The sequence below is a fragment of the Astyanax mexicanus genome, chromosome 24, assembly GCF_023375975.1.
Source record: "Astyanax mexicanus isolate ESR-SI-001 chromosome 24, AstMex3_surface, whole genome shotgun sequence".
NCBI lineage: Eukaryota > Metazoa > Chordata > Actinopteri > Characiformes > Acestrorhamphidae > Astyanax > Astyanax mexicanus.
In genome coordinates, this window is record NC_064431.1 from 7011703 (window position 1) to 7226718 (window position 215016).

Sequence of the window (215016 nt, forward strand, 5' to 3'; positions counted from 1 at the left end):
TTGTTATAATTTCATTACTCGTTTGTTTTTTGTTCCCCATCTCCTTTCGCTCCCCTGCAGATCTTTTGTTCCAAACATTTAGGCACTCCGTACTGAATTGCCACCACAGTCAATGTCTATGTGTGTGTGTTCAGTCTATTTCATGCGCAAATAAACAGGACACTAGTTATAAAAAGGTGAAAAATTACCTATTTTAGCCACACCAAGGGTGAGAAGTCGTTTAGTCCTTTGCATAATCCAATAAATCCAGCTTACAGTTAAGTAGGCCTGTTTGCTAGCCTGTAAAAAAAAAAGGTTCTTGTAAAATTTACAGTAAGTAAACAGCAAAAAGGTAACCAATAAAGGATTGTAAAATTACAGTAATTCACTGTGAAGAACTATTTTATTGCTGCATATTCGCAATAGTAATTTGCTGTAAATTAATTACAGAGTATTGTACTTTATTTTTGACGTCTTTATTCGCCAATGAAGTCCTGTAAATCAAAAATACCGGCAGCAGAAACACTACAAAGATATTGTGTTGCAGTTCTGAACTAGCATGAAATCACACTTTGCAGTAAAGAAAGGGGTAGCTTGCTCTGATGGCCAGGCAGTCAACCATTAATAAAATATAACTGTATACCCATGAGAAAGACTACACACTGGTTGAGTTAGGATGTCAGGGGCAAATAGGAAATATGTAACTTTTGCATAACATACTAACAGCTGGTTAATTTACATAATAATTACTTGGGTGATTTTTTTTACTTTTTTAGTGTTTAATCTCACAACACAGCAACAGATTCTAGTAAAACTTCTGAAATATATCCACACATTTTCACTTGTTATGCAATGTTACTGTTATATAACAGGTGGCAGCTGTTTTCATAGAGCATCCCATGATGCACTGTGTTTTATACTTTTAAACTGAATATCGTTAAACAGTTATTTACTGTATGAATTTATGGTAACATTAAGACACGCCCAATATGCAAATAGTGTGATTAACATTGCTCCATAGACCCCAATCAAATAAAGGGTCAAACTGAGCATGTGCAGAGTAGTTGGCATGGCCTCGACTAGGGTTTAACTACACTTAGTCAATTTTGTCAACACAGATTATTTATTTGGACCAACTTTTAACAAGAAACTTAATAAAGTAAGTTGGGGTGATTAGTTTGCTATATTTTAGGGTGCAATTCAATATTTCTCATTCAGCTGACTTAAAAATCACATTAAGCACAACAATTTTAAGTTTTGTTTTTTACAGTGTATTTGGATGGTCCATTATAGATGCCTCATAGACGTTTAACTAACATACAACTGAATGTCTATTCATTTCAACAGAACTCTTAGTTAAAAGTTTTAAATGTTTTACAAAAGAACCTAGCCATGCACCAAACCCTAAGCCTAAGCCTATGCTTAACCCTAACCTAAATTTAAATCTAACCCTAAAGTGTTTTGATTAGAGTTTAGGTTAGGGTTGGGTGTAGGGTTACATTCAACAGAAGATTGTTAACTTTCACCTTAGAGTTCAGATGCATTTAATTGACATGCAGTTGAAAGTTAGTTAAACATCTATGAGGCATCTGTAATGGACCATGCAATTAAATTGATACTGACAAATATACTGTAAAAAATACAGCAATTGGTTACAGTGTGGTTTCTATACATTGCACATCGACTGCAGCACTGAAGCAACTGCATTTGAACAGCTGCACAACTGCGCAACTGCACTTGCAATGCAGGCCACCTGTGCCAACGCCATCCATCACCCTGGCACTGCTTAAGATTAAGCAGTGTCCTGCGTGCAGGATACATAATCCGCTCTGTTTTACCAAGGCCCTCGCTTCACCATCGCACACACACACACACACACAAACAGACTGGACTGTTACGACCTCGTCCCTCAACATTCACTTCTTAACTCCCCCAACAATGCTAAAATGGTGCTGAAACACAGGCACGCCTGGAACCCGTTCATTATTTGGCCAGACAAAGGATGGCCTGCCGCGGGTACGTTTCTCACTTTCGGTTGGGCCTTGGCCCGCTGCCCGCCTCTGCCGCTTTTGCGTTTTAGCCAAAGAGTCCGACAATGAAAAATACCGTTCCGTTTCCTCGGGCGAACATTCGAACAAAAGGCCTTATCAGACCTGCATATTATTGTACGTGTTAATTGGAGAAATATGAAGGTATTATGTGTTGCCACCGCACTGTTAAAACAAGATAAGAAAGCGGCACAGGTCACGGCCTGCTCGCTCAGGGTGCTTTTGGTGGAAAGAGATTATCACTTTTCTAAAGAAGGCAACTGATTTGGATTTGGATGCTGTGCACAGTTCCCGGTGTGTAATAAAAGTTAACTTAAAAGACTTATTAAAAGATTCTACAGCCAGTCAGATTAACGATGCTATCACTACATTTCAAAAGCAGCCAACCTGGAAAGTTATTCATCCACCAACAGATGAATTAAACAACTTTTTTTACTTAGTACTACCAATAATTGTTTTTAGATTCTGCATAAGAAACTGCATTAATTTGATGTAAACTAATGTTTTGAAAGATTTGTAAAAAAAAAAAATAAAAAAAAGTTAACAAAATTGCAAAAAAAATCTGCCAGTGGGACAAGTATTTTTTTCTTAGTAAGATTTCTTTAAATACAATACTAGTCAAAAGTTTGGACACGCCCTAAATTCTGTGTTTTTTCATTATTATAAAAATATTTTGTTCAGTGTTATAAAAAGTAATTATGAAAAAAAAAATAATAATAATTTTTCATTATTATAAAAAGTATTGTGAATCAATACTTAAGTCATCCAAACTATGCAGAAAAACAAACGTGTTAAACAACCCAGAATGTCAGTCCTGACGTTGTCAGTCTGCCTGCCATGAACTCTGATACAATAAAGACTCCAACTCCCAGCATGCACTAACACCAGACCTTCTGTGTTCTGCTGATGCTGCTAGTGTTTAAACTCGCCAAGCTTCTGATTGCCCACACCTGGTCCTGTTAGTATATATACTCCTATACTTCAATACTCCCAGTATTGAATCTAATTTCTAGCTCGTTTACCCAGCCTTTTTTTTTGTTTATTGCTCTTTTGTTACCGACTTGTTTTTGTATTTTTGACTACTCTTTATTACCATTTGTTTACCGTTGCCGACCACTTTTTGCCTAGCCCTTCTCTTGTTTGGTTTGGATTTTGTTACTTACCCTGACTTTTTCTGACTATCCCTGAATGTCTTATCCCTTTATTAATAAACTGTGTGTTTGGTATCTGCGTGTGTCGTTTCTGGCCAGCATGACACAGAATATGTTTTATATTTTACATTCTATAAAGTAGCACCTCTTGCTTAGATGACAGCTTTGCACATCTTGCCATTTTCTCAGCCTTCACAGCTTTATAAAGTAGAACTTGGAATGGCTTTCAGTTAACAGCTGTGCTGAACTGGTCCAGGGTGATTTACTTGAATTTCTTGCCTCTTAATGTGTTTGAGAGCATCAGTTGTAAAGTAGTGAAGAGGTAGAGTTGCTATACAGTGAATAGCCCTATTTGAGTAATGTTCTAATCCATATTAATGCATACTGCAGTCATTCTAATGATTAGATATTTAGAGATTAGTCCAGAAGTTTCATGTCAGTACATGACAGTACTTACTGTAATACAGTCACAAATAAGGATAATAGTCATAGTCTTAGATACAGTACATGTCTTTCCTGCTACAGAATTTACTCTATCTATAGCTAACAATTTCACTTACTTTGTTTGGGTGTAGTTCCTCTTATAATTTGAGTAATTATAACCTAAATTGTACAGCTGGAGCACACTAAAAGAAATAATAAAAGGTCTGCCTAACATTTCTTATAATAGTCAAGTCAAGTCAAGAGGCTTTTATTATCGTTACAGCTGAGCGCAGGTACACAGTGTAACGAAATTACGTTCCTCCGGAAACATGGTGCAACATGGAACAACAATACAATAGACAACATAAAGTGCAAACATGTGACATGTGCAACATAGAACTATAACACTACAATAAATACAATAAATACAGATTCTCTGATTTTGCTTTTTATAGGTATATGTTTGAGTAAATTAACATTGTTGTTGTTTTATTCTATAAACTACAAACAACATTTCTGCCAAATTCCAAATAAAAATATAGAGCATTTATTAGAGCATTTATTTGCAGAAAATGGGAAATGGCTGAAATAACAAAAAAGATGCAGAGGTTTTAGACCTCAAATAATGCAAAGAAAGCAATATTAATAAAGTTTTAAGGGTTCAGAAATCAATATTTGGTGGAATAACCCTGTTTTTTAATCACAGTTTTCATGCATCTTGGCATGTTCTCCTCCACCAGTCTTACACACTGCTTTTGGATGACTTTATGCCTTTACTCCTGGAGCAAAAATTCAAGCAGTTCAGCTTGGTTTGAGGGCTTGTGATCATCCATCTTCCTCTTGATTATATTCCAGAGGTTTTCAATTTGGTAAAAGCAAAGAAACTCATCATTTTTAAGTGGTCTCTTATTTTTTTCCAGAGCTGTATGATCACAGCTACTACTGAGGTAGAGAGTTATAGGTCTTATAGAATGAGCAGGAAATATTGCTGATAGGGGATTGAGACATTTCAGTGTCTGTAAAGTGATGGGTGGGGTCAAAACAGGTTGTGTGTGTGAAGAGTGTAGCCTGGGGAAAGGACTACACACTGACAGTGAGCCAAACAAGGCCAAAATGTAAATAAATGATGCCAGGGGACAATCATAATGTTTTACTCTAAACTTTGATGTGTGGTGGATTGTGCTTATCATTATTTCTTTTTATTACTTCTTTTTACTAATGTGCACAATGTTTAGTTATTGTGAATTCCTTTGGCTTTTCAGAAGTATGTATTGCTACCACTAAAAATTAGGTAACCATGTACCTAATCCAGTTATGTGATTATTTTGTGTATGTGTTACACAATTAGCTAGTATTATACTGTAGAAGTATTATATATCAACTCCTAACCCTAATAAGCTTCTGTAGGTGTTCAGAGCATGAAAGCCAAACCGAAAAATCCAGACTTTATAGCATCCAGACCCAGTTGCATGTGGGTGGTGAGATATGAGCTGGACAGCCACCTGGCTGGTCTGCTCTGAGGTAGGAGACAGGTCAGGGGGAGAGGCAGAACAAAGGCCCGGCTCATAACAATGGCTCCCGCAGGAACAGGAAGGCCTCTGGGGGGCAGGAGGGATAGCCATCTGACCCGGGCCGCGTTTCCGCCGGCTGAGACCTGAGTACCACAGAGAACTGACCGGGCCGCCAGGGGCTGGTCAGGGCACAGCTTTTCCCACAGTGTGCCCATGGTTCTGGAGCTCATGGGTAGATAAAAGTTACTAAATATGGGCATATATTTCAGCTGAACCTCACAGCAATTCAATTGGATTCTGATTCTTTAGAAAAAGATTTAGGGCATTGATTTTGATGTTTTTATACAATAAGATATAGAAAAAATAAAAATAGGTATTTTTGTTCTTTAAAAAAATGCCCCCTAGGTGTGAGTGTGTAGATAAATGTGTCTGTGTGTCTGTCTGTGTCTGTCTGCCCTGCGATGGATTGGCGGCCTGTCCAGGGTGTATCCTGCCTTCCGCCCGATGCCAGCTGGGATAGGCTCCGCCCCCCACCCCCGACCCTTAACGGATAAAGCAGTTGAAAATGAGTGAGTGAGTGATTTTTCTCCTTAAATAAACAGCAGTTCTTAAGCTATTTTGCTTTACATTGAAGTAATGTTTCTGAATGGGGAGTCCAATAGTCCAACAGTCAGTTGATATAAGAGCTACTGCAGACATGGAGAGATCAAAACTGCAGGCTCATCAGTCTTCATCTGTTCATCATTCACTCATCACAAAACTAAAGAGAAAGAGAAAAATCACCAGATTAATTCACTTAAAAGTAGACTGCACCAGTATGTTTTAGTATGCTCAGTGCAATTGCACATTTTTTTATTGCAGGCAGTATGAACCTAAGATTTTTAATGTTTTGTCTGCTCAACTTCATTTGATTTGCTAATATACTGTATATACAATCCTGCATTTCTGGCCTGCTGCATATTCTTTTTTAAAAATCAGGGTGATAAAGCATTTCTCTCTTTGTAATATTGTCATTCCTTCTCATAACACTTAAAATACATTCTGGCATCAAGCATATGAATTGATAAAGTGTTTCAGGTTATTTTGTTCCATTCTTTCTGCAAACACACCTTAAGGTGTGCAACATGAGGTATGAGATTGCTCATTGTCTGATACAGTAACCTCTGCACCCATGCCTCTGTAAGGTGTGCAGCATGTGGTTTTACATTGTCTTGTTAAATGCATGGACATTTCTGCATACATTCTGCATTACAGAAGTGTACAGACACACTCTATACCATAATAGACCCTGGCTTTTGGACTTGTTGCATATAGCCAACTGGAAAATTTGTTTTGTCTTTGGTTCAGAGCTCACAGCATCCATTTCTTCCAATAAATGGCTTTTTTCAAGGATTCAAGTACATTTTATTATGAGGTGGAACGAAATTGTGATCTCACAATCCAGTTTACACCCAAGAGTTAAAGTGTTAAAGTGTTAAAATAAATATATAGATAAAATAGATAATAAAAATAAAAGAATACAAAAAAAAATATTATATAACAAAATAGATAAAGATAAATACACAAAAAATAAAAATAGTATTGTTATTTGCATTTGCATTTTCCTTTTTGTCCTAATTTTTTTCTGATTTAATAAAAAGGTTATATTTTATAATTGTGGTTACAGTACAGGTAAAATTGTTGCATAAAAACATTCTGAAGACTAATCTTTGTATCAAATGAGGATGAAAAATTGAAAGGAATTCCACATTATTGTTTAAACTACAACACGTTTTGTGACACGTTTTGAATTCCTGGAGTGTTCGATTAATTAATATAATTAAATTATGACTATATATATATATCATTGTGTAAATTCAGGTTCTGATCTGTCTTGGTTCAATCTTAACTTGTTATTGTCTTGGATTCTTCCTGAGGTCTGAAGCCTACACTGTTAAACCACAGAGTTATTGAACTCAAATAAATTAAGTCTGTATTACGCAAAATTCAAGTGGACATTTGTGGCCAAATGTATATTCAAAATGAAATGTTTTACTTGAATCATCTCATAATAACTGTGTTTAGTCTGTTGCCATCGGCCGCTTCTTTTTTTTATTGGTTTCTGGCGCAATCTAAATAACCCCCCCCTACCAACCCCAAAGTTCTGACACTCAGAAGGCACTTAGATAGACATGTAGATCATGTACTGTATCATGATTACCTGCCTGGTCTTTGTGTTTAAAGCCTGAGATGCTGACTATGTGTAGGCAGTGTCCCCTATACTGTTCACTCACAGCATTTTCTTTCTCCATCTAATTTATTCTATGATTATTTAAAATCTATATTTTAGTTCAAAAAGAAGACCAAATACAAATCTACCTTACACTCTAAAAAACAGAGGTACGATATGAGTACTTTTTTGTACTCTTCATAATTGTACCCTCAATGGTACAATATTGGTCTTTACAGGGTCAGATTGGTTCCCTCTGAAGTACAAAGTAATTTCTAACAGCAATAAGTACAAATTTGTACCAGTTAACCAGCAGCCAAAAGGTACATTCAGTATTCTGTATCACTGTACTAATAAACAATATATATATTTAAATTGCACATTTTTTATTTGAAAGCCAGACAATTTTGGATCATCAAGTTTTTGAGCCATATTCAGTTGATGATAATGTTTATAATTTTTATAATCTTTACTGGCACAAAAACCATGGGTACAAAAAAGGACTTTTACTGAAAGGTACTTGTTTGTACCTCAATATAAGGTACAGCCCCAGAGACAAGCTTTATACTCTTTTAAGTACAAATCTGTACTTACTTTTCTTAGTGTCTATACACCTGACTACAAATTTCAGAGAAGAATTATTGTGCAAAGTTTTTAGTCTAATTTTACTCAAGTTTTCAGTAAACATTACTTTAAACATTACCTAAAAATTAGGCAATGAATTACGTTAAAGCAATATATATATACATATATATATAGCCTTATTCAGTACCTCAACTCAAAACTGCACCTTCCAAATCTGTTCTCCCGTCATGTCTGAATATGTAACTGCTGATTTTCCAAAATACAACATAATGAATTCAGACTCATACCAGCGCTGGCCCTCGTAAATAAAGGCCTACAAAATTTCGATGAATGACAAAACATTCAATAAAGCTCAAGCTGCTAATAGCGACTGCTCCATTAGAAAAGTCACAATGTACTCTCCTCCCCACAGAGAGATAAAAAAGAAAGCCTGATGCAATAGATCTATCTCTGTGGTCGCAATCCACAGGCAGCTAGTGAGCGCTTGCGGCTGCAGTTATGAAGTTACTCTGGCGGGGGGTCTGGAGTCAGCAACTGACTTCCTCCCCTAGAAGCTTCAAAGCTGCATCTGGCGCTCCTGCTTTCCACACAAACTTGGGTAAAGTGATTGAGATACCGCTTCCTTCTCGGGTTGTCAGTGAGTTCCTATCTCTAAAGCTCCCCCACCAGCAGCAGCAGCACCACCACCACCACCTCCTGCCTCAGAGATGGAGAACTATGGCATGCCCTGCCCTCGCTGCTTTTTGCTGACTTGTGGCTGTTTTCATATTGTCAGATTTTTATCAAACTTCCCGTTGAGGAAGGCAGCCGTTATTAATAGTTTATTAGCTTTTGACTTTTCTTCCTTTGCAATTGATTTCTGTGCAACACAAACAAAAAGAATCACAAAGAATAAACAGGTGCATATTGTGCGTAGTGGATCCTGCAGAACCTGGTACACTATTAAAATAATACATTTAATATAAGTTAATTGAGGAACATTTAGGGGTTCTTTAGTTTAAAACTGTGGAGAAACTTTTCAACCCTTTCAGACCTGAACTTCCAGTTCCAATGTTTAAATTATGAAAAAAAAAATTTGTTTGTTTGTTCTGCTTGTTTTCTGTCTGTAACACATTCAAAAACAAATATTCAGTAAATAAATAAATATAATTAAAATATATTATCTGTGTTTTTATGCAGATGTGTCAGGTAATAAAGTACAAACACTCTGTTAACTTTCTTAAGTAGAGATATCGTTATCTACAGTACAGGCCAAAGGTTTGGACCTTCTCTTTCAATGTGTTTTCTTTATTTTCATGACTATTTAAATATGTAAATTGTAGATTCTCACTGAAGGAATCAAAACTATGAATGAACACGTGGAGTTTTATGTACTTAACAAAAAAAGGTGCAATAACTTAAAACATGTTTTATATTTTAGTTTCTTCAAAATAGCCACCCTTTGCTCTGATTACTGCTTTGCACACTCTTGGCATCATTCTCTCAATGAGCTTCAAGAGGTGGTCACCTGAAATGGTTTTCCAACAGTCTTGAAGGAAGGAGTTCCCAGAGGTGTTTAGCACTTGTTGGCTCCTTTTCCTTCACTCTGCGGTCTAGCTCACCCCAAACCATCTCGATTGGGTTCAGGTCCGGTGACTGTGGAGGCCAGGTCATCTGCCGCAGCACTCCATTACTCTACTTCTTGGTCAAATAGCCCTTACACAGCCTGGAGGTGTGTTTGGGGTCATGGTCCTGTTGAAAAATAAATGATTGTCCAACTAAACGCAAATCAGATGGGATGGCATGTCGCTGCAGGATGCTGTGGTAGCAATGCTGGTTCAGTGTGTCTTCAATTTTGAATAAATCCCCAACAGTGTCACCAGCAAAACTCCCTCACACCACCATGCTTCACAGTGGGAATCAGGCATGTGGAATCCATCCGTTCACCTTTTCTGCGTCTCTCAAAGACACAGCGGTTGGAACCAAATATCTCAAATTTGGACTCATCAGACCAAAGCACAGATTTCCACTGGTCTAATGTCGATACTTGTGTTTCTTGGCCCAAACACATCTCTTCTGCTTGTTTCCTCTCTTTAGCAGTGGTTTCCTAGCAGCTATTTGACCCTGAAGGCCTAATTTGGGCAGTCTCCTCTTAACAGTTGTTCTAGAGATCAGGGGCGTAGCAGCAAATTCTGGGCCCTGTACACCCTCTATGTTAATGGGCCCCTATCCATGCCAGTAAACAAAGGAAAGTGAGCGAAAAAAAAATCAGGATTTTCATGGGCCCCTCTCCCTACTCGGGCCCTGGGTAGTCAGGTCCACTTTTCCCCCCACTACCACGCCCATGCTAGAGATGAGTCTGCTGCTAGAACTCTGTGTGGCATTCAACTGGTCTCTGATCTAAGCTGCTGTTAACTTGCGATTTATGAGGCTGGTGACTCGGATGAACTTGTCCTGAGAAGCAGAGGTGACTCCTGGTCTTCATGTGCCAGTTTCGTTGTAGCTCTTGGGGACACATTTAAAATTTTTGCAATTTTCCGGACTGACTGACCTTCATTTCTTAAAGTAATTATGCCCATTCGTTTTTCTTTAGTTAGCTGATTGGTTCTCGCCATAATATGAATTTTACCAGTTGTCAAATAGGGCTGTCTTTACTTTATTGGAGTAATTATTTTTCAACTAACTCTTTACTTCTACTCTTTACATTTTCACACAATTATCAATAATGAGGTAGTGCACTATAGGACTCTGTGATAGAGCCTAAAGTATAACAGTGTACAAATAGGTTGTGCCCTCAAAATCACTCAACACACAGCAATTAATGTCTAAACCACTGACAACAAAATTGAGTACACCTCAAAATTAAAATGTCATGTGGTTTGACCATGATTTATTTTTTAAATGATTTATTTTTTAAGTTTAAAAGTTTTTTTGTCGCAAATTTAAGATGTTTATTTAAGTGTTTGCATTACGAATACTTTTTTTTGTAAGTAATGACCTCAATCTGGATACAATCAAGACATGCCATATTAGATTTGACCTGGCAGTCTGAACATAGCCTTTTACATGTGGACCAAAATCTACACTGCAAAATCTACACAAAATCTATGTAAATATATGCTTAAATTAATAATAAAAAAATAAATCTGTCAATGAGTTAAGCAAGTTTTCTTAAAATAATAATAATCTCAAAGTCTCAAAATAAAGTAAGTATGAAGTAAGCAAAAATCCCTGATTCTTTGGCTTAAATTTGGACACAAATTTAAACTTTTTAAGAATGAAAATTATGCAGTTAGACAGCCACACCACTGACCTGGATACAAGCTTATTAACCTCCCAGAAACTCCAAGTTTCTGAATGTTACAGTTAACGTTACGTTATGTTTTTAATGGTAATGTTACTATTCATTCAGGTGGGGACGTTATGTGAGAAATGTTCTGATAACATTGTGATGCGAACCAATATTAAGTCACACATTTACAGAACATTCCTAGAACATTAATCATGTAAAATTAAAGGTTAACCTTCAGGAACCTTTTCATAACGCTCATAAACTTTCTTATAATGTTTTCTGTTAGCTGGGTTAATGCCTTTTTTTTTTTTTTTTTTAGAAACTGTGGATATTAACAGGTGCTATATCTTTGCTTTGTTTTATTACCTGTCTCTATTCTTCTTGGTTTGGCTGCTTTTTACTAGATAATCAGAGATTGCTGTGAGGATTTGACTGCATAAAGCCACTGGAACAGATATGAGGTTAGGTAGGCTACTGATGGTGGGCATTTAATTCTGGATCTGGATTTTAAACCTCACTCCAGAAAACTGCTCCATCATTCAGTTCTGGAAGTTGATGCATGGTACTGGGCATGGTGAGCCTCAGTTTTCTTTTGTCGCTGTTCAATGCAAAACAAGCATCTTGATTTTGTTCATTTTTACACTGTGTCAAATTGTCTTGATAAGTGGACCAATAAAAACTCTCAAAAAGACATGAAACAGTCTTTTTTTTTTTACATTGACTTTCACTAAAAGGGAAGAATGTATGCAACCAAACCCAGTAATCAACAATCAGCATCGGGTTCACCAAAGAAACTGAATTAATTAATTTAAAGGAGGGTCTGAATAGTTTTGTCTAAATGTTGACAGTGTGGAAAATCCATGGGTAAAAACGTTTGTGGACATACTGCCCTCTTGTGTCTCATTTTTGCACGCACACACACACACACACACACACACACACACACACACACACACACACACACACACACACACACACACACACAGAGTTTACTAGTCCCAGTAGAGAGTACTGGAGCTCCAATAAAAGAGGACTGGCACCACCATGGGACAGTATAAAGCAACTGCACATGAGAGTTATTTGATTCCAAAACCTCATGGAATCAAATGGGATGCAAATTTTGAGTTATAGTTACTTAATTTTTAAGCTTGCACTGCAAAAAATAAAACAGTTGGCAAAAACTAGACAAATATATGTAAATTGAGATGTATGTTATATGTTTATAAAAAGCAAAACAATCTGTCAGCGGGGTAAACACATTGTTCTGTATGTTTTCTTAAAATAAGCAATCTCATTATGAATAAAGTAAGATCCAAATAAAGAAAAAAAATCAGTTTTTTTTTTTGCTTAAATTTAGACGCAAAAATAAAACTAGACAGGTAACTTTTTGTGCTGAATTTGATTCAAGTTAATTTAAACAATATGAAAATTCTAAGTAAGAGTGATTCAAATGGCTCATTAATCCTTAAATAAGCAAAATAATCAAATACATCTAATACAGATTTTTTGAAACTAGATTTAATTTTTTGCGGTGTGGCACACTTTTTGGACCCCCACACTTTCAGCCACTCTGGATTTGTTGAGGTTTGTGTTTTTTGCCTAGTAAAAATATACAATGACCAGAGCATCCAGACTGCCGCAGATCAGATTGTAGGCACATTGCTAACCACCTTTAAATGTGGCTTGGATTCGAGCCTATTAATAAAAAACAATCTGAAAACTATTAAAGTACCAGTCATAAGGTTGAACACAACTTAAATGTAATGTTTTTACATTATTTTAAAATGCATTGTAGATTATAAACGTCATCCAAACTGAAAAACATATTATTTAGTAAAGAAAATTGTGTTAAACAAACCAGAATATATTTTAGATTCAAAGCACCTGAGTGACTGCTTTAAAAATATTTGTTTTAATTACTTAATCTTTAAGTTAATAACTTACATTTCTTGCCTCCTAATGTGTGTGAGAGCATCAGTTGAGTTGTGAAGAGGTAGGACAAGGGAGGAAGAGTGCAAAGACACACAGTCCAAGCTGCTTGAGGTCTAGTGTGAAGTTTCTACCATCAGTGATGGTTTGGAGAGACATGTCATCTGCTGGTGTTGAGCCTCTGTATTACAGTGGTTCTTGAAAGTTTATGAACCCTTTTCAATAGACGCACTCCTCTACACACAGTTCATAAAGGTTTTGATAATCATTTGGTGAACTGGATTAGGCATCAAAAGAGGAAACATTTATAACAGTGTATTACTTTGTGTCCTTTGCAGGGGTTGAACAACAAAACTGGTTTTAGAGCACAATAATTTATTGTGGTGACGGACAGTTCTGGTGCTAACAAGAGAGTTAAGGTGCACATTGAATTCTGCCGTGATTTTATGTTTTTTGGATACAATCCGGTTTGCACCTGAACATCCCTTTCAGACAGCTTCCTCTAACAGCGTCCACAGTTAATCCTGTTGGATGTGGTTGGTCCTTCTTGATGGTACGCTGACATTACCCTGGATACCGTGGCTCTTCATGCATCACAAAGACTTGCTGTCTTAGTCACAGATGCTCCAGCAAGACGTGCACCAACAATTTGTCCTCTTTTGAACTTCGTATGTCTCCCACAATGTTGTGTGCATTGCAATATTTTGAGCAGAACTGTGCTCTTACCCTGCTAATTGAACCTTCACACTCTGCTCTTACTGGTGCAATGTGCAATTAATGAAGATTGGCCACCAGGCTGCTCCAATTTAGCCACGAAACCTCCCACACTAAAATGAGAGGTGTTTCAGTTTCATTGTCCAACCCCCGTTTGTCCAGCAAACAAATACTGTGCACTGTAAGACTTATCACTGATCACTGTATGGATGTGTAAGCAAAGGTTCCCATCCTGAAAAACTAGCAATTAGACAATTCCTAATTCATAACTTTTAAATGTTTGGACCCACCTCTACTCATACTGTGTGTTTTCTTTTCTTTAATGTTTAATTGTAAATTTAGAATTGAAGACTATATTAAAGCTATACAGGATCACATGCAGCATTATTGAAGCTTTTCGTAAACAAAGTGTTAAACCATAATATGTTTTATACTTTAGATTATTTTAAATACCACATTTATCTTTGAGGACAGATCTGCACACTCTTGGTATTTTATCTCATAAGGTAAAGTGACTTGGAATAGTTTTCTCTTCGGGACCTTGCAGGAGTTCCTGGAGGTGCTGAACAGTAGTTGCGGCTTTTTCTTCACACTGTGAAGCTCCAGCTCCTCCCAATTAAATCACCTCAAATCACCATCTCAGTTCATCAGATTTAGATCAGGGGATTAATGTGGAGGACGTACACTTTTTTTTTTTTACTACATAATTCCACATGTATCCTTTACTTTTTTTGTGTCTTTAATATTAATCTACAATGTAGAAAACAAATTCAATAAAAAAAAAAACATAAAATGAGAAAGTGTCCAAACTTTTGATTGGTGCTCAATACCACATGAAGGTTTTAAAAGTTTTCCTACAAACATATTTGAATTTTAAATAAAAATCCTTATGTACAAAGAAACAAAAAAAAGTCTTTAATTTGTTTTTATAGAAAAAACATCACTCATCACGAGCACTGCTAAGGTACAAGGAGTCAACATGCTCACAAAAAAAATCATCCCTATCCCCCCCCAAAAGGAAAAATCACATACATGAAAACAAAAATATTCCAAATAAAATTCCATCATCCTGATGAACCTGAACGGCTAATTTGACACACTCTGCAGAAGCGTGATGTTGTCTCCTTTCAACATGATCCTCCCTGTTGGAGAAAAAAAAAAAAAAAAACGTTTCAGTACACCTGCCAGACATGATTCAAACCATGGGAAAAATTGAAAGATGTCCAACACTTCACTGGGGGTAGAAATCACAGAGAATATCAACACAATATTATCATGATATAATAAAATACCCCTAAATAAGCAAATCACAAAAAATTACAGAATTATTGGTGTCAGTTTCACAGAATTTCACAACCAATATTCTTTACTGCAGGTTCACCCTATTCATTTGATTAGTGCCACATGGAGTAACTTTAGTAAGTGAAATTGGGGGGCACTTTTTGGTTGTTTCAAACACAGTGCTGTACATAGATAATTATATAACAAAAACAAACACTAAAACAATAAGACAAAAAAAATAAAAGTAAACATAAAAAACAATTAAGACAGAAAAAATCCTAACCAAACGGAAGCAAAATCTTACTTTAGGTTAAAAGCCAAAGAATTAAAATGAGCTTTTAGACTAGTTTTAAAACGGACTGTGAAGAGGCCTGCCTAATGTGTAAAAGTATGTTGTTCCATAACTTGGAAGCAGCAATCTAAAAGTCTCTGTCCCCTTTAAGATATTGACCATGGCACCTCTAAGAGCAGCTGATCAGCTGACCTGAGGCATCATGCAGGAACGTGAGGATGGAGTAACTCAACAAAGTAAGGTGGGGTGAATCCATTTAAAGATTAAAAAAAAATAATAATAAAAGAATCAGTTTGAATTACAGGCAGCTAGTGGAGGGAGGGCAGAATGGGAGTTATTCACTCTCCCTTCCATGATCCTGTTAAAATTAGGGCAGCAGCATGTTGCACTAACTGGAGGCGTTTGAGGGAGGACTGACTGACCCCAAAATAAAGTACATTACAGTAATCCAGCTGCGATGTAATGAAGGCATTAGTTATTGTATGAAAATGCTCCTGTGTAAGAACTGACTTCACCTCTGCCAGCTGCTTCAAATTAAAGAAAGAAAAAAAAACTGGACCCCACAACTGCACTATTTTAAAATAACTGTCCATCTTAAACAAAGTTAGACATTGTTAGCTTCATAAATAGTGCCAAATACATTGACATAGTCCTATCCCTACTCCTTACCCAGAGTCTTTCTGTTCTTGGTCTTCATGTGGACTTCTTCTGCATCATCCAGAACCAAGTTCATGTACTCATCAAACCCCTACAGCAGAAGATAAAAACAGAAATAGCACTGATAAAATAACATCATTAAAACAAACATACAACAGAGGCCATTAACGAATCCAATACACCCCCCAAAAAATACATTTCACAGGTTAAATACAAACAGACATTAGTCTGTACTGAAAGCTATACATACACACTCTAGTCACATCTGTTCCTCTGCATACATTATTAGCATCCATTCATCCTGTTCTTCAATAGTCAGAAGCCAACAGGACCACCTTAGAGCAAGACACTTGACTGGATATATTTCTAGTTGGTGGAATACTCTAACGCCAGCAATGACACAGAGGTGTTTAAAAACTCCAGCAGCACTGCTGTGTCGGATCTACTTGTACCAACACCAGCAGAACACATACCAACATCCCAAACACATTTGTTATGCTAAACCACAGTCACTGCAGTGCTGAAAATAAATGACCCACCACTGAAATGTGGTGGCCTTGAGGGGTCCTGAGTTTTGAAGAACAGGGTAAAATAAGGATAATAATAAAGTATGCAGAAACAGATGCAGAACTACAGTCTGTACTTATAGAACTACAAATTGCTCTTACTTGCTGGGTGGAACTGATAAGATACACAAAGCAAACAAGGAGAAAACATTACATAGTCTATTTGGTCAGGTGGGCTTAAGGAGCTTTCACATCGCCATCGGTATGCCACATTGCTTTCTGCTTTGCTGGAAGCTAGCCAATTGTGGTTGTGTTGTGCTACTGCTGATGCCAAGGGTTGCCTGATGATAACAGGCCAGTGTTTTTAAAAATGAGTCACATCTACAAGTGTTTTGATGTGTGGTGTAGCTACAGCATCTGTAGACACACATCTGTCTTAACGTCAGAAAAAAAGCATTGATTCTTATCTTTTTCCTGATATTTTTATATGAGTGTAACTAACTGTATTAATCGTCAATATTACTCACTTGCCCATGTTTGGACTACAATGCATTTTCTGCTGTGGTAAGCAGTAGCATGGCAAAGGTATGGTTATGGGTGTGAAAACGCAACGCATTCCACAGTGGTCTTCATCAGCGCCAAACTGTCCTGGTGCTGGGGAAACAACTAACCCATGAGGGTCAGCCTATAGCGGTGTGGCTACTGCTTGCAATGCGAAAGCATGTTATTGCAAAGTACAAATATAGTGTTCTCTGATTAGTTAGGTCAGTAAATAATTACTTACAATAATGCAGCCTTCTATCCGCATGTTGACCTGCTCATAGAGCCAAACCGAGATACGAGATCGCTGCAGAAAAGAGGACAAAAAGATTATTAACAACAGCACAAACTTAGAACCACAATTGTGATACACAATATAACCATTAAATACGGTGCAGTCATAAAATGAGAATAAATTGTCTGCACTTTATTTTATTATTCACATTGTTATCTTATTGTGTACCCACATACAAGACCATTAATAATAACCATAAAAAAGCTGCACTTACATTCTGTAGATACCTGAAAATCAGATTCTGTAGACAGAAGTCAAGGACAAACAACTAGCACAGGCAAAAATCACAATTTAGCAAAGCCATTCTCATTAAATATCGAACTAGTCCACCTGATTATTTCCACACACACACTGCTCTACAACATTTAATACCACAACATATTCTAATTTATTATATGCTATACTATTTATATGCATTTTACTGCATGACCTATGCAAATTACCTTTTGGAATTTACATATGTATATTATATCGCCATTTAACAATTGATCCGTATTGCTCAGCCCCATTGCCTAGATTAGCTTGGTAAGTTTTATCTTGCTTGTAGTCCAACTAGCTAAACTATCAAACTCAAACAAGAACCTGCCCTATGCTCAAAATTACGGATAGATGGATGGATATACAGATAGATAAATATACAGATAAATAGACAGATATACACATAAATAGATATACAGATATGCAGATATACAGATAGAAATACATATATATATGAGTACAGCCCCAACACTAACCCCGTAACTTATATGTAACTAATGTTAGCAGAGTTATTGAATCAGTGCACTCTTTATAAACTCCCCCAAACACATTCTATCTGCAGTAATTTAACCCACCGCGAGTAATATAGCAGTTAGAGTAGTCCGATATAATAAGATAAGCTAGATAGGTTATCTAACGCAGGTAACATTACAGAAGTGAGTAGAGGCTAAGCTAGAGCTAGCGCTAAAGCTAAAGCTAAATGAATGGAGTGGAGCTCCAGCAGTGAATCAGTTTCAGTAGTAAAGGATACGATGGGCTGCACCATCACCTTCTGCACCTTCTGGCCCTGTCCTCTGTACGCCATGCTGCTGATCCGCGGGGCTGGAGCTGCTGCTGTAATATAAATATTATAACTGTAATAACTGGAGAATACAACTCGCCGGGGAACGATCTCCTCACGTTGGTGTAGCAGCGATGGCGGGGGGAAGCGCGGAGAGAGCTGCCTGGGGCTGATTTTTACTACAGCGCCGCGCAGCGACCAGGAGGACTAACCACACAGAGACCGGCCCTGAGACGCTGCCTGCGCTCAGAAACTACTACCTTTACTACCGCTTCTCTCTTTGTTCTTTTTGATTTTACAAACACAGTTCAAACTAAGAAAAGAAGAGGGATTCATATAAAATTGAACTTAAAATTATCTATGGATTTATGACATTTTTTTTTTCTGAGAGCTCTGTTGTGCGACGCGTGATTTATATTCACCAATAGTGATGGGCAGATGAAGCCTCATTGGGTGTATGGCACATTTCCCAAACTGTATCGACACTGTGTTGAAACTGTGTTGCTGTATCACTTAATGGCGACATCTGCTGGACTAAGAAAGTCATTGCAAGCAACTGCGCGAAGAAATGCATCGGTCACATGGTTTTCCTTAAAATGATACGCGGTCTGACACAGGGGTTCGCCTTGTTTGCTCGGTGCATGCGCTGAAGTTTCAGTGTCGTCAGACCCATCGCTACCAAACGATACAGTAAGTGTATCGGTCACGTGGTTTTCCTTAACTTGATACGCGCACCGACACGGGGTTTCGCCTTGACAGCTCGGCGCATGTGTCGAGGTTTCAGGGTCGTCAGACCCATCACTAGTGTTAGCAGACTGTGTTTGCTTATTGTTGTGACTTGAAAATCAGTACACATTTATTGTCCAATTTATGCAGAAATCCAATTAATAGTTTTTTTTTTGTGTGTGTGTGTATATATATATATATATATATATATATATATATATATATATATATATATATATATATTATAGACTATATGTTGCTCTATCACTTAAAATCGCAATAAAATACAACTACATTACAAATACAATTTTGTGTTGTAAGGTGGCAAAATGTGAAAATGTTAAAAGATATTTTCTTATTCTAAATATTGCAGTTATTTTATATTTAAAATAACAAGCTATGTTTTTTATGTAAATACATAAAACGTGTAACTTAGTTAATGTAATAAAACTTGATACATAAAAATAAACACAGACATACGTGGAAAGATGACATGAGCTCAACAACTGCTTGCGTCTGCACTGTTTTGTGCACGCGGTGTGACGCAGTGCGCATGTCAGTTGTTGGCCAGTGTGTTGTTATTTGGAAGGCGCTCCGAGGTGAGAAACGCTACGATATACAGACAATTTAAGCGAATTAACGGTTAAAAGCCACCGTATATGAGCACGGTTCTGTTGGGGACAGATTTGCGATGTTAACTAGGGCGGTATTTGATTAAATAATGCAAAAGTTCATTTAATATTGACGCTGAGATGCTGCTAAGATAACTGTTAGCTTGCTAAACTAAGATAAGCTAGTTGTCTATTATGCTGAATTAAGACCAGCATAGCTAAGCTAGGTTTGGTAGATTAGCTGACTGGCTAACGTTAATGCAACGTTACATTGCTGAGCTAAAATACAGTTCTTATTAATTTGGGTAAAGGGAGTTACAAGGCTGCTTTATTAGAGTTTAAATCTAGTTAACTAGCAAATATTCTAGGTTATTGTAAGATAGCTATATGCTGGGTTGGGTTATGTGGTTTAACGCAGCTTTCCTAGCTAGCTAACGTTAGCTAAGCTACTAACTATTATTAGCTTACAATACCCAGTGCAACATTATTATAAATGAAGCTAAAGCATTACAAGCAGGTTAACAGTATGTAGCAAAATTTGGATACACTTTTAGGGGTTTGCCAAGCTGTTGCATCAGTTTTAGCACAGTCAGCTACTTACCTACCTGACTGTCTGTTTTAGGCAGGCAGCTACCTCACCGACTGTTTGTGGACAATTACAACCAGGTGTCTTTTGTTTATTTCCCTTTTGTTTGGTTCTGAGGCAGTGGTCAGCAGCTTGGTTTATTTAGGTCCCCAAAATCACACTATATCCTTTCAGGAATTAAATTATTTACTCAGGAATGCCTTAACCAAAGGTGTCAAAAGTATTCACATTCATTATTCAGGTTGAGGTATAGATATAGTGGTTTAAAAATACTTTTGTAGAAGTTAAAGTAACAACTCAAGTTTTTTACTCAAGGAAAAGTGTAAAAGTACTTGTTTCAAAGGATCATATAGTGCACTACCTATTCAAATAGCAGCTTTATTGTGATCTGATGAAGCATGTGTGAGAAATCCATTGCGAAAACACCCACAAAAATAGGTGCTCCTTAAAAGGTAAAATTGTTATTAAAACATGGTCAAATTTACGCATATATTTCAATTTTGTTCATATTTACGTCTGAAAGGAGGCAAGGTCTAGGATCTCCTGTAAATAACGATATCTGACATTGTGATTCGTCTTTTATAAATTTTTCGTAATATTTTAAAGAAGGATCACGTTTTCTTTATTTGTGAACTGACAGTTTAACCAGTTGTGAACACGACAACAAAGATGTCCAAGAAGCCAAAGCAAGTAAAAGTAATACTACATCTTTGAGTTTGTTTGTTCCGAAGCAGAACTGAAGGGACTCAGGATGCTGCGACTGAGGTGCAAGGCCAAGAATGGAACCCATCTGATGCAAGGCCTCACGCACCAGTCCTGTGTCCAAGAGCTGAAAACCAAGGTAGAGGAGCTAACTGGAATTCCATGCGACGTTCAGAAGATCATGGTGGGCTACCCACCATCCAGCTTGGATCTTCGCAATGGAGATGCTCACCTAAAAGACTACCCTATAAAATCAGGTGAGGTTTTTATTTTGTTGATTTTTAAACATGAATTGACTTTACCCAGTAGGGCTGTGCAATATAACCAGAAAAAAAAAATCCATATTCATATCTAAATATCATATATATTTGGATATTCTGATATTCTGATAATTTATATTATGATGTAGCACAATTTTTGTTAATTCAGTGAATTTTCTATAAATATTTATTTCATAAAATAACATATAACTATGTATTTATATTTTTTCTTTAACAAGCAGGAAGAAGCGGGAAGGTTGCAGGATGTTTTTCACTTACTATTTGGCAATGTTAGTAAAGTATACACTTTGAAAAATTGGGACAGACACAACAAAAAAAGCACACTAATTTGGGGTTAAACTGTATGGAGCTCTGTTGTGGCTCGTTAGGAGTTTAGGAAAACTTAAAACGATATTTGCATGAGCACTCATCAAAGCTTCTAACGTGCATTAACATGCATAAGCCTGTTTGGGGAGCATTGGCTAAAAACGCTGTATTTTGCAATGCTGGTCGTCACGTTTCAAGTCCATTTCACACCGAATTGCATAGTTTTTGGTATTTGTTCACATTGCTACCTATATCTTTGGTTATTGGAAAGAACATTTACAAAAATGTTTTTTTTGTCTCCCCGCTTTCCCTTCATAACCTCTCTTACAGGAGACACTCTGATTGTAGAAGAAGAAAAGAACAAACCAAAAGTCCAGACTAATGCTGCTCTAACAAAAGTCCCATGCCTAAATTCTTCTCCTGTTCTGGAGCGCCGAGTGGTTCCTGCTGACAACTCCTGCCTCTTTACGAGTGTGAACTACGTGGTGGAGGGGGGTGTGTATGATCCAGCCTGCGCACCCGAGATGCGCGGCCTTATCGCCCAGATCGTGGCCAGTGACGCAGCTGCCTATTCAGAGGCAGTACTGGGCAAAAGCAACGACGAATACTGCACCTGGATCCGGCGTGATGACACGTGGGGGGGTGCTATTGAGGTCTCCATCCTGTCCAAGTTTTACCAGTGCGAAATCTGTGTCGTGGACACGCAAACTGTTCGTGTGGACCGATTTGGCGAGGATGCTGGCTACCAGAAACGTGTCTTGCTTATTTACGACGGAATCCACTACGACCCGCTGCAGAGGGCAACGCCTGGCTCGGACATCCCACCGCAGACTGTCTTCTCCACTACCGACGACATCATCCTCGCGCAGGCCCTGGAGCTGGCTGACGAGGCAAGGAGCAAGCGGCAGTACACGGACGTCAACCGCTTCGCGCTGCGCTGCATGGTGTGCCAGACCGGCCTGGTGGGACAAAAGGAGGCGAGAGAGCATGCCAAGGAGACGGGTCACACCAACTTCGGCGAAGTGTAACAGTTCGCTTTGGATCACCTTTACTGTGCCCTCCCACTGCCACTCGGTATATGTTCTCACCTGAACCCAAACCCAAACTAATTCACAGTTGTGTGTCTCAGCTTGGTGCCGTTTTCTACCTCACAATGTGTTTTAACCCAAAACCCCCAACTTTTCAGTATTAATTACAACTCTTGGTCAACACTGGGTTTTTGACATTCTTGAGCATTACGTTTTGGTGTGTATTATCAGCACAGTATTGCAACAACACCTTTTTATTTTTGATATGTAGCAATTGAGTTTATTGCCTAATGAGGAGTGAGCCTTTTATTCAAACCAAAATGTCAAACATTGCCTTCGTTATCAGTGTTTAAAACTTGCAACACTACTATTGCATAGTTGATAGCCTTGCTGTATTTGTGTGATTATTTCTTTTCTCAATTTTAAGGTTATATTGCACATTTCCGAACAATCGATGGCACTGAATGGTCTTAAAAGCTCACTGGCTCAATAATAACTGTTACTTGAAATAGTCGCAAAGATCAGACAGTGAGGAGCATTCTGTAGTTGTTTATGATTTTTTTTTTAACAGGTAGCTTCTCATGCATAAAGTATTTGAAAAGCATGGGTTGTAGTTTTAGTTAGGCTTCTGAGAGAGTGGATTGTGTAACAAATGGTGCTGATTGTGGACTCACATTATAAACATTATATAGTATAGTGGTGTGGATTTACGTTCCAAACTGCACTGTTTTTATTGTTTGTACAACTGGCCATGCAAAACACCTTTATGCAAGTGGCTACGAAACGTTTTTGCCAAGATTGATTTTTTTTCTTTCCTTCAGTGAAGAATTGTGTCATATCAGATTTTTTGAAGTGCTTGAAAACACTGGGGTAAATGTCGCTGGACTTGGTGACCTAGCCTAGTACAGTAAGTAGTATGAGTGGTTAAACAATACATTAATACATAGAATGTATTTTAGTGCTGGTGATAACTGGAAATACAATACATTTGCAGTCAGGTACTGTCCACGCAAGGCTTTGTATGTTATTTTATTATTTGGATAGTGGGATTGGATGATGTTAAGCTTTAAACATCATCACTGAGCAGAGCTCTAAACAGGAAGTTAATGAAGTAATGGTTACACCATAAATAAAGGATGAATTGATACACCTGCTTGTTTCATTCAACAGGTAAGAGCTTCCATAAGCTTCATCATCTGTGGTGTTATTCTGGGATTGAATTATGCTGCAGTTGCAGAACACAACAGTTTATTTACTGTATTTGGCTTGATGTACATTAAGTGTCACTTGCTATCAACTACCTCTCTAATAAATCCCATTCAGATAAACAGGATTATGTCTCTAACAATTTGCACGATTAAAGTAATGCTATTTTAAGAAATCTTTTAACTTTAGTAATAGGATTACCTAGGATTTGGAATGACAATGGCAGGCAGCAAACCTATTTTGGCAGTTGTTTCATTCAGCAGCCTGCCATCTTGTGTATGTAGATGAAAAAACAGGCCTACTTCTATTTAGCTTTGGCTAAAACTAAAAGGCTCCCCTACCTCCTACATAGTGCAATACATAGGGCACTGAGTAACATAGGGCACTGAATACATTTTGATACGAAAACATTTGGGATTTAACCTTTTGCTAAATCATAAACTGTAGAATACTACCTATAAAGTGCAATACATATGACTCTGAATAGCACAAACAGTGTAATACAAGTCTGATAAGGAATAATTTGGCATTTAAGCTTTATTTAAATCTCAAACTGTACCCTACTTCCTACAAAGTGTATTAAATAGGGAAGGGAATAACCCAGTGCAATTAAAGTCTGTTGAGGAACTATTTGGCATTTAACCTTTGGCTACATCTCAAATTGTCCCACTTCAGTTTAAAATTGACCATTTTATCCAACATAGTGCCCTACCTAGAGCACTTAATAACAGTTAAATAAGTCTTAATAAAGAACTATTTGAGATTTGTGCTCTGGCTAAACCTAAAACTGTCCCTTACTCCCTACATAGGACACTGAATAACACATACACTGTAATAAAGCTCTGATAAGGAACCATTTGAGATTTACACCTTCAAAGTGTCTCTAACCCCCTACATAGGGCACTGAATAACATTGTGCAATTAAAAGTCTGATAAGGAACTATTTAAGATTCAGACTTTTGCTTAATCCTAAAACTCCGACTAACAAAAACAGTGTAGTAAAAGTCTAATAAGGAACTGTGTGAGATTTGGTCAAATGGTCACTTACTTGTACTGCTTAGGGCACTGAGTAAAAACGGTGAAATAAAAGCCTAATGTCCAAAAATCATTTGGCATTTAAAGTTTTATCTAAATCTCAAATTGTCCCCTACTTCCTCCAAAGTGTACAATATAGGGCAGTGAATAATGTGGTGCAAATAAAGCCTGATAGGGAACTATTCAAGCCTTTGACTAAATCACATATTGTGTGATAAGGACCAATTTGGGATTCATATTCTAAATTGACCCTTGCTCCCTAATTAGAGCACTGAATAACAGTGTAACAAATGTGTAATAAATGTCTGGTAACAAACTATTTAAGACCCAAGCTCTAGGCAACTGATTAACACAGACAGTGTAATAAAAGTCTGATAAGGAACTATTTGAGATTCAACCTCTGGCTACATCTCAAATCATCTCTTTTTCCCTACCTAGGGCTCTGAATAACATTCACCTGCGATTGAAGCTTTGGTTTCATCTCAAACTGACTCCTACTTATTACACAGCGCACAACATGGAGCACTGAATAACAGTGCAACGAGGAACCGTTTGGGATTCATGCTTCACAAAGTCTCAAATTGTCCTGTACACCCTACACAGTTTACTACATAGGCCATCAGTAGTGTAACATTATTGTAACATTGTAACAATATTGTAACCTGCATATTGTAATGTTCTTTCTGTAACATAATAATGTAATGTAACGACATAATAACGACAATTATATTAAAGAAAGAAGGTTACAACATTTAGGCAAATGTCAAATGTATCACAATTACCCCACAGAGTGCACTGCATACGGCATGAAATAAAGCAAGTTAAATGAATGGCATTGTTGTAGGAAAATACCGCAGCAGTTACTTCAAATAAACTGCAGCAGGCAGCTGGAGAACCACCTTTTTATTGCAGTCTAAGCAACACATGCATAAAATTTAAAACATTATTCTAATCATATATACAGCTCTGGAAAAAAAAAGTAAGAGACCACGTTACAATAATCAGTTTCTCTGATTGAACTATTTATAGGTTTATGTTTGAGTAAAATGAACATTGTGGTTTTATTCTGTAACTACATACAACATTCTCCCAAATTCAAAAAACAAACAAAAAAAAACAAAATCCAATTTACAGCATTTATTTGCAGAAAATGAAAAATGGTCAAATTAATGAAAAAAGTGCAGAGCTTACAAACCTCAAATGATGCAAAGAAAACAAGTTCATATTAATTTAGAAACAACAATATTATATATATATATATATATATATATATATATATATATATATATATATATATATATATATATATATATATATATATATTATAATCAATAATTGGCAGAATAACTCAGATTTTTAATCACACCTTTCATGTGTCTTAGCATGCTCTCCATCAGTCTTTCACACTGTGTTTGGGTGACATTATGCCACTCCTGGTTAAAAAATTAAGCAGTTCAGCTTTATTGAATATGCATTTTTTTTGTTGCATTATTTAAGGTTTGAAAGCACTGTACCTTTTTTTATTTTAAACATCTTAATTTCTACAAATGAATGCTCTAAATGATAATATTTGTATTTGGAATTTGGGAGAAATGTTGTCAGTGGTTTAACAACAATGTTCATTTTACTCAAATATATACCTATAAATAGCAAAATCATAGAAACTGATCATTTTGACGTGGTCTCTTATTCTTTCAGAGCTGTAAAGTAAAATGGGGAAGAAAGTATATGAATAAAAAATAAATAAAATAAACTGCTGGAGTATTCTTCATGCTGTGTCACTTCCTGTTGTATATCAGAACAGGTTAGTATGTTAATATTGTGTGTACTAACCTGCCAATCCCACACTGAGTGTGTGGTATATAGCTTATAGTGTAGTATAGTAGTGTGTAGTACACAATTGGGACGCAGCCAGGCTGTTCACATAGTGCTTGTCCTGAAAGTCCAGTAGGGAGCTATTTGGGATTGGGCCTTCAAACACACGCCCACCCTCCAGGCGTCAGCACTGTTGTCTCGATGCCGATTGGCTGTGGTAACTTGTGGGCGGGGCTTGATGTGACGGATTCTGATCCTTTGGTCATAATCTCACCTGGAGCAGATCGCAGGTGCTTTACTACTGACACGCTTCTGTTTGGAAAGGGATTCAGCTGCGACAATCTTTAGTACAGGTGAGTTTTACTCCATTATCAAACATATTTAACAGTTTAGAACAAAAGTAGAAGTGCTACGAAGTGTCCTAAGTTTAGTTAAATTGTAGACAGAGTATAGTTAATTAGTGTTTTTTTAGTGATTTGGTTTATTATGAATGGTACTGTAGTGTGTTACAGTAGTTAAAGGCTACTTGTAAGACTTTATAACATGGATACTGGTGCTTTTCTCAAGGCTAATGAACTGAACAAACTAAATTTAAAATAAGCTGACCACTAAGTCAGTAATATACAGCTCTAGAAAAAAATGAGACCACTTAAAATGATGAGTTTCTTTGATTTTACCCAATTGAAAACCTGGGATATAATCAAGAGGAAGATGGATGACCACAAGCCATCAAACCAAACTGAACTGATTGAAATGTGCACCAGGAGTAAAGGCATAAAGTTATCCAAAAGCAGTGTGTAAGACTGGTGGAGGAGAACATGCCAATATGCATGAAAACTGTTAAAAAACAGGGTTATTCCACAAATATATTGATTTCTGAACTCTGAATCTTTATGAAAATCTCATTATTTGAGGTCTGAAAGCTCTGCATCTTTTTTGTCATTTCAGACATTTCTCATTTTCTGCAAATAAATGCTCTAAATGACAATATTTTTATATAAAATTTGGGAGAAATGTTGTCTGTAGTTTATAGAATAAAAACAATGTTCATTTTACTCAAACATAAACCTATACATAACAAAATCAGAATAACTGATTCAGAAACTGAAGTGGTCTCTTATTTTTTTCCAGAGGTGTATAGCTATGTGATGTTGCTGTTGTGTTGTAGTGTCCATTGATCTGACGACACTAATCTTAAGTCTGTTATAACCTGCCCAGGTTCACTACAGATGGAAATTATCTTATAGCTACCTCATTAGCTAGTTTACACATTTACATGTGCACATCTGGTGTGGAAACTGTAATGAAAATTAGTAGTATGAAGTAAGTAAGCAATAAATAAATAAATAAATAAATAAAGTCCTGCACTTGGCCCAGTTTTGAGCAGCTGTGGTCCCCAGCAGCTCACCATGTTACTGATAGTTCTGAGGTAAATTAGAAAAGCTTTCCTCAAAGTGAAACTCAACTCCTGTGAGGATTTGAGAGAAGAAGCGGAGTCTGCCACAGTTTGGCACAGAGAGATAACACAGATCAATTTTCTCTGTTGTGTAACACAGTTCACTGAAACTTGTCAAAGGCACAACTGGGTTAAACGGTGATGATCATAAACAGCTACTGATAGCAAACATAATGTCAATGTTTTTGATGTACCGGTAGATGATTCTGTGGCAAATGTGTGTGTGTGTCTATATATACAGTACCTGTCAAAAGTTTAGACATCTTTTCTCATTTAGTGTTTTTCCCCTACATTGTAAATTAATACCAAAGTCATCCAGACTATGACGGAACACATAAGGAATCATATAGCAACTTTAAAAAGTGTTAAACCAAAAACACTCTGTGAAGCATTTAAGTGCTCTTAACTGGGCTGCTGTTAACTTGTGGTTTCTGAAGCTGGTAACTCTGTACTTATTCTTTACAACAGAGGTAACTCTTACTCTTCCTTTCCTGGGGTGTCTTGGTGAGAGCCGATTTCCACACAATGTTTTTGATGGTTTTTGCTGCACTTGAGGATACTTTCAAAATTCTTTAAATTCTATATGTGGGCTATAGTTACATGATTTACTAGACAGTAAATAGCCCGGCTGTTGAGTGTGATTCTGTGTACACAGGATAAAAATCATAGCCACTTTGACAAGGGCCACAATGTGATTGCTAAAATAACTTTAGGCCGGAGGATCTCAAAAACATCAAAACATCATGCAGGTCATGTGTGATGATTCAGGTATGCAGTGGTCAGTACTATGGCTGCACAATATATATTGGTACCACTTTAAAATAAGACTACCTTTATAAAGGGTTTATAAATGGTTTAGTTTATTAAGGGTTACTATTTAGGTTGTAAATGCCTTAAAAATCATTAATAATCAGTTATAACACATACGTAGAAAGGTACGTAGACCTGTTGTTTGCCAAATAGTGAACCCACAGCCACATAACTGATTATTAATGATTTTTAAAGCATTTACAACCTAATTAGTAACTATTAATAAACTAATTGTAAACCATTTATAAACCCTTTATAAAGGTAGTCTTATTTTAAAGTGGTACCTATATATTGTTTTACTATCACTATCGCAATGTGTGCAAATGAAATAGTCATATTATAATATTATATAATATTATTACATTGTTATATTATGTACAATGTTATACTTAAACTTTTTTTGCTGCTCAGTCAAAAAAAATGATAATTTTCCATGACAATTTCTTATCTATCAGACAGAGGCAGATTACATTTAGCCAATATTAAGGCTGCACAGACTATACTTAGCAACTGAAAGTAAGGAAAGGGACTGAATAATTTATACCAAACAATGACGATTACTTTGAAAAAGAGGACAAAAACATTAGGCTATTTTTATTATTAATGCAACGGAACAGATCCCACCCATCACAGAAGTTCACACAGGGAGTCTCCTACATTTTAATAGGGTGTTCCTAATGCTTGTAAATTACATGTATTACTCGAAAATCATTTTTTACAGCAAGTGAGTGAGAGAGAGAGAGAGAGAGAGAGAGAGAGAGATTGAGAGAGAGAGAGACACCAAACACTAGGAAAAAAACAGTTCTTGCTAGCTTCCTACTAACATGTTCTATACCTGGAAATGGGTTTGGACTGAGGGAATGACAGTGGGCAGGTTTGGAAACTAAAACTCACAAAGATTACCATGATGTACCACACAGCTCAAATACATTGTGATCATTTCGTGAGTACCTACTGAAAATATAATCCTTATTGCTCCTAAGTCCTTTTACTTATGTAAAATCCTTAGTTTTATTTTATGTAAGTATGTCAGTTTCATTCAGGAGTTGTCTATTTTTTTAATCATGATACTGTGCCACAATATATTGTATACTATATGATATGGCACACCTTTTCTGTTCATACAGGAAAGATACACATTTAATTGTTGATTTTCTCAATTCTTAGAAGAATCATGTCAAGTTAGTTAAAAAAAAGAACTCAAAGTTACTCATAGTTTTTTAATGTATTGTATCTTGATAACAGGCAGCTTGGCAACCAGTTTTGCCTAAAATATCCCCACCCCTTTTCAAATAACCTTCATTTTAAACTAGCTTTGGTTATAGTTTTTGGGGGTAATATCTCATAGAAAATATCTAGGACAAAATGTAACTTGAAAAAAAAATGATAATGATCACCTGGGTCTGATCTTCTGCATTAAACAACACGCCAAGAATGAATTGAACAAATGCTAGGGCTTAGAGTGATCAGTTAATGATATTATCCTAGCCCTGTACAGCTCGTATATTTCAGCTGGAAAACAGACAGTTTGTGAAAGAATAGTAAACTGATACCATGTGTTCTGAGTGATTCTGAATATTTTATTAATTTTAACTGCAAACGGAGTGTAAAAACAAACCTGACGTTAACTAATATTTTTTAAATGATCATGACCATGTGGGCCTGATCTTTATACAATAAACTACACATCAAAATAGGACTGAATAATTGTTTTGGATGTGTTGGATAGAAACTGCTTTAGCTTTAGTAGCATCAACAAACCACAGCACACCTTTTGGGTTAGTGCTTTTCCACTGTATCCCCTCTTCCTGCAGTGGAATTACTAGGTTGAGGATATTTGTTTTCATCTTTTCACAAGCCTGTCATAAAAAAGCATGACTTGCATTAGTTATTATGCCTGAAGGTGTGGCACAGCCATAAACATAAAACCTCTTGTGTGTGGGTTGCTGATATCAGCGACGTGGTAATCACAGGAACCTGAAATCATAAAAAAATATATTGTTACAGTGGAATAATAATGGCTGACGTAGAAGTAAGAACTAACTGCCATAAACAACCTTAGTTAGAAAGGAAAAACACATTCCCTGAAGAACTGCAGAAGAACTTTGTTTGTGTTTGCATAGTGGAGGATGATGGGGGGGGGGGGGGGGTATTTTTTAAATTGAGAGCAGGAACTCTCATAGAACAAAATTAAAGGATGAATTAGGATAGATATACCAATACAGTCATGCACATAACATCCTCTTGTCATGTAAAAATACAATATTATAAAAAAAAGTATAAATGTGTCTTAAAATGACACTGTTTACAGCTGCTCACATATATATCTTAATAGTATTAATTTATTAAAAACACTGCGTCTGTGGCTGTGCTTGCAGCTGCAACACAGGCCTTCTAATTTTATTTGGAACAGAGACATGCCACAAATATTTCTGGGCTCTTCTCTGCCTACCTGCTGTGTGAATGTAGTCTAAGTGACTCTAACTTAAGGCTTGAGTAAATTGGGTGATAAGACCAAACTGATTCTTTTAAGATTCTGACATGGATGAAACTGAAACTTTACATGAAACCCTGCGGTTTTGCACATGCCCATTAGTTATACAGCGTGGATTGTTCAGGTAAATGTCAGATGTGGGGCATATTAAGAAAAAAGTCAGTAAATGTGTCCTAAACCCAATCTTTTACGACATTTGTGTCACATATGGGTTGTTTGTGTGCCGTTCGTGTGAATAACAAAAACACAGTGAATCTGACATTTTTAATTCTGATTTGGCCAATTTAACAATGTGGTGTTGAAATCTGCAATGTATCAAAATGTACTTAATTTCCAGCACTGTGACTGTCTGAACGGCCAGATATGCAATTTAATATATAGGATGATAAGATAACAAAGCACAGAAATACTTGGATTGATGTCTCTGTTTCAATAATATTAGAAGATTTGTGTCGCATCAGCTCAGTATTTTTAAAGAAATGGCCAAACGTGGCCAAAGGATTTGGCCACAGGACCCGGCTACAGAATTGAAATACTATAAAAAGTAAAAAACTGAATTCATAGAAAGTGCTGGATGTCCATGGCTGGACTTTTTACTGTAAGACTTAAGTGATTTTTTGAGTGTATAAAACAAAACTCCTGTGTGAAAATTTCAATAAAAAAAAATCAATACAAATGTACTAGTGCATCTCAATTTTTTTAATTAAATGAATGGTTTCTTTATTTCAGTAATTCAGTTACAAATGTGAAACTCATTTTATACACTGACACATCAGTACTGATACACATCAGTACATTTTACATTTGATTTGTAAGTCAAGGGAGCAGAGTCTGGAGGAAGAGTGGAGAGACACACAGTCCAAACTGCTTGAGGTCTAGTGTGAAGTTTCCACCAATCAGTGATGGTTTAATGGAAAGGCATGTAATCTGCTGGTGTTGATCCACTGTGTTTTCTCATCAAGTCTAAAGTCAGTGCAGTTTTGTTTTCCCACAAAATCTTACAGCACTTCTTGCTTCCCTCTGCTACTGACAACTTTTATGGAGATGCAGATTTCATTTTCCAGCAGGACCTGGCACACTGCCCACACTGCCAAAAGTACCAATTGGTCTTATATAATATTATAATACTCAAATTTTCTAAAACTGATTTTTGTTTTTTATTGGCTGTAAGCCATAATCATCAACCATAAACGTCATAAACGCTTAAAATAGATCACTCTGTGTGTAAGATGCACTGGTAAATTTGTAAATAAATTAGAGTTACAATAAGGTCAGACAGAATGCTTGAGTCCTTAGTCATTTAAACACGATGCAAGTCATCTCTTTCCATTTGCATGAAACTCAGCAAGATTGCCCTACAGTTGAAATACTCTTATCTTCAAACACGTCATATTCAAATACAAGGAAACTGTAAGAGTGACACTGAATGATGGTCAGAGCCACAGAGGCAGCAGTAACTTTGGGGAAATGTTTGTTCTGTCATTGGTGTGTGTCTCTTCTGTGAGTCTTTATTTTGTTTTTGTGAGAAAAAAACCCTCAGGAGACACTTCAGAGGCAGTTAAACCAAAAATTAGACAATCTGTACTCGTCAGATCTGATATTCAACCGTGAGTTTCTGTTCTCTGACAGTGTTTAGAGCTTTGTGTAACTTTGTAGCGAGAAATGTCCAGATGATTCATGTCACTTTCCATTCATGCTGAACATGATCCCATTAGACGGGCTTACAGCACAGTGTGCTGTAATCCGAGTCACATGATCTGACCAGTGTAGCAATCAGGTAAATACCTTACAACTAGATACACCCCTACTCTCTGCCCTTTTGAACTGACCTTAGAGCAGTTAACTCTACCCAGTGTGTACTTTCTAAAATGTTGGACTATATCAGTTTGATTAAGCTTTGGGAAAAATGCAGCTAAATATCCTACAGAAATCCTGCAGAAAGGTACTGTACTGCAGGGTTGTAAATAAACATAAGTGGTCTTCCTTTTTAAATAAGAAGCAATTACAAAAGTACAAATTTAAAATGTTTATTGAACACCTAATCTTTTTAATATGCCACAAGAGAACCCGACAAAGCAAAGAAACACGACCTAAAATAATCAAGACGTATTGTGTAAATTATTTGGTATTTTTACCAAACACCAGCTTTACTTCTATTAATATTTATACATTTATACATATTTATACATATTTATACAGTACCAGTCAAACGTTTAGACACACTTCTTTTCATTCAATGTGTTTTCTTTTCTTTTTATGATTTTTTACACTATAAATGTAATTTTAAGACATTAAAACTATACTAGTAGCTAGTAAATAATATATTCTAGTAGTATATATTAGTAGCACATTTATCTTTGAAGACAGATCTGCACACTCTTGGTATTTTTATCTACCTCATTTAGTCTTCATGAGGTAGAATAACCTGGAATAGTTTTCTCAGCATCTTGAAGGAAGGAGTTCTTGGAGGTGCTGAACAATAGTTGCTGCTTTTCCTTCTCTCTGTGAAGCTCCAGCTCATCCCAATTAAATCACCTCAAATCACCTTCTCAGTTCATCAGGTTTAGACCAAGGGATTAATGTGGAGGACAAACACTTTTTTTATTTTACTATTTTACTATGTGATTCCATATGTGTCCTTAACTGACTGTTTTCATGTGTTTAATATTAATCTACAATGTAAAAAATAAATGAAATAAGAAATAAAGAAAAATATTGAATGAGAAGGTGTGTCCAAACTTTTGACTGCTACTCTTTTTATGTATGTTTTCTCTGGGAAGATCCAGGTTAAGGCTTCATGATTAAGCCTGAAGCGTGAATAACTTGCAATGCCAAAAAGTGACACGTGGCCAGGTAGCATTGGCAAGGAGACAATAGGAGAGATGGACAGCGCTGACAGTTGTGACAGCGTGCTCAGCTCTTATTTCGTGAGTTCCACTTCCTTGCCTTTTATATTGACATATTAATTTCTCATGTTTTTCTAACCAAATATGAAACCAATCTGGTTCCAGTGATACGAGGCTTGATGCATATCCATCTGTGATGTTTAACTGTTGCAGAGTGATGACAGTCTGCAGTACCTCTCTGCAGAAGAGAAGGCGTGTCTCATGTTCTTGGAGGAGACAATTGATGCCCTTGACACAGACGATGACAGTGGCCTGTCTAACGATGAAGCTGAAAATCTTCCTGCACGTGGAAATGTTGCCACCAAAACAGCTTGTCTTTCTGCTTCCATGAATCAAATTAAGCAAAAAGGTAAAGATAAAAGGCCAGTTTCTTAAATTATATTATTTTTGCATATATATATATTTGATAGAGATGCGTTATAATGAAAATCTTTGGCGAATGAACGAAATAAAGAGTACTGTGCACAGGTTTTTATTCATTTTGCCACATTATTCACCAGTGAATAAAACAAATATAAACATATTGTAAGAAAACATAATAATAATAATAATAATATAAATATATGTGGTATTCCACAATTACAATTACAATTACAAAACTACAAATTTAAAGTGTTTATTGAACACCTAATCCTTTTCATATGCCAGCAGAGAAACCGACAAAGCATAATACATTTACTTGAGTAGTGCAATTTTAGCTATGAATTTACTTGAGCAGTGCTATTTAATCATAAAGTTCTTTTACTTAAGCAGTGCTATTCCAGTAATAAATATAGCTCAGAACTGCTACTCTAATCATAAACTTACCTAATTATTGCTTCTCAACTCACATGTAAGTGAAATTTACACAGAGAAAGGCAGGCAGACCTTTGGCAAACAAACAAATGCTAATGCTAAGTTCCCTCATCTAACAGTACTATCCTAGCCCTGTACAGCTCAAATCTTTCAGCTGAAAAACAGACAGTTTATGAAAGGGTAGTAAACTGACACTAAGCTAAATGAGTATGGTTGAATGGTTTATTTTATTTCATTTTTGTGAAATTTAGGCAAGCATAAAAATGAACTTAAACCTGCCGTTTGTCTCTCTCCCACACTCCCATGAGCAGTACTCTCAGTGCAGCCAGGGGACGAGGGGGACCTGCCCTTTCCTCTGAAATATGACCTAAAATGAACAAGTCATTATATTGTAGAAATTATTCTTTATATTCACTTATTCAGCAAAACACCACTATTTTTTCGTAATTTACAGACATGTATATTCTCAATCGTCAAATATTCAGTGCATCAGTGGAATATTCAACAAAAGCATGAGGTAAAGACAAACATTTGTTTCTATTACAGATATTCCAAAGCATTACGTTGATGATCCTAGTATGTACGGCAGCTCCGAGCACAATCAAATCCTGAATTACTTGGTTCCAACACCTTTTGTTCTGGCAAATGGCAGTCCCCATTCTCCTCCCAAACCTGGACCACCTGCATTTAAGGAGAAACCATCTCCAAAAGAGGTTACAAAAGTGCACAAAAGCAACAAGGAAGTTCCACATGTACCATCAGAAGTGAATGTAGTGGTGATTCCTCCTCCATTAATGGGCAAAACCAATAATGCCAAAGATCAAGGACTGCAGATTGATCGTACCCCTCGGGGACCTTTGACCTATGAGGGTTTGGTGCAGCTACGCAAGAAGGTATCCTCACGAAAAAACACTGACAGTGAGCGGCAGCCCTCTACACATCAAGATCTGGTTTTCACCAAGAACGGAGCCCAAGTTATCTCGCAGAACATCCAACCTAATAGGATCCAACCACCAGCTGTGGCCCCTAAACCCAAAAAGATGCCATCAAACATTGCTGTTCTGAATCACAAAGGAACCACTGATGCTAATGGAGACTCTTGCTTATCTACATCCCCTGGCAGTGGAGGTTTGATGAAGCCAGAGAAAGTGAGGCTGGAGGCTTTATCAAAGCTGGGTCTTCTTAAGGAATCTGATGCAAAACCCTCGTCCAGCTCAGTTCCAGATTTGTCCCAGAGCAGGCCAGCTCCTCCTTGTGCTGCTTTAAGGAGCCAAGAACTAAGGAACCAGTCAAACCAAGGCAGCAATGTCCCCCATCACCGCTCTTTATCAGACCTAACTGTAGGTCCTTCTCGTTTACAACAACACAACATCAAGTCTGCCGTAGGTAAGGCTGCTACCCTGGATAGGTCTGGAATGGGTCTGGGAAGCAGCCCGTCCACAGGAGGGGATCTTTCAAACAAGTTAGTTTCTCAGAATCACCTGCAATGTTCTTCCACAAAGGTTGGAAAAAACAACCTTGGGAACATCCAGAGAGGAACAACAGTCCCCTCGTCTCCTGGCAAAACAACAATAAAACAATCATCCACTGTCCCTCCAGTAACCAACAACCTCTTACATGCACCAGGCTTAAATGTGGTGAGGGTGCCCAACATGGGGGAGGACCGACGAGAGGCTCTGAGAAAGCTAGGACTGCTGAAGAACTGAATGTTGAGAACTCTTTGCAGCACTGAATAGAAGCACTTTTCTGTTGACATTGGCTTATCCTGTCCCTTTTTCACAGGACAGCTTGTCAGAGTTTGTCAGACAATCAACCAAACATCACCCTGATGCCTTTTTATTAAGATGATATTGAAGCAATTTCCTAGACGTCCATTGATTTCGAGAGTTGCTTCTTCGTAGAAAATTTGTTTGCTTGCTTTATATTTTTTCACTTTCTTTTTTTAAAACTTTATAAGTAATGTAAAGGTAGCCTCTTTGATAAGGTAATTGATGACATGGTTTACATAAAAGTGATTAGTGTCTCTTTTAAAAGGTGACTGTACAGTATGTGGACACAAGTATTGGGACACTTGTTATATAATGTAAAATAATGTATTCTGCTTTTGTTAGAATAGCTGTCTCTAATATCCATGAAAGGCTTTCTACAAGATCTTGAAACATTGTTGTAAAAATTTGATTGCATTCAGTGACAAGAAAATTAAGGCTTAAATTATACTTTTACATCAAGTCACAACGTAGTGTCTACAGCATAGCCTGTGCAAGAGGCCTGCACCATTGTGAGCGTTTACACTTATGCGTTTGTATGCCCACATTGCTCTGTAGTTTAACTGTGAAGGCGGGAGTATGCAACGAGAACATGGGGCTCATTGGACCAATCACAGCTGCTATCTTTGTTGCCACAACATGTAGTTACAGCGTAGAGTAAGGCATAGATTCGATACAGAAGCAAGATTTGGCCTTTAATAAGGTAATAATGTTTCTCTGTGCTGATTTTTTTATTTATAATACCACTATAGTCTATGCCTGCTACTAGGCATACTACCAATAGATGTTCATTAGAATTGGTGTCCATAAACATTTGGACATACAGCACGTGTATTGGACAGCACCTGTTGGACTGCATATGTCTCTAATTTATATTCATTCCAATGCACAGATTTGATTTCTGAGTCATTCACAGTGTTTCAATATCACATTCTTGTCTCATTGGCGACCTGCACCTGCACATGAATAGCCCCACAGTGTGCCGGCCTGACTGTTGAGTGTTGGCGCAACCCGACAACCCCCTGGATGTCTTTTGGTGCACTCTGCTCTCTGATAGATCACCTATCCGTCAGACTCCTCATCTTACCTCTAAGTGAATGAGGGTATAGTCAGAGCTTGTGGATTAGTAGATTATCTCAGGTTGTGACCAACACCTGACCACACTCTCACAAAAGGCCACTGTTCACATTACCCAGCTTCTCGGATTCATCACCCTTTAATCTCGGTATGGGTTTGTGGGGGCGTCATGACTCCCAAACCAATACTTTTAATAAAACAGACACTTCTCGATCTAAAATCTAAAAATTAGCAATAATAGTATTACAGCTTCTAAATTACCTTGTAATTCAGAGGACTAGAGAACAAACAAAACATATACGGTTCTAAAATTCATAAAATAACTGCTGAGTGATACTTGCTAAACAGATTAGCTCTAACCCTAGCCAGACAAACTTGATACAGCTATTTACTGATATTTAGCTCCCTTGATTAGCTGAATGAGTTAGATTAGGATAATTGTAGTGTGTTAAGGCAAATACACTTCTGTACATTGTAATGCATAATTTCTGTTATTTTTGCATAAATTGTCATATTGGAAACTAAAATAAAGCAAAATATGGCGTGCAAAAGTTTTTTTATATTTTATATGCAAATACTGTACATGGAAAACGTGCTCCAAACAATATTTGTTTACTTTAGTGAATGTTTAGTTCTTTTGACAAAGACAACCAACAAAAAATTTCATTGTACAGTAGTGCCCAAATGTTTACTGCATATGACTGGACAATACACGCAGCTCAAGCATAATATTAGGATACTTGTTTCTGCCTTTTCACACTGTTCTTCAATAGTTAGGACCACCACAGAACAGCTGTTAGTATTTGGGTGGTGGATCATTCACAGCACTGTTTCCACTCACCTCCTATAGATGCTCCGGAGACAGAAACTCTGAATCTGTTGCGGCATAGTTTGTGTTGGTCTTCCTCTAGTTCTTTATCAGTGGGCACAGGATGCTGGCCTCAAGATGCCCTTAGTCCATTGTGTTCAAAAACTCCAGCAGCACTGCTGTGTCTGATCCACTCAAATCAGCATATCACAAAATGTGTTCGGGGTATCTTTAATTTTAGCTTTCTGTTGGGTGATAATTTTAATTTTCCATTAAATTTAATTAATTTGGCACCATTTAGTTCCTAACACTTCACCAAGTCCATATCATGTAAGATATTCAGTATGCTTCTTTTTTTTTTTACCATTGAGATCTGATGTGTTTTAAAAGTGTACATAACCAGCCTTTTTTGCTTTATCCAGTTGCTTTTATATGTTTTAAAGTTAGAATAACTTTTATACCAATCAGCCATAATATTACATTACCTTCATATTACACACTAAGAAAAGTAAGTACAGATTTGTTCTTAAAAGGGTACAAAGCTTGTCGTTGGGGCTGTACCTTATATTAAGGTACAGAAAAGTACCTTTTAATGAAAGTCCTTTTTTGTTTTTTGTATCAGTAAAGATTATAAAGATTCTAAACATTATCATCAACTAAATATGTGTCAAGAACTTGATGATCCAAAATTGCCTGGCTTTTAAATAAAAAATGTGCAATTAAAATATATGTTCCTTATTAGTACAGTGATACAGTATGTACCTTTTGGCTGGTTAAATGGTACAAATTTGTACTTATTGCTGCTACAACAGACTTTGTACTTCAGAGGGAACAAATCTGACCCTGTAAAGACCAATATTGTACCTTTGAGGATACAATTATGAAGAGTGTACCTTTGAGTACAAAAAAGTACTTATATCGTACTTCTGTTTTTTAGAGTGTATCTATAGTTGCCCCCAGTGTAAAATGGGCAAAATAAGGATCTCAGACATTTGGACATCTCCCAAATATCAGCCTGGTCGTGTGTGTTTTTTCTGGTATGCAGTGGTCAGTACAAAAATGAGTCTTGAATAGTCAAAAATGTTGCAGTGATCTACCAGCACAATATCAGGCTGCTGGTGTTAATGTACTAAGTTATTGATGCATCTATTGGTATATATACACACAAGTTTAAACTACAGTGTGGGTATATGTTATCATATTGTATTTTTAAAAACATCATACCCACACTGTGATGAAATCACACTATTGACTCATGACCTTTTGTTATTCTGCTTTATTCAAACCTTTGGCTTCACCACAAAAACACTGCCGTCATACCACTCGTCTCCTGACATCAGTTACTACAGTGACAGTGTTGTTTGATCTGATAGAGCATTATACGACTGGTCTGTATCCGTACTTGAACCCATAATTTTGCATACTGGTTACTTCAGCTCTTCAAAATGACAGGTTTGTGGCTGGAAGCAATACACGCCCCAATGTGACTGAAAACTGGTGAGATACAGTTCAAAATAAACCAGAACACTGTGGCACAATGTGTATTCAGTATTTTTACCCACAGTTTAGTGTTAAGAGAGTGAAGAGCAAGTTATAAAAACAATATACACATTCAAAATGATGTGGGGTTAATGCTGCAGTTGGTCTGCAGGTTTAGGTTCAGCAACAGTATGTGCTGAAAGAATGAGGTCAGCTGAGTTCCTGAATATAATGAATATAAACCAGGTTATTACATCAATGGATTTTTTCTTCCCTGATGGCACGACCATATTCCAAGATGACAGTGTCAGGATTCATGGGGCTGGAGTTGTGAAAGAGTGATTCAGGGAGCATGAGATCATCATTTTCACACATGGATTGGGAGAGTTCACCACAGAGTCTAGACCTTAACCAATTAAGCATCTTTGGGTTGTGCTGGATGGAGAAGCGCTGCTTTGTGCAGAAATCAGATTCTACCATTATCAATGCTGCAAGATCTTGGTGAAAAATGAATGCGTTTAATTGTGTAATTGCAGAAGCTTATGGACACAATGTCACAGTAAATGCATGTCGTAGTCAAAGCTAAAGGCGATCCAACAAAATATTAGAGTGTGTGACCTTTTTTTTTTGGCCAGGTACTGTATTTTTGCAACAAAACAAGTTTACACCAAACAGAGTACCCTCAATCAAGCTGTAGCTATTTTACACTGTTTTAAGCTGCAGCTATATAGCAAAAATATCTCACGTGATTGTACCAGTTTGCACTGTGTAAAATAGCTAAATTATCACACTCCAGACTCTTCAGCACTGATGTTTATAAAAATGAACAAAAATGTTATTTTTTTCAGGAAGCCTGCAGCTAACTGATAGGTCATACTCAAAGTACTGAGTATGACAAAATAAAAAACACAAAAAGAAGCTTTTTAGTTATTTTGCAGCATGGTGCCTTAGTGGTTAGCATCTTCGCCGCCCAGCGCCACCCAGAGGCCCTGGTTTCAAGTCTCTACTTGGGTGGGTGGAGTTATATGTTCTCCTCGTGTCCGTTACATCCGGGGACTCCAGTTTTCTCCCACAGCCCATAAACATGGAGGTAAGGTATATTCAAATTGCCTAGGAAATTTTAATATGTCAACTTATCCTGGTGTGAATGTGTGTGTGTGTGTGTGTGTGTGTGTGTGTGTGTGTGTGTGTGTGTGTGTGTGTGTGTGTGTGTGAATGTATGTGTGGAAATGTATAAATGTATGCCCAGATATGGATTGGGTCAACTCCTCAGTGCCCGATGCTGTCCCCCAGGTGAACAATGGTTTCCGGTTGAGAGTATGCTGTGTGTGATTGGCTGCTGCTTCTTACCGGTGTGTGTGGATTAGTGCTGAGTGTAAATGGTTTAGTGTTGATTGTAAAGCATCCTTCAGTGTCTAGACATATGCATAGTAAGCTGCATAAAAAGGTGGAGAATTTTTAAATTGCTCAAAGATACATTTAGATTTTCTAGAAATTAATATTATTAATTATAATAGCAGCAAATGTCTTCAGTTCCTTGAGAATAAAATATAGGGAAAGAGGTGGCTGGTAAACCTTTGTATAAATATATTACAAAAGACTTTTAAAATAGTATTTTAAGCAGCTTTTTTATTTTCCCATCTTAGCAATAACTTTAATACTGCAGATCACCTGTCAGACCTCTAATTCTTTTAGTCACTGCTGAAACTGAGACTTAGTCTAGTGTTAAGCTGAGCTAAAGGCTAAAGCTGTTGCCATGTGGGTCAGCCATACGCCTTTCTGTACCAGAAACAGTACTCACTGCTCTCTGGCTTCATCTGTAATTTCTCTAAAGAAAAGACTTCTGTTTTTAATAGTTACAGATTTCGCTCTGTTTCTGTCTTTTTCTAGTTACTATCATGAAAGTTTGAATGGGCTGTGTGTAAGTGTGTAAATGCTGCAGTGAAGTGTGCAGTAACACAATCTGACCCAGCACCACTTTACTACAGACGAAAGTCTTTGTAAATTTATATTTTTAAAAATCCATTTCCAAAGCTCAGTTTTTCATTGCTACTTGTAAGCTGTTTTTTTATACTATTTTTTTCCAGTTTTTAGTTAATTTGTTTTGCTTAAAGACCCTGGCAGTTTACTGCAACATTGTGTTCACTGCATTTTAAAACATTTGACCAGTAGTGTATATTTATTTAAAGTAAATCTTGAATAATAATTTACACATTGTTAACACAAACACCATTCCAAAATGGCCCGTTTAATTTTCTATTAAAATGTAAATTCTCTATTGTATAATAGATTGTATGTATACTGTATGTATACATTTACATGTTTATTTAGTGGTGTGATGAGGGGCCTAAATTCTTTTAAAAATTTAGACAGCGGGCATGCAGAGAAAATGTCTAAATAAATGAAGGCCCATTAATAAGTTCAGCTAAGCAAGATTCTAGTTAGACATTAGATTATATATTGCTCTTAAGACTGAATATTAAACGTAAACAATGAAAGAAGGTTGTACACAACATTTCTTAATAAATGTATGACTAAACTTTTTATTTTATTTTATTCATTCAGTCTAGGAAAATACACATTTTGAAGAAATATACATATATAACATTCACATGGTTGACCCATTCACATTAAGGGTAAGGGCAAAATAGTACTAATAAAATATGAGTGCATGTAGATAATATTAGGTAGCATTGATATTAGGAAGTATACGTTTATGACCCTTCATTAATTCACAGTGATAAAATCACTTTCACAGATACAGTTCCAATCAAAAGTTTGGACACACCTCTTCTCATTCAATGTGTTTTCTTTTTTTTCATGATATTTTTACATTGTAAATTTAATATTGAAGACATCAAAGCTATACAGGAACATAATCTGTTATATTCTGTAAACATGTTAATGTTAAACAATCTCCAATGTTAAACAATCAGAATATGTTTTTTACTTTAGATTCTTCTAAGTAGCACATTTATCTTTGAGGACAGATCTGCACATCTCAGTATTAATCTCAGTGTCTTCATGAGGTAGAGTCACCTGGAATAGTTTTCTCAGCGTCTTGAAGGAGTTCCTGGAGGTGCTGAATAATAGTTGCTGTTTTTCCTTCACGCTGTGAAGCTCCAGCTCATCCCAATTAAATCACCTCAAATCACCTCAAATCTCAGTTAAACAGGTTTAGATCAGGGGATTGTGGAGGACAAACACTTTTTTTTACTGTTTATTACATAATTCCATATGTGTCCCTTTTATTATTTTCCTATCTTCAATATTAATCTACAATGTAAAAAATAAATTAAAGAAAGAAAGAAAACCTTGATTAAGAACTTCTGGCTTTCACTTTAACTTTCCAATGTATGTAATTTTAGAGCTTTTCTATTGGACCATTTACATTGAAATTTTGACAATATGAAAAACCACTGCCAGATTCACATTATATAAAAGGAGAAAGTGGCAAAATGATCCAATAGCGATGATATAGTGACTGTTGAATATCTACAAAAAAAAAAAATAATAATAATCCAAGCAATAACTAAAACTTTCAGTCTGCACTTAAAATAAAAAGCAGCTCTATAGCAGCAAAGTTTGAGCTCTACAGCTCTGATATTACAAAGGGCACAAATGTCAGCCACATGGGGTATCCCTGAAGACACAAGCAAAAAAACAAACAAAAAAATCATCACCAGTCAGTTACCATCACACAGGATCTGGGTTTTGTTCTTCTTGCGCTTGGCTTTGCCACTGACAGGCAGGATGCCCAGAGACTCCAGGCGGAAGGGACGGGGCAGGAGGCCCTCAGCTGTGAGGCTGGAGCCGCTGGTGGTCGGGTGGGATGGTCCGTTACCTGCCACTGCAGCAGGTAGAGTAAAGTAATCATCAGCACATGCACGGTCAATGTAGCATTGTTCTTTATAATAACTAGATCAACAGCCCTTCCAAAAAAAATAGTCATATCAACCATTTATCCCTTTTGGGAGAAATCAGTTTTTTTTAACATAAAAAAATTACAGTACCAGTTAAATGTTTGGACACATCTTAAAGTAACTGTTTTTTCATTATTTTAAATTGCTCTGCATTGTAGATTAACAATAAAGTCAACTATTATAAAGAAAGAATGCATAGAATTTAGTAAGAGTTACACAAACAAACACTCAGCTCAGTCAGATTTATGAGGTAGTCACCTGGAATTTATTGAGTTTATTAGAAGTTTAGCTAACTGCAGCTTGTAGTAAAGCTTTTTCATTAGGCTAAGTTTAGCTAACTGCAGCTTGTAGTAAAGCTTTTTCATTAGGCTAAGTTTAGCTAACTGCTGCTTGTGGTAGTGTTTTTCATTAGGCAAAATCTAACTAACTGCTGCTTGTGGTAGTGTTTTTTTATTAGGCTAAGTTTAGCTAACTGCTGCTTGTAGTAGTGTTTTTATTAGGCTAAATTTAGCTAATTGCTGATTGTGGTAGTGCTTTTTAATTTGGCAAAGTTTAGCTAACTGCTGCTTGTTGTAGTGTTTTTTCATTAGTCTAAGTTTAGCTAACTGCTGCTTGTTGTAGTGTTTTTTCATTAGTCTAAGTTTAGCTAACTGCTGCTTGTGGTAAAGCTTTTTCATTAGGCTAAATTTAGCTAACTGCTGCTTGTGGAAGTGTTTTTTCATTAGACTAAGTTTAGCTGCTGCTGCTTGTGGTAGTGTTTTTTCATTAGGCTAAGTTTAGCTAACTGCAGCTTGTAGTAAAGCTTTTTCATTAGACTAAGTTTAGCTAACTGCTGTTTGTGGTAAAGCTTTTTCATTAGACTAAGTCTAACTAATTGCTGCTGCTTGTGGTAAAGCTTTTCATCAGGCTAAGTTTAGCTAACTGCTGCTTGTGGTAGTGTTTTTATTAGTCTAAGTTTAGCTAACTGCTGCTTGTGGTAGTGTTTTTTCATTAGGCTAAGTTTAGCTAAATGCTGCTTATGGTAAAGCTTTTCATTAGGCTAAGTTTAGCTAACTGATGCTTGTGGTAGTGTTTTTCATAAGGCTAAGTTTAGCTAAATGCTGCTTGTGGTAGTGTTTTTATTAGTCTAAGTTTAGCTAGCTGCAGCTTGTGGTAATTTTTTCATTAGGCTAAGTTTAGCTAACTGCTGCTTGTGGTAGTGCTTTTCATTAGGCTAAGTTTAGCTAACTGCTGTTTGTGGTAGTGTTTTTCATTAGGCTAAGTTTAGCTAACTGCTGCTTGTGGTAGTGCTTTTTTATTAGACTAAGTTAAGCTAACTGCTGCTTGTGGTAGTGCTTTTTATTAGGCTAAGTTTAGCTAACTGCTGCTGCTTATGATAAAGCTTTTTCATTAGGCTAAATTTAGCTAACTGATGCTTGTGGTAGTGTTTTTCATAAGGCTAAGTTTAGCTAAATGCTGCTTGTGGTAGTGTTTTTATTAGTCTAAGTTTAGCTAGCTGCAGCTTGTGGTAGTTTTTTCATTAGGCTAAGTTTAGCTAACTGCTGCTTGTGGTAGTGTTTTTATTAGTCTAAGTTTAGCTAACTGCAGCTTGTAGTAAAGCTTTTTCATTAGACTAAGTTTAACTAACTGCTGCTGCTTGTGGTACAGCTTTTTCATTAGGCTAAATTTAGCTAACTGCTGCTTGTGGAAGTGTTTTTTCATTAGGCTAAGTTTAGCTAATTGCTGCTTGTGGTACTGTTTTTATTAGTCTAAGTTTAGCTAACTGCTGCTTGTGGTAAAGCTTTTTCATTAGACTAAGTTTAGCTAACTGCTGCTGGTAGCAAGCATAAAAATGCTAGAAGTTCATCTGACAAGCTAGCAAGCTAACTTTCCTGTGCCACCTTAAATGGTGCAACAGACACTGACTTTCACTAATTTTAATCATATTGTAATACATTTTCTTATTTTATCGACAACATGCTTTAATAAGCATATTGAGGGGACCATTAGTGCTAAAAGAACACTGACTCAACTTTACATTTTATTACATTGAGTGTAAATCAGTTTTTTGAGAATATGCCACTGCTGATGCATTTTTGCATAGTGAGATAAATACTGTGCATTGTAATTATGTAATTATAATATTGTTACCATATCACCCAGTTCTACCAATGTGTGATTACATACACCACAAGTGGTGGGTTTTATACTGTTCATATCTATAACATTATAATATATTAATATATTATCTAATTAATAAATATATTGTAATATCAATTTTGGCCATATCGTCCAGCTTTAACTGTAAGTATGTTGGACATGGTTATATATAAGCCCGCATGAGGTGCTACTGTGGGTGCTGTTGATCTGATTGGTATTCCTTTATGATGCCACTTGTAACAGCTTCCTTATCTCAGAGCTATCAAGTTGACCTGTCAGAGCAGAACCTGATATGCTATCTGCTTGACCTAGTTTAGTGCTAATCAACAGGTCAGTAAAAACGCATGCATTGTATGTGACAGGATTTATAACATAAATTGATAGATGTTTTCAGTAGAGCTGTTTTTTTCTTTTGTTCTTACCCAGACCCTTGCTAGGCTCTCCCACAAAAAGTGGACTCGTTCTCTTCTTCCTAAAGTAGTTACTAGCAATGTGCTCGCTGTCACTCCGGTTCAGCATCTCCTTATAGCGGTCCTCCTCCTCCTACAAAGACAACACATATATAGGTGCTTATGCATTTGCATATAGGGCTGTGTATGGGCAAGGACTGGGCTATAAGATACTTATTACACTACAGGTGTTAAATAGTTAAATATATATTTGAACAAAATATATATTTTAAATCAAATTTAATAAAACTATCATAATGTAAAAAACACATTGTCATATTTATAAAATATGAGTAAAAGAAAAGATTACTATTCATCCAAACAGTGGGAGCTGAAGACAAGAAGAATACAACACTGCTCTCTAGTGGGCGGGGTTCAAACACAAGACAAAATGAACCACTGTCTCACACCAATCTTTACATGTACTACTAATAATAAACTAATAATAAAAAAAATCAATACTGTGTTTTTAAAAACTGATTAGAGTATTACAAAAGAGAATATTGTGATACTGGGGCTCCGAGCTGTCCAGCTGGCTAAGCGCTGCCACTATGATTAGGAGGCCAGTTCGAATCCTGTTCATGTAGTTTGCCATCGGCTACTGGAGCCCTGAGAGAGCACAATTGGCCTTGCTTTCTAGATGGTGCTCTCTCACCACATCACTCCTAGTGTGATGTCAATCTGATGTCTCGTAACCAAGTAGCTGCGCTTTCCTCCGAGCGCGCTGGTAATGCAGCAGCATCAGTGGTGGCTGACTTCACATGTATCGAAGGAGCGTGTGCTATTCTTCACCCTCCTGGTGTCGGGGCATAACTAGTGATAGGTGGAGTCCTAATAAGTAGGTTGGGTAATTGGCCAAGTATATTGGGGAGAAAATGGGAATAAATTTAAAATAAAACTATAAATTTTTTTTTTACTTAATAGCTTAGCTTTATGTTCAAACCTGCCACATCTGCATTATTAATATTAATATACAGTACATAGCTCACAGTGTTAGTTTGAACTACACAACTGGGATGCAGACGTAGTTCTATTGCTTCACACTTTAAAGCTAAGGGATTTTATATCCCTCTTCCTCCCGCTAATTAAACACACCTGATTCAACTCATCAGCTAAATAGGCTTTAGTGAGCTGAAGCTGTGGCCTGGAGGGAGCCTAGTCTGACTCCTGTGCCACTTGGCATTGGGCATGATGACCTTAGGCTTATGTGTGTCTGATTCAGAGTGTCCTGTTCTGTGCCAGCGGAGATAAAGTCAGTTAATTCATTATTATAAGTGTAGATCAAAAACATTCAAGCCAAAAAAATATCTCCTAGATAAAAGCAGGTCTAAAAATTAGTTCATATTTAGTGAAAGGCTGGGTCACAATGCAGCCAAAACGCATGTCGCAATATTTAATTTGTTTTCTTAACAAACCTTTAAATCTGACTTGGGAATCCAACATTTCCTTTTAATGAAACAGTTTATTATTGATGTTTAAAACAGTATTATGCATGAATTGGTATTTCTTGCTTGCCCCTTATAATTGGACATGCAATGTTTGGTGCTTTAACCCTTGTGTGTTGTTCATATTTTTGTTACTCGTTTACTTTGTTACTTGTATTTAAGTCAGCAAAATGAAGCAATTTTACATTAAAATGCTTTACACATGCTTGCTTCACCTAAATTGCAAGCAATATAAACAGCTTACATGGTTAATATTTGCCCTTTACCTTTCTTATGTTACATTTCTTTCAAAAATGTACTACTCTTTTTTTATTAGTTTTTTTAATAAAATGTAAAAGAAAATGAATTTAACTCAAGATATGAGTAGAAAATTTGTTTAGTTTCAAATTTACAAATGAAGCAATGTTGGGGGGGGGGGGGCGTGGGTGTATAGTGTGTGTTTATCGAAAATGTGTTTTGATATATGTTTTTCACAAAAAATGAGCCAATGCCAATGAGTTTGAGTTAGAAAAATATTTTTTTAGTATCATTTGATGAAAAATTAAAACGGGTCCCTCAGACCCGAACACCACACAAGGGTTAAGCCATCACTAATGGATGCACATTTCTGGACAAGCTGTGAGACACACAAAACTGTCAAATTTAAAAAATAATTAAAAATTCCTGGGAATTACATGGGATTGTGGTAAACGACATTTGGAAATGTGTATTATTAGAGCATTTTGCTGTGTGAAAATTCTTACAGTTATTTTAAAAGTGTTATTTTTAAAAAATATATTCTAATCAAATAATCAAAAAGAGTGAGGCAGTGAGTGTAAGTACCATAAAATGCTCTCCTGTGTCCGAGGCAGAGTTCCTGCGTACTGGGAGTCTTGAGGAGCTGCTCATGGCTGAAGGAGGAACTGCTGAGTGAGAGAGAAACATTCTGGCCATCACTAACATAAAACACACTCACAAAACAACCTAACCTTTACGTTAAGCCTAACGCTGCATTTACACTGCGTAGTTGCGTAAACGCACAGCAATGTATTCCATTCATGTTCAATGGAAAGCGTTGGCTCCGTCAGAAAATATATAATTTAATTGGAAAAGTTCGCTTTTATTAGCCTATATGCTGCTCAAAAGACAGTGTTATGAAGCTCAATCGAACATCACAAATTTCTAAACAAGACTGTCACTATTGCTTGTATTTGTAATTAACAATGTTTTAACACCAAACAATAAAAAAATAAAAAAATTACACATTATTTAAAAATTATGTAATTCCCACTAGTTTCTGCAGTAATGTAAAAAGCAGATCTTTCTTCCCTCCTCATAAACCCCACCTACACGAAGTTACTTTTTTCAGTAAGGAGTAATCTAAGGAATTACTCTGACTGTCACTATAACGCCGTTACCGTTTTCGACACCCCGTTACTGCACGTTACTTTAGCTGCTCAATTTTTTTTTACTTTGCGCATACAGACAAAGGTGCAAATGTGCGTTGTGTGTGTGGGTCACAAGGGAGGGGATGATGAGATAACCGCACAAGCAATGATTGGCTAAAGTATAGTAAGATTACGTCTTCAGCCAATCAGTGGGTGTTTAGAGTGCATGCATAGTGGCGGATGTTTACAGCGCATAGCGAAAGATGGCGAGTGAGGAGGACTCCAGTGGCAAAACAGACTTTTCCAGATGGAAATACCGACACTCTTTCACACTCACTGAGCAGCAATATTTAGGGTGGATGTAATATGTCATGTTAGGTGCAATTTACTATGTACAGTTTATGCTAGGTATTTAGATAGCTTTGAGCTGTAAGCATTTTTTTAAATCTGCTGAAAACAACACTGTGCTAAAGTTCTGAGGGAAAACAGCATGATTTATGCAGAGCAGTGAGCAATAATTTTTTATTTCCATATGAAAAGGATTTTGGAAATGAGATTTTTCACCAAACTATCACATTAATAATTCTCCTAAATTCCTAGAATCACATTCAACTCGACAATCCAACAACCTGTGGAAATTTGTTCCATTTTCTGATGCATCTTTGCTACTTCAACATTTAAAACATAATAATTAAAAATGCCAAAACCTGATACATTCGAAAATAGAAGGTACTTCATGTATATGGTGACTGAATGGTCACATTCTTGTCTATTCTTAAGAGCTTACCTGCAGGCAGTGCTGTCTTCTGCACCAGCACCTCAGGAACTCTCCACACACCACTCTCCTCATCCCAAACTGCCTCTTTACGCAAACGGTCCAGGTTGCTGTAGTTGCAGTCTCTGCGCACCAGACCCACCATGCGTTCCAGGATAGCCTGCTGCAGCTGCGTCTCACGCTCCAGACGTCTGATGCTAGCCAGGTAGTCGTCCCGCTCTGTCTCAAACTCTGCCTGCAAGTCCCGGATCTCCAGCTTGGCAGCTTTGAGCTGTACAATGTAATGATGTTGAATTCACAAATGTCAGTATTGCCTAGCACTGCGTCAAATCACCATGAAATTCTCAAATTTTATCTTTATCTTAACTTAACCTCTCACTAGGTCCCTACCTTGTTCTGTGTACCCTCCAGCAGTTTGTTCTTGGCATGAACCTCCTCCTGAATGGAGTCGTACACATTAAGCAGCACACTGTCCCCATCCTCGCTGCCCTGCTTCAGTGCGTCAATCAGCTGCTTCTTCCTCTGATTGGCTAGACTCTTCCGCTGCCTCCTCCGCTGTCTCAGCTCCTCATTCCTGGACTGCTCTCCCCCAACAAACTCCTGCTCTAGCTGCTGAAGCCTGCCAGGCAATACACAACTCTCATCTGGATATACTGTCCATCTTCAATGTAATGTGTTTGTCATTATCTTTGTTAAATTACAAAAAAAAAAAAATTCGTTGCCGAAAACAAGACAAACCAAATAAAACGAGAACTTTTTGGATTTACACCAGCTAAACACTGCTATTACTAGACTGGATGAGCTCCAAAAATATAGTTGTTAAATAATGAAAGTCTAGGCTACTGAAATCCTGTAATGCTAGTAAAAAATCTGAAAAATCTGCAGCAGACGTCTATAATTTTAGAATCTTTATTTTTCTCATTTAATAGCTTTATAGTTGCTTTAAAACATTTTAATGTAGCATAATTTAAATGTAACAAAACGTAAAGACTGTTTGTTTTAATAAAAGTTAGCAATAAAACATCTCAAAATAATAACACAAATCTAAAATAGTAAAACCACAAGTATATTATTAGACTAAAACTAGACTAAAACTAACAATTATTATACATCTTAGTCAATAGACTAAGACTAAAATAAAATCAAAATCACCTGTCAAATATAACACTGGTCATCTGCATTCATTTTTTACATTTTATTTTAATAGCAGCTAGGCACATATCTTCCCTGATACATGTACAGCAATGGGCATGATGAGAAAAGAGAGTGCCATCCACCCACCCAGAGAGAGCAAGGACAATTGTGCTCTCTCAGGCTCTGGCTGCTGATGGCGAAGCTACATGACCTGGGATCTGAATGCGTGATCCTCGGGCCATAATCAGCATCTTAGTACACTGAGCAACTTGGAGGAGACCAGCCAGTGGACTATTTACACAGTTTTGAAAGTTGCATTATCTATCCCAAAGATGATCAGATGACCCAAGCATATGTACATGGTATAGTATTTGTATTCAGTCATCACAATCAAGTAATTTTTTTTTCCACTCACCTCTCCAAAACATGTTGCTGGTCCAGTGGGCTTGGCGTGGCAACAAGCACTAGCTTTCCCTCAGGACCCCCTCTGATGCCGCCTGAGTGCTCATCCTCCTGCGTATTCAGTACAAAACAGTAAGTACTTTTCCTGATGTGACCCTTGGTCACATCACATATGAACAAAGAGATTTTTTACTCCAATTTATCTCCCATAAACAAGTGAAAAAATTGATATGTACCTTGAGTCCATCTTGGATTGGGTCTGAAGCCTTGGGTGTTGACTCATTAACAGAAATTGCCTCCTCTTTGTTAGAGGTATCTCCTGGAGAAAAGGATGGAGACAATAAAGGCCTTAAAGTAAAGCACTAGGTTAACAAAGGTTGACACAGTGCTCCACAGAGCAAAAAATTACTACAATGTTATTAATCAACACTTCTACACATCAAAATCATTTTAGATAGTAAAATATTTTAGCACTAGTACAGAGTTGCTGTCCACTGTGGACTGTAATGCCTTCTATGACGTAATCCCAACACAGGAGTTTTCTTTAAGCTTTACACTTACAAAGTACAAAAATGTTGAATTCTTTAGTACTTTGACTATTTCAGTATTGTAGTCTATTGTAAAATGTACTGCTCAGGTACTAAAAGTAAATGTACAGTACTGTGTTATGTAGTTAGTACAGAAAACATAGGAAAGTTCTCAGAGTTAAAGTCAGAACAATGATGAGGAGCTTAATCAAATCCAGTGCAAATAATGAAGTAGTTCCTGTTCATTAATATCTCTGATCTGCACCTTTTTGTGACTCGCTCCAAATCGCTCTAATCCCCATAGCCTTGCCATGAGCACACTGGCCAGTGTTCAACCTCAAAACTTATACAGGTGTGGGCAATTCTAAGCTGTCCCTTAAGGTAAAATTGCACAGTCAATTTACAGTCAGTGTATTTCTTCTTTGCTGTAGACTAAACCTATTTGTTTTTCCCCAGGCTTTATAAACTTCCTGGGCAAAAAAAAAGTCGCCAACAAAACAAAGGTCACACATTCTAATATTTTGTTTGACCACTTTTAGCTTTAATTGTGGCACATATTTGCAGGGTCATTGTTTCGATAAGCTTCTACAATGTCACCAGATTTATTTCAATCCAGTGTTGCATTGATTTTTTACCAAGATCTTGCAGCATTGATGATGGTAGAGTCTGACCACTGCACAAAGCCTTCACCAGCACATCCGAAAGGCTGTCAATGGGGCTAAAGTCTGGACTCTGTGGGGAACAATCCATGTGTGAAAATGAGGATCTCATGCTCCCTGAACCCTGAACTCTTTCACAATTCCAGCCCCATGAATCCTGACGTTTTCATCTTGGAATATGGCCGTGCCATCAGGCAAAAAAAAAACATTGATGGAATAACCTGGTCTGTATTTAGTATATTCAGGTAAATCAGCTGACCTGATTCTTTCAGCACATACTGTTGCTGAACCTAGACCTGACCAACTGTAGCAACCCCACATCATTTACTTACTAAAATCCAGGTGGCGACTTGTTTTTTGGCCAGGTAGTGTTTTACAGTAGCTGTTAGAACACTGCTGTGGGGATTTGATTGCATTTAGTCGCAAAAGTTTGTGCTTTGGTATTAATGTAGTACAAATAGATTTGGTTCGCAACATCCTGTCCAGTAGCTGCTCCAGCAGCCTGAAACTGGAGGGATTAGTGTCATGTGCAGTTGTTTTTGAGCATCTTGAGCTTTTCTATGGAGAGTATGGAGATGCACTATAAAGCAGATCCAGTCTGGAGAGTTTGAAACATATATCCTATTTCAAAACTTCATAATCAATACTACACTGTAACACTACCTGTCTTATGTGGCCGATCACTTCTGAACCTCTCCAGACTGGAAAGCTTGAACTCATAGGATTCTCTCAAGAAAGTGATGTCCTCCTGTAGCTTGGCTTTGGATTCCTGCTCAGCGTTGTAGTCTGCTTGCAGCCTGGCAATCTTGCCTTCATACTCCTGCACACACACAGAAAACAGACACAATGTCATGTACATATTAAACTGGTGCTGTGAGTGGGTTTTAGTAGGGCTAGTGTATTGCTTAATCCAGGTCTGGGAAAGTAACGAGGTTAAGTGATTAGCCAGGAGGGACAACCTCTCTGTTCTCTGTTTAATCTTCCACCCACCTGCTTAATCTTCTCCTTTTCAGCTTCACTCTCCACAGTACTGCTCTGGGGTCTGGACTGGACAGCGAGAGTCCCCTCTGATGTCTGACTTGCTAAGAAAGCTAATGGAGCAAAAAAAGACAGCACATTTCCGTCACTTGGTAAATTATAGATGTACACTCCTCATCATAAAACAGTTGCACTCAGCGCAAAAGTCAAAATGCAATGCCAGATTTTATTTTGGTCTTTATTGCAGCCCAGTATTTGTGTTAGGGGAGTCCTGTAACCAACTGACCTACACACACTGGTGCACTATTCCAACCGGAGAATGCTTGTGCACATACTGCTGCCTCTTAAGATCTTTCCTGCATTATAATAAGTATAAAAAGTAATAAAAAATGTGTGGGATGTTACAGGATCTGCTATCAACACTCAACATTTGCGTTAACTTTGTGAATATTTGAGCTGCATGCATTTGAGGATTATTGCAGGACACCATGTGGAATATCTAGAACTCAAGACTTATAGAGACATGTGTTTCACACTACTTCTGTGTGTCTAGCTCAATAAACATGACCAAGCTTTTCCCATATCCGTTATTATTATTTATTATTTATGAATTCACTGTCCCTTGTAAAATTGCAATCTGACACTTCCTTCTGGGTGCAACTATTTTTGCAACAATTTTGTTGATGATGAGTTTAGATAAATTGCTCCGACAGTTTAAACATCACACGTCTTTGTGAGAGATGGAAGGCAGAGATGGAAATCCATGGGATTTTAACTTGAAATGAGCTGCTTCGGTTATTTCATAACTCAATAATGTGCAGGTTGTGTTGATGCTTACAGCTTAGGTTGTCGGTGCCAAGCTGGCCAGAGATGAGTGCCCGTAGCTGCTTAATCTCTTCCTGGTACTCTCGCAGCAGTGCGTCCTTCGGATCCTCGTTGATGCGGGGCCGGTTTTGGATGCTCTTGGCGCGGTTGGCGTAGCGCAGGGTGCTCAGGCTCTCCTCGTAGTTGTTGTCCGCAGGAGAGAGGCAGGCCACCATGAGGGTGCGTGTGTGACCCCCCAGAGAGTCCTGCAGCAGCCGAGTCAGCTTAGAGTCGCGGTACGGGATGTGCTTGGATCGACCGTCCACCAGTGCTGAGATGACGTTACCCAAGGCGGACAGGGACAGGTTGATTTTAGTGGCCTCCTGAAGACGGTCACCTGTGGCACCGGTCTTGGACTGTCGTTCACTGCCGGCCAGGTCCACCAGGTTGAGCTTGCCTGCTCTTAAGTGGTCTTCACCAGCAGCATCTGGACATATAATAGAAAACATGCCCTTATACATACTTCACACATATAATTCTGAAATTATTTGTACTATTTACTAGGGGTGAGCAATATGGCTCTAAAATTATATCACAATATTTCATGGTATTTTCGCGATAATGATACTCTTTTGGCAATTAACGATATTCTTGGCGATATGACAGAACACTAAATAAAAAAAAATATTTCAAGAATACACTACTACAACAAAATGGAAATTAAATTGCATACCCCTAACTGAGATTTAGTTTTTTTTAAATACTAGAATTTTATCAGACTTGTAACAGAAATCAATGATCCAGAATGTAATAAAACTAATATTGCACTCCATATATGTCCATACATCCAGGGTTAAAGTAAAATAAATAATACTGGACAGATATAATCTGTCTCTAGTAGATATATAATGGGAAATGAGAACACTGTGAATTTTTCTTTTGCTAAAAACAGTAAAAAAAAGTAGTACCCGGATGTGATAATAAGGAGTGGGTGATATGGCACAATATATCAGGGTATAATATCATTTACAATATATAAAAATGTTGCCCATATTATTGCATATGATACAATATGGCACACTCCTACAATTTATTTTAGCTATTTATTATTTGTACTATTTGGATTACACACTTTATACACAAATGTGACACAATAGAAATGAATACAGCTTTTCAACACCTGAAGAATTGCAACATATTACAACAGATAAAATTGTAATACTTCTATTTCATACTGATGGCTATACAAGTGACTAGCTAAAGGTTAGCTAAGTCATTGGTCCTATTCTACATATTTGAGTATTATCCTTGCTCCTAGAACACATGACCTTATAAAATAACGTCACTAAAGTCTTAACTGGGTTAAAATGGGTATGTCAAACAAGGAAAAACAAAAAAAATGTGTTTTCGACATATTCTATTTACTCATAAGCTCAGTGAACACATGAGATTGATATATGTCGAAAACTTACAGAAGGCATTGCTATGGGAGACAAGATGGCCAAAGACACATCACAGAAACCTTTACCTTTTACAGTCCCCTATATAGGGATATACCTATATACACTACCCGTCAAAAGTTTAGAACACCCTATTGCTTAGTAGTTCTGAGACAGTGCTGCATGACTTTAGGTTTAGTGTAAACCTCAGTGAGGTCATTGTGCTCAGATTTGCCACAATAATAACACAATCATTTACTAAAATCACATTAGTCTCAATATGAACTGATTCTCATCCAAATACTAAGATCCTTTTAGTTTTGATGCTGCAAATACACTGTCATGTCCAGCTCTAAACAGTATAGTACCTGGATTCTCTGATTTATTAGCCAGTTATATGTTTATTCTATTTTTTTTATAGCCAAGATTTTTTTTGCTGGAAACTTTGTTTTACTACTATTGTCAGCTGTATAGCCAAATTCTTAGTTTTGACTCCTTAACCTCAAAAGTATTTTATGTCTCATTTTTGCTATGCAATTAGCAATTTTTGGAGAAATGTCTGTAACAAGGTTGATCTCTAAATAAAACCTTTTTAAAATGAATTTCAAACATTTCCACATTTTCTCCCAAATTAGCTAGGCTAATTGTCCCACAGATACAGCTGCTATTCAGCTGTATATCCTCCATCACAGGTGATGGCACAATACAAGGAGGGTGAAGACTAGCACAGGCCTCCTCCAATACATGTGAAGTTAGCCACCGCCTCTTTTCTAACTGCTGCTGATGCAGCATTACCAAATAGCATCACAGCGCACTCGGAGGAAAGCACAGCGACTCGGTTCTAAAACATCAGCTCACAGACGTCTTGTGCTTATCAACATCACCCTAGGAGTGATGAGGGTAAAGAGCACCATCTACTGTGCCCACCCAGAGAGAGCAAGCCCAATTGTACTCTCTCAGGGTGCTTGCAGCTGATGGCAAGCTGCATGACCGGGATTCGAACAAGCGATCTCCCGATCATAGTGGCAGCTCTTTAGACCGCATAAGATGTGATGTTTGCAGATTGAGGTCCCACACACCTGTCTTGCAGATCTCCAGGTGGATGGTGAATATGGAGTGGGAGCGAGAGGAGTCCTTGTTCATGAGTGTGTATCCCACTGAGCGATTTTTCCAGCCCTGCTCCATGATCCGCTCGCACTCCCCCACGCTGTGCACCGTGTGCATGGACAGATCTCGCACGTACACACCGCGCTCTGGATGCTCTTTCAGCTGTTTATTATACACAAACAGATAGCAGAATCCCTCCAATCATACACTGCATTACTCAACATTATTTATTTATATAATTGAACATGTTCCAATGAATACATGCGTTGTGGACAAAAGTAATGATTCATAAGACATGTTAGATTTCATTTTTCTCATGTGCTAAATTAAGATAATGATATACAGTCTAGTATTTTTTGTTTTGCACAGATTAGTAGCATTAGTGTGCATGGGCACTTGGTGTGTTGTTACTGGAATGCCCTTGGGCTTCGTTACAGCCCACCTTTATCTCACATGGGTCTCATTAGGGGTGGAAATCACAGGGCATCCCACAATATGATATTATCACAATAATGTGATATATATCAATAACAGTGATATCATGATACTGTGATTCTGCAATACTTGATACAGTATATCACAAGACGATTCTCTCTCACTGAAGAGGATAAAATATTCCTAAATCAGCAAATACCAGGAATTATGGTTTTAATGGTGTAAGTTTCAGTTTGGAGTGAAACAGAAACTTCATTACAAACTGGAGGGCAAGTGCTAGTGAGGTTAGAGCACCTATGTTTCAATAAAAATATCTAATAATATTTGACACCACATATAATTACAATATGATCTAAATAGTGCAATATATCATGATATCGATGTATAGTCCCACCCATAGGCCGCATCTAGGCGCCATGTGCAGTGTGCAACCCAGACAAAGCCCATGTTTAATCCCTTCTGGTACCATCATTGACTGTGGCTGGCATCCATATGTACGGCAAATCTTTCTGGTTCCTACTTGGGCAAACCATACAATCTGAATACAGGCCCCAGTGCTACTGCACTGTATTCTAATGTCAACATACCTCCAGCTTCAGTTTGCTGTCTTTCCCCAGAAGGTCCCTTATTTCCTCTTTGTAGATCTCGAGGTAAGAGGCCCGCACCAGGAACTTAGTGTTTTCTGCACACTTAAACATACAACCCATTATTTAACCATGTGTACAGTACCACTCAGAAGGTTGGACACAGGTTATATACAGTGTTTTTCATTATTTTTACATTTTCTGTATTGTATACTGAACAAAAATATAAAGGGAACACTTTTGGTTTTGCGTCCATTTTTCTTGAGCTGAACTCAAAGATCTATCAAATCAAATAGAGCTAATCAAAGACTTTTTCTACGCACAAAAAGGCCCTTTTCTCTCAAATACTGTTCAAAATGGGGTCTAAACCTGTGTTAGTGAGCACTTCTCCTTTCCTGAGACAAACCATTCACCAGTCACAGGTGTGGCATATTAAGATGCTGATTAGACACAATAATAAAGGAAGCAAAACCAAATGTGTTGCACTTATATTTTTGTTCAGTGTACATAAATACTAAAGTCTACTAAACTATAAAGAGAAAAAAACACATATGGAAATATGTAGTAAACATAAAAAGTGTTAAACAAATCAGAATATGTTTTATAATATTTTACATTCTTTAAAGTAGCACCTCTTGCTTAGGTAGAGGCAGTTTTGCACATCTTGGCTGGATTTTCTCAGTCAGTTTTATGAGGCAGGATCACCTGAAATGGCTTTCAGTTAACAGCTGCGCTGAACTTGTCAAGAGTATATTGCTTAAATAATGTGTTTGAGAGCATCAGTTGTAAAGTTGTAAAGAGGTAGAGTTGGTATACAGTAAATAGCCCTATTTAAGTAATGTTCTAATCCATATTATGGCAAGAACTACTTAACTAAGTAAAGAAAAAAAATACATAAAGAAATGTAGGTTAATCATAAATTGATGAAATTGATGAAACTGGCTCTTATCAGAATTACCTCTGTTGCACAAGATAAGTTAATCAGAGTTACCAGTGTCAGAAAACATAAGAAGATAACATCACCCTTAGAAAAGAGCACCTGAGTGCTTCACAGAGTATTTTGGTTTGTTGAACACTTCTAAGTTTCTACATGATTTCTAATGTGTTTCTGGATGATTTCAGTATTCATTTACAATATAGGACAACAAATTAAAAATATAAACACTGAATGAGAATGTGTTTTCAAACTTTTGACTGGTAATGCACATAACATTTGTGTATTGTCATCTATTCTCAACATCCTCATTATTATGTGATTCATAGAAATATATATATATATAAGTTCATTGCATTTATTGGTTGTTTACTATTTATTTACTGCATTAAGCGAGATGTTTTGGTGTACTCTCTGTATATTTATTTATCCTCATAATTCATAACTTTAAGGAGGCATACCTGAATGGTCTCAAATATATGCTCGAAAGCTCTCGGTATGACCCCTCTCTGAGCTGCAGGGTCCGCCACACCCTGCATGGTGAACGATTTACCACTCCCAGTCTGTCCATAAGCGAAGATTGTCCCATTGTATCCCTCTGTAACTCCCTATTGTAGTACCAGATAAAAAAAAGATAAGGAATTCAAAGCATGTTTTCCATATTCACAATAATATGTGGCAATATGGCCCTAAAATAATATAATATTAATTTTAGGGTAATTCTGTGATAATATTATTCTTAATCATATGATAAAACATTTTTTTCTTTTCATTCTCATGTCATTTTCAAGCCAATTACTCCCCCTATCACTAGTGATGCCCCTCCTCCGATACATGTGAAGTCAGACTCCGCCTCTTTTGAAACTGCTGCTGATGCAGCATTGCTAAGTAGCGTCACAGCGCACTCGGAGGAAATCGCAGCAACTCGGTTCAGATACATCAGCTCACAGAAGCCTTGTGCTGATCAACATCACCTTAGGAGTGATAAAGGGAGAGAGCGCCAATTACTGTGCCCACCCAGAGAGAGCAAGTCAAATTGTCCCAGGGCTCTCGCAGCTGATGGAATGCTGCATGACCAGGATTTAAAACAGAAATCTCCCGATAATAAAAAAAATCTTTTTTATCTTAACTTTAAGACACACCTCTTTATGCAAAAACTGATTAATTGTTTTAAATAAATGAAAAAAAATCCTCAGAAAACTAAATTGGTCTGCTCCAATTTTTGGTACATTAATAAATAATAAAACAACATCTTTGCATAGTCTTTGTATCTAAAATATGTTGTGCATTGTTTTTGTCCCAATGTCTTATAATGTGCATTCTCGGTAGAGTACATGTGCCAAGTTTTCCTAAGACTGTAAGCAAAGTTCATAAAATGGCACCTTCCTGCACCTGTTCATTCACTAATGTTTAATATATGGATCCTTCTTTGTGTTGTGTAACTTGATCTTGATTACAGTTAATTTAGCCTCACTGTAGTCGATACACTACATGGTACTATCTCCTCCTGCAGGCTGAGTTGTCTATCTGTAATGGTATACTGTTTTAGATAAGGCATGGAAAAGGAGTCAGATAACTTGGTGCCCAGGCATTAAGATGGTCTATCCCTACTTATATCATTGAACCACACTGGGAAAGGTCACCTCAACCAGAGGATACGCAATCTCGTTGTACATCTGCTCAGTCGTCTGATTGATGAAGTAAGTCCCATCAAATGTAAATTGTTTGGGTGGCTCCTCAGAAGCTTCCGGTTTCTCAATGAAGCACTGACAGCAGCCGGTGTCAACAGACACCACCATCTTACAGTTAAGAGCCTTCTCCCGGTCATTCAGAGGCCGGCATCTAATGACCACCTTCACAGACTCAGAGGCCATCTTGGGATTCAAGACTATCCAATCAGCCAGCCATTGACCAGCCAGACAGTTCACAGGATGTGGTTAGTGTATACTGGACTTTTCTGCAAAAAAAAAAAAAAAAAAAAAATCAGTGTTACAATTTTAACACAAATTAATATATATATATATATATATATATATATATATATATATATATATATATATATATATATAGTCTAGACATATATATACATAAGTATTCTAGCTAGCTTTAAAATCAGACCAGGTGTGTATCAGGCTCTTATTTAATGCAGAATGTTATAAGGAACAAACAGAACCTATCAAAAAATAAATAAATATGAAAATATACTATACCTATTTAAAGTAGATATATAACCTATATATAATATAATAACATGTACCTATAGCAACATACATAGAACATTATTCAGAATAAGTATGTGACTTTATAAAGATATCTTATCTGTTCATAAGAAGGCTTTTGAAATCCATTTTTTTTAATTACATACTTTACACCACTTTATAACATGTTATGTTTGTCACTATAATATATAGCTTTCTATGATAAAAAGATAGTTAGTTACAAAGCATCAAGGAGTGTATCACAGTGGAAAAATAACTTTTACAGATATAAACAATTCTGATCATTTAAAACATGCCCCCTTATTATAACAATCCTGACCCTCAGTTAAAAAGCTAAACAGTTCAGTTAGTTTAGTAAATAATTTCTTCAATTTAATAAGTTGTCCCCTTACTGTAACAATTTACTGTCTCAGATTAAAAGCAAAAATGCATATAAAAAAATAGCTAGCTTAATACTTCCCTCGGGTTTACTGAACCATTCTCTCAATTTAATAAATCGTTCTTTCAATTTAATAGCTATAATTCCTTTAGTTTAATAAATCATTCCCTCACTTAAATATTGTTCCCTCAATTTATCAGCAAGATCAATAATTTCCTTAGTTTACTAAACCATTTCATCAGGTTATTATCGTGCCCTTGATTGAATAGTGTTCCCTCATTGTACAAACATCATTGCATTAGCAAGCTAAATAATTCCTTTAGTTAAATAAATCATTCTCTCAATTAAATAAATCGTCCCCTCGATTTGATAAGTTTTCCCTTCATTGTAACATTCTATTCCCTCATATTAATCAATATTATGAGCTAAATAATTCCTTTAGATTAATAATTAATTATCTCAGTTTAATTAATGGTTCACTTGACTGAATAAGTTGTTCCCTCAATGTAACAAACAGCTCAATTTAACAAATATAGCTAATTTGTTTAGTTTAATAAGTCGTTTACTTAATAAAAAAAATGTGTTACCTTATCGTAACAGTCTGTTCTTTCATTTAGTAGCTAGCTAAATAACTCCAACTCCACAGGTTTAGTAAATCATTCCCTCAGTTTAATTTTCTAAATATAATTTAAACCTTGATAAAAGATCTATCTCATAGTTATCTTACTTTAGTAGGATACTCTAAAAAAGAGAAATGTCTATAAAAGTAAATTAACGTTAGCTGGATAAATGTACTGTTATTATTGAAGCTAAGGCGGATATATTAGTACAGAAACTGATCTTACTGCGCTGTTATCCATCATTCCCAGGTTTCCTCCTCTCCGAGCTGAATCTGCAGCCAGAAACCGCCAGAAACACCCAGAATTTACAGAAACATCGCTAAAGCTAATCCACCATTTCTCCTCCAGTCTGAGCGTCTCCGTCGCTTAGCAACAGAAAACCGCCAGACCCGGCGTCTCTCACTGACCCGGGATCAGCGCGGCCTTCAAACATCCGGGTCTCTGTTACATTAAATTATATTAGAGCTGACCTCAGTGCAGCACAGCGATAAGCCACTGAATCACGCCCTGGATATGAAAAGCCAAGGCAGTATAATTACATAAATAATGAAGCACATAGATTTAATAAATCATTCCCTCAATTAAATAAACTGTTCCCTCAATTTATTAGCTATAATTCGTTTAGTTTAATAAATCATTCCCCAAACAAATACATTTTTGCCTCAATTTGATCGCTTCATAAAACATTTCCTCATTAAATAAATTGTTCCCCTTAATTTAATAGTTATTTTTCCATTACTTTAATAAATCATTCCCTCAATTAAATATATTGTTCCCTCGATTTATTAGCTATAATTCGTTAAATTTAATAAATAATTCCATCAAACAAATACATTGTTGCCTCAATTTGATCGCTTTATAAAACATTTCCCTGTTTAGTTTTATAAAACATTTCCTCATTAAATAAATTGTTCCCCTTAATAGCTATTATTTCATTACTTTAATAAATCATTCCCTTAATTAAATATATTGTTCCCTCAATTTAATAGCTATAATTCATTTAGTTTAATAAATAATTCCCTCAAACAAATACATTGTTGCCTCAATTTGATCGCTTTGTAAAACATTTCCCTGTTTAGTTTTATAAAACATTTCCTCATTAAATAAATTGTTCCCCTTAATTTAATAGCTATAATTCCATTACTTTAATACAGGGGTGTCAAACTCATTTTGGCCGAGGGCCACATTGGCATATTGGCTGTCCTCCGAGGGCCAGATGTAACTTATAAATGTAATAAAATGTAACCAAATGTAATATATGTAAATGAATGTAATTACTCCTTAATGTTAAATAACTCTCAATATATTATTTATTCAATCAAATATTACAGTTGCATGGAAAAAATGTTTGCTTGTTGCTCTATTAACATAAATCCTTTTAATTTGTCATGTCATGAAATCCAAAAACTCCATCAATCAAGAACCAAACTATTCAAGTGAATAGAAATGACATCAAGTTATATTAACTTTGAAATTATTAACTGAAATAAGGCTTAATAAATATAAAATCAAATTGTGAGCTGTTAAGAACATAGCATTTCCTCAGATTTAGCAGTTCCTCATCCAACCACTAGTGGGAGCTGCAGCAGCAGCACCACAAGTCCGCAGTCTTTACTGAGTCAGAGCTACAGCCCAGCCACGGGCTACAGGGCTCAGCTCAGCCAGTCTGGAGCGTTTTTAAAATTTTTAAGTTCTTCTGTGTATGAAATAAAGATTTTTGTAACCGAATAATACAGCTCTCTACAGTTCATCTTTCAGCCCAATCACCTAACAGCAGCCGTTTAGAGCATGAGTCACTGCTGGGATTACATTATAAACAGCGTTTATTTTGGTCAGTAACACTCTTCGTAACACAAAAGGCATACCGGTCTTTCGCCTTGAAGCACAGCCGTCCGTCTGCATCAACTTCTCTTTTTCTGGACATTATGGGATAAACATTTATATGTCTCAATTCCACCCGCGAAGTTACACCTTCCCTCCGGCAGGGTTTCCACATCAATGACTACACTGCCGTGTAGTGGCAGTAAGCCGTAACTTTGCGGGTAATACAATCGACAAGCATTGTGGGAAATGTATTTTTTGGTCAAAGAACGCTTCTGACTTATTTATTATAGACACTAAGATCTTACAAGCTCTCGCGGGCCACATAAAAAGACGTGGCGGGCCACATTTGGCCCGCGGGCCTTGTGTTTGACACATGTGCTTTAATAAATAATTCCTTCAATTAAATATATTGTTCCCTCAATTTTATAGCTATAATTCCTTTAGTTTAATAAAACATTCCCTCAATTAAATTGTCTCCTCAATTTATTAGCAACAATTCCTTTACTTTAATAAATCATTCCCTCAATTTAATAGCTATAATTATTTTAGTTTAATAAAACATTTTGTCAGTTAGATAAAATGTTTCCTAATGGTAGCTGCTATAATTCCTTTACTTTAATAAATAATTCCCTCGATAAATGACCTCAGTGCAGCACATAAATAAACCAATGAAAAGTCAAGGCAGTCTAGTTACAAAAATAAACAGTAAATAAGAGATTTACTGTACATAATATTTATATAAAACTCGGGTATGAAAGTGTACAGCAGTCAGAGTTAAAAGTTTAAGGTGCCTCAGTAAGTAGGTTTTTGACTAAAACAGTTTATATAATAAATTCAATTTAGGAGGTTTATAGCTATTGGAAGTATCTCAAAAATGTTTTAAGATACTAAATTGTTATTTTGTTAAGATGTTATCTTGAGATGCTAAGACAATATTTTGAGATACTAAGTCTTCTTTTTAAGATACTAAATCACAATTTGGAGCTAATAATCAATGATTCTGAGAACCCAATTTGTTATTTTGAGATACTAAGTCTGACTAAGTATGATTTGGGGTTACTAAATTATTATGTTTAGATATGTCAAGCTTTTGAAATACTAAGTCGTTATTTAGAGATATGTTAGACTTTTTTTAGTCATCAAAAACCATCTATAAATATAATTTGGTATCTCAGGATAATGATCATTGAGATCTCAAAGTAATGAGAACCAAGTCACATAATACAAAAATATATGTTCTAGTTTTTTTTTTATTTTAGGTGGCGAGAATAATTTATATAAAAAGCTAAGGACAACACAGCAAAATGCTCACATTTAGAAGCAGTCGCTAGCTTGGCAACATCAGGATATATTTTTCTTATTTTTGGTTCGGATACTGTGGTTTTCATCTAAGTGAGAGAGTGCGGGCAGCAAGGCATCGAGTCAGCATTTCTTGTTTCAGACTTGGTTTATACTTTGTGTCCGAAATGCTGACTTGAACCCTCAACCCTAGTGATGAAGGCCTCTGTATCTGAATTCAAACAACCAAAAAAAAAAAAACATTATCTTTCAGAATTTTAGCCCAATAAGTCAACTAAAAAGACTAATAATTACTAAACTTTGATTCAATACGACTGGATGCCCTCTTGGATATGAAAAGCCAAGGCAGTCTATTTTCATTAATAATGAAGCACACAGACACATTTACTGTGAATAAAACGTTTATATAAAACTCTGGTATGACAGTGTACAGCAGACAGAAGAAATTTAAAGTGCTTTAGTTAGTAGTTTTCTGATTAAAACAGCTTACATAAATAAATTCAGTTTAGAAGGTTTACAGCTGAGGTAATCTAAAAAAAAACCAAGCTCCTGCATTAAGTGGCAATTACCAACCTGAGGCAGATCACTTTACAGCTCTACACAATTTGACACCACTGGATAAAACAGACTGTTGCACGCAGCTAAACAGATATACTGGGTGTGTCTGAAATGCAAGGAATGCTGCCTACAAAAAAGGTCCAGTACATATTCCTGATAATTAGGTATATCTTGAGATAATACGATGTTACTTAAAGGAACTAAATCAGCAAACAGCACTTTACCCAATTGGTATCTTAAAATATTAATAGTTTCTCAAATGAAGAGATAGCATATTAAAACAATGAGAAAGCATCTTAATATAATCAGATAGCACTAAAAATAATGAGACAGCAATTTACAAAATGAGAAAAAGCTGTCAATATCTTGGCGATGCCAGGACATATTTTTTCCCTTGTAATTTGGATACAAGGACTAACTTCGGACATTGCCCTTTAAGCAAAGCATCAAACTGGCATTTAAGACATTTAAGTTTAAGCCTGGTCTAAAAACACAAGACCACACTGTCTCACTTAAAAGGCAGAGTGTAGTGATGAAGGTCACTGTATCTCAATCAAAAGGGAAAAAGTACTCTTAACACTCCAAGCTATCGACTGCTCACTGCTAAATATGAGCATTTAGCTGTGCAAAACAAAAGGGAGCTAGTAGATAACTAAACTTCTATTCAGACACAACAGGATTGTGAAATTAAAGACAGCTGCCTCACGTGCTTGCTGCCTATGCTGACTCCCAAGTCAATACCTTTGGAGGCTACATAGTTATTAATGTACTTATAATCAAACTGCATATGAGATACACTTTGAAGGCAGAAGTTGGTCAGCTGGTGGTGTAAGTAATTACAATTGTTAGACATAAATTCAGCTATTACATTGATATGTTATTTTTGAAGAAATAAAATATAAATGAAAATGAATTATAAATAACACTTAAAATAAATACTTTAAATACTTTACTTTTAGTACATTAAGCCAGAGGACCATGAAATACAAAGCAGCAAATAGTATGTCTACACTGCCTTCACAAATTGTGAAGATGAAGTTAGGTTAGCAGGCAGAACTTCTTGCCTTAGCCTTTCAGCCTCTAACGTAATTAATGCTGCCATGAAGGCTGTATTCTAAAGCAGAAAGGTACAGAGTCATGTCCAAAATGAATGTTGGCAAAAAATGCCACCTGCTTCATCTGGCTAATTTAAAAAGGCAGTGCAGATGTATCCTTTCCTGCTTTAGGTGTACGTTGCATTAATGGCAGCTGTTTTCAGAGAGAAAAAATAACATGAAAAAAGCAAGGAGTAATTATATTTAAATATACGTTAGAAGATATTTAGAACTAATTTCAATTAATATTTAATTTCAGACGAGAAACCAATCAGTGTTGCCTTCTAAAGGAACTGACTCATTATAAAGCATATGCAGCAAGACATTAAGGCAGCTGTCTTTTGTTACAACACAGCTGCAGACAGCACTTGCCCTCTGTGTCTGACCTGCAAATTCCACTAAAATGAAAAGATATAGCACTGCCATACACAACACAACATGTTGTTTAAAAAAGGCTTGACCATACATGTGGTCATACATAGCACATATAAAATAAGCACAGTGCCAAAAAGTTGAAGTGGTCATTGTTCAGATATCAATGGATTAATTAAAAAAAAAAATTAAATGTTATATTCCTAAGAAAGAAGCAAACAAACAGACAGACAGAGTCAAACAAAACAAAATTTCCACAACCAACCACCATTGTGCTTCCAGTGCATCTTGATGGCCAAATGGCAGAACATTAGTGTCAATTTAAATCAAAAGAAGAAAAAGTAAAATAAGTGTCACATGTTTAGAAGTCGGTTGACAAAAGTGAACGAGGTACCTGCTTCAGTCAGAAGATATATATATATAAAAAAAAACTAAACTAAACAATTACATGATTATATACATAAAAAGCATGATTATATACATATAAAAAAGTAACAGAATATTTACACCCAGCACTGGTATTTGCCATTTCGGTTACTGCTTTGTTGTGAGCGCTGTTGGCTCAGGGCCTTGCTGTCGTTTTCATCCCATTCGTAACAGTGATTTACCCGGGCACAACTCAGCGGGCACTCCAGCTCTCCTCTGAACTCCGTGTAGTGATCGATTAAAGCCGGCAGACTTTCAAACTGAATGTGGCAGTTCTGCAAAAAAAGGTCACATTGCAGACAAAAAGATAAAAAGTAAAACAAAAATAATATATGTCTTTTGACAACAGCACATATCTTAAGTAGGGATGCATCAAAATAAAATCCTAACCAAACAAAATAATACATTTGGCCAGATTTTGTTCATTTTACAAAGTTTTTTCAGTGTTGTGTAAATTAAATAACCTAAATTTATTTTGTCTTGCTTTTCAAAGAAACCCTTAAAAATCTTAAAATTGTTTGTTATATATAATTTGGTATTTTTTTCATTTTCGATTGAATATCTTCATTTGCTAAATATTTGGTGCATACCTGTTTTTAAAGGAAATACTTTAAAATATATTTATACCTCTTTTAACACAAATTAGAATAGGTCTATAGGCTTAATTTGAACATGTTCATAAAGTTATTTACAAAAAAAATCTCTCACAAAGAGATCTCATCAGCTCTATTCTTGCCAGTTTCAGTCCTTTTCAGAATTAACCTTTTAAGGGTTTAGTCACTTTCATGCAAATAAGCTTTTGCTGGCCACGCCCCATGAGTGTTTACCATGTTAGTGTTAGCTTGGGCTAAATGGCAAAATATGAACAAGCTATTTCATGCTTAACTATTATAGAGGCACAAAACTTATTATTGGAAAGTACTTACTAGTACATCTAGATATGTAGGTACAGATCCCTCCCTCAGACAACGTCTGCTAGCTAATCCTGCTGTGTCCTGCCTGAGGTTCTCAATCAGCAGACTAATCTAATGGGTGGGGATCTGGTGGGGGTTTTTGGGTGGTGCCTATGAACCTTATTGATGTCACAATAGTGGAGCCATTCAAACAAGCAATCCAAACATGATGATTCCGGACACAAAAACTTTTAACTGATGCTTAGAAAACATCATGAATGTATATTTTTCATGGAAATACAAAAGCGTACAAAAACTGAAGTTTGCTTGATGTGCCCATTAAATCATTTCTGTCGTTCGGATGGACAATACTTGGAAAAACTACTAAAATTTGTGGTAAAACATCTGTTTACTCTTACTGCACAGAGCTCTGGAATTATGAGTTGTGTTATTTTGTGTTGGTTCTATAGACAGATAGATCCATGACTCACCTCAAGAAAGAATTTCTGTCTGTGAGTCTTAACAGTCAGAGTGACCAGGCCTGAAGGGAAACGTATGATCAGAGAGCCAGGGCTGGGCTTGTTGGGGTGAATACACAGCAGATAAGAACCAAGCACGTCTTCAGCAAGCAGTGACGAACTGCTGTCACTGGAACAGTAAAAACAGGAGTTGTTAATACACTACCAACTGCAAGCAAGGATGTTTAGTATTTTTGTGTCCCTTAGTGGCACCATAGTTAGAGGCTCCCATCTCTAGTGTATTACTTTTGCAAGAAGAACAATTAAAAAAAGTGTATATAAATCAAATACATACACATGGAGCGCTGGTTTAATTTTCACAGCAGTTAAACGATGAACAGATTTGCAAAAAAACATTTAGCTTGAAGCATTCCTTTAAAGACTCTAGTCAAAGTCAAAGTCAAAGTGGTTTTTGTCATTTCAGCTATATACAGAGTACACAGTGAAACGAAACAACGTTCCTCCAGGGACCATGGTGCACATAAACATAGTGTAGACAGAACAATAGTGCAACAGTACAAAAGTGCAGACAGACAATACAACACCATACAGACAAAGAATAATAAATAGCAAGACAGTGTGCAAATTTTGCAGTGTGCAAAAAGGACCAGGTGAGGTAGTAATTACTCTATTACACAGTGTGCAATAGAGTCCAGTGAGGTAGTAGGGTTTTTAGTGCTTTCCATTTTCTGGGGTAAGTGGGGTAAGAGTGTGTGTGCATGTACAGAAAAACCATCAGTTCAGTCTCTGCAGTTAAGGAGTCTGATGGCTTGGGGGTAGAAGCTGTTGCAGAATCTGGTCGTGCTGGACCGGATGCTGCGGTACCTTCTTCCCGAAGGCAGGAGGGAGAACAGTTCGTGTGAGGGATGAGTGGGGTCATTCACAATGCTGGTTGCTTTGCGGATGCTGCGGGTGGTGTAAATGTCCGTGATGGAGGGGAGAGAGACGCCGATGATCCTCTCAGCTGTCCTCACAATACGCTGTAGGGTTCTTGCGGTCAGAGACGGTGCAGGTCCCAAACCAGGCAGTGATGCAGCTGCTCAGGATGCTCTCAATGGTCCCTCTATAGAAGAGTGTGAGGATGGGTGGAGGGAGACGGGCCTTTCTCAGCTTCCGGAGGAAGTAGAGACGCTGCTGGGCTTTCTTGGCTGTAGAGCTGGTGTTCAGGGTCCAGGTGAGGTTATCTGCTAAGTGGACGCCAAGGAACTTGGTGCTCTTAACAATCTCCACAGAGGACCCGTCGATGTTGAGTGGAGAGTGGGTGTGTTGTGCTCTCCTGAAGTCAACAACCATTTCCTTTGTCTTGTCCACATTCAGGTGAAGGTTGTTGACTGTACACCAGTCTGTCAGCCGCTGCACCTCCTCTCTGTATGCTGACTCGTCGCCTTTGTTGATGAGACCCAGCACGGTTGTATCATCGGCGAACTTGATAAAGCTGTTAGAACTGTGTTTTGCAGCACAGTCATGAGTCAGCAGGGTGAACAGCAGAGGACTCAGGACACTGCCCTGGGGGGCCCCCCGTGTTCAGTGTGATGGTGCTGGAGGTGCTGGTCATTGGCTAATAATAAATTCCCCTTGGACAAGCATCCTAGTTTAATACCACTTTTTGTTGCAGCCAAGAATCCTTCAGTTCCAGATTGGAGGGTTTTTGAACATTCAGGCAGCTGCTTAGAGAAGCTCAAAGCAGACTTTTGAAAATGTGCATCACCTGGATTTTCCTAACCAAACACATACACGCACCCACACACCTACACAAACACAGCACAGTCACGGCACTCCATAAAAGAGTGCAGTGCAAACAAAAGATTAACTTCCTCTTCGCTTAACAAGTAATCATTTTACATATAATTTTACAATCTGATAGAGTTGTTATTTGTACAAATATTGTTATAACCAGTAAATTCTACTCATGTAGGTAGAAAATATATTTTCTTTAATTACAGAAAACTAACCCAGAAAAACTAACCCAGAAAAACTAAGTACAAAACTTAAAACAGGAAATCAAAGTTTGTTTCCTTGTTTCCTGGAAATGTTATTCAGATACATCTTTATGGATTATGAATATGCATCATAAAGTATTCAAAACAGTTTAAGCATGTACAGTACCAGTAAAAGTTTGCACACACCTTCTCATTTAATGTTTATTTTTTTCCCCTACATTGTAAATAAATACTGAAGTCATTCAGTGACCGTAAAGGAACACAAACCAACAGTGCCAAACTATGACTGGCACTGTACTCTTTGGTGAACATTAATTATGATTATGTGCAGTAGCATAAATGACCATTTTCACCTGGAGACGCCACTCCAGCTCCACACGGCGTGAGCCAAAGCTTCTTCGGTTTCGGCCAAGCTTGGAGCGCGCACCCTGAGCACTGGAACACTGTCCTGTCCCTTGTCTGCTACAAACACAAACACACGCACACACAGGAATTTTGTTATTCCCATTGGATCTGGTTTTCTGACTAAAATAGACAAGTTTATTTGAATTGGCAAACATCCAGTTTTAGACTTATTAGGTTTATTTTAGAACGGCCTGAGGAATCAGAAACACTTGAAGCAACAAAACAGAAAAAAAAAAGTTCAAGAAAACTGTTAAATTAAGTGTTAAGTGTTCAAGTGAGCATAGCTGTATTAAACTGCAAGAACAAGAAATCCCAGATAACACTGCAATATTGTGTGTGTTATGTTAAGGCCTGTGTGGGTAGCTCAGCTGTAAACCAGAAATGTTTGGTCCATAGGTTTGTCCATATTGGGTCTACATAGGAATGTCAGTGAGAAGACAAGGAGGGGTTAAACATGGGCCCTATCTGGAACTAGATGGCACCAATGTATGATTAACCCTTTCACACATGTTGGTCACTACAGTAGACAACTATTTAAAATTCAGTTTTACAGATTACTGTTGCATGGTAGCCTTTTTTTGCAAATGCATCAAATTATATTGTAAACCACATCAATTATTAGAAGGTCAAAAATCCATCAGCTTCTGGTATTTCTGTAAAAATCTTCTACATACAACATGTGGCAGTCCGTAACTTTTGTTGAGACTCGCTGAGTAATTGCAGCGAGCATGCTAAAAACTCTTTAAAACGTGCATTGCGAAGCAATCTCTTCATTCAGAGTGAACCAATCTGGAATCTGTTGTGCTCTTACTTAGCTCTTGTATCCGCACCATTTGCAGCACTGTGTTTGCTCAAGTAACCAGCAAAAGTTGTTATAACCAGAAAAAGGTCCCGGAAACCTACCAGACCGCTCTATTTTCAGAATGTATATATGTTGTGTTGAAGGAATGGTAGCAGAAACACACTGATACCACTCATCATAATATTTCGCCCTCACCCCTCTCTGGAACACTATCTTACCTTTTTTTTTTTTTATTGAAAGAAGTACGTCTTCTTTAATTTATTTTTTGTAAAATATAGATTTTTCTATTAATTGGGCTGTTATTGCAATACTTGTATATGAATGCTCAAATGTAAGCTACATTTTTTTTTCAAGTTTTTCAAGTTGAAAGAAGAACAAAACGTATAATAAAAACCTGATTTAAAAAACTAAAGTACAAACCCACCCAGAGCCCACATTTCACCCAGGTGACACAAACAAGTGTATTCCGTCACCAGTCACCGTGGTAAACATAGTGAATAGCCAGTCCTTACTGAGGGTCTACATTACCTAAGGAACTCTTTCACTTTTGACAGCGTTCTTTGAACACTTGTCCCACCTTGTGGAGCGTTCAGATGGTCCTGCAGGTGGCGCTGTTTTAGAGGCGTGCAGGTAAAGGAGCGATAAGCACCCGAGCGCAGAACTTTCTCTCTGATGGCCTTCTTACGTACAAGCGTGGGGGAGGTCGGGAAGACGTCGTCTGGACCGCTACTGGGAGTTGGGCTAGGTGTGGGAGACTCCTGGAAGATCACAAGGTCCAATATCAATCAATTAACAATGATAAACATCACTGAACCTGTAAGCTCACTAAATGACTGATTCTTGGCAAGTGAATTAATTTGTGATGCCTTCTCAAAGATGTTTTGAAATCTTTGGGAAACTGGAGTATTGGAATTTGCTGTATGTTCTGTTTATAAGTTTAATTAATTTCATTCTATTTAATTCAAATTCATTTGTATACCCTTTTGTCATCAACATCACAAAACCGATATACGCAGATCTTAGTCCAGTGGAAACAATGGCAAAGAAAGGAATCAAGATCAAGAGAAAGAGGAACCAAGACACTAATAGAGAACCAAAAAAAAAAAGAAAAAAGTGTATTTAATGAAGGAAATGGAATAGAATGGATGTGGAGCTAAAGTGAATTCCACTTCCAGACAGTTGCTAGAATACTGGAATACTATGGTATTCCAGGTGGCTTCCTTGGTGCTGCTAGCTGGGTCCTATGGTCTTTCTAAATAGTAGCTAGGTGGTTGATTAAGTACTGCTGCGTAGTTGCTAGGCTGTTGCTATGTGCTAACTTTGGTGGCTTCCTTGGTGTTGCTTTGTGCTTGCTGTAGTACTGTTAATTTGTTGCCAGGTGTGGTTGCTATATTATCCCAGGCAGTTCCTGTGCCATTGCTAAGTCGTAACTAGGTGGTGCAAATGCTATGATGCTGCAAAGTTGTTCATATGGTATCCATGTTGGTTGTTGTAGCTGCTATGGAATCCCAGGTGGGTTGCTACGGTCTTGTCAATTGGACACTAGATGGGCACTACACTATGGCAAGGTGAAAATGTTGCTTAGTGGTGGCTAATGTGTTGCTACTGTGCTAATGTGTTTTGTTGGGTATTACTGAGTATATAATTGCAATTATAATTATAAAACAATAAAACACAAAATGTTGTTAAAAATAAGAATATGGTTCACTTAAGAAATAAATAGATCATCTCTAGACATGACCTAATGGCTGAGATCAGTTTCTCTCCCATCTTGCTCAACTCCACGAGTGACTGTCTCCTGCTGGGTGACGCATGCTCTACAGTGGGTTCACAAAAGTTCAAACCATCTAGCATTTTTTTTTTGTCATATTCTAACTGAGATCTATAGTTAACGTTGCATTTTTTATGGATACCAAAATGTTATTGTTGGCATGCTTTAGTGGCTTGTTTTCTGTTCAGGCATTTTCCACTCACCCACATCAGATCATGATCAGGCCTTCCTTAAACTGGAATATACATAATCCAATATTGCATAGTGCCAAAACATTTCTCAGAATGCTAAGAGCTTACTCTTCCTCTATTTTTATTTCGAGATCTAACCTCTGATTCGCAGTTAGGTCACCCCTGGCTTTAACACTTTAGTAGTTATACACTGATCAAGCATAACATTATAACCTCCTCCTTGTTTCATCAGCCATTATCCAATTTTCAGCTCCACTGATCCTGTAAGCATCCGTGCGTCTTATAATCCAGTGAGCCTATGGTACGAATTTTACCGGTCAGGTTGTAAGGAGCAGTACAACTCTTTGGTCATTCAGAGGTGAGTATTATCGGCCTGTAGCTTGCTGAAAACCCCCGCTAGCACTGCTGGAGCATTACATTAGCAGCTATTTGTCCGCTTAGAAGTGAATATATGTAACTGTAGTCTGTGTTTACCGTGTTAAAATAAGCTATGTGGGACGAACCACTAGCTAATATAGCCTCCCTGGTTTACTGAAACACTCAGGGTTCCTCAGTGTAGTGCTGCCAGGCATCAGTTAGGTGGCATTAGCAGTTAGCCACTAATGCTAATGCTCCAGCCTTAGTGGAAATCTAGAAAACTAAGCTTACTATAAATAAACGGAAGTAACTCACCCAAATTAAGAGTTTTCAGGTAACAAATTTGTGTAGATTAATATCCAACACTGGTTTGACTTGTATGCCTCGTCTAAAAATGTTTTTTTTTTTAAGAATTACAGTTTTGTTTACTTAGCTTAGCTGAATTAGAAGGGAAACATGGCAACACCCCTGTTCCTAACAAGTGGCACTTAAAATGCGCCTTATAATCCGGTATGCCTTATAATCCGGTGCGCTTTATAGTGTGAAAAATATGGTACTATAATAACAGACTGTAGTCCTGTATCTTCAATGCTTATGACCCCACAGAACCACCACAGAGCAGCGATAATGTGGGTGTCGGATCATTCTCAGCACTGCCGACTCAGATCCTACTGCCCACAAAAATAATTCAGTAGATATAGATCAAACTTTAGATTAGACTTTTAATTTAAAAGATTTAGAAAAGTGCTATTTTGTTGATTGTATAAACCTAAAAAAGTAAAATAAATAATCCTGACCTTTGCCCCTGGTAAGAGACCCTGAGTAGGAGCCCTGCGGAAGGAGACAAGAGCGCTGACACTGAGTGGGAAGCCGTGATTCAGTAGTGAAGGCACACGGGTGGGCGTCTTTCCAGACAACTCATTCTGAGCATCTTCTGGGTGTTTCTCCAGATAACACAGCTGAAAGCAGCGGCACAGCAGCAGGTTCAGGAACTGGGCCTTAGACAGACAGAATATGTTTTATAGTTATCAACATAAGTAGCTAAAATATTTCCACTAAGAAATACAAGACAACCCTTCAAAAAACCGATACTTCATCTTAATAAATAAATACACTAATTAAAAATAAGAACACTGCTTCATTACCAGGCTACTAGCTAGCAATGCTCTGTAATGTGACCCTGCCATTCTGTTACGATAGCAGAGGAGCAATTACCGTATTTTTCGGACTATAAGGCGCACTTAAAAACTTTTAATTTTCACAAAAATTGACAGTGCGTCTTATAATACGGTGCGCCTTTTGTATGGATTTTACTCGTCAGGTTGTAAGGAGCAGTAAACACACACTCTGTGCAGCGTTATAGAGAGTTTCAGTGCTATACAGAGTCCAGAGCCGTGCAGCTCCGAGGCTGGAGCAGCAATAGAATTAGCTAGATGCTAACCGCTAAGCTAGCTAGCTTATTCACTGTTCAGAGATCAGTATTATCTAAATTTTACCCGTCAGGTGTAAGGAGCACTAAACACACACTCCGTGCAGAGCCGTGCCGCTCCGAGGCTGGAGCAGCAATAGCATTAGCTAGATGCTAACCGCTTAGCTAGCTAGCTTTTTCACTGTTCAGAGATCAGTATTTTCTAAATTTAGTACTTTTAATACTGCTGGAGCAGTATTATTAGAGTTAGATGCTAATCGCTAAGCGTTCACCGTTCAGAGGTGAGTTATCGGCCTGTAAGTCTGTGCTGCTTTGCCCTGCTAGCATTAGCTGGATGCTAAGCGCTAACTCTCTCAGAGGTGAGTTTTATCAGCCTGTAATCTGCTTGTTTACCGTGTTAAAACAAGCTACGGGGGACGAATCGCTAGCTAATATCTCACTGTCTTACCAGAACACGCAGGATTACTCAGTGTAACGCTGTTGTTTAAGTTTGGGTTAACTTTACTAGTTTAGGTGACTAGCTAGCGCGCTAGCGGATAGCTATGCTAACGCTGGTGCAGCAAGCCTTAGTGGACATCTGGAAATCTAAGCTTACTGTAAATAAACTGAAGCACGTTACTCACCCAAATAAACTGTTTTCAGGAGAGGAATCTGTGTAGATTAATATCCAGCACTCGTTTGACTTTGAAAGAGCTAGATTTGTATACTGAGACGCTCCACCGGCAAGAGACCACCCCCGGTGGGGGAAGGGAAACATGGCGCCACCCCTGTTCACTTTGATATAGGCACCCTTTCTAGTGTCACTTAACGCGCCTTATAATGCGATGCGCCCTATGTATGGAAAAATAGCAGAAAATAGGCGTTCTTTGATAGTGCGTCTTATAATACGGTGCGCCTTATAGTCCGAAAAATACGGTAAGTTCAGCAACCTGCCCTAAATTTCGATTATCCATCATTATTTCTCAGTGCTAGGAAACAGGGTTAGCAACTTGCTAGCTTCATGGTCAAACTTTTCCTTTCCACCTTAAATGCAGCTGCCTCAGCAACTAGTGCTGCAGCATTTAGGGTGGAATAGGACATTTAGCTAGTTAGCTAGATACTGATATGAAGTATTAGCTATGTTTTTTTTATTATGATAAAAATGGTCATAAAACATTGAAAGTACACATTCCTTATCCATTGGTTATAGCAATTTTTTACAGCCAAAACTGGGACATAAACTATCAAACCTGCTCCTTCATTGGTTGTTCTGAAAGCATAGGGTTTTAAAAAAAAAGTGACCAGAGCATTAGAAGAGGTCAGGATGTTCGATGGCCAACCCAACTCCCTAACTTATCCCAAAATTTCTGGTGTGGTGCCAATAGGTTGTAGTCCTATTTTATTCAGAGACATTTGGACACACACTGTAGGCCTGGTAGCATTGGAGACTTACAGCTCTGGCATGTCGGGCTTTGAAGAGGTGGCAGTAGAGCTGGGTGTCTGAACTGCCGGGGTTGTGGGCGACGAAGGCGAACTGGGAATCAGACGGCCGAGCGATGGAGAGGGAGACTCGACGCAGAGCATGTGCCATCAGGAGAGTCTAAACACAAAAAACATTGAAATGCTTTGTGTTGCAAGGTTAGGATTTCATAAAAAAACCTTTGTTCCCAATCCTGCTGTAAAGAACCCTTTGTGTCCCATTTTTTCATGTTTTCTTGCTTCAAAAACTTGTTTTAACTAAACATCAAACTGAGCCATTCATGCTACAACCAACCAATGTTTACCATTAAACTGTTGCCAGTTTGGACAGTCCTTACAGAACATTGACAAGCAACCCATTCTACCATAAAGTGTAATGAATACATACACCTGAACCTAGGGCTATTTATACCAAATATATACCAATATATTTTACACTCAACAGAGTACAGTCATATACAAATTATGTTTTATCATCATAAATGAATAAACACTGATAACAGTTAAGGCTCAGCATGGAAAACTCAGATATTGAAGCCAGGGAAAAGTGAGAGCTTGGGGCTGCCCAACAGTGGCAGCTTGGTAAATTTGGGTATTGATCCTGGAGAGCAGTGAGGGTTAAGGGCCTTGCTTCTGGACCAACACAGGCAGCTTGGGTTAGAACCTTGGCAGAGGCCCAACAGGGTATTGAAGCTGGGTAGAAGTAAGGGTTGGGGCCTTGCTCAGAGACCAAACAGTGGCAGTCTGGAGAACTCGGGTATTACACCAGCTGAGCAGCGGGAATTGGGGGCAGTCCAACAGTGGTAGCTTGGTAATCTTGGGTATTGAAACCAGGTAGCACTGAGGGTTGAAAGACATTTCTCAAAGACCCAACAGTGGCTGGTTCAAAAACTCTGGATTGGGGCCCTATTTTACCCTGGGTACTGATCTCAGAGAGCAGACAGATAAGATACTTCTGGATCGAAGGTTTGAGGCTGTTCAACAGTGTTATCTTGGTACACTTGGGTATTGAATCTGGAAATCAGTGAGGTTGGAGAGTCTTCAACAGGTCCCTAAGAGTAGCAGTTTGATAAACCTGGTTATTGAACCTAGGGAACAGTGGGGTTTGGGGGTCTAGTTCACAGGCCTAACAGAAGCAGCTTGGTGACCTCCAATATTTAACCAGGGTATTAAACCCAAGGAGTTTTGATGGTTTGGGTGCCATTTTAAGAGCCTAACAGTGTCTGCTTGGCAAACTTGGGTACTGAACTTACAACCCTGTCACCAATGAACCAGGGCTCTAAACCCAGAGCCAATAACACATTATAAATACAAGTACTGTTTACACAAAACACACACCACTGATGCAGACAATACCATGACCAAAGCACCATGAGTCATAACATTAGCACAGAACAGCAACACTGACTCAATATAGGATTAACACAGTTAATGGCTTACCAATGCAGCCACTCTTGCGCTTACTGGACACTGGTGATGAAAACTGAAAGCTGGTCACATTCTAAAGGGTTTATCCAACATTTCAGTGGTTACATAGGAATGCCTTTGTTGGTGTAGCCTGAATGAGCCAATTAACAAGCCATAGTAGTAGTAGACAACCTGGATGTGAACATGTTGAAGCAAGAAAACCACTAAAACCTACAGGACAGGACTGCTCCAGTATCAAGACTATGAAACCACTAATTTGCAAAGTGAAAGTGTGAATGGACTAGTTAAAGAAACAAAAGCAAGTCATCTTACCGTCTCATCCTCATTAAACACTTTCACTCCTTTAACAGAGAATTTCAGGGAGACGGATCGTCTTCGCTTGCAGCTCTGTACACATTTATACAACACTATGAGACTGACTGTATCAGCAAATGAACAAGACTTCCAAATGATACAGACTGGAATAATGAAACACACATTACCTTTAGACGCTTCAGCTGTGTGTAGAGCTGTTCGATTTGGTCATCCAAACAGCAGTCATCAATAGGAAATGAGCCAATGTACTACAGAGATAAGTCAAGAAGAATTCATTACCGATGCTGAGAAATCAGGAATCAGTGACCTTCATTTAAACAGACAAAAATAAATAGCTTTCTAACAGAACTTAGTAATACAATTTGAGCAAATTTTACCTCTGCTGATCTGGTCACAGTCCCATCCTCTCTGATTGGTGTCTCACCCATGTTTGACCAACTTATTTGCTGATTTCTGGAAAAAATATGACCAATAAACAAAACACCTTCAAACCACTCTCATGGTAGTCAGAGTATCTGACTAACAGAAGTCAGGAGTGATGTGGGGAGAGCGTGCCATCTACCCACCCCAGAGAGAGCATGGCCATTTGTACTTTCTCTGGCTCCAGCTGCTGATGCCAAGCAGCATGATTCAGAGTTTTAATAAAAAGGCAAACATGCAACAAGTAAAAAAATCCACTTAATTAAAACTAATCTACAAGAATGGAGACCAGGGTTACTTTAGCCAATATATAAAATGATTTTGAACAATTTCTATACCAGTTTTCCAGACATGTATTAAGCCTAAACAGTATTTTAATTTTAATGGAAAATCTCTATTTAAAATGCATTTCTTCCAAGACCAAGCTTAATTCCTGTCCAGGAAACTGCCCCTTTAAATAAATGTTAACTCAAAGACCCAGCTTATTTGATAAGCATTATTTTATAATTTGCAAAAATAAAACCAAAACTAAATTTACTGTACTATTTACTTCCATTTTAAATACTTTTTTATTGTATTGTTTAAACACACCCAGAGCAACTCAAAAAGGGCTTTTTAATGGGCTGATTACTCAGTATCAGTTGTGGTGGGAGAAGGGAAAGTCATAAATTGAAGAAAATTAGCTTAAACTTTTCCTCAAATAACTGTAAAGACAATATAAAAAACATTAAGAGAAATTAATATTATTAATTGCTGAACATGCAGCAGAAAGTGTCTTCAGTCCCTTGAAAACAAAACAGTGAGAAGGTTTGTGATGCCACTGATGTCAAATGTTAATTTAACTTCAAAGAGGTGGGGTTATCCCAGGATGACAGGGTTGACCAGGAATTCTTGAATTGAATACATAAAATGTATTTGAATAAAAATAATCATGTGTTGTGTTAACCTGGCAGCAGTAAAAACATGGCAAATAACCCAACCAAACATTAAATCCTTATTAAATAATAAAAAAGTAAAAGTTAAAATTACTCTATATGTCTAATAAATCAATGACTCTTTATGAAATACCAATGTTCATCTGCACTCCTGGACACTATCCACTTTACTAAATCTTATATATGCACATGATTATTCAGTATTGTAATTTTCTGCTGATACTTGCACATTATTGCACTGCCTTTTTATCTGCACTGCCTTTTTTATATCTTATGCATATTTTTTCATATATATAGTATATATAGATTTTTATTCTTGTTTATATTTATGCACTCTTTGTATTAAGAGATGTTTCTTAGCTACAGTTGACTGTATTGTTAATAGTGAATATATCATAATTTATAGTTATTTGTTAATAATTATTTGTAGTTTATTCATGCCTCATAGCTATAAGTGAGACATATGTACAGTTCCAGGCAAAATTTGGACACATCTCATTCAATGTTTTTTTTTTCCCCTACATTATTAAGTAATACTAAAGTCATCCAGAATACAAAGGAAGACATTATGAACCATGTAGTAAAATTAGAAGTGTTAAACAAACCAAAATACTCTAAAGAGATAAGAGCATTTAGGTGCGCTTATCTGGGGTGTTGTTAACTTGCAGTTTCTAAGGCTGGTAACTCTAAATAACTTCTACTGTGCAACAGAGGTAACTCTTGCTCTTCTTTTCCTAGGGTGGTCCTGATGAGAGCCAGTTTAATCATAAAAGGTTTGATGGTCTAATAAATAGGGTTTATACTAAATTTTCTATTTTTGAATTTAGTTTGATACAGTGTGAAAAGTAAAATTGCTAAACGTTACACTGACCCTTAAAACACAGAATTAGGTTATATTGTTATGCTGATTTTGACCTACAGGAGTTCAGGAATGTTCTGTACTCTACAGGTGAAACACTGACTGGAGTGGGTTAGAGGGATTTTAAAGTCTCCTCAGAACATTCTCCGTCCAGAAATGAAACATTTAATGTGTCAATATCCGCCCAATTTCGTATTTTAACGGCGATATTGGGTTAAATTAGCGATAAAAACAGCATGTTTCCCAAAGTCAGCGTGCTAACTCCTCCCTGCAGCTCAGAGTTCAGGTCTAAACACGAGGAGCAGATAAACTCAGCTCTACAGCGGCGCAGCCCGACTTTACCACCAATAAACTACAGGAAATAAATCACTTACTCTCAGTAACTCAGTCCAGTTCACATGACGGAGTCCGCCCGGCCGCCCGACGCTTCCCCAGCTGAGATTTGGGCACAGACTGCCTCACCTTATGGCCTTTTCCCCGCCCCACAGTCTCACACTGCCTCACACAGCAGCAGCGCAGTCCTCCAGTCCTGCTGCCTCACCTCCCACACACCCAGCCTGCCCCAGTCCCCCTGCTGCTGCTGCTGCTGCTGGTAGTGGGAGGAACAAAAACCGAAAACATTACATTACTCTCTCCTTATGAAATCTGAGTAGTGGACAGCTGTATTAGAAAGTTCTGGACAACAGAATTATACACTGCCTGGCCAACAAAAAGGTCCCACATTCATTTTGGACCGCCTTTATCTTTGATTGCAGCACACATTCACTGTGGCATTGTTTCAATAAGAGTCTGCAGTGTCACAAGATTTATTTCAATCCATTGTTGCATTAATTTTTCACCAAGATCTTGCAGCAGCATTGATGATGGTAGAGTCTGACCGCTGCACAAAGCCTTCTCCAACACATCCCAAAGATTCTCAATGAGGTTAAGGTCTGGACTCTGTGGTGAACAATCCATCACTGTCATCTTGGAAAAATCTATTGATGGAATAATCTGGTCTGTATTCAGTATATTCAGGTAGTCAGCTGACTTCATTCTTTCAGTACATAATGGAGAGCGGGGTAATGGGAGCCATTTTTTACATTTGCCCCTTGCTAGCTGAGCTACAATGATATATAAGTAAAATTTAAATTTTCCAATTAATTCAGGATGTTTCCTAGCTATTAAAGTTATCAGAATGTCTTCAAGACAAAGGGCAATGAAAATATGTTTGTTTTTAAAAAAGTGGTCTTGTGTCTCACTTTACCCCAACTCAGGGGTAAACTAAGACAGACCAGAGAAATTAAGGGGGTAAAGTGAACCAGTTGGGGGTGTGCTGTTCCACTTATGTTTTCCACTTTTAAACTACCATTAACATTACATGTTGTAACAAATGCGTGTCTATTAAAGATGAGAGACAAGGGAAGAACCTTATTGAAATCAAAGCCAAAAATTACAGGTAAAGTCTCCATAAAACTTATGCAGCTAAAGAATTGATTCTGTCACCAGTCCATTACTACAGCGAGATTTTCGAAGAACTCCCTCACTGTTGTTTTATTGAAAGTTGTAGCCCTTCGCAGGGATGTTGCCTCAGGAGTTCATACAGAGAGATGTTGACGTGCTAAGAATCTGCCAAACCCCTCTTTTCCTAAAAAGTACAGTATTCATTAGTATAGATTTTGCTTTTGGAAAGTTAACCTACAGAATCATATAGTCATGTAATCTCTTATCTATGTAATCACACTCTAGCCTACCTGCACAATGTTTCTAAGTCCAATTGGCTGGGACGGTGTTTCACTTTACCCCACGGCTACCATTTTAGAAAAAACATAATCTCTAGCAAATCAGGCTAATCTTCAACTAGCATCAATCACATGGTTTGATATGTTGAAAGTTCATAAGCATGTATGATATTAGTTTTTCTACCTGAATCAATTTACTTTGATAAAATAGTTGATTAAGTTCAAAGCAAGAAAATTTACTTTTAAATGCATAAAATACCTTTTTGTGAAAAAAAAAACAAAACTTAACAGCACCAGCAACAACTTCCTCTTCCTAGTAGTGGGAAATGGGAGGGACTTGACAACATAATGGTCACATGACCACAATTGTGTTCAGTTGCCATGATACAAGGGGTGTCTCACATTACCCGATGTCTCACATTACCCTGCTCTCCCCTACTGTTGCTGAACCTAAACCTGCAGACCAACTGCAGCAGCAACCCCACATCATTTACTTACTTAAATCCAGGTGGAGACTTTTTTTGGCCAGGCAGTGTAGATAGGTAATATATAATATTAAACTAAGAAAAGAAAAGTTTGGTAACAGACTTCACATTGGCTTGGAAAAACATAGAATGTATCTAATAACATTCAAAAACCTTATTAATAACGTTTAAAATACTGGTTTTGGAGTAAAAAAAAAACATTTGTTTAAACAGTGGAGTCCAAAAACTTTTGGCTAAATGGCACAGTCAACATTTTTGGCTAATAGAGCAGTGTGAAGTTAACAGTATCCTGATTGGTCTTTCTTGTGCAAAAAAGACCAATCCGTGTTTTCTGTGAGATTTACATTCTAAATGGTATGTCCTTGTTTTCAAGTGCCCTATTAGTATCAGTGTTATGTGGAGAGGATTTACTCTGCCCTCAAGTTTTACCAGTGGAAAACTCGGATTTTTAGATAAGCCCAAGTTCCCCATTAAAGCGGGTCTTATTCGCTTTAATCCTATTGAGTAGGGAAAAATGAACCTCCTGTTTTTTTATGATAATAGACCAAAAGTATAACAAAATCTCGTAAGTAGGAATTTCCGAGGAGGACTTGAAGGCAGCGTTACTTACACTCAACCTCATTCTTTCAAAGTGCATCCGTTGAGTAAAAAAAAGAGATTCTAAAAACAAGTTAAGTGGATTAATGTTTTGTTTGCTCAATTAAATTAGAGAGTAGAGGCAAAAACTAAAGCAAAGGATTATCATCTGTTCCGTTTGTAGTTTAGGTTATAATACAATTCAGACTCCCTACTGTTGTGATTTACTCTATATACCAGCCTTTCACACACTTCTTTGGAGGACGGTCTGGTGGAAAACACATAGCATACACCAGAAAAACACTGCACTGAGTGAAGGTTCAGAAGGACATGCTCTGGAAAATTTTAACCTCATACAGATTTCCTCGGGGGACTGAGAATAAAATGACTGAAACAAAACAACTGGCAGAGCAGTCGGTCACATACAACTGCATACAGTATACAGACTAGGAGCTGAACTGGAAGGAACACTTCTACTCTTACAAAAATCCATGTTTAGGCCGAGGCATGTTGTGACAGGATGAACGATGTACTGTCTGCTGCTGGGTGGGGTGAATTTCAACAGAAGCCATATTTGTTTCCATTGGGTGAGATGAGATATTCTGTAATCTTGAAGCAAATGTTCATTTGTCACAGCTGTGAGTCAGCAGTTAATGATTGCTTATCTCGGTCTTTGTGTTTTTTAAGATAACACATTTCTTAAAAATGTAGAATGTAGGGGGTCTGATGTGAGGCAGCAGACAGAAGGTCATAGGTTAAAATCTAAGGACCAACTAGCTGCCCCCAGGGAAGTGACCTAACCCCCCACTGCCTGAGGGAAACTCTTTTCACAGATTGCGCTTCACTAAGTAGAACATGTACCAATTTCCAGTGTAAATGGATCAATAACGTCCAACTTAAAGAGACAGTCTGTATGTTTTTGGTTAGAGGTCTAATTGGACCAAACATGCAAAAAATACTTTTAAATGGTACATATTATACATCTTTTAACACACGTTCTATGGTCTACACAAAACATGTTCATTAAGTACTGTGCACAAAATCACTATTCCAGTTCTATTCTATTCTATTTAGTTTCAGTCCCTTTCAGAATAAGCTGTTTAAGGGCTGTCATTATTATGTAAATAAGCCAATTCGGGCCACACCATGTTTATGCTGAGCGTTTACCACAGGTTAGTGCTAGCTTGTGCTAAATGGAAGTTAGTTCATGCTTACATCTCTGCAGACTTGCCATGGACAGTAGGTACAGATCCCTCCCGTAGGCGAAGTCTGCCGGCTAATCCTAATTCATGAAATTTTGTTTTTCTTAAGAAATATTGCTTAAAACAGGCAAAAAGATCTGCCAATGAACGAGACACTCAGTAGATCAAAACAAGGTAAAATGTGTTATAAATTCTTATTAAAATCTAATAATAAAGACATGAGGGAAAAAATAAATTATATATATATATATATATATATATATATATATATATATAATAATAATAATAATTCCAGCTTCTAATCGTGAAAATCAATAATAATAACCTATCCAGATTAATTCACTGAGCTTCTGAGCACAACCTATTCTTTGGCATCTCACAGTGGTCTGTATAAACATTAATTTTACTGTATCCTTCACCCTATAACTAAGTTTTGAAATTGAATCTCTAATTCCCTTGCCATCGCTGCAAAATGCTGTACCATGCTGTACCAACTAATGGCAATGCCAAAATCAAGCATACAGAACATTTACCATAAAACATATACCCAATTTGAGCATGTGTGTGTGTATAGTTTCTCTCAATAGAAGTACACCACCCATGATAAAGCTGAAGTCATATGGAGTACAAATATAGTCACTTTATTAAGGACTACAGAAAAGCATATCAGTTACATGCATGCAGGTCATGAGCAACAAGCTCATCAAATAAAATCCAATTCCCTGACTCGCTAATTACACAGAATACCACTGGGTTAACCGTTTTACATAATATTCAACTTATTTTGACTTATGGAGGTTTGTCAGTTTATTTTTCCCCTATTACACAAAGAAAGAATCATATACATTTCACCTTCATATTATGTAGTAAAGAAAAAAAATAAATAATAAACCACCCAAATGATACCTTGCTATCTCGCATGTACAGCTGTTCAACACCGTTGCTTTAAAATTGGCCCCAGTTCAGGCAGAGCTTGCCTGACAAACTTAAATCTAGGCACGTTACCTCTTCATTCCCATGAAGGAGCTGACCGTTGGAGTCTGCTGTTTTCACACGTCACTATGCAACTTCACAACTTGACTGAAATGTCTTTTTAAAAAAACGCAAAGAATAAACATGAACACTTTGGAGGAGATCTCTCAAACACTGTGGACATGAGAACGTGAAAGGAACTATGGTCTCTATGCAAAGACAAACAGGTTGAAATCAATCTTTTCGTGCACAATCAAGACATGATGGCGCTCACCATCGCACAAACAGTGTTCTAAAAGAACGTCTAGAACAATGCAAACAAAACACTTCCGGCACTCAACAACTTTGCCAAAAAATAAAATAAAATAAAAAACGGAAATTGTTTTGTGAATACTACAGTAGATGGACTGTAAGGGGAGGAGAAAAGTTGAATCTTCATCTAATGGGAGGCCCCAAGAAAGGGAGAACAGTGAAGCTACTAAAATAACATGGGAAAAATAAAAGAAACAGCAAAAGCACTGCAGTCTAAGGAGCTACAGTTGACCTTTCACCCACAGGTAACCATTGAGCTTATTTCTTGCCTCTTAGAGACTTTCGGCTAGCAGCAGTCTTAGACTTCACAGGAGAACTAGCTGCCTGCTTCTTAGCGGGTGACTTCTTGGGCGCCGGTCGTTTGGCCCCTCTGCTGGTCATCTTCTTGGCGATGGGTGTTCTAGGTTTGCTGGCTGGAGCGGCCTTCTTGACTGGCGTGGCTTTAGCGGGCGGCGCGGCCTTCTTGGCGGCAGCTTTCTTGGTCGATGCAGCCGGTCTCTTCGCTGGCTTTCTGCTGCTAGCCTTAGCTCTCTTGCTGGGTGCGGGCTGACGGCCTCTGGGCGCAGGCCTCTTCTGACCCCTGTGGAGAAAAAAAAACAACCAATCATTTTCTGTAGTAACTTAACATGATCAGGATAGAAGATATTAAAGAAACATGTTAAGTTTAAGCACTGGTAGCTCCTGACAGCAGTGCTTCAGTCAGTATGTTCTTATTTTAACTGTACGATACGTCACACGGAAATCCACGTGGGTTTTATCCCCCAGTCCCATTTCCACAACCCAGGTGGCCAGGTATAAAACACAACAGCCTGCACACAGCATGCTGGAGCTATGGAAATGGGAAATGTGGCTATGTTTCTCCAGGACAGGTAATCACTGAGCTTCATTAAGGTTTGCCGACCATAGCTGAGTAAGGGACAGGCATTTTAAGCATTGGTCCATGCACAACTGTGTTTTTACAGCAGCTAGTATTTAAGCTAGCTTGCTAATCCAATTTGAACTATGCTGTTTAAAGTTTAGGTGCTACGTGTGAACTTGGCAGACAATTCTCTCTAGTGTTTAAAAATTGGACTGCTGTAGCCATTTCACACACTCGTTCTCATTAAGTACTGACTGTTCCTTTAAAGCTAAATCACTTTTAAAGTCAGTTCACACAGAGCACTACTGAAGCATTTTTAGCTTTCTGATGAAACTGATGAATTTTAAACAACTTCACTAGAAATGGGTCTTGCTATTTTCTCGGTTATATCAAAGAATGACTGCAAACCACTAGAGGGAGCTAATTAGTGAGTCCAAAACAAATGAGAGTCAATGGAGCTAAAGGCTAAAAAACCCAAATTAAAAATAGTAACTAACCACTTGTCCAGTATATTAAATTAATTTTAGAAAATTATTTTTTTTAGCTACAAAGGCCAAGATGCTAGCATTACTGCTACTGTGTGGTGACTGGTTGGTTAACTGAGATACAGCAAAAAAAAAAAAAAAAAAAGGTTTTTAAAACTTGTGTTGTGTACTGAAACATCAATAGCTTCTTATGATGGAGCTCCCTCTGGTGGTCTAACAAACTGAGAAGAGATTATTAACCGAGTGTTTTCCTCTTACCAGATTATTCGGTGCTACACCATAATTATGCTCCATCTGTAAAGATGTCTCTTATAACTATCCTGAATACTACATAAAAAGAACAAATCTTCTAACCTCTTGGGAGGAGGAGGCTCATCGTCTTCTGACTCTTCCTCTTCTTCCTCCTCCTCTTCTTCATCACTGTCGTCCTCCTCCTCTTCATCACTGTCATCAGAATACCGATTCTTCTTATGCTGAAGCTTCTTTTCCTCTTTCTGCTTGATTTTTTCCATCATCTCAGGAAACAGTACTGCTGGACTGTTTAGGGGGGAAGGAAAAGGGCATGTAAAAAAAAAAATTGCAATATTTTATAGCAACATAATTCAACATCTTCTAATTAGTAGCCCTCACGCAGATACCCATTTAAATGTCCCATTTTAAAAATTATTTCCTTTGATAAGTTTAAGCTTTATATTAATACAATCTTTAATTTTTTTACAAATCTTAAATATACGGTTATTATCTGTTGACTACAGACTTAGTATTTACAGGACGTGTTAATTCTAAAGATTCCTCAATATGTCTAGTGCAGGGGTGTCCAAACTACGGCCCGCGGGCCATTTGTGGCCCCTTTCCTTTTTTGGAGCAGCCCGCAAGGTATTTTAGAAATAGAATGAAAGTTGGTCTGCTGTTAAGCAGGTTTTTATAATGTGGGCTTCAAAGTTAAGTGTCAGAAACGGGCCAAAGACTAAAAGCGGAGAAGGTGCGCATTTCTAGTGCAGAAAAACGTCCAAAGAGTCTAAAAGCGGCCATAGTGAAAATTTCTAGCGCAGAAAAACGGCCAAAAAGTCTAAAAGCGGAGAGAGTGCGCGTTTCTAGCGCAGAAAAACGGAGCAAAAGAGTCTAAAAGCGGAGAGAGAGTGCGCAGTTTTAGCGCAGAAAAAGGGCAAATGAGTCTAAAAGTTGCCGTAATTAAGGAGTTTAATATTAAGAGACATCATGAAATTAAACATCCATTTGAAAAATCTAAAGATATAAAAATAGTAAGTCAAGTAAAATGGTAAGTAAATGAAATAGGAAAATGTATTATTTAAAAGTGGTATATTTCATTATTTGTTTTATTTCAGAGTCTGTGGCCCGTGACTTCAAATATATTTCTCCTTCTGGCCCCCAACAAAAAAAGTTTGGACACCCCTGGTCTAGTGTACAATTGATTAGCTTATGATACAAATTAAATCTTCAAGATGCCAGGAGCTCCTTTTCTGATTTAGTTCCTCAAGAGGAGTGTGTAGTAAGGGTACCTTGGGTAGTAAGGATAACTGAGCTGGTAGGATCCGCTGAGGCCGTGACCAGTGATCTGCTCCATCCAGCCCATCACCTTACACCTCTGCAGGGTTCTCTTCAGGTTTGACACTAAAAAGAGAAAGGTCAACATCAAACTGTTAAAATGATAAAATGAAGAATTAATTTGGGTGATAAAATCTTACAGTAAGATCAAAACCAAGTATATATTTATTCTATTTATTCAGTTGTGTTGTCTGGACCTGGTTTTAGACCACAATAATTTATTGTGGTGATGGACAGTTCTAGTGGAAAAAGGAGAGTTGAGGTGCACATTGAATTCTGCAATGATTTTTGCAGTGATGGTTTTATGTTTTTTTGGATACAATCTGGGTTAGCACCCGAACATCCCTTTCAGACAGCTTCCTCTTACAGCGTCCACAGTTAATCCTGTTGGATGTGGTTGGTGCTTCTTGGTGGTATGCTGACATTACCCTGGATACCGTGGCTCTTGATACATCACAAAGACTTGCTGTCTTGAACACAGATGCGCCAGCAAGACGTGCACCAACAATTTGTCCTCTTTTGCGCTTACCCTTCTAATTGAACCTTCACACTCTGCTCTTACTGGTGCAATGTGCAATTAATGAAGATCGGTCACCAGGCTGCTCCAATTTAGCCATGAAACCTCCCACATTAAAATGACAGGTGTTTCAGTTTCACTGTCCAACCCCTGTATGTATACACAGTACCAGTCAAAAGTTTGGACATACTCTCATTAAGTGTTTTTGTTTTTCATTTTCCTACATTATGAATTAACACTAAAGGGGTGCTGTTAACTTGCTGTTTCTTAGGTTGGTAACTGATGAACTTTTCCCGTGCAACAGAGGTAAATCTTGGTCTCCTCTCCAGGGTGGTCCTGATGAGAGCCAATTTCATCATAACATTTTTGAAGGTTGTTGCGACTGCACTTAAGGATTCTTTAATAAGAGTATTTTTTTTTTTATTTATTTAGTTCAGTAGATCTTGCCATAAAAAGGGTTATTCACTGTATACCTGTAACTCTACCTCTCCATAGTTTTACAACTGATGCTCTCAAACTAACATTAAGAGACAAGAAACTCCAGTAATTAACGAGTTGAGCTGAGAGATGAGTTCAGCACAGCTGTTAACTGAAAGCCTGAATTCCAGGTGACTCTACCTCATAAAACTCATTGAGAAAATCTAGAGATGTGCAAAGCTGTCATCTCAGCAAGAGGTGCTACTTAAAAGAATCTAAAACATAAAAAACATTCCAGCTAACACTTTTTGTTAACTAAATAATTTCATATATTTTTCTTTATATTTTACATGACTTTAGTATTAATTTACAATGCTAAACATTTTAAAATAATAAAAAAAAAAAAACAAGGTGTTCAAACTTTTGACTGGTATTGTATATCTGAGGGACATGTAAGCTCCTGATTAAGACGTCTACAGCTGTGGGCTTACCGAGAAGATAGACATTCTGGTCCTTGTAGTTCTCTACCAGGAACTTGCGGAGTGTACTTATACTGCAGGACTTGGGCTCATTCATGGCAGTGATTGCTGCAACAATAGCATCTTCCAGCAGCCCTCCACCCAGGAGCACCTTATTCCCAGACTTCTTCAGCTGTTAGAACAGAACAGACACATTCACCTCACATGCCCCTTACACAAATGTCTCCAAATAAGGTCTAGATTATTACCACACAAAATTTACCATGGATTTATATAATAAAACAGGATTATAATGAACATTTGGACTGACTGAACTATAGTTATAACCAAAGCATCAATTTAGCTGTCTCCAGGTAAAAGAAAAAAAAAAATATCGAGATAACCCACTAACTACATGCAAAGTAAGAGGAACTAACCTGGAAAGTTCCAGAGGCACCTTTCCCAGTGATCTGTTCCAAATAGCCCCTTTCCACAGACCTCTGGAGGCAGTTCTTCAGCACATCAGGCCTGGAGAACATTAAGAAACATCGATCACATCTACGGCCCTATGAAATCCAATACTTTTTGTATTTTTTATTTTGTCTATTTAAGAAAATAGCACTAGTCTTCGGTACTTGTGAAAATATCAGAAAAGCAATAAATCTGTAGAGTAAATCTACCTGCTAATGTCAAGAACAACATGCTATTACTCAATAAATAAATAAACAAACAAAATTAGCAGAAAAGCTGTTTGCTGGATTCATGAAAAGTCATTGGGATACTGCTATAGCCTGAATTTTGCAGTTAGATTTAATGTTTTGTTTTTTCAAATTTGTTCAGCTACTGAAAGTTAGTCTTTTGGACATTCCCACACCAGATAGCCAGCTATATAACCCCATCCCTCCTTCCTTACCAGCTTTCCTCATCTAGAGAATGAGCATTTTCCCTATTCTTCATTGCAAAATAGCTCAAGCTCTGCATTTGTTAACAGCGATTTTCATGTTTTGCCACAGATGCTCAATGAGATGATCTAAGGGTTTCAGAGTAAATGGGACTGAATACTTTTGCACATCGCAGATTTGTATTTGATACATTTTGAAAACCGTATTTCATTTTTGTTCCATTTCACATTTAGACGTCCCTTTAATTGGTGCAACTACAGTCCACCTAGCAGGCCAAATTTATAATACAGCACGTTTGTGTGGCTTTATTTACAGAACCAGTACAGTAGTGAAACGATCATATCGTGCCTTTTGTACTCAAAAGGTTTATGTTAACGCTGACCTGTTCTCCACGTTGAGTTGAGGGAAATGCTGCTCCAGGTACTTCTTGATAAGGATGTACGAAGCCTCTTTCGGTTCGCACAGACGAGTCATGATCAGAGGGAGACTCTCACCTAGTGTCCCCTTTAGTGCCGAAGAGGCTGTAGGCTTCTGTCAACCAATCACAAACAAGATATTTGGTTCCAGCTTCGGCGAAGACTTATTTTCACACACTAATAAAACAGAACAGCCTTTTCTTGCTTTATTAATGTCTCATTTACCTCCATTTGGACTCTCTAGTGAAGGGGTGTCCAAACTACGGCCCGCGGGCCATTTTACGGCCCGTTTCCTTTTTTGGAGCAGCCCGCAAGGTATTTTAGAAATAGAATGAAAGTTGGCCCGCTGTTAAGAAGGTTTTTATAATGTGAGATTCAAAGTTTGAACGCTAGCTGTCAGAAACGGGCCAAAGAGTCTAAAAGCGGCGAGAGTGAAATTTTAGCGCAGAAAAACGGACCAAAGAGTCTAAAAGCAGAGAGAGTGTTCAGTTGTAGCAGAGAAAAACGGGCTAAAGAGTCTAAAAGCGGAGAGAGTGCTCAGTTGTAGCGCAGAAAAAGGGCTAAAGTGTCTTAAAATTCATGAAATGAAACGTCAATTTGAAAAAATATAGTTTACACAACACTGTCAAAGATAGATAAAGATAGTAAGTCAAGTAAAATGGTGTGTAAATTAACGTAATCAGGAAGATGTATTATTTAAAGTGGTATATTTCATTATTTGTTTTTTATTTCTCCTTCTGGCCCCCAACAAAAAAAAGTTTGGACACCCCTGCTCTAGTGAATCATGCAGACATTAGCAAGCAGCATCAAGATGTACCTTCTTTGAGGGAGGGTTAGCAGGGAGCTTCCCAATGGTGAAACTTCCTGAGAAGCCTTTTCCTTTCAGCTGTAAGGGACAACAAAACACAATGAAACATGTTCTTACAGAAAATGACTGGTACAAACACTGCAAAAAAGTTTCAGCCTTTAAGAAGTCACCTGTTTAACAGCCCCTTTCTCCACCAGCTTTTTAAGCGCCCTCTTGTATAGGCTTTTTGTCCTTTTGTCTAGTTCCATGGGGGAATACTTCTTCATTATGTATTTCATGATGGTGAAGATAGAGGCACCGTTGCGTTCCTTACAATTCTGAAGGTAAATCAAGCAAAGAAACACACATTCAGGATTCAGAGTCTTAAAAACATTAGCAGTAAAGGGGGTTGATGTGGTTTAACAGCATTTAAGTGAAAAGCAGAACAAAGGAAACTATTCTAAAATTATTTTATACAGTTTTGGCTGTTTGATATACACAGCCTCAGATGTTGTTGGAATATACTGGGAATATAAGGTAAAAGTATGCACAAACCTGAATAGCATCAAGGAGGATTTCCTCAACTTTAGGCTGAAACAGAGAGACACTTTTTGGGGCAGTGGCAAGTTTGCTGGCGGACATGGTGGCCCAAGCAGGGATTTTTCTTTTCACTTTTTTGCTTTTTTCATCAGCTCCTTCTTTGTCACTAAAACATTCAAAAGACACACAAAATAACTCATTTTGATTATAATATATTAAAATCAAAAACCAAACAAACCTCCCTACCCATATGTGTTTTGCATGTTCATGCCTAGGTTTAGGGTGCCCCGATACTTGTAAGGCTGGAGGGGGACGTGTTAGGGCTATATGACCGTTCAAAAAGATTTTTCAGAAGCACACTTAAAACAGAGGACTGTGAGAATAACTGACAAGATGGCGCACAAGCAACCAAAGAAACTCCCAAATTGTCTTGTAAACAATTACAATAACCACTCTATTACCATAGTTTAATGTTTTAGTGTTTTCTTCTTAACAAGCACTTAAAAAAGTAGCTACCTAACTAAATGTCCCGTTCTACCTTAAATGGTGCAACAGACAGCAGACGCTGCAACCTTTAAGGTGGAGTAGAAAAACAAAACAAAATAAAAGCTAACAAAAGCTCACTTCAGCTCCCCATAACACAGAAATTAAGAAATGGACAATTATAATTAATGACTGGACCACCTGCCTCCTTTCTGAAGATATAAGATGACCTCAATGTAACTAGTTAAGCAGCAGTTAGGTTGCTGAACTTTAGCACTCCTCTGCTATATATCTGTAATGGGTGCTTGAATGGGTTGTCCCAATTAATAGGGGGCTGGGGTACAAAAGAGAAATTGGATTGGGTCCAAATGTTTAATTACTAACTACTCACTCTTTTTTAGCATCCTTCTTTTTCTTCTTTTTCCCTTTATCTTTGGCTCCCTCCTTCTCAGACTCTCCATCAGCCGTCTTCTCTCCGTCCTCTCCTTTTTCTCCATCTTCGGCACCATCAGCAGACTTCTCTCCTGCTTCTCCACTAGCCTTCTCTTCTGAAGAGGCTTTGGCCGGCTCCGAATCCTCAGCTGCAGAAGCAGACTCTCCGGAGTTGGTTTTAGGTTCTAGAAGAGATCCAGACCAACAAAGCACACAGGTGTATATTCCTTAAGAGTGAACTGAAGGATCCTTACTTTTAGGAAAACAAAAATGATTTTTAATACAATTTATACATTGTAAAACAAAAAAATTAAAATAGGGAGTGATTTTTAGCAAACAACTGGCTTTAAGCAGTAATGTAAATAAACTGAGCTTCGGAAATGAATGTTTTTTTAAATGTCAATTTACAAAGACTTTTGTCTGTAAGAAAGCAGTACTGGAACATATGATGTTACTGCACTCTTTACTGCAGCATTTGCACTTTTACACACAGCACATTCACACTTTCAATATCATAACTAGAAAAAGATACAGAAACACAGAGAACTCTGTAACTATTAAAAGTCTTTTCTTTAGATAAATTACAGATGACCCAAGAGCACTGTTTCAAAAGACTCTTAAAAGATGGAGAAAACTGGAAAAAACAGGAAAACGTCTGGCTGACCCACATGGCAACCGCTCCTTTAGCTCAGATTATCAGTGGTCTCAGTTTCAGCAGTGAAGAAAATAATTAGAGGTCTGACAGGGCTAATGGACAGAGCTAATGGACAACTAAAAAAAAAACAAATGTAGTGTTTATACGTTTTCATTGATTTGCACACGAAGGGCCATCCTTACCTGCCTCAGGTGCTGTGGGTGCATCTTCCTTGGGCGGGGCCCCAGCTGAACGGCGAATCGGCATGATTGTAATCTGCAAGGTATAAAAAAAGAAAACAAACAATGTGAACGTTCTTAATTTGAACAGCGTGGAACTAAACAGGTTGTCAGCCATTTATATGTAAGGGCTGTAAATGAACTAGATTAACTCTAGGAAATAATATAACTTGGGAAAACTTGGCATAAAATGAAGTAAGATATACCTTTTTTAATCCAACAACTTGGAACTTTGCTATGTTACAGCAGGGCAGAAGACAGAAGTGTCAGGAAATATACAATTATATAAGATAGAATCTATATATACAAAAAATAAAAAATAAAAGCGAATGTAAAAATACTTTGTTTCTTTTTAATGCTTCTGACGCTTTTTATGGTTTTGTTATGCTATTTTATCATCATGCCAGTGGCATTTAAAGGTCATAAATAGACAATAATATAGTTTATATTACAGACAATATATCGTCCACAAAAACGTTTTATACCAACAGGCCCATTCGGTAAACTTTATAGCTATAGGGAGTAGGGGTGTGCCATATCGTACTGTATGCAATAATTTCGCAAACATTTTAGAATATCGCAAATGATATTATACCCTGAATTATCACCCACCCCTAATTATCACATCAGAGTACTACATTTGTTTTTAGCAAAAGAAAAATTCACACCGTTATCATTTCCCATTATATGTCTACTAGAGCCAGATTATATCTGTCCAATATAATTCATTTTACTTTATTAGTAGCATGACATTCTGGATCACTGATTTCTGTTACAAATATAATAAGATTCTTGTATTTTTAATATCTCAGTAAGGAGTGTGCCAAATCATATTGGATGCAATAATAAAATATTTTATTTATTCTGTTGCAGTAGAGTATTTTTTCAATATTTTTTAACTCTTTGTTTTGTCATATCACCAAGAGTATTGTTATCAAGAGTATTAAAAATAAACATTAGTGATATTATTTTAGGGCCATATCGCCCACCTCTAATATGGAGTAACTAAAAAGTTTTTTTTTTTCTAACCACAGACTGACATTTTTTTTAAATGTCTATCATCACATGATCATAGCACCCCTGGGTTTAATCCTGAATGAACATCCAATGGAAGTTTTACCAATTTTAAGTTTGCAGCCTTTTCAAATCACAAAACATAAAAACATAACATAGCTAACCCACATCATACTACCATATGTAAATATTTTGCAAGGTACTCTGCATTACTGATATATTAATCATAGATACTCTACAGCACTGGAGCACCTATGCATCATGGAGCACCTATGCAAGCTTAGATCCAGTCTCCAGCACAGAGCTGCTGCTGCTGCATGTTCTCCAGGGGAAGAGGATGCAGGCTGCTGCCAAACAAGGCCATCAAACAACTGTACCTCCTGCATTATCCTGGGAATAAGACCAAGAATCAGCCCAGCCAGGTACTCTTAACTGCTGCTAACCGCCCAATGATCCAAAATCACCAGGAAAACAGGGGGTTCCAGACCCTCCGATGCAGACAGCGCTGCGCAGCTGCTGAGTGCAGGCGTTGGAAGTTTACAGGAGACGAATGGAGATCGGCTCAGATCGAAAATGGCCATTTTGTCCATTTACCCTCCACAGTAATGGCGCTCCACTTTGCACTGATGGAGCTTAGAAATGCATGAAATCTAAAGGCCTGGTGCAGCGCGCGCAGCACGCATTAGCACTGCCACGAACCGCGGAGCATGCACACATTTGATCTAAAGCATTTTAATCTGTTTACATACCTTTAATTCACTAGCTCGCGCTCAACGTCTCTCTTTGTTCAGATCCCTGTTTATGCGCCCCTCCCCCTTTTACGGGCACGTAAAGACGTAATGACGCGCCGGGCGTGGCCACCAACGTCAAATAAAAACAAACGTATTTATTTTCAAATAAAACGGAAATCTGAGTCAGAAAATACAATATATTATAAAAAAAAAGTCATACAATTATAAAAAAGCCAAACCAACCAATACTAAAAGTATTTAAAAAATACTAAAAGAAATTAAGAAATTGTGTTTAAGTACAGTAACAGATTAAGTAAATGTATTTTGTTTTAAATTTACATTTTTATTTGTTCATAATCATAATTGATTGAATTGAATTATTTTATATGTATAACAGTCGTGCAGAAAAATAAATTAATTAATAGAATACTTTTTTAAAATAATCAAATAAAACAGACACCTGAGATAAAATATATAATAAAGTCTTAAAAGAATGCTTAAAAAAATTAGCTAAACGTGTCGTGTGTGTATTTGTTTTTATATTTTGTTTTATTTAACATTTTAGTTAGTACATAATAAATTATAATAATGATAATATATGTTCTACAGTCACAAAGCGAAAATATATTGAAATATCTAAAAATACTTATTAAATAATGAAATCATATATTTGACCTATCAAATACATTGTACTTTATAGTTGTAACTTAACCTCCAGAATCATAAGAGTTGAGAACATTATTTAAACTTATAAAAAAAAAGCTAATCTTTTTATTCACCGTTTTTAGCTAGTGCTATTAAATGTGGACGTGTTTTAAGTGCTATTTAATGTTGACAGAGATAATACAGAACGATACATTAAATAAAATAATAAATACGGTCCCCAGCATATTTCCAAACCACAAAATAAAAGTCCCTGTCGACTTTTAAATCCGCTGATCTTTCCACAGTCACGTGACAAACACCACAACGTTAAAATAAAACATTAAACTATTAAATAATGATTTCAGAAAATCAGGAATTAAATACATCTAGATTTTGACCTAATGACACTGAACAGCATCCAAGAAATACATTTGCTCTGCAATCATACAGTACCAGTCAAAAGTTCGGACAGCTCTTCTCATTCAGTACGCGTGTTGTAAATACAGCTGCGCCTTGCCGTGCTGGTCAGCGAGAGCAGCGGGGCGCAGTTGGGGGTGGAGAGAAGTTAAAGGAGAACTCCGGTGTGAAATGAACTTCGGATGTAGTGAAACATGATAACAAGTACAACCTGTGTTAAACAGTCCACCTCAATTCACAGTCAGCATTCTGAAATACAGAGCTTTTTGCCAATGCTCTCAACAGCCTTACAATGCTAGTGATAGGGGCATAATGAAATGCAAAAAAAATATCTATTTTATCCCATTAACAAGCTCAAAGTAGCTCCAAACTTCATAGAATTTTGAGGGCTCTGACATTAAAAATGATTCACGAAAAGTCTAATGACGAGTGCAAATGAATATATAGGATAGGAAAACATATATATAAAACAAAAAACAAAAAAATAAAAAATAAAATAAAATAAATTCAGTAGAAATGCATGAATTCTAGGTGTTGCTAAAATCTCTCTATAATAATCAAGCACTTCCACAGAATAAATGTTGTAATCTGTTTCCCTATCATACCTCTTTGATTGTATTCATTCACACACACACACACACACACACACACACACACTAATAACAGTAAGGGCGATAAAACAAGGTTTCTTGTTTGCAGTTTTTAAAACAACAAAGCAACAGCTTTACAAAGAGGTGTGTGGGAGGAGTTTCTAGCCTATTTGTGCTGTATGTTAGTTTGCAGAAAATAATATTTAGTACAAGCATGGAGAAACATGCAAAAAGAAATAAAAAGAATGCGTGTTTAATGTATTAAGTGTTACTGGTGACACACACACATACACACACACACACACACACACACACACACACACACACACACACACACACACACACACACACACACACACACACACACACACACAGATCAATGATAAAAAATAATCTGCCCTCAAGTAGTCTGTCTGATAGCAGAGTTTTAACATCAACACTAGGTGGCAGCAGTGTAGTGAAATATTGAGATTAAGCTGTTTATTTCTAAACCATGAGAATTATTATACACTATACAGGAGTGGACTATTCATTTTCCCAGTGGGCAGCTGATCTCCATTTGACTTAATGCTAATTTCATCTCTATAAAATTGCAGTAATTATATGGTTTTGATGAACTGTCACTGTTAAGAGTAGATGTTACAATTATGAAGTGAAAACGTAAACAAACACATATTCTATAATTATTTAATCAACATTCGCATAAACAATTGTGAACAATATGTTCATGTTTTTGCAGTAAAGAACAGCATTAAATGTACTACATTAAATTTAACACAAAGTACTATGGCGTTTTTTGGTTTGTCGGCATATGACCTATTTTTCTTTTAGCTCTTTTTTATTGAAACACTCTTTTACAGTGAACAGTTTCAGTTTCTGAGGTTGATATGTGAAAGGCTGGGTGTGACCCTAATACTTATACTATAAGGTACTGTATATACAGTAGATAGATAGACACTTTATTAATCCCAAAGTTAATTTAGCAGTCAGTAGAAGTTACAAAATACAGCACAAAAATATAAAAAGTGAAAAAAAAATATAAACAAGAAAATCCTGGCTACACCTAAACACACACACATATATATATATATATAAACGATAAATAGAAAACTTAAAAGTATGCAAAGAATCAAACTTATAAACAAGGCAGTTCAATGATGAATAAAACAAGGTGCAAGAAGTGCAGATAATTTCAATAATGAATAAACATGTAGGTATTTGTAGGTATTTAGTAAAGTTTCTAGAGTGTCCCTCAGTTCTTCTCATTCTTCTGATCACACTAGGAAGAAGTGAAGAGCCTGATGGCTCTTGGTACAAAATTATCTCTTGAGTCTGTCTGTTCTAGAGCAGCTCTGTGACAGCAGCCTGACACTGAACTTGCTCCTTTTGTCCATAATGGAGGTGTGCGGTTAATGCCCATCATCATCCTGAATGGACAGCAGTTTGTGCAGTCAGTGCCCTCTTCTCAACCACCTTAACCACAGAGAGGCATCTCCTCTCTCTTTTTAATACTTCCTCTACAGTGATATTGTTCTGTGTTGAGAAAATCTGTATTTTGTTTCAGTATAAAATTATTAAACATTTATAAACTTTTATACACTCCAAATTTTGCTTAATTGCTCCAAATAAACCCATTTATTTAGGATTTACTCAGCAGCACCCTCTGATGGTCAAACAACAGTCCTGAGTTTTGTATTGTGGATATTTGAGTACCCTCAAAACATAAATTCTTATCTATAATACATACTTTATACCACATTTACTATTTAGTATAATTAATACACAATTTGGGTGCAAAACATTTCTTAAAATTAACATTTCTTTAATTTAAATCATAAAAAAATGGCATCAAACTGCACAAAATAAGGATAAGGATTCTCATAGATAAGACTCTCAAGATAAGCGCAAAAAGTCACCAGTCAAACAATATAAAATCAAGGATGTTTACCTGATTCAAGTCGTGCATCAAGGATTATGATAAGTAAATTGTTAGAAGTAAAATGTGTTTACCCCAATGGAAGATTTATTTGATTATATGTATATATAATATATATATTATATGTATATGCACATATGTCTCAATTTACCTACATTTATTTAGTTTTTTTTCCAATGTTTTATTTTGCAATTCATTATTAATGTTGAACCCTTCTACATTGCAAATAAAAAATAAAAAGTGAAATTATCTCATTTCAAGGCAATAAATCTTGATATATATGATAAGAAAAAGTCTTACTAAGCTTTGGAAATGATTAAGAGTGATTATAAGATTATTTAGCTTATTTTATGAATAATGATATTAATCAGTCTTACTTTGAATTTAAATAATAAAATAGAAATAAGCTAAATATTCTTATCAAATTCTGACAACGTGCAAAAATGAGATATTTCAAACATTTAAACTAGATTTAAGAAGATTTAACTTGCAAAAATGTACATGTTTGCTGTGTATAATTCCCCAAAATTTTTGGGGCAATGTTTTTTCCAGTCCCGTCAGAGTCAATAAGGGGATAAAATAAAGATAAAATAAAATAAAAGTTTATTATTTGAAAAAGATTTTGGGCTTTTGACAGGAACATTCCTAGACTTAAAGCCCATAAGCCACAGACAAGGAACACTTGGGGGAGACAACAAGGGGGCTGGGTTACAAATGAGACACAGGTAGAAACACCAGGGAGGAACAAACAGAGCCATGTGCTAAAATCTCTGCTACAGAGCACGTGGCTCTGTTTGTTCCTCCCTGGTGTTCCTACCTATGTCTCATTTGTAACCCAGCCCCCTCGTTGTCTCCCCCAAGTGTTCCTTGTCTGTGGCTTGTTAAATCTCCGCTACAGAGCACGTGGCTAGGAAAACAAGCTAAACTAAAGAAGACAAACAAGAAAACAAGACAGGAGCAGAAAGGGCCAAAAAAGAAGAAACATGACAAACATGGGCTAAGGTGTGACAGTTTGCATGTTGCTGTTTTGCTGTCAGTCCCTGTATTTGTCTTAGTAGTGCTCAATAGAAACATTCCCATCATGCAAAACTGTTTAGAAGCATTCTGTCCAAAATAAGAGTGAAAAAAGAAAACAAAAGTTTGACAGCTGCGCAGAAAGCACCAAGCACGGCTCCACAGTCGACATCACAACAACACCCACCCACACACTCACTGGGAGATATTCACTTCCTGCACATGGCTCAAAAACCACAATAAAACACCCTGAATAGAAGCGCTGAGACCTCCCTGAGCTACAGGCTGGCCAGCAGATCAGTTTAGGGGAGGGTCTCTATCTTTCTGAAAGCTTTTGAAATTTGCGATCGTGCCGGCTCGATCACAGTCAATCGCAGGCAGCCGACTCTGTTGACTTGTGTCTGGTGCCAAAAGTAGACTTCATGTACAAGCTTGGAGATGATCGCAGTTACCATGCCAACATGAACCTTCATCTCTTTGGAGGATTAGTCCGGCGTTGCCTTGGAGACAAAAAGTCCAAAGAATCTAGGCCTTCTTGTCGAATCTCATCACAAGCAACTGATTCAATTGGCTTTTGTTGTTTGTTTTGGTGGCATTTCCAAAGGGTTCGTGACTTTTTGGTCGTACCTTCATGTTGTTTCTAATAGGTGTTGATGTTTGGGTTAATATCAATATAACATACAGGACCAGTCAAAAGTTTGGACAAACCTTAAAGTCAGTGTTTTTTCATTGCTTTCAAATGTTCATCCAAAACATTAAGAATTTTTTTTTACTAAACTAAAATTTAAACAAACTATAACATGTGCCTTGGTAAGAGTAAATTACCTGAATTTCTTGTCTCTTAATTTGTTTGAGAGCATCAGTTGTAAAGTTGTGAAGTTGTGAAGTTGGTTAACAGGGAATAGCTCTGTTTGAGTAATGTTCTAATACATAGAAATGCTTCACACAGTATTTTGGTTTGTTTAACACTTTATAGTTCCTTCATAGTCTGGATGATTTCAGTATTCATTTACAATGTGGGAAGAAAGCAACATTAAATGAAATTAAAGTTGTGTCCAAATTTTTGACTGGTACTGTATGGCAATATAATATATGCTATAATATAATATAATATTTTGAGTCACAACATAGTTGTTAAAATTTCATAAAAAACAACAATACATTGTCAAAAACGACTCTAAATTAAGACATTACTACAAATATAAAATGGAAAAATATTTAAACAATACATTTTCTTTTCATTGATCTTACCTGATCAAAGATAAGTCAAATCTGTGTGATTTAAACAAAGTTTGAGTTATAAGACTTTTATCTAAGGCTTTTATGTCAGTTTAATGAAGTTAGAATGAAATTGAATAAAAAATAAAGTTTGAAATGAGTTAAATGAACTGAAGTTATACACCTTTCCAATTGCCCCCCCCCCTTAATAAATTACTTAAATTCTTTAAATAAATTAAATTAATAACTGAAAACATTAAATATAATTCATGTTATGAAGTTAACTGTATAGTAAACTTGAATTATGTTTAAACAACTTTTTATGTCAATTTTTATCATCTTTTTAAAATGTCCTTTAAAAAATTCCCTTAAAATTTTCCTTTTTTACATATATATTTGTCTATAATAAATGTAAGTTTTAATTTAATTTTTTTAAAATAATTTTAATCCCTTTTAAACTGTAAATGCTCAGCGGCATTGTAAATGAGGATCCCCTGCTCCACTGTAAATAATGGTTGATTGCTTGATTAATATTGAGTGTTACATCAAAAATAAACAGAAAGAGAATAAAATAACATTACTCTCCTCTTATATGAGCTGCTGGTTTATCTTCACAGCATAATGCGCAGTTAGTTTCCTATGCGCTCTTAAAATAGGAACACACAGAAGTCAGCGCCACCTGCCTCTTAAAAGGGGATGGATACTGACACGCTGATAGGTTTATTTCATGTTACACCCCAAAAAAAACACCCATGAATAATTAAGAGAATTTGTACATGCCCTTTGCCCCATTGGAGCTGTGCAATCCATATTTTTTGCGCTCTTACGATACCAAAGACACAGGACACACCCCTAAATTCAGTGGCGCAAAGCACAATTAACTAGTGTGCTATTGATCGCTAAAATAGGGCCCTTCAACTCATTTCATATTCCATGCTCATTTTGTCTCCATATTGAGCTGAGTTAAAGCTTAAACTGTCCATCCTGTCATGGTAAAATATCACAGGTAGTTAAATTATTGGGTAACACTTTTCAATAAGAATGATTAGTAACAGTACTATCGACAACATTGTTTTTTTTTGTATAATTTTATTTCTAATTTTTTCCCATTTTCTCCCCAATTTACTTAGCCATTTACCCAACCCACTCGTTAGGACACCCCTAGTAATCACTATCACTAGTAATGCCACAACACACCAGGAGGGTAAAGACTAACACATACCTCCTCCGATACATGTGAAGCCAGCCACAGCCTACTGATGCAGCATTACAGAGGTTCCGATACATCAGCTCACAGACCCTGTAGTGATGTGCGGAGAGAGCGCCATCTACCCACCTGAAGGGAGCAGGGCCAATTGTGCTCCCTCTGAGCGCCGGCAGCTTGAGGCCAAAACTGCATGAGCGGAGGTTCGATCCTGCGATCTCCCGCTCATAGTGGCAGCTTTAGACCACTGGACGACTCAGTGCCCTAGTAATAAACATTGTTAAATGGTTCCCATATTATTTAAACCCATATGTCCCATATTATGCATATTATTCCCCTTTTGTGTGCTTTTGTATTTCCACTTGGGTCTTTATTGCCCCTATAAACACTTCAAGCCCAAACAAAATAAGTGTTGAATAGTAAAAGGCCAGGTATTCTGATAATGACCCAGGTGAGCTGTTAATGTAGGTCCGCTTATCTCTAAAACAAAATCGTCCACGTTTTTCATCCTGGGCGACACTTAACTCAAAAACAAACCATCATTTACCTCATCTACTCACACATTCAGGCTCACACATTCAGTGGCCTGGCATTAAAAACATTAATCATGCCTGGCAGTCTGCTTACAAATACCCACCAGTTTCGTTATATAAACACATCATGTGTGGTTTTATGATCAAAATAGTGCCTGAAGTGCGTGCTGTGGGGGTGAAAGTTCCTGTAGATGGGCTGATAAAACACGGTAGTCAGAGAGCAGGAGCTTCACAGAAGATGAATAAGACCCTTCTGCCATTGTGCTTTCTCATCTGTAGAAACAGAAAGAAGCTTTTCCATTGAAGCAAAAAACCCTCAAGAGTTCAAAAAAGAGCTCTCCACATGAAAAGACGGCACACTGCTGTCTTCAGTCACCTCAAGTAAGAATTTAATCAGATGGAGGATGCTTGTAGGCAGAAAGCTCGGTGAATAGAAATGAGGCCTGGGATGGTAACTGATGTTAAAACCCCCAGCAGCCTCATGACCTCAACCACAACAATACATTTATATACAGCTCTGAAAAAAAAGACCACTTAATGATGTTGTTTTTCTTTGATTTTAACAAATTGAAAACCTCTGGAATATGATTAAGAGAGAGATGGATGATCACAAGTCATCAAACCAAACTGAACTGCTTGACTTTTTGCACCAGGGGTAAAGGCATAAAGTTATCCAAAAGCAGTGTGTAAGACTGGTGGAGGAGAACATGCCAATATGCATGGAAACGGTGATTAAAACCAGGCTTATTCCACCAAATATTGATTTATAAACTCTTGAAACTTTATGAATATTAACTTTGCATTATCTGAGGTCTGAAAGCTTTGCATCTTTTTTGTTACTTTGACCATTTCTCATTTTCTGCAAATAAATGCTCTAAATGACAATATTTTTATTTGGAATTTGAGATATATGTTGGCTGTAGTTTATAGAATAAAACAACGATGTTCATTTTACTCAAATATATACCAATAAAAAGCAAAATCAGAGAAACTGATTCAGAAACTAAAGTGGTCTATTTTTTCCAAAGCTGTATGTATATGTATTGAAAAAATGTGGTCGTTAAAAAAATCTTCAGGGAATAATAGAATAGATATTGAAAAATCTTTCTGATAAGCTTTTTAGTGCAACAAGTTTGCACTTTCTCAGCTGTGGGTTCACACGGTAGTGTTGAGTTGTGGCCAAATGAAGCTGGGGACAAGCAAGCTTTTATCTGTGCCAAACACTCATTAGAGAGCATGATAAAGCCCCTAGGACTGGGTATGGATTTTTTAATCTCTTTCTTTCAGAGGCAAATGTCAATTACTGTGCGTGTAAAGGTTTGGACAGCCATGGTCAATATTTGTCTTGTTAGTGAAACAAAAACTGATTTCCAAAATGCTAAATGTTAAGTTAAAGGTAAGACATATTATAATATTTTAGGCAGAATCTGTGTATAATTTTTGTTTTTATGTCAAGTTGTGGTCCAATGATTGTAATGATTGGCAATCCAAAACCTGCTTTTAACTGCAAAATGCTTGACTGCTAAAGATTTAGGCCCGGTCCACAAGAATCTGGGTATTTTTTAAAACAAAGTTTTTTGTCTGTTTTGGCCTGCCATCCACACTAAACAGCATTTTATGCCAATAAAAAATAGCTTTTTGTAAATGCCATTTATGGTGGAGATTCTGAAAAACTCCAATGATAGGGAAGTGGGGTGTGGTCGGGGTAAATGCAGTTTAATGAAAACCTGTCTAATTTTCTTTACATTAGCTTAGTTTGTTAAGGATGAGCCTGAAACCAGGACAGTGCCATGCCTGTTTCCGGTGTCTTAGGATTAATAACATGTTTACAGCTTAATTTAATTTTACTCTCACATCCCATATTTTTTTAATCCTGTTTACCAGCAGTATGCTTGTTAGTTCTCTACTTCAACATGTGTTCTGATGTTATTTTGTAGGAGGTATGATCGCCCTGTACTGGGATGGCATGTTAATTTCAGTGTTTCTAACTGGTATAATGTTTCTGTGTGGATGAGGGTATTTTTAAAAACACTTAGCTTTTGGGAGAACATGACAACTCCAAAGAAATTAAAAATAGACAGCAAATGCAGATAATTTTAGGCACATTAGGAAAATTACTATTCTTTTACTGAGTTCAGAGGGAAGTGTGTATGTTTAATATGTCAGGAATCAGTTGCCGTAATGAAGGGGTAATATTAAGAGACATCATGAAATGAAACATCAATTTGAAAAATCTTAGTTTACACAAAGATAAAGATTTTAACTCAAGTTAAATGTTGTGTAAATGATAGTAATCAAGAAAATATATTATTATAAGTGGCATATTTCATTATTTGTTTTATTACAGTCTGTGAGTCTGCAGCCCGTGACTGCACATATATTTCTCCTACTGGCCCCCAACAAAAAAAGTTTGGACACCCCTGACTTAGACTAAGAATTCATTCATTTACTGTAACAGTAGGATAATCCTTATTTATAAACAGAAATTAAAGGAATCTGAGGAGAATATTTTACGCAACAGCAAATCTCATAACTAACATTCTACAAACAAAGCTGCTGCTGATGACGACAGGATGCATTAAAGTTTTTTAGTCCGCTCATTAAACTGCAGTGTGAAACTGAAACTAACAGGACCAAATGTACAGAATACAAAATTACAAAGACACGAAACTTGGTGCATACCCCGGTCTGTACTTTCAGGTGTGAAAATGCTATTTGATATTTGTTGCATCCAGTGTCACAGGAAACATTTCAAATATATTCAATTAAAAAGCAGCAAATTCTAAAAGCAACCACCACATTTCGTCCTCAAAATCCAATCTGTATTCCTAGTGTGTGGAATTGTTAACCAAATCTGTACACCTGCATTTTTTTTTTTTTTTTTTTTTTTTTTTTTTTTTTTAAAACCATAAGGCAGCTTAAGTTATAATTTGGGTATAGGGGATGGGTGGTGGGTTGATAGTGTGGGGTGTTTTTTCTGGTTGGTGGTTTGTTTTGTTTTGTTTTTTGTATAATCTGTATAAACTGAATCCTCACAGTCATGCAATGTTTAACATTAAAGAAAATCTGTGGATCGACCTCAAACAAGCAGTGCAGCAAACCGGCTGCAGAATCTCACAGAACTACAAAGCTTTTGCAAGTAATTCCCAGCAAAAACTAAAGGACCCATTGCTGTTCTAACAAATGTAATCAAAATCTTTGATACTTTCAAAATGGCGTTTACTTAGTACTGACACCCAAATAAATGCTTTATTTTTAACCCCCTAATTTAGCTTACTCAAACCCACAATTGAGGACTCATCACTTACATTGCTTCCTGTCCCAACCTGGAATCTTTTTAACTTTAACTTTAACTTAGCTCAAAAATGCACAAATAACATTTTTTGATTTCAGGCTACTGCACCTGTGCAGAGCTCCTCAGCAAGAGCTTCCCAGCTACCAGCACAATAAGTCTTCTCCATTCTTCACACAAACTCTTTTTGTTCAAGGGCGGGACTTTGTCCACATCCATCAGGTGCCATCATATATATCATGAGAAATCCCATTCACACTCCTTAATTATAAGGTCTCTTTTAGGCATTACACCTCCTTTAATATCTTCCAAGCTAGCCACCACCTCTTTCTGACCTGCTTCATTGCAGTATAACACACTCAGAGGAAAGCACCATACCCCCAGCTTTGATGCATCAGCCAAGAGATGCTCGTGATGACCAGCGTCACAATAAGAATGATGATGACGCGAGAGACCACCATTTGTTGTACCCACTCAGAGACAGCTTAGCTGATTGTGCTATCTCTGACTCTGGCTGCTGAAGGCATTAATCATTAAGTTCCGTATTAAAATAATTTATTGTAAATGTGCAATTACATCCTCTTTTTCTTTTGATGCTTTGTTGTCATTGCGTAAGATTACTAATATAACTGCAAACTAAACTAAAGTATGATTGAGTGTTGGACTGTTATGTTTCTGACACACTGAAGCAGAAAAACAAAAAGGCAGAAAAAAATGGAAAGAATTACACCCGCGCATGTTCTACACCCACACATGGCTACACTTCTTCTCTCTTTGTATGTGTGTGTGTGAGTAGTGGTGTGTGGGTGTGTGGGTAACTGAGAGAGTAAGATAGAATCAGAGCCAGAAGTCAGGTACTGACTGACTAACAGTGCAGAGTCAGGCTGCCAACGGATGTGTGGAGTGTGTGTGTGTGCGCGCATGTATGCGCGCATGTATGCGTGTGCATGTGTGAAATGTTCAGTTTGAGGTAAGTCTGCATGTGAGCGCACTTCCTCTTTATAACACAGATTCTGTTGTCACTTTCGGTTCTGTATTCTCTCTGTCCACTCCGATCCCTGCCCATCTGCTGCCTCTCAATGAGTCTTCGTCAGTCTGTTTGGTCCTGCTTCGCTCCTCCATCTCTTTGCATGATCTTTTTAGCCTGAGCAGCTTGGCTTTAAAGTCTTGTCACTGTGCAGCCCTTCTGTTCTCTCTCTCTCTCTCTCTCTCTCTCTCTCTCTTCATTTGGCTTTGTGTTATCCCCGTCATCCACTCCCATTTGCATGAATGACGTTGTGTGTTTCCTCCATCACTTGCACAAACGGCTGAAACAAAACCAGAAGAGGAACAGGGCCTCAGGCGGAAAAGAGTGCCACACTCTTGTTATGGTGTTATGGTCCCAAAGTGCTTTTACTGTGCTCCTCATCCAGTCAGTGGATTCCCTCAGCACGTGGATGTAAGCAGGCGAACTTCAGCTGAAGCATCTTCTTCAACAGGTGGGCTTCTGGTGAGTAAGCTGCAATTGTCTTTGTGCACTTCACGCTCTCAGTTAGTCACACTGTTCCTAATCTGTTGATAAGATCTGAAGATAGGAAGTCCTTCACAATGAGTAGAGGTTTAAAGGTAGACACAAAGGGACAGTTTACAGTTTCCTGATAGGGACTAAGTTTAGTGTTGGACTGCACTTTGAATATGGAATATTATTTTGAATGGAGATTGTTTTCCCTGTCCATGAAACTGACCCTCATGATTTAAGATAGATCTATAGTAAGGGGTTGGATACTTATGAATTGTTCTTTGGTTTGGGGAAAACTAGCTGACTTGTTAAAAAAGCATGGGTATCACTGAAAAAGATGTTGTCATAAGGGCAACATGTTTCTGTAAGACCTCAATGTACCTTTCTGCCATCAGTGTCAGTTAGTTTTGCCTTTTGTCTAGTCTTGGACTTATAATAAAATAGTTGTGCGTGGTAAAAGAAAGAGAAATAGTCTACAGCTAAGCTTAATTCTTGTCTAGAAAACTGACCCTTAGAATGTAATAGGCTTTAAATAAAATACATAGGTTTTTTTATTGTGTATATGTATTGTATATAAAAAAATTTATGAGACTAATTGAGAAGTCATCACAACATAATTTTGTAAAATAGCAAGCATACTTCTCAGGTGCATGCCAACCATTGGATTTAACAAATACAATGACTTAATGAAAATTCTATCAGGACCTCAGTGGAAACTGAAAGGCAAAAAGGACCTGCATGTGATGGACTAGACCGGATAGATTATAACAAAATATTTTATTTAGGAGAGGAAAAAATCACTCCATCATTCCAGATGTTCTGGAGTCCTGTAGATAGAAATATGGACCAAACTAGGAATACACCTTAATAAAGAATATGTAAATAATTGTCCAATTTTTCAGTTTTGTGCCAAATATGCAGTCTGAGAATTGATTTTAATGATAATTCCCTATATGAATGGACTTAGTATAAATATATTTGTGTGGCTTAAGGAAGCAAAACTCCAGTCCAGTGTTCCAGGTTTGTATAGTCCATAAATTGATTAATATATATATACTGGATGAAATGCATTATCTGTGCCAGTGTTTTCTGCAAAATTGATTGACTGCAAGATCTCTCACCTTATTTGGCTCTGCCCAAATCAATTATAATGATTGTTGATGAGCGTTTAGTCTGTCAGTCTCTCATTAGTGTGTTCACAACAATAACAGTTTCACTCTGTGTTAGTGATGTGATGATACACACACAGTGAGTGTTTAAAAAACTGATACACTGCAAAAAAAAATCTTTGGCAAAAACTAGACAAAATATATGCAAATTAAGACAAATATATGTATATTAAGCAAAAAAATCTGCCAATGGAGCAAGCAAAAATTTCTTAGTAAGATTTCTTACAAAAAGCAATGGCAAAGTCTCAAAATGAGTGAAGGTACACCTAAATCAAGCAAAAAAAGTAAAAAAAAAAGTTTTTGGACACAGGATTCAGAATAATGAGATGCTGCTTAATTGTGCTTATTTTTTGTGCTTAAATTAGTTACAAATTCTAAGTAAGAATGATTAAGATAAAATAAGAAACATAATCTAACACTTACAATGCTTAGTAAGACAAAAAGTCTGATCAGAGAAGAAAATAAGATTTATTGCCTTAAATTTAGAAAATTTCACTTGCTAATATTTAGTTTTTTTGCAGTGTAGTAGAACATCATTTTACAACATATTTTTCCCTAAACCTGTTGTTTGTATTAAAATAAATTGTTTTTTTATAATAATTTACTATCCAGTTTATTCAGTTACATAGTATATAGTAATTTAGTATTTAACTACAACCCCCAAAACAGAAAAGATTGTGACCGTGTGAGAAAGGCAAAAAGGCATATATACTGACTTTTATTTCAGTGCAGACTGTATGAACCCAAGATATATAATGTTCTGTTGACTTCATTTAATTTCTTATATTATACATCTTTTTATGCATTTGAGGAATGTAAAGCATAAAAAATCCTCTAAACATATCCTAAGGTGTGCAACACTACAGTGTTGTCATTGTTACTTTTTTTTGTTTCTCAATTTTCCACACATTCCCATTTGAGAACAGGTCAGAACTGCAGGGAAGCCAGTCCAGTGCCCATACACTCTTTTTCTACCACCATGCCATTGTAATGTGTGCAGCATGTGATTTTGCCATGTCTTGCTGAAATATGCATAGATGCCACTAGACAATATATCATCTTGAAGTATATGTTGCTTTAAGATCTTAATGAACATGTATGTAAATCATACAAAAGCTAATCTTGTCCAGCTATTAGATACAAGTTCTAGCAGCTATTGCTGAATGACAGCTTCGGTCTGCTCATTTTTCCTCTTTAATACTGTTCATTGTGATTATAATCACACTGTAATCACATGTTTAAAATCACATCATTATTGATCATTATTATTTTTTACCTCGCTGCTGTTTGAACTTGTTTTGGAATTTACTGCACGCCTGGAATGCAGAAACTGGTGTATTTTAACAAAAAAAAAAAAGAAGTTTACCAAAAAAAAAAAAAAACATGAAAAATCTTGGGTTAGTCCACATAAATGTAGGAAACATTGGGTTGCGTTTGTGTGTGTGAGCGTGGGGGGTGGGGGTTGGGGGTTTGGTTTGGTCATTTAATTTACAATCTTACATTAGCAGAGTCCAGATATACATCTCTCATGGTAAAAAACTGTACATGAACTTCGTTGAACTCATTTTATAAAAAGCTTGCACACTCTAGCGCAGGCATGTAAATGAGCTAGCTCCAGTTTAAATGGGCCCCGGTACTCTTCAGGATGAGTCATATCTATACCACAATGTCTTTGATTACATCTCTGTATGTTTCTGCAGTATGCAAATAGCGAGGATGTGTTAACTGCAAATGGTAGATTCTGGTTAGCCTTTTAGGTCATTAGCCCCCTGGCTGACTTTGAGCTCAAAAGCATTCACAGGTTTCTGAGCTTCTGCTTAGGTTCTGCTTAACTTATTTAAACAGGCAAGCTACATTTATCATTACTAGATCACACTCTGTATGACTGATAAGCTTTGTTTAACTCTTGTGTGGTGTTCATATTTTTGTTCCTCGTTTACTTTGTTACTTGTATTTATTTCAGCAAAATTAAGCAATTCTACATTAAAATGCTTTACACATGCTTGCTTCACCTAAATTGCAAGCAATATAAACAGCTTACATGGTTAATATTTGCCCTTTACCTTTCTTATGTTACATTTCTTTTAAAAAGTGCTACTCTTTTTTATGAGTTTTTTAATAAAATGTAAAAGAAAATGAATTTAACTCAAGATATGAGTAGAAAATTTGTTTAGTTTCAAATTTACAAATTAAGCAATGTTTAATTTGAGTTTGAATAATGAGTTTGAGTCATCATTTGATGAAAAATGAAAACGGGTCCCACAGACCCGAGCACCACACAAGGGTTAAGCTTCAAACTTTTTGAATTGTCATTCCATCTGAGTAAGACTCGAGCGTATTACATACAGAACGAACAAAGTGTTGCTTGCAAAGTCGCTCATTTTCTGCATGTTTAGTTCATTCGTGTGTTACAGTGCAGCGTCATTCCTCACTGGAAGAAGAATACTACTCTATTAAGTTTAAATAATCTAGTGCAGTGGTCATTATAATCTATTTACACGTGGATTTAAATTTAAGTGGCACTTTTTTAATGTGCACAGTTCTGTGTATTGTGTATTAATCATGTAGTCTGATTTGGACAAATAATCATTAACTGTATATTCCTTTCAGTACTTTGTTTTAGTGAGCAAAAGTCAAAGTAAACTATAATTTGCATACTAATACATTGTAATAAATGGCATTGTTACATAAGATACATTGTACATATACAGTTTTGCAAACTTTATTAAATGATAGAATCACTTAGCAAACATCTTTGGGACTCAGTGTGCATAGTAAAAGCTGGTGATTACTGTGTTTAATATATTTGAAATTTGTCACGTTAATATTCTTTAAAAAGCTGTGTTTCCCTCTGTTACATAGTCGTATTCAATGATTTTTTATTAAAACAGCAACAATCATCAATTCTGAAACCCTGAACCCCTTTATTTATTTGTAAACCTATAAATTAAAAAACAACTAATGTGATTAACTGGGCTTAGGTCCGGATCTTTACATACCCAAGAACAAACAGTGCGATATAGACAAAAGCATAAAGTGCAGACTTGCAAACAAATCATGCACTTGAAACTGGAAAGCTACAATAAATACAATAAATACAACTGGTATTACACAATTACACAGGCCATTGACCATTGAAGAACAGGGTAAAAAGAGGATAATAATAAAGTATGCAAAGAAACAGATACAGAACTACAATCTATATGCTCAGTGAAGCAGAAAAATGGAGAATAGGTGTGAAAAACAATGGAGGTGGTCATAATGTTATGCTTGGACAGTGAATGTAATAGCATGTTACATATCTCTGCAACTTATTAGCACACACATGCACTGTACTGTACTGTACTGTATGCATTGTAGTGTTTTCGTTTTATGTTTGCATGATTTGTTTGCATGTTTGCACCTTATGTTGTTTATATTGTTCTGTTTTATCCCTGGTGGAATGCAATTGTGCTCCATTTGTATATATGCATATATGTTTGTATACATATATACTCAACACTGTTATCTTACAATGTACATGAACATAGCATTTACTGAGATAGAGTAGAATACTGTAGAATACAGTACTTTAGCTGCAAATAGTCCTGACAGAATTATAGAATGGCTACAGACAGTGAGCATCAATAGAGATGGTTGCGAAGTTGATCCTCTATAATATATTACACAGTCTATTACTCCTTTTTTCCATTGGTCAAATTAAATTACTTGCATTCCTATTCATACAGGGGGAGGGACTCTTTGATCTGTCAGAGCAGAGGCCTAATGCAAACTGTGTTCCTTTTTTGCAGGTAATTAGAAGGCTCGGTCTCCGAACATCACGAGGGCACTGTTACCATGGCAACTGGCAAGCAAGGCTTTGTGAGAGCTGCCGAGCCTCAGCATTCGGTCTCCATGCAGAGGGAGAAAGAGATGCGTATTCAGGCCCCACTGACAGCCATGTACATCCAACCCATGCCCGGGCTGCCGGCATGCTCTCCGGGCCAGCCAACAGCCATGCAGGACGCAGCAGTTATCCCTCTGCCTCTGCCGGTGATGTGCGCCAACCAGGCTCTGCCCATTCTTACGCTGCACATAGCCAGCGGAGCGACTGTCCAACCGCAAAGACCTGAAACTCCAGTGAACACACCCAGACCCAAGTCTGCAGGGAAGCACGTGTGCCCGCACTGTGGACGGGATTGCCTGAAGCCCAGCGTCCTGGAGAAACACCTGCGCTGCCACACTGGGGAGAGGCCATATCCCTGCACCACCTGTGGCATCCGCTTCAAGACACAGAGCAATCTCTACAAGCACAAGCGAACCCAAGCCCATGCTCGTCAGTCCAGCGAATCCGGAAAAGGTGCCTTCAGCAGCCAAGAGAGCACAGAGAGCTCAAGAGAAGCTTGTTCCAGTCCCTCTCTGGAATTACAAAGTGAAGTGTCAAGCGACATTAACAAAAGTGACAGTGTTCCACCTGCTGCTGCAACAACGACCACTTTTCACAGTTCTGTTCAGGTTACTTCAACAGAAGGAAAAACAACATCTGACACAGAGTGGGCCTTACATAAAGCGGCAGTGGTCGGACTCATTGCATCACCAGTGCACGGACAACAGGAAATCCTAAACCCTGCGGACCAGAGGATACAATTAACATCTGATGCTAAAACCGAGGCCACTTCCATACATGTAAAAGGCCCAGCTGGAGATGGACGCGCTCCATTGACTCCAAATCGCACTCCTCTTCAAAGGCAAGAGGCCCTCTTCTCCAAGCTGTCCCAAGGAAAGTCTCAAAGCCATGATAGCACAGACTCAGGATTTAGCGAAAGCAGTGATCAGCACTTTCAGACATCCAGTCCTGGAGATGTTTTACATGAAAGCATGGAGTCCTTGCCTGAAACCAACATGGAACTTCAAGAATCTGAAAGCTCAAATAAACCATCAGATGTGACTGCTGATGATGCCAAAAGTCAAAAGGTTTCTGTACAGGAGAAGCAAAAGCTGGAGGAACATATTTTGAAGTTGATATCTGAAAACAGCGTGCTTGTGGATGACAAACACCTGGTGAATGTGCGGCCAAGAAAGACTGTGTTGTCCAAACAAGGCAGCATTGACCTTCCCATGCCTTACACGTACAAAGACTCTTTCCATTTTGATATGAGGAGCAACAAGCACCAAGTCTCCAGTTTGCAAACACCAGATCGAAGAGGGAGGGTCATGTACAGCTCTGTGCCTACCCAGCACTCCACAAGCATGGAGCATGCACCACTGACACGGAGTAGCTCTTTGCCGTTTAGCGTGGGCATACAAAACAGTGACAGGACAACCATCCCATTTCAAGGAGACAGTATGCCACTGAGCAGGAGGTGTAGTGCAGGCAACATCCACCCTTTCAAGTCAGTAGATCAACACGGACACGGCCATCGCTCACTGGTTCGCCAGGTAGCGGTGGACTGCTTATCTATTGCAGAAGGAATATCTACAGGAAAAGGCAGTCAGAGTAGCCTCAGCTCTGACGGAGACTGTGGTGACACTTCAACAGAATCGGGAATTAAAAGATGCCGACGGAAGAAGCCACAGAAGTTTGCATACAATAAATGGTACATGTACGGAGGAGGTGGGACGTTCAAGAAGCTCTACAGCACAGAGAAAGACAGTCTCTTAAAGGGTAGAAAGACTGCACATAGTCTGGAGCAACCAGAAAACCAGGGGGTTCAAATAAGCCAACAAAGAGATAACAAATCATCTGTGTCTTCTATTTCTAGTTCTATTTCCTGCTCTGCTACATCTCTGCCCCCTGCTGTTAATGTGTTCACAGCACCAACATCCAATCAGGTTGTTTCCTCCTATGTACTCCTGCAAAGTCCTTTGACTAAACAATCAAGTGTGCAAATGCCACAGGGTTTGACTAAGAAGGCCGACGATCAAAGGTCTGACTTGAGAACCACTGAGACAAGTTTCAAGTCAGGCACAGAAGAAACAAGTCCTATTCCTTCAGAGAGGAAAAAACAAAAAACAGATGATGATCTTTCTGTCACATTGGAAAATTCTGATACCCCAATGAGCCAGAAATCTCTCTTAACATCAAGAAACCCAGAGGCAAACGCCAACCTACGGGATGTAATCAGTCAATCATTACAATCAGTATGTGGTGAAATATTTCAAACGTCAAGCATGCAAAGTGCACTGGACAGGGGCAACAGATTAAATCTTCACAGGCAAGGCAGCTTCAGCATTCCTTCAGCATCTACTTCGAATCAGACGCAACTTCTTTTCAAGAGGCACAGCTCTCCTCTTTTTGGGACCAACGTGAGTGGGACATCTGGGTCCCCATCTGCCTCTTTTACCATCTCCTCCGTTTCTCAAGCCAAGACAAGTTTCCTTCCCAAATACCAGCTGAAGATACCATCTTCTACAGATGGAGTGTCAGATCCTGGTGTTAGTAAGCATTGCTGTCTGGATCAACCATCACTTCTCCAATCTGCCCAGCAGCGTGATCCTGGAACAAGTACATCATCTGAACCACAGAATCAGTCCATTCCATCCATAACAATGACAAAGTCTACGACGTCTGTTGCATGTGCAGGGCTAGTTAATGCTAGTGAGGCACTAACATATCAACAGCCTAAAACCTACACATCAACTTCAGTTATTTCAGCAACACCCACGCTAGCCTCATTAATCCCAGAGGACAAGCTTGCTACAATGCCAATACAAAATCAGTGCAGTACATACACAGTCCATAGCAAGTTCGGAGCTTCAACACCATCAGTTCTTAGTCAGCCTTTTGAAACTTTCACAGCCTTGGGGCAAAATCAATCTGTCGTGGTTGGCACAACGCACAGCAAGGAATCATCGCTGAGTCACTCACCTACATCGACAAAACCTATACAGCTCCCTGGCACAAGTATGCAGTCTGAAGTGCTCAACAATCCTGCAACATCTGTAGTTTTTTCAAGGCAACAACCAGGACTTACACCGGACACACATGCCCCAGCATGTCAGAGCTCAACGGATGGTGTCCCACTGGAGATAAGCCAAACTGGCTTCCAGGGAGCCGGAGCCCAGTTTGAGGGCAAGATGTTATTAGTGAATGACTCACAGCCCTTGGCTCAGGACACATTTTATGTGCGAACAGCAGACCTTCAGATAGTCATGCAACTCATTTCAGATGAGCAGCTAGCTCTGATAGAACCCCAGATTGAAAAACAAGCCCTTTCAAAACTGGATGGGAGTCATTCGTTTCTCAACAAGGATTCCGAAACCTCTTCGCCAGACACAATTCCAACAGGTGTTTCACAGGGAATACACAAACAATGTCCTGGTCATACAGGAACAAAGCTGTGTTTGGAGCAGGGGAATGTAAACGGGAATAAGCCCAGCGAAATTCCAGACATAACACAAATCTCAGCTGGATTAGCAGATACAAACGAGGCGAAGAGTACCACAAATCCTTGTAATTTACATCATCAAAATATTTATTTAACAGAATCCTGCCCTAAAGGAGTTATTTCAAGTTCAGGTTCAAAGACAGAGCATCATGCTCTGGCTTTAGCTCCAATGGACAGCCCACATTTGTTACAGCAACAGAGTTGTGTATCACTGAATTTTCCAGCATGTGAGGACAGCATTGCTCCAAAAGACCCAAAGCTTGCGGGATGTTGTCAAGACAACCTAAGAGCAACAGACACATTTTTGGCCTCACTCGGCAAGTCTGAAACATCCAAAGAAAGAAGATCTACATTTTTAAAAGAAACAGTTGCCTTCGTTCCAGAAGTTCCACAGACATCCACAATATTACCGTCAGGACAACACAATTCACTTCATCTTACACCAGGTACCTCTACCACTGCACAGCAAGAGATGGGAACATCACAAGTCTCTGAGGCACTTCTACTCCATCCGGCAACCAATTCATTGACTGCATCAAACCAAGAAGTGCCGCTCTCTATAGTTCAGAACAACCAGCCAAAATCGTGCTGGATAGAACGTGCCTTTCCTGCAACTGAGAGACAAATGAGTCCAGGAAGTGTATTAGCCCACACTGTATGCCAATACAAACCTCTTAATCAGAGAGGTGTCGGCAAAATGGACAGCTCCGAACTGAAGCATGAAGCACAGGGGAACCAAGCTTATGCTCAAAGCCAAACATCTGTCCATTTATCCCAGCAGCACTGCTCCTCCTTGAAAGCAGAAGTCACTTTGAGTAACAGTGAGGAGGAAGATAAAGCACTGACAGCCAGGACTGTGCATGTGACAAGTGCCTTTTTGAAGTCAGATAAGCCAATGTCCGAGAGTTTTCAAGAGGAAAGCACTGAATGTGGAGAGGCCCCTTGTGGTATGGAGTCGATCAATCGGGATTCATTCATAGGTAAGCTACTACAGAATCCCTTTGTCCAACACATACACAATGTTAGTTAAAAGTATTATTTCGCATTTAGTACTTGCTCTTTTTAAAATACAGTGGGACACTCCGAGTTGCATATGCATGCTGCATGTTGAACTTTTCTTCTACCCGCACTTCCTACATTAGCCAATAAAAGAAAAAATAAAGACAAACGAGTGAATCAGGAAAAGCCCCCGGACTGACCTCGACCATAAATTAGAATTCATGGCCTCGCCACTGCAAAGCCTTGAAGGGAGCATTGCAGTGGTGTTAGCCAGTCAAAGGAGATACTTAAATAAGATACTTAAAAAAATTCCTTTGGGATAAATAAAGTATCCATCCATCCATCCATCCATCTACTCCTGCCAAATTCCTGACATACCAGTAGTTCATTTTAACATTTGAAAATGATCCTTGTAAAGATAAGAATAACCCAATTAGTCCCAAAACTAAACTGTAGATTTCTACAGTAAGTAAATTAACTAGTTCCAAACATAAAATTAGATGAGTTAGATAGAAACTTTTAAGCGAGTTTTCCACCACTTTGTTTTCAATCAAGTGTTGAATAAAGTATCAAGGTGAAGAGAAGCAGATGTCCACATACAAGGATGCAGCAGTCCTTAAGATTTTTCATTTAATCTAAAAAAATAATGTTCCAGACTGGGGACTGAACAAAATATCATAATAAAAATGGCATTAATGTGCTTCTGCTAACATTCTTGCAAAAACACATATATATTTATTCAAAAAACAGTAGTCTGGCAGGTCCTCGGACATTTTTCTGCCTATAACAGCTTTTGCTGGTTACCTGAGCAAATAAAGTGCTGCTAATGGTGCTGATACAAGAGCTACAGTGAATATGAAGATATCTGAAGATATTGTGAAAGATAACTGATTATGGAGATAACTGAAAACTCAGTAAACCTAAAAAAGAGCTCAACAGAATCCACTCTAAAATCACTAAATTTATAGTGTTTAGTATGCTCTGTGCAATTACACATTCTCACAAAAACGTACAGTCTGGCATTTTAATACTGTACATAGTTAGATCTAAACAACCACCAACAAATCTGATTCCATCCAGCTAACACTTTTTGGTTAGTAGAACGGTTTCTGAATGTTACAATTAACATTCTTTTGTTGGATCTGTCAGATTTCTGGATGATTTTAGAACATTTTTATTTAACGATTTTAAACATTGCTGCAGTGTCACTTGTGTCACTGTTTTAATTTTTAGTTTTGGGACCTTTAATGTTTAACCAATGTTAGAATTTGTCTAGCTGGGAACATTATGTGAGAAATGTTCTAAAATAATCTCACACTTACAGTTTACATGCTTACAGGTTACATGCTAACCGTCTTGAAACCTTTTTAACACATTGCTAATCCTTCTCATAACATTCTCTGTCTGGTCCTTAAACTTTCTTTTTTAAAACATGTTCCATCCATTAACAAACCACAACTTCCATATACCACCTACTCGGGCACATATTTGGACCTTGCCAGCTTTTGAAATCTTTAAATTATTGATAAACAGGAAAACAGGAGGGTGAGGTGATGTAATTAAACCTAGGTTAATTATTCAGGTATGAATTCTAATACAAAAAAACTTTATATATGCTTTGATTATTTTATTTTAAAATTTAAAACTAGTTATGAGAGTGAAGAAGTGAAGTGTGAGCTTATGTACAGGGTCTATCACTTTAAGCACACAAAACATAATCATTAACAAATCTAAAGTTATAAAAAATTATAGATTCCATACTATACTATTTTTGTACACGCAGTTCATATTCTAAGACCTGTTTCACCTGATTTTTTCTTCTTTTGTAAATTTGTTTGTGCGAAAACAATTATTTAGATCAGGGGTGTCCAAACTTTTTTTGTTGGGGGCCAGAAGGAGAAATATATTTGAAGTCACGGGCCACAGACTCTGTAATAAAACAAATAATTAAATATACCACTTTAAATAATACTTTTTCCTGATTACTTTATTTACACACCATTTTACTTGACTTAATATCTTTATCTATCTTTGACAGTGTTGCGTAAACTAAGATTTTTCAAATTAATGTTTAATTTCAGGATGTCTCTTAATATTAAACTCCTTAATTACGGCAACTTTTAGACTCCTTGGCCCGTTTTTCTGCGCTAAAACATAGGGATAATAATATGAAAAATATGAAATATGAAAAAACATTATTACACTTTATTATATTATTTATTACAGTTTTAGCCAAAGGTTTGGACACAATTTATCATTCACTGTTTTTATTTTTTGTTTTTTCTACATTGTAAATGAATACTGAAGTCATCCAGATTATGAAGGAATACATGCAGAATCATGTAATAACTTAAAAGTGTTACACAAACAAAATACTTCGTGAAGCATTAAGGTACTGGTAACTCTACTACAATAAGCTCATATAGAGTTATTCACTGTATATCAACTCTACCTCTTCACAACTTTACAACTGATGCTCTCAAACACATTAAGAGACAAGAAATTCAAGTAATTAACCCTTAAAGTTGAGCACAGCTGTTAACTGAAAGCCTGAATTCCAGGTGACTCTACCTCATAAAGCTGACTGAGAAAATCAGGCCAAGATGTGCAAAACTGTCTAATCTAAGTGAGAGGTGCTACTTTGAAGAATCTAAAATATAATGTTTTTTGGTTTGTTTAAAATGTTTTTTCCTTCAAAGTTTGGATGACTTTAGTATTCATTCTGCAACGCAGAACATTTTAAAGTAATGAAAAAAACACTTAATTTAAGGTTTATCCAAACTTTTGTTTGATAGTGCATATTTTTATTTATATAAAATCTTTTCTGTTGAGAGTGTAGTGTTAAATTTGCTGACAAGCAAGATGTAAAAATTCTAGCATGGCTCTAAGCTGATTTTCATCACTAAATGTAATCTAAACATAACTACATATCGCCACAAGGTGGAGACAACCAATAAAAGTTAGCTCTGTAAACTTTTTCAATAATGACCTGAGTGTAACACAGAACCAGACAGAGATCCCAGATTTAAAAAAAGAAGAAAGAAAAAAAAAACAGATGCATCTGCAGACAATCAACAAAGTTGACAATAACTTGTAAATAATGTGATGTATTTATTATATTTATTGCATAACAGTGTTATTTTCCCTGTAGTTTTACGTTTCACTGCTTCACTGCATTCTTGGTCTGTTCTAAAGCTTATAGGCTTTCTGACAACAAGACTGTTGACACTTCACACTTTCATCAGCCTATTGCTCAAATATATTACTCCAAAAAGATTCATGCTGGATTACACTGTGCAGTTGCATAAACATTGGCAACGTCTGCCGAACCTTTCAGAAACCTCAGCGAGATTAGGCACGCCACACTCATTTTGTATGACTTCATTAGCATTTTCACTGGGGTAACAAATCAAAGTCAACAAACGAAGGATTTGTACACTTTCTGGTGTTAGCGCCAAAGAGGGAAAATGATCATGGAACTAGTTATGAAACCTCACAGTTTTAATGTTTTAAAAGAATAAGTCCAAGAATGCTGAGCTGCATAATTTGTCCGGGCGACCACTTTCTATCACGCTGACTGGTCACTGTAAATGTGTCAGAGTTTCTGGTACAATTCAAACATTCTTTCCCAACCTTTATTATTCGTCTGTCGATTTCAATAATATCTGATACTCTCCTTCACCCTGAAGTATCTGCCAAGTTTGACTTTTTGAAAAAGACTGTTCGTTTATTAACTATTTCATTATCGACACAACATCACGAGCAATGTTACAACTAGACAGTTTATTTATATTATTTTTGCTATTTAAGCTTTTCAGATCCAATCAATAACCGGAAATGGTACAATATCCAGTGTACAATATTCTGCAGTACACCATCAGGGCCTTTAAGGAAAACAAATGAACTAAAACGAAAAAAAGAAATAATTTTATAAAAAAGTATATTGTAAAAAAAAAACTAGAAAAAATGTATATTACAGATTTACAAGTCTTGTCTGTAGAAACGTTACACAAAGCACATTAACACTTTCATCATAATAACTAGAAAAAGACACAGAAATCTTTTCTTTAGAGAAATTACAGATGAAGTCTACACCTTTAAAAGACTCCTGGAAACTGGAGAAAACTGGTACAGGAAGACGTCTGGCTGACCCACATGGCAACAACACTTTTATCTTAGCTTTGAATTCATTCTCAGTTTCAGCAGTGAAAAGAAGATTACTGGACAACTAAACAGTAGCAATAGGGGTGTTCTAAAACTTTTGACAGAAAGTGTATATGAGTTTGTAGAATTTTAAGGAAAGATTTAAAGTTTTAGATTTAGAGTTTCTTCTGCTGTGTCCTTGCACTGACCTGGACTTCTCCTGATCATTCAAAGTCACTGAACATCAGCACCTTGTTTAAAAGAAAAACATTTAACCCTTTAAAGTCCTGATAGTGTTGATTGTGGCCAGTGGCTATCCAAAGAGATTCCCTTTCAATAGGTCACAGGCCACAAGAATTAGTCACAGCAACAAATATGGGAGAGGTCAGAAGTCGATCAGAAGGGCTCAACATAAACAAAATGACTCTCTTTCTTGATAAGCCTGCTTAGTAAAAGCATTCTTCACCCCGTGCCAAAGGATCTGAACGTGAGCATCTGAGAAGGCCTTTGGTGCGAGGGGTGACCTCTGCAGTTTAGTTTCCTCCAGGGACTTTACCTCTGCAGCGGCTACATCGCACTTCACTATCCTGTCTTAGGTGGCTTTGATTGATCCAATAGTTTCAGAGGAGGCCCCGGGAAGATGGTCCCCCAAAGACCCTGTGGAGCACAGACCCAGGGGTTAGGGGGATTTTACGCCTGTCTCCATTCCAGACGACTGACATATGATCTGAAATCCGAACACAGCCTCCTCTTAGAGCAGCGCTGCACAGAGGCAGGCTCAAAAGTTCAGCCAACCCAAACACGCCCTGGAGGATCTGGAGGACCAATAGTTTTTCATTAAGACAATTATTTCTGTATCTGCTATATCGTAATATAATGTTCCACATGTTAATACGTGTATAGGTATACATTGTCAAGCTGTCATCTACATTTTGCCTTTTATTTTCACAATAAACCATATGCTCCAAAACAGTTAGATCTTTATCTACACTTATATTTAATGGCTTCCCCTAAGGTTTCTGCTGAAAATTAGTTAATGTGGAATCTAAATTCCTCATTCATTTACCACTCAATTATTGTGCGTAAACGTTACACAACACAATTGACTTGTGTTATATTCACCAACCCCATGAATTGTTTTTTACATGTAGGTCATATGCCCTACATGTGCACTCGTGTCTTCGCTCCGAGGCATGCAGGACGTGTGAAAAAACACCTCGTCTTAATCAGCAAGCTAATTACACCTCTACATGTCCCAGCTCTAGCCAGGTGAAAAAAGTACAATTCTTGGAATTTGATCTGTAAGTCTCGCATACAATCAAACAGCCTGAGGAACCTGTGGGACAAGCTGAGACCCAGCTTCAGCTACAGAACTGCAAGCAGGGGAAGGCTTTTCACCCCTCCAAAACAACTGGTATTCATTTATTGTTCTCCCCCTCAGGGCCTCGGGTGGGCGGTTCCCTCCAAAGCTCAGAGCTCCAGAGGGAAGCTGGGACAGGGAGCCAGGGGTGCGTCCCCCAGCAACCTGAAGGTGAAGGAGGAGATGGGGTGAGGGTGGGCAACAAATGCTTGGAACTGGAGGATCATGCCAAAGAGAAAGAAAGAGAGGTGAGTCAAAAGAGAGAGGAGGTCACTGGAGGGTGAAGAACTATGAAGCTGCGATAAAAGTTGTTTTGCATTTATTTTTTTAGTGTCTTTCAATGTTTTATATAAAATTTCACAAATTTTTATGTTTATATACACTTTTTAAATTGGAAACATGGAAAGCACTATCGTGTCCTTACACTAGAAAATACAACAAACAGTGTTTGCATTTGTTCACTTAAAAGGCCCCAAATCCTACAACCCCAAGATCAGAAAAATGGGAATAGAACAAAAAATGCTAATAAAAATAGTGCTTTTTACAGTGACTGTGACTTTTATCTTATGGCAGTATAAACCTGAGATATTTATATTTTGTCTGGTCAAAATGGGGAATTATAGGATCAGAGATTTACGGGTGCTGAGCACTTAATGAACCAGGGTTGCAACAACTAATCGATTAGATAAACAAAAAAATATATTATTAAAATGTATTAAAATATGTTGTGTGTTTTAAGAGTCAGACCTAAGTGTATATTTACATTACATACACGTTTTTTGTGTTATTAAATCATGATAATAATAAAAATAATGTTAATCCCAAGCTAATTCTTTATATAAATACAAATATTTTTAATAATGGTAAGTTGTGTGTTCCTTATACAATTACAACATTAATTCTCTAAAATCTTTTATATAATTTATATATAAACAATATCTGGTGACATCTATTAAATATATTTTAAATACATTATTTTAATAAATATATTTCCTTTTTAATCTGATTAATTATAGATTATTCAGAAAAATTAATTAATTAATCATCAAATTAATCGTTAGTTGCAGCCCTACATAAAACCCAGACCTTGTTTTTAAAAACCTGTTTAAGGATATACTATCTTTCTAAAGTTCTAATATTTTTTTCAGCTTTTCAGAGACAAACAATCTTTACTTTCACTATGAGAGGTGCTGGGACAAGTTAAGGAGTGCTTGAGCCCCTCTAAAAAAAAGGACTAGCTACGCCCATGCTGGTCAAGTTCGTTTATTGGTTAATAAACGATTTTAAACTATGTTAATCCACCACGTTCCTGTTCCTTCTTAAAACTCCCACAATACTTTTTGGCTTTTGTTTTAGGTTTTAATTAATGTTTTTTTTTTTGTGTACAGCAGTATGTGTTGTCTTATTTTCGGTTTCATAATTCACCACACATTGTCCATTTGGACAGATCATGACCACAGGCACATATATTAAATACATTTTAAATAAATAATATTAATAAATATATTTCCTTTTAAATCTGATTAATTATTGATTAATCTAAAAAAATAATAAACAGAGATTGATTATCAAATTAATCGTTAGTTGCAGCCTTACAACAAACCCAGTCCTCATTTTTAAAATCTGTTTAATGTTATTCTAACTGTCTATGGTTTAAATATGTATTTTAGCTTATCATAGACCCACTTACTCTAAGCACAACCTTTACTTTCACTTTTAGAGGTGCTGGGACATTTTTTGGTCAAAAGTCTGGACACACTTTAAATTCAATGGTTTGTCATTATTTTTACAATTAAGAAAAACATACAGAACTATTTAGTAAACAAAAGGTGTTAAACAAATAAAATATATATTTTTTATTTTAAATTCTTCAAAGGAACACCTCTTGCTTAGATGACAGCTTTATACATCTTGGCTGGATTTTCTCAGTCAGCTTTATGAGGTAGAGTCACCTGGAATTCAGGCTTTCAGTTAACAGCTGTGCTGAACTTATCAAGAGTTAATTACTTGAATTTCTTGCCTCTTAATAAAGTGTTTGAGAGCATCAGTTGTAAAGTAGTGAAGAGGTAGAGTTACAGGCATACAGTTTATAGCTCTATTTGAATAATGTTCTAATCCATATAATTATAAGAAATACTCAACTAAGTAAAGAAATAAATTACTTTAAGGAATGAAGCTCAGTCAATCTGAAACATTTAAAAAACTTTGAAAGTAAGCTTAAGTGCAGTCAGAAAGACCATCAAAAATGTTAAGATGAAACTGGCTCTCATCAGGACCAACCTGGGAAAGGAAGAGCAAGATTTATCTCTGTTGAACAGGATAAGTTCATCAGAGTTACCAGCCTCAGAAACCGCAAGTTAACAGCTCCCCAGATAAGAACCACTCGAATGCTGGTGGCTTGTATTTTGGTTTGTTTAACGCTTTAAAGTTACTACATGATTCATTGTGTGTTCCTTCATAGTCTGGATGCCTTTAGTATTTATTTAGAATAAATACAAAAAATAAATGCACATTAACAATTAAAAAGACAATACGTACAATATATATTGGGTTTATACTATCTGCAATGATAGTAAATGTACAAAACATTTTTTTTTCATACTGACAAAGCCTTTTCTGATTTGGGGTTGTGCATGATTATGGTTTAAGCTCTCTTTATTCTTAAGTTCTTTAAGTTTACAAAAACATTAAAAATGACCACATCTCTAAGTGTCTACTCTGTTTTGTGCCTCATTTAAAAGGCAGTTCTGTCTCAAACACCCGTAATGTCAGTGTAATTTGGCAGCTAAACCGCAGGAAGCTGTATAGATGTGCATATCATCGCTGTCCTATGAAAAACACTTATCTCCATTTTTGTCAATTTTTAGTTTACTACATAATTTAAACAAATAAACTGTCCCTTACACTGTGCCAAAATTTCTTGATAAACAGACCAATAGAAACACTTTAAAATGACCTGAAATAAACTCTTTTTACCTTGACTTCCATTGAAAGTTTACAAGGTTTTTTCTCTCTCCTGTAAAGTTGCTGTTTTGGAGATAAGTGTTTTTCATTGGACAGCGACGATATGTAAATGCATTGTTTCGTAATGACCTCAGTGAATTCTGTTATTTCATCTTAAATTTCACATACACGTACTATCCATCATATGGACTGAGAAGGTCTTGAGTATGTCTGGTCAGTTTTAGAGAAGATGCATAAAAAACCTTTCTACTTTACGTGCAATTTAGCATAAACCCCAGCATGAACACATTTTTAAACACACAGAGAACCAACACTTTACATCTCTGCATTCCTGACAAAAACACAAAAGAAAAAAATACATAATCTCAACATAATAACACTAATCAAAAATAATAAAACCACAAAAATATGTAATACATACTTTAGTTTGGCTAAAAATTCATTTGATTGTTTTTTTTAATCCGAAATTTACCTATGCCAATTATCCTACCCATTTAGCTGCACTCTTCCTATCACTAGCATTGCCCAACACCAGCAGCGCCTCTCCTAATCATAGTCTGTTTTTAGTTTTTGTTAACTAAAGCTAATTTAGGCTACAACTAACTAATAACTAAATAAATAAAATGTGAACTAAAACTATTATTGATTTTATTCAAAAGACTAAGATTAAAACTAAATCAAAATCACCTGTCAAAATTAGCACTGGCAGTTAGTCATCTTTTATCTTAAAGCAAAAAATCACAGTTTCACTACTAAACATTTGTCTTTGTTTTAGATTTAGTTTTTAGATGTAGTTTTTCTTGCAAAATGTGTATTTATTTAACTTGTTTGTATCAAATATAACACTGCACAAATAAATAATTGTGCAAAATAAAATAACTTTAAATATAATGACTTTAAAGTGCTTCCTGTGTTTAAATACTGTACATATTAAAGTGAGAACCATATAAAGCATATTAACTGCAAATGTGTTCTTTTTCAAATGGTTTGTTGACAGTCACGTAAAATATCTCCTATTGGTTGACATTGTTCATGTCACTATTTGCTTGAGCCAAGTCTCACGATTTATGATAATATTAAACACGGTTAATTTTATCTGAACTCTTTTATTTAGCACAACTCTAGCAAGACTGTCATGGTTTTATCCTGACTCTAAAATTTGTCTGCAACAGTGAAACTGCTTAAAATCGTTAGGTGTACAGTCGGCATTACCAGATCTGCCTTCAGTCTTAAAGCTCCACTAGGTAGGATTGAGATTTTGTGCTCGTGGGCTCCCCCTACAGTTGTAGAGTGTAATAAATGTTTCAGGCGGATTAGTTTCTCTTTCTCGTTTTCTGGCTTTCACAGACATATTCGGTCTCTTTCCAGCTTCTGCCAGAGTGTCTGTATGTTAGTTTGTAAAGAATGAACCAGTAGTCCTTGTAGAACTGTTAGAACTAAAGGTCGGAAAGCAGGTCGCAGTTCTCGCGAGCGTTGGTCGCGGCCGCCTCGGAAAACGTACAGAGTCTGGTTTGAGCTCAGAGGAGCTCCGGCACAGACATGAGAGCACCGCTATTCCTCCTATTACACCTCAATGCAGAGCTGCAGTGAGTTTCAAGCTGTAATTTTACTTCTTTAAAAAGATCAAAAATCAAGAAAATTCCTACCTAGTGCTGCTTTAACACTTACTGAGCCTTACTTATTTATTTATTTATGAAAAATCAATTTCATGGGGACATTCCTCAATTGGTAACTACATACCATATCTTTATTCCAACCAGGGGGATACAGAAACTCACGACGACTACCAGACAGCAACGGACCCACAGTCACACGTCTCCCAGCCTGTGACTAATGCCTGTCACATCAGTACATCATCAGTGGCGGAGCTTGTCACGCCTAGCGTTTCAGGCAGCGCTACACCAGCTCTCTCTGGAGCAACTAGCCTTTCACAGGACTCCACACATGTTGGTCAAAGGGCGTACTCTCTTCTTGACAACTCACAACATGTTAAACAGAGCGCCTGTTCAAAAACTCCACAACTAATTGGCCAGAGTGAGGCAAACAAGACAGGAAGAGCTCCACTTCCATGTCAGGAGAGGTTTACGTTATTATCCACAGGGCACAGCGCTCCAAGCGATGAGAGACATCTACCACCAACATGTGGACACCTCTTGGCTCACCCTCTCTTGGTAAATGCCATTCAGAAAGAAGTCCAGAAAGAGACACAGATAAAAACCAACGCTACTGCAACTCTACACGCGAATCACACAAGGGCCTTACAAGAGCATATGTCATTTTCAGAAGAAAACAAAAGAAATGAACCACAGACTGTTCCAACATTATCGCCTTGTGACGCCGAAGCCAATCAAACAGTAAACATCATCCCAACAGACAAAATCCATACCACATGTCCCAATCAATCCAACAACAGTAACACCATGCTCTCTAATCCAACATATGCATCCCCCGCACATGACCATGCTCCTACAGAGCCTAATGCACCACAGTGCCATTCGGGTGGCAGCTACTTGGAAGAAGAGGAAAGCTCCAGCAGCAGTGATGATGAGGGAAAACTAGTCATTGCGCTTGTTGAGTAAAACCACCCACAGATGCCAATACCCATGAAAAGTCTTGCTTCGCTAACGTGCCTTTGACTGTACTGTTGTCGTTCCTCGTAAAAAAAGTGCACTAAAATGACTCTCTGAAAGTCCTCACGCTATCACTCACTCACAAATGCACCTGCAGAATGATTCACGGCACTCCGAACACCTTAAGGTGCTTCACCCACACACCGCACCTGAGTGGATGTGGTGTACAGCAGTAGCCACACAGGAATGCATTAAGCACCAGTGTGTGATTAAGACTTACTCAACCTCAGAAACAGGAAATAAGTGTGTACAACTGCATTCCCACAGACACTGGCGTCCCACAGGGATCAATCATGGGAACATTAAGGATGGCAGGAATGTAAAGATTCAGCAGACAAGCACCTTCTGGCAACGATACTGAAAACACATTTACTCATCACTCATCGCTGTCTCTCTTAGCTGTCACCTGCTTTATTTAACAGCTGCTGTTGAATCATAATCAGTTACAAATGAATGTCTTTTAAAAAGTGTCTTCGCTGATAATTGGACCAACATGGATCTGTGCTTTTACAGTGTTACTTAACTCATTCGACTCCCATCTGTTGCTGATTAAAATGCACACTGTTCTACCTGCCCTACATGTTGACCTTTATTTCTCCACTTTAAATCACAATGAAAATATATTCCCAGACACTTCCACCTCACTCTGACATTTCTTTACTTCCTGTGCTGAGCGTGTATTTGTATTCAAAACGGCATATGTATTACATACATCTTGATTCAATACATCTTGATTAGTTAAACAAACATCTGCGAAAAATATTAAAGTACAAGAACATAGCGAGAGGTCAGAGAGTCAGAAATGAATCAAATACATAAGATGAAACAAATGATGTACTGTATGTACATAACATTCTTTCCAAACATAGAAGACCGCTCAAAGCAGTCATTAAGTACAAGTTATTCATTATTTTAGTGTCAGAAAAACAAAAGAAACATATATTTAACAGAAAGAGAAGATTCAACAACTAAAAAAAATATTAAAGATTTCAGCATTAAGTGAGTCTATCCTTTATCATTTTAAGTTTTTAACACTTTTAAAGTTAAAGGGGACACATTACATCTCTTTTTACACAATGTAGAATAGGTTTATGGGATATACAAAACATCATCACAACATTCTTGTTGTCATGTCACAGTGAAATGATGGATAGAAACAACTTTTAGATGTGAAACAAAAGTTAAGCTTCTCAAAGGCAGGTGTTTTTCTGGTTTTCTGACCAAATCTGTTCTTAGGCTGTTTACACTACCTTTTTAATCTGAACTATAACATATCCATATAACCTTATTTGAACAGTTCAGGCTCCTAAGTTGACAGAATGTACATGCACCAAAGAGTCAATGCCCGACATTAGGTTTTGGTTTCGGCTTCAGCAGCATCACAGCAGCTATCAAGGAGTTATGGTGGCTGACAGCTGGGTTTATTAGAGAAAGCATTCATGCTTGCTGTAAAAAGGGCTTGATTTTAAGCCACATCCACTTTTATGGTTTGTGTACTTAGTTTCTTTAAACTCTGATTTTAAAGTTTTTTATTTTCTTTTGACACCGAAGTCATAACTATCTGTGGCCGTGTACAGACAATTTTTAGGAATCTTTTAAAAAACGCATTTTAGATCAATTGTTATCTCACCACTGGAACCCTCCCTTACAGACTGTTATATATTTTCCCTTCTTCTCATATCCATTAGGATCTACCTGTTGAGACACATTGCTGTGTATCCAATATGCATCGCATTTCAATACCACATATGAAATAGGCCTAATTTGGTATCACAAATGTCAGATTTAACATATTTTTGCCATTTTCTGCCACAAAGTCAACATAGACAGATATCTGTAGCACATATGATAAAAAAATACTGGATTTGTTGTACTTGTACCTGCTGTGAAAATGGTCAATTTTTTTTTTTTTTAACACACTCGATGTTTGTTGAGCACAGAAACAAATATAGTACCAGTCAAAAGTTTGCACACACCTTCTCATTCAGTGTTTTTTTTTATTTCATTATTTAATGTATTGTCTACATTGTAGATTAATATTAAAGACATGAAAACTATTAAGGGACACAAGTGTTTGTCCTCCACATTAATCCCCTGATCTTAACCTGATGAACTGAGATGGTGTTTTAAGGTGATTTAATTGGGATGAGCTGAAGCTTCACAGCGTGAAGGAAAAGCAGCAGCTATTGTTCAGCACCTCTAGGAACTCCTTCCTTCAAGACACTGAGAAAACTACTCCAGGTCACTCTACCACATGAAGATGCTGTTATAAAGTATAAAACATATTCTGGTTTAACACTTTTTGTTTATAAAATAGTTCCGCATGTGTGCCTGTACAACTTTAATATAAAATTTTAATTTGTAAAAATGTATAACAAGAAAGAAACCTCACTAAAACGTTTGACAGGTACTGTATATACAGTATATATATATATATATATGTATACAAATCCTAAATAGTCCTCAATAGTTTCTGATTTTAACATTTTTTTAAATATATTTTAAGTTCAATTATGTTTATACATGTCAAATTAAATTCTTATTTAGATATAAAATTAATTGTAAATGTGTGTTTTCTGTAGAGATGCTGAACTTATTTTCATTTTCTATAAACAAGAACACAAGTAAATATAACAGGGCAGCCCACTACAACTGTTTCATACAAACCTATTCACCTTCACATTCTGCATTCTGAGCTGCTTTTATACTCACCTCAGTTGTATAGTGGATAGAGTGGTTACCATTAATAAACTCCTTATAAATGAGAATAGAACCACTTTAAAATGGGGCTTCTATATACAGGGTTTATATATAGTTTGTTAATATTAATAATTTTGTTGTACATACTTAAAAAAAAAAACATTAATAAGCATTATAAACATGTTACAACACATAATTAGAAAAGGTAACAGTGGCCTATTGTTTTCCAAATAGTGACCTTACATTCATTTCCATCAGTTAGTATTAATATATCTATTAAAATAATACAGAAAGTCAGATTAGTCATTTAATTAGATATTATACATTAAATTATGATTACTTGATAGATAACGAATCTGGTAGTTTAATGAAAAAAAAAATCTCAACAGATATGTTAATGCTGACTGATGGAAAAGACAAACGAAGACAAGCATTCAGAAAGATCAGAGGTTAAACAGTTAAAATGAATGTGGAATCACTTTTTGGCAAACTATTTAGTTGTATCTGCTTATGAATGTTTTTTTTAAGTATTTAAACCCTAATTAATAATCATTTACAATAAACTATGTATGAATCCTTGGTACCACTTTAAAATAAGACTACCGTTATAAAGGGTTTATAAATGGTTTACAATTAGTTTATTAATAGTTACTAATTAGGTTGTAAATGCCTTAAAATCATTAATAATCAGTTATAACATACGTAGAAAGGGCAACAATATAGATGGCTGTGTGTTTACTATTTGGAAAAAACAGGTCATTGTTGCCCTTTCTACGTATATGTGTTATAACTGATTATTAATGCTTTTAAGGCATTTACAACCTAATTAGTAACCATTAATAAACTAATTGTAAACCAATTATAAACCCTTTATAAAGGTAGTCTTATTTTAAAGTGGTACTGAATCCTTTATAAAAGAGTGTTATTTTAAAGTAGTAGCATAAGAAATGTTCCTAATAAAGTGCTGTTAACATTAAGAAACATCAAATGTAACATTCAGTTTAAGGTTTCCCTTAAGAGTTGCACTTCCCACCATGATTAATCTGTAAGCAGTGTGCGGTTTTAACCTCACAGACCACTGCATGTTTTTACTTCATGTTTTGGAATATTTGTTTCTTGCACTTAATAAACCAACATTTCTGTGCAGACCCACAACGGAAAGCTGTCAGTGAGAGCGGCCAAAAGTATGTGAGACCAGAGGGAGGTTAAACAAAACATGAAATCATCCTCCATCTACGTCCAGTCATGTCCTCGGTGGCCCTGTCTGAGAGAATTTCGTTCTTCACCATCAATATTTTATCATGGATTAAGATATGAGGTCAAGTGGGAGCTATCTTCACTGTCATCTTGTCTTTTACATGGAGAGCTGCTTAAATCCTTAACTGAAGAGGAGGTCATAAGAGCAGTTCAGGGGCTGCAGTTATTGCTACACTGCTATTGTTATTTTCTGGGATTGCAACTGGCCTTTGACAGACAGTGGATCAGACACGTATAATATCACACCGCTGTACTCTCCATCCCCACAGTTGTATAAAATCAACATTAATGAAATAATGCGTCTCAGGCTCTCAGGAGCTCAGTGAACTCCAGTCCAGTCCAGTCGTGAAATTTCCTTGCTACTAAATATTCCACAGCCAACTGTCAGTGATATTATAACACAGTGGAAGAGACTGGGAACTACAGCAACTCTGTGCTCAGTCAGTGTAAATAACAGAGTGGAGTCAGCGAATGCTGAGAAGCATAGTGCACAGAATTCACCAACATTCTGCAGAGTAACTACATCACTACACACCTCCAAACTTCATGTAGCTTCAGAGTTAATCATCACTACACACCTCCAAACTTTATGTAGCATCAGAGCTCATCATCACTACACACCTCCAAACTTCATGTAGCTTCAGAGTTAATCATCACTACACACCTCCAAACTTTATGTAGCATCAGAGCTCATCATCACTACACACCTCCAAACTTCATGTAGCTTCAGAGTTCATCATCACTACACACCTCCAAACTTCATGTAGCTTCAGAGTTCATCATCACTACACACCTCCAAACTTTATGTAGCTTTATGTAGCTTCAGAGTTCATCACCACTACACACCTCCAAACTTCATGTAGCTTCAGAGTTCATCATCACTACACACCTCCAAACTTCATGTAGCTTCAGAGTTCATCATCACTACACACCTCCAAACTTCATGTAGCTTCAGAGTTCATCACTACACACCTCCAAACTTCATGTAGCTTCAGAGTTCATCATCACTACACACCTCCAAACTTCATGTAGCTTCAGAGTTCATCACTACACACCTCCAAACTTCATGTAGCTTCAGAGTTCATCATCACTACACACCTCCAAACTTCATGTAGCTTCAGAGTTCATCATCACTACACACCTCCAAACTTCATGTAGCTTCAGAGTTCATCATCACTACACACCTCCAAATTTCATGTAGCTTCAGAGTTCATCATCACTACACACCTCCAAACTTCATGTAGCTTCAGAGCTCATCACTACACACCTCCAAACTTTATGTAGCTTCAGAGTTCATCATCACTACACACCTCCAAACTTCATGTAGCTTCAGAGTTCATCACTACACACCTCCAAACTTTATGTAGCTTCAGAGTTCATCATCACTACACACCTCCAAACTTCATGTAGCTTCAGAGTTCATCATCACTACACACCTCCAAACTTCATGTAGCTTCAGAGTTAATCACTACACACCTCCAAACTTCATGTAGCTTCAGAGTTCATCACTACACACCTCCAAACTTCATGTAGCTTCAGAGTTCATCACTACACACCTCCAAACTTTATGTAGCTTCAGAGTTCATCATCACTACACACCTCCAAACTTCATGTAGCTTCAGAGTTCATCACTACACACCTCCAAACTTTATGTAGCTTCAGAGTTAATCATCACTACACACCTCCAAACTTCATGTAACTTCAGAGTTCATCATCACTAAAAATAACTAATCAAACACTAATCAATAAAAAAATATGGACCAAAAATGTGTAACAACACTGTTGGATATCCTATTGTCAATGAAATGTATACTCCAAATTCCAATAGAAATGCTGCAAAATAACTTTCATTTTAGAGTATATGAAATTTGGAGAAAATTATATTTTTATCCAACACAATATCTCCACTGAAACCAGGGAAATTCTTAAGAGGATTTGGACATCCCTGGTACCCACATGCATTTGCTTGTATATTCTTTTGTTTTTGATGCATTAAAACATTTATTTGGTGTACCACCTTGGCGTGCTTCATGTACCACCAGTGGTACACCTACCACAGTTTGAGAACAACTGTTCTATAAAATGGAAAGAGAACTGAATTGATTGAATGTGTTACATCCTCTTCTGTGGAAGGTGGTGGATATAAATTAAATGTAACTCCTCCTGATATTTTTGTGTTGTGTTCAAAACTTGACGTGACACCCTGTAACTAACTGAGCATATTATATTATTTATTCTGTTTTATTAATTATTTTGTTGTAAACATTTATTATCACTGTGGGTGTATTTTATATCAATAGCCCGCTGTTGCACTGGAAGTTAGGAAGTCAGAAAGTCAGGAACCAAAAGTATGTAAGACCAGAGGGAGGTTAAGCAAAACTTTGAATCATCCTCCATCTACGTCCAGTCATGTCCTCGGTGGGCCTGTCTGTGGGAATTTCATTCTTCACCATCAACATTTTAACACAGATTAAGATATGAGGTAAAGTGGGAGCTATCTGCACTGTCATCTTGTCTGCTACAAGCAGAGCTGATTAAATTCAGGCCAGAGAAGATAAGATCATAAACGCAGTTCAGTTGGGCTGATTTTACTGTTGTTCTGGACTTTGATTTGCAACTGACCATAGAGAGAAACGGCATATGAGATATTCAAAATTGTTAATGTCCGAATTAACCCAAAGGAGCCCACAATGACATAGCTACGTATGTGTCATAGGCCCTTTAAAAGCCCTTTTCCCAGCACTCATTTTATGAAGTCCCTGAGTGACACTCACTGAACATCCTGAGAGCATCACTACAGGATCTGTGAGTGAATGTGTCTGTTCATCTGACCTTATATATGTATATATGAGTGCTGGGTTTGTGCTGGAGATAAAACTAAGCTCCTTTTAAAAGTGGATATTTAGCTTTTACAGGTCTGTTCTAAAAAAATAACCATTTAATTAAATGCTTTATTGAAATGTTTTGCATCCCATAAAACTTGTTCCGACACCATTTCAAGAACAAAATGATAAAATACAATGTAATGTATATTACATATAGATTTTAACTTTGAATATTTACAGCCACATGCTCTTTTTATTACAATAGGAACATAAACAACATGAGTGAGTTGCTTAATTCATTTAAAAAAAGTAATATTCAATATTCAGAACTGGGTCTAGGCTCTTATTAACCCTTTTTTTTTCATTTTTTATGTTTCTATATAATTTGAGCACACCACCTACTTATAACAATATTGACTTGGAACAATATCTCTTAAAAGTAGAAGTTCTTGGCTACTCCAGTGTTACCTTTTTCATGTTGTTTTAATCGTTTTGTACTGTAATAATCAATAATATTAATTTCAAAGCCTCACTGTTTTAACACCATCATACAAATATACTCTAACTCCATTAGTAGTCTATTACTAGTCTATTATTAGTCTATTACTAGTCTATTACTAGTCTATTACTGTCTAAATGATTGACCTAAAATGGCCAAAAAAAACAATATTTAAAATACAATCCTTTATATCACATATTGACATTTTTGATGATAGGATAAAATTGCTAAAAGCTGGAATGTGTAAAAACGTTTAGTGTTTTATACATATTTTAAATAGATTTTTCTTTAAAATGCAAGACAGAATATGTAGGATATTTGTTTGTAATTTAATGGTAAAAAATAGTTAGGAGATCAAAAATAGTAATGGTTTTGGTTGGTATAAGACTCAGTGCATCTCAAGTTTTAACTTTAATTTCAATGTTTGAGATTGTGTTAACATTTCATTATGAATAGGCCAATAGGAATGCTCTAAAATAACGTTATATTTATATTTACTTCCTATTATATTCCTTCTCTTATAACTTCCAGAGGCTTTTCTTATCAAAAGCAGACAGAAAGTAAGATAATGTGTTAGCCCACCAAATTCCATTGCTTCTTCTTGGAACAGATGTTACAGTGCGTTCCTCATTAGGGAGACTAATCTAAGCTTATTAAAGAAGCTGTTTAGTATTTAAAGACATTAGTTTAAACCCTTTTAAAACAAACAGGTATCTGTATTTGAACAGGCAGGCCAGATATGGGGTGGATCTTGGCTTTAGATTTATAGTCTACTAACAAGGGCCAGTTCAAGATGTGGGTGTCTAAATATGTTAGGTTCAACTTACTTATGGTTAACCAAAAAAAAGTACTAGCAAGTAATTTTTGTTGAAGCTGGTTAATCAGATTTAAACTATTGTAGAACATATAGTTTGAAATTAAGGATGCACAGAATATTTGGCAACTGAAATTATATGGAGAAAAATGGCAAAAACAAATCAAAAATAAAAATACAATTCTACATTTTTTTAGAGTTGTGTATTGATGGTTGTTGGTCTGCTAAAATGTTACAAATGTACAGTGTTTTAAAATATATACAACTCTGAAAAAAATAAGAGACCACTGCAGTTTCTGCTATTTATAGGTACATGCTTGAGTAAAATTAACAATATTGTTTTATTCTATAAACTACAGACAACATTTCTCCCAAATTCCAAAAATATATTGTAATTGAAAGCATTTATTTGCAAAAAAAAAAAATAGAAAAGGCTGAAATAAAAAAGATCCAGAGCTTTTAGACCTCAAATAATGCAAAGAAAACATTCATATTCATAAAATTTTAAAAGTTCAGAAATCAATATTTGGTGAAATAACCCTGGTTTGGTTTTTAACCACAGTTTTCATGCATCTTGGCATGTTTTCCTCCACCAGTCTTACACACTGCTTTTGAAAAACTTAATGCCACTCCTAGTGCAAAGCAGTTCAGCTTGGTTTGATGGTTTGTCATCATCAATCTTCCTCTTGTTTATATTCCAGAAGTTTTCAATTCTGTAAAATCAAAGAAACTCATAATTTTTAAACTGTTAACACTGTAGTTCTGTTATAGCTTTTCTTCTTATTTTTGGTGCAACCCAATTTTAAATATCAATTAGCAAAAGTACTATAAATATTTTTTTTAAGCTGTAAAAACTATTCTTATTTCAGTTTAAACCTCAATTCAAAACATTCTGCCTCTTGCCTGATGAACTGTTTACAGTGTGCAGTGTACCATATCTTTTATAAACGCTTAAACATGTTGAAAGGTGTGTAATATTACAATGCTATTCTTCAATTATATTCCTATTTGTTATTTTTTTGGAAAGAGAGAAGAGACTCTACAGGGTTTAGAACTACATTCTGGACAGTACTATATACTATATACTCAGCTAACATGTTGTCTACTCTTTTTTATTTACATTTATTTCACTTGGCTGGCTTACGTTCACTTGAATAATCGTGAATTATGTTACACACAAAAGCAAATGTAGCATTAGGCGTCTCGCCCAGGCCCTGTTATTAATGTAGTATGGCATGCTTACCCTGCTGGGGAAGTGAACCGTAGTCTGTCACAGGTGAGTGCGTATTTATCGCCACTACACTACTTCCTCTCTGCTCTGTGGAACGTACAGTCTGTATCCTAAATAACAATAGAGAATGGCATATTAAGGCATGAAACATCACCAAAGAATGAATAATTCATCTGAGGTGAATCCAGAGAGCAGCTGAGCAAGGGTGGAATCAGGGGCGTCTTCATAAGATTACGTATCGTGATTCATCAGGCTTGATGTTCTTTTTTTGTTTTGTGTTTATTTGTCCATGTTCCAGAGCATCTGCAGCCCATGTGACTCGTTTTAGGTTAAAGTCTTTTTTGGCTGTGTTGAAAGACAAGCTCAGACTGCTGTTCAAACAAGACAGCACGTTCCAGCCCAGAGTGCCCAGTTTTAGTCACACAGGTATTTAATGGCTGTTGTGGTATTCAGCAGCCAGGAACTGCTGAACTGCATAAGAGAACTGAGTAGGCCATATATCAGTGTGTAGAATAATATACTGCCCAGGATTATATTTGGCAGTGAGCTGTGCTTGGTTATACTCAGACCCTGATCTAACAGCAGATTTCAGACTACAGTATAAGAATTTAAACCACTCAGCTTATTTTATATAGCAGTTTATTATTTTCCAGTGCTGTCATGCGATAAAATCATCTGGAGCAGTGATTCTTAAACTGTAGTCTGGGTACCAAGGTGGTAGACTAGACGACCTTAGCTTCCACCTGTAATTTTCTTAACATTACAATAGTTTGTGTTTAGTGCTTTACCTATTACGCCAAGCTCAGACTTCACAACATTTTTGTCCCTCACAATGTTCACTATGTCAGATTAAGCAGTTATTTTCATTTTGTGTCGTTCTCGGGGGACTGGCAACACTACACGTTAGTCACCGACCAATCCTCGTCCGCGTTCTCGCGTGAGTACGTAGGTCATCGCGGGGGAGAAGCATAGAATCGGACAATCACGGCTACAGAAGCCCTTTGCGTGATGATAGTGCTTTTGTGCTCAGAAAAACAAAAAAAGAGGGAAAAGCGACTGTGGGCTCGTTCCTGGGTGGCCCAAATGGACATTACATGCTTTGTGAATTCCAGAGAGAACTTGAGGTATGGTAAAGATGTAACTGCTTAGGTTTCAGTGAATCTAAACAGAATATCTCATGGATGAAGTAGATTATTAGATGATTATTAGATTATTCTTCTGTTTCTCTGGTCCAGAGAACTGCAGGAGCCTCGTCCTGCTTTCTTTTCCTATGTTTACATCTGTGCGCCACAGAACGCTCCCTCCGTCCGTCAGGGAGCAGGTCACGGAGTAGCGTGTCAAACTAGACGATCAAATACAAAAAATTCTAACGTGCTAGTCTTTCCGTCGGACGCTCCGACGACGTCGCTCACGTCAAATTACTGCTCTTTGACTGTGTCACACTACACGGACCTTTGTTGCTCGCGACACTGAAATTCGGATCCAACGCACACAATGTGTCGGCGTCGACAAAATCGTCTGATCCGGGCATTAGAACGTGTAGGTAAGCTACACTTCAGTCCTTCATTACTCACAGAACTACAGTTTTATAATTATTAACATCAGTTTCATTGGTCCTAGAGTAAACCCCTGTGGAATGCGACAAAATATGCTATATCAACCAATAGTTCTGTGTCTAAGCAAAATTTCTCAATGGGCAGAATGAATGAATGAATGATTCCTTTTTTTAGAATGATTTTGTGATTTAGTGCAAACTGCATTACTCAAAACAACACAGACACGTGTTCCGAAGATTAACCAAATCACCTAAATTACTAAACAGCCTGCTTATCATTTTATAAACAAAGAAAAGTTTTGTGCACAGTGCACAGAAATGCTCACACACATGCTGGTCAAGCACTTGATTGATGCTTTTTAAGGCATTAGCGCTTGTGCTTTTGGCCTAAAGATCCAGAAGGGAGAACTATGTTTCTGACTTCTGCGAGTACAACGCTGATAAGGAAAATGAATAGACTGAACCCTATTATAAAGGCATTCATTTTCATCTGGCCTGTGTGGAGTTTAAGTCTAAGAAAATAGCTTTGATAAGAAGCAGTGTGCTGTCAAGAGTCTGGAATTGCTTCATAAAAGACTGGATAATTTGTTCTCGCTAATGTAAATCATGCTCTGTCCAAAGAAGCAGTTTTCATTGGGAAGACCTAACCCTTTCCTCTCTGATAAGCCCAAAGAACACAATGAGAGAAAGCTCCTGTTATCTTATTCAAAACTACACTAGGAGACTTCATTCTTGTATCTTGTATCAAGTCAAGAGCGCCTTTTTCTGCCAACTTTCTCAAATAAAACTCAAATATTTTATCTCTGACATCAAACAGATTCACTCCAACTGTTTTTCTTGAAGTCGAGAGCTTTTACAACACCTGATACCTCAACTTAGCCAGCTGGTGTTGCCCATACATCAGAGAATGTACCTAAGGCCCAGATGTTCTATAATTGAACAAAGGTGCTAATAATATTAAAAGTCCTATAATACCACTAGGGAACAGTGGATTCATACAATACCAGGCAAAAAATGGCACACACCTTAAATTGTTGTGTGTTTTTTTGTTTCATTATTTTCTGCACTGTATATAATAACTTAAGATATCCAAAGAAAAACATTAGTATTTAGAAAAATAATTTATTTTAAACAGCTGGAATTTTCTCAGCTTTATGAGGTAGAGTCACCTGGAAAGGCTTTCAGTTAACAACTTTATTTGCAGAGATACACAACATTACCCAAGATGAGTAGACATGACACAGGTGAAGTTAAGAAAGAAAAAATAGAAAAATAGAGAAAAGAGGGGGAAGAAGAAAGGAAAAAAGGAGGATAAATTCTATTACCCATTTTTTCTGTAAAATGTACATGTGAACATGCAAGCAGACATAGACATGCAGACAAGCATCCCCAGCTGCACATAAAAACCCGCACAGACAGCACTACACACAGCACTGATGGGCCGGACCGCACCGCACACCCCCCACAGAGGCAACCCTTCCCCCTCATCATTGTCCTGCACCCACCCTAATCTCCGCCCAGGACAAAGCACACGATTCACTTTGGTTCACAGTGATGGTCAGTCAATACGAAAAATTTTAAGAACTCTAAAAGTATCCTCAAGTGCAGTCGCAAAGACCATCAAAAATGTTATGATGAAACTGGCACTCTTCAGGTTTGCCCCAGGAAAGAAAGACCAAGAGTTACCAGCCTAAGAAACCACAAACTAACAGCACTCCATATAAGAGCACCTAAATGTTTTTTTGTTCTTTTGGTTTAACACGTCTAAGTTACTACATAAGTCCTTATGTGTTCCTTCATAGTCTGGATGACTTCTGTATTCGTTTACTATATTAGGACAAAAAGAAAAACACTGGCTGATAAGGCGTGTCCATACTTTTAAGTGGTACTGTACGTAAAGACCTTTTAGAACATACAGGTCATTCTCCAGTCCATAAAAGTCCATATGGAAACTTCAGGAAATTGTATACTTCATATTATTTTATTATCAATTAAATGTGTTAAATAGCAGTAAATTAATAGAAAAGATTCAGTTACACTAGCATGTTGACAATAACAGTTAAATGCTTATAACAGCTAAAAAAAAATCTTTTTTAATTTTTCTATTTGTTTATAGTGTAACCCATTTGTATCAGGTCAGTTTTTAACTACAGGCCAAACATTATTTGGTAATACTTTACAATAAGAGTACATCATATAACAATACTTGCAACAGTAATAGATATTGTTAAATGGTTAAGTAATGTCTTAAATATTAATTGACAGTGGCAAAGATATTATTAAACGTTAATTTGGGGACATATTATAACTCTTTTTACACAAGTTAGAATAGGTATATGGGCTATACAAAACATGTTCATAAAACCACTCTCATAAAAAGAGTCTTACCAGCTCTATTCTCGCCAGCTTCAGTCCCTTCCAGAATAAACCGTTCAGGGCTCTGTCACTTTCATGCAAATTAGCTGTTGCTGGCCACGCCATGTTTACACTGAGCGTTTGCCACATGTTAGTGTTAACTTGTGCTAAATGGCAAAACACAAACAAGCTAGTTCATGCATTACTGCAATAGAAACACAAAAGTCATTATTTTAAAGAACTTACATCTTCCTTATCTGCTGACTTGCCATATACAGTAGGTACAGATCCCTCCCACAGATGAAGTCTGGTTGGCAGATCGTCAACTGATCAAGTGGGTGGGGCTCTGGTGGGTGTTGACGGGTGAGGGGTGGTGTCAGGGTGGTTCTAATCAGGTTTCCTTATTGTAACAGCTCAAAGAAGTATATGATTCCTGACACCAAACTGTTGTCAGTTGATTCACAGAAAACAGATGGATGGATTTTTTGGAGTGTTTATAGGGGCAGTTTAATCCAACTGAAAATTCTACAGAACACAAAAAGTGAATTTTGCATAATGTGTCCCCTTTAATGATTAATAACACTAGTGTGAATTAATAATTAGCTAAGGGATTTTGTACTGTTTAATAATGTATCCTAAATACATCCTAAATTATGAAGGAGCATCACCTTCAATTAAATCTCTCATAGACTGAACTTCTGGTTATACCAGCAAAACCATCTTTTCAACACAACTTCTCTATAAGTATCGACTCTCTCTCTCTCTCACCGACAAAGGTTGCTAGGAACCTGGGTGTTCTGGTTGATGACCAACTCTCCTTCACGCACCATGTGGCCTCAGTTGCTCGGTCCTGCCGCTTTGCGCTCTATAACATCCGAAAAATTAGACCGTTCTTGACGCAACAGGCCACCCAACTCCTGGTGCAAGCGGTCGTCATCTCACGGCTCGACTACTGCAATGCCCTGCTAACTGGCCTCCCGGCCTGTGTAGTAAAACCACTCCAGATGATCCAGAACGCAGCAGCACGTCTGATCTTCAACCAGCCAAAACGGGCACATGTCACCCCGCTGCTCATTGAGCTCCATTGGCTACCAGTTGATGCTCGCATCAAATTCAAAGCTCTTACAATCGCCTACAAGGTGATGACAGAACAGGCTCCTTCCTACCTGCACTCGCTCCTGAAGGCTTACGCTACCTCCCGGCCGCTGCGCTCCTCCAATGAACGTCGCCTCGCTTTGCCAAACATTCACACAAAGCAATCCAGACTGTTCTCATACAGAGTTCCCCAATGGTGGAACAAACTACCTTCCACTACCAGATCAGGAGAATCTCTCGCTATCTTTAAGAAACTCCTGAAGACAGAGCTCTTCAAAGAGCACTTACTCTCTTAACACCTCTAACACACTAACTACTTCTAACCTCATTTCCTTCTTCCCCTCCTTCACTCCTCTATCCTATTATTCCCCTTTGACCTCCTTTTATCCCTATCCAAAGATGTTTTACCTTTAAACTTATTTTACATTGTACTTGACTATTGTAAGTCGCTTTGGACAAAAGCGTCTGCCAAATGTAATGTAATGTAATGTAATGTAAAAAATACCTCCCTCCCTCCCTACCTCCCTACCTACCTATTGTAAAGTGTCACCAATTATTAAATGTGGACAATTCTAGGTCTAAAACTGATTGTAATTATAATATAAATGAACTGTACACGAGAAAGGGATGTATACAATATGACTATATCTATACACAGTAAATATATTAAACAGGCTATTAATTAACAGTGCAGCATTGCAAATAGCCAACAAAAAAGAACTCCCTTCCTACATTCTCCTTGCAAAGACAGTGAAATGCTGTTTTACCTTTTAGCACCTCACATGTTCCTGCCCACAGCACTGAGAACGGAAAAGCCAAGATGTACAGACAGATGCCAAAGACAGCAAATCCACAGTGCTCCTGGTGCCAGTGTGGGTTTTAGGGTTATAGGTCTTGTGTGTCTTATGCAAAGTTCAAGAAAACATCCACTAGATAAATATCAGTAAGTTCTGGTTCTATGGCTATTCTGGGCAGTAGTTCAAATACAACACCCAGTGAGTCTGATGAACTAGCACTCTTCATCACTGACATAACCCCTATCAGTCAATGTCCCAAATATTTGCAGAATAAATGTATTCTTTGATAACATGTGTCACATGTTGTATATATAACAGATCCAAATCGATGTAAAGTACAGTACTGTAGAAACAGTTAAAACTGAGGGTTTATATGGCCCTACTTTAGTTTCATAATCTCACAACTAGAATTCATAGATGAACTGCTGCATCGTCTGTAGTAGTTATTTAGTAATACATGTTAAATTAAACATCTATACCGCATAATGAGCTTGGGTTTTTAAAAAGTTCAACAACAATAGAGGTCTTGTGGAGAAGATGTGGTGGGGCAAGTATGTAATATTTGAGATATTTCTTTAAACTCCAGTAATCTCTTGGTATGTAAACTATGCATGTGAAAGATGCCATGTTCAACGTGCCTTAAAGGCTGCTATGTTCACTGTAAAATGCAATTCAAATGATCAAATCCATATGATGTAAGCCAGGGACTGTCTGATTTCTTAAACTGACATTTGATTATGTAGTTACGTTTTTAAAGAAGATATGTTACTAGGGGTGTGACGAGACACAATATTGGGTTCACGTGAACGAGACGAGACGAGATTTAAAAATAAAATGTTAAAGAAAACGTCAAAAATGAAAAATGGCTTGAAAACTAGAGTTTTATTTGACAAAATCCTATAACGCAAACTTAACAGACTGGTTTCTCTCACTCATTGATTCTATAAGAAATAGAAATAAGAATAAAAAATAAAAATAAAAATTTTCTAGGTCTTATATAGTGCAAACAATAAGTGCAAACTAGAGGGGGGCGATACCGGGAATTTTGGTATCGATCCGATACCAAGTAAACGCAGGGCCAGTATTGCCGATATCGATACTGATACCGATACTTTTTAATATTTAAGCTTTATAGATCCAAATGATCCAAAAACCTAGGATATAATTTCACCAAACATTGTAAGTGATAACAAAATACTTTAGTATCACAATCAACATTTTTTGTTTAGAAACAATGGAACAGTAACAAAACAAAGTTTAAATATAAAGTAAAAAAATATTAAAAAATAAAATAAAAATAATCTTTTCTAGTTCTTTGTTTCTTTGTTTCTTTTTTTAATAGAATTGTCATTTGGAAAAACAATAAAAAATAAGGAATTGTCTTCCTTTCAGTGCAATTCAAATGCAAGTTTTTCTTAAATAAAGTGTAAAGTGTAAAAAAATATCACTCAACACAAAGGTAGAGGCCTGTCGACTCGAGGAGAGCGCTGAGTGGGCGGGGCCAGGCTGAGCCTACCTGCGTGGCGGTTTGGCTGGCTTTGCTGAGCCATGTGACGCATGTGCAACAACAGACCAGAGAGTAGACTGTGGTGAATCTCGTGCGCAGCAGTCAGTGCGTGCGGCAGAGAAAAAAGCTTGAATATCGATATTTTTACACGAGTATTGCTCAATACCAATACCAGCGTTGGTATCGATATTATCGATATTTGGATCGATCCGCCCACCTCTAGTGCAAACCACAACCAGTCATATTAAGACTATGGTTTGTGTTTTTTTCTCCTAAATCTCTTGTAATTTCACTATGCATAACCACAACCAGTCATATTTTGACTTTGCTTGAAGTGCAAACAGAGACAGAACTTTTTTTAATACAGTACAGAGCTAGGGGATTTGTGCAACTGTCTATGAAAGTCACGTGTAGGATTTACTTACAGTATTTATATATGGTTTGTGTCTTGTTGGTCACTCTGTTACCGTTTATTGTTTCCACTGGAGCCAAAATGCAGCCAGACATACAACTTAAAAGTAGCAGAAGCATCTTCTATACAAATGCCCGAATTTTCCTCTTCTGCTGAGAGCTGCTCTCACTGCTCAGCCACCACACTCTATCGCTATCGCTACTGGGTTGCCAGATCCCTCTTAAAAAGTCCACAATTAACTGTTTTTTTTGCCTCGCGAGACAGGTTTAAGCCTGACGAGAAATATTGTCTGTCTGTGCCACGAGATCTCGTCACACCCCTATATGTTACTTCTGTTTAAACATCAGTTTATGCTTTTTGAACTTTAGCCATGGTGTGTTCAGCATGTTCTTACACATGTCGTATCACTATGGCTACCTCTATGTACAGTTTATACTATACAGTTTACAGTTGTACTAGGGGTGGGGCAAATTCTCGATTGTTAGATGCGTTGCAATACGGATGTGGATGATTTGAATTAATTCCCAAATGACAACGATTTTCTAGACATTGGCTATAACTAAGAAAGTAATAATGATGCAACACAAAAGGTTGAACTCAGAAGTGCGTAAGTGTAGATCCGTATAGTTATCTGCAGTGCACATAACAGAGAGACAAAATGCTAGTGTATAAAAGCACTTTGACTTCCATAAAGATGAATGGAAAAAGGACACAAGAACCACACAGTATGTAAGGTGTATTAAACTAAAGTAAAATATGGGTTATCAGACCATGTGCGCGTAATACTGAACTGCTATGCTAGCTAAACTGCTGCTGGGATTTGCTGAAGTTACAGAGTAACTCTAGAAACCAGGTAAGATCGATGCAGAGACTTCCACTGCCACAGAATCTTATGCACTGAATTTTATCAGCAATGAGTTTGTGCTCCAACCAAGAGCAGTGATTGAAAGCAAAATAAGAGAAAGCTGCTTTGGTACAGCATATCTTTTTGGGTTCTTTGAACTGATTTTTGGCTCATAGCAAATAAGGTTGGTTAAAACTTAGCATTTGTTAAAATATATTAATTAACAACAAGCATGCTGCAACAGGTGCACATTTTGTCCTTTTTTGTTCATTCTGTGTGATGCTGAGATGTGTGCTCTCGAAAGTTGGCATATATTTGTCATTAAATGTGTTCTGATCATCATCTTAGTCACAATAATAGACAAACACAGTCTGCTTAAACTAATACCACACAAAACAATTATATGTTTGCATGGTTTTATTCAACACAACATGTTAATATTCACAGAGCAGAGTGGAAAAAGTATGTGAACCTTTGGATTTAATAACTGGTTGATCCTCCTTTGACAGCAAAAACCTCAACCAAACATTTCCTGTAGTTGCAGATCAGACCTGCAGAACGATCAGGAGGAATTTTGGACCATTCCTCTAAACTGTCTCAGTTCAGCAATATTCTTGGCATATCTGGTGTGAATCTCTCTTGAGGTCCTGCCACAGCATCTCAACTGGGTTGAGGTCAGGACTCTCCAGAAGGCGTATTTTCTTCTGTTGAAGACGTTCATTCGGTTGTTGATTTTATTTTTATGTTTTGGGTTGTTGTCCTGTTGCATCATCCATCCTCTGCTGAGCTTTAGTTGGTGGACAGATGGTCTTAAGTTTTCCTACAAAATGTCTTGGTAAACTTGGGAATTCATTTTTCTGTTGATGACGGCAATCCGTCCAGGCCCTGAGGCAGCAAAGCAGCCCCAAACCATGATGCTCCTCCACCATATTTCACAGTTAGGATGAGGTTTTGATGATGGTGTGCTGTGCCTTTTTTTCTCCACACATAGCGTTGTGTGTTCCAAATAACAACATTTTGGTTGTGTCTATACACAGTACATTTTGCCATTAGTGCTGTGGAACATCCAGGTGCTCTTTTGCAGACTTCAAACATCCAGAAATGTTTTTTTTGGACAGCAGTGGCTTCCTCCATGGTGTCCTCCCATGAACTCCATTCTTCTTTAATGTTTTCCTTATTGTTGATTTGTCAACAAAAATGTTAGCATGTGCCAGAGATTTCTGTAAGTCTTGAGCTGAGACTCTAGGATTCTTCCTCACCTCATTGATCATTCTGCGCTGTGTTATTGCAATCATCTTTACAGCCTAGGGAGATTGGCAACAGTGTTGAACTTTCTCCATTTATAAACCGTCTGTCTTATCATGGACACGTGAACATCAAGGCTTTTAGAGATACTTTTGTAACACTTTTCAGTTTCATGCAAGTCAAAAATTATTGAACGTAGGTCTTCTGAGAGCTCTTTTGTGCGAGGCATGATTCAAATCAAGCAATGCTTCTTAAGAACTGCACAGTGATGTGAGTTTTTATAGGGCAGGGAAGCTTTAACCAACACATCAAATCTTATCACATTGATTGGACTCCAGGTTGGCTGACTTATGGCTACAAATAGCTCTTAGAAAAGTCATTAGCCTAAGGGGTTACATACTTTTTTCACACAGAACTGTGAATGTTAACATGTTGTGTTCAATAAAACCACGCAAAAGACAGTTGACTGTGGAATAATTGGTGGAAATTTCATGATTGGACTTGAACAGTCAATTCACTGAGCTCTTGAGAGCGACCCTTTTTAACTAATGTTTGGAGTTGTGTGACACTGTTTTATACACCTGTGGCCATAGAAGTGATTGGAACACCTAAATAAAATAATTTAGATGGATAAGTAGATTCTGATTCTGTACCATACCCCCTCCATTATGTTCAAGGCTGGACCAACCAGAATCTCACAATAAGAAAAATGTTGGCAGAGAATATGGAAGTATGCAAGGTTTTATCACTCAGATGGAGTAAATGCTTGAGTTCCTCTTCTGAAGCAATTTTGTTTCACAATTTGAAAAATGTCTGGCAGAAAATCTCAGATGGATTTGCATGGTTAGAGACTACATATGACACATTGCGGCAGCCAAAAAACAAAAAAACTGTTTTTTCAATGTGAGGTGACATCTGCCTGGAACATCATGGGGATCTGTATCTGAACAGGACTAAAATGTTCAGGCCACCACTAAGTTCAAATGAAAGTATTTCAGACTGTAATTTTCTCAGGGGTCGAGAAAGAAAAACACAGACATGTCCATTTTGGACGGTAAAAAAATCACAGAGGAGCACTTGCTAAAGGATTCCATGTAAATATAGGCATGTCCAAATAGGGCTAAAGTCAGTTTACTGTATACTTACTGTAAGACATTAGACTGCGTAGAAATATGTTTTTTTTTTTTGCATAATCAGATTCAGAAGAATCAGAAGTTCATGCAACATTCACATTCAACAATGCATGCAAAAACATGTGGAGAATTGAAAGCTTCCCCTGAACTAACACAAGTTAAGGTAGTAGCCAATTCATAAAATGTCTAGCTTTGAGCAAATCCACGCCAAGCTGAAGAATTAAGTGAATTTGATTTAACCATTTTTATGATTTCCACTGTCAGCGAAGCAGCATGTGTTTTTGCTTATTTCCCCCAGCCTGCGGTTACGGACAAACAGAGACAGTGGATTATCTCAGGGAGTCTACTGCTGCTGAGGTGAGATCCATAAAACTGCCAAGCCGAGATTCCTGTCGCCCATTCCCAGTGCGTCCCAGCAGGAGTCCTCCGGGGGAACAGGGGCGCATTCCAAGGGAGAAGAACAGGAAAAAACACAGCTCACAGAATTATGGAACCTGAACCGCACTGACCTTGTTACAACCGCGCCGTCCAAACCCACAGGCTGTGGGACTGCGTGGGGTGGGAGTAGCGCTTTCAATGGCAGTGCTGTTTACTTTTCATGACTTTATAATTCCATCAGTCATTAATCAGTGCTCTCTGTGTGACCCTGGTAAATCCATGATCCTGCGCCTTATATGAGTCTCTTTCACCATTAACACAAGTTTTAATGTCAGCACAGCGTTTGTGGTTTCACGCTTGTCAGCTCTATTTGATTTGATCTGTCATGGACTACATTACAATCCTATATAATCACCTTATGAATGAATCCCAGACTGAAAGAATAAATTAATTCGGAAAATTGCTTCAGCAGAACTCAGCAGTGCATGTAGAACCAAAGACTGAACACCAGAAATTCCAAGAGTCAACAAGTTTTTAACTGTAATTAATGTCTAAAAAGTAGCTAAAGGCAGTTACTGAATTATACCCTGACATGCCTCACCGAATGTCATAGGATAGTATGTTACTTGACTACAAGGTGTTACCTAAGGGGACAGCTTGGGAATGCCCACGTGTGTATAAGTTGTGAGGTGTTATATCAGTGACACTACATACTGGCCAGCATGCCAAATGCAAGGTGATGTGAATGATGAGCAATCAAGCGAATCCCTATAGAGGGCTCCAGATAGGGGAATACATAATAGAAAGCATTACCATCCACAGTGGACAGCAAAGGGGTGGTAATTATTGTAAGTCATTATATACTCTGGCTTCCATTAGACACTAGTCCTGTCTCATGACTTTTGGTACCTTAGTGTATCTCATGATTTTCTATTTAATATTGTAATATTACTCATAAAGGCAAGTTTTTATTTTTATTTTGGGATTCTATTACAATGCAATTATGTAATGATATAATTAAATATTGGATTAAGTAGTAAAGTACATTCTATATACATTTACAGTACCAGTCAAATTTTTGTTCGTTATTTTAAAGTGTTCTGCATTGTCATTTAATACTAAACTCATTCAAATTACATAGAAAAACATAGAATTTCAGATTCAGTTTTGCACATCTTGGCTGGATTTTTTTAGTTAGCTTTATGCGGTAGAGTCACCTGGAATAGCTTTCAGTTAACAGCTGTGCTGAATTCAATCAAGAGTTTAAATACTTTCATTTCTTCCTCTTAATGTGTTTGAGAGCATCCGTTGTGAAAAGGTAAAGTTGGTATACAGTGTTCTAATCTATATTATTAAAACTACTAAACTAAGTAAAGAAAAAAAATACTTTAAGAAACGAAGGTCAGTTAATACAAAAAAATTCAAGAACTTTAAAAGTGTCCTGAAGTGCAGTCGCAATGACCATCAAAAATGTTATGATGAAACTGGCCAGTCCGTCACTCTGCGGATGAAGGGGCGTCGTCCTGGTCTTATGGATTCCCAGGATGCGGCAGACCTCCGCCATGACCTCCGACTCGAAATTTCTCCCCTGGTCGCTGTGCAGTTCTTCCGGAACTCATCAGGACCGCCCCAGGAAAGGAACAGAAAGAGTTACCTCAAATTGTACAGGAAAAGTTCCTCAGTTACCAGCCTCAGAAAATGCAAGTTAACAGCACCTCAGGTAAGAGCTCCTAAATGCTTTACAATATTGTGGTGTGGAAGAGGAAGGAAGACCCGTGAGACTCATGATGAATGCTCAACAGCTCCTTTATTGAACCGGCTTGCCACTCACTTACAGCCTTCAACAAGACTAGGAGAGCTAAAACCAACCACCCACAGAGCTCAAATAACCCAAAGGCCACCAACCCAGCCCAGATGGCAGATCCAGAGTGGTGCCCACCCTCTCTGCATAACCCCTCCCAAGGGAGATGCCCCACCCCTGTCATCCTCGCACACAGGAGAACAGAAACATGCCTGCAGGCAGCCACACACACAACCCAGAGCCGCCACAATATAAAACATATTCGATAATTATGCAATTGATTGGTACTGCATAATCAGTGTTGAGAGTGCACTTTGAGTCTGACTTTTCTAATTTAAATGTTGGAAATAACACAACGAGTTTTTTCCCACTCCTATTGTACGCAATTATCTTTTACCAATTAAAAGTGTCCAATCCACACTTTCAAGTACAATTTAATTGTTTGTTCCAGAGAGTTAGAGAGGCATAAGGGAGAAATAATATTGTATTGCAAAATACCTTTCTTATTCTTGCCTCATCTAAGTTTTAATAACGGAATATTAATCCTGTGATTCAAAGGATGAATGATCTCTTCCTTTATACCTGTTAGTGGACAATGACAGCTCTTGGCTGTTGAGAGTGATGAAGATTTAAAGCAAGAAGGAGAGACAAAAAGAGAGAGAGAAAAAAAGTGAAAATAGAAAAGTGAGGGACAGACAGACAGAAACACAGACAGCGTGGGTTAGTGATATAGGATCTCAGAGGTGCTATAAAGGCCAGATGCGACTGGTTTCTGGTGAGTGTCTTAGTTTGACGGTACAGCAAGGGGCTGTATTTCTACCTGCAGTTCGACAGTGACTGAGGAGCTCCTCTAGACACCTCCGCCATTAATTGAATCAGACTGGCCTGTCTGACTTCGGCCCAGGGGAATTGGGTGTGAGGCCCATCAGTGAGTGTCAAGGAGTCGTCTTACAGCAAACAAAAGCTTGGGAGCCTCCAGTTATTCTCCTTTTCCATCCTTGGGTGAGGTTCTTCTATGGTAGCCTACACTATCACGTCCATTATCTTTTCTTGCAAGACTGAAATCTTACAAAATTGTTTGGTTAAAGGTCTGTGGCAAGTTCCAGCACAACACTGGAGCCATTAGCTTAAAAAAACACCAAGGCCTTTACACTTCCACCCAACTCTGCCTGTTATTGATCACAGCGATAGACATGATCCATGAAGAAGGTGACTGCTATGGTGGGCTGGCATGTCTTACTTTAGAGATTCAATAGATTTTAAGAAAGGCTCAGCTCAAGCACTTTCATTTGGTAAACACTAGCTTAATACCTGCTTACCTTCTGAACCATCTTTTCTGCAGAGTAAGATCCTTATCAGAGGAAATCCTCTCCAGCTGGATGTCTCCTGGCTTGAGAGAACAACCTCAATATAAAGGAAAACAGAGGACAAAATTACCTTGATGGACTGGTAAAGTCAAATAAAATCCTATAAATAAAGTCATTAAAAAAACTAAATAAAAACATTAAATTCATAGGAAATAAGTTAAGGAACAACTGAATACAACAATAATAGAACCACAATAGAAAAAAATAATAAAGAGGAAAATCTAGGATAAAGGGAGGATAAAATGAAGTTAACTGAAATGTAATGAAGATAACTCTTTCTTGTTTTTAATGTATTTCATCTGTTACACTCTAAAATTAGCAACTAAGTATTCATCATTAGACACTTTTCTTAAACATATTTCTTTTCCTGCTTACTAGCAATATAATATTTTAACTGGCATTACCTAAGAAGATTTTTCTTTATCTCAACTGATTTTACAATTTCAATTTTACAAATATGTGTTGGTTCTTGGTTGGGATGTATATACTTTCTGTAATGTGAAAGTTCCTAAAAAAAAGGAAAAATCTCGTTTAAAAAATGGAATCACTATAGAATAACTCTGGCATTGTCAATTTTAAAACTGTAGAGGATATTAAATTTTAAATCACAAAATTGCAAACCAAAACGTCCATTCAAAACCCACAGACTGCATTTATTCTTGCGCCTGCTGGAAGCCTACAAGTGGTACATGTTTTCAATAAAGAAAAAAAAAAATCTCTCCCAAACAACAAACAAACAAACAAAAAAAAACATACAGTGTTAAAGTTACATAGACTAAAAGACATTTCTTAAATTAAGAAATTCATTCAGTAAAGAAAGCATATTAAAAGCATTTCTGATTTCATCAATGAGATAAAAACACTGTATACTATGATAACTTTCTGGAATGGCCCGTGTGTTAAATTAAAGCTATGACTATATGTTTCTTCTTAGAGCAGGTGTCAGTTTGATCAAAATGTATTAGCAAGGAGTCATTGCTATCAAGCAGAGCGATGAATGAAAGCCTGGAAGAGGATTTTATGTTTTATGTTTATGATTTTTGGGTGAACCTCAGACCCATTCATCTTATGTATGAGGATAGTTGTCATCTGTAAACAATTATTGTGCTTACTGTAGCTAAATAAGAGCAATAATTCAGTATAACATTATCTAATCACTATGACAGGCCCACCAAGAATTTCAACAACATCATGCCTCCGTGTCCTTCAAAAATCACTGTCTCATATTTCCATTTATTGGCTGATAAAACAGCTTCAGACTGCAATGAGACATTATCAGTCTACTGAAGCAATGCACGGTGCCAGGAAAGCATTTTCCACTAATATTAAGCAAATGTTAAACAGACTACAGAAGGTGTTTCGTTGTAGGGAATCGATATAAGCCTAGTTGGAAGTCTTGTCTGTATTGTGTTTAATCCAAGCAGAACAGAAACTGAAAACAGTATTTATGTGTTTCCTGTGTAATACAGTTTGTTGTTTAAGTATCCAATGTTTTGACATAGACCAGCGCATGAATTTTCAATGTACTGTGGCAGAAATCAGTTGTTTGCCACCAACCCAGAGGCTGGTTTACCCTACATTTCCCCACATTTTCTCCTTTTCCACAGAGATCATGAGATGATTACACAGTACTCAATCGTCCATAAGGAAAGGCTCCCCCAGCCAGACCTGTTCCAAATGCTCAGGGTCAGGAAATGAATGGGAAGATGTGATTTCCCTCAAATGTTTCCTGAGGATTTCCAGTGCCAGCAGTTACCTATCTTTCAGCTCTGGTAAAACTCTTGAGGCCAAGGCTCTCCTCATTGCAAACCAAATGCTGCTACTGGCAGTTCATAGTGATAATGCTCTGGTATCATATAACATGCATTAACTTTTGACTGAAGGGGTGGATGTTTTTGTTATACGGGAATGTACAGTAGGGCATGTACTTCATGAAATCATGCAGAGCATGTAGTGTTTGTTGACTGACTGGGGTACTCTCAATGCTGACAGAAATGTTCAGCAAGGTTCAATGAACACCTGCAGTACACTAAATCAATCAACATGAACATTGTGTGTTTAAACTGGTGCCTAAAACCAATCATGGTAGAGTCTAGAGAGACTATTTAAGCCTCTTTGTAAATATCTCTTTTAGAACAAAAAGAAAAAAAACATTGAACACGTGCTAGATTTCTTACATAACCCAGCAAAACGTTCTGCACATAGTTAATGCTAATGTTTCTGGAGAAAAAATGTATAAGAAGCCTGCTTTGAAATTAATTCTTTAACCTTTCCACCAATCCTTACAGGCTAGCCAAAAGTTACGTGTCAGTGCCAGACATGCTTTCCAATATGATTTCTAATGTAACTCCACAGTGGAGGCTTTCAGCCATTGTCATGATTAAGCTATATATTATCATGCAGCATTTTAGCACAAATCCCTGCTATCAAGAGACATATTATTCTTGGAGACCTAGGTCAAAGATTCATTCTATACTTTTTCCATTTAATTTTCATTTCAGAGGGTTCGGAAAAACGAAAGCTTGGAAACCAAACATTTGAGTCGAACGCCAAATACATAAATACTGTGAACATTAAAGAAATATTGGAATTATACCAATTGAATAATGGGCTGAATAGACAGTTCTAACCAGAGATAAAGAGTCAGTTCAACAAACAAAAGGCTACTGCAGTTCAACTTACCTCAGTGGGAGTGATTAGGTACACTGTGTGCCTCTTAGGGGGCAGTGTGGCCCCAGCGTAACTGTTTTTTTTAGGATTCATTTCCCAACGGGATCAACGTGGAATGGGGATTTTAATCCTGTGCTTTGGATTCCCATGATATGCAAGGTGACTTTTACCTTCAATCCTGGCTCTGCCATTCTCCGGATTTTGTTTTCATGGCATGTTTAACAGGAGTTTAGAACAGAAAAAAACTGCAGTTTAGTTTGTTTTTGTTTTAAATGAACAAATATCTAGCTTCTATTATAGATACACTACTTACTGACTTGCATTAATGCACTGTCATAGGTTACACACCCTGAAACGAATGAAGCATTTCCAAAATGTAGGAAGCCTAAAACTCTTTCAATGCCTGTCATTTATAAAAGGGAGTGTCAAATATTTCTTTATACCATTAAATGCTTTAATCCCAGTAAAACAGAAACTGGCATGAATGGTACGGAAACCAGACGTTGCTGTGCTTTTAAACACGTCTCCAGCTCATTCTTCTTGCACAAAGCCACTACTGCTAAAACTTCCTATCCTAGGACAATTGCAAGACCTTAAAGGGGAAATATTATGCAAAACTCACTTTTTGTGTGCTTTTGTATTTTCACTTGGATCTCAACTATGAACACCCCAAGTGGCAAAAAAAATCCATCCATCTGTTTCTGGATAAGCATTTGGTAGCAAGAATCATATGCTTCTATGAGCTGTTTGGCTGTGACAATAAGGAAATATGCATAGAACAACCCTAGCACTACCCCTCATCCATCAACCAGCGTAAAAGTGACTGAGCCTTTAAACAGCTCATTTTATATGGGACTGAAACTGGGAAGAAAAGATCTGGTGATATACAGATCTTTATGTGAGAGAGATTTTGTGCAAAGAACTTCATGAACTGTAAAAAAGGGTATAATATTAAGGAGAACTCCTCCTAAATGTTTTGTACCTCAGTTTGGCCAATACATCAGGCTAGGTCTATGTTTCAAGTCATCTGGAAACTTGTTGACAAGTCATCCCCAGGCATCTGTGGTGCAGACGACAGGAATCAGATCAGAAGCACATGTCAAAGATGGACGACAGGATTCTACAATGAACCGTCACACTGAGTTTATATAAAAAACTGTGACCAAACCTCTTGTTGTTTGCAGTGTCGGAAGATATGTTGGGAAGATACACGAGATTGGGAAGTAACTAAAGCTTCTTCTCAGATTCCAGGACACCATGATGGTTAATCATATTTGAATTGAAAGAATATTTCGTCTTGCTCTGAGACACCATGCATGAATCGTAGTGCTTTTGGCTGAAGCAGAGCCCTCCATGACTTTGAAAGAAAACACACAGCATTTAAAGTTTTGGATGACACCTTCAAATCTATAATTCTGATTTTTTTTCTCCCTCCTTTGATGTTTGCTAAAGCAGAACTCTCATACAGCGGGCTGGCTTTCAAAACAATGGCTCACAGGCCAAACTTTATAAAAGCGTTACTCTGTAAAAACCTCAACATTTGGCCTTTCACTATACCTGCGTACCAAAGCTTGACAGATATAAAGTTACGAGGCACAAAATACGTCTCAGCATAAAAGCAGTGTGCAAATTAACTCAGACAGTAATATAAGGCACTTAGAAAGACAAGACAATATAATTAGAGTGGGTGTAAATGATGAGTGTTACATTGCAGATATCCAATTACAGTCACTAAGTTCTCAAATAATGACTCAGATTGCCCTCTTTCGGCCTGTTGTGGCGAGATGAATTGAATTCGTTCCTGAACCTGTTTACAACACCAGCAGCACTAAATGAGCTTCAAGCCAAGTGAGATCGGAAATCACAGGCTCATTAAATGCAGTTGAAACGCCATAAGTAACCACACAAAACACAAGCATGCAGTCGGTTCTGATGTTTAGAGAGAAGTAATGTTGGCAGCTACTACTAATGACAGCAGTCTCAAACGTTTTATGAGGCTGAGGTGTCTGTACACTCCACACACAAGGAAACAACAAGACTAAGACAATAAATGTATTAATTAATACAGGAATCATTTTTATTAAGACCAGAACAGTAAATCTCCTGCACTTAAAACAGATGTTTTTAAAGTGTAAAGTGATTTAGTTTATTCATTATGAGGAAACTGTACCCTGAGTCCCTAAACTAATATTAGCTGTGGAAAACACACCATATGCTTTTATTTAATTACAATGGTATGACTCAGTGAATTTGTTGTGCTGTTTTGATTTGTTTAAATGTATTCAGGCTGTTAAATTCACTTTTTTTTAAGAGAAATTGCAGCTTAATAGGACACCCCATTAAATCTGGGTGGCCTCAGATTACTATTCTGTAATTGTACAACCAAATAAGATTTATATTAGCTTATTATACATCTCACAATCAGCATCACAATGTGAGCGTGTACAACAGCCACATGTAAGGCAAATTAAATTGAATGTTCAATTTTATTTGCAATATAATGCAACTCCAATACATGGAAAAAACAGCATGACTCTTGAAAACATTCTTGGAATGCATAGTTTGTGTCATGATATTATGCTTTTCAGAGGTTCATGCGAATATGTTGGAACAGTCAAAGCGTGAAAACAAAACTGCAGCCTTACATTGTTAAACATTCCTACTGAGCCTTTGATTACGATGGTTAAAGCTTTCCATTTTATTTCTATTTTAAGTGTGGAAAAAAGACAGCTAATTTAATTAAATGTTACAAATTTTGCAATATCATACAACCCCAATACTTGGAAAAACAGCATGACACTTGAAAACATTCTTAGAATGCATAGCTTGTGTCATGAAATGTTGTTTTTCAGAGGTTAATGTGAATATATTGAAGCAGTTGAAACACGCCAAGAAAATAGCAGTCCTACATTCTTAAAAAACTATGAAGCTATGAAAATGAATGTGTTTTTTTATTTGGCATTCCAAAAACACGAAGGCATGAAAACACTAAAACTTTTTTTTTTGTTTTGTTTGTACACAAATGTACTTAAAGCTATGCCAAGCCATAACACCCCTATACTGTTCTTAAAAGTATTATTTTAAACACATGATGAATTATTTTAAAACCTGTGAAATTACATAGTAAACAAAAAATTTTAAACAATTCAGATTATGTTTTATACTTTAGATTACTCTTTGAGGACAGATCTGCACACTTGGTATTTTCTCAGTGGCTTCATGAGTTAGTCACTTATACTGATTTTTTATTTTTGTATTGCTTTTACTTTTTACTGTTAAACTATTTTATTAGGTTTTGTTTATATTTTACAATATATAATCACCTTATGCAACTCTAATGACCAGAAGCGTCAAGAAATGAAGTGCAAACACTTTGTTATCTTACTTAAATAAATGTTGTTTATCTACTGGAGTGATTACTTTTTACTTTTACTTCTGCTACTTACATTTTCACACCATTATCTGAACTTTCTATTCCTTACATTTTAAAAATAGCCCCGATACTCCTAATTCATTCATCATCCAAAAAAAAGGAGTGAATTTGACTGTGGTTGGATGAGAAGTGTAAACATATACCATTCTGACACCCTAATGGTTTATACACGATCCATCACACCTGCACATGTCACGTCACACTCCAGCAAGAACATAGCAGCATATGTAGCCTAGTATGAAGATGATTCGTCCAACTAAGCTTTTTTAATATATTTTCATTGTACTAAAACGCATTCATTTTCAATAGGCTTTTGTCCTTAATGGCTTAATTACTTTTAATTGTATAATTTAAGTTTAAAACCAGTACTTTTACACTTTTACTTAAGTAAAAAGCTTGAGAAGTATTTTTAAACCCTACTATTTATACTTCTTCCTGAGTAATTAATGTGAATATTTTTTTTACACCTTTGCCTAATGACGTTGCACCTACTTTTTGATACGTTACACCACATAGTCCAAATGTACCCCTGCCCCACACATTTTATAGCACTAATACCCTACACCTGAATAGACTCCCCACTTCAGGACTAGTCATTCATGGGTTTAAAGTGGGCTGGGGCAGAGCAAAGGCAGAACTGGACACCACTGCCCTTTTTTGCCTGGAGCTAATTAGCATCCCAGTGGTCTCAGTGGCTGAGGAGCTGTAGTCTGGAAGGGTGGTGCTCGGAGCGCTCTACAGCTATAAAGCCCCATTTGCTGCTTAGAGACAGCAGCACTCATACACACATACACACACTCACATACCTATACACTCACACTGAAACTCACTGACTCTCAGCAGCCCCTGCTGCAGGATGTTATCACATGTATCTCCACACCTTTCCACAGCAGACCTGACAGCTCCGTGATAAATGCGCTTTTTCTGGCTGGGATTATGAAGAGCACACATGAGAAAAATGACACTTTTTCGTGACTTTCGACTCTTTGATCACTCTGGCACAACCCTGGAATTAATCTAAACGATATCTCTGCGATTCCCTTCTACTTTTGCTTCTTCAGCCGGACACGTTGTGTTGGATTAAGAGTGGGATGGCCAAGGCATCCTGGATTAATTTGGGCGTTTTGCTTTTAATTGGATTCACAGCTGCAAACGCCAACGGTGAGTTTCACAGCTTTAATTTATGAGGGAATTTGCCAAGCTTTCTCTTCATGGTGTGACCTTTATGGGTTTTCTCTTTAATTTTAACAGGCCTGTCTAATATATAACAATAAAGTGGTTCAACTAGAAAAAATATTTATTCATCCTCTCCAGATTAAATTAAAACAAAAGTTTTAATTTTAAAAAGTCTTCAATGCAGACCTGATTTATTTGTGCATATCAATTTTTACGTTGATCAAAATGTTATGGCTTTATGAGTATTGTTGTGTTAAAAGTGTACTTATATTAAATACATAACAGTACCAGTTAAAATTCTGGACACACCTTCTCATTTAATATTCCGTCTTATTTCTTTATTTAATTTGTTTTCTACGTTGCAAATTAATATTAAAAACATACTTTTGTAAAAAAAAAAATCCCCTGAACTAAACCAAACTAAGATAGTGATTTGGGAGGAGCTGGAGCTTCACAGCGTGAAGGAAAAGCAGCAACTATTGTTCAGCACCCTAAGCAACCCTTTTAAGATAAGAAAACTATTCCAGGTGACTCTACCTCATGAAGGCATTGAGATAAATTATAAAACATACGCTGGTGTGTTCAATACTTTTTGTTAACAAAATAATTCAATGTGTTCTTGTATAGCTTGTTATTGTATAGCTTTAATATCTTCAATATTAAATTTACAACGTAAAAAAAACACGAAAAAAAGAAAACACATTGAATGAGAAAAATGTGTGTCCAAACTTTTGATTGGTGCTGTATGCATATTTTGTCTTTCTTGCTTGTAATGTGCTCTTGCAGTACAGAAAATTACATATAAATAATAGTTTTTATTACTCTTAGAATTACACAAATTATTATTATTATTTGTAGGAAGCATATGTTGCCTATAAGACTATTGTGAGTGTAGAAGACTCCCAAGCAGTCTTTAAAAAGTCCTAAAAATTTTAAATGAACTTAGATTTAAAATCACCAACACTATTTTACACTATTTCAGCATAAAAATAAGATGCCAAGATGAGAATGTTAAATAAAGGTTAACGTTTTTTAATGTTCTTTGCTATATTGGGTATCAGGGTCAGGTTCTTGTAGATATTTTGTTACAAAGTAAATTGGCCAGTGTTAAATTGCCATCTTTAAGTTACTGTTAAATTATCATTGTGAGTGGATGATTAAAGATAAACACTGAATATGTTAGCCTAATTTAACACTAAGAGCAAATTTACAAATTTACTAAACTGATTAGCTAAAGTGAAATTAGGTGTTTAAAGATTCGTACTTTTTTTCTCAAGGTGTTTAACACAGTTTCCTATTTAAAAGATTAGCTAGGTTGGTTAACTAGGTTAGCTAAAGTAACTAGTTAAAACTCAGGCTGTAAAGCAAACCATATGATTGGAATCTGACAAAAAAAGAAAACCTGATATAGAACATACTTAAACCATTAACCTTAGCCGAAATGTGTAAAAAATAACGGTGAACCTTCTTGAGAAACATTTTATCAATTAAGTTATTAGCAAAGACTTTTTCAAAACCCTATTTTCTTACAACCTTACCTCTGAAGAAGCACTTTACTTTCACTTAAAATCCCAAATTTAGGTCCTGTTAAACTTACCTACTTTTTCCTCACAAAACTCGCCTCCCTCATCTTTCGTCGATTTATAATGAATATTTTGTAATTTTGTCCGTTTTTCAGGTTTCCCGCAGCCTTCTGAAGAGACTCTCAAGCAGAACGCCACCGCGCAGGCGCAGTCCGCCAGTGCCGCGAGCGCAGCGGTTTCGTTGCACGCGGCGGCGCGCGGGCGCAGAACGCGGAGATGCACGTGCTATACGTACAAGGACAAGGAGTGTGTTTACTACTGCCACCTCGACATTATCTGGATCAACACCCCAGAGTAAGGCTCAGCTCATAGCTACCTTCTGTACAAAACATTTTATTACTGGCTTATTTTAAATTATATATATTTTTTATATTAGTTTAATATAGGTCTTTACATTTTAATATTGATAAACTGTTTTTTCTTTATTTAAAAAAAAAATCTGCATTGTAGGTTAATACTAGGTCTTCCAAAAAAACATGGAATTTATTAAACACAGAAGTGTTAAAAAAAAACAGAATAGTTTTTATATTTAGGATTTTTAGATGACAGCTTTGCACATCTTGGCTGGATTTTCTCAGTCAGCTTTATGAGGTAGAATCACCTGGAAATTCAGGCTTAATTACTTGAATTCCTTGCCTCTTAATGTGTTTAAAAGCATCAGTTGTAAAGTTGTGAAGAGTTGGAGTTGGTATACAGTAAATAACTATATATTTAAGTAATGTTCTAATACATATTATGGCAAGAACTACTCAAGTAAGTAAAGAAAAAAATACTTTAAAAATCAAAGGTCAGTCATTCCGAAAAAAAAATTAAGAACTTTGAAAGTATCCTAAAGTGCAGTCGCAAAGCTCTCTCTGGGTGGGTAGATGGCGCTTTTTTCTCCTTTTACTCTCACTCTGATGTTGGTCAGCACAGGCATGTTTGGGCTGATGTATCAGAGCTGGGGATCCGAAACTTTCCTTTAAGTGTGTTGGCTGCTCACTGATGCTGCATTGGTTAAAAAATAAAAATAAAAATCTGATTATAAGATTAATATAGTTATATATTTATACACCAATCAGCCATACCATAAAACATTTAAGCATTTAGTCACTGAAATTTCAAGTGTATGACATTTATGGATTTTCTTGTTACAGTGGCACCTGTTAAGAGGGGGTGGGATGTACATATTGTGCATCTAGTCATTAGTTGGTTTAATTCTTGGGCAAAATATGGGCAAGTGTATAGATCTGACAGATACAAAGTGTGATGTCTGGAGGAGCATGAGAAATCTCCAAATCATTAGGTAGGTCTTGTAGGATGTTCCCGGTTTCGATGGTCAATACCTACCAAAAGATCCTCTTCAAGACAGGACAATCTGTGTACTAGTGACAGGGGGATGATTGGTCAGGGCTGCTAATATCTTGTTGCCAGATAAAAACACAATACATTTTACGAGGTCTTGCAGAGTCCTTGCCTCAAGAAGTCAGAGCTGTGGTTTTAATGTTATGGTTAATTGTGTATATTTTAAATTAACTATGTGCTGTATATGTCGTTCTGCATATCTGACAGATAATTTATCATGGGTTAAGTGCAGCATATCCTGTTATAAAGCAGATTTGGGGGTTGCTTGTTGGACGCTTGACGGTGCAACTAAATCAGACTATTGGGTGTAAATGGGTTTCCACCTTTCTTTAAAAAAAATCCTTAAAACAGGAAAGCAACATTTTTGTGCAATATGTAAACTAGATAAGAAAGGTCACCACACCCGCAGTATCTCTTTAACTCTATTTAAGACATAAACTGACATAAAATATTAATCTATTAATAGATTAAGCATTACAGTGGAAAAAACTGCAGCTTTTTAATACTAAACACAATGGCCAGACATCAAAGAGATGCTTTCCTGACAGGATGCTTAGAGAGGTAACTCTTAGCAGATGAGGTGAAGAAGTCTCTGGCCAAAGCTCTGCGCATTTACTCAGCTTCAGGGCCTGTTCTAGTCGCATGCCATATGGTGTGAATAACAACGGCGTAGCAAGGTGTTTCCTCAAGCCCTGCTAAAGCTTACGAACTTTCTAGATTATTGCCTTAGAGGTTAAACTAGGTCACAGGTCCCTCCCTCGGGTGAGACCTGTTTGCAACTTCTCGGATCAGCAGCAGTGCAATGTCAAGTTCTTACGCAATGAAAAGGCTCTGGGGCTCTCAATATATCTGTCAGTCAAGATGATCTGTGGAGCTGGAGGAATCACACAAAGGCGGTAATAGTTTGAGGGTTGGTGTTAAAACTCAGACAATAAAGGTGTGAAAAGGGCATATTTGAACTTGTGCCACAATTTTAATATTTGATTCTTAAAGCAACAATATTTAGCATTGTTACTGCTGAAATAACAGCTGCTAAATGCACTGTGTAACTTGGTAAAGCTGGCAGGACACCATATTCGTTTAAAATCCTGAAATAAAACTGTACCATTGCAGTCTGCATGCTTTTTACTTTCTATTATAGATGGAGCTGTATCTCTCAGCTTGTCCAGAAAGGCACCTGTAAAGTGTGTCCTTCAATGGTATCTCAAATTTCGAATTTACACATCCTGACATGCCAATTCTCGCATAATGCTGCTTTTAAGGGCCCACATCGTGGGATAATTAAAACAAGTTCGAAATTAATCAAAATTAATCAAAGTTTTTTTTTTGTACAATAAACGTAAAAAATTTACATTGATTTTAGGGAAAAAAACAGTAAAACTTTTAATTATTTTGTCTGTCCTTTTTAATTTAATGTAATATACATAATAATGTAATGAATATCATGAGAAATGCTTCATAATGCCTTAAAAACATTTTTTAAATAAGGGTTAATAAGTTAATAAGTAAAAAAGTGTGAGTGTAGAGTTTAGCGGTTTAGACAATTTGCCACTCTCATCATGACATTTATATTATAATTAAAATAAGTTTCATAGGCCATACAATTGAACCATGCTCCAAATACAATAATAGTTTATAAAATAGGATTGATAACTAATAAATAAATAATACAAACACCTAGTGTTTAAGGATCTGCAATATAACATTAAAGTTCCACAGAAAGCAAAGAACAATGTAGCATTGTGATACTATTGTGAAGCTTTTGTGATGCCATGTTTTTTTGTTTGTTTTAGTAACACAAATGCCTTTTCTCGTACCTCATTCCTGTTCATTTCGTTTTCCATTTGATTTCTCTTTGCCAAGGTTTTTTCCCCTGTGCCCATTGTTCGTAATCCAGCAGCTGTTTTTTTTAATATGCCTTTTTGCTGACCCCTTGTTACCAAGGGCTTTATGAGCTTGACAAAATGATGAGAAAATAATTTTGTTTATGACTATACTGGACAACTTGTTTCAGTTAATCTCTATCAGATGAAAATGTAATAATGTAATATTGGATGTAAATGTATTATTCATTTAAATGTGCTTTTTTTTTCTTTCCAATACTTGTGTCATACACTTGCAGCTAATGTGAAAACCAAACAGATCTTTCATTGTGAGAGGTGGAGGTGGTTTACTGTTTTATGGAGAGTTTAAAGAGTTTTACTGATACCTAAAGATCATAGGGAACCTAAAGATTCAGCCAGCTGTTATATAGAATCATGCAAAATACAGACTAGGGCTGCATGCAACTGGAAAAAACTGACATTGCAATATTTTGTTGTGATATACAGTACAAAACAAACTTTGGACACAGCTTAAATACAGTGTCTTTTCTTTATGTCACAATTTTCTGCATTGTAGATTGTCACCTGGAATGGCTTTCAGTTAACTGTTTAGCTGTGCTAAACATATTAAGAGTTAATTACTTGAATTTCTTATCCCTTTTAATGTGTTTGAGAGCATCAGTTGTAAAGTTGTGAAGAGGTAGAGTTGGTATACAGTGAACAGTGAATATTTGAGCTGTTGTTCTAATCCAGTCACAAACACCATCAAAAACGTTATGATGAGACTGGCTCTCATCAGCACCGCCCCAGGAAAGAAAGAGAAAAGGTTTCCTCTGTTGCACAGGACAAGTTCATCAGAGTTACCAGCCTTAGAAACCACAAGTTAACAGCTCCCTAGACAAGAGCATCCACATGCTTCACAGAGTAGGAACAAAATAATTAAAAAAATGAATGAGAAGGTTTGTCCAAACTTTTGAATTGTACTGTTTTGTATGAGAGAATTATTTCAGATATAATCATAAAAGTTTCCTTGTAATGAGCACCAAAAAACAACTGCACATATGCGCATTGCCATGGTGAAGCTAAAACTATATACAGCCCTGGGAAAAATAAGAGAGCACTTAAAAATTATGAGTTTCTTAGATTTGACACAAATTCAAAACCTCTGGAATATAATCAAGGGGAAGATGGATGATCACAAGCCATCAAACCAAACTGAACTGCTTGAAATTTTGCACCAGGAGTAAAGGCATAAAGTTATCCAAAAGCAGTGTGTAAGAATGGTGGAGGAGAACATGCCAAGATGTAAAACCATTGTAATCAAAACCACGGTTATTCCTCCAAATATTGATTTCTGAACTTTTAAAACTTTATGAATCTGACCTTGTTTTCTTTGCATTATTTAAAGTCTGAAAGCTCTGCATCTTTTTTTATTGTTTCAGCCATTTCTCATTTTGTGCAAATAAATGTTCTTAATGACAATATTTTTATTTGGAATTTGGGAGAAAGGTTGTGTATAGCTTATAGAATAAAAAAACAATGTTCATTTTACTCAAATATATACCTATAAATAGCAAAATCAGAGAAACTGATTCAGAAACTGCAGTGGTCTCTTTATTTTTTCCAGAGCTGTATTGTGCAGCCCTTATACAGAAATTAATTGTAAATATTTAAAGAGAAAGGGCAGAATGGTATTTCTAGCATTTCTAGCAGTTAAACAATTGAAACCAATATCAGTTCCTTAAGAACTTTTTTAACATTTTTATTCAGTTGTTCAGTAACATCTGGACAGATGTTCACGATTGTCTCCTTCTTGTTGCTGTGTTGACAGGCGCACCGTCCCGTACGGCATGTCGAGTTACAGGGGCTCACAGCGAGCGCGGCGCTCCGTGGCAGACTGGAATGAGGCTCACCGCTGTGTGTGTGCTCTGCAGAGCGACTCGGCATGCAGCAGCTTCTGCAGCGCGAGGTAACTCTAATCCTCATCACTTTTGCATACTGGACATAGCAGGCCACTGTTTTTATCTGGAAACTCACTCAGTGAGCGACACTCATTCATGAAGCACTGAAACTTTTAGAGCAATTAGAGAATTATCCAAGCTCCACCCACTTGCTAAGTTGGGAAGGCTTCAGAGTGAGAACTCTGGCAAAGGTTGAGTTAATCTGAATAGAAGATACCAACATTAAGAGTGTGTTAGCAAATTTTAGCATTTGCTGCTTTTGTGTCACACCTGTCTAGTTACATTTTCTGCAGATTACCAGTGCATCCCTAACTACAATATAGTTGAGTAAAGCATTTCAACATACATACATTACATTGTAAATCAAATCAAGGCCACTACACTGTAACCAATTCCTGTATTTTTACTGTAAATTGATACAGTAAATAACTTTAATTACTGATAATCCGTTGAAAAACTTTAACGCCTCAATTTGCCAGAAAACATATTGATGATCTCTGTGGACCGACAAGGCAAAAGTTTATATTTTTAGATTTTGTGTGTCACATTACATCATTTGTAAAAGTAACACTGCATTTTGAAAAAAGAACATCATCATACCTACAGTAAAACATGGTGGTGGTAGTGTGAGAGTCTGGGGCTGTTTTGCTGCTTCAGGAACTGAAAGACTTGCTGTGATAAATGAAACCATGAATTCTGTTGTCTACCAAAAAGTACTGAAAGAGAATGTCCAGCCATCTGGTTTTGACCTCAAACTGAAACAAACTTGGCTTCTGCAGCAGAACAATGATCCCAAACACACCAGCAAGTCCCCCCTCTCTAAAAGACTGTTGAAAAACAAAGTGAAGACTTTGGAGTGGCCTAGGCCTAGTCACTGACCTGAATCCTATTGAGATGCTGTGGCATGACCTTAAAAAGACAATTCATGCTCGAAAACATTTTTGCATTTTTCTCTCCTGGAAATATAAGGAACAACCTTCTAAAATTAAACAAGTATAGTAACAAGTACAATCACATGTATCCTTTACAAAAACTGTCTTTCTGTTAAGACAAGTGATCCTTTATTTTATATTTTATATTTAACGTTAATTTTTTTAGCAGATGACTTACAAATCATAAAACAGGGGATTCCAAACCAAAATGAAGTGCCCAGAGAATCTGAAACCACAGTATGGTGTGATTAAATAATTACACATACAGATGAGTACAGAAAAATATACAATACACTGTAAAAGTAAGGCAACAAATTACCTCAAGTTGTTTAAGTAAATTCAACTCATCCAGGATTGAAGTTTAGTAGCACTCATATCATTGGCTACTTAGTTGATTGTTGTGTCCTTTTGCTTTATCTTTTCAGGGGAAGGTCACCATGACCTTCAGTTCCAGAAACGCTAATCCATACTGGAAATGTCTCAACCATGCATTCTTCTGTCCTAACACCTGGAGACTCACCTCAAGGGAATGGCTTACCTCTGTCTGAGAAGGAGGAATTCCATAATTCAAAGGAGACATGAGAGGGAAGAGGAAAGGAACAGTGGATTTTCTAAGGAAGGCTCACACTATCGAGAAGCAGGATTTGATAGTAAATAATCATAGAGCGACCAACTTTAAGCTAACTCATCTCATTAGGGCCTCTCTTCTGGACCTTCGTGGCAACCTAAGCTAATGTTCCATCTCTGCACACAACAGAGGACCTTCCAGATTCTCATGACTAACAACGGATCGGTTTACAATTGTTTTGAAGCAGTTATCTGTCTGTGCTTAGTCTCCTTTACTACAGATACGTGTGTGACTAACATTTGCTATGATTGGACTTCCAAATGCAGCGTGCATGGCAGGTTTGGTTACTGAGCCTCAAAGGCAACCTGAGATTTTCAGTGAGATAGACGGTTTCATACCGCACTCTCCGAGATGACAGTTCTTATAATGCTTCTGATTAGACGGCACTTACAGTACGTATGGACTCACAAGCAGAGGCTTGTACATAAAGTAACACCTTTCAAGCTGTCAGTAGACCGGTTTCATTCTATGTAACTGTGAAAAACTTATTGCAACTGTAATTATGCTGTTTCATAATATAAGTACACGCAATATTTTTTAAATATGTTGTAAATATGGTTGTTGACTCAGTTACAGTATATTGCGTTTGTTCATTTGTTTAACACTTAATTTCATAGTCGTATATAGTCCTATTTTGTATTGACACACCTCTTTTGTACTAAAAAAATACATTTCTGATCACTAACTTGGTCCATCAGCTCATTTTGCTTCTTAAAGGATTCTTAAAGACAAAAGGAAGACCTCCTAGCTTTGTTTGTTTGGTCATAAAGGGGTTCTAAAGCATTATGTTAACATTCATTGTGCACATACATACACTGTTTTACACAATTGAAAAGATTATTTCAGATTTATTGTAAATGAGATACCAGGTTTAAAAAAAATACTTATCAGCCATTGGATTCCTGATTTTAAAGGGTACAGAATTCTACAATTAATGGTCAGTGTTTTGGGGTGACCATTCCTGCAACATCTAATATATTAATTAAAAATAGTGAAAAAGAGTGGTCCGGTATGCGCTCTTTGCGCTCTATGTTTCTACTGTATTTCATAAATGAAAAATATTAAGATAATATTATATTTAAAAACACAGTACTCTTCCACATGCTTTGTGAAGTCTCCAATCCCCAAAATCTATAAACTGTCATTTTAAAAGGGCACTAACCCCCTGATTTTTGCTGACTCCACCCTCAGCTCAAATTTAAAAAAGGGAAAAATGGGTTTAGAAGCAGAGCAGGTGCAGGGAGAGCTGATTGGTTGCGCTGCAGCAGCAGCAGTGTGCCTGATATTGGTGAGACGCAGACTGTTGTAAGTCATTATTGATTGACTGATCTGCAAACAAAAGTACACAGACACATCATCCACACCTATGGCACAGTTGAACCTGCAGAGGAGATTACCACAATAAAAGTGTTTTTTAAAGGTTAAGAAAAGTACTTCTAATGATTCTAATTGCCTAGCCTATTTTTTAGCATGGTTCTGGAATTGAAAGTAAATTTCTGTATGGCACACTACCACTATTTATGCAGCGCTCCTTCAATTACATGACCAAAGTGTTTCCGACCAAAAACTGTCAACCCACTTTTTTGAATTAATGTTCTGTTTTTCTACTTCTTTATGGCCAAGACACATATTTATGTACAAACCCATGTACAGTACATCTGTTTGATATTAAATTAAAGTAATCTATTACTATTACTAACTTTGCTGTGGCCTTCGTTTTTCTCTTGCCAGTTGAAGTTCACTGAGCACAGCCTCGCACAGCAAAACAACCAGACTAAAGAATGCTGTGCGCAATCACCTGAGCCAACTTCAACCTGAGGCTCAAGCGTAATATGAATGCCTGTCATCCATGGGCTTTACTGCCTCTCTCTTGATGCCAATGAGTGAGGGTATTATCCTACACCTAGAATTGGTTGTTGTCTTGGAATTTGCCCTGGATGCGCTCCCATGCCCTCGCTCCCGACACAGATGGGAGATGAACTCAGGAGTGAAGCATTAAAAACACATGAACCTCCATGCTGGGGATGTGTACATGTTAATAAGAGAAAGACTTTGATCCGAGTATTAAAATTGATCCACCCTGTAAGCAAGGATTAAATCAAAATTGCATTCGTCTTTTACCTGGCCTAGGACTAAATCAAATACATGTTATATCCAATAATGATTTAACACGTATTTCAGGCTTTATTTACTATAAAATTAAAATGTTAGTGACTTGTTGACTGGTTGGCTAATTTCTGGGAGAGGTGGTGGCATCGCAGAGGAAGATTTGATTGCTTACATGTTGTTGTTTGATCTCTTAGGATCCTTATTTATGGTTCTCACATAGGTTTTATTTAGATATGAACCTTGTCACAGATGTTTCTTCTAAAATTGTTTAGGAGAAACATCATAAAGCCCTATCCACACAGAATTAGTTTCTCAGGAAGACGTCTGTGAAAAATATTTCACACTTCTACTCAGTGATAAAACTCTTGCATTTGGACTGCAATTGAAAAACAGGAGGACCAGTGAGTTTTTAGGCTTTTTTCTCAGTCACATGACATCGCTTTCAGGAGCTCCTCCATTTCCACTCGCTGTTGTGTTTACATGGATCTCTGTGGAAACGCGCACCCAAAGTGTTATTACGGTGCGTGGCAGTGGACAAATAGCTATTTTATTAAAAGTAAGTTAACAAAACTTTTTAGTCTGGACAGGACTAAAATTACCGGAGGACCACGGAGTTCAGCGAAAAACAGTAATTAATTCAGCCTGTAATTTTCTCCAATTGCACAACCTTGTCATTGATGGCCCCCAGTGCTCTAATCACTGAGCTAAACCAGGTTGCAATTACTTTAATGGTGGAAGGTGTATAAAACCAAACACCAAGGCATGCAGACTGCTTCTACAAAAATTAATGAGACAATGAGTAATGAGTGCATCCTCTTGTCACTGACAGTCACCATCAATGTGTAGTTGTTTCCCTTTAATTACCTTTTCTAAACTGCAAAATACTAAATCTTAGCAGGTGAAGTTTCTAAATTTAAGGCAATAAATCTTATTTTTTTCTCTAAGACTTTTTGTCTTATTAAGCATTGTAACTGTTGCTTATTTTAGGGATAATTATCTTAATCATTCTTACTTAAAATTTGTACCTTATTTTAAGTAATTTGATCTCAAAATAAGCACAATCAAGCAGCAATCAAGTTATTCTGACTTTTTTGCTTGATTTAGGTGTTACTTCACTCATTTTGAAAGAAAATGTTGCTTACCCCATAGGCAGATTTTTTTGCTTAATATACATATTTTTGTCTTAATTTGCATATATTTTGTGTAGTTTGCAGTGTATAGAATTTTATCTGAAACATATTAAATATAAATTGATGATACCTAAATTCACAATTAAGCAAAGGTGCAGTAAGCCTCAGAGCTTTAATGACTGAAGCATCTACAGATGCCAGATTTGCCCTTGGCAATAAATGTATAAAATGCATAGTCAATGTTAAGCAGAGAAACTGTTAACAGAGAAAGTGTTAGCTTGCTCTTACAGCCTTCAACACCAGGGCAGACCATTAAACAGGTCATACATGTAACCCTAATAGAAAGCATAGAAAGTTCTCCATATTGAATTACTGTAATATTATAATCCTTTATTGCCACATTTTTTTTTTTGCAAATTACTTGCTGTAAAATGTTCAGGAGGGTTTTTTATAGTGTAGTGCACAGTGTAATAACTGTCTTTTGTTACATTTTCTTCAGTAACATTTTGTATTCAGTTTTGTGCTTGTATAAGCAGGGGTACAGTAGTATGTCCACAGACCACCTCGCCTCTGAAGAAGCTATCACAGTGTTCCAAATGGAAGTACTTTGTGATTGTCAAACCATTAAATATGTTTTAAAATTGCACCACAATTTACCTAAAGTAAAACGTGTGCAGCAATACACTAGACGTTATTATGCTTATTCAATTATGTCTATCTCAAGCACCTGCATTTAGGCTCTGAGAAAACATCTCCCTGCAGAGTCCGTCAGGGCTCAGGAGCACCAGCCCAGAACTGTGAGAACAGGGTGTTCCATTACTGTGCATCTTTGATTGAAAGTCGCTGGGGCTGGTCGGTAGGGACGTAACTCGTCAGGAAGTGTTCTTGGACCTGTTTGGCATTCAATCATGTTTGCACAAGAGGTATATGATTTATATGTTTCTGTAGCGTGAACTGGACACCAACTGCATGTCATTTTTTAACACGAAAGATTGCTGACTTTGGCTTTCATAAGGCATTTTATTTGCAATACATGACAGAGCCACAGTCAACAGCTATAATGAATAAAACAGAGCCCCCTTTTCATTCAACAGAAAAACGTTCACACTCTAAAATCTGGAAGCAATTACAAAGCATCAGTAGCACACACTTTGACAGCTCTTTTCGTGCTCTGGTTGCCTCCCTAACCCGTGGAGATTAGGCCAGGGTATTTTAGGGAGTTCTGACAGCCTATTGTCCTGGCCGTTTGTTTTAGTCAGTGTTATAGGTGTTATGAATGAAGCTAAAGATACAGTTTAAATCGACAACTAATACATGCATTACATTCTGGGAAAATATTGATTTTGTTGCAGACTGCAGAGAGAATAAAGGAGAGGAAAATAACATTCCAGTCTTTCATTCGAGCACCTTTAACTCTGAAAGTAACATGTGCTTGGAAATTTTCTGCCACATTTTCAAAGTTAATAAGAGCGCAGAACAGCGTGATATTCAAATATTTGTATTTCTTGGTTCACATGCATTTGTCTTTTGCCCTGTATGAAATAACTGGATAACTCTTTGGCATAAAGCCAGATATGTCTTACAGTAAAACACAAAAAGAAACCTATTTCATCAGCAATAGAGTAGCCTGTGAAAGGAAAGCCTGTGAAAGTTTTTTTTGCAGGTTTTCATTTATTTACCACTTTTTTCCACTACTGAATTATTTACATCGATATTGTACAACACAGCACAGTACATTTTCCACAGTAGTCCTGTACTAATCATACATTTGCCTTAGCAGTTTTATTATAAACATACATTTACCTCATTAGTGCAATTTACATTATAAATCTACCTCAGTAGTGCAATTCAGATCATACATCCATTACATTACATTAACATTACATTACATTTGGCAGACGCTTTTGACCAAAGCGACTTACAACAGTGAAGTACAAAAAGTAATCCACCTCAGTAGTGCTAGTCTGATTGTGAATTTATATCAGTGGTGCTATTCTGATCATAAATTTACCTCAGTAGTGCTATTAGAAACATACGTTAACCTTAGTAGTAATATTAGAAACAAAAAAAATACCCTAAGTAAGTGCTATTAGAAACATAAATTTACCAGTACTATTCTAACATTAATACATTTACATATGTAGTGCTATCATAGACACACATTTACCCTTAGTCATGCAATGTAATCATAAATGTACCTTTGGGTTAGAGGTAGGGAGTGCTGCTGCTGCAGAAAAAGAAATAGAAGTAAAGTAGTTTAAAATAGATGAGTGACGTCAGTATGTGAAGTTTTATAAAATCCTGTAATAAATTCCAGCTCACTGGTGCACCGCAGATAAAAGCAGATTCTCCTTGTTCAGTAAAACTTTTAGGGAGATGCAGTCAGTGGAGTGAGTTTTTAATGTTGTTGTTTATAGAGAGCACTGATGTAAGATGGCATATTGTGAGCTCTCTGAAGAAGAACAGAAGCCAGTTTATTTATTACACCAGAGAAGACCAGCCTACTGTTTAGTACAGTGTGCAGTGATGAGTATTGTAGGGTCCCCAGTGATGAATCTCAGAGCGACTGGAAGACTTCACGAAGAGTTTATGTCAGTATATTACATCACCACAGTTAATTACTTATTTTTTCTAGTGATGCTTTTTCTAGTGTGCCCTGGGAAACAGTACAGAAAGCCAAGCTTCTGTCTTAGTTTGTTAACTAGTTTGATAATATTATATTAGTATGTTTTATATATTTAAAAAATATATTTTATATTTAATTTTTTCCTAGTTTCACTGTTGCATGTTTCTGCTTTAAATTATATATTTCCTGACACAGAAAATCCTAAAATCAATTAATTTATAACAAATTCAACCATTTTTGTAACTAGATGTCAAATTAAAACACCTTCTGAAGTATTTGGTTTGCATTAGGGATTCATCAAAATATATATATATATATATATTTTGGCTGAAAACTGAATGCAGTCTGACTACAGCACTAATCTAATAAAAAAAAAATACAAATTTACCTCAGTAGTTTAATTCTGTTAATTATTTTACCTGAATAGTGTTATTCCAATCATAAATGTACCTCAGTAGTTCAAGTCTATTAATTATTTTACCTGAGTAGTGCTATTCTACTCATAAATTCACCTAAGCAGTGCAATTATTTTACCTCATTAGTGCTATTCTGATCATACATTTACCTTAGTAGTGCTATATTAATTATCCATTTACCTCAGTAGTTCAATTCTATAAATGGTTTGACCTCAGTAGTGCTATTCTACTTACACATTCATCTCAGCAGTGCTACTCTAATCCTACATTTACCTTAATAATTCTATTCTAATTATACATTTTCCACAGTAGTGCAATTGAATTGATGATTTTAACACAGTAGTGTTAATCTAAACATAAATTCACCTAAGTAGCGCCATTCTAATCATAAATTTACCTCATTATATGTCCGGTTTAAATTGGTCTCATTCTGCCAAACACGTAAAGTGCTTTTTTGGCAGAACTTCTTGAACCATCATCATCAAATGGAAGGGAGTAAGATTTTGTGTAATAGAATCAGATGTCTCAGCACGGAGTTGTAGAGGTTCTGGTTCCCTGCAACAATCCATCTTATATAGCTCAAATATTCAAGCAGTTCCTGCAGATTTTGCAGTAAAGGTGGAATGTTCACAAATATCACATAAATGATAAAAGCCCTGCTAGCAATCATCAATAATCTTACATTAAATACCCAAAGAGAAGGTAGACCTGGTCAACATGACTGTACACTCATTGTGAGTTAGTGGTGGGCCTCATGTCTGTTATGGAAATAAATGCAAATACTTTTTGTGTGACGTACTAAGAAATGTTAAATATACTTTATCTTACTTTTTTATATATGTATATCAGCTAACATTTACTCAGTACACTTCATTTAAATAAAATCATTGTAAAAGGTTACCTATGTTTTTAAGTGAACAACTATGAAGGAATACATAGGGAACAACCTAAAAGTAAGGTGACCAAACGTCCGTATTTCCCGGGACATGTCCGTATTTCACGTTCTGTCCCGGGCGTCCCGGGTTTTTTTTAAAAAGTGAGGAAATGTCCTGTTTTTTTAATTACCTTCAATGGACCATTAAATATACATGCACTAGGGCACTGTGCGCGGTGCTGCGTGTGACATAATCCCTGAGCCGCCTCAGTGGGAGTAGCCCTGCTCTTAATCAGAATGTAGACAGTGTGACTGTCAGTCAGTGCTGCCAACTCAGCGATTTTGTAGCTATATTTAGCGTTTTTTCCGCCCCTTTAGCGACTTTTTTTGTAAAAAAAAAGTGACTACCGACAAATCCAGCGAGTTTTTGTGGTGTTATATCAGGATGTAAATATAACTGTCTTCAGTGTGACACGAAAAAAATTATTGAATTTTACTCACACAGTCTCAGTCAGTCTCTTACCTCATTCACCACGTAGCCCGTCACTCACCTCCTCCACAGTGTCTGCCTCTTTGTAAAAAGCTAAATATCAGACAATTTGTCTATAATAGGTTTAAAAATAAAGAAAACTTTAAAAAATATTAAAATAAAATAAACAAAAACCCTAAAAAAAAACGTAAATTAACACTTCTGACTAACTGCTGCTCTTACAATAACATTTAAGAACATGAAAAAAAATGTAATTCATGTAAAAATTAAGTTATTGTAAAAAAGTGACGCCCTATTTAAAAAAGCAACAGAAGTTGTTCATTTGTAACATTTCTAACATATTTTGGATGTTTTTTACACACTTTGTTCACTCCCACAACCTTAATCCTTTACAGCTTCAAAAACATGTATTATGCAAATTATGTGTTGACGTCATTTAGCGACCCCCCCTCCACCCCTCCCAGGTGTCCTGGTTTACCCAAATGAAAATATGGTCACCCTAACCTAAAAGTGTTAAACAAACCAAAATACTTTGTGAAGCATTTAGGTGCTCTTCTCTGGGGAGCTGTTAACTTGTAGTTTCTAAAGCTGGTAACTCTGATGAACTTCTCCTGTGCAACAGAGGTAACTCTTGCAATTTTTCAAATTGGATTAGACCATTAATAGTAACATTACTCTAATAGAGCTATTCACAGCATACCAACTCTACCTCTTTAAAACTGATGCTCTCAAACACATTAACAGGCAAGAAATCCAAGTAATTAACTCTTGATGAGTTCAGCACAGCTGTTTACTGAAAGCCTGAATTCCAGGTGACTCTACCTCATAGAACTGACCAAGAAAATCCAGCCAAGAGGTGCATACTATGAAGAATGTCAAATATTAAACATATTCTGGTCTGTCTTTTAAAACTCTACAATGCAGAACATTAAAAAAAAAGACTTATAGAAACACTGAATTTAAGATGTGTCCAAAGGTTTGACTGCTACACAAAGTGCTGACTGATGAAGTATGCTTTACATGCTAAAATTAGGTAACAAATGGATTTAACTTAAAATTGCTTACTCAATGTTAAACAATTAACTTAACTGTATTATTTGTTGTACGCAGTGTGTATGTGCTGCTTGATATTAGCACTGAAAATTGTGAACGTGAGCATTAGTATGAATAAAAGTAAGCGCAGCTGTGCTTCTGTACTTAGGTGAATCTCTTCCAGATATGTTCCACTGCTGTCTCATTCACGTTGTCTTTGTTAAGGATTCATATCAGATATCACCTGCATAAATAAAACACAAGCATGCAGCGCAGGTCAGCCACATTAAGGATGATCTGTAAAGATATGTGTTCAGCTCGTATTATTGCCTGTGCTAAGGAAACTTCCAGCTCATAGACCATTTGTCAGCTGTATTGCTGCAGATGTTTGCCAGACGCCAAGTCCAGACCGCTCACAATGGGACTGAACATAATTTAATAAAAATATAAAAATACTAATTCATTCTATACTGAATACACAGAGGATCCACGATGTTGCAAATGTGTGAAAGTCTAGTCCAAGACATGTTCCTCAGCCGTTCGCAGCACACTGCGGCGCATATTGTGGCGCATGTCTTTTTGACCTGGGGTGTGATTACTGTGAACTCATATGCAGCAGGTGTGCGAGCAATAGGTCAGCATGAGGTTGAAATATAAATGTACCGAACGATTAGCTTCAACACGGCCAGCACTTTAGTTCAGTAATGCTGTGGCTGTCCACAGCACTGTGTAGAGAGCCTTTGCTAACCAAAAATGCCTTTTCCTGCTATGCACACTCTTGCCATGCTTCCAGTGAGGTTAAACACATAGTCTCAGAGGGTATACTGAAAAAAATGCTTTGTTTTAGTTGGAGAAATTATAAAATGGCAGTTTTCCTTCAAGACAAATCGCAAAGCCACATGCAAAAGTCAGACTCTCACTAGAACAAAAAAAAACAAGCCTTAATGATGGCTTTAGTTATTGTGACAGCTGTTGCTTTACTGGAGGAGAGCTAAACATGAATGAGAGATTTCATATGTTGAATAAAATGATCTGCAGTTTTCTGTGCTTTTTTTCTTATATAAAAGCTTCCAACAACACATGACCTGTGAATATGGAGCATGTACTGAAAATTCTAATGTGAATTTTAATGACAGAGACATTTAGTGTTTGACTTTTTTTAAGGCAGAGCTCATGCAATCTGTGCTGGCTATGCTGCTAACCGATGCTGGCTGGCACTGCTAACCGCGGCTAACTAGCACTGCACAGCTGGCTATGCTGCTAAGCATGGCTGACTAGCACTGCGCAGCTGGCAATGCTGCTAACTGTGGCTGACTAGCACTGCGCAGCTGGCTATGCTGCTAACTGCGGCTGACTAGCACTGCGCAGCTGGCTATGCTGCTAACCGATGCTGGCTATGCTGCTAACCGATGCTGAATAGCACTGCGCAGCTGGCTATGCTGCTAACCGATGCTGGCTATGCTGCTAACCGATGCTGAATAGCACTGCGCAGCTGGCTATGCTGCTAACCGATGCTGGCTATGCTGCTAAGCGTGGCTGACTAGCACTGCGCAGCTGGCAATGCTGCTAACTGTGGCTGACTAGCACTGCGCAGCTGGCTATGCTGCTAACTGCGGCTGACTAGCACTGCGCAGCTGGCTATGCTGCTAACCGATGCTGGCTATGCTGCTAACCGATGCTGAATAGCACTGCGCAGCTGGCTATGCTGCTAACCGATGCTGGCTATGCTGCTAACCGATGCTGAATAGCACTGCGCAGCTGGCTATGCTGCTAACCGATGCTGGCTATGCTGCTAACCGATGCTGAATAGCACTGCGCAGCTGGCTATGCTGCTAACCGATGCTGGCTATGCTGCTAACCGATGCTGAATAGCACTGCGCAGCTGGCTATGCTGCTAACCGATGCTGGCTATGCTGCTAACCGCGGCTGACTAGCACTGCGCAGCTGGCTATGCTGCTAACCAGGGCTGGCTAGCACTGCTAACCGGGGCTGGCTAGTACTGCGCATTGCTGCTAACTGTGGCTAGCACTCACCTAACTGTAAATAAACGAAAGCGCTTTACTCACCCAAATAAACAGTTTACAGGAGAGAAATCTGTGTAGATTAACATCCAGGACTCATTGACTTTTAAATAATTTATTTAAAAAAATTACAGTTTTGTTTACATAGGCGCTTCTCCCATTAGAAGGGAAACATGGTGACATTCATGCTCACGTCAATGGAGGTGTCCTTACTAGTGTGCCTTATGTCTGAAAACAGACCACAAAATAGAAGTTTATTGATAGTGCGCCTTATAATCCGGTGCGCTTTATATTTTAAAAAATATGAGATATATTGCACATATAAATGTACATGTACAATATGTTGTATTTTAATTGCCATATATTTTATATATGACAATCTCATATACAGTATGTACATATATTACATTTCCAGAAAGGGATTAATTGTTTCCATCAATAAATGAGTATAAATGTTTTTCATGAAATGGTTAAATGTCTCAACAATGTTTCAACATCTGATATTTGTTTTATATTTAATATAACATGGGTAAAACATGGGTTTAGGAGGGTTTTTATTTACAAGTATTTTTAATTTACCCATCGCCTTAACTTTTTTAGACTGACAGCAGATCTGCCACCTGGCTAAACCTCCACTTTTCAAACAATTGTATCTTCACTTCAAGTCAAAACTATGGAACGTTGTGATGAGGACGCTCCTGGCCAACAGATCGACTACATGTTCTGACCTGAAACTCCGGTCATCAGCAGTAAAAAAACACCAGCACAAAAATAATGCAATAACACATTCTTCTCAAGAACCTCAAAACTGTAATAGATGAAAATTCACTCACCACATCCAAGTATGTTCTAATGTCAGAACTGTGAAATTGAGCAGAAGTCCTCTGAATTGAAAGAAGGTATTTATTATAGGTTGTTGTTTCCAGTTATGATGTGTGGTTTTAAGGATCATAATAAAGCACAAATCCATGAGACGCCATGTGTTAACAGTGGTTTTACCAGAGTTGAGGGGTGTTGAAACCACCCCATAATAGTTAGTCTAATTATTTTAATTATCTTTTTTTATTGATGGGTTAATAATAAAAAGAGCACTGAACAAACCCATACAAATAGTGACTTAAGTACTAAAATACTGTATTCTGTATCGATTTATTTTTAACTTTTTCAATTTTACCACCACGATCCAATCCCCACAGCTAATTCTGAACTGTTGGACACGAATAGTCTCTGGGATGCTGGTGTCACATTTTCAGCACTTTAACGTTTCACATTCGATTCCAACCATAAAATGAAACCACTTCACGGTGGATTTGGTCCCCTGTCACACTGATACCCAACACCCTCACCACATTCCCCATTCCACGCGCTGATTAAACTAGCTCTTTGACATCTGAAGCTGTGGGTTAAAACTGCAAGATATGCAGAATAGAGAGAAAAATGTCCAGGTGAGTCGACTATAGCCCCTCAGGGATGTCTGTGTGTTTGGGAAACGTTCCAATCCAGATAATGGGAAGAAGATAAAGACGGCAGGAGCAGCTTTCAGAGTCACCAAGGAGCCAGCACTCGGGTATGCCACTCACAAAGGTCGTAAAGAGCAGATACGGTGATGACCCTTGAAAGGATATGTCCACCATTCAGGTTCCCTAAAGAAACATCTCAGTAAAGACCGTTACTAACAAAAACAGGATTCCTGCCTGACCACATGTTCAAAGGCTTCACTGCTAAGAGCCTATTGTTACCCCTGAGCATCTTAGTTTTACCATTGCGACTATGGAAGCAAATGTCTTAGTTGAAATATTTAATTTTGAATTGTAAAAGAAAAAAAATACATGTACGGTTCTGAAAAATAATACAAGATCACTTAAAAATGATAAGTTTCTTTTGAACTCAGAAATATAATCAAGAACTGAACTGAACTGCTTGAATGTTTGCACCAGGAGTAAAGGCATAAAGTTATCCAAAAGCAGTGTGTAAAACTGGTGGAGGAGAACATGATGCCAAGATTAATGAAACCTGTGATTAAAAACCAGGGTTATTCTACCAAATATTGATTTCTGAACTGTTAAAACTTTATGAATATGAACTTGTTTTCTTTGCATTATTTGAGGTTTGAAAGCTCTGCATTTTTTTGTTCTTTCAGCCATTTCTCTGCAAATAAATGCTCTACATGACAATATTCTTATTTAGAATTTGGGGAAAATGTTGACTGTAGTTCATAGAATAAAACAACAATGTACATTTTACTCAAATATATACTTATACATAGAAAAAATCAGATAAACTGATTCAGAAACTAAAGTGGTCTCTTTAATGTTTAATAAGAGGATATATAGAAACAGTCTATTATAGATAAAGTTCTTTGCGTAGACCCCGCCATAAGCCCAGGTCTTGATATGTCTAGACTCTGCAGATCCAGTCGTACATAAAAGACAGTGTGGAGCGAACACCTTGGGCATCCGAATAGGACCAACCTGGAGGCCGTGGGGAAGAAGGTGGGGGAAAACGAGCCGTCAGTGTCTGAAAGGCAGAAAAGTTACTGAAGGAGAGTTTGTTATTTAAAGGCAGAAGGTAGCAGATTATAGGTAACGATAGGTGACATAGCATTGGAGTCTATAACAGAACGTATGTTCCACTTTCATTGCTGTTAAGACCATCTGAACTGGAAAAAAGACAGTGTCAAAATCATTTAAAAACTCTTCTTCTTATGAGATTGTTGTTGGTGGTTATGACTATTTATCAAATGCAACTACTTTTTAATAAAAATGTGGTTGAGCTAGACTTGCAGACATGTTGAACTGTTTCTACATTTTACCCGATAATAAACTATAAAAAAATTACATATAGAATCTGAAAACACACATTGCTCTCACTTTGTTTGGGTAGAGTTTAGTCCAATAAATATTACCTATATTAAACAGCAAAGACACACTAAATCGTATCGTTTCTTAGTACATTACAAAAATGACATCTTTCTTATTGGCCTTTGACATCCTTTATTTGCACAATGTGTGTGTGTGTCCCTACCCTTAAGTGACCATCAGTGTGGAGCCTTGCTTACTGGGACTATCAATAGTCTGTAATTTGTTTACAGTAAATTGTTACACCTCTCCTACACTCTCTACCCACGACCTCCAGTCTCCAGATACGATACCCAGAATGCACCTCACACTGACAACACTTCTAATCAAAATTACATGGCACTACCAGGAAGTTAATCACCAGAATATTGAATTCACCTGTTCATCACCCTATATATACACCTTTACTCCTCGCCAAGTCATAATGGTTATTCTCTCTACAAAGTATTTCTTGCCTGTGTTATCCCTTTATTTACTTTATTACTGCCTCCCTGTACAGAACCCTTGGACTGATTCTCATGTATGGTAGGTTTATCCTCCGTAAATTTATAATCATGTATTGTTCCTGGTCATTTTTGTCTTCATTCTGAATAGCATTAGCAATCTGACACCTAAGAGCACCTAAATACTTCACAGAGTATGTTGGTTTGTTTAACACTTTTAAGTCACTACATGATTCCTTATGTGTTCCTTCATAGGCTACATGACTTTAGTATTTTTTTTACAGTATAGGTAGAATAAAAACAATGAATAAGAAACGTCAGTGTTAAGAGAAGGTCAAGTTTAAGAATAAGTACTAAACAGGTTGGCACCAAAAGTAATAAGAGCTGATCTGTTTAACTGTTAAAATTAGCATACTGAGCTGGGTGTGTAAACAAGCGTAGGGCGTTATTTTGAGGTTCAGCCATCATCAGACCGCAGCCTTTACATCTTTTATCAAAATTCAGATATGCAGCTTTTGGCTGAAAATCTGGAAAGAGTTTTTCCCCCTTCTTCAAGAAGTTCTCGGGTCAAACGACTCTGCAATTTAAAGATAATGCTTTCACAGGCATAAACCTCTCTGTGTGAGTTCGGGCCAAAAGATGCAGTTTGCACATTTTTCTCCACTTTCGCCGACTGCTTGTGGCTTTGGCTCTCGGAACGTGTTGGAGTGTCTTATTTGTGGTGGGTGAAGCAGTTCAACCACAGGATACTACCCAACAGGCTCAGATTGACTGATCACCCAAGAGGATAGTGCGATTGATCGGTGTGATATTTTGCAGAGCTGCATCTGCATAGGCTCCACTTTATTTGATGGCAGGCACATCCAGTTATTTGGAATGGTATGATATTGATTAAATCCCGATGGGTCGGGTCCTGAAAGGTACTGGATCGGGCATGCCTCTTGGCAAGGTGGAGGCACTTCTGCATTTCATCTGGTACAAGCGAGTCCTGAACGTTACTTGGGTTTGAGTGTGGAATGTTGGCAGTGATGCTAATCAAGTTTGACTAGTGTTGCGGATGCACCCAAGGCAACTGCGATCACATTATTATTGCAATAGGATAATATCCCAGAGGGATGACAGTCCAATGGGATGATGTTCCCTAACATAACTTTTCCAGACTTGCGGTTGTGGCATTGCCGTAGTGAAAAGCGAGCTGCTGATGTGTATGAATGTTTTGAAGGGAGACAAACAGGGTCCATGGGGTTCTAATGACCTTTATTAAAAAACAATCAGATCAGAATCAGAAAAAGGATGCCAGCAAAAGGGTAAAAACACAAAATAACTGGCGAGGTATAAAAGCTATGAAAATAAAATAGGTTCAATACCGGGAAAGGAGTAGGTGTTTTCAGGTGTGTCCAATCAAAAGGATGGCGAGCCAGAAAAGCATATGCGTCACGTGATTCAGCATATCCGGAGGGTTGAGGGCAGGTGCATCATGGGAAATGGAGTTCGTAGAGTTATAAAGAGTTTTTTGAGTGATAGAAGAACCATCTTTGGACTGATAAAGAATTCTGATTATGTGTAAAAGTGTTGTTCTTGTAAATTATTGTACATTTTACAGCAAGCTGTCAATACAGGATTGTAAAATTTAAAAAAATCACTGTGAAGAAAGAGAACAGCTTATAACTGTAAAATAAGAATAGTAATTTACTAAAGTCTAAAAGTGGAGAGGGTGCGCATTTCTAGCGCAGAAAAACGGGCCAAAGAGTCTAAAAGCGGAGAGAGTGCGCATTTCTAGCTGTCAGGATTAGACCCAGGCAGAGAGACGAGGAGGCGGACGTAAACACAGGTAAGGTGAATTTATTAAATAAATATAAATAAACAAATAAACAAAGAACAGCGAAACAAACCAAAATAAACTAGGGAGACACAGAGCGCGGATCGGCAGCTACCGCGGGAGGAAGGAGCGGCTGGCGGGCTGGTGCAGGAGGGCAGTCCTCAAACTCCTCTTCACTGGATGCAGGTGTGAGGAGATCGGAGTAGTCCCAGGAATAGGACTCCTCACAGCCTGCATCCATGCCACCCCCGTCCTCGTCGGGGCGAGGATCGAGGCTGACCGCACACAGCCCTAGCGCCCCCCCAAGAAAATCCTCCCCGGAAACGGGCTCCTCCTCCGGCTGGCGGGACCCCTTAAAACGTCTACCCCGAGGCCTGCGGCGTCCTTGGGGCCTCGGGGATTCCAACGCCGGAGTCCCGAATGGAGCATGGCGGATCGCCATCCTGGAGCCAGTCAACGGGCTCCCCTCGTGGGTCTCGGTGGGCGCCACTGCAGCTGGGCTGACGGGCTCCAACCCGAGGAAAGGCGCTGGGAGCGGGTCATCTCCCCGGATTTGCTCGGCGAGGAGGAGGAGATACTCCAGGTCCGCCTTCCGAGCAGCATACCACTGGTTTATGTCCATTTGGTCGGTCTTTTTGTCAGGATTAGACCCAGGCAGAGAGACGAGGAGGCGGACGTAAACACAGGTAAGGTGAATTTATTAAATAAATATAAATAAACAAATAAACAAAGAACAGCGAAACAAACCAAAATAAACTAGGGAGACTAGAGAACATAAATAAAACAAACAAGAGATAATAAGAATAACTAAACAGGGAGTAAACTAGGGAACTAGAAACAAACAGAGATAAACACTAAACAAGGACCTAGGGCAATGACAAATGAAACACGGAGAGGCTAAGAAAACGCAGAGAGAGACAGAAAAACGCAGAGAGACAGACAACGGGGGACAGTGCAAAGACCGACAGAGGACAAGTAACAGAGGAAGTCTTTTTAACATAACAGGAAACACACTGGGAGTGGAAACACCTGGGGAAGGGGTGGAGCTACAAATGAGACATGAGGTAATGGAAAATCACAGTCAGAACACAGGGGCACGGGTCACGTGGGACAACACAGGCACGAGGACAGACAGGAAACAGGGCCAGGCGTGACACTAGCGCAGAAAAACGGGCCAAGGAGTCTAAAAGTTGTCGTAATTAAGGAGTTTAATATTAAGAGACATCATGAAATTAAACATCAATTTGAAAAATCTTAGTTTACACAACACTGTCAAAGATAAAGATAGTTAGTCAAGTAAAATGGTGTGTAAATGAAATAATCAGGAAAAAAGTATTATTTAAAGTGGTATATTTCATTATTTGTTTTATTACAGAGTGTGGCCCGTGACTTCAAATATATTTCTGCTTCTGGCACCCAACAAAATAAGTTTGGACACTCCTGGTTTAAAGTAAAAGAAAATTGTTTTTAAAACTCTCATTAGGAATGCCTCAGAAAATAAAAGAGGAAAAGTTATCTCAGTTGTACACGATAAGTTCATTATAGTTACACAGGAGTTAACAGCTTCCCAGATAAGAGCATCTAAAGGCTTCTTGACAGAGTATTTTGTGTTGTTTAAAACGTTTAAGTTACTACATGATTCCTTATGTGTTCCTTCATGGTCTGGATGACTTCAGTATTCATTTTTTTTCAAGCAGGAAAAAAAAAACATTGAATAAGAACTTGACATTTAGTTGCAGCTCTTATTCAAGCTGTGATTTTGGCCAGTGGCCATTAATGACTTTGTAAGGTGTGCAAACATATGTCGCCAAACTTAATGATAGTGTTGTAGTTTTAAGTGCCTGTAACAATTATGTACTTGTGTTTAATTATGTAAGTCGTAGATCCGGTTTCCTTGTTTTTGTGCGTACGTGCTGTTTCATGTCCCCTGTTTCTGACCTACCTATAGTGATTACTGTTATATACTAGCGCAGTACATAAGGACACACAGCATTCTGTTCTAGTGAATATCATAGTTTACATAATAACACGTATATGGAACTGATACTGATAATAAAGTGGTGTAATAAAGCATGTAAAGCATGCCTGCACAGTTATGTTTCTCAGAAAGGGGTTGTTAGCTGCAGACGTTCCGCTCAGGTCGTGTCATGCATGGTTGGCAAAGGCAGCACAATGGCATGTGCAAAACAGACAGCGGATCAAAGCCTAGCCTTGGGTATGTGGCGAAGCTTACACTGTTTCATTTCAACATTTTAGTTTGCCATCTTAATTTAATAGTCCAACATAACATTTGTATACAGCTAAATTTAATTAAATAAAATTCTTAAAATTATGACAGTCATATGAAAAAGTTTGGGCACCCCCGTTAATCTTATTCATTTTTAGTTCTAAATATTTGGGTGTTTGAACAGCCATTTCAGTTTGATATATCTAATAACTGATGGACACAGTAATATTTCATGAATGAAATGAGGTTTATTGTACAGAATAACCAGCAAAAACACACCTCAGACGACTCTGTTTGTGGCGTGCTTACAGAAATGGCTTCTTCCGCATCACTCTCCCATACAGCTTCTCCTTGTGCAAAGTGTGCTGTATTGTTGACCGATGCACAGTGACACCATCTGCAGCAAGATGATGCTGCAGCTCTTTGGAGGTGGTCTGTGGATTGTCCTTGACTGTTCTCACCATTCTTCTTCTCTGGCTTTCTGATATTTTTCTTGGCCTGCCACTTCTGGGCTTAACAAGAACTGTCCCTGTGGTCTTCCATTTCCTTACTATGTTCCTCACAGTGGAAACTGACAGGTTAAATCTCTGAGACAACTTTTTGTATCCTTCCCCTGAACAACTATGTTGAACAATCTTTGTTTTTAGATCATTTGAGAGTTGTTTTGATGAGCCCATGATGCCACTCTTCAGAGGAGATTCAAATAGCAGAACAACTTGCAATTGGCCACCTTAAATACCTTTTCTCATGATTGGATACACCTGGCTATGAAGTTCAAAGCTCAATGAGGTTACCAAACCAATTTTGTGCTTCAGTAAGTCAGTAAAAAGTAGTTAGGAGTATTCAAATCAATAAAATGATAAGGGTGCCCATACTTTTGCACCAAATTTTGGTTTAATGCATATTGCACATTGCACATCTGTTAGTACAATAAACCTCATTTCAATCCTGAAATATTACTGTGTCCATCAGTTATTAGATATATCAAACTGAAACGGCTGTTGCAAACACCCGAATATTTACAACTAAAATGATTAAGATTAATAAGGGTTCCCAAACTTTTTCATATGACTGTAATAATAATTAGTAGAGCCACCTTTTGCTGCAATTACAGCTGCATGTCTTTTGGGGTTTGTCTTTACAAGCTTTATACATACAAAGCCTGATATTTTTGTCCATTCTTCTTTGCAAATAAGTTTAAGCTCAGCCAGGTTGGATAGAGAGTGTCTGTAAAGAACAACTTTCATGTCTCACCACAGAAGTTTAGTGGGATTTAGGTCAGAACTTTGACTGGGTCATTTTAATACATGAATATTCTTTGATCTAAGTTCTGGCTTTATATTTAGGGTCATTGTCGTGTTGGAAGGTGAATCTGCTTCCCAGCCTCATGTCTTTTGCAGCCTTCAACTGGTTTTCTTCAACCAGGATTGTCCTGTATTTGCCTCCATCCATCTTCCCATCAACTCTGAGCAAGAAGAAAAGCTTTGCATTTAATCTTGCCGCTAGATTTGTGGGGTGCACAACTTATAGTTATCCTGTGAACAGATTATCCCACCTGAGCTTTGGATTTCTGCAGCTCCTCCAGAGTGACCATGGGCGGTTTGGCTGCTTTTATGACTAGTTTTGGGTAGACAGCCATGTCCTGGTAGTTTTCCATTTTAGATGATGCTCCTTGGTCCAAGGTGACAAAATGTAAAAAAGTTCAAGGGGTATGAGCACTTTTGCAAGCCACTGTATATCTGCATCATCTACAGGCACACCTACAGTCTGGTTAAGACATACTGTAGCTGTGATAAAAGTGTATTTAGCCTTTGATATTGTTTTTATTACTAATTATCACATTCTCAGATCTCTTTTTAATAGCTCTAATATGGTTGGAAATTTTCCCAGGGTGGAGAACACCACAGTTCCAACACACAAGCCATTCCAAGATGGTCCAGGAACCGATATGGACAGAAAATGCTGCGCTCCTGTTAAATTTGATACACGTGTAATTTTTCATTTATTTTCTGAAAATTTGCTCAGGAGACAGCATTTATTGTTTCACTTTTATTGTCTATTTTAGAGAAGGAGATTGGACCTGAAAGGTGAAGACTGGCCATGTTCACAGCACCTCAAAGACGCCTTGGGTTCAATAGCTTCACTAAACAATCAAAATCTTGGTAACATTGTTATTTCTTTCAAAATAACAAAGCAATACAGTATTCTTCTTCAAATTCAACCGATGATGAGATATGACACATGGAATTTGGTTTGATTTCCTCTTTAGAGAGAAAACAAAACTGAAGCAATACTTTTCAAAACCCCAAAGACACTTTTGAGGTTGAAAATAATTTAAACCGCAGATATTTCTGCATTCCTCGCAGTAATAACTACAAAACAGGTTGCTTTACACCATGAAATCTGTCCCTTGGCTCATAAGCCTGGGCTTATTTTTGCTGCAACCCAAGTCTGTGACTCACAGCTATTTGAATAGGTGAGATTCCGTGAACACTCAGGAGATACACTGGACTGTCCTACGCACATACAGCCCTCAGGCGTTGATAATCCATGAAAGTAGAAAAACTAATCCAAGTGAACTGAAAAACAGGCTTTTCCCAGAGAAATCTCCACAGAGCTGGGTAGGCTGTAAAAGTATAACTGGTGCCCTAATACAACAATCTTATATAACCACAAAATGATCATTTATTATTAATGAAAAAAGGCTCAAAAGACAAATGCAGTCTCTATAGAAAATTAGGAATGCGTTCCTGCCCAAAACGCAATCTCAGTAATGAAAATAACTCTGAGGCTCAAAAAGCTCACAAGTCAGCAAAAGCTCACAGGTGAGACTGGGCTTCTCTGCACTGGTGAACTCAATATGGCTGAAAACGTGTCGATAAAGTGGCAAAAAGTGCCCTTTTTTTATCGAAAATATAGATTAAGTTCCTGCTAGTGTGATAAAATAGGATGATATGCTCTGGAGATCAATATGTTTAGTACCAATGAAAAGGTTGGACACAACTTCTCATTCAATGTTTCAGTTTTTGTCCTACATTTTAAATAATTACTAAAGTCATCCTAATAGGAAACACATGCAGAATTATGTAGTAACTTAAAAGTGTTAAACAAACCAAAATAATCTGTGAAGCCTTTAGGTGCTCTTATCTGGGGAGCTTTTAACTTGCAGTTTCTGAGGCTGGGAATTCTGATGAACTTATCCTGTACAACAGAGGTTGTGCAACTCTTGCTCTTCAGTTCCTGGGGTGTCCTGAAGAGATCCAATTTTTGTTGGTCTTTGTGACTGCACTTGATGATACTTTTTTAAAGTTCTTGAAATGTTTTAGATAGACTGACCTTTATTTCTTACAGTATTTTTTTCTTAACTTAGTTGAGCAGTTATTGCCATATTCTATTCACTGTAAACCAACCAAGTCTAAAATATAACATATTCTGGTTTGTTTAACACTTATTTATGAAATAATCCCAAATATTTTCTTCATAGTTTGGACAATTTTAATATTAATCTACAATGCAGAACATTTTTAAAACAATATAAAATCACTGTATTTGTGCCCTTCTGCTCTGGGATGCTATGTTGTATAGCAGGAGTGTGCAAGGTCCAGCCCTGGAGCCAAATGTTTGTGACTAATTATAACTCTAAAAAGTGCATTATAAGCGGCCCACTGCTATGTTTCAATGTTCCCTTTTACCTGACAGTGGCAGCACTGCGTATGCTACATCACTGTGCTACATGAGTTAGCCAGCCATATTATATAAGAGCCATTTATTTCTCTGACTAGGCTGCTAATGAATCTGTAGGTTGGCATTTAGAGATGAGTACAGCAAAAAAGGGCGATGTAGACAGTGGGAATAAGTGAATTTAAGAGATGGAACGGTTTTTAACATGTTTGTGGTACTGTGATAGGATGCAGCACCTGTGCACACAAGTCCAGTTGTGAAATTTCCTCACTACTAAATATTCCACAGCTAACTGTCAGTGATATTATAACAGTGGAAGCGACTGGAAATTACAGAAACAAAGGACTAGACAGCATGCTGAGGTCACCAACGTTCTGCAGAGTCATTCACTACAGACCTCCAAACGTCATGTGGACTTCAGATGTCCTCAAGAACAGTAGAACGTAGTAAGCTTCAGAGACTTTTCAAGTTTTCAAGGCCAACCAGATCCAATTAAGCCTCTCATCACCAAGCACAATGCAAAGCGTCGAATGTTGTGAAGTTGTGTAAAGAACTCACTTCTCCATTTGGCAATCCATTGAACAAGTCAGGGTTTGTCTGACTGCATTGTGCCAAGTGTAGCGTTTGGTGGAGGGGGGATTATGGTGTGGTGTTGTTTGTCAGGCGTCGGCCTCTGCCCTTTAGTTCCAGTGAAAGAAACTCCTAATGCTTCACAATACCAAGAGGCTTGGGACAATTTAATGCTCCCAACTTTGTGGACGACCCCTTCCTGTTCCAACATGACTGCACACCAGTGAACAAAGCAAGGTCCATAAAGACATATATGAGAGAGTTTTTGTGGAACAGCTTGACTGGCCTGAACTCAACCCCATAGAACACCTTTGGGATGAATTTAGTTTTTTGATTAAATGTGATATGGTGCTCTATAGGTGCCCTCACAATGGGATCAAATGTATTTAATTGTAAGCATATAGTAAACATAGATGTTGTCTGGGATGGCACAAAGTTTAAAATACTCATTCACGTTCTATATGCTTGCATCTATTCCATCCGTTTGTTTTAGGCCCATTCCCTTCAGAAAGTATAGGTCCCTCACTTCTGCCCTTTAAACAGCATCCAGTTCTCCATTACTTCTCTGACATGTAATATTCAATGTGTTTTATCTCTAAATCTCCAAAACTGAGAAAAGCACCAAGATGACTGCCTGAACTATCGAGAGGTAACCTAAGGTAGTGCCACATCAGATTCATCAAATAGACTGCAACTATGTAGATGGGATTTATTATTTAGAACAAAGTCTTCTATAATCGCTCACTTCAAGCCAATCCATGCAATTCTCATCACTCTCATTCTCATCACTTCATCAGATCATCATATTTCTATTTGATGAGGGAGTTCACACAGATAACACATCTGAATGCTTTCTAAAGGTAGAGACAAAAAATGATAAGAAAAAATCCTAGAGAGCATTAAGTCCAAATACACGGTAAAAGTAAAGAGCAGGTGGTCTGCAGATGAACACATCTCCCATCTCACTTCACTGTAGATCTGTAAGCGAGGAATCCCCAGAATAAAACTTAGTTAAAAAATAGTTAAATCAGATAAATGGAAGGATATTGCTTTTCCACAGTGTGAAGCCAACATAAAGAAGGAGTAACTGTAAGCATTGATTGCAACTGAGGTTGACTGGGTTCTTTTTAGAACTGTTCTATGAAGACTTCCTTGTTCTTATTAGCCTATTGGTCACACAAATGGAACAGTGTAAAACGCTTCATGGTGATTTAACCAAAAGGTTTCTCTAGCAATTCCCAAGGGTGTCAAACAAATTCACATTCATTACTCAGGTAGAAGTATAGATATAAGGGTTTAAAAATATTTCTCAAGTACTGGTTTCACAACTACTTTTATGCTTTACTTAAAGTATTAAAGTAAAAGTAATATTAAAGGAGAACTCTGGTGTAAAGTGGACTTTTGGTGTAGTAAAACATGGTAAAAAGTATCATGTGCCGCCATTACTGAACTGAAATAACATACACATGTATATATATATATACATAGACTCATAGCATAGTGTAGCAGCCGGCACCAGAAGGCAGGCTATGCAGAGTCTATGTATATACATGTCTATGTTATTTTCAGTTCAGTGATGGCGGCGCTTGGAGCTGAAGTTCACATTATAGGATGTAAACATTGTTTTTAATAAGATTCTTATGCACTTTTTAAGTTATTAATGCCTCGTTTTAAATGCCAGGGCTCTTCAGATTCTAGCAAGGAGGTGTGAAGCTACTTTATGCTGGATAACAATGTAAAAAAATATTTATCAGGGCAAATTATGCCCCGTGTCCCCCAGTCTGAAGTGTATTTGGACAAACTGTGTGAATTTCTGGATCTCAGAACGCTGTGGGAGAACAAAGGAGTGCTATTCAACAAAGGTAAATACTTTTTTATCATAATTTACTACACCAAAAGTCAATTTTACACTGGAGTTCTCCTTTAAGGGAAAATTGTTATTAAGGACAAAAGCTTAGTCCACGTCGCAAGGTCCTATAGTGCACTTTGAGATGCCTTGTTAATAGGGCCCCTTCAGAGCCCCTTCATTCCAGTCACAAGTTGAGGTCAAAATGTATGCCTTGCAGATGGATCACGAATCGATATTTATATGTCTTATATATTATATTTGATATAGTTACTCTCAACATGATGCCACATTAAATCAAACAGAAAGTGACCTGGATGTTATTGGGCTAAATCTGATGATAATTAACAGGTCAAACAGCTGCCAGTTTAAAAAGAAGCAAACGATCACAAGCAACTGGGTGGAGAATCTAAAAGCTCAGGAAAACATTCAATGTTATGTTTTATTGAGGCCGGCTATTGATGCCAAACCATATTGGAAACATCACTACTTGGTCATCGTGGTCAAATAATAACATTTGAGGAAACCCAACTGTTAAAACACATGTGAACGTGAATCAGACAGGGAATAGACTTCACCTGGTTAGACTGAATACAGACAACAGAAAACTTTTATGTATTAAAAACAAAAAAAAGCAAATATTTCAAACCTGACTGTTTGTTATGATAATATTCAGCTGTTTAAACAGACCCAAATAGAAAGGGCAAAAAAACAAAGTGTTCTGACTGAATACGCCTAGAGTAGTATATTGTATTTGGCCAATAATATGTTATAAAATACTGTAATAATTGACAGTTTGTAGTATATAACTATAAAGTGCAAGAAACAAAGCTATATGTATAAAGTTCTGATGGTTCTATGATTAATAAAATAACTCGTTCAGTTTATATAATAATCGCTAAGTGTCCTCTGTTCCATCCATTGTTAAGGGACTATTATTTTTGTTGTTTTAAAATCTAACAGAGAGGTTCAACTCGTTTTTCTGAGGATTTTCTTTTATAAGCTACAGCAGACAGTGGAGGCTGAGAAACAGTTTCATATGCAGCATCATATACAACTCAGAGAGACCTATAGTATTTCACAAAGAACAATAAAAAGTGGATTTTAGCGGAACGAGACCTTTAAAACTTCACAGAAATATGCACTAGTCCAGAACACAGGACCTCTTCTTGTATTTATTTTTTTACTCCGCCCCAGACATGTCTGTCCAATAAGCAGAGAGAAATTCCTTACATGGTTTGCAGTTTTGTTAACTCATTAAGACCAAAGAAATAACAAACTGTAGGCCTTAATGTCCTAATTGATTTATTTTATATTATTTACACATTATTTTCTCTTTTTATATTTTTAGCTTTCTTATTTTCCTCTGTTTGTTGTTATCTAACGTTATTCATTGTTCTTTCTCTTTTAATCCCTGTTTATTGAAAAAAGCTTAGGTTGCTTGAAAATGAGGATAAATCTTAATGTACCTCTGAGTGAACCCAAACTAACTCTGGAACGAGTCGTTTGTGGTGAAAACAAGATCAGACCCACTATCAAATACATCAAATATTATCAATCCTTAACTCCTCATGTTTGAGCTAAGTGGCTGTTCAGGTGCAGTTTAATCTGATTTATTAAGCACTGTTTTCACACTGAATGTAAGTCTGTGCAGCATTTACAGTTCACATCTATGCACCCCTCTGTAAACCGACGTAAGTGCAAAGGCCTTGCACAAAACAGTTGGCAGAAGCAAATTTTATTTACTTTCTTGCTCCCACACCAGACAGCTCTTAACAGTTAGTGGAGACAATGTTCTCACGTGATTTGTTGTGGCGCATTTTGTTCTATTTGCGATTTGTGAAGCCAACCTAAACCAAAGGGGAAAACAAATATCTTATGAGTACATGAGGAGTCAGTTCAAGTCAAGTCAAGTCAAGAGGCTTTTATTGTCATTACATCTGAGTAAAGGTACACAGTGTAATGAAATTACGTTCCTCCGGAACCATGGTGCAACATAGAACAACAAGCAATAGACAACATAAAGTGCAGGAGTGACGACAGTGCAACATAAACGTATACAATTATAACACTAAATAACAATAAATACAATAAATACAAAAGACGAGACAATTTAAAGACAGGAGAGTGCAGTACCGATACAGTATAATAAGTGTATAGTGAGGATAAGGTGCAGAGATGTGTAACATACTGTAACATATAGAACATATATAATCACAGCAGTTACTGAGGTAGAGAGTTTATAGTTTTTAAGAGTGCAGCAAATATTGCTGAAAGGAATAAAGTCATGTCAGTCTCTGTGTGCTGAGTGGGTGTGTGTGTGTGGGTGAAGTTCAGTCTTTGTGTGTGTAAAGGGGGGGGTGGGGGTGTTCAGTTCTGTCTCTGTGCATTGAGAAGTCTGACTGCCTGGTGGATGAAGCTGTTGCAGAGTCTAGTAGTGGAGGCTCGGATGCTCCTGTATCTTCTGCCGGACGGCATTAGAGCGAAGAGTGCGTGTGAGGGATGGGTGGGGTCATTCACAATGCTGGTGGCTTTGCGTATGCAGCGTGTGGTGTAGATCTCGGTGATGGAGGGTTTAGACTCAAGTTGGTGAAGTGTTCACATTACCAGATTCCACCCAAAATGACTGAAGTCAGGTGCGATTTTGATGGTAAAAATCTCAGTCTCAGTCCATCAAACATTACACAACTTCAACTGTCAGCTCCGACTGCACCAGAGTCTGCAGACTCAACTAGCACAGACTCACTACAACTGGAAATTAGGCTTAAAGTTTTCCAGTGCCACCAATCCAAAGGTTAACTGATTGTTAACTTATTTGGACTGGAGCAAACCAACCAAAGACGGGAAAATGCCCTTAAATATACTTTCTCAGCTGAGTGAGTGTATTTTTCACAACACTCAATCCACCATGCCTTCTTACTAAGAAATAGTAGTAGCATACATAGTTAGTAGACAAACAATAAGAACCACAGCAGTATTTGTGTGACTGTAAAACTGGCGGATTGTATTAATCTAACTGTTTATTTATCTCTTGCGTGAGTTGTTTCGCTCAATTCCTACATTTGATTTCTTTCGAAAAAATGATGCCAAAGGCATTTCACTTGAACATGTCATATACTTCCAAACTAATTGAATATTTCAAATACCTGAAACTCCCAGGCTGAGCCTCGGGGCTCATATGAGGGAAAAAATGTAAAAAGGGAACACTGCGGTGTGTTCAGAGGTGTGAAGATGAACTTGAAAGCTGACAGCTTGCCTGCATATGGAGAGGGGTTGATGAGTTCAAAAAAGCCATTAAAGACCACAAAAATGATTACATGCTAAGGAAAGGATCTGATGTCTTTTGCCAGTAATAATGCATATCAAAGCAAACATTTAATGCGAACCATTTCAGACCCTGCTGTATTTTCATCGTATATTTTCTTTTTTGGAAACACTTTAATTGGCTTTTTTTTTTAGAACTTTATTGTGTTGCAGGTCTGAAATACAGGAATGGATGTTAATTACAACTGTAAAATTAACGCGTCAATTTCAGTTAATTAGAGACAGAAAAGATAATGAGTAAAAAAAAAGAATGTTGACTAATCTTAATCATTGGTGCCCTTTGACCCGGTGCTATAGTTCTGGTCACTATGTTGTGATGGAGGAGTATAATTATTTGTACAAAAGTGACAGAGATCTTAAACGGCTCATTCTAAAAGAGGCTGTAACTGGCAAGAACAGAACTGGTGAGATCTCCTTATGTGTATGCAGTGCTATAAAAATAATTTTGGTGCAATACGGTTAAAATAGAATATTCTTATTGGTAGTTACTAGAAAAAGCTGTTTACAAAGCCCAGCTGTTAAAAGAGCATATGCATCATAGTTTAATATAATTTAAATGTCCAAAAAATCACTGTGTCACTGTGGCAGAAGTTCATACTTTAAACTTAAGAAGACAAACTTAAGCTGCGAGGCTGGAGCCAAGGATCAGAGCAGCAAGTCAAGACGCACCGACAGCAAAGACAGTGAATTTTTGTTGTACCCCAGAGAACAATGCAGATGTTCACATGGCACGAGAAGTGCACAGATTTTTTTTCAGCCAGAAAAGCAGCTGTGACAAACTGCCAACGATAAAGCTGTCAGGACCCAATTCAAAACTGAATTCAAACAGCCGAAAGCTTTTGAACATTTATTTTTACCACTGGCTTCTGCTCATTATTTAATCACTTACCCAGCTAATAAAGAATGCTATAAGAATATTTAGCAGTGTTTTGGAAAGGTTCCTGGTAGGGCTGGACAAAATGGTAAAGAAAAAAATCTCTATATTTATCAAATATATGAGCGATTCTCAATCTTATTTTACAACTTTAGGTTTTTTATTTGTAAACAGATTTAAAGTGATGCCCAAACTATTGCTTTCTTTACATTAAATTTACTTTTTTATGAATAGTAAGCAGCCCCCTTCAACCTTATATGCAACTTTATATTAAACACGGTGTAAACATAATATACAGTGGCTTGCAAAAGAATTCATACCCCTTGAACTTTTCCACATTTTGTCACCTTAAAAACACAAACTGAAAAGTGAAAAGTGTGACGTGCAAAAGTATTTTTAATACTTAGTAGAGCCACCATTTGCTGCAATTACAGCTGTAAGTGCTTTGGGGTTTGTCTCTACCAGCTTTGCAAATCTAGATACTGAGATTTTTGCTTGTTCTTCTTTATAAAACAGCTCAAGCTCAGCCAGGTTGGATGAACAACAATTTTTATGTCTTGCCACAGAAGCTCAATGCAATTTAAGACTGGATCATTCTAACACTTGAATGTTCTTTGTGTTTTTCTATCACCTAATATCTCAATACAATACATTTAAGTGTAATTGTGGTTGTAGGGTGACACAAAGTAGAAAAGTTCAAGGGGTATGAATACTTTTGCAAGCCACTGTACTTGTTTGTCAGTTATGGAAAACTGTAAAACATGTTTCACTACACTCTAAGTCCATTGAATTGTGCTTTCTAAGTAACTATCTACTGCAGACAAACCAAGTCTCCCTGAAGCTGCGGGAGTCTCCTGCATTTCAGTAGTGGCTCCCTGATGCCCGCGAGTCACATATAATCTCCCGCAATTCAGAACGAGCGCCCCAAACATGCACACAGGTGACAGATTTTTTTTCTCTAATCGCCTGTGGGAAGGCGAGAGAGAAAACAGAGAGGGTTCTGATTGGCCTGTTCTCTGCAAAGAGTCTGTGAGACAGCCAATCAGTTTTTAGTGTGGGCGGGCAGTGTTTTTCCCCCCTCCCGTTCAGTGAGTGAGAGAAAGCAGATCATGGCGGAGGCAGGGAAAGCAGAGGCAGGGCCCACGACAAAATAATTTTGACATATCGTCCAGCTCTATTCTAATGTTTTAATAATGCACTCCATAATTAATCTGCATACTTTTGGCATATCAGTGTCAGGATTAAATATTAAGTAATGATTGTAGAACAAAATGAAGTTCAGCATAAAGTTTGGGTCTGTTCAATTTGTCTTGTACTCAGCAGTGTTGTGCCAGTTCACAGCTTTTCCGAACTAGTTCAAGTTCAGTTATACATATACTGCTCAAAGTGAACAGTTCACGTTCAAAGTTCACAATTTTAATTCTGAACTAGTTCAAAGTTTAGTTCATTTTATTTTTTTTCGTGAGATATTTAAATAAATACTTTTTTTCACACTACAAGCTAGAAATCACTATACGTTCTTTGAAACTGCTCATTGTAGACATTTGCTCATGACACTGCAATTGTGGGTTTCTTACCAGGTGATCACTTCCACTAGCCATTTTTTTTTTTTTTGAAGCGCTCTCCCTCCAAGTAACCCTGCGTTCACACTGGAACGCGACAAGTTGCTTGTGTCGCCCCACGTTTGTAGCTTGTGGGCGTGTCAAGCTCAACGCGTGAGTGTATCATGGTCCAGCCTCCGACAAGAAAAAAGGCACAAAAAACTCAAACTTGCTAGACTCTTGGGCATTTCTGTGATTCACCTGCACTGAAAAGCAGCTGTTCCCGCAGATCGACGTGGGTCCACCCCGTTCAACAGAATGAACAGCGAAAAAAACAAAAAATTCAGAGAGCAGGAGCTCGAGGACCTCGGACCGCCTTGTTTGTGCGTAAAGTTGACAAAAATTTCAGCTCCTTGTCACTCTGTCACTTTGTCGCCTCTCGCCTGTCGCAGCGACAAATCGCGCCCCGCCATAGAAAATGAATGGTCGCCTGTCGCTTTGTCGCTTTCCAGTGTGAACGCAGGGTAAGGAGGTGCTCTGTCCCTCCACCTGTTAGGTAATTGTAAAAGCTTTGCGTTAAATACAAGCAGAAACCAGTAGCCATTGGAGCTCTCTCTCTCCCCTCTCTCTCGCTGTTGCGCTCCGCATTCATTTACAGGGATGTCTGCCGTTCATGACACATAATGTGAACTAATTCACATTCAAGTTCTTTATTAAAAAATGTGTTGCATTCAGTTCAACGTTCACGGAAAAATGAGTGTGTTCTTTGAACGCGTTCTTTTGAACTCGTTCACGCACAACACTGCTACTCAGACTCACTTAAACTTATGGAAATCAAGCAAACTTCTGATCGGCCAACTAAAACAACTTATCCGCAGGACGTCTCAGGTGGTCAGCGAAATAACAGTACGCCCAAACTGTCGGGGCAGTCAATCACGGACTATCACTGTCGGCTGTAGCCTAAAGTAGATGTAGAACTGTAGGTGGTGCTCAGTGAACTCAGCATGCACTGAGCTCCAGCCTAGTTTGTCCTGCCAGGCAGCCATATATCAACAGTGCGGAGGCATGCTGCTTAGGATGTAGTGAATAAAACTCCCAGGAGGCAGGCTTTAAAGATATATCTGTCTCTGAAGCACATATTTCTGTTATTCTGTTGCTTTATTTATTGCCCTTTACATTTAATCTCAGCAGTGTGTGTTCAGATCTCTGTGGCAGGACATCCTGCAGCAGTTCATTAATACATGAGCAGACTGTGGGCTTGGTTCTGATAAATCAGTTGTTGGAGAATACTAATCAGCGATAGGATATCACTGCAATTATCCAAATATGCAATTATCATTATTTAATGGACAGAAAGAATGATGTGCTGGAGAGCATTTACTTATGTCTTTACACAGCAAATACAAAATACACATTCTTTAAATACTCCTCACTTATGTTACATAATCTTTACAATTCTTTAATAAAAGAATTATGACACCTATCAAGCACTTCACAATAATACTTGGTCCTCTTTAAACTGCAGGGCGAATGCCTCTGAGCACAGGGGGTAATCATTCTGGTGTTTTTTCCACACAGGCACAGTTCCACTACACACTTACAGACCAGGCTGGGCCCGTTTTACTCAGCATGGTTAGTTAACTGTACATGTGGCCACAATAACTTTCAGTCTGAGGGATTAAAGACTGAGGGATCTGCCTATTGGCTAGCCAGCAAATGCATGTTTCTAAATATAATCAAGATTTACTAGTCACATGAAGTGAGCAGGTGTAAACAGGTTCTCAGGTTAGTATTTTCTCAGTATTTGTAGCAGCACCCTTAGCATCCCCAGCTTCCCTCATCCCGGGCAAACGTTCTTAAGCAATACCTGCATGTGGTTAATAAATGAAAAATTGAAGCACTTTCCAAAGTGCTGTAAAATCGCTATTAGAATTACAGTGCCATCCACTGCCATTCTACTTCACAGTCAGTCAAACTGAGTTTTTGTAAGAATAATTGTAAATTAAATTTACTGATTAAACACCAACTGTCCAATTTACAATGTGTCTGTAGCTCGATAATTTGTAGCTCGAATATTATGAACACCCTCATTCATTTACTTTCATCAGGTCAAATGAATAACCTGAAATGGTACGAAAAAAAAGGTAACACTTTCTTTGAATGTCATCTCTATAAGACTCTATAAACATACTCATAACACATTATAATGCATTCATAAGGCATTATAAACATGGCTATACATGTTTATAAAAATGTATAATTCATTATAGCCATGTTTATTATGCATCATGAACTGTGATTATAATGCATTAATAGCTGTGTTTATAACATGTTACAAATCAATACCAAGAAACTCAGTCCCTGCTTGCAGACTTTATCATGACTAAAAAAGCTTCCAATTTATAAACATACCCTCAATAATCCTATAAATATATTATTATATATGATCATATAATATCATAAATTATTCTTGTCTTGAATATAATAATAATTATAGTCAATTATGATGTATTATAACAGGTCTTTGTGTGCTCTAAGTAAAGTGCCAGCCTTTTTATTGTAGGAGTAGATTATTAACAATAGAGATATACTATTTTTACATATATATTATAAGCACAGCTTATAATGTATTATGATCACAGGTCATAATGCTTAACAAACATGGCTATTATGGGTTATGCATTTTTATAAACATTTATAGCCATGTTTATAATGCCTTATGAATGCATTATAATATGTTATGAATGTGGTTATAGCGTCTAATAAGGATGACATTCATAGAAAATGTTACCAAAAAAAAAACATACAAGGTACAAAAAACAGGGCTTTTAAAAAAAATGAACTGAAAAACTAAAAATAAACATATTATTATAGTATATTGTAAAAAAGGTGGGGGCTTTTTAGGAAACAATTTAACAAGTTAACATTTTACAGCTGGTGTGTATCAATGGAAATAAACTAAACTAAACTGAAAAAATTGGCAATTTACAAAACCTTTGTCTGTAGTAAAGCACTGGTGGAAAAAAGTGTGTTTCTGCACTCTCTACTGCAGCATTTACACACTTACACAAATACAGCACATTCACACTTTCATCATAATAACTAGAACAGACACAGAAACACAGAGAACTCTGTAACTATTAAAAGTACAATTTTTTTCTTTAGAGAAATTAAGATGAAGCCAGAGAGCGCTGAGTACTGTTTCCTTCACCTTCAAAAGACTCTTAGAAACTGTTGAAACTGGTACAGGAAGACATCTGGCTGACCCACATGGCAACAATGCCATTAGCTCAGCTTAACATTGGACTAAATCTCACTTTCAGCAGTGAAGAGAATAATTAGATTTCTGACAGGTACAGTACAGTACAGTATTAAAGAGCAGTTTTGCATGGGTCATACTGCACTGACACTGCATTACTAAACTATAGGGGTGTTCTAAACTTTTGTCTGGTAGTGTAGCTATTAAAACCCTCTAATCTCAGACATTCTCCAACTTCCACAGAAAATCCCACAGCACATTTATATAGCACTTGGCCTGGCGGTCTACGTGTTCAGCTCAGAATGGAACATTTTAATACACGTGGCCCCATAAGAAACAGCGCAGTGTTATCTTTTAGACTGAGGGTTTGTGCGAAACAGGAAAAATCTCCTCCCAGTCCAGTCGTTTATCACAGTGAGAGGTATGGGAGCGGGAAACAAATTTTTAGTGTTGCTTCAGGTCTAGGAAATGGAAAATAGAATGATATTGGCTCTCTTCCACTGATCCACTCCTTCACACCACCAAGAAGAGTCCTCTATCATTTAGCCTGAAATTATAAGTGAGGGACACTTTGACAAGCTATGGTGAAGTCTTTCCTACATAGAATTCACTGCATTAAATGGATAACAGGTGTGACAGATTTGTTTTTTTTTATTTTAGCAGATGCTGTTATCAAACTCTGGGAAGAAATACGTACTTCTGATCTCGAACTAAAAAAAGAAAGAATAGAAGCAGGAGGTATACACTTTTTGTGTTGTGCGTCAAACAGTGATCTGTGTGGGCTTTGACCCCCATTCCCCCTGTCCCATTTCCACACCCCAGGGTTTCCAGGTATAGAACACAACAGCATGCAAACAGTGTGCTGCAGCCAAGCTGGCTTTTACATCTCTTGAAAACGTAATCACTGAGCTTCAGTAAGGTTACTATCTGTATAGTAACTATAGCATAGTATGGATATTGGGCATTTTAAGGAATTTTAATATTTGTCTGCAGCATTGGTTCGTATACACATGGGTTATTCTGGCAGCTTGTATTCCACTTATGCTTCATAGTTTACCATTTCACCATAAATATTTCTTAAATTATTTAAACTGGAAAAGGAACTCACACAGAAAATAAATCAACACACTTTTCAGTCGCTGATAGGTTTTTAGCTAATTCTAGCTAATTCGTTTTGGTCTAGCAAAATAGCAAAATATATCCATAACATTAATGTGGGTAAAAGAAATGTTTCTGTAAAATGGAATAAACCATGCTTAAGAAAAAAGGTTTGAGACGAAATAGGTGGGATCATTTTTAGCCATTGTTGAGTCTATGGAATAAAACACCATATTTTTGGCTAAAGACCACCTAAATTACATTTTAGTGTATTTCACCAAGTTTGGACACACCTTCTCATTCAATGTTTAAAAAAAAAAACCCTACATTGTAAATTAATTCTGTGTAAAACTAACCAAAACACAGTTCAATCGTAATGTTTATGATGGTCTTTTTACTACACTTTTAAAGCTCTTGAAATGTTTCAGATTGACTAACCTTCATTTCAAGTATTCAAGTATTTTTTTCTTTACTTAGTTGAGGAGTTCTTACAAAAAATGGATTAGAACATTACTCAAATATTCACTATTCACTGTATACCAACTCTACCTCTTCACAACTTTACAATTGATGCTCTCAAACACATTAAGAGACAAGAAATTCAAGTAATTAACTTATGACAAGGCAAACAAAATATATATGTTAATCTACAATGCAGCTAATGTTAAAGTAATGAAAAAACACTAAATTTAAGGAATGTTCAAACTTCTGATTGATACTGTACATGCAAAAGGCTGTTTCAGGAAGTACTTGCTATTAGTACTTCTCTTCCAAAGATAATGTTTTAGGTTTGTTTTTTCCTAAATTTCTTTCATAAAGTCATGTTCCAATTTGTGTAACATTATACTTGTGTACAAAGAAAATACAGTAACTGTCCACACTTACATATGAAAACAGTATACTTCTTTCCAAGCCACAGGCCTGCAGTGATCTAGAGGACAATGGTCAATCGTCCTTTTAATTAGTGGTCTAAAGAACATAGCTCAAATATATTAAATAACTTTTTTAACTGACCATGTCTGTGGTTTCTAGGCTGGATTTACACTGTTGAGTCAGTCATGGGATTATCAGTCAATTTGAGTCAATTTGTAGTTTCTGGAATATAGGTTTGAAGCAGCTGAATCACCACCCCTTACCCATCAACCTCAACCAGAGCCCCACCCACCAGATCAGCTGAAGATCCGCAATTTCAGTCATTTTGGTTGAGAACCTCAGACAGTACAGAGCAAGATTAGCCAGCAGATTTCATCTGAGGGAGGGATCTGTACCGACTGTCAGTGGAAATTCAGCAGATGAGGGAGATGTAAGGACTTTCAAATAATGAATTGTGTGCTTCTGTTGCAGTTAAGCATTAACTAGCTTGTTTGTGTTTTGCCCAGCATATACATGGTGTTGCCAGCAACAGCTTATTTGCATAAAAGTGACAGAGCCCTTAAACGACTTATTCTGAAAGGCACTGAAACTGTCATGAATAGAGCTGTATTCATTTATTTATTTATGTTTGCATGCATGTATGTACTGAATGTAGTCTTTGAGTGCATTAAAGACAAAAAAAAAACACAATTCTTATATTTAGTTTATTATGACAACATAATTCAGGTCTGAAAAAGTCAAGTTTGAGGAACTCCAGTCACTATTAGGCAATCCTGCTGCAACAACAACAAAAAAATCATCCTCTGTTTTATTCTCTGTATTATAATTGCTTGAAATTACCATTGGAACATACCAAGGGTTATATCACATGGTTGGGGTGCATGTCAAACCAAATGGAATGAACAGAATGTCAGGTTAGGTTCAGTGACTTCTGTTCTTCTCAACAGACTCAAAGGACCCCAATTGCTTTTGAATGCACCCACCATCCCTGAGGTTAAGATTATAAGATGAGATGTAAAAACACAGATAAGATTTGTGATTTGTGCTGAGATGGTACTGCAGTGTTCCCCCAGGAAAGTGATTGCAGATGTCCTTTTCACTTTTCCTGTCTAATGAAGGAAGCCAGAGGCTGAGCGCACACAGCCCAGAGCCAGAGCTGGACGTGGGACAGTCCAATGAGTCTCTGCTCTGCCCCCCGACAGGAACCCGAGGGGCCCTCACTGTTCTCCTGAACGTTTGACTGCTGGACGTTTCCCAGCCGAAAGACGGGTCACACCAGAACAGCTTCACACTCCCAGGCCAAGGGATTCTGACAGTGCGAGGCTGCATTCCAGAGCAGCGGAGAGACGTTTCATGCCTATTAACAAAACTGCGCTTTTCTGGCACAAATCAACCCAAAGCAATTACATCATTTGCCAAGGTATGCTGGTTGACACTGCCCCTAAAACCGCATCATCAGAAGCAACTCTGGCACCAGCGGGTTGCATAAGGTTATCTGAATACTTCACTTCAAGTTACACAAGGATACACGCAAGGCAGAACCCCTCAGGGGGGAAAACAACAATGAAAGTCATATCTCAGCCATGAGCTGGGTGGAATGAACTCATTGGCATTGCTGATAAACAACTTTATGCTATACAGTACCAGTCAAAAGTTAGGACACATCTTCTCATTCAATGTTTTTCTTTATTTCCTTATTTAATTTATTTTCTACATTGTAGATTAATATTAAAGACTTAAAACAATTAAGGGACACATACAGAATTACTTAGTAAACAGTAAAAAAGTGTTAGTCCTGATCTCCTGATCTAAACCTGATGAACTGAGATGGTGATTTGAGGTGATTTAATTGGGATGAGCTGGAGCTTCACAGCATGAAGAAAAAGCAGCAACTATTGTTCAGCACCTCCAGAAACTCCTTCCTTCAAGACGCTGAGAAAACTATTCCAGGTGACTCTCCTTCATAAAGACAATGAGATTAAAATAACAAGAGTGTGCAGATCTGTCCTCTAAAGAGAAGAATCTAAAGTATAAAACATATTCTGGTTTGTTTAACACTTTTGTTTACAGAATACTATACAGTCTGTAGTATTAAATATACAACGTAAAAACATATTTTGAAGATAAAATAATTGTTATACAGACTGTTTAACAAAGAATGATAAAATAGAATTGATAGTGTTTATAATTAAAACTAAAAAAGTTGATCTTCAAATTCAATTCAATAATAAGATCCCAATTACATATTTTTTTACATTTACTTCCTTTTGATTTTTTTTTCATCTTAGCCCAAAAGCAACAGTCCTTTCAATTTTTTTTATTAGCTACATAATGAATGAGGTTACATTTATATGCCACCGTTCTAGACACTCAAATACACTTTACAATCACGTTTTACATAGAACCATTTACACCAAACATCGTTGCGAAGTGGCAGCCAATTGCACACAGCCTACTCTCAACCAGAAACATTCGTCCTTCTGGAGAACTGCATCAGGCAATGAGGAGCTGACCCAGCACAGGGAGGCTATCCATATCTGGGCATACAGTCATACATATTCACAAACACACACACACACCAGGTATCTATTTTTCTAGGCAATTTAGAATATCCACTGTAACTGATCTCCATGTTTAGGTTGTGGTTGGATACCCACATGGACATGAGGAGAACATGGGACATGGGACTCCACCCAGATAGGGACTTGCACCCAAGACCCCAGTGCTGAAAGGCAAGCATGCTGACCACTAAGCCACTGTGCCACCCACAAATCTGCTAAAATAAGTGATATATTGACACACATCTTTATTTTCAAAATGTATCAGTTTGCTAGCTTCACACTGTGTCAAAATGGAAAACATCAAAAATTGAGACAAAAACAACAATATGCTTTACTAATAACTTAAATATTGCAACCTAGGCCAACATAACTATCCCAGAAACGTGATACTATACTGTACTATACTATACTATAATACACCAGTCAAAAGTGCATTATGGGGTGCAGAGTGGTCCAGCGGTCTAATGTGCTCCCACTATGAGCAGAGGGTCGCAGGTTCGAACCCCCGCTCATGCAGGTTTGCCATCAAGCTGCCGGCGCTCAGAGGGAGCACAATTAGCCCTGCTCCCTGATGTCCGTAGCACAAGTCGTCTGTGAGCTGATGTACTGGAACCGAGTCGCTTTCCTCCAAATGTGCTGGCTACTCGGTAATGCTGCAATGCTGCATCAGCAGCAGCTCGATAAGAAGCGGTGGCTGGCTTCACATGTATTGGAGGAAGCATCTGTTAGTCTTCACTCTCCTGGTGAGTTGGGGCATTACTAGTGATAGGGGGGGTCCTAATGAGTGTGTTGGGTAATTGGTCGTGTAAACTGGGGAGAAAAATGGGAAAAATTAGAAATAAATTAAAAAAAGTGTATTTTGATAACATGGCTAAAGTGAAAACCTCCAGCCACATTCGCCCTTTGTGTTATATTATTGGTGTTTAGATCACAACAGGACGGTCGGTTCTCATGGTCAGTATGTTGGAGAACAGACAGGCATGAGCGATTTTAACAAGAGCCAAATTGTCGGGACTCAACCTTGAAGTGATGAAAGAAGGTTTCTTAATCAGCTAGGTTCCACTTTCTCCTACATCACATGGACAGCCTGGTACGTGTGCGCTGTTTATCTCTAGGATATGCTGGAACAAGTCCCACCTGAGGCGGCTCCACCTCTTAATTTCCAGCAGAAACGTTGGCCCTCATAACCCCCAAGATGTTCCAGCTCACAGCTTACAGAACTTAAAGGATCTGCTGCTCACGTCTCGGTGCCAGAGATACCACAGGGCACGTTCAGAGGTCTTGTAGAGGGAGCTATTTTTGGTAGCATGTGGAGATCAAAGAACATATTAGGTCACAATGCTTTGAATCACCGGTGTGAGAGACAGTTCTGGACTGTTAGGGTCTTTTTTGGATTAGAAATTCTGATGTGTGAGAGAGCGTGAGAGAGATGTGTGAGACTGTCTTCCTAAAACTCCTTTTTTGTTGCCAGGCTTTGTTATAACATCACCATAACGTCTTATAACGTCACACCTTTTAAAAGGGAACTCCAGGAACCCTGGCATTTAAAATGAGGCACTAAGAACTTTGATTTTTTTTTTTATTATTAAAAAACATTGTTTCTACACAAAGTAGAATTCATGCATTTTCAGTTAGCTAACTTTGCAATCTTTTTCCCCCTATTCTATCTATTCATTTGTGCTTATTAGTCAACATATTGTGACTTAATTTCAACATGACTGTGCCCAGAGAACTACTTGAAGGTAGTGTGTGTATAAAGAGTATTTTTAATAAACTACCTGTGTACTTTTAAAGGCATAAGTGCCACATTTACATGTTAAGAGACTTAGAAATTGATGCTGATGCTCTCAAACACTTAATTAAGAGGCAAGAAATTCAAGTAATTAACTCTTGATGAGTTCAGCACAGCTGTTAACTGAAAGCCTGAATTCCAGGTGAATCTACCTCATAAAGCTGACTGAGAAAATCCAGCCAACGGGTACTACTTTAAAGAATCTAAATGATCATATTCTGGTTTGTTTAACACTTTTTTTTCACCAAATTATTCACTATGTTTTTCTTTATTGTTTGTATGTATACATTTAGTATTCATTTATAATGTAGAACATTTTACAATAATTTGTGCTCATTAGTCAACATATTGTGACTTAATTTCAACATGGCTGAGCCCAGAGAACTACTCGAAGGTAGTGTGTGTATAAAGAGTATTTTTAACAAACTACCTGTGTACTTTTAAAGGCCTAAGTGCCACATTTTAAATTTAAGAGCCTTAGAAATCTGCCAATGAAGTGTAGAGCTTGTAGTGCTTGTTAATGGTGTAAAATAGCCATTTCTTTGCATGGGTAATGCTATTCAGATTAGCTCAAGAACAGTAAAGTGTAGAGAGCTTCATGGAATTGGTTTCCAAATAGATACTTTTGGCAATAGCGTCTACATTATGCCGAACCATGTTTGGAAAAAGGCATCAAATCATCAGCCCAGTTTAGCTGGATGTATGGTATCTTTGGCGTCAGAGTAGAGAGAATGCAGAGTGTGTAAGAGTGTATAATCTCTGCCTGAGCAGAGAGGGAAGTGTTTGCTTGGCTAAACTGTGTACATAAGTAGCTCTGGAGGTTAACTGCCATGAAAAGCTTGTGCCCGTGGCTGCGGCTCAGTCAGTGTGTGGTCAGCCTCAGAGAAGCAGTTTCCCGCTGTGTTATTGCTTCAAAATTCCACAGGTCAGAATGTCCCAGAAACCATCAAGAAAAGAAAACCTGACCCCATGCTTTGCTTGCTTTGACTGAGAGTCACACTCTCTGTCGAACGCCAGTGTTTATGACTCCGATTCTTGTTCAGCGACCACAGATTTTCCTTCGCTTTCTCTTTTGAAGCTGTCTGATTTACGTCTAGTTTTAGCCGCTTGCTGCCAACCATATCCACTGTGTTTCTTCTTAATCGCAATAAAAAGACCATGCCTGCCACCTAAAGAGTTCCAATGGCTCCACTGGGTCACCTCGCGCAGCATGTGGAAAAGAAAACAGTGCGTATGCTTATGTTCCTGTAAAGCCGAAAGTGAATGAAAGACCTCCACTGCCACCCCTAACTGAGCAAAAATTTTGTCTGTTAATATTTAGCAATGAAAATCATATCAGCATCAGCAGGTGTTTGGAATGTCAGCAAACGTCAGTGGATAATTATGGGTCTCATCTGAGATGAGGGATATTTGGCTTTCTGTACAGTCCCATCAGAAAGAATACCAGAGATCCCACCTGTCATGGAAGTTCAGGGAGTCTCCCACCTTTAAATAGGAAACAATATTCTGGAATTAATGTTTTAGAGCAAGCGAGTAAGAGAGAGAAAACATGCGAGCAACTATCTGGGGAGCTGTTAACTTTCGGTTTCTGAGGCTGGTAACTCTGATTAGCTTATCCTGTAGAACAGAGGTAACTCTTGCTCTTTCTTTCCTGGGGCAGTCCTGATTAGAGCCAGTTTCATCATAACATTTTTGATGGTATTTGCGACTGCACTTAAGGATACTTTTAAAAGTTTTGGAAATTTTTCAGATTGACTGAGCTTTATTTCTTAAAGTATTTTTTATTTATTTAATTGAGCAGTTCTTGGCATAATATGGATTAGAACATTAATCAAATATTCACTATTCACTGTATACCTGTAACTCTACCTTTCACAACTTTACAACTGATGCTCTCAAGGCAAGAAATAGTAGTAATTAACTCTTGAGGAGTCCAGCACAGCTGTTAACTGAATCTGAATCTAACTCATAAAGCTGACTGAGAAAATCCAGCCAAGGGAAGAATTTTGAAACTTTGAAGAATCTAAATTATAAATCATATATCATTTTTACACTATTATATAATATGTTTTTTTATTGTTTGGATATATACATTTAATATTCATTTATAATGTAGAATATTTTACAATAATAATAATAAAAAAAAACATTTAATTTAAGATGTGTGCAAACTGCTGGTACTGTATATATGCTACCTTTCTGAAATAAGTTTTTGCAGGGTGTGTCGTCTGGATTATACAGAAACTGGTTCACATCAAGCATCTCTCATTATAGCACTTAACTCATTACAAAAATCTCTGCCCGAGGACTGACCCTGGGGTAAAGCTGTGTATTGATATAAATGGTTTCAATGTCTTGAGTCCACAAACAGCATTAGGAAGAAAAGCATTAGACTCTTGTTATCATTTTCACAGCATTTCAGTAACTCACCTAGCCAAAACCAGAATAAGCCTGAACAGCAGATTCTTCTCACCGATAGATTCTCCACAGTCGTCTGGTAAGTGCTATTTCTTTGGTCTCAGCAGAAATCCTGGCCCTCCTCACCCCCAACCTCTAACAGAACCATTAGGGCTTAATCTGGGTTAAGTTCAACCTTCTTTAATAAAATACAAGTTGTTGTGCAAGGTAGTAGCAAAATCAAACTTCAGGCCTCGCTCAAAATCATACAACATATCACACTGTCGAGCAGTGAGCTCGCTGGCCAGTGTTTAGGCTCACTCACAAGATAACACCTAACAACTTAAAAGGCCAAAAGTCATGGGACAAGAACTAGTAGCCACATCATGGAATTCCTTGTCATAAGCACAGTACCCAGTGTTAAGCCTCACTGACAACATTAATAATAATAATAATAATAATAATAATGAAAAAAACTTGATTTATATTGTTTCATACATTAAACATGCAGCTCAAAGTTATTTTAAGTAAGAAGAGTTAAAATAGAAAGTAAAATAAGGAATGCATATACAAAAAAACTAATTTAAAAATATTAAAACATATAAAAAAGCTATGGGATCATTTGATAATCAAAGCTTATACAGGTGTGGTGTTTAAAAAAGTGATTTAAACATACTGCTATCTCAGCACACTAGTGTAATTATTAAATAAAAAATATATACAAAAAAGAACCTACAGTTTTAGTCAAATGTTTGGACACACCTCTCCTCATTCAACGTGTTTTCTTTCTTTTTTCTTTTTGTTTCTTTTTTTTATTTGAGACACTGAAGCTATGCAGGAACACATGTGGAATTATTCTGTAAACTAAAAGTGTTAAATAAACCAGAATATATTTTATACTTTCTTTATGTTTATATTCTTACCTTATGTTTTTATTCTTCTAAGTAAGTATCACATTTATCTTTGAGGACAGATCTGCACATTCTTGGTATTTTAATCTCAGTGTCTTCAGGAGGGAGAGTCACCTGGAATAGTTTTCTCAGCATCTCAGTTCATCAGGTTTAGATCAGGGGATTAATGTGGAGGACAAACACTTTTTTGTCCCTTACTTGTTTTCAAGTCTTTCATACTAATATACAATGAAGCAAATAAATTAAATAAAGATATAAATAATGAAAGACATTGTATTGGAAGGTGTTGCCTAACTTTTTTCTGGTACTACATATCCAAGAGAATGATACAGCCGTGATCCAGTGTAGCTCAACCTCAACCAAATCTTATTGACTCTCTTTCCTGACCTTAAGCACAATGTTCAGTGTTGCGCTTTTGACCCAGTCTCTCTAAGCTCCCCTAACTCAGTATTTGGCTCCGGCCTGACAGCTCTATCCTCTGATATTTCAGCCCCTTAAGGCTCACTCCCGGGAGCTTCAGGGCAGGTGGGATGCACCTCGTCCAAAAGGTCACAGTCAGCAGCGTCTTCTTCGTCATGCGTGACAACATAAACAAAAAACCATCCGTGTCCCAACGTGACCAAACCACGCTAAGCACCATATGAGCTGGACATGGAGAGCAATAGTTTATCTTAAAACGTCTCTCTCCTCTCGATAGTGAAAAAGATACACACGTTTCCACAGAGAGTCATCCGTTTGACTGTCTGACTGACTTTGCTGGATGATTTGTGCTGTGTTGAAGTTGGTGTTTTAATCTGCTACCTTTCCCTCGCATTGCTACATAACACTACATTACAGGACTACAGCAATCTGGGTTTTTATAATATGGCATAAATTCATTTCTGCTTAACCCTTTCAGAGCCGCATTCAATTGCAGTGGATAATATCTGTTTTCTTCTTTCTTTTGTACAGTCCCCTTCAAAAGTGTTAGAACAGTGAGACCAATCACTTTATTTCTGCTGTAGACTGAAAAAATGGGTTTCATATTAAAATATTTATATTATAGAAGATAAGGCACAAGATCATCATTTTAGCTTTTATTTCCAGGTATAGAACATTCTGTCCTAACCCAAACATTTTTCTTGTAAAAGTGCAAAAGTGATGGAACATGTGTATGGCAGATGTGTTATTTAAACAATAAATAGTGCTTATTGTCTACGCTTAGTTTCAGATTTGGGTTTTATCTGTGCAGACTCTGCATTTATAGTAATTGTGAAAGTCATTATACAAATATTGGCCATGGCCACTAGAACTGTTGATGTTCCATCACTTTTGCTCACAAGAAGAATTAGTGGATTTAGACAGAAGGTGCTATAATATCTTCTGACCTGTGTCTCAGATCCTGATGTAAATACCTGTAAATAAAAGCTAAAATTTTAATATTTTGTCTCATATTCATATTTTAATTTCAAACCCAAATGTTTTCAGTCTACAGCTCATATATATATATATATATATATATATATATATATATATATATATATATATATATATATATATATATGAAGGATTCCACTGCACACAAACACAAAAATAAACCAAATCGTCATAAAAAACATGCATCTCCAAAACAGCAACTTTACAAGTCAATGTAAACATTTTTTAAAAAATTCTTCTGTTCCTTTAATTAAGAGATTTTAAAACAATCACAGTTTTATGTAGTCATTTTGTAGTATTATACTGTATTATCATGTAGTAAACCAAAAATCGAGATATTTGTTTTTTTTTTATTAAACAGCAATGGAATTCTATATTTTATTTATTTATTTATTGTAAATCTGTTTTTTGAGTGCAAACAGACAACAGCAATCTGATATTAATTTAATCACTGGGCATAATTCAGAGTTGAAAGGATTAAAGTAGGAATTTAGGGATTTAAAGACCTCTCAGATGAGAATATGAGAGTACTTTCAATGCAAGTTAATTCTGGGTTTTTAAGTATATTGTTTTGAACATTTTGTTAATTTATGAAACAATATCAAAATGTAGAGAATAATTACTTCCAACAAACCTACCAGATGTATATCACTATTAACACTCCTGCTTTTAATTTAATTTTAGATTTTAAGGACAGCTGCTTTAAAGTATGTATTGTTTCAGAGAATTTTAAAGCAACATTAGTTTAATTTAATCTGATACACATCTCAGACAAGATCCATCCAACTGTGGCCCTGATATTTAGA

General features: G+C 37.3%; 8 protein-coding genes and 2 long non-coding RNA genes across 18 annotated transcripts; 4 read left to right on the forward strand and 6 right to left on the reverse strand.

Annotated features, from left to right (window-relative positions):
• Positions 1 to 14707: 14707 nt before the first annotated feature.
• Positions 14708 to 18596, reverse strand: snrpe (small nuclear ribonucleoprotein polypeptide E). The gene is made up of 5 exons (XM_022682319.2): positions 18401 to 18596; positions 17606 to 17632; positions 17341 to 17403; positions 16063 to 16141; positions 14708 to 14962 (listed from the first exon to the last, which is right to left on the reverse strand). The coding sequence occupies exons 1-5, from the start codon at positions 18452 to 18454 to the stop codon at positions 14907 to 14909; spliced, it is 279 nt and encodes a 92-aa protein (XP_022538040.1). The 5' UTR covers positions 18455 to 18596; the 3' UTR covers positions 14708 to 14906.
• Positions 18597 to 19642: 1046 nt separating this feature from the next.
• yod1 (YOD1 deubiquitinase) lies at positions 19643 to 23819 on the forward strand. 2 transcript variants are annotated; one of them, XM_049471733.1, is made up of 3 exons: positions 19643 to 19755; positions 21085 to 21312; positions 21973 to 23819. In XM_049471733.1, exons 1-3 carry the CDS (start codon positions 19650 to 19652, stop codon positions 22668 to 22670), a joined length of 1032 nt encoding a protein of 343 aa, XP_049327690.1. In that variant the 5' UTR covers positions 19643 to 19649; the 3' UTR covers positions 22671 to 23819. The 2 variants fall into 2 exon arrangements, with proteins under 2 accessions (XP_049327690.1, XP_007251458.2); XM_007251396.4 differs by having other exon boundaries at positions 21088 to 21312.
• A 3133-nt stretch (positions 23820 to 26952) lies between these two features.
• zgc:158258 (uncharacterized protein LOC791186 homolog) lies at positions 26953 to 38581 on the forward strand. Of its 2 annotated transcripts, none has more exons than XM_007251392.4 (4): positions 26953 to 27079; positions 34267 to 34413; positions 34546 to 34741; positions 35734 to 38581. In XM_007251392.4, exons 2-4 carry the CDS (start codon positions 34315 to 34317, stop codon positions 36891 to 36893), a joined length of 1455 nt encoding a protein of 484 aa, XP_007251454.3. In that variant the 5' UTR covers positions 26953 to 27079; positions 34267 to 34314; the 3' UTR covers positions 36894 to 38581. The 2 variants fall into 2 exon arrangements, with proteins under 2 accessions (XP_007251454.3, XP_007251456.3); XM_007251394.4 differs by having other exon boundaries at positions 26988 to 27079; positions 34273 to 34413.
• A 4251-nt stretch (positions 38582 to 42832) lies between these two features.
• On the reverse strand, positions 42833 to 63009 carry kif17 (kinesin family member 17). 2 transcript variants are annotated; one of them, XM_022682321.2, is made up of 15 exons: positions 62862 to 63009; positions 61062 to 61375; positions 59880 to 60026; positions 58488 to 58589; positions 57438 to 57627; positions 54954 to 55406; positions 54128 to 54228; positions 53801 to 53957; positions 52188 to 52270; positions 51965 to 52062; positions 50806 to 51034; positions 50428 to 50686; positions 49096 to 49175; positions 46802 to 46922; positions 42833 to 44167 (listed from the first exon to the last, which is right to left on the reverse strand). In XM_022682321.2, the coding sequence occupies exons 2-15, from the start codon at positions 61290 to 61292 to the stop codon at positions 44004 to 44006; spliced, it is 2415 nt and encodes an 804-aa protein (XP_022538042.2). In that variant the 5' UTR covers positions 61293 to 61375; positions 62862 to 63009; the 3' UTR covers positions 42833 to 44003. The 2 variants fall into 2 exon arrangements, with proteins under 2 accessions (XP_022538042.2, XP_022538041.2); XM_022682320.2 differs by having other exon boundaries at positions 49096 to 49178.
• Positions 63010 to 66142: 3133 nt separating this feature from the next.
• sh2d5 (SH2 domain containing 5) lies at positions 66143 to 82486 on the reverse strand. Of its 4 annotated transcripts, none has more exons than XM_022682323.2 (10): positions 82305 to 82483; positions 80094 to 80169; positions 79884 to 79964; positions 79714 to 79788; positions 77948 to 78094; positions 75884 to 76084; positions 73345 to 73525; positions 71914 to 72019; positions 69594 to 69750; positions 66143 to 68484 (listed from the first exon to the last, which is right to left on the reverse strand). In XM_022682323.2, the coding sequence occupies exons 2-10, from the start codon at positions 80142 to 80144 to the stop codon at positions 68287 to 68289; spliced, it is 1197 nt and encodes a 398-aa protein (XP_022538044.2). In that variant the 5' UTR covers positions 80145 to 80169; positions 82305 to 82483; the 3' UTR covers positions 66143 to 68286. The 4 variants fall into 4 exon arrangements, with proteins under 4 accessions (XP_022538044.2, XP_022538043.2, XP_022538046.2 ...); XM_022682322.2 differs by having other exon boundaries at positions 71914 to 72022; XM_022682325.2 differs by lacking the exon at positions 66143 to 68484 and having other exon boundaries at positions 69641 to 69750; positions 73296 to 73525; positions 82305 to 82486.
• A 4048-nt stretch (positions 82487 to 86534) lies between these two features.
• Positions 86535 to 98801, reverse strand: hp1bp3 (heterochromatin protein 1, binding protein 3). Of its 3 annotated transcripts, none has more exons than XM_022682326.2 (12): positions 98777 to 98801; positions 95898 to 95970; positions 95020 to 95245; positions 94161 to 94311; positions 93797 to 93943; positions 93636 to 93704; positions 92785 to 92933; positions 91938 to 92028; positions 91534 to 91693; positions 90063 to 90174; positions 88897 to 89079; positions 86535 to 87778 (listed from the first exon to the last, which is right to left on the reverse strand). In XM_022682326.2, the coding sequence occupies exons 2-12, from the start codon at positions 95959 to 95961 to the stop codon at positions 87457 to 87459; spliced, it is 1674 nt and encodes a 557-aa protein (XP_022538047.2). In that variant the 5' UTR covers positions 95962 to 95970; positions 98777 to 98801; the 3' UTR covers positions 86535 to 87456. The 3 variants fall into 3 exon arrangements, with proteins under 3 accessions (XP_022538047.2, XP_007251451.3, XP_015461889.3); XM_007251389.4 differs by lacking the exon at positions 98777 to 98801 and adding an exon at positions 97697 to 97824; XM_015606403.3 differs by lacking the exon at positions 98777 to 98801 and adding an exon at positions 97325 to 97521.
• Positions 98802 to 109364: 10563 nt separating this feature from the next.
• Positions 109365 to 131235, forward strand: znf831 (zinc finger protein 831). The gene is made up of 4 exons (XM_022682327.2): positions 109365 to 110016; positions 114986 to 119541; positions 125145 to 125311; positions 129788 to 131235. Exons 2-4 carry the CDS (start codon positions 115032 to 115034, stop codon positions 130604 to 130606), a joined length of 5496 nt encoding a protein of 1831 aa, XP_022538048.2. The 5' UTR covers positions 109365 to 110016; positions 114986 to 115031; the 3' UTR covers positions 130607 to 131235.
• A 3273-nt stretch (positions 131236 to 134508) lies between these two features.
• Positions 134509 to 136319, reverse strand: LOC125787477 (uncharacterized). The gene is made up of 3 exons (XR_007429348.1): positions 136254 to 136319; positions 135842 to 136213; positions 134509 to 135149 (listed from the first exon to the last, which is right to left on the reverse strand). It is a non-coding gene; the product is annotated as an uncharacterized LOC125787477 (long non-coding RNA).
• A 2614-nt stretch (positions 136320 to 138933) lies between these two features.
• On the reverse strand, positions 138934 to 154537 carry LOC111195364 (uncharacterized). Its single transcript, XR_002651592.2, has 3 exons — positions 154425 to 154537; positions 139996 to 140093; positions 138934 to 139465 (listed from the first exon to the last, which is right to left on the reverse strand). It is a non-coding gene; the product is annotated as an uncharacterized LOC111195364 (long non-coding RNA).
• A 5942-nt stretch (positions 154538 to 160479) lies between these two features.
• On the forward strand, positions 160480 to 171717 carry LOC103038368 (endothelin-3). Its single transcript, XM_007251388.4, has 4 exons — positions 160480 to 161736; positions 163430 to 163628; positions 168333 to 168470; positions 169820 to 171717. Exons 1-4 carry the CDS (start codon positions 161667 to 161669, stop codon positions 169833 to 169835), a joined length of 423 nt encoding a protein of 140 aa, XP_007251450.2. The 5' UTR covers positions 160480 to 161666; the 3' UTR covers positions 169836 to 171717.
• The last annotated feature ends 43299 nt before the right edge of the window (positions 171718 to 215016 follow it).

Bases quoted from the DNA above. Each gene is read 5' to 3' on its own strand.
- snrpe (XM_022682319.2), bottom strand. From the start codon at position 18,454: ATGGCGTACAGAGGACAGGGCCAGAAGGTGCAGAAGGTGATGGTGCAG. The intron at 17,633-18,400 runs GTATCCTTTACT...TTCTGTCTACAG, and splicing joins AGGTGATGGTGCAGCCCATC to AATCTGATTTTCAGGTATCT. The intron at 16,142-17,340 runs GTAAGTAATTAT...CTTCTGCTGTAG, and splicing joins GGATAGAAGGCTGCATTATT to GGGTTTGATGAGTACATGAA.
- yod1 (XM_049471733.1), top strand. From the start codon at position 19,650: ATGAGCTCAACAACTGCTTGCGTCTGCACTGTTTTGTGCACGCGGTGT. The intron at 19,756-21,084 runs GTGAGAAACGCT...TTTGTTCCGAAG, and splicing joins TATTTGGAAGGCGCTCCGAG to CAGAACTGAAGGGACTCAGG. The intron at 21,313-21,972 runs GTGAGGTTTTTA...CCTCTCTTACAG, and splicing joins AGACTACCCTATAAAATCAG to GAGACACTCTGATTGTAGAA.
- zgc:158258 (XM_007251392.4), top strand. From the start codon at position 34,315: ATGCCAAAAAGTGACACGTGGCCAGGTAGCATTGGCAAGGAGACAATA. The intron at 34,414-34,545 runs GTGAGTTCCACT...TAACTGTTGCAG, and splicing joins GCGTGCTCAGCTCTTATTTC to AGTGATGACAGTCTGCAGTA. The intron at 34,742-35,733 runs GTAAAGATAAAA...TTTCTATTACAG, and splicing joins GAATCAAATTAAGCAAAAAG to ATATTCCAAAGCATTACGTT.
- kif17 (XM_022682320.2), bottom strand. From the start codon at position 61,292: ATGGCCTCTGAGTCTGTGAAGGTGGTCATTAGATGCCGGCCTCTGAAT. The intron at 57,628-58,487 runs GTATGTTGACAT...TATAATAAACAG, and splicing joins ACAGCAAACTGAAGCTGGAG to CTGAAAGAGCATCCAGAGCG. The intron at 46,923-49,095 runs GTACTTACACTC...TTGTCTTTGTAG, and splicing joins ACACAGGAGAGCATTTTATG to GAGGAGGAGGACCGCTATAA.
- sh2d5 (XM_022682322.2), bottom strand. From the start codon at position 80,144: ATGGGTGAGACACCAATCAGAGAGGATGGGACTGTGACCAGATCAGCA. The intron at 79,965-80,093 runs GTAAAATTTGCT...TTATCTCTGTAG, and splicing joins CTGTGACCAGATCAGCAGAG to TACATTGGCTCATTTCCTAT. The intron at 69,751-71,913 runs GTGAAAATGGTC...TTACTGTTCCAG, and splicing joins AGCTGGAGTGGCGTCTCCAG to TGACAGCAGTTCGTCACTGC.
- hp1bp3 (XM_015606403.3), bottom strand. The intron at 95,246-95,897 runs GTAAGGATGGCC...GATCTCTTCTAG, and splicing joins ACCCACAGCACCTGAGGCAG to AACCTAAAACCAACTCCGGA. The intron at 93,944-94,160 runs GTTTGTGCATAC...ATTTACCTTCAG, and splicing joins TCCTCCTTGATGCTATTCAG to AATTGTAAGGAACGCAACGG.
- znf831 (XM_022682327.2), top strand. From the start codon at position 115,032: ATGGCAACTGGCAAGCAAGGCTTTGTGAGAGCTGCCGAGCCTCAGCAT. The intron at 119,542-125,144 runs GTAAGCTACTAC...TCTCCCCCTCAG, and splicing joins CAATCGGGATTCATTCATAG to GGCCTCGGGTGGGCGGTTCC. The intron at 125,312-129,787 runs GTGAGTCAAAAG...TATTCCAACCAG, and splicing joins CCAAAGAGAAAGAAAGAGAG to GGGGATACAGAAACTCACGA.
- LOC103038368 (XM_007251388.4), top strand. From the start codon at position 161,667: ATGGCCAAGGCATCCTGGATTAATTTGGGCGTTTTGCTTTTAATTGGA. The intron at 161,737-163,429 runs GTGAGTTTCACA...TCCGTTTTTCAG, and splicing joins CACAGCTGCAAACGCCAACG to GTTTCCCGCAGCCTTCTGAA. The intron at 163,629-168,332 runs GTAAGGCTCAGC...CTGTGTTGACAG, and splicing joins ATCTGGATCAACACCCCAGA to GCGCACCGTCCCGTACGGCA.